This window comes from Patagioenas fasciata, chromosome 3 (genome assembly GCF_037038585.1).
Source record: "Patagioenas fasciata isolate bPatFas1 chromosome 3, bPatFas1.hap1, whole genome shotgun sequence".
In the NCBI taxonomy this organism is placed as follows: domain Eukaryota; kingdom Metazoa; phylum Chordata; class Aves; order Columbiformes; family Columbidae; genus Patagioenas; species Patagioenas fasciata.
In genome coordinates, this window is record NC_092522.1 from 112,154,905 (window position 1) to 112,443,262 (window position 288,358).

The 288,358-nt window shown below is 37.7% G+C and overlaps 2 protein-coding genes and 2 long non-coding RNA genes across 7 annotated transcripts; 2 read left to right on the forward strand and 2 right to left on the reverse strand.

Annotated features, from left to right (window-relative positions):
• Window positions 1–9,405: 9,405 nt before the first annotated feature.
• Window positions 9,406–16,915, reverse strand: LOC139827770 (uncharacterized). Its single transcript, XR_011738706.1, has 3 exons — window positions 16,853–16,915; window positions 10,498–10,622; window positions 9,406–9,677 (listed from the first exon to the last, which is right to left on the reverse strand). It is a non-coding gene; the product is annotated as an uncharacterized lncRNA (long non-coding RNA).
• Window positions 16,916–28,580: 11,665 nt separating this feature from the next.
• On the reverse strand, window positions 28,581–213,669 carry NBAS (NBAS subunit of NRZ tethering complex). 3 transcript variants are annotated; one of them, XM_065834472.2, is made up of 52 exons: window positions 213,487–213,669; window positions 209,993–210,047; window positions 209,350–209,392; window positions 208,446–208,523; window positions 207,347–207,394; window positions 206,428–206,471; window positions 205,934–206,067; window positions 205,036–205,169; window positions 204,822–204,920; window positions 196,067–196,205; window positions 195,097–195,162; window positions 191,571–191,699; window positions 191,031–191,094; window positions 189,384–189,577; window positions 188,030–188,287; window positions 187,184–187,309; window positions 185,682–185,833; window positions 184,691–184,825; window positions 184,363–184,441; window positions 183,154–183,258; window positions 182,741–182,877; window positions 168,229–168,312; window positions 166,513–166,666; window positions 164,862–165,047; window positions 163,615–163,788; window positions 162,485–162,618; window positions 161,718–161,780; window positions 161,063–161,185; window positions 159,446–159,548; window positions 156,980–157,203; window positions 150,678–150,790; window positions 146,795–146,908; window positions 139,029–139,142; window positions 137,082–137,239; window positions 134,888–134,986; window positions 127,739–127,906; window positions 127,046–127,159; window positions 126,673–126,796; window positions 119,214–119,290; window positions 118,537–118,674; window positions 101,900–102,129; window positions 95,798–95,908; window positions 92,228–92,478; window positions 90,123–90,457; window positions 80,017–80,235; window positions 79,573–79,775; window positions 70,049–70,138; window positions 67,606–67,801; window positions 51,465–51,604; window positions 44,904–45,048; window positions 38,516–38,644; window positions 28,581–29,644 (listed from the first exon to the last, which is right to left on the reverse strand). In XM_065834472.2, the coding sequence occupies exons 1-52, from the start codon at window positions 213,628–213,630 to the stop codon at window positions 29,369–29,371; spliced, it is 7,152 nt and encodes a 2,383-aa protein (XP_065690544.2). In that variant the 5' UTR covers window positions 213,631–213,669; the 3' UTR covers window positions 28,581–29,368. The 3 variants fall into 3 exon arrangements, with proteins under 3 accessions (XP_065690544.2, XP_071663175.1, XP_071663176.1); XM_071807075.1 differs by lacking the exon at window positions 28,581–29,644 and adding an exon at window positions 34,578–34,598; XM_071807074.1 differs by lacking the exon at window positions 127,739–127,906.
• A 3,795-nt stretch (window positions 213,670–217,464) lies between these two features.
• DDX1 (DEAD-box helicase 1) lies at window positions 217,465–239,281 on the forward strand. The gene is made up of 26 exons (XM_065834885.2): window positions 217,465–217,574; window positions 219,477–219,528; window positions 220,548–220,611; window positions 221,253–221,282; window positions 221,548–221,644; window positions 223,161–223,208; window positions 223,346–223,429; window positions 224,344–224,427; window positions 224,860–224,936; window positions 228,436–228,508; window positions 228,624–228,700; window positions 229,444–229,558; window positions 230,076–230,214; window positions 231,247–231,307; window positions 232,019–232,117; window positions 232,814–232,903; window positions 233,454–233,642; window positions 234,717–234,768; window positions 235,214–235,360; window positions 236,083–236,174; window positions 236,740–236,812; window positions 237,264–237,336; window positions 237,447–237,489; window positions 237,715–237,810; window positions 238,522–238,642; window positions 238,956–239,281. Exons 1-26 carry the CDS (start codon window positions 217,559–217,561, stop codon window positions 239,084–239,086), a joined length of 2,223 nt encoding a protein of 740 aa, XP_065690957.1. The 5' UTR covers window positions 217,465–217,558; the 3' UTR covers window positions 239,087–239,281.
• A 12,801-nt stretch (window positions 239,282–252,082) lies between these two features.
• Window positions 252,083–257,347, forward strand: LOC139827771 (uncharacterized). Of its 2 annotated transcripts, XR_011738708.1 has the most exons (4): window positions 252,083–252,247; window positions 253,082–253,205; window positions 253,702–253,911; window positions 256,472–257,347. It is a non-coding gene; the product is annotated as an uncharacterized lncRNA (long non-coding RNA). The 2 variants fall into 2 exon arrangements; XR_011738707.1 differs by having other exon boundaries at window positions 253,082–253,911.
• The last annotated feature ends 31,011 nt before the right edge of the window (window positions 257,348–288,358 follow it).

The window sequence follows — 288,358 nt, forward strand, 5'->3', positions numbered from 1 at the left end:
CCTTTTATAACACATTTTCATTCTCTCATAGAGCATGCCTTTCTATATTAAATACATTTTCATACAAAAAAACTGCCCATACAATACAAGGTTTCTCTATGTGACCATCATAACTGCATTACAGACAGTTCAGAGCCTTCATTTCTCTGTTTCTTGTCTTCCATGAAAACCTGTCTAAGTTTACCTTGGAGGCTCTTCAGGACTTCCGCTTTGATGGCTTTTCTTGGTTTGATTGGTTTTGGTTTTTATAAGGCTCAAAGCAAGTTGCTTTTAGCAATGTCAGACTAAGGAATGATATTGTGATACAGTACTACGTGTATCATCATTCCAGAACACCTGCCCAGTCAAACAGGGAAAAGCACACAGCTTGCTTGTGTGATGCAGCTCTGTATACACATTATTTCTGATACAGTAAGAAGGGCACAAAGCCATGAATCGTTAGTTTTACCCCATGATGACATTAAAAAAAAAAAATAAATAAAAAAAAAATCACAGCCTGGGAAGGTGCATAAATTGGCAGTCACAGATTGTACCCAGCCCCAAGGTCATGGCTTCCCTGCTCCTCTTCCAGGGACATGGTGATGTATTGACAGGGAGAACAGATTCAGCCAGCTGAGGAAATTCAACTACATCGCTCTGGACTGTGCTTTTGTAGTAGTTGTAGACTTCTCCTATGGTAAAAATCCGTCCCATTTTATTTGTTTTATATCCTTCCATTTAAAATTAAAGTCAGAAATAAACCTACCCAATTTACCTCTGAAACAGGCAAGCCTAGGTCATAGCTTCCATTGCCCATGGTTCTGTAACATATCCTCACATTATTAGTGAGTTTCGTTTTATTCTTTGTTATTATTCTTGCTACAACAAGAGCACAACCAAAACAGAAATAAATATTGCAATGGATACATGAGACAAGAAGATAGCCACTATTCTGTCATCACATTAATTCATTCAGAATGAAATATTTAATGATATGTGTGTATAAGCTACAATAAAGAACTATTTTAATGTAAGATTACCTAGAACAATACAGGTTTCAGTTTGTAAAAGTCTTGCTGTCATAGAGTGATGCTATTATTTGCAGTTTAAATAGTTTACTTCTGAAATGGTCAGCATGAAATATTTAAGATTTCTGGCTAGTTAACATTTTAGGAAAACAGAACTATTTTTTAGTTTTGCTGGTAACCTTCCTTTATTTTAGTAATTTATGACAATATTAGGGATATAAAATTTATACCTTTTCTTCTCCAGCTGATTCAGATATGAGGAGCTAGCTCTGCTGCATTTCACAGATGAAGTAGAACCCATTTTATTCTAAAAAAGTAATATATATCCATGGGAGATTCCAGTGGAACATGCTCTGAAAATAAATACCCACAGCAGTAGTAAGACTGTGTGCTTAATAGATCAAAATTCAGTTGAAGTAACCAGGTAAAGGCAAACTGCAATTATAAGACTCTCCTTGAATACTGGCTCCAACTAAAAGGAAAAACAAATTATTGGCTTGATTTGTTATATTCCTGCGTCATTGATATTGATTTGGTATGCTAACGTAGCTAGTATCTGTAGCAAGGGCAAGATTGTAGGAAGAGAACATTTGAGAAAGCAATTTTGTTTCAAGGTAAAAGAGAAAATATCCAGTAAGATTCAGAATATTTTTGTCATATTAAGAATTAAAAAACCCTCACCACTGCCTGCAGAATCCTTAAAACCAGGGTTTTCTCCAAAATTTGCAGATTAAGAACTATAAACAGAAATTATTGAATACTCATTTGCAAACAAACTGAAATTAACTGCAAAGTAGAATTAATTTGCTACAGTATTTAATAAGTATTTTTTCAAGTCTATCCTAAGGAAAAGTTTAAAGATGAAACACAAATAATTACAATAAAAATACTTAGATCTTACAGTACTTCTCATCCACATTTCTTAGAGTATTTGAAAATACGCTTCACAGCAGCTTCAACTTACCAAGCAACTTGCTAGAACCAAGACCTTGAATTTAATTTGCTTTAGTCTAAATAATGCCTACACAGATATTCTATCACACATTTGATATAAACTACAATGATTATTATTGATCCACAAAATTGAATAGTCATTTTACCAGAGATTCAATATTATTGTTATTAATTAAATGGAACACAAGAGCACTAGACAAGCAAAGGGGAGGAGGACTCCAACTGCTTTTCCTTCCAAACTCTCATGTCCTCTGATGCTGCCTTTTAAACACCAGCTTCTTTGTAATTTTTCAAATACTGCCAAAAATAATTTCTTTAATATGAAAAGACTTTGCTTGAATCCAAATAAAATCATAGTAGTCATATTAACTGGCTTTACTGAAGTGCTTTTCATACAGAAAAATGACATTTTTATTTTCAGGAGGCTTGTACAGATTTGGTTTAGCACATATGTAATCGATAATACAACTTCCTTCCAGCTACAGAATAAGCTTCCAAGAGCAGCAACCTCATGTTTTTATTTCTGTTTTTTCTTTGATGCTTCTAAGGTTTTTAAAAGCATAGCACTACTGTGAAGATGTTTCTTACCTCAGAAATAAACAAATTACACATACAAGTAACAAAGATCTATCACACAACTAGTTACCACTAGAGGATAAAACACAGACCAAGAAGACCAGTTATCTATCCTGATAGTTCTCTATCCTTCCTCTACTTGAACTCCAACCATTTCGTAGATCTGCTTCAAGTAGATGGGCACAGCACCATGATCAGGTTAAAATGTCCTGTTAAGAGTCCAATACACTACTGAAGGTACCACACCGTGCAGAAGCAATCAAAGTACTTGCATGCTCAATCTGCAAAGGAGTCTGGACAGCCTGGAGTACAAGATGGTCAATTCAGTGTCCATTTGCATCTGGGTGAGGTGCATGTGTCTGCAGATACGACTGTGATGGCATTGCTCTTCTAGCTGTACAAGAGATGAACAGTGTCAGCAAGAGGACAGAAAATTCTTGTATGTTCCTAGGTCTCATCACCAAATCACAGAATGGTTGAGGTTGGAATGGACCTCTGGAGGTCATATTACCCAAGTCCCCTGGCTCAAGCAGGGCCACCCACAGCCCAGGACTGTGTCTAGATGGCTTTTTAATATCTCCAAGAAGGGAGGATCTACCACCTCCCTGGGCAACCTATGCCAGCACTCAGTCACCCTCACAATGAAAAAGCATTTCCTGATGTTCAGATGGGTCCTCCTGTGTTCTGTTACTGGTCACCACTGAGAAGAGCCTGGCTCTGTCTTCTTTGTACTCTCACTTCAGGTGTTTATACACATGGACAAGATCCCCCTGAGCCTTCTCTTTGTTACCCTTCACTGGAGTCTCTACAGTATGTCTTTATCTCTCTTGTATGGGGAAGCCAATAACTGGACACAGTGGTCCAGGTGTATCCTCACCACTGTTGAGACAAAGGGTCACCTCGCTCAGCCTACTGGCAGCACTCCTCCTAAAGCAGCCCAGGATACCATTTGCCTTTTTTTGCTGCAAGGGCACATTTCTGGCTGATGTTCAACCTGGTGTCCACCAGGACCCTCAGGTCCTTTTCTGAAAAGTCGATTTCCAGATGGTCAGCCTCCATGCTGACACACAGCAAGCAGTTCCTACTCAAAAATAAACAAGCAGAAAAGGATTATCTGTACATGCTGTCTTCTGAATTTTGCAAACAGGTATTTAAACACTTACAGACGGCAAAGAAGGGAAAATGACAGCACAATACCACGACAAAGTGAAAATCCAAACTAATTGATGAAGAAAGATAATTCATGGCTCAGTTTGACCACTTCAGACCACATTCACCTCCTATTCTTGGTACTGATTACTGACATAACAATATGGAATTCATCAACTCGGTTTGTTATCCTAAAGAACACGTCCCTATGAAATCTACCACAGCCTAAGCGCTCATAATGCTGATATTTGGTAAGAAGGCCAAACCAGAAGAAGCATTCAAGCCCTCAGATCCTGAGGCAGACAGGTCTGCAGTGCTGTCAGCCATCTTGCTCTGCAGCCATCTCTGTTTCAGTCTGCTGTGCCTCCTCTCACAGAAGCCCAGCAACATTTTTAATTATTTTAGAGAACTTGAAATCACCTACAAGATTCACACACTGAATGCCACAAAAAGCAGCTTTCTAGATAGACTCCTCTTTCTTTTGAAACCATCTTTATCCTTCTTGCTTGTGTGCTCTTCCCTCCAATGCTCCTGCCTCGCTGGGCAGTCATGTTTATACCAACTAGCCAGGTTTTAAAAGCTTTTCCCAACATGTTTATAACTATTACAGCTCTCTCACCTTTACAACACATCTATCTTTGACAGAAATACAATCAAATATTATAAACTAGACATGGAAATGAAGTGGCCATATTTTCTCACTCCCATATAGATGCCAATATACAGCTTCTCACCCCTTCAGAGGTCTCAGGAGCAGAGGAAAGGCAGTGCTCCTCCTCTGTCAGGTTTCAGAGCAGGTCAATCATTTAATCTCTTCTTGCAATTACACCTTTCTTCTCCGCGCTCTTGTCTACTTAAGCTCTGGATCAATGATTGCTTTTTGTGACTTACAAGACACATGTTACACAATGTGTCTGGACTTCAAGTATATGAAAGGAAAGGAGCCAGGGCTTTCATTATTCCTCCCTGCTCCCTTTCTCAGGGATGACTTATGATGCTTACAACTCTGCTCTGCCATTATGGTCACAGCTTTTCCTCCAGGATAGACTTACTGGATGACTGCGGGGTCACAGCTGTGAAGAACAAAATAGAATTCAGGCTCAAGGGACAGAAAAGCCGTTTCTAAATAGCCCTCCAATATGGGGGGGTCTCCATTGCCAGACATAATGGCATTTGAAGCTACAGGATTGCTGCAGAAGTAAAGAAAAGGGATATTTCTACTAAATGTTAACAAATACATTTCTTGAAGTTATGGTAATAATAGTATTTTTCTGTGTCTTAGCTCATACCCCAAAGCAAATCTGATAGTCTGGACCTCTCATAGTTATAAAACTTCAATAATACAGCCTGATTTTAGTGAGCAGTGAAATCTCTAAATGGAAACAAGTATGTAAATAAATCGCATGAGTACAGGTAATAGGTAACCTGAAAGCATTATGGGTTTTATTTCGGCTGATAAAATTATAGCAAGTAGACAAAATAGTTCAAAAAGCAGCTTTGAAAACTGTCCATATAAATTAAGGTAGGAGAGAGATTGTGCTTGAATACTGAACACCTTCTACCTGACCTTTCATGTGAGTAACAGTGCCTGGTAGTGTTGAATGAAATCTACGTGCCTAGATCTACACCTATGCACAGAAAGACACTGAGTCTAAGATGGCATTACATTAGATTCAGGACCTAGAGGAAATAATTTTTGAAATGAGCTCATCTGACAAGAAGTTACTGGTTATTCCTTGCATTTAATGCAGCAACTTGCATCTGAGTTATACTAAAGGTTTGTCATTTGAGAGAGAGAAGACCAGTACAAAAATATTAAAAGGTTAAGGAAATCACCTTTTTCTAAATATTTGTTTAAGTGGTTAATTATATCTACTGTTGAAAAAGAAATCTGCATGACTAAGCTAGATCCTTTGAAGTATTGTTATTTCTAACCATCTCAGCAAAAAGTAAAAACCTCTTCAGCACCCCCTGTTCTCTACCTATCTGCAACAACCAAATCACCTCATAGTCTTCTTTTACACAGCCTTCGTCTGTTTAAGTCTCTCATCAGAAGATACTTTTATAGGTATGAATCAGTTCTATGTTCTCACAAATTTTACTGTCTTTGTGAAGACCTAAGTAACAAATCCATTGACCTAGCAAAAATTACTTTATTATCATACTCACTTACCATCCTTATCCAGCACCCAGCGATCAAGTTAGCCTTTACCACAGTATGTTGCACTGCAACGTCCTGCCAATATTCTAACAAACTGCTTTTTAAGAACGTCATATTTTAGTGTGACCTTATAGGTAGGATTTAGCTTTGGGTTATGACACACAGACATTGCTCTCCACATAGAGATTTATATATGTTGGCTAGAATCATGATTCAGTTCCAGATTAAGATATCTACACTTAGATGTCATCGCACAGATGTGCACAACAGCAGCAGAAAGTTTATTCAGCAAGAATCACATTCAGTGAGATATCTAAGTCAGATTCTCAATAGTGTTTTAAAACTTGAGACAATGTTTTCAAGCACTTTTTGTCTGGGAAGAGAAATGCAGCACTCGATTTACCTGAAAAATTCCTCAAAACAAATGACTGATGGTAGACATCACTTTGGTGTAAAACTTCTTTTAAATATATTATTCAAAGTAGTCTGTGGTAAAACATTTTTCATATCCTACAAAGAAAAAGGCATTGATTCCACCAGGTGACTTCACCAGCCAGAGTACTGACACCACTTCACTGTTGGATGAATGTCGAGGAGAATCTCTGTTTTGCGAATCAAACCCTCCATTTCAATTGTTGCTCTTAGAAGTGCCTGAGGAAAACTGGAAATGCTTCATCTAGCAAAAAAATGATATTTTATGTGACAAAACATGTTATTAGAAACTTGGAAAATGGAAGACTCCTTAATATATTTCATGTTTTTATACCCATAGCAAATACATATTCTAACTATGTAGAAGAAAATACTGCTTCCGTGCTTGAGTTTATTGCATGTAATCAACTCCTTAGGCCTGGAAAGGGGAGCTTCCAGTCAAAAGATTCATTGTTCAGCTTGTTCATGGAAGACTGAGTTTGTATAACACTTACTTTGTCTTCTCTCATGCTGCTATTTTAAGACACTTGTGGTTGTCCCAGATAGCTGCTGGCTGATAGAATTAGCACCCTCAAGGGAAGATGAACAGTTCCAATTTTACAACCATTTTTGGCTGAAGCACCAGAACAGGGCACTGGTTTGTTTTTTTTTTTTCAGAAACAAGACTTTGAGTTTTAAATCATTCACATAACCACTGGCTTGGCTCCAGGATTTTCTTTTCTTCACTTCCTTTGATCTGTGAGAAAATGGATCACCAAGAGAATCCCCTGGACATTCCTTTTGCAAGATCTCTGAAGTCATGTAATTAGTTTCAGCATAACATTTTTTCTTACTACAGATGGTAACTTGAGCTCACAAAGGTCTGTTGCACAATTTAATTTGCACTACACTGAAGACAAATGTGGAATATAATAGTAAATCAGATACTCCCTGCATACTTTTCCACTCAGTTCTCTTTATAGCGAATAGATTTTTCTGCCAATAGAATTTTTACTTAGATATGTCTATGTCAGGTCCACCTTTCAGAAATACCAGGGTTGTTTTTTAGGCAAACTCAACAGTAGTTTGGAATGTTATCAGAGGTTTGGCATTTTTTATTATTCTACAAGTGCATTCAAAATATGAACAGAGCAAAATTTGCTATCTCCTATACCATTTGTGGTAAAGTAATGCTGGCCTTTTATTGAAAAGCAATGTGCTTGGTGGCAACCAAATCAATTTTAAGACTTGAGGCCTAGATTAAATCACTGGATCTTATTTTATCTTACCTTTATTTTTAAATGGGCCCATTCCCACCCTGAGTGTGTTTAGGATGTTGTCCCACCCATCTCCTTCTGACTACCAGCCAAGCACATGGGCTGCTATCACTAGTAAATACAAATAAGGAGTAAATGGTACATCTGCCATCCACATTTCCAACTGCAATATTTTTTTTTCTCCTGCAAAAGAATCCTTTGGACTGATTTCTCTATTTATTCTGCCTACCTTGAATTATTTCCTCATGGCACAGACAGCAGCAAATGACGTATTTGTCCATAAAGCCAGTAAAATGGACCTTCAGGCTCCACTGGTATCTCCCACCTACAGTCAGGTAATTAATAACAAGTCCCTGCAAGTCTGTCTTACATGGTAGAACTAAAGGGGAGTTTTGGGCAGAGTAGACCCATTTACATGTAGCTTATTCTTCATTTTAAAAGAAATCTGATTCTCTTAAACCTTTGTGAACTGGTAAATTTAAACTGCTGACCGCAAAAGTAATTGCTATATGTAGATTAAACTCAACTGTTTGTAAAGTTCAAGCCCATTTCCCAGCTCCATTTGCCACAACATAAGCATTCCTACAGATCCACATTTTGTTGCACAGATGGTCTCTCCAAAAAACACAACAAAACCTACTCATTGTTATACATTTCTGATGCCAAGAAATACCGGAGGTTTATATGCCACTGTGGAAAGGTAAGACTGAAGTAAGGCTGTTTCTCAGGTAATAAAATAATCTTTTATTTCATCTTCTCTTTCACAAGGGTAGCTGTTACCCTGAATCTCACTAGGTGTTCAATGGACGATAAAAAGGAACTTTCTTTCCAGAAGCATCAGCACTTCTAACTATTTTGTTAAACTAAACACGTTTCTCATGAGCATTCTTGACTTCCCCAACAACCTGTCCAAATTCATGTAAATCACAGACACAGCAATCTGATGAGAAATGTAGCTGCTAGCTCTGTATTCAGAGGAGCCACGACAGGTTATTCCGCTGCATGGGACATAACCTCCTGCTCAGGGACAAGCAGGCTCCAGTTTCAAATATTAAAAGCTCTGGTTTTAAAAGCATTCCTGTCAAGACACCACATACTTGTATAAATCTAATCCTCATCCAAGTCTGAAATCAAGTACCTTCTGCTTAACGCAGCATTCCTACCTATTGGGACAGATGAGTCGTCACAGTAAGTCTGAAGAGTTTTGGTGAATGAGGATGACCGTGTGCTATAACCAAGACTGAGGACAGGGTTAAGAGAGCACATTCTGTGCACCCATAGCTAGGTCACGGAAATCTCTTGTTTCTACCAGGACAGCCTCTGTGACTGTGGACATTCACTACATAGCTATCCTTTTCTTCAATACTTGCACCCCTGCTGGAAGTTTTTGAAAGTGCATACTGTCAAAGAGGTGCAAAGCCAAACTAGCTAGTTTTCTTTAGATTGGATTGACAGCTCTGCTTGTGATGTGACCCATCAGCACGTTGACCATGCAATGTCTCTCTATGGCATGAAGCATATGCATTGCACAGAGAGTATCATTCCCCACTCTGCAGATGAGGCCAACGCTCTGTACATACAGCAGGTGGCACTTACGGTAGCATTATAAAAGCAAAAAAAAGTAGCCACAGAAAGCTTTGTAGTACAGATGAGCTCAGACTGCAGCAGAGGTGCAGTTGCATCAGATAATCATGAAGATACCTGAACATGCCAGTGGCCTTTAGGTGCTTTAACCACTAACAGCTTTCAGACCAACGTCCTTCTTGCTACATTTTTCTATGCTTCCATTCATAAATGTTTAAAAAAATCAAAAAATCTTTAGAAGTATGCTTATATAAAGCAGTAGTCTGACTACTTCAGATCCCTCTTTTTTAGCTTAAAGACATTATTTCATTTCTAGCAGAAAGCTTGGATCTTGCAAGCAATGTTGTTAGGACCCTTTTTCATTTAATGATAAAAATTCACCAGTAAGAAGACAAATGCTGAACTGCAAATTCTTTGCCAAAAATCTTCCATTGCTCCTCCCAGGAAGAGGTAATTCATTCACCAGGTTGATGTTCCAGGGGGCAGCAGAGGAGACGGTGGTATTTATAGAGGGTTGATCCACACCAGTCTTCTCTGTCTTCTGTGACTCTTTCCAATCTGATGGTAGATTAAAACAAAAAATAGCATGCACCGATATAATATCTGCTAATATAAAGTTTATGGGTTTTGAGGATGGAAAATGGGATATTTAATACATGTATCATTTTTTCTTGCAAGTGTTGAACTTTTGAATCCTGTATTTACCACATTGTATGGAATTGCTTCAGTAAATAAGCCATCACACTCCATATAGGAATACAGACACAGATTGGTACTCTGCACAATTAGTAAGGGGTTCAGCTTGGCTTCAGAAAAGTTCACTAACATTAACTAAATGGTTTTTGATACACTCCAGCTATACTGTTCTGTACTGGGGCAGAAATAGAGACAATATCCTTAAGTTTGCAGAGCTTCTCCTGAATTAATTTTAGGATAACCAATTAATTACTTGTCCAGGTCTTGTGTCCACTCTTCTGGACAATTATTTAAAGAAAAAAAGAAGATGTTGTTGAACCAGAGGAAGTTCTAGTGGATGCAAGATGACACTGTTTAGCCCTATTGCCAGAGGGGAAGCAAACCACGCACCACGTCTTTCTGAAAACAAAATTAATTTCCAAGAATAAATATTGACTCAAAAAGCAGCCAGATATATCCATCCAGTCAAAATAGCACACAGCTCTGACTTTCTGCTAAAAATGGAGTTCACAGGAATAGTGAGGGAATCCCAAGAAACACAGATCCAGCAAGGTGTACCTGTGTCTTAAAAATCACACTTTCTCTCCTCCACCTGTGATCACCCCTCCTTGGGAAAGAGCCACCCATTGCCAGCTGCAGAGCCCTGTGCACCCTTGGAGTCAAGCTGTGTTCACATCCTCACCTTGGCTACAGATGTCCAACATCAGCAATGTCTTCAGCCTTCAGGAAAAAACACATGCTAAACCCATTGACACTTCTGCAGCAGAAGCCTCCTATCCAAGATCACTGGCAGGCTTTTGTAGCAGCCTAAGAACACCAAGAAAAGTGTGACTTGTGAAAAATTGTGCTAACAGACGTCTAGTTCTATTGTAAGTACATATATATGTATGTATATGAAACACAGAATAAAGATTTCCAATCATTCATGTATCTCATTTGCATACCCAAAACCTACATTGGCCATATTTTGTAGACAGGTTTCATATTTTCCTTTTTGAATTCCTCTCCACAAAAAAAGTTCATTTGATATCTTTAGTAAGACTTGCTCAGTATATTTTGCTGGGGTGCTTTTTTTCTGTGTGTGTTTCTGGGTTTTTTTGTTGTGTATTTTTTGGGGATTTTTTTGTTTGTTTGTGATTTTTTTGTTTCGTTGGTTGGTTTTTTGTTTGGTTCAGTTTTGGTGGGTTTTTTGCTTGCTTGTTTGCTTTTTTCTCTTGGGTTACACTGATACACAGATATACCCAAGGATTCACTTGAAGATGCTGTGACTACAAAATTGTGTCTGCAGGGCAGGAAACACACCCAAAACAGTAAAAACAGACAGTATTGTGTGCTTGAGGTGTTGTCACGTCACCAGGCGACATGAGAGGAGAATCAAGGTGGGCTTGCAGATCCCACGTTGGTTTGTGGGTGAGAAGAGAGCAGCAACATTTTTTTCCTCTTTGATTTACTAGAAACTTCTGAATTGGAAACTGAACATTTGCTCTTGCACACCTTTACAGCATTTGTAAAAACTGAGTGATGCTGAAGCTGTTAACACAACCTAAATTTCATCCAGCTCCAGCCTTCTGTTTCAAGGTTTGCAGGAATACAGAAACACACAACACTATAAATAGCAACTACCTACACATTTAACGTGCAGAAACACCAGAGCTTATCTCTGCAGAAGTCAGTGGACGCAAAGGGTTTTTTTTTTCAACTGAAAGCCCAAGGCATGATGAATATAAAATGAAATGCATGAGCAATATTAGAGAACAATTTTTAATGATTTTATCTGACCTAATAAAAACCACTTTACTCTGTGAAAAGTCATTAAGAATTTCACTAAAAACAGAAAGTGAAAAATCCTTAATCCAAAATCATATCATCATTCCAGCAGGTGGAGAAAAGCAAACTGGAAAATAGAAAAAGCTTTTTGAAGTCCTACATTCACATTAAGAATGATGGAAACTGGTCCTTCAGACTCCCTCACTTTTTTTTTTTTTAAAGAGTGCACAGAATATAATTTCTTCATGTAAAAAACAAACTTAATCCATCTATTTTACAGTTTATAAGAAACTCAATTTAATAGAATCATAGAATGTCCTGAGTTGGAAGGACCCACAAGGATCATTGCATCCAACTCCTGTCCCTGCACAGGACAACCCCACCATTCACACCATGTGTCTGAGGACATTGTCCAGTCTCTTCTTGAACACTGTCAGGCTTGGGGCTGTGACACCTCCCTGGGGAGCCTGTTCCAGTGCTTCAGCACCCTCTGAGTGAAGAACCTTTTCCTAATGTCCAACCTAAACCTCCCCTGGCACATCTTCCTGACATTCCCTCGGGTTCTGTCATTGGTTGCCAGAGAGAATTTTGTGGAGCTGAGCAGAAACAAATTTTAACCAAAACAAAACAGTAATTGCAATAAAGTTGTTTGTATCATTGATAATATCTCATTTGGATAATTATAATTTAATGTGACACAAAAGTAACCAAAACAATTCAATGAAATGTTTCTATTTCAGTGACTTCGCATTTCATGGTAAGGTAAAAATGTGGTTCAGCTGGCTAGTTTTCTCTGGCATCTGCCTTGATTCCAAAAACCTTCTACCAAGCCATCTTCAAATTCCCAGTTTTCCAGACTGTTCCTCTCTGTTGCTTCTCTTATAACTTTATTCTTCAAAGTCTGACATGAGGGTTTTTATAATGTTAAATATTTTTCTCCTTCTTGTTTGAATGGAAAAAATATTCCTCTTTTAGCTATAAACTATCTTTCATGTTACTGGTACTTCAAATTGTGTGTGAATTTGTATGTTTGCTTAGCCACCTAATTTTAAATGTATCATTTCACGAGATTAAAAAATTAGGTACAAATAAAACAGAAGTTATTGATATTCTTCGTAGTGTCAGCATTTATTTTGCCTTTAGTTTTGAGGGAATAATTAAAAAATAAGCATAGCCAAATCAAAGCAACTGTCATTACAATACCATAGCTTTTACTGGTAATAACACAATGGGTGTTTATTCACTAGATATTGACCAGTAGAAATTAGGCAGGGACTAAGACTGATTTTCCCCTTGAATCCTCACTGATCATTTGTATTCATTAGACATTCATATTCCACTGTGATGAGGGGCATAAAACTAAGACAGATTTGCAGACAGAAAGATCACCACATTATCTCAATACAATCTCTGCTCAAAACCCAATCTCAAAGTAATATGGACTTTACTTTCAAGGACATGATGGATCTGTTTTTTGTGAAAGTACTTAAGAAGTTTGACAGCACAGCTTCTATTTGTCTGCAGTAAGTTGTTTTAAAATTTTATTTAAAGGAATGTGGTTATTTTTCCAGGTTTCCTGAAAGACAGAGGAAGAACCAGAGAAATCTGAATATGCTTAGATCATAAGAAATAATTTGACTGAATATGAGCTATCAACTTAAGCATGTAATTGCGAAGATAACAAGAAAGCACAGCTAATGAGATGAGATTACTAAAGAGTCACAGTTGACTTATGTTCTCATCCCAAGCAAAGGGCCTGGACTTGCAAGCAGACAAGCGGTTGCAAAGTGCATAAATGCTTGTGATATCAGCTGCAAGGTTGCCTCTCCAAATCGGCAGCATTTTTACTAGCATCCAGCAAACTGCTAATAAGAATCAGGGATGAAACAGCTGGGGGCTGCAGAATCGTGTTGCCATGGAAACCACTGCAGGTGCGTGGTCCAAGGAATAATAAACCCCAGACTTTTAGAGTTTATAAAAAAAATAAAATAAAGAAGAAAGGAAAAGAAGACAAAGAGTGTAATAAATATCACAAACCAAGGGCATTGCAAACATTTTTGAAAGGAGGACAGAATAGTATTGTTACATGTGATCTGTCAGAAGAAAACATTGCAGGGGACAAGGGAATTTAGCTGAAAGATGTCTCAGTGTATAAGGATTCCAGAAAAAGGAAGAAGAAAACAGAACTAAACAAAAGAAAAATACAAACACCAGAGGGCACCGAAACAGAAATAAAATCTATTATGGGTCACTGAGTTCAGAAGAAACAACAGAAGAAAAAGAATAGTTCAGAAATTGATGTGGGAATCAGGACCTCTTGGATTGCCTAACATAGGTCTAGTCCTCTTGTGCCAAAAATCATTTGAACATCAAATCTCCATTCGTATAACACATGGACCGGCCTTTCCCAGAACGAAAGCTCATTCATCTATGTACACACACTGTAAGTCTGATGGATTCAACTTTCAAAGATATTTTGAGTCCTGAAACTGGAACTGGTGGGATTTGCTCAGCTCCCAAATAGGCTGAGCAATTAATTCACATTCACATCAGCGGAACTGAGGTACCTCATGCTCATCTTGCTTGTCTGAGGACTACTGACACCCTAAATTTTCTCTGCAGTCAAGTGAAGGGAACATGTAGCTCTGAGATTGACTGAACCAACCAGGATTTGAATTCATTTCTCTCATTCAAGTGACTCTACAGGACACATTGTCAGTGACATTTTTATTAAGACTATATTTATCTATGCAGCTTCTTATTTGTAGAGTTTATGAGTAAAAGAAAGAATGCTGTGCAGAGATAATGGAGGGTGGTCTCACTCCAAGCTCACAACACTCATACAAAAGAGGAGGAGAATTCTCAGAAGACCATGACATTTGCAAGGAGAGGGAGGTTGTAGAGGTGGAAGGCTCAATTATCAAGAACACTGATGACAAGGTTTATGATACCAGAAAGAACTATCTGGTGATTTTCTGACTGAGGCGGGGGGCAAAGGGCAGTTTTATAAAGTACCTTAAAAGGAAATCCAGGGACAAGACAACAGTTATGGTATACTGACATGCCCATGACCTAAAGAATGGGGTGACAGAGGTTCTGGAGGCAAAATGCAAGTTGCTACATCTGGCACAAAAGACCAGAAAATCTGTGACAGCATTCTATGGTCTTACCCATTAGTGGATAAGCAGCCAGATGTAAAATCATAATGCAAAAGTGAAAAATTAGATGAAAACATAATACCTTGTGTACATTCAAATAAAGAATAGAACAGAGGAGGAGAAAACTCAAACGGGATAATATTTGGTCTTTAAACGGCACCTGAAAATTTGGAAAACTGGATGAAGCATACATATACAACTACACAGAGATAAGAAAGCAAAAACAAAACAAAACACGACACCAAAACTCAAACCGAAATAACAAAAAAAGGCCACCAAATCCACAGCTATATTAGTGAACATTCTTGGTTTTCATATATGCATTCACCTTATAGGCATGTTAAAAAATTACCACCTCTTCTTCCCCAAATCTATTATAAAGTGGTTCACCTCAAGAGGGACACCACATAAAAATAAGAAATATTATTTTCAGATCAGAAATGAAAGCAAAAAGATTAAAATTTTGCAGCTATAACAGAGATTGTTCAAACATATCATCCTAAAGGCTGAATAGATAAGTGGCTGCTCCTCAAACAGAAACTAAGACTAGAAGGCTGATAGGGATGAAGCACAAGGTTAGAGAAGCTGCTAGGAACAAGATAGTGTTTTGAGTCATGTCCAAACGGGATGTAGAAAAGAACAAACACTGAAGAAAAATCAAGGCAAGCAAAAAAATGTTGAGGAAAACCTTCCTTAAGGCATGAAAAGAAAATAGTAACTACTCTTGCAAAGAAAAGGTGGAAAGCCTGACAAGGGTGTCTCTAGGGCTACTAGAGGATCGAGATGTAAAAGAAATAACCAGGAAAGACACATACATAGCAAAAAAGCTAATCAAGTTCCTTGTAAATGTGCTCATCATGAAAGCAATCAGGGAGGAGACTGAGGTTTCAAGAAACACCAGATCGGAAAGGCAAGTGTTTATATCACACAACTTGCACAACCAAAGCTGTTAAAAATAATGTAGTTAATAGACATATAGATAGATATCAAGTATTGGGAGTACTGGGAAAGACTACAGTATCTGATTAAATGCCAGAGTTTTACTTACGTTGCTAAACTGAATTAAACTCCAAGACTGTTTATTTTTCTCTGTGGAAGAACAGGATGATTTCTTCACATGTAGATATCTGTGCAACAGATGTCTAATGCTGTGTGCCACAAATGTGACATGAAGAGAGGCCATGCCTCAGAAATCCATTAAAATTCCTTGCAAGAGTCAAAAAGTGTATGGACACAGAGATTTGGTTGTTGTGATCAATTCCACTTCCCCCCAAAAAAGAAAAAGTTATAAGAAAAACTGGCAAACAGGGAAGGAAATTAAAACAAACAAACAAACCAACCAACCAACCACAAAAAAAACCCAAAACAAATGAACAAGAAAACAACCAAACAACCAACCAAACAAAAAACACCAAAGAAGGAAAGCAAAAGGCATGAGTAAGTGGTCACTTATCTCAATGCAGGGACTGATGTTCGCAGTCTAGGAACTTACGCTAGGATCTTTATTGTCATCATAACGGGGCAGAATTTTCAGAGTACTAAAACACTGAATGTGAACAGCTGCAGGAGAATCTTGTAATACTGAGCAACCAGTGATAAAATGGCAAGTAAAACAGAGTTCTGAGCAATATGAACCAATTACATATTACTGATCAGGAAGGAGATTCCATGAGGGAACAAAAGAAATGGCAACTTCCTTCAACAAAGCTGGTGGGGTAATGGAGAGGAAAGAGGGGAGGCAAAACCGAGTGAGATACATAATAGACAATTAATTTTAAAGCCAAAAAACCCCAACAAATACGGCATTCATTGGCAAAGGAAAGTAAATAACAGATTATGAGAAGAACTGAAATTTGCTCCAATTTTCCTAGGAAAAATTAAGCATGACTAGATCAGTCAGCACAATTAGCATTTGTATTTAGAAATACTAAAACAAGACAAAACAATGAAAGACTTCATTACAAAGAAGTGATACAGTCAAGGCAGCTAAGCCTCATGCAAATTTACACTATGTATTTAAGAAACAAGCTAAAGCAGCGTCCAAGTCATTAATAATTACCTTCAGGAGCTCAAGGAAGGTATGAGATATTCCAGAGTAAAAAAAGTACCTACCTTTAAATGAGAAGAAATAAAAATACATCAGTCAGTAGGGAGCTGAAGATCAAACTCTGATATCTGAAAGACAGTGGAAAAAATATGAAGCAATTATTTTGTAAGCTATTAGATGTTATTAATATGACAAGAATTATAAGAATAGATTGTCTAAAATACATGGTGTCACACTAATCAAATTTACTTCTCTCACAGGGCTATCAGACTAACGGGAAAAAGTTTAACAAATGCATTGTGCTCTTAGTAAAGCTGCTGGCATTTGGCATTTACATAAAACAATTAAGGATACATCATTTAGGTGTGGTTAATATTAAATGCCTGTACAACCAATTGAAAATAATAAGAAAACAACATATGAATAGTTATTTTTAGCCTGGAAAGGTGGGAGATGAAATGGAAGATCTGTCATAGGTTTTGAATTATATCCTAAATTCCCAGTAGTGATACAGTTGATAGAGCAGAAACCATTTGTGGCTGCTACAAATGCCTTAAAGATTCTCAAGGACATTATTAAAGCCTCATATCAAAGAAATGCCATGAAATTTAACCAAAAAGATGGTACGGTACACTTGAGAAAGAAGAATTAAAGATACAAATACAGAAAATGAGATTAATTGTTTACACATTACCACTGCAGAAATGAAGTTGGGGTTACAGTAAACCAGAAACAAAATTAGTTGAGAACATGAGTACAGAGCAAAAGTAATCCTGGACTGAAGGCCATGAAAAGTGGCTATTCCGTTCTGCAAAACATTTGCAAGGCTGTAACTGTTGTACAATATTTCAAATGAAAATTGACAAATCAAGGAGAAACCAAAGGAGGTGCCCTAAAAAGTAAAAAAAAGGTGGAAAAAGGATTTTTAAAATGAAAGAATTATATTTGTTTAAACTAGACAAGATTTTTTTAAAAGGCCTTTGAAAATAGAAGAGCTCACAATAATGAAGGAGGCAACACTGAGGTATTCTCCAAGATGCTAACAGTCAATTTGAGAAAAGAACATTTTTCTATTACTCTTTTAGTGAAATTGAACAAAAGAAAGCTTTACAACATGGTGGCAGTTAAGCTCTAGAACTAATTATCTGTGGAGAATACCTAGCATGGCTTCTAATTTGGCCTCTGTTATTGTCAAATCACTGCTTGAAACAGAGTGGAAGGGTAAATACCCAATAATGCAGAACGCAGTTTCTGTCTGTTGTCACTAGGTTGACTGTCTCAGTGTTGAAGATGTTTGACCTGGTTTCTCTTTGGATAATGACTGTGATGGAAAACTCTCTCTCTGCAGGGAATTTACTGATGCTATATATTTGCAATTGCTTATTTACAGGAGGCCATGAGAGATATTTTTAAATAATGAACTTTAATGGCAAGAACTGGCTATTTGCTAAATCCATCAGACTTTGAGTTCCCATGTTAACTCTGAAAACAGCCCAGCAGCAGAGTGGTAGCAGATGCAGTGAACCACTTCCTCTGGAGTTAAAAAGGGTATCATTTTTCCAATGTGAAGTCAGAGAAAATAATATATCCAAGAGCAGGTGTAGCTATGAGGAAAAGGCTCAATTAGCAGAAAGAGATGCATCTTAGAGTTCATGATGCATAAGAATAAAGTGATACTTGACTGAGCTATAAGTATTAAAAGACATCAAGTAGGAAAAAGGTTTCTCACATTTTGCAAAAAATAAATGAGGTTTTGCACTGGAAATCGGGATACAGTGTTTCTAGAAAGATTATGATGATGAATATAGGGTGGGAAGGGAGATGAGCTAACAGGAGTACAGAAACAGAACAGTCCACATTTGAAGCAGGGCAAAACCCCAGGAAACTCCCTGCCCATAGGACAGGGGCCTTCACATTCTGCATTGTCCAAATGTGCAGGACTACAATGAGGACTTGTATGTTCACTGGGAGGGTGTTTTAAGAATTCTCTCCCATGTAAATGTATCCTTTGTTAGGGACAAGCCTTTACATTAGGTGCCTACAAAAAGTGAATTGCTAAAAAGAAAAAAAAAAATGACGTTAATTTGGTTTCCACATCATATAGGAGTTAATAATATTTTATAATGAGGCACAAGCTGACACTGGATGCCCTTTCTGCCTGCATTTTGAGGAACCAACCAGATTGGAAGCTGTCTAATCAGAATAGTGTGTGGCTGAGCTTGAAAGGACATTAACCTTTTCTTAGGGGAGAAATCTCACAGCAGTCAACATGTTCCTTTGAAAGCCCCTTGGAGCTCTGCTATAATGGGGGCTCTGGGCTTTGTCTCTCTCCCAGCCCTACTCTTGACCACCATCATACTCAAGGGCCTGACCAAGCCTCAGCCAAGGATCCTCAGGTGCTCCAAATGGAAAAGTTCTCTGGGAATAACTCTGCTGCCCACGTCTTCCCCAGGCAGCCTCTCCCCAGCTGCCTTTCAGCCACAGCTCTGAGATCAAGGTGAGAGGGAGGAAAATGAGGCATTTCAATGCTGCACAGCTGTGTACGTGCTTTGGGACCAGAGCCTCTCTCCCTCTTGCTGAGTCTCAGATCTCTGCCTGGGACCATTCAGACCTGCACTTCACAATTATAGAATTCACCAAATACGGGTGGGAAAGGACAAGTCAGGACAGTGTTTTGTAAACATCTGCCTATGCACAGGAACATCAGACACTATGTGCATCCTTTAAAAGATGAACTTTTTAACTCATCTTTTCATTGACAACCTGCACGCAGAAGGTTGGACAAGCCCTATCGCTTCAAACAGGTTAAGATTCTATGATTCACCATATGGAGCTAGTTCCAGGCCAGACAGAAATCATTGCCAAATCAAAGCACAGGGCTCATGCATCTGTGTAACATCATCTAATTATTGGCAGATAGATTATTTCACAGTATTCTCTCAGGCCGAGTCATAAACGATTCACAAACACGCTTTAGGATGCAAGCTGCGAATTCATAGCACTGGGATCTGAAGCTCTTTTCATTTTATTCTAAACATCTGTAGAGGAGATTTTTGCTGCTATAAACAGAGATATCTATAGAATTTACATATCACAGATTCTAATGCACTTCTGTCACCACCTTGTCCTCCTTGTGCAAACAATTAAAACAGCTTTGGCTAAGTAATCCAGGAGCAAAACAATAGCACACATTGGCCTCTTAAAAGCTCTTAGTCAAATAAGCAGATTAATTAAAAACACTAGAAGCTCTAAAAAGTAACAGATTTTGGAGTCTGGAGAATAAAACTCTTTTGAAAATAGCCACTGGAATATTCGAAATAAGAAAAATCAGTAAAATTCTAAGCATGTCTGGAAGTAACTCAAACAGGAAAACCAGGCTACATTTGTCCATTTAATTTTCTATCGAAAAAGGCTGGTATAGCTCTAAAGAAGACCTACTTACTTCCATTCCTTCAGGGTCATAATGTAGTCTTAGTAAAAACAATATTGATAAAGCATCCTATAGAGTCACAAGAAAGAGAGAACATGATTCAGATCTTGGTTGGTTCACTCAGTCTTACAGCTACATATCCTCTTTACTAGGCTATAGGATTAAGTACCTCCTAAGAAGATGTTCCCAAAAGTGACTACCAAAAACACATTAATAAACTGACAGGTTTGTTACAAAGGCTTTGGCTCACTTCAGATTTCTTAATTTTTGGTAATTTCAGAAGCAGCGACTGTACATCCCTGGGGCTACAGGAGCAGTCACATCTGTTACAGTCCTCCAGGTCAATGAGAAAAAGCCCTGGCAGACTGCAAGAGAACAATCAGCCAGCAAGTGTTCCTTCCTCTGACTCACAGTTTGCTTTTTGTAGTTCACCATGCAAACCAGTAACTGCAAAGAACAGGCAAGAGAAATTTCATCCCGTAAGGTCAAAGTCCAAATTTACGAAGTCCAAAGTTACAAATGTATTCAGCGATGCAAACTGATCTGCAGCTCTTAGGAGCTGGAAAAGCTGCCAGCTCCAAGAACTAAAAGTTAACACTCTTGACATCAAACACCCCTGAAATGCTATTTTCCACAGCAATGCTAGATACTGTCTTTCACAGACAGGAGAGCTCTCAGGCCTAGGGTTAAGCCAATCTCATCAGTAAAGTAGGGCTTTGAGATGTTGCTGTCAACCACCATCTCCCACGCACCGTTGTGCGATGCTTCTCAGTAATCTTCAGCGGCAGCTCTGTAAACACTGGAAGTTGTGTTATTCAAACTTATCCCAAGGATGCCAGGAATTATTTAATACCACACTTTTCCCCACAATTATGATGCTGTTTTTTTTTGTAGACGTGAAATTTGCTGGATAACAAAATCCAAACTGCTGATTTCTGTTCACCTGCAGATTTAATTCTTAATTATTGAACTGTGATTAAAACCAGAAACTGAAACGAGCAGCTGCGATAAGAACATGGTAATGAAAGGAGATCTTCGCAATTTAGTTAGCTCTTGGTACCAAGAGGGTACCAACCTCTTGCGTTGTATTAGATCTATTGGACAATAAATCAGACTGGTATTGTAAGTCAGGAAGAATATTTACTCTATGCTGTCAGAGGCCTCTCCCACCAACACAGAACAGCATTAAATCCTTGCTAAAAACCTCAAATGCCACAAAATCTCCTGAAAAAAAACAAACATGAAAGAGGAAGAACATTGCCAGTGCCTTCAGTCACAGCATTAGAAGGGAATTTCACGTAGAGAGGTGATTCTGCTCCCAGTTTGGTTCCACTGTTGATAATCCTGAGGACCTTGAGCCTTTTCCAGCAGGTGTTGGATCCATTGAGATCAGTGAGCATCTCAGTGAACAAGGAAACACTTTACAAGGTGCTCCCTGTATTTCAGGTCTTTCAGTTTTCAGGGATGTTACTCTTCAATCAAGCCAAAACTAAGACATTGGCTTAAGCACCACCTGTGCCCTCTGTCCTTACTTCTGTGACTTTTCAGCTTACAGGATGGAAAAAGCAATTTTTTAAGCCAATAATATTCACCACATTTAAAGCAGGATCTTGCAGTACAGAGAAGTGTTATCAAAAGCACAAACTATTTTTAAAAGCCTCATGTGGGCAAGTGAAAAGTATTTTATTGGCATTTCATGAAATTAGATGTAAATGTGTTAAAAAGCTCCTGCAGCTAGTAAAGTGCTAAGTGCAAAAGTTATTTTTCCTTTACCTTTTTTTTTTCAATACTGCTAGTTTTATACATAAATATGATTACAGAATGATAAGAAAAAGAATAAACTACTATTTCCAGCTCCAGAGAGGACTGAGGGCTTTATTATGACTGCTGCAAACTAATCTTATGAGCCTGTAGTATTTTTCTCTGCTAATTGGCACATACGATCAAATGTTCTTTTGACCTAAGAATCATTAGATAAAGGTGCTGAAAGAAACAAATCAAATTTGGTGAACAAAATGCAAAAAAAAAAAAAAAACACAAAAAAAAAAAACCCACAAAGACATCTTCAACCTGGTATGGTTCATGTTGGTAACGCCAAGCAATTGTTGAGCAGGATGTATGGAAAACTCACGCACATGTTATTGCCATGTCTTCACTGTTCTTGTTCTCCAACCACATCGCCTTTAACACACAGTGTGTAAATATTCTGTTGCAGGGTCATACAGGTGCTGTGCATTCACAATCCGAGTCTTTACTGGGCCCTCTAGGGACTACCACTATAATAAATACTGCCCTCTAAAAGCAAGATGATATTAACGACTCAACAGCTAATTAAAAATCTAGGGGTCTAATTAAAAATGGTGGCTTGCAGTCCTCTTCACTCTAGATTATACCTGGATATGAAGCTAATGACAACTCAAAACTTATGTCTTTAAATATCTTGAATCTTGAACCATCTAAGACTGGATTTTTCTTCTTATGGGAAGCCATATCTGACAGCCACTTTCAGGTTTTTTTCCACTTATGTCCAGTGATTTTGAACAGTTTAAGGAAGTGACAAAGACTTCAAAAATGCATCTTGGGATCATCTTTGTTACAGAACAGCTGTAGCATTTACAGCTCCAAAGTCCAAATGGCTTAGGGTGGTTTTTGCTCCACTTTTCTCTGTAGTGTCTTTACTAGAAATAACATTTAAAGCAGCACTATGACAATCATTCATTAAGTGCTTAAATGAATGCAACAGGTAAAAAAAGAAACACTTCCAGCACTGGACCTTGAATTCCACTTCCATTCCGAGATGATATAGGACATGGCTTATACATATTTCACGTACATACTATTGAAAGCTGCATTCAGATACTGTTGTGTATTTTTTCCTCTAACGCCAGAACCAGCACAGATGGTACCACCAGATTAATTAAAATCACCCCCCAGTTTCATTCGCAGTTTATGTTCTGTATTGTTCTCCCATTTAAACTCCTTCTGCTTATTTGTTTTCTAGCATTACTTTTTATTTTTAAACTGCGTACATCTGCTTTGTTCATTAGAATAAATATTTTACATGCACATTATGTAAAGATTCTCACAGAAAAAGGCTGCCATGCAGTTTTCTGTGTTTGGGTTGCAAAGACTTTGAACTATAAATCAGAACTCTGCGTGAAGGTGGCTCCCCCATTACCATGGCCTGCAAGCAAGGGAAGCCTCACAGGGCGGACTAAGAAGGCATTCAGTGACAGCGTGTCAGCACAGCTTCACAGAAAGTGCCGAGGAATACACTGTAAGTAGACGATTCAGTTTTAATGGTAATCACATTGTTCAGGTTAAGGTTTCAGCACTAAGTCTTATTTCTTTCAGAGATTACTACTAACTTTCCCTCTTTTTCCTTATAAACAGTGCACCAGTTCTAGTATTTTATTACCTTTGTGTCTTGAGAAAAGGGGCTGGTTTGCAGCAACCTCTATCAGGAAACATCTTAGCATTTCATATCTTCAGAAGAATGAACCTCAGTTTAATAATCAGCTTTGCTGGAGTTGGGCATTTAGTTAGACTAAATCAGATATTTCAGCTTCTACATCTGTTTCAGTAACAACCACATACAAATTGGTTATACATAAAAAACTTCCTCTAACTGTCATGTCTTTGGTGTTGATAAGGGACACAGGAAGCTGAGGTTTGGAAACGACACAGGGAAGCTCTTGTGGTCTCTGCCATCTGCTCCAGGCAGCTCCAGACAGCAGAGTCTCTATTTTTAGACAGAAATGCTGACCAGGTTGCCAGATCTAGCTATGACTAAGCTGAACATAACCTCAGACTTTATCTTCTGCTTGCACAGCTTAGTGTGTCCTATGAAGTCAACATGATAAAATACCCCGCTTTGTTCAGACAGCAGAGTCATTAGCATGAGCACTGAGCCATCCCCTTTGTTGGCCAGTCTCAAAGCAAGTGGAGAAAAATGACAGATGAAATTTGTCACTATAAGAATAAATCAAAGTAAATAAGATTTTCATGTTTCTTAATATCACAGTAGTCAGGGAGAGATTTGTTTTCCTATAAAGTCTTTGCTGTTCTAATTACCTGCTGAAGATAGATACTGTCTAGAGTTAAACCCCAACTCTCCTAAGCAGTAAGGAAAGATGAGGCTCTGTACCTGTGTTGTTTGAGTCCTCCTGCTCTACGATGGGATGCTCATTCACTGGAAACTCAGTATTCCATCTCCACCCAGTGCAAGAGCATCGCTGAGGACAAACATACCCAAGTTTAAGGCACTGAGCTCTTGTGGAGAATGGAACCATGTCAGCAGATGATTTAATGAAGATAAAAGAGCGAGCCTGTTTCTGACCATCCACAGGACGTTTATCTACTCTTCTGTTTTTATGTATGTGCCTCACCTTCAGCAAAATGAGCTGGGTGTTTTCAAATGCAGGCAGATGCTAAAGAGACCCAAGTTTACTATTTTCTCTGTCTACAAAAGGGGACCAACAGTAGAGGTGTCAGACTGCTGATGAAGACAAGTTTTCGAGTAAGAGCGAGGGCTGGATGAAAAACTGTTGTAAGTCTTCATGCAATGTACTGTCTGGGTGGTCAACTGGTAAAAGGATTTAGATCTGTAACTACGATGATGTACACGCAAAAAATAATCTTAAAATAAACAATAAAAACCATATAGAGTAATCTCAGATTATTGCTACCAACGTGAAAGCAAAACTCAGGGTCAAATTGAATAATTCTATGCAAAGAGTACCTCAAGTGCTCAGTAACAGTTAAATTATCAAACTGAAAAACATTTTTATGCCATCAGATGAACCTTTAGTGTGTCTGCAACACTTGATACAAGGCATGGCTCTGCTCCTGAAAAAGATACAGAGCTAATTGAAAAGGATGACCAAAGGGTACAGAGAAATACCTAAGTATGCCAGGACTCAACAGGTGGGAAAAGAGAGATTTAGTTTTTCAATATTTTCTGATGTAAGGACATAAATTGAAACAAATGAAAAATGAAAACACATAAATAATGGATGTGGCTTTTCTAGGTGGGCATACAGATCAAGTCACACAACCTTGGAAGCGAGACAAGTCTCAAGGCTTTACTAAAAATGCATACTTTACTGTATTCTCTTCTACAAATAGTACAATTTAAGAAGCTGGAAATTTTTAAGTGGGAAATGTGGCAGCATGGTGGGCAAGGCTACAATAATAAATCCATTTTGAAGGTGGAACACTTCTAGTTTTGTGTTCAATCCCTTCCTTCAGAATCTCTCAGTCTATCATCAATCAGAAGGACAAACCAGCAAGGTGTTCGATGTTACTTGCTGTGTGTTGTGCAGTGAAATGTAACCCCAGAAAAATCCTTGCCTTGCCCCCCCCTTTCACTGACTTCAATTGCCGTGGTTGTTGTTCTCATGTTGCCCTGACCTTGATTTGTTCTTGTCTGAGCCTTCTTGTTCCGTACTCAGCTGCTGACAGACGAAAGCAGGTAAAATCTTCGGTTCCTGCACGGTCTGCTGTCATCATGTGCTTCTGCACAAGCAGCAGAGCCTTTGGGAGAAGAGCTGGCTGGGTGGGAACCCACCGTCGTTCTCAGGAGCAAATGGCCCAAGGTTTCACCTGGCACCCCCGTTTTATGGGTAACAGAGGCACAGCTACTGTCCGTGCTGTTTTGTGAAATCTGACCTTGCCCCATTTGCTGGGTTTTGAAGGGAAAGCAGTAGAGGTTAAAAAAAAAAGAACTTGAAAAACGATTGTGTTTTTGCAAATGTAGAAATTCTTACCCATGTGATTAAGGTATCCATATGCTATGGCCATTCTCAAAGCATCTTTTTACAGAGTAGGATGTCAAAAACAATGTACCACAGAAAGAATCATTATACAAGTAAATCTGAATCATATGTACCCTCCCCACTCATTGAATTGCACTTTTCAAAAAGGTTATAAATTCAATAGTGTCTACTCTGCATCTGTTGCACTGATGTAATATCTCCACTTACTATTTCCAGCAGTGAAGGAAATTGTGAGTTATGATGTTTCTTCCCTCATCTCTGGTTCTACTTATCCAAAGAAAGGTGATATATTTTGCTGCTTTGGTACATCCACCAGGCAGCAAAAAGCTCCTCAAAGATGCAAACACTTTCTCAGGCAAAAGAGGATTAATGGCACTAGGAAGTTCTGCTCCTCGAGACACAACTGAACTCTTCATTCACCCAGTTTTGGAAGCACAAGCATCTCCAGAGCATGGACTTGTTCGGGGTAAAAACCCCATCAGCTCATGCTTTATTCTGAACAGCTACCAGCTGCAAATCAAATGAATTGACAAAACTGAACTGTCTCAAGTGCCATTTCTGTTCTTTTGTGATGTTTTTTCAAAGTACTATTAATAACACCAAGATTAGTTTCTTAACCTTTTAAAAACAACAACAACAAAACAAACAACCAAAGCCCCCACAGAACCTCAAGACAAATCAAACACACCAACCCAACACACTAACATACACCAGTGCATCCTGGTCACTCCCAGACCCTCAATGTTATTCTACGCTACAGAAGATACCAGAAGACTGGCACTGGGATACACAAGTCCTTGTCATGTGCCTCTTCTTTCACTTTTATTTCTTTAAACTTTCTGTTATTTGGAACATATGCTAACATAAGCTGACCATTTTAGATGCATATAATAAAAAACTGTCCTTATAGATAAAAGTTCTGAATACAAAATAAATAGGAGTAGTCCTGGCTGCAAGGAAAACATTTATGATGGATTTGTAATGCCAGAAAAAGAGAAAATGGTCAGAAGATCAATAACACTCATCAGAGCTTTATCTACAGCTCAGCTCTGCAGTGACACTAAACACAAGCTTTTCATGATCCTGAATGAGAACGGTCAGAAAATCTAGCACTGAACTTACTGACCTGAGAACAAAACATGCAGAGAGACCAAAACGCTCCATTGTAAAGTACAGGAGTATCTTCTACAAGGTTTTCTCGCTGGAGGTTTTCCTTGTGTTTTGCTTGCATCTACTGATTTCCAGTTACGTTACCTTTTTTAAGTCTGTCCCCTCTTTAGTCTGCAATTCCAATATACTTTGCTTTACTAGTCTGAAGCTCTTGAGACTGTTAGCATCAGAGAACAGAATTAATGAAATATATCTGAATGATGGAAATTTGAACTTGATATCTATGTCAGATACACGGATGATAACCTTCCTTAAAACACATGGGCAGCTGGGACCAGTAAGCACAAAAATGAGATTAACAATCTGAAGAATTAAAGCACTGATAAAAAGAATCCTGCGTAAGTGTAACGTCTGAACAATTTTCACCGTCAGTAAAAGCTGATAAAACAAAGAAGATCCCAAGCCAAAGATAATGCTAGGAAGAGTCAGTTTTGGTTCCACAAATGTCATCTCCCATTTCTAAATCCTGAAGCCTAGGAAAGAACTCGGCAATACAAATTTCCAATTAAATAGCTACTTCAAGCTTTTAACCCACTCTTCTTCCTTCTTTATGATTTAAGATGACATTTAGGAAAAAGAAGGATTTTAGAAACTACTGTCTCAATAACACTCAGCTTGATACTATATTGCATAACAAAGTGTCTGGCTGTCCCAAGCAGCAGAAAGCTCTGATAAGAGTGTTATTACTGAAGCACAGAGCAACTGCACCCAAACTGGATCCCTCTGTTGCCAAATTTTGACTATTACCAGCGCTAATGCAATCCATCACCATTGTCCGTACTGTAGGCATGGTACAGCCAGCTAAATCACCTCTGAACTGCAATTACTGCACTATATTTTTCTTCTTCTTCTTCTCTTGGGTTTTGCTTCTTTTCAGGAAAGAAGGCTACGGTGGACCCAATACCTACAAGAAAGTTATTGAGATTACGAAGCCAGGTTCTTCACAGCATTCATGGTGGAAGGATGAGAGACAACTGGCAGAAGCTGCAACGAGACAGGTTCAAACAAGAGGATATTTGTAAAAAGCTTTTCATCACGGGTACAGTCAAGCAGGGTGACATCCCTCCTTGGAGGTTTTCAAGACCCAACGGAATACAGCCGTCAGCAACCTGCTCCAACATCAAAGGAACTCTGCCTTGAGGAGGAGGTTGGACCACATTACCTCTGCAGATTGCTTCAAACTTGTATCATCCTATTATCCTATTATGTATACTGTTTCTTCACAGTATTTAATCAAAATCAGATCTGGACACAAGATTAGGCAAAAGATTTATAGATTAATTTTAAGAATAAATTCCTATAAGCACACAGAACCATCAAAAGCTTCCAGTAATGCAATGTAATAAACAGTCCCCTTGTTAAAAACCCCTAGCAAAGAATCAGAAATTCTTTGCCTTATTTAGACAGAAAGGCATCTGGAAATAAACACACCTGTTTATTTTTTCAGAGCTCAGGAAAAGTATAATACTTTGAAAGTGCATTCACAAAAGGTATCAATGAATGCTTAGGATTTGAGATGAAGCTTCCCAGACTGCAGAGAAAAATAACTCAAAGACTAGAACAGTCTGCAAGTACAAAAAAGTCCAACTTGTCCTTATGAATAAACAACATTGAGGAGAGACAGGAAAAAAGATAAGAGCAGCTGAAGAAGGAAAATATTTGTCTTATCTATCGAATAGGACGAAAAAAAAAACCCTACACTAAATGCAAAATATTTTACTTATTGCAAACAAAAGCTGTGCTAACAACATTGCACAATACCAAATGTTAAGGTTTTGAAGTTTGCAGAAATTACTCTTCATGGTGTTTTTTTAATATATCTTTATAATTATTTTTTTACATTAGTTTTACATTATGACAAGAGTAAATTACTTACAGAAATTAAGACAAATGGTATATAACCAGCCAGCTTACTAATGTTTCATTTATGTGTCACAGAGTGTAACCATTTAACATTTTTCTCTGATTTGAAAAGCATTATTAGATTCAATGCTTTCCTAGTCATACAACAGAATGATACAGTCCACAACAATAATTTTTAAATGATTAGAAGTATATGGTAATTCACTATAATTGTGCTGTTCGTATTTTCAACAAAACATAGGTAATAACTAACTTTCTTACTTCACTAGAATGACAATTTCTCCCTTTTGTGTAAGATCTCCAGAAAAACAAAGGCAGACAAATGAAGAATTCCAGCATTTTTAGATCCAATGCTGAATAGCCTGGAGGGCAGTAGTAAAAGTCCTGAGTGCAGGATGAGTCCCTCGATAGGACATCAAGAGGGACCCGGCCTCTGCGTTGAACCCGGCTTCTCTAAGTTGTTTTGCTACTTCCTCCACGTCCCAACCTCCTTCTCCCTGGTCAGCCAGCAAGTGCTCAATAAGGCGAGGGTAGAAGGCAGTAGATACGCACTTCACCACTAACTTGGCGTCGAGGAGCAAGGAAAGTATCTCAGCGTCACAACTTGAATCATCAACCTATGAAGAAAGAAAAATCCAAAGTAATTAAAAATTAATTACCAGATACACCCATGTACTAAAACACGTCATGACTGTTCCAGCTGCACAGTGTGATCGTGAAAGATAGATAAGAATTCTATATGGATTAACAGGGATATACACTTTGCAAATGACAGAATATTTAAAAGTATGCCTTTAACAGTCTCTATCACATTAATATAAACACTTGACCTGCAAGAAGTTAAGGAATAAAGATGCTCAACAACCGGCCTAGGATTACACGAACAACTTTACAGACTTTTCACAGGTTCTCAACCCCAGTACAGGTGAAACTATTCACCAAATAGCTCTTTTTATTGCCTTCAATTTAGAATTAATAACACATGATCATCACTTTCAATTTACTATTTTCACTTCCTTTGGAACATCAGAAGCTTTCTAGAAAAACAGAATGGTTTTACCACCTTAATAAGGAAGAGAACTTGCTGTTTCGTTCTTATGCTACTTCTCCCATTGCTTCATTTAGTTATTTATATTTTTCTTTCCACTGAAAGCTTAAAAGTAAACTTGATTCCCTCCAAGTCTTCAACATTTTCAGACTTAGTTACATAAACTTCTTATGGTTTACAAATCTAATGCAATAGTGCATAGCAGTTCTAGGTCCAGTTAATTACTGACATGTTTTCTTGTTGAAGACAGGTTGATGATTAAACAAAATTCCTGGTGTTGGCATCTTGTAGCATACCATGCAACATAATAAGCCATTACCCAAAGAGCTCTCATCTTTTCTGAAACAGGAGGCTGGAGGGATATTCTGCCCCACTGCTGAGCTCCCTGCGGTCTGTTCTTCACCTGTGTGTAGGATGCAACTTTACACAGGGCTTCAGTGTTTGATTTTAATGAACATAAAACACAAACAGTAATTACAGTCACGAGAATAGCAGCAGATGGGAGGGCTGATTTAAATGAGTTTTTAAGGCTATTAGACTTGGCTTATGGTGACCAAAAACTTGCAGAATAGACAGTGGTCTCAGCTGTATGAAAAGCATTGACAGGGTCTGGTTGCCATCTTGTGTCTCCATCCAGTTACCTGGAGACAATTGCATTGCAACAGTTTCCTGTTTCTGACCGGGTCTTCAGACAGACTTGAAGTCAGAAAATGGGAAATGTTAATCAATTTAGACCTACTGGACTATTTGAGCTTAAGGATGAGCTCTCGGACAGCAACCAGATTGAACAGCTCTGCTGATCTCAGCTGAGACAAACCAGCAGCGCAGTCAAGGACTGGATCGAGAGCTGTTTAGGACTCCACAGCTTTAAGCTAATGCCCTGAATTCCACCAAAAAGCTTATCGGAGGGTCCAACCAGTCTCAGCACACTGGTCTCTGTGTGCTGCTGGGGTGCAGATCCACATAATGAGCAGCCCACAGCCTTTTGTAAGCACACGAGCTTGCAGATGGTCCCAAGTGCAGGCATCATGCTGAGCATGTAGCAGCAATCTAAGCATCAGTGTGATAAAAGAAAGATAATTGCAAAGGACCATGGCAGCAAGGAAAGGTGGAGGAGGGGGGGATAATCTCACCAGGGGCTGATGGCAGAAACTTGCATCTGCTCAACCTTGACCTGACTGGGCTGAGCAACAGCCCAGGTCTGAGTTTTGAGGGGTGAAGCTGTTGGACCCAGGACCTGGCTGACAGTACAAATTCCTCCTGCTGCCTCTGCCCAGCCTACCCATCCTGTCAAAGGTACAGCTAGATAGTATACATGGGTCAGAGCTGTCTTTGAATGAGCAAACAGTCACACGAGCAATGCTGTGACAGGTAACTCTAAAGCAGAGGACATAGAGGCAGGTTACAGATAATACTGATCAAAAAAGGGGAAATTAATGGCTGAACCTGGTCTGTTCCTAGGCAAGTTCTAGAGTTACTTGGAAGCACAGATAAACACAATAAAAAAGAAATAAAAGAGAGAGAGGAATTCATCTTTGAATGAGTGCCCAACACCATGCACGATTTTGAGGTCTAATGTTCAAAAAAGATGAGTCAAACAAGTTTCCTCAATGACCTTAATTAAGATAGCTTATACACTGAGCAGTGATGCTTAGATGCTTAGATAAAGCAAAAAAAAAAGCCTGAAATAATATAAATACACACAGCATATACACCACAGAGTATAATATGGTGTCTGTGCAAGAAATGACTAAGCAAAACTACGACTCCTCAGTCTAGAAAAGAAGCAGCTTAGAGGGTATAGAGCACATAACAACACTGAGATTTATGACCACATCATTGTGCAAAACCTGTTGGACTTCAGGCTAAATGATACATCTATGGAATCTGCATGTTACTGACTGATACAGGAATTGATTAAACACATTGTCTCATTTAAAGAAAAGGAATCACGAGCATCAAAGGAACCTAGTAGGATCAGATTCAGAGTAAGTGAAAGGAAATAGTTGGGTTTGTTTACACTGTTGAACTCTTTGGCAAATGATACTGCAGAACATAAAAGCTTGTCCAAGTTTAAGGAAAAATAGGATGAAACTGAGGAATAAAACCACTGGCAGTTACTCAGTACACAAATACAGCTGGAAACACCTGGAAGTTAGGAGAGTAGGATTTCAGAAAAAGAGCCTATACATTTGCCCTATTCTTACTCTTTGCTAAACTTGTAACTCTCCCCTCTGTTGGAGCCAGGATACTGTTCCAATGGACCTCAAAATGTTACCTCTTAAAAAATATTAATTCAAAACAACCTTAAGGGTTATTTTTGTCAATTATTTAAATCATATTTGAAATGTTTTAATTAGCACAGATTGGCTGCAATCATATGTTTTTAGCACGCATACCAAATATTAGGCTATACTAGACAGGCTCTCTAAATTGCACTATAGCTTCTTTCTTAATAAATAAATAAGTAAGTAAGCAAATAAATAAATAAATAAAATCAGTCTTTCGACAAGTTTTGTAAAAAACAAAACAAAACAAAGAGTAAAACCCAATTAAGGCAATTACTGAAAAGCACCCTTACCATCACAGTGTTAAAAAGCTGCTGCTTCTGGGCCAACAGCAAAGGTGGGATCTTATTAACAAGTCACTTCTGATGTGCCTGCACACACAGAGCCCTGACTATCCCAAGATTCGAAATAAGTCTTAAAACCGTGGTTCCAGCAAAGTTTACAGCTGATCCCAGAAACACTGTTTCAGTGATATGGGATGCAGCTGACTGCAGTTTAAGCAAGTCTCAGAGGTGCAGGTATCTTCTGCACAACAGAATATACAACCACTTTCCATACTGTGCAAACATGTGAATACACTATAAACCACATTCATGATAAACTGAGAGTATATACGATGGAGAAAAATCATCATGCCTATCTAGACTCTCATGCTGAGGGTGCTAAATTTTTAATTAGTGTAAAATCTGTTACTTCTGGAAGCTTAAATGGGCAAATCCTTTTCATATTTATCTCTCCTTCAGTAGGATTTGACAGTGCAGATTTAGCACGGTGCTCACACACAATGCAGATGTGTACACTTAAAAGAACTAATGAGGATAGTTATGCTAAGAAGAGGAAATCCTGACTTTTTTTCCTCGACTTACATACCTACTTAGGCATTGGCTGAAATCTACATTCAAGATGTAGGTATTCAAGCGGTGTCTCTGATGACTAGCTCTCTCCTTTAGACTATGATAATCAATACCTTTCCCTGCTAGGGACATGCATATTCATCTGCAAAGCGAGAGAGAACAGAAACAGAATCACAACAGGTGCACCCATCATTTCCACTGAAGCAGTGCTACAGCACTCTGCTTCAAACAGGGCTTGTACATTTTATCAAATGTCTCTTTAACGCAGGATTTATAAATGGATCTGCATCTAAAGAAGGAAAACCACAGCTCAGCAAGGTTTCCATCAACAGAACTAAGGACCCACTTGTGCTCTGTCTCCACGAGTCTTAAACTCTTTTGGCACATCTTCAGCAGGATGGGGAGGAACCCTATCCCAGATCACCAAGTGCTGCTCTCAGAGAGGCTGTGGGATTCCAGCTGTTCCTCTAACAGCCCAGCAAATGATCCGAACACAGAGCAGTTGCACAACCTGTACTCCCCCCTCCGCTGACTGCTGTATTTCTGAATCAGAATGGCAGTTTGTGTCTTAACGCTGAACTTGGTGCTGGCAGTGCATAATCAGCAAGGGTTAAGCACGCTTGCCTGGGGCTTTGCCAATAGCACATTAATTTTAGGAATGGTAAATGTGCTCAGGCTGGAGGTGCTCAGCTCTCCCGCAGCAGCGGGTCCCCTGGGGAAGCAGAGACAGGGAGCCTGCAACTTTTAAGAAAGGTTGTGTGTGAAAAAGGTGGGTGAATACCGGCTCTGCCACAGGTGGCACCTCTGCTGATGTACTCAGAAGAGGAACTTGAAACATCTAGAAGGCTTTACTAATAAATCACTGAGGCCTCCACAAATTCTTGCAACCACAAATGCAAGAATTTTGTGGATCCGCTCTCTGAGACCAAGGACACAACTTATATCTGCATCCAGTGTTTTCTGTGGTTGCTAACACAGTGTACATGGACAATGGAGCTATATTTGCTATGATGTCCTGTATCTATAACGGGGGGGGGGAGGGGTGTGGAATTCTCTCCTGTAACGAGAATTTCAGATAAGCAAGAGAAGGTGGTATCGTTTGCCTCACTAAGGGGCAAGTCAGGGTCTGCACAATTCCTTGTCAAAGTTGTTTGTGCAAGGTGTTCAGAGGTTCTGGTATTAGCAATAGGCAATATTTCATCCCTAAGTTATGCATTATAAAACACATGCATTATGAAATATGGACAATAACAGAAAGATAAGAGCTGCTGCTCATCTAGCAGCAGCAAAGAACTGAACCTGCTATTTCCCAGAGTATTAGGTCTCCACTACTACTGAAGATAAAAATGCTTTCCATTTTATTGCTGAACGGAGTCTATAGCTATAGGACAAACAAAGAGAGAAGAAAACAAAGAGAAATTAAAATCCCTAGAAAACTAAGCTGGAGAGAGAGATTTTACCATAATCACTTCTAGTTTAAACACATATAATTTAACAAGGTATCTTTTAAAAGGTAAGTCACAACAAGTGAATAGCCATAAACAGCACAAGACATTGTGTTATTTCACACATTCTTTATGATTTTCCATATTACATTTTTCATAAATCATGTCGTAAAGGTAATCTCAGTACTTCACTATTGAAAGTACAGTATGCAAACTGAGCTAAGGTATTATTTCAGATTAACTAAAAGTATTTCCTAGTTCTACTTTCTATTAGAGCCTTGGTTGCAGAATTATATGCACTGTTTATAATAACTCCCATTTATTAGTTATTTTAACAGTGTAACTACCAACAGGTAACAGAATATGGTTCTGTCAGAAGTATAAAAATCAGTCTTACCCTTTGAAACCAAGGAACAGACAACACTGAAACCTTCTCAAAAATCATCTGACTCTTAAGGGCAAAGTCTGGGCCCTATTGGCAGTAACATGCTTATTTAAGTAAACTGATTTTTAAAATTATTCACACACCACAGAATGGAGAGGAAGAATAGTTATTTCTGTTATCCAGAAAAGACAAGTGGCAGTTTCTAAAAAGATACACAATAAAAAGAGAGGTCTGCAATTTCAAAAAAAGCTTACACAAAATCTTGGTTGTTTTATTACAGGCAAAAGCTATACAATTCCTAGTATCAGCATTTCAGCATCATCCTTAACTGTAAACATCCATAAAGCTGTCAGCAACACAGAACAAATGGCTAACTAATACATCGTATCAGCAAGCAAGTGCTGTATTTTTCTCACAGCCACGGTTGTGAGCTGTGTTAGCACTATGTCAGGGAATCAATAGCTATGACTTCCCTTTGCCAGATGTTATTTGTCCTTTTCCTGTTTGATGTAAGCAGAAATGGGCTTCCTATGAAAATTCATTAAGAATACACCAAAATCATCAACAGTCTGAACATTGTTTTTAAAAAGCAAATAATACACATATAAAATTATACTGAACAAACATTGACATAGCTAAGCAATAAATGCACTTTGAAGTACCACACGAACTAATGTAATTATAACAGATGCGTACAAAGCAAGGAGTAACAGCTAGTTTTCTAAACAATATAACAGCTTTAAAATTTAGCATGTCACACTTTTGTACTTGTTACTTTTCTAATACTGGCAGTCACATGTCACATTCAAGGTACTGGATAAACTCTATGCCTAACGTACAGAAGTCAACAGTTAAATTTTCATTGGCTTAAGATGAAACGTTAGATGAAAGCTAAATGCTTTGAAAATTCTAGACTATGCAGCACTCTTACAGAACTACATGCTCAAATGATTACTGAATTTAGAAGGAAAAATTAGAAACAGCATATCAAGCTGCCTCCTGCATAAGCGCCCAAAAAGAGTATTATTTTAGGCATGCGCAGGTGTACAAAGTGCTTTATATTAGTAAGAAGATAATACGGTTCCTGGCCCTAAAACTTCAAGATAATGTTATCAACCTAAGAGTGTAGAAAATGGAAAGCTGTAGCACACCAGAAAGAAAAGGGCAGTTAAGAGAGCAATACAATTAGCAGCTATTCAGAAAGTGCTACTGCACAGCATTGTGCCTTAAAAACAGTTAAATAAAATGTACTCGGACATGAATTCCTGCTGGCAAGCTTCAGAGCTAGTCACACAGCAGCTTTCATCTGTTAACAAAAAAGTCAATTTTAAAAGGTTAACAAAAACATATAGATGAGAAAGTGCATGCATATATCAGATCCCCGACTGCTTTCCTATGAGATCATCTTGTTGAAAAACAGTTACAAAAAACCCTTGCTTTGCAGACACCACATCTAAAATTGCAAGGGGCAAAAGAAAACTATGAATATACTAAAGACAATCTACTATTGTTTTGGTGGCTAATAGTCATAAAATTACATTTTGTGGAAAATTTAAAACATTTGTGGTTTATTTGTACAAGGAAAAGGGAATAGGAACACCTTCATAAAAATCTGTGGTTCTTTGCTTAAAATGCCAAACTCAACCAGGAAATGCTCCAAATTCATAGTGGATGCTAACTATGACATTGGAATTTTGATATAAGCAGGTATGTATGATAGACCAATTTTGATACAAGCATGTATGTACTAGATACCATATGCCCTGCTGCCTTCCATGCAACCATTTTAAATGTTCATAGAGAACAGGTTAAAAAAGCTGATGCTTCTTCATCCATTTTGGTAACTAAGCCCTTCTGAAGGAAAATCAGCAACATCTCAGGTGGAGCCTCTGCTTCTGGATCTATTGTTCCTCTGACTGGTCTCCACTGACGTGTTCTGGAGTCCTCCTGACAGGGAAGGAGACAAATCCTTCCTCGAGCCACCCAACAGATGCAAAAAGAGAAAGCTTCTGGAATACAATGTGCAGCGTAAGAAGGAAAGACACAGCACACGAGGAGGAATAAGCGAGGATGAGAAACATAGGGGAAGAGTGGGATGCACAACATCTTTCCTAGGGAATTGAGGATGGTGTGAAAGCACGTGGTAGGATTGTACTGTTTGCTGCAACCCAGGAATCCAGCAGGGGGATTGGACTAGATGATCTTTAGAGGTCCCTTCCAATCCCAAACATACTCTGATACTGTAATCTGAAAAATTTGTTGCAATTAATATAACTAGAGCAGAGGGCCTGCCCTAGGAAGCTCCTGCAGAAATGGGGCAATGTTTGCTTACTTCATGTGTCACAGAAAAAAAGTTATACTTTTAATCTGAATTCCCACAGATCACATTTTTAATGCTTCTGTGTTTTGGCGATGCTTATTTTAAAAAGATACACAGTTCAGTTACTGTTTCCATACGGGTAGTTTCATTTTGAAGTAGCACCCAGGAAATTTACCATCAATTATTATTTTTTATTGTAATACAGAACCAAGAGCTCCCTAAAATATGGTTCAGAACTTTGAAATATTACATATGTGGTTTTCCTACCTAAATATTACAATTCTGGAAATGTGCAATGCAATTCATTCAGCCAGATGAGAAAGCCATTCCCTTTCATATAAACGTCTGAGACAATAGCTCCCTTCTCTTTTGTGGTAGAGTGCTAAATCGTAGACCACAGCTCACAAAAATCCAAGAAACTCAGGTTGTATGTGTTCAATGAAGAGCTTTAAGAAGTTTAAAAGCCAGCTCAGTTTTTAGAAAAATGGATAAAAGATAATATAATGCTTTTGTCTAGGAGACTAGCTTTTATCTTTTTAGGTGTTCCTTCTTAACTGAAAAGCAAATACTTGGGAAAAAAAAGAGTAATGGAACTTTATGTAACAATTGAAAAATATAAAGTAATCTCTTGTCTAAAGAAAAAAAAGACAGTATTTATTTTTTCTCCAGAAACTTTGCTGCAGTATCGAATAAAACCTGTTTAGAATTCCATGAAAGTTCCCAAACACACCACCTTGCATTTTAACCATTCTACAACAAAACCAGTGATGTAACAGCTCTCCACGTGCCAAGTTTGTTAGAACCAAGCTAACTCATTTGTTGTACTATTATCACCAAAAAAACCCCCCAAAGTGCTAGAATATGAACACAGCGATAACACTCTACTCTATATAACAGAATAGTTCCTGTTCCACCACACTGACTTAAAATAGCATACTAGATAATTCAATGGAAGTGCTGTGAGTTTTAATCACCTTAAGCAGATATAAAAGATCTTACTAGCCCTGTGTTACTGCTCACTGCGGACACAATAGCTGTGGAAAATCTTAATAATGATAAGTCTCAATAGTCTCTGCTTACTATATGAAGATAAAAGAGCTAATGTATTACCTCAAATTCTGAAAGGTGGTTAATTCAACAGCTCATACCTTAGCAACAGCTGTAATCTGCTCCAGTGCCACAGCATGAAGATCTTGATCTTTGCTTTCTACCAGCAGTTTCAGGGATGGCAGCAGGAGGGACTGGTTAAGCAGCAGCAAACATAATTCTTTTATACACTGAAAATAAAAGTAAACTAACTCAATGCGATCTCTGGAGATATTAACATCATCATTACCACTAAAATTAATGAAAATTCTATGTGAAATGCAATATGAAAATCAAACTTTTAAAGCAATGAACTCCCTGTTGGAAATAAGTCTGAAAACTTGAAAGTGCAAATTTAAAAAAAAATGTGGAATACAGGGTTGTAAGTGCAACATTTGTTACATTAGGACAAGGCAGGTACTGAATCACCATTACAACCTGGAGTGTTACTGAAAGAACAACAGAGCAATCACAGCTCTCTGTGGGACTAATATATCTGTGCTTACTGAAATATGGCAAAGCACAGGAAGAAACTTAAAAGACACCTGTGACATTTCTGTAACTCAATTACACAATTATACTAAGTTGAACAAAATAAAGAACAAATAACAGTACATATCAGAGCTCAGCACTATAAAGCTCTGTCACAAAATCTTTTCAAATTTTATACACAACTAAAGCTTAGCAAATTAATTTTCCATACAGCACAAATTTAACATCATAAATCATCTGCAAGAAGAAACTAGGCAGTGAAATACCTTTAAAACAAACAACAAACCTACTGTGCATTTCCAAAACTTTTCTATTTATTTTTAACAAAGGCTAAGGTAATCTCCTACATGTAACCTGTGGTTTTGTTTTTCCCCCAACATTGCAGTGATTTATTCTTTGATACATCAAAAAGTATTTCAACTAACAAGTTACATTATAAATCAAATTATAACTTCCCTTCTCCCTTTTTTGTCATTGTCAAGAATTTTGGTCATTTGCCACAACCACCTCTCAATGAGCACCAGAGATGTCCCACATTCCAGGACAACTTACACCAAGTGCTCTGAGTATGTATGACAGTCACCCTGAAAATAGTACCCAACTCTTTGAGGGTCTCTCTGTTTCACTCCAACATTTAAAGAGCAATTGTGGAAGGATCTCATCAGCTATTTATTATGTTGGGAGAATAGAAGTCCTATGCATTTTTTACATCTTTTACACTTTAATGACACGTGTAGCAATTTGATGACCATAATGCAACTGTACTTTTAGCAGCACCACAGTCTTAGTAGCTGTGAGCCTAAAAGCTTTAAATTATTTGGAGACAAAGAGATATTAAATGCTTCAATTGTAACACACTGCAGGGACACCTGGCCTTGCCCAGCACAGAGAACAGTCTGGCTACACGTTGTTCAATCTCTTCTAAATTTATGCCTTCAAGAAACACTACCTGGAAGGACAAATTCTGTCAGACTGAGCACTGAATCACTGAGGCAAGGCTTGTTTTCTTAACCAGACTTGTTCTTCTCCACTTGCATTCTGTTCTGCTACTGATGATGTGTTAAGTGAAGGATAGGATATAGGACAGGGGTGCCAAACTCATTTTCACCAGGGGCTACATCAGCCTTGTAGGCCGAATGTAATTTTAAGACTGTATAACTGTAACTGCTCCTACATTTACACAGTCCTAAAATTACATTCGACCATTTGAAGGCAACAGCGAGGCTGACGTGCCACCCCCCGCCCCGTGAAAATGAGTTTGACACCCCTGATATAGGATCAAGGAATAAGAAAATTCAATAAATACGTTAAGCTTTGTCTGATCAGTCATATACTTATTAAACCTCTGATAATTTCATATTTCATTGTATTTCTTTTGAGCAGTAGTGTGCCTGCCATACCAGCAAACTTACCAAATGCAAAGTTAGAGATTCACACTACCTGTCTCCTTTTCTTGAAAAGGTGTATCCATGGCAATAAATGTGGCTTATGTTCAGAAAAAAATAAATTTTGAGAGCCATAAAATACACAACCCGAACAAAACAGCAGTTTTACCGTGCTTGCTTTTTCTGTCCAAAAGCCTCTCAAAACTAAACGGAGCAGCTGTGCCATGAGAAATAATCCATAACTATAAAAAGGCTCTCTAAAAGAACCTCAGAACATAGTTTGGGGTTTTTGAGAGGAAGAAGAGGAAACTAAGCAAATTGTAAAATGTAACTAGGTACTGCACATCTTTAAAGCAACAGGGCAGGGAGAGAAGAGATGCAGATGTTGAATCCAAGTTTGCTGACTCAATGAGATGCTTTAAAATAAAAAAAAAATTATCTCTCAGCAAGCAAATGCAGTAATACAGATATTAACACTGCTATTTTCAAAGCAATAACATTTAACTCAGATAATATGCCAGCATTTTGTTTTCTTCTTAGATGCTTCTCAATTACACTCTAGCACTGGTTACACATTCTAATGAGACGTGTTCTAACACAATCTGCTTTGTTCATCACAGAGGCATAAAGGCCTTTATGTAAGAAAACAGCCTTCGTTATCCAATTAACTTCTGTTTATCTTATACTAGCATATTTTGAAGCTAAATTTCATTAGATTTCAGGTAGGTACCAGTCAGATGACTTGATTAACTTTGTGCTCGATTATACCATGACTAGCAGACGTATCCACTCTTACCTACAAAACACATTCCAACAATTAATTTTACTTACTGTCAAAATATCATATCTTAGGTTAAAAAAATGAAATAGTATAAATTAAACTTAACTGGTTCTTGTTATGCCTTTGTAAATCAAGTCAGTTTTATTAGCTTCTGTTCCATCTAAAAATATCTGCAGAATAAAATCAATCACTCTGATAAGCAAATACACTGCACTCCCTCAGGCTTCTACTTCAAGGTATTTTCACTGTGTACTAATTTTTGCAGGTTGCCTCTTTTGTCTCTCATTTTTCAGTGTCCTCTTAAAATGCAGCTATCCTAACGTGGTATTTTATTTTAATGCCAGTCTTACCAGTGGTTTATGGAGAAAGGTACTTCTTATCTACTGTTCTTCACTTGATACCTCTTATAAGACTGCACTGCTTCTGTTTTCCTCGTACACTGATGATATTGACTTTTGCTTATCAGCATGTCATGAATCATGTTGTTGCAACAAAAAGCCGAAGTGTTAAATATCTTTTTTGCTTCTATTCTTATTAAAACATCTCAGGCAAATGAGACAGTTGACAATAGTAATGGGTGAGACTTCAGTATTGTAAATTCAGTCTAAAAAAAAAATAACACGTGTTTCTGGGGCTGAAAAATTCACCCCAAAATGCATAAAGAAACGATAATTTAAGGTAAGAGACACCATGCTTGATAATGAAACACGTAACAGAAGACTGGAAAAGAGCAATGCAGTCTGTCTTTCAGAGGCGGAAGAAAGCAGGCACTCGAGGAGAAAAGTATTATGGACCTATCAACACTCCCAGTCCATGAAAAGCATCAAAACATACAATGAAAAAAACAAAAACATTGTACAGAAACACGTTCCTGCACCAGGTTCTGTAGTTTAGGAAAAGGCCATCATTATGACATATTTTAAGTTTAGCAACACTCAAAAAATGTGACATGAAACACCGTTCTCTGCACCAGGGAAATAAGGTATAGAATAGTGTGGTCCAACTTGCAAATCCCTGGAGTGGCCTCCATCGCTTTTTCCACAGGAGAGCTTGTCAAGCACAGGCTGTAAAAATACCAAAAAACACCTCCTCGTACATCTGCCACAAATAACTGCACTGCTGCCCTGGAGAGCAGCTGGAAATCCAGCCCTGGGCTGCAGGGCATCGCTCCCAGCGCTGCTCTCAGCAGCACAAGTGCCTTTCAGTCTGCAAGAAGCACCTGGAAGCATTTCAGTGTCTGTCTGCAGCGTGAGGCTGTGCTTCGAGGGGAATGATGGTACCTTGAGAGGGACAAGGGAAGTCCTAAATCAAAATCTGGAACACCATGATTTAGCTGAAACCCTTGTAAGATAACCCTAGTCACCGATCTATGCAGCCATCACTGTAAGACCAGTGAGGCATATGAAATGGATTTCATAGGAGTCTGTTCTGGGTCCAGTATTATTCAGTATTTTCAAGGCTAGTTTTAAGGGCTGCATAATAGTTCAAACAGTATTGTGTCTGGAGAGGCTGCAAGCAAACCAAAGGGCAGCATTTATATTCAAAATTACCTGAACAAAGTGATCAGAGACAACTGCGAACAAAGAAAAACATACAATGTGTACTCATATGTAAAAAACAGGAACAACGACTTAAAAATGGAAAAAGGAGTGCAAGCAGTGCAGCTGTCAGTTCAAACACGTGTGCTTTCCAAGCAAATAAGACAATGCTTACTTCAACTAACACAAATATTAAAGCTATGCAACTCCTCAAAAGACAGTAAAAAAAGTACTTGGTTATAAAAAAAGTAGAAAGGCCAACAGGAGGTAAAATAAAGAGAGAAACCTTTATCATTAAATCGAAAGAAACACTTTTCCTAACTTCTAGACCATCATGACTTGCAGCTAAACTGTTTTTTCCATCACAATCTTTGGACTTCAGAACGGTAAATGTTATTCATGGCGATAAACTGATCTCTCAGATTTTAGAACTCTGTCATTCTAGGTCTGTCTTCTTAATCAGTGTATTTATTGAAACGTGAAGTAATCTAAACAGGTTAATTATCAGTAATCAGATTTTCATCTTATTCAGACACACGATCTCAACTCTCCAATTTGTGCACTAAGTACTGCAGCTGTGCATACAAATAAGTTACTTTGAATTTATCCATGTCATTCCCCTCTCTTCTCAAATGGAGATTTAAGGCAATACAGCTTGTCTTTGTAGGTAACCGTACACCTACACATTTTAGTGCAACATGTATTGCTGCCCAGCATTCTCATAATAAAAAAAGTTATTTTACATTGGTAAAGCTATTTTATGCTTGAGGATCAGAGCACCTTCATGTTGTATCTGTATATTCACACCTATACAGAGGGCTCTTCCAACCTCCTGTACCATTAAAAAAGGCAGGTACCTTCAAGCAAAGCTGCTAACCAAGACCAAAATTGTGTATAAATAAGGACTTGTTACAGAATATAAGAAAAAGTTTACTCAATAAAGAGAACTAAGCAAACCATGACCCACTCTTGAGCAGAACTCTCCGTGAACTGACTGCTGTAAGACAAAGACCCTTGGTAGGATTTGTCTCCCTTGTTCACCGAGGTGAGTTAGAAAATTCTGATTTGATTAAGTTTGTCTACTCCTGTGCATGTGTACTTAGGCCAGCCCCAGGGACAGTGACACCTGCCTTCCATCAAAATTTTTGGTGGAATGAATTAAGAAATGTATTAATCATTTCAGCTTTCTGACACCTTCTAGAATCATGTTTTAAATAGATATCAAACTTGACTCAAATCTGTCTGATTATTAAAAAAAAAAAAAAAACAAAAACAAACAAAACACTCCACCTGTCTGTATTTTAAGCAGAACGTGTTGTTTCTATTCTGCTTCTAGTCTTAACATCAGCTGTTTTCTATAACAGACTGTGATTGTGTGAAGATGATAATAAGGCATTAATCAGCCTACTAAAAATATGCACATGACTACTCTAAAGTTGTGTGAAGTTTATTAAGCATTTCTCAAATCTGTCTTCATTAGTATACAATATTTACGTTCAAAACACTTCAGTAATTTCATGCTTAAGAGATGCTTGTATTGAAGTATGTATACATATTTAAGACAGAGCACCATGATTATTACAAAGCAGTTACTTGTATATTAGTTTTTTCATCACCAACACATTTTCCAAGGATTTCTCACAAAATCTTCAGGCATCTTTTAGTGAGAAAATTACTGATTATATAATTAACAGCTTTTTCCACACTAACATGTATGGCAATACACTATTTAAGACTTTTTATAAATACTTCAAAGAATAATTTATACTAGAACAGACACCTAAAGGTCAGTTAATCCAACCAGCCCCCACTCAAAGCAAATCCAACAAGATAAAATTGCCCATGACACGATCCAGTCAAGTTCTGAATACCTCCAAGGACGGAGATTCCATGTCCCTTCTAAGAATCCACCTATTCTAATATTTCACCACTTTAATGGTGAAAAATGTTCTCTCTGCATGTAATGAGCGTCATCTCTATTGTCTCTTATCCTACCACTAAGCATCTCTGTGAAGAGCCTGGCTCCATCTCCTCTATGTGTTTCCTCATCTGTGTATTTAAAGACAGCAGTATGATCACCCTCAGCCACATCTTCTTCAGACAGAGTGAACCCAGTTCTCTCAGTCTCTCTGCATTTATTGTGCTCCGCTCCTCTAATCACCTTGTTAGATCTCCATTGGTATGGCAACATCTTTCTTGTAGATAGGACCCCAAAACATGACTCATCTCTGTGGTACCCAAAGTTAAAACTTACCTCACCAGGGAGCATGTGCTTTGTTTCATACAGAGAACGGCAGATTTTCAAAATTTCATTTCCTGTGTTCTCCTTTTCCTCAGGTGGGCATCTCTGTAGCATAACAGTTCCCAGTTTCACCCAGGGATTATCATCTGTGCACGATCTGCCCAGAATAAAACAGAGATGTGTTTAGAATATAAATATATACCTCCACCCCCATTTTCTGTAGGTGTTTTTTGTTCATTTGATTGTTTTGTGATGTAAGGTACAATCTCACGAAAGAGAAGAAAGTTTCGAGGCAACCTACTAATCCCGATGCCATCATTCTTTCAATGCAACAAAGAAGCTTAAAGTATTTTGAATTACGACACAGTGCTATAATCCTTGAGGAATCATGCACCGGATAAAGATTGATCAAATTGGAACAGCACAGGAACAGCTTTTCCTGGCTTTATACCAGCTAATTTCCCAAGCAGAATGGTATCGAGGGAGGGAAGACAGAAATCCAGCATTCCTAATTTTGTTTGCTTCGATCACATTCTAACAGCATCTGCCTCTCACGTATCTGTGTCTTGCTTCTGAACAAAGAAAATACTTTCAAGATTTACATTTTAATTTTCAGGTTCAATAAGTACAAACAAAAATAAACTTTTTTTATAGCCCAACCAAACAGCGTAAAGAGTGAAAGTACACGCATCTGTAATTGTTCATTAGCAGATACGGATGCAGATACATTTGTTTCACATATTTAAAATGGTCTTTTCATTCCACATAGAACTTCATGCCATGTCGCTCTTACACAGTCAGACTTACATCAATGGTAGACAGTAGATCCAAGTAATATTTATCACACATGATGGCAAGGCAATGTTTGCTATAAAGCAAGGATGCCCAACTAATTTTCGCTGGGGGCCACATTGGCCTCGCGGTTGCCTTCAAAGGGCCCAAGGTAATTTTAGGACTGTATGTATGTAACTACTGCTACATTTACACAGTCCTAAAATTACCTTGGGCCCTTTGAAGGCAACTGCGAGGCCAATGTGGCCCTCAGCGAAAATGAGTTTGGTGCCCCAACTATAAAGATTTGTTGCTGGGACATTTCTTGGCCTACAGGTGCTACTCGTTAGATCATGGAGATACTTAGGTACTTTTGCCAGGTGTCCTTGCTAGGACCAGATGTATCGACAGAAACAGGGAACATACCGGAGCTTTTAAATGACAGCACAAAGCTTAACACTGGAACACATCCACGCTGTCATTTTCCTAATGTGAATTAAGTTAATGCATTTCAGTTACCATCTACAATGGGCTAAAATTATGCACAATCACAGTTTAGATCATAATTATATTAAGCCACAGTAACACAACCACAATGTTCATCCGTGCATGAACTTAGGAAGGCAGAAAACGTGATTTAAAAATCATCCCAACATCTCTTTTGCTATTAATCAGCCTCCCAAAGACACAGGAAACTTTTCATTATAGCTTGAAGGAAAAAAGAAAAAAAAATCCAAACAAGACCAAATCTGGCAGGTTGTTTTTACAATTTAGTGTAAATTAAGACATACAGCACATGTGGGAAGGAGTAGTGAAGTGCTGCTTTTCAAAGGTATTATTTAGCAGCAATTGTTGAAAGTAACACATTAATATCACTCTAAATGGAGTCTATTAAGAGAGTCTGTTGGATTGACATGTATCAAGGAATAGGTCTGACAACTTTGGAGAGGACAACTACCAATATATACTATTTCATATAATAAAGCTCTCTCCTACTCATCTTTCAAAAGTACATGTTGTAATCAAAGAAAACCAGCTCCAAATGAAGCTGACTTTATATGCCAACATGAAAACCAGACACAGAGATGGCTAGGAACGTGTAACTTGAAATACAAACTAAATAGAAGTCATTATCTTTATTCCTTCTGACAACTTAATTGAAATTTTCCATCAGTCACAGTCACTGAGCTCAGAGCTGCCACAAGCCTGGCTGGAAACAGCCCAGCTCCTCCTCTCCTCTCCTTCCAACCTGATGGGTCGAACCCAAAGACATCAGCATATTCAACAAGCAGAACGTGATGCACTTAATCTATGAACCCCCAGTAAGGTTAGGGGAAGAGAAAAAGCCCTACAGCTCCATCTTTGCCACTGGTTGAATTGACAGCTCCTGCTATGTGATCCATCTCTTGCTCAGAGGCACAGAGAGTCATAACGAATTTCCATTTTTATAGCTGCTACCTCCAGAGTACATTAAGAAAACCTACAAGAATTTCCCGCTAGAAAAAGAACACAGAAATCACACTACAAAACACAGAAGTTAGAAATAACCAGAAAGATGCAAGACCACAAGGCTTGCCATGTGCAGCTTTATTTATTTAAGTATCAGAGATATAGTCTACATATATAAAGCTTTTCTCAACACAACTCCTTAAAATTATTTCAAATATTTGTGTGATTGATTACCAAATATCTGTTACCTGCCATCTCTAAATAAAAACAAGATTCAGTTACCAAAACTCTGACACCTACAGGCAGAATTCAGTTTTCTTCTCTCCTGAATTCTACCTTAGCTCAACTATGATTAAAAAAAACCCCACAACTTACTTTTTCAACATGACAAAAGTAATTATTTCAAAAACACAGCATGAACTTTTTTTTTTCCCCAGTACCAAAAGACAGAAAATTTGGATTAAGTTAAAAAAGAAAGCTGGTCTTCCTGAGTTCCCAAACACCCTACCAATATTTGAAATAAATTTTGAATGTAGGCTGCAAGTTCCAAAGAACTGCAGAACTTTGGATACTGTCAATCATTTAAAAACCAAAAATCTTTATGAAGTGCTTAGAACGACATCTAAATATGAGACATCTAGACAGAAAAGCATCTACGCATAACAAGCGTATGAAAATACAATCTTAAAACTATATGACTTAGAGTGCTGACTGAACCAACCAAGCTATCTCTTCTGTTTCTTCACAGTCAACGTGCCATATTATGATATGAAGAGAATCACATTTGCAGGTGAATAATGAGCATTATTCTAGGTGGAATGTTTTAAAATACAAGAACTCAAACAAACACCAAAAAGCACAGACTTAACATTAACAGAGACATCTCAAAAATTCTTAAAAAAAAAAAAAGCTACTAAAAAGTCCCCAAACTTCAGTTGTTTTGCTTCTCTTTTGAGGCTTTACAGAATGTAAATTGTATTTTCTAGCTTCATATTCAATTCTAAGTACTAGATATTTACTGTTAAGTTGTAAACCAAAATTCTAAATATTCAGATGACTCAGACTTAAATTCCCCAGATCCTGCACATATCATTACACTGGTAGCAAACAATGAGTTAGTAAGAACAACCCTTTTCTGAAGCAGAGGAAAGAATAAGTTAAGATTTTAAAAAAATCTTAATACATATGGCCAAACAACTGGCTCACAGTTTTCCTCTTTGCTCAAGAGTTTCTTAATTCAATTTGCTTTAAAATGAAATTGTTGCAAACCCCACTAATCACGCAGTTCCTTCTCCTTACTCCAACCCAGCCATCAGGGCAGCTGCTTCAGTAACACAATTTCAGGAAGATGTATATAACAACAACAACAACAAAAAACATAAACAAAACAAACCCCAAACAAACCCCAAAACCCATCACACACACAAAAAACAAACAAACAAACAAAACAAAAACTCGACTCACCAAAAAAAAAAATCACACCAAAAAACCACATCACCAGGCTGAGAAGCAGAACTAAATGCTGTTAACATGGCCGTATGCAACACTGGCAGAAGAGGGAAGAGCGAGCAAGAATAAAAGGAGACCCCAGAGCCGAGGACATTTGCAGCAGCCCTACCAAAGATGCAGAGACGGGCATATGACAGTGACCACCAATGACAATGGAGAGAGAGAGGAGAGAAGGTTCAGATAAAGGAGGCAGAAAGGACCCGAAAGGATTGGTGCTGGGCCTGATGTTTTAAAACCAATCATACTTGAGGTAGCAGGATTGAGGGTGGAATGAGGACAAAGCTTCACTTCAGAAGCGCTATTAGTTGTTAAGACAGATGTCTCTAGTTCACTCAAATTCATTTTAATGACAGCACACTGATTATAAAAGTCAAATTTTGAGAACATTTCCGCAGACCAAATATATTATTTCTGTAGATAAGAGAGAGCCAACCAGCTGGAAAGGAATTTGGTGGAGAAGGATCTGGGGTCTTGATAGGCACCACAGTGACCATGAGTGAACAATGTACTCCTGCAGCAAAGAAAGGCAACAGCACCCTGGCTTGAATCAGGACGAGTGTTGCCAGCAGGTTCTTCCCCTCTGCTCAGCACTGGTGAGACATCTGGAGTGCTCAGACTGGTTTTGGGCTTCCCAGCACAAAATGACATGGACATACTGAAGTGAGCCCAGGAAAGTGCCACAAAGACGATAAAGAGATTGGTGTCTCTGTCCCATGCGCAGAGGCTGAGGGAGATGATAGAACTGGGACAAGTTCAGCGTGGAAAAGAGAAGGACTGGGGGAATTTTATCAATTGTATAAATACCTGATGGGGAAAGTAAAGAAGTGGGAGTGTGACTCATCTCAGTGATGCTCAATGACAACACAAAGCCAATGGGCACAAACAGAAACACATTTTACTAAAACATAAGAGAAAACTCTTTGTTGTAGTTGTTGTGGAATCTCCAGTCTTGGAGCCCTTCAAAACCCAAGGCAATGGCCCTGAGCAGCCTGCTCCAGCCTACCCTGCTTTCAGCAGAGCAAGCGGAGTAGACATCTCCAGAGATCCTTTCTGACCTCAGTCATTGCTAAACACATTAAAATCACACAGTGACATAAGGTCATGAGATAATTTACCCTGTTCTCTTGGCCTCTTAGCCAAATTGATTTATTTAAGTCAGAATTGTGACTATTAAATGCCTCGGAGCCATATTACCTACTCTAGACCCTATATGAATTATGATACAGGTGATGCAAGCATTTTGTGCAAACTTTCAGACTTTACCACTCTTGGAAGTAAGAAGTATCCCGCCTCCGAAATGTAATCCACTGTTACTTATAACTACAAATCACATGTAATTCTTATTTTGTTTTTTGTTCTTCTCTTTAGGAAGTCAGTCTGAAGGAAGAGAACACCAAGTGGGAGATAAAATTAAATTATTTTAATTTCTTCTCTTGCAGAGCAGTAGAAAAGAGCTGTCTATATATGAGAAGGGTTTGCCCTTCACAAAATTCTTAGTGTTTCTGTTCAACCCAAGGAAAAATAATATTGCTAATTGCAGCAATATTTAACTCGACCCTTTGTTCCATAACTTTAACATTTTTTTAAATTTTTTTTTTAATCTAAGCTCCCACACACTGTGAGGATCCAATTTTCAATTATGATTAAAACAAAACCAAAGAGGAAAGCTGAATATGAATTTGTGACAGATTACATAGCACACCTTGTACTTCTTTAAGCACTGAAGACAATTTCTATCTCGTAAAACTGTCATAAAGAATTCAGGTTAATGCTTATCCAGAAATTGCAAACAAGCTGCAGGCGTGAAGGTGAATAACCCTTACAGATTACCTTCTAATGAGCCAGCTCTCTCCAAGTCCACTAAAGAGTTACTTTTCATAAAAAGCCACTTTTCTGACAAATCAATGCACATCAACACTTTGGGGAGTGTAATCAAGTTAAAACAGGTTGTAATCAATACCACAGAGTAATTCAATGGAAGCATCATTTAATGTGTCTAACCTCGCTACCATCAGATAAAACATGGCACATTGTACTCACTACCCCAAAATTAATATTAGTGCTGTGCTTGAAATAGATCTGACTTTTGCCTCACAACAGAAGATTATGAATCCTTACATGTCAGAAGCAATCATAAGTTATAGAATAGAACAGCTAAATTTTTTACCTTTAAATGTGTTCAGAAAGTCACACACAAAAATCAAAGGACTGATAAAAAATAATGTAGTTAAGATGTTCCAAACTAGCACTTTCAGTAAATACCCATTCTGATGGGTACAATGCCAAAGTTTCAAATAATTATTCTCATTTTAAATTGGTGGTTTAGGATATGTCTAGTACATATTCTTTACTTCTGGATACTTTATTCAGAGATAGAAATAATAGGTACTGGATCTAGAAAAGAGAAGCACCATTGCTTCGTACCGTTACCCTCATAGACCTCCTGCAGACTGTCTGCCACAGCCTCCTGAACATTGACTTCCAAAGGGTTTTCTGTACAGTATAACTTTGAATGGAAAAAATAGTCAGAACTTTGTATTCCTTTTTATAGATTTTGTACATATAGCCAAAAATAAGAGCAAAACACGTAACTTTAAATTTAAGTAGATATTAATAGAAAAACCTCCTCTGCAACAGTTCAGGCAATAAAATGGTTTTCTGCCTGCTCCATGATGCATACTACATACGCATAGGTAGTTTTTACAAGAAACTGATTATTCAATTCTGCTTTAAATAAACCATTTATTTTCCCCACTGTGACGTTTTCCAAAGGTCATACTCCTTTTGGCCGTATTTGAATTGACGTAGAACTCTTGTTAAAGGATTGTTTGAAGAAATGTTTACCTGTTGCTCACGTCCATTGGTGGCCAAGCTTGAAGGAGTAAAACCAAATGCTGAAACTCCGATGGACTGTGACTGGACTCAAGAAGTCTGAGGAAGAGAGAATATCTTTTTTCTTCATTTTCAACATCTGTTATCTCTACCTGGGGAGGTGGGAAAAAAAAAAAAAAGTTGGTTTTGTTTTGTTTTTTATAAGAAACCAATGATTTAAAAATCAATCAACAAACAATCTGTGAAGGATATAATTTTCAATTACAAGCAAATAAAACAGGAGAGCCCACAGATGATGGTAAATGACTTAGCTGTACATTCCTAATACAATGTAACCCCACACAAGTATCTTCACTGATGAGTTCACGGGATCTTATGTCTGTGTTCTTCAACCAACCAAAAATTCCTTTAATTTCCTTCTCTTGATATATAGAAATACATACATACACTTATATGTCTTTTTAAATAATAGGCATGTCTAGTGCTTCCGTAATATATATTACTCTCACTCACCTATGAAAATTCAATGGTTTTATCTCAATTCATAGCATGTAATATTTTCTCCCACAGGAAAGAGCCCTGAAAGATGATTCTAAATTAATTTACCCAGTGATGAACCTTTACTGACAGATACTGTAAGATTTCTCAATATAGGTGTTTAAACCTAAGAAAAACAAAATCCCAGCCACCAGACGACTCTATCTCAGGAAAAGTGTCCACCTAAGTTTAAATCCTGCAGCTTCTGCCAGGACTTGAATTCACTTCAGTTGATGGCAGGTTCTTTTATAGATAATTACTGCTTGCAGTTCTCACGGTAAAAAAGCACAAGGTAAAAGGTCTGACTGTTGAAGGAAAGTTGCTGTAAATGAAAACCAACTTGCCACTAAATGAGAAGCAGCTTCTGTTTAAAAGTTTGGCTATCACACTAGGAGGGCTTTCACAAAACTGAATTCACTGTCTCTACCTGACATACAAAAGTTCTTGGAGTTTAAAAATCATTTCTTACAATAACAAGGTATCTTCCCCTGTGTTATTAACATACTCTAACATTCAATATTTCCTCCAAACTTTGAGAAGTTCCAGGATATCAAGCACTTCAGTTCCATCTGTAATTCCGCTGAAGATACACAGCATTAACTGTTAACTTTTCTGTTTCAGCCCAAGCAGTTCTAAAACATCAAAGATGGACAAAGTTTTCCTTAGTTCCACAGCTATTCTAAAAGATTAAAGATCATGCTCCCATCTTTTCAAAGCAACTCTGATATATCAAGGGCAAATTTTTCAAAGGAGGTCAGAAAACAAAGATTACTGATGTGTTTATTAAGTTGCCTACATAATTTGTAACTTTAAAATACTTAGTGTTGAAAAACTGTTCACTTCTGTCTCCATGGTACATCTGAAAGCTCTGCAGACTAAAACATTTTACACAGTGAAGAAATGTTTCTGAAATCTGTTCATCTAATGTACCTTTCTGTACTGTAAATGTCACATAGCAGGCATCAGTTATCCACTTCCAATATTCTGAAATTCCATCTATATTTGTTAATATAAAATACTATCTTCAATATTTAAATCACAAGGCTGAGAAGAAAAGGGAGAACAGTAAAGGGTAAAAGGGACATAAGCCATGCTAACCTCTAAGGATTAAAAATATTTAGCAAATTATGTAACATCTAGACAACAGAAACTCTCACATCGCTTCATCTATCCCCAAACTCCTTTTTCAGACAACTAACTCTTTAAATATTTAAACCAAGTAAGCAGCATTCTGGATGGCCCACTGAGTACATTTTAGTATATTTGCACAAATAGCATGTTACTTCAAAACACAGACTAAATGTTCATATCTCTCTGATGATAACCGTAAAAATGGAAGAAACAGCACAGATGAGAAAAGCTGTCACAGAAATTGAGCCATTAGTAGTAGAAAATAGATGAGAATAGATCAGACATCCTATTTAACATGAACTGAATTCCAATAATTCTGCCTAATAATGCACCTTTTTTTACAGTTGTACAGGCTTACAGCATTTTTATGAGGTTAACTAATCTAGCATTATAATCTTGTGTTTTGGACAGCTGGATCCTTGCAACATTATTGCTCATAACAACACACATATTAATATGACCAAAGAAAATCAGAAGTAACTTTCTGTTCTTAAACACCGTGTGCATTTCTGCAACATTTCTTTCTACAATGGCCTTTTTCAAGTCACCTTCAACAAACTTTCTATGGTGTTAGTTATTTATAGTTTTTTAAGAAAATTATTGGAAATTCATTTTTTATACAGCATTTTAAGTGGATGTCACTTCCATCTACTGTGAAACAGGTGAGATAAGAAAGTAGTGACATAGTGCCTAAGTATGCTTATCTTTAGGAGTGCATGTGGTGATCTAAAATTGCAGCACTAAGGACAGATGAAATGGTTAATGAAAGAGGAATAAATTGAAAATACTTAAGTACTGATGGGTACATGATAAGTATGATTACTTAAAAAAAAAAAAAAAATTAAATGACTATTGTTATCCTGCCTTCAAGTCCCCACCCCTCCATCTTTTAATTCTTAGCTATTTTCCCTTCCTCAATGTATCTTATGCTTCTGCTGCATTTATCAGTTGTCCCTACACTCCACATACATCTGTGTTTCACTCCTGTGGTAACGTGACTGTTAACTTTTTTTGAAACAGAAAAGCTGAGGTTCAGATGCAAACCCATGCTTAGACACTGAGAATGCCTGTGTCACAATGGTCACACAGTCAAATGCATCAGGAATATTTTTCAGAAGTATTCTGGAGTTGAAAACGTTGTCAAATACACGCCAACTCTGAAAAGACTGGGTCCACACTTCACATTGCACTTTGATAAGCAGTCCTGCTGGTTCAAATGAGATTGCATAATGTCCAAAACTGTACCTTCTGAGAAGCTGCTGTATTTAATTTGTGTGTATGTGCCTTTGCACAATCAAGATGATTGAAATCTAAGCACGATTTGCTCCCTAGCATCACTAGAAAAATCCTAATGAGAAGATCCAACACTATGCACCAGAAACACATTTAAAATCTTCATTTCAAGGTACTGTTGTTCTTCTAAAACAAAGATACACTTTAAAGTCAAATATCATTAAAGTAGCAATATTAGCTATTATGAAGTAAATCACGGCACTTGGCTTAAACATCTTGCGCACTGCTTTATAGTTTGAATGACAAGGTACCTTGTCTTCTCTCTAGTTCTTTCCTCACAATTCTCAAGAAATAGGAGTTACAATCAAACCATGAAAAAAAGTGAAAGTTCCTTGCTACAAGAAAGCAATATGTTGAAGCAGCACATTGAAACTAAGGGGTTTTTTATTTAGATTTGCCATGCATATACATATGTTTTGTGTGTTTGTGCGTGTATGCACATAGAACATAGGTTTTCCTCTGCATCATCTCCTCTTTGCAAGGCTGAGGGAGAGCACGGTGAGGAAGCAGACACCTCACACGGCACATACAGAGCACGTTCTGTGTTAAAAGGAAGAAATTTCATCTCAACAGAGATGAAATTTAGCTAAGATGAAGTTACCATGGTTAGGTAAGTCTGTTGTTTTGTGGTAATAACACAGAAAAAAAAGAGTAAAAATTCCACTTTTAACTGAACACTGTAGCAACTCAGAATGATCCATTCAGATGACTCTGAATATTGTAACGCAACAGCGCTGCATTTTTACCAGTGTGATCATCTTTACATCACAGTAATGGGACAGTGTAAGTCAGCTTTCCCATTTTTTATTTTAAACAAAACCCCCAAACATTCTTCCGAACTACTCAAAGGCTATGCAAGGATAACCTGCCATGAACAGCTCAGAGCCTTGATAGCACAAGTGCCTGTTAAGAAGAATCTGTCACTAAACAGAATAATGAGGAGGGCAGTAAGGAGTATGCTTGAATTTCAGATGATCCCTACGGAATAAGAAAAAAGAAAAAAGAAGCAGAAAGCAAGGACTTTCACTTTAACAACAGACTGGCTCAACTGTGTCTTGTTTTTCCCTAGTTTCATGCCTTCTCTTTGGCAGTGGAACACAGCTGGCTTCATGTTTTTCATTAAAATAATAGGCTGCACAAATATTTACCACAATGGGAAAGCCAATTAGGAGAATTAATTTTAGAAATTATACTCATGATAGATTATAAAATGAAATACAAATTAAGTAAAACCAAACCTTATGTTAAACTGTTAAAATACACAATTTCATTATCAACAAGAGACTACATATGTTTAAAATCCAGACCACACAAACATCTGCCCATGTCAATGTTCCTTAAAACAACATATAGGAAACGAACAAAGCAAAATATAGGCTACAGAAACAGCACTAGGTGTTGCTTAAAACTGCATTAGATACTACCAGCTGTCTGAATCAGTGCAAACTCCTCTTATTCGTATGTTCTCCTCCTGAGCACTTTGCTTTTACATATATTCCCAGTTTCTCCTGTTATGTTGTTATTATTCATCCTAAGTGGTTAGGATGGCCCATAAAGGAGTTCTGACTCATCCTATATTATCATTGCTTAATAAAGGTAAAAATCAGTCCACCTTTCCCAAATACTGACCAAGACAGTAAATTGAAAACATTTCTGAATGGGAATGCAAACTGCAGCTACAGCATGCAGCAGCTATGGTTCACTAGAACACAAAAGTCAGATTTTCTTTTTACCTGAGATACATTATTTTGCATGTCTCAAGTAGATGACTCACCAGTAGCAGAGACCTGACACTGCATATGTTCAATAACCCATCCCCTTAAAGGGAGAGCTCTGAACTTGCTGTAACTTGCAAATCTTAAGAAAACTAAAACACTGTTGAAAAAAATAGTGCTGGAGTACACTTATTTATCAAACGATTGGCCAAAATGTCTTAGTTCTTACATCATTTTGCTAGTAGGAAGTTATAGCAGACAGAATTCCTACAAGCTTTTAAAAACATTTGGTTTTATATAAAATCCATGTGAACTATATGGGCACAGGTGCTCTACTGCTAAAGTCTAAATGATAAGAGGAATCTGGCAGTTGGTTGAGACACTTCTAATCTCTTCAACTACACAGTACCTGAGGACAAACAAAGCCTTTGTCTGACTTCAGCCATCCTGAGCAAATTTGGAAGGCATATTCTTTATATCCAGTGCTGAAATAAAAACTTAACACACTCACAATCCCTTCCCAAACTGTTCTGCCTCATAATAAAATCTTTCAAAGATTTATATAGTCCTCTTCCCTCTAGTAGATGCCCAAAATGTTGAAAGCGCTCAACACATTTTATTCACTTTCATTGTGCAAAGTTTTGACTCATCACCTTGTTCCATAGATTTCTTACTGCTTTACAGATACTTATCACACATGACACACATGAAGGAGTCCCAATATGAAAATTTCCCTCAAAAGTTTGTTACATAATATTTTATAAAAACTGTAAAATGACGTACTTGAAGAATGATAAGGTTAAATAAAGTTGTGGACATCATACATGACTGATAAAGAAAACCTTTGGCATGGCAGTCCACAGGATTTAGTTCAGTACATTATGTCAATCTTGAAAGTGAAGTTAGTTTAAAATCATTACTGACAGCAACAGTGGAATATATATATATTCTAATTGTGTCCTTGAGGCACAGATATCTACTACATAATATTCTCACAATCGTAAATGACAGACACACCTGATAGAGTTATAAATGCTTTATTGCTAAAGCTATATAATTTGAGAATCTGTCACTGATCAACACAGCTGACAACCTAGGGAGGGTTTTGTTGAAGAAATAGAAATGCCAATAAAAAGATCCAGCCAACCCAAACCTTTCCTTCCCCTGAGACAAAATACAAAAAGCTGCTTATTTGCATATAAGTACAGTGAGCAAGGAAAGTAATCTAGACAGACCTCTGTCTCCTTCTGCCCAATGAAATCTGTTCTGCAATTACATTTTTACTCCCTGTGAACATGGCAAACCATGTTTCCATCAACAGACCTTGCTCACTATTAAAACTAGCGTTCTAAGGATACAATCGATAAGGGCATGTTTGTAGCCAAAGAATCGAGATGCAGAAACCAGAAAAAAATATTTTCTTTCATTATAATCATTTGTTCACTGAGAAAAGCTGCATCCATGCTTAAAACCAAGTCCCTATATTAAAGTCAGAGACATTTGTGGTTTCCAAGAGCTGCAACCAAAACCCTACTGATTTAGAGGATTATAAAATCCATTTTATTACATCTACCAGATTGTAAATGTAAATATTTCAAAATATGTTCATGTTCCTCACTGCAGCATAAATTTGAATTAATATGGCATTGAAAACAGAAACACTAAGCAGGCACTTGAGTAGTCCTTTATTGCTATAATGCATTCTCAATTCATCAGGAGTCCCTTGTAAAATGCACTATGTTTTTATTTAGCTTCCCCACCTCCCCACCTGACACCTGGGCCCTAGTGGTAGAGAATTCATCTATACTTCATTTTAAATTACTAGGTAGATCTGACATGAAAGATTTTCTTCAGATTTGAGATGGGGAATGCTGATGCTAAAACTTGCTTCCACTCATTATGTAGGGATTAGCAAGGCTCACAAGCAATGACTGAAACCATTGATAACAATTTGATAGAATTTCTGTAATTGCCTTCCTGGCGTGATGTTCATGGCACAAAAATACAAAAGTCTTGTCTTAAGGAATTTACAATCAGGCATATCAGCAAAGAAAGTACTGTCTTTCCTACACAAACAGGTCAGACAGGGCTGGTCACTGAAGAATTTGATCTTCCCATTCCGGGTCAACCTGTGGTCCATCGTTCCCTATTCTGCTGGTACTTACACAGCTACTGAAAAGCCTGCACAAACATAAGTTACTGGAACTGGAAGCACATGAAGGCAAAGCAAAGCAAAGCAAAAGCAAAAGCTTGTTACAAAGGACCTATAAAATTAAAGACTAAGTCAAATAGGTAAAGTTAACTACTCACAAAATGAACACGAATGTGAAAAATCACCAGTAAAAACAAACTGCAAAATTACCTTTGAACCAAGTTACATTAAAAAAAAAGTCGTATGCCGATGGATGTCATTTGAGAAGTCCATCTTTCCTTTAGCACAGATGAGTTTTACCTCCTAGAAATACATTCCAAATATACTCCCCTAGTGACAGAGAAACCTGTCAGTTTTAAATAAGACTTTTTCATCTTACTTTTTCCATCTACCCAAGTTCACTTGTGGATAATCCAACTTTCAATTCGATTTGGATCTTGGTAAATGGAAATATATTACATAGTACTAAGTCAAAGCTGAGAGATGGTTTTAGAAATTGTTCTATTGGTCTCACAAATGCCCCCACAGCATGATGGAATACAGTCCTATTTTATGAAAAAACACTGTAGTGGTTTTGAGCCTGGACCGATGTTGCAGATTAAATTCCCTTGCTTGAAAGAAGTATTTCTGAAGCTATGCCTATGGAGTTATCCTAAATAATAAACCGCAACAACTTTATTGAGGAAAATCAGTAAATCCGTATGTCATGATGCAGTACAGCCCATCTTCTCTACTTAAAAACAAAAACAACAACAAAACCAACGAAAATAAACAAAACTCCAGCACATTCAAAATGCGGTCGATATAACCTGAGACAGCAAAGCAAACACCTGTTTCACATCTCCCCTCCATCCCAGTTTAAGACCAACGATCAGACAGGAGTTCTTGGTGGACAATATACCAAGTCCTGAACTCACAAACGGAATGCTGGCTGCTATGACCCAGGCTTTGGAAAAACAGCCACTGCTTGACAGACCAGAAAGAAGTGTCTGCTATCAAAACACCAATCTTAGAGCAATCAGGACAAAATTAAAACTGAGGGCAAGACTTTTGCATGGCCAAGTATGTTCAGAACCCATAGCTTTCTACCTTAAAGGAGGGAGAACTCTGGGGTCAGGCTTTCTTGTGCTTTCCCCCAAAGCTAGGTGCCACATATTAAAATTATTGTGAATATATTTGCTGACCACACACGGAAGGCTGCTGCACACAGGTACTAGAGGGATGTGCATAGTCTCACAGGTCAAATCCTGCTCAGACTCGAGTCAATGAACAGGATAAGCAAGTTATGGGATTCAAGTATAAAAACAAATCAACCAGAAGTCTACTGGTGATGAATCAAACAAAGCCTCGGACACATGTTAAGTTGCTTGTTGAGCAGAAATATCCAAGAACTTTTTTCTTCCAAACTGATTTATATAGTGTTTAATTTCTTATCTGCTTGATATGCAGCTCACTAAGAAATGCATATATAGTCAGTAAACACAAATGTGTTGCCTAATGCATAAAAATGTGTAACTCGTGCAGAAAATAAAATCCATTCATTTGTATTCTGCAGACTATCTCCTAATATGCAAATACATTTCAGCACAGAGAAAACCTCTGAAGACTTTACATAGATATTGATAGAGAGATAAGGGCAAATAAAGAAAAGAAATATGCCTTTGAAAGATTTATATAACTAGCTAGCTAAAGCTGGGACAGGATTAACATACGTGTAATTTAAAATGTATATTGACTAGGTGTCAGATAATAGGTAATAATTTGGATCTATGTAAATCATGGCTAAAACTAACATCTGTGCAACGCAAGGGACTTAAAAACATCTAAGCCATTTTACTTGTATGTGCCAGCTACTAATAACTGTTTCATATCACATAGTCTATGTATAATATAGATACTCTACATCTAGAACAGAAAAGGGTGTTGGAAGATGCAGCCTGGGAATGACAAGATTTTAATCCTTAAATATTACTTTTAACTTTAAACTGTTAAATTTCCATCAGCCATTTCGCCTCATACCTTGTACAAGTGGCTCTTCAATTTACCTTTTCTGATCATCACTACCATCAAGAAGCAATGTGTATTCAACTGTATGTATAACTGCTGTCTCGATAATCAAAGTCTGCAATTCTTGCTAATAGAGGAAAAATGAATTTAAAAGCCTTTTTCATGTAAATGAAAACTTGTCAAAATTAACCTTTCCAAATGTCATCCTGCAGATAGGCTAAACTGACAAAGTTAGAGATGCATTTTTAAACAGAACAACCCACAATAAACTAAGACATCCTCTTTTGGGAACAACATGTTGATGTTGACTGCTATTTTAAGTAATATTTATTTAAGCTGTAAAAACTGAAATAAATTAGTAGCTCTGTTGCAGCCATAAAAATAATCAGAAGGCAGCAGACAGCGTCATGCAACTGTCATATTAAATGGCATTATGTAAGTATTGCAAATGCAGGTTTTCTTTTTGATTTGATGTAGTCACAGGTCCTAGCGGTCACAGTAATTATAGGTGAGTCTCTATGTAGTAAAAGCAACAGTGTGGGGAAAAAACCCTCACTTTATCAATCAACATGAACTATCAGAAATTATTAACAACTACTTTTAATACCTGAGAGAGGTTCCTCAGATGATAGAGTTTACAGACCTCTAAATAAAAAGTGTCAGCTAGCAAGATGGTTAACAGATAAGATAAAACTGTTTCAAAAAAAGCGTGGCATCAACTGAACATCACAGTTGTTAATATAAAAAAACTCATTTAAGTTATTAACCAAATAATGTCTAAAGAAAAACAGTTTTATCATTTACTTATATTTTCAAAAGGTTTTTAACAATATGCCTCACTAGAAACCACTGAAAAAACTTGATTCACTAACAGGAACAAAACCAAAAAATGCAAACAAATAAACAGTTTATGATCAAACAGTAAAGGTAAAAAGCAGAATTTTTCATGATTTCATGACTGCTTCTACACTTATATAAATTAAGTGATACTTTTGGAGGAATGAAAGCATTGAATAGTTAATACTGCACACAAGTGAGCTAGCTTATATTTGCCAATGACACTGTAGAAAGAAACCCTCAATTGACTCCAAAAGAAAAAAAAATCTAAGCAAAGTAAATGACTATACGATAGCAAATAGAACACTGGTAGAATCACCATATTTTCAAGTACGCTAAATTAGCTTCATTGAGTCAAAACAGGAACCTGAACCTCACTGAATGCAAAACAAAGACCTCTGGTTGATGTACAGCTGAAGTCAAGAGGGCAATCCAGGCGGTGGGATGCCTATGCATGGACTGCTCATTTCCACAAGGACATCGCATTCACTTCTGCAGTTCTCTCCTTTCAGCATGTATAATGCATATCAGAGTGGGCTCTGAGATAGAGGGAGAATGGTTACAGGCATCGATAACACTGCGGATGAGGTAACATGACTGGAATTGTTTACGCAGATGGAGTAAACAACAGAATAAGGAAAAAAGTGACGAACTACAAAAAACAGAGCAGGGACCTTGATTTTCTGGATTTTGATACCCTATAAAAAAATAGACCACCACCACATACCAAATCACATAAAGAGGTACAAAAATATAAAATAATAAAAAAAATATTCTTCTACAAAATTTTACAGTCAACGTTGCACAGTGCACCAATGCCAAGCATTTAGCAAGAGACATCCACGGTTGAATCACAGTTCATCCACCAATTTCTTTGCAACATAATCACAGAACTTTGAATACATCACTAATGAGCTCCTAATTTTTCTGAAACCGAGATAGACGCAGAATATGCAAGATTTAAACCATTCTCCACTTATACCTTCATTACAGAAAAGCTCTTACAGAAACTGGATTATCACCCGTGAATCCACTCCAGAGCATTCTTATCTCCCTTTGAAGTAACTGCTGCCTGCCAGAGAATACGGAACACCCAGGGCTCCCATTCAAAACCGTCATGCTCACTCAAGCTATACTGCTTTTCTCTCCACTTTGTCTTATCCGTTTTACTTGCGTAGTTAATGGAAAACATTTAATTTGCATCTTAAAGTACTTAATTAATCATACATGCTACAATTTATATTCTTAGAAAAAAAAAAACATTTCACATGTTCGCGTATGGATAAATTGCATCTTCAAGGAACGGAAATTACTGTTTCAAAATATTAATTAAAATTGAAATTAAATTTCTTAAACTTCATTTTTATGTATTACCAGTAGAGAAACAATGTCTCTAGAATTACAAACAATGTTGTAACAAATTTACTCAAAGCTGATAGGACCATAAATCTTTCTTCTAATTAAGCATATTTCACAAATAAAAGTTGGCTGAGGATTAAACAGGTACAGCTCCTCCACCTTTATTTTGCCAAGTCAAGCTAAACACAGGTCATTGTTACCTGATAAATTACTTCAGCAAAATGACATTGGAATTCTTAAATCTCATTCTGATTTCCAAATATTGATTTAAGTGCAGCTGACACAAGCAAAGGCAATGGGAAATAGTTAAAAAACACAAGACACTGAATTGAGGCCTTTCTTTATGAAGTTATATGAAGAAATACCATGTAAACAGATATAAATCCTTTATATACTGGGGGAAGAGGGAAAAAGAGCAATGGACGTTTGACAGCCATACTCAAGTTATCAGAAAGTCATTATGTTAATGTAGACATTATTAAGGTCACTGAGACACATAAAACTTGCATATGCTACCTATAAATTGGCTATATGAAACACGAGCAAATGTGTGGAGAATATACACGACACAAATACAAATTAATCTGGGAATTTTTCAAAGCTAAACTTTAGGGGGAAAAAAACCAACAACCAAACACATAAAAAAAAGAAAGGTGCCTAAAGTTACAATCTTAAATTCATTTTAGAAATCCCTTCCAGTTTTCAAAAATGCTCTGTATACCCCAAGATCATGAAAAAAACATAATATAACAATGTGAAGGGAAAGCCTAATGACATTACCTTCTCTAAATGGCAAAGCTATTTGCATTTAAGTGCCAAGCAAATAGTAATTACATTTTGCATTTGCATAATAATTAAACAACCCTTTAAGGCAAGGTGTGTCTTACAGAAGCTTCACAATTATTAAACCAAGGGTTACTTTAAGATAAGAAGTTATGTACAGAGGCTTTGTTAACGCTGTTGTAACTTACTGGGGCAAAACTCTTCGTACTGTAACTTATGTCTTGTAACTGGTCACTGAACTGAATGACTATGTATGCACACAAACTGTTGATACCTACACGTTAGACAGTGCGGTGAGTCAGTACAGACTATATTTTTACATATTATATGCAAACAAATCGATTTCCCTTCTTAGCTGGATAAAGTTAAAATTTGATAGGAACATTCAAAACCACTTTTTTCTCCCCTCCCCCCCAACTTTTTTTTAATATATAAAAAGTCAGTATTTTGACCCATATTTTTCATGCACCAGTTAACTAGAAAATTACAAAACCTGAAGAGCTCAGATACAGTCCACCAAGGGCATTAAAGACAACATATGCCTCCTCCCTCCAGCAGCATGGGATGGTACTGGAATGTGAATTAAAGACTCTCAAGCCTTTAAAAAATGAGGGACCCTGAATTTTTAATTTTGTTAACTAATCATTAGGAAACGGGAAATTGCTGTGTTTCTGACTGTTTGATAGATAGTTGCTTTCATAAAGTACATTTTTAATTTTCTAAGAGCTGGCCTGTTTCCCAGCAGCACATTGATTTGTAGGACCACTACTTACAACACCTAGAGCATAATTAAATATTAAGTCCCTCCCTGATGTATGCAAAGTCTGACTAAGAGGATTAGTAGACACACTGGGGGTGGCTTTCACACATTTTCTGCTAATTGAACACTGCAATATCATTAAACTTATCTTTACTCAATAGAAATCCACATTCATCCTTTACAGCGTCAGCTGACCCCTTCTGTACTAAGGTAACGGTAAAGGAAAAGAGTGATCCCCTAAAAGCATGTAAGAAATGTCAAGCAAGTAAGGATAAAACAATCTGGAAGCAAGACAATGAATAATTTTTTTATATATTTACAATTTAAAGTTCATTAAAACAAAACAAGCCTTCAAACGCATTCATTTACAAGCTAAAATAGCATTTGTTCCACCCATACACTTCCTTTTTCAAAAAAAACGTGATCAAGGGTTTTATTGGTTCACTGCATGGGAAAGGATGACCAAATTAATAAAAGTGTAGTGATGTTAGAGAAATGGATACCTACAGACAAGGCAGACAGACCTAGCAGTCTGAACATGTCTGAAAGATGAAATTCTTTGTGTCCACTTGTTAACCCTGTTTCACCCAGGATTACCCAGCAACCTGGTAAAACTGTTCAATTGTGCTTCAACATTCCCTTCTGTAGAACCGGGTTGTTTTTGAAGGTCTTTGCACCTGAAGTATTAACTCGCAAAAGAAACTTGCTTAATTAATGCTTTGCCAAAAGCTCATATACAAATCTCTCAATTTTTCAGCAGTCGTGTAACTCCTGAATTCTGCACCATTTTTGTTCCACTAACATACCGTGAATGATTGTGAAATATACCTAGCAAAAATACAGTGAACAGCTTTTAATATGCTATTTTATTATGCTATTTTCTCTCTTAATCCATAAAATTACAAACTTAATTATCAAATAAGGTAATCACTTGCTTTTCTGATATCAACTTGTAGATTAGCATTTGACATCAGCTGACTAGAAGAGAAAAAACATAAAACAGAACCAAAAAAATAGCCTAAGTAGTGGATCACTGATTTGTTTTCTTGGACATTTGAGAAGAACTCTGTATTTCAGTGACTGGTACCTAACGGACAAACTAATATGACTCTCCTGGGTAAATTCCACATTAGTTACCTAGCACAAAATATTCAATGACAACAAAGTGTTCTCATCTATCACATTTAGCTTGAACTGACATGAAAATCAGAATAATTTTTAAATATGTTCCAACAGCACTCTTATAACTGCACTCTGTGGCAGTAAGTGGGGTGAACACCAGTTATTTTTATACATGTACATATCAGCACAGATTTCACTATTGCTAAGTATGAAAACTATCTCTGAACTGAGCTAACTCATAAATACTAGATGTAGAGAATTTTATATTGCAGTATTCAATACACATCTTTATACAATCAGGTCTGAAAGATTTGAGCTTATCTAGCACAGTACTTAAGCTTTTTACTACATGGCTTCTTGCACTACCTGCTTACTCATCAGGAAAAGAGCAGAGCATTGAACTGATCAGCAACTCTGTATTACGAGCAAATGCACTGGTGCTGATAGTCAGCGCAAACTTCTTCCCTCACAAAAAACAGGTGTGTTTTCCTGCTCGAAATCTGGAGTATTCTAAAAGCCCACCACTTCAGGAGACATAAATTATTAACATATGATATGAAGACACCTAAACAGGCTAGAAGTTTGGGCCAACAAGAATTGTAGAGGGTTTAAGGACCGTGCTGCCCCCGGGCCAGGGCAGGTGGGGACAGCGGGGCTGGGAGCAGCTCTGCCCAGGGCCTGCAGGCCCTGCTGGGCCCTGAGCTATGAGTAATGCAGCCCGTTAATTCCTTAAGCATCATCAAATAAAAGGAAATGGATGCAAATTTAATGCTGTAAAGTTGTATTTTGACTTATCAGACTATGGGAGAAAATAAAAGTGATTTGATCTTATGTATTTCTCAAAACAGCGTAATGGGTCTCATAAGGTTTCTGTCAAATACAGGTTCTTTGTCTGTCTTGTATAGACATGGCTGAAAGCTATTCTCTATCTGTAACTTTTTTTTTTTTAACGTACTCTAGTTGGATCTTTTAGATTTGAAATGCTTTTGGATGAGAAAGTGGGTCACAGGCAACACAAATATTGACAAAGGACTGAACTGAAGATGAAGAATCCAATCACAGTCACTTGAAGAGCAGTTGAGGAGTTAAGTGCTGGTATTATTGGAAAGCAAGAGAAAAAGTAATTTCTGAAGAAAGCAACAGATAAGTACTTTCTTTTTCTTTTAAGATTTTTATTATGATTATTCCCTTGGATGATCTTCGCACAGTGAGTCAAAAGTGCTTTTGTTTCATACGAATATAAAATGGTTTTGTGCATAGATTTTTTGAGGAACTATCAGAAATAATCTATTTTAGTTCCATAAGGTCTTGGCATATGGGGGTGGTATTCAGAAAATGGATGGAAAGTAACTCTGCTTCCGAATAATTCTACATGCAGCAAGTGATACATATACAATTTGAAAATGGCAAAAGCTTCAAAGACAAGACTACTTCTTCCTGTTAAGCCTTTACTGTGTTTTCACTGTAGTTCGAAATGTAGAATCTCTAAAAATACATATGCTGATATTATGCACTTCATCAAAATGAGTCATGAAATAAAGCAGTTAAAATGTTCATGAATAACTAACAAGAGCTTTTTTGTATGTATGGAATTTTTAATATTCTACTTGACAAAGTTGAGCATTTTCACTCCTAAGAACACTGACCACACGATCCTTATTGATCTTAGATCAACTTTTACATATACTTAAAAAATGAAAGTTAAGAATTTTGTTTTCCTTTAATTCAGAAAGTTAATCTGTTTTAGACTTGACAACTTGAACTAGAAGCCCTTTGTTTATCTTAGAAACAAATAAAAAGTTAAGAGTAACTTCTTTTGCCAATGGTTTTGCCTTCCCTGCCCCCCGCCCCCTCGGCTTTACACTGAAAAAGACTTAAAATTACCACTTGGACAGATAAAGCTGTGAACTGTTTTTAAGCAATCACTGTCTTTCAATTGTTAGGTGTTGCCTCTTAAGAGACAGTGGCAGACTAACTATGACCAAATGCATTTGCTACCAAGTCTTTCCATTTGAGATGGTTTGTATGTTCCTACATAGAATAATACTTGAAGACCCCCAGAAAAAAGGGACAGTTGCCAGTAATCCTCATTCTAATCCTGACTACAATGTCACACAATGTAGAAGACTAAGAAAGAAGGTAAAATTAATAGAAAAAAATGATCAAAAAGAAAGAATATACAAAAATTTCAAAGTTAACGCTTGACATGGAGGAAAATCATTAGTATCTAATCAAGTTCGGTATTACACGCTCCTGATCCCAAATAAAAGCTGAGGAATCCATTAACTTTATTAACTCTGTTTTTCAAAGAATCATGTTTTAGAAACCTGATTCAAAAGGAAGGTTGGATTAGTTCCCATACCAAAAGCAACTACATACTGCCAACTAGCATTTAATCCTGTAATCCTCGTTTAAAACCAATCTTATGTTAGAATTTACAGCAATCAATATTAATACCTTTGTTTCAGGCCAGCAAGCTCTGAGAACAGTTTGTGTCCTGAAGTACACGAGTAGCTTGCTATCCTCATCACTGAGATGGAAGGCTTGCTCCAGAATTTGCAATACTCTGATGCGAGGCTTCACTGCTAAAGAGTCGTCACCACAGAAAGGTCTCAACCACTCCAGAAGGTCATCTGAAGAAACTACTTTTTCCCTGTAATTAAACAATACCGTGTTAAACAGTCTTTGGTAATCCTAATGAAAGTACTACATATAATTTCAAAGCTTTAACAGGTGCACATAACAAACATGTAACACTGGAAATGGAAAAGCTCACCTCTGTGAGGCTGCAGAGAAACCAGCCTTCAGGTATCTAAAGCTAAGTGGCGTAAGAACTGTTTTTGAACTCGAAATAACCACATAATACTGCTGAAATCCATCTATACAGTTACATTTCTTTACATGCTACAATGACTGTAGATTGTATTATAATGGTGCTGGATTTCAGCACCTGGAAATCCAAGCCTTTCTATGGTGCCTGGTCCTGACTGATGTCTGTACTCCCACAGATTCTGACTTCATGGAAAACCAGCTTGACTGCATTGTAAGTATAACTTTTTTATATCTGGTGTTTATTCACATTGCCCTATATTCTCTTTCCTTCCTTATTCCATTATGCTCCACAAACACAAATTAGTTTTTCCTGATTGTAGCTCTAGCCATTTCTTTCTTTTTTTTTTTCTGGACCATCTCTAGTCACCTTAATTATTGTTTTTTCTACTATGTTAATGATTGCAGAATGTCCATAATCCCTACAAAGAAAGAAGAAGTGTTAAAACGCCTAAGCTTTGGGGGTTTCCTGACTTAGCAATTAGAAAAAAAACCCCTTAATTAAATAATTTGATTAAAAAAGTGTATTACATTGAGTACATTCTGTTTGAAAGCATTTACATTAGACAGATTACCGTGAACTCACCAAACAGCTAGTAGCAGCAGAGTAATCTCTTATGTCGCTTAAAGGATATAAACTAGCATATAACAAATTAGTAAATTATATTCTGCTATCTTTCGGTGGTATTTTAAACTAACTTTCTCTTTAAAAAATAAATAAATAAATAAGTAAATAAAATCAAGAAAGTGGTTCCAGCTGGAGTGTGATATATAGCTAACGCTCCCTTATTGGTCCTAACAAGACAGACAGGAAAGTAATATCAGACAGAAAACACCAATTTAACCTGTCTTGCAGCACTGAAATGATTAACATTGACAGCTTAGGTTTTCATATTATAAAGATTTCAATTTTACTTAGGTTTTATATTGTGTGAATGATGTTGTTAGCTCAGAACTTTAGCTAAATTAGACATGCCCCTGCTGAATAAGTGTCACGCAAACTGTAAATTAAAAGTTTGGGAATTAAGAAGACCTGCTGGAATATTTCAAGAATTTTGTAGAGCTCACACCTGATGTTCATATGTGTTTTCCTGAGGGAAACATTTACATTTTGTAAATTGAATAGTTGAGGTTTAAGGTGATAAATAAGAACAAGTATTTAAATGAATGTAAACAATCTCTTGTAATCACAATGACTTTCACTCCAGCTTATTGTTTCAGCAGTTAAACATTGATGATGTATACAAATAAAAGAGTCCAGAAAGTATAACAACTCTCTTTTTACAATATTGCAAATGAGATTTACTGTAGATTTTGACATCTGTTCAGTCCAATATTTAACTAATTTAATGTCAGTGGAGAAGCCTCCACACAATAGTATAACCGTTTCTGCTGGCTACTAGAGAGTATGGGGTTTATTTACTATCATCATACATGAGTTTATAATACGTGAATTCTTAGTTTGTACATCTGGAAAGAAAACTGATTTTTTTTTTCTTCCTTGTCTTTACTGTAAAAGCAAAGGAAAATGTTCATGAGACATACAGACCATAATGTGCCCTGAAATAAGGACCTCCCCAAAAGATGAGAAAAAAATTGGTAAAGCATCACACAGCATTTGTAAAACTGTTTCTGCACTATATCCTACAAAAATTGACAAATGTAGATATCTAAACTCAGATATCTGAAAGTGAGTTGTTACTACTATTTGCAGTTCATCTACTAAACAAAAGAAGTTAAGTATTCCTGGTAGATATATAATCTGCTGTAGTCACAGCAGAAAAAAAAACCCAAACAATTTCTCAAAGCACCATAAAATATAGTTATCTAAACTTTAGGTGCAGTGACTTGCTCTCTTTCAAACAATCAAGTAAAGGTTTCCGTAAGGGTTCAGAGTTTGAACCTGATAAATGATCGCCTGTTCCGGACTAAAGTCTTAGAAATTTAAGTGCAAAACCATTATGCATACCCATGAAGAAAAATTGTCCCTATTCAGTATTGTACCTTCAATGCTTCCAAGAGAAGTATCTGTCAAAATCGTAACCAAATAACCCATACAGTAAGTTCTTACCCTTTCTCAACACTTGCATGCACAGCAGAAACGATGCCTTCTAGGATTCCAAGTGGATCTTTCACTGATGGAGATGAGCCACTATTTCCACTGTTAAGGGAAGACATAAAATTACTATTAAAATAGTCCTTAATATCATATCTAATTTCATCCCCTTGTAGGATTTACATTAATTGTTCAATATTTATACCAATTTTCCATTTTCCCTGCTTAACTAGTGCCTCTATTTTTATGTCAAAGTAATGGAAGGAGCAACAAGAGTGGGAAAGAGAAAAAGAGAGGTTAGCATTTAGCACTTGTAACACAGATTAGGTCAGCAAAATATCCATTTGTAATCTCATTACCTGAAAGATCTCATCAATATTGGCTAAACAGATTAAAAGTTACACCTAAATGTCACCATCTTTTTAAATATCATCTTGCAGTATCACTATTGGTTTAGATCAATTTGACTATGACCTGATTCAAAACAATACTATCTGATGATTCAGCATATTTATTTTGCCACCCTCTTTGAGATTTATTTTTGCTTGGATCAATCAGGACAACGTTTACCAGAATGAACAAAACTAAAAATGAGGGAACATGTGGTCAAGAACAGCATGTCAGAAAGGGGAAGATTAAGCTGCCCATCAAGTGCACACTGTGCATGTGAAGGAAAAGAAAAAGGTGAATCAAGTTGCCCATCACACATTCCAGTTACACAATAATGTTCTTCTACAGATCAAAAGTTGGTAAATATTGGGAAACAAATGTTAAAAATAAAATCACTCCAGTAAGAAAAAAAAAACCCTTCGCTCCTAATCCATTGCAAGTGATATTTTCTGCTAAAACTTTCAGCAAAACAAACCCATGATGTGACTTAGTGCTGAAAGAGGGAGGGATATTACACCGCGTCTCTTCATTTAAACCATTCCATTAGCAACACCTGGATCAGTTAGAAAAACAAAAGAGTTTTGCCTATCTTCAAGTTTGTCAGTGCTGCACTGAAGTGAGAGACACAAAGGCAAAAAGTTCCCAAGTCAGCCTACTAAATGTTGAGATAGTGTATTCTCTCTGCAGTTAATCAGCACATCAAAGCTCTTCTGCTACTAAAGATGTCAGCCTCTTCCTATATGATCTTAATAAAAATGAATATATGTCCAGACTACCTTGACCTGTCTAAGGCCAAAATGTGCTGTAGAGCTGACTGTCATGTGTAGAATTCTGCAATATTTCTCATTTTTTGTCAAGAATCATGAGTGCTTATAATTTTGCCAGTTGTTACTTCAGTAAGGTAAATCTATTATCTAAAAAATGATAATATTATATTGCATAAAGACCTGAATTTTTATAGCCTTCAATGTCTTCCTGCATTCAGAGCTTTCTGTTTTTATTTTTATCTTAATAGGTAATCAGCACTTCAGTGAACAAGACTAGATTTGAAATCAACGTGACTCCGTTCAGAACAGATGCAAGATAATGTGCTGCATGACAAAATCTCAAAGCAGGAGAAGAAAGCTTGTAACACCAGCCTTCTTTTACTCAAAAAATAATCTTACATATGACTATGATAGAAATGTGATTGTTAACACCCATGCCACCATATGGCATCTAAATAGATTTTCGAAGAGTGAAGTTTAAAGCTCACATATTTTCCTAACCATCTTCAGAATAACCGGTAATGATTAAATTAGTTGTTTTAATTTATGGTACAGAAATATCCACGATTTCAGATTCCCAAAGAGAGAGGATACCTGTACAAAAGATAAAATCTATTTTCACAAAACCAAACAAAAATCCAACACATCAAAAGTCTGAGTCTTGGGGTGGGGGGGGAAGTGTATTTTTCACAGAAACTGAGAAACAACAGAACTGAATCCTGCATTAAAACAAACAGACAAACAAACAAAACCCAAAAAAACAAACAAACAAAACCAAAAAACCCACCAAAACCACAACAGAAACATAACAAAAAACCCCATCAAAACACACTCCTTAAGATTACACCAATACTGCAGAAACATGGAAATGGTAAAAAAAAAAAAAAAAAGAGGAGTATTAAAGTAATATTTTTACACAAGCAGCCACATGCATTAGGAGATGGTTTCAAGTTTGTTTTAAAAATACAAAAAGCTAAGCAAACTTAAGAAACCGGAGTGAAGGCAGATATAAGGCACTTCATTAATGTTCTGTTTACAGGCCAAATTTAATTTTTCCTTTATTATGCATTTTGTGTTTTGTTTTGTTTTGTTTTTCAATTAACCTTGTAATAAAAAGACAAAGGCCATTAACATGGCATATCTAAGAAACCTAGAAGAATACTTATAAAGCTGACATAGTAAGAACATGATGATTTTCTGAAACAGAAAAGGACATGGACTACAGAAAAGCTCTACTTAGCTTAAATCATCTTTAGAGTACATAAGCAACTTTCATATCAAAGGAGAATGAACAGCAAACCTTATATTTTAGGTACTATCGGTTTTGAAGATTGGTTCCGAACAACCCTGGCACTTGCTCTTCAAAAGCCCTTCATCTCTCTAATTAGAAATGAAAGTCTTTAGCTTCCATTGCAACCAGACTCTGAGCACCGTAAAAAATTTGGCTCAAAAGAAGTACATACCCAACACTTAATGGGCATTTCTGAAAACAGAAAAACAGTGTGTCATAAAATACACCTATGAAGCCAGTTCTCAAGTACAGTAGGTGTACAAACATTTACAAAAAGCTTCAAGTTTGTCATACACAGACAGGTACTACTCCAGCGAGACCTGGACAGGCTGGAAGAGTTGGGCGGGGAAAAATTTAACAAAATATAACAAGGGAAAGTGTAGAGTCCTGGATCTGGGTAGAACCAGCCCCAGCTTCCATTATAAGTTGGGGAATGACCTATTAGAGTGCAGTGGAAGGGAAACGAACCTGGGGGTCCTGGTGGACAGCAGGATGACCATGAGCCAGCACTGTGCCCCTGTGGCCAGGAAAGCCAATGGCATCCTGGGGTGTATTAGAAGGGGGGTGGTTAGTAGATTGAGAGAGGTTCTCCTTCCCCTCTACTCTGCCCTGGTGAGACCACACCTGGAATATCGTGTCCAGTTCTGGGCCCCTCAGTTCCAGAAGGACAGGGAACTGCTGGAGAGAGTCCAGCGTAGGGCAACAAAGATGATGGAGTGGAGCATCTCCCTTATGAGGAAAGGCTGAGGGAGCTGGGTCTCTTTAGCTTGGAGAAGAAGAGACTGAGGGGTGACCTCATTAATGTTTACAAATATATAAAGGGTGAGTGTCACGAGGATGGAACCAGGCTCTTCTCAGTGACAACCAACGGTAGGTCAAGGGGTAATGGGTTCAAACTGGAACACAAGAGGTTCCACTTAAATTTGAGAAGCAACGTCTTTCTCAGTAAGGGTATCAGAACACTGGAACAGGCTGCCCAGGGGGGTTGTGGAGTCTCCTACTCTGGAGGCATTCAAAATCCACCTGGACACCTTCCTGTGTAACCTCATCTGGGTGTTCCTGCTCCGGCAGGGGGATTGGACTGGATGATCTTTTGAGGTCCCTTCCAATCCCTAACATTCTGTGATTCTGTGACTCTGTGATTAAGCAAGTAGAAAGCAGAATCTAAACACTAAGCTGCAGTTAATTAGAATACAGAAGTATTTTTAAAAGAAATCTAGAAAGATTGAAAGTTGGCATTCTTTTAACCTTAATATTGCCTTTACTGCCTAAAGATTAGAGAAACTAAAAAGAGATTACAGCTCACGAGACAAACAATCATGTCAAGTTTCCACAGACTGTTGCCTTGTTCTTTTCTTAATAATTGATGATTAGAAATAAGCAGCTACTAACAGAAACAAATATAATTAATGATGGATTAGTCTTCCACACAGATTATATGCATGTTTTAAACAACCAAAGAGGATTCAGTGTTCACATCAAAACTGCTAGTTATGAGCCTTGTGTAATTACACTGATAAAGGCTTATTCTGATTTCAGTTCAGCTTCAGAAAAAGTGATGCATATTTAATCAAGTTTCTCAAGCACAGTAAGGTACAAAGAATGCTTGAAAGCAGAATAAATTAACTTCATCTAATTGTTTTAACCTAATTACAGTATTCATTGAAAATACTTCATACTATCTTATTTCTCCAGCCTTATTTTCCTCTTTTTGTTTGTGTTTCCTCTAAATATCAGGAAAATAAGAAAACAATATATTGACGGTGTGATCATTCAAAGCTGGGGGAAAAGGTCATAACACCAAACCACTGTTTCCATCAGAAATGCCATGAAGTTATGATATTCAAGTTACAAAATTACTCCGCATGACCCCTGCTCAAGTGAGATCACATAGTAAAAAATATGGTTGGTTTGTTTGTTTGTTTTCCTTCTAAGTTAGCTATCCAGTCTAATAAAGGTGGTTTTACCTTCTTCATGACACACTGGCCATTAAACAATAACTCAATATTTCACTAAACCTTTTTTACTTCCAAAATTTAAGTAAATGCTATGCCCATCTGGACACCTAAGGTAAGAAATTTGGGAGCTGCAGATGAGGGAGACCATCATGCCTTCCCTGAATATCCATCCATGAACATGCCTCCAGTCAAGTATAATGGAAAATCTCCAGTATATCATCTGAGTGATCTTAGGTAATGGATTCAATTGACTATTATATAAGTCCAATCAAACTACTATAATTATATTTTTTTCTAGAAGTTCACAATTTCTATTGAAAAGGCAAAATTATTTTTGTTGATAGTAGCTATTTCCATAGGCAAACAAGGACATGCCCAACACATATGTCATACAAAGTATGCAGATATGCTCTGCTGGAGAAATTTTACACATAACAGTGTAAGAGTTTCTACTTTGAATTTTGTGTGCCAAAACTAGAAAGCCAAGGGAAATTAAAGTAATTAACAGAACTGGAAAATACTGTTCTCTATATTACAATATAGGTACCTAATGTCAGGCAAATAACTATGCTATATTTAACAAGAGGTCTGTTTCTGAGAAGGTGTGGTAGTTTTTAAGTCTGTGATATTGTACACTGTTGAAAAATGAGGCTAAAAATAACTTAATCTTTCCTAAAAGTAATACTTTCAAGAAGGTTACTCTGCAATAGCCAGTAAATATACTAATAACAAAATATATTTTAATGTGTTTGAGGAGGAGTTGTTCTTATGAAACTAAAAGAATCACAGAAGTGGTGAATTTCTGCTTAACTTCCAGGTAAATCACCGACAACTACCATAATTTTTCACATCCACAGGCCTGTTTCACTTATGGTTACAATACGTTAATTGGACTCCCTGTCACCATAGCTACAGAAAATCCAAGTTCAGAGTTATAACCTTACAACTGCTACTTTGGAGGTTAATTGTCAAAGACGGAATTTTCCAACATGATCTCCTTTGAAATTATTGTATAAAATAACCACACCGTGTAACTTATCACAGCTCCACTAAATAAACCTGAAGAGTCTTCCCTTGAAATGTTGCATTTATTGAGTAGCAGTTTGTTATTCCAGGTACACAAGCAAGACTACTTGTTTAATTGCAGTTTTTGCCCATTAACACTGAAATACAAGTATTGCACATTATAAGTTTTAATTTGTGTTCTGCTGTAGCTTGAAAGGTAACATCTATGCGCAGGATAGAGATGCATCCATTTTTATTCCAAGTAACAACATGAATAGCAGCAGGCTTAAGAGATGCCTAGCAACAATCTTTCTTTTAATTGCTCCCTATATTTACAGCAATGCTACTTCACAATATTATCTTCTTACTGAATTTCAGAATACGGAGGATATTGTTTCAAGTGTTTTCTATTTTATTTTATGCTAGACTTTCACTTCATGTTCTTTACCATTGTAACACACAAACTTTCCATATGTCACTATCTGTTCATTTATTATGAATGACATGATCTTCTCTTGCCCCTGAAAGAAGAGGGGAAGAAAAAATATAAAATTATATTGATCACATTAGGTCACATCACACACCAAAGCTGTTTATCTGAAGCCTCCAACTAACTCTCCCACCTTTGCCTCTACCGTTTTTTCTGCATTCCCTTCTTTACTGGGAATATGCTGTGTAAGAGTTACTGGTCATGGTCTCAGCCCCAGAACTTTAAACTAACTTGCAGATATTCCAGCCTTGCAATGCATATAAAGAACAAACAATTCTGTTCACAGAAAAAGTGTTGATAAGAAACAGAGTAGAAAGGAGAATTTTGATAGGTTTCTCATATGGTGCATGCTAATGAGACTCAATACATTTGAAATAACTGGACTTCGTGGGCTTTATATTCAGATGTGTCACATGACTATATTCCAGTCAGAAACAGCAGGAAAGTGATTATCTAAAGCCAAAATATTCTTCATCAAATGGACAAACTCAGACTTGTGTTGCTGTGCAAAAGCTCTATCATCATTGAGGATACTATGAAAACTCTTAAACTGAGTGACAGGAAAAATCAATTTTCCGCCAAAGAGGATTGCAGGCATCTTGACAAGCCACCTTCTTTTCATCTGAGGCACTTCAATCTGCTGTAATACACACATACATGCTGAAGAAAAGGTAAAGCCATAGATTATTTTCCATGCTCAACATGTTTCTCTTTTTCTGGTATGTCCATTCAGGTCTTCCTGCATGCAGAAAAATTATGTGGGCAGAACAACATAAATTCTCAAAGTTTTTTCTATCTGAACTGGTATTGGAAGTGATAAACAGTGTGTAGCAACCCTTTAACAATGGAATACTCTCTTGTTGCTTTGGAACAGAAATACTCCAGAAGAGAGTTTTGTGAATAGTTAAATGAGGTATCTGTTGATTTATCATGGATGACATAAAATTATCTTCTCTCTCTGCCTCTCTTTCCCCCCACCCAAAAAGGAAAGGGGGAAATAAAAGATTTCTACTAAAACCACTAGGTTAGAGAATCAGTGGTATTTCACTTGGAATATTCAGCACATGAGAACTAGCCAGTAGGAAGCAACAGGTGGCACTCAGCAACATTAAATCCAAGAGAGCTTCCTCAAACGAAAAAAAAAAAATTCCTGATGAATTAATTTCACCTGACTGCAGAAAAAAAAAAAAACAAAAACAAACAAACCCAGGCCTAAAATGAATACTTTTATGCTGCTCTGAAGGAGAAAGAGCACCAAAGACAGAAGTATTCTTAAGAGCTCATTGATATTCTGTCAACAATGATGGAAGAAAAAAAGAAAAAAAGAAACAGCTCAGGCTCTCCTCATCCTGGGAACACAAATACTGACAGGGATGTAGGTGTAAAAATCCCAGAACTTCATTCTCTGCCTGCTGTCTCGAGAACTTAACATCTCAGCTCTAGTCCAACTGCAATGGGGACTGAGTGTGCTCTTTGGTTAAGTTGTTCTGACACGGAACATCAAGACAGACTCACAGATTCCATCATACTAAGGCAGGGCCAGAGCACGGCTAATTTCTTGGTAGAAAAGAGGACAGCTTGCTCTTGTCCAGCCACAAAACCTTGTGGGCTTCCACATATTCTGCACCTTTTTAAAGAACAATGGCACGTTCACAGACTCATACATTTTCAATGTACGCTTGCCTTGTGTATTGACATGTGAGCCCCCAGACCACAACCCCGATCTCCTCACCACCCTAATAAGTATCTTCAGTTTTGCCGTGGCAGGAAAAAGGTTGAACCTTAAAGGACACGCTAAAGTTTCACACTACATGCCAAAGGAATTTTAGAATCACTATAGCTACAAAAGCTGTCAAATCTTATCAAATCTTAAAAGAGGGCGTTACAACTGGGAAACTGAGTTAGAACTGAGCATAAACAAAAAAGAAATATCAAGGAATAGCATTTTATTCCACTGAGATGCTTTGAAACAGTGTGCTTAGCTTTTCCTCACCTCTGCTCACATCCTTATCATGTCTGCAAACATGTCCATAAGCAGGTGGTTTTAACAGTTGTGTATTCCCAGATATGACTAAATTCACCCAAAAGCCAGACAAGTTAAAACAGTTTCAGCCTCAAACTTGTGATGAAAAGCCATGTCCCGTCGAGGCTATAACCATGAAGTTCAGAGGCTGCAGGTAACCAAACAGGCAGAACCTGTACGCAGGACTCCTCTCCTCCCTGGCCTACGACACAACTAGTACTGATGACATGCACCATGGCCACAGTAGGTTTAGACTATTTCTCACAAGTGTTATGACTCTAATTTGGAAGTAAGACTTTAAAGAATGTATTCAACTAAAAGGTCATTGTATGGAAGTTAACACAAACCTTAAACTCAATGCTAAAAAAAGATTCAGATGGCCAGCATCAACTGTATTTCATGTTCCTTGTGTCATCCATGTCTTGTTCAGATTTCAACAGAATTATTCAAGGATGTGTACCTATCAATGGTGTGGAAGCTACTTGTTTTGTACTTTCTGTAATCCTGCCCTATTTCTCCATAATTTTAGAGTAAGACATGACTGAGTTCACTGGGGTTGCATGAACAGGTTGGTTATTTGTTTTGTGTCATGCCATGGAAAAGACAATCCATAAGGTTTGGGGCTGTCAATCCCAGAAAAAGAAAGAGACAAAGCCTTGTTTCTGGTACAGTGTGCAGGATGGCTCACAGTATGATGACACTAATAACAGCTAGAAACAGTAACAATAACAACACTGATAGAGTTGAGCAAAACAATCCCCTTTGTCACATGAGAAACCTGTTTCTCTCCAAGAAGTAAGAAGTTTGGGGGGGTTCAGGGTATAATTTTAAGTGCTGTAGGAAGCATAAGCACTCACACTTTCAGTTTAATTTGGAGGTAGGGTGTGACACAAAGAAAGATGGAAGAAAAGGAGCAAAAACTCCAAGAAACATTCTTTACGAGAACAAAGAAGAAAAAGGTATAGTCTGTGTTTTAATGAGAGAGAAACATATTTTTTAAAACCTTGTAAATAAAAACCAAGCAAACAACCAAACCAATCCATAAAAACAACTCCCAGAAATACCCCAGAAAGTTATTCCAAAGATGAAAATTGTATTCTCCCTGTAGGACCAGCTGTTACAGCAGCAGCCACTGCTCGGTCTCTATTGCCCAGACACCTGCGTGAGAGACCCTCCCTTCCAGCAAACATGCCTTTTGACTCTGTTTAGGGGAGGAATTACACGCAGTTGTAAATTTGCCAAAAATTCACAAGTGCACACACATAACGGAAAAATACTGTAAAGCAAACGTTTTTAACTGAAAAGCACTCTCCAGTGAATAGGATCAGCTCTGTGGCTTGCTTTGTTCATATTGCCCAGGCTTCCCAAACTCAGAAAAATATAACTGTCTTATCTGAATATCAAATTATAGGTAGACAGGAGCATAAATGATCCAAGAACTCATTTCCTGTTACTGCCCAATTTTCTGCAAAATCCAGACATTAAAGGTAAACAAGTACTCACTACAAAAAAAAAAAAAAGCAACCAGTCACACAAGCCCAACCAATTTAAAAATAAAAATCAAACGCAAACCCAGAAGAAATGTTTTGAGCTTATTTTGTAGCAATGTACTCACCTTAATATACATATAATATTTTTAATCGCACATTGGACAATATCCTTGGGAGAAAAACCCAGATCTCCAACAGCTACTTGTAACAACTGTTGTATCATGTCCAGCGGCTGACCATCTATACACATAGCTACTGCTTGGTCACGGATTTTTTCTTTCTCTGACCTTGACAGATCATATAAATAGCCATACTTCTGTAGTGTATCCTGTGAACAGAGAATTTTTGAACACAAATAAGTGTACTCTTTATTTACAGGGCTGTATCATTCAGTCTTTCTACCAAGATTTAACATACACTACAAAAAAGAAAAGATTGATGGAAGTGAATTTTTAAAAACCAGATCAACAAAAACAGAGGTACAAAACATAAAATCTGACAGAAGACTGATGTCCATCACTGCTGGTTATGGCAATACTCAAAAGAAGCATTTGATCAGTAATCATTACCTGTTCGCTGTTTTTCAAGGAAATGATAAAACTATGAGTGAGCGTTTCCAGATGAGCAAGAGATTGCTGCAGGTGATTTAGAGTTTCTTGATAAGCAACAGATGGATTTTCAGCATCTTCCACGTCATTCTCAGAAGGTTTTTTTCTTGATTTCTCAGAAAGATGCTTGACTACCTTAATAGCCTTCTTAGTCACTTCTATCCTGGCTCCAACTGGCAGCTGAAAAAAAGATTACTCTATATTTAATCATTCATCATCTGTACGCCACTAGTTGTACTACAGCTGTCCCTAGAGGTCAGGTGGCTCCACTGCTCTACAACACAGCAGAAAACTAAATGAAGTATTTTATGAAAAACAAATTTATTTCTTAATAGTCATTATTTAAAAAGGATACGTATTTCATTACTTTCTTCTGCTGTCCTTCCTTTTATTGATGTTGATTCCTGCTCATTTTAAAATATATGAAAGTTCTTTTCCCTAATAGTACTTACAGTTTTTATAGACTGCCACCTTATAATCTTTGTCTTTGTTGTTTTGTTTTGTTTTTTATTCTGCACTGAGAGATGTCTGGGGATTATTTTACAAGACTAACTGAAAAACTCAAATGCTGAAAATTATCTTAAGGTTAGTTTTATCAGATTTAGATCAATGTTTAAAGTATCTCCTTAAGACCATAGTAAAAAACCAGCAACAACAACCACCAAACAAACAAACCGAACCAAAACAAACTGACCAAAAAAAACCTCAAAACAACAAACCCAACAACAACAAAAACACACGCCAAAAAAAAACCAAAAAAACCCATAACAAAACAAAACAAAAAACCACCAGTACCAATACAGGCTGGGGGATGAAGGGATTGAGAGCAGCCCTGCGGAGGAGGACTTGGTGGTATCAGTGGATGAAAGATTGGACATAAGCCAGTAATCATAGAATTACAGAATCATTTTGGTTGGAAGAGACCCTCAGGATCAAGTCCAACCATAACCTAACTCTAGCACTAAACCATGTCCCTAAGAAGCTTGTCTGGACACCTTGTAAACACCTCCAGGGATGGTGACTCCACCACTTCCCCGGGCAGCCTGTTCCAATGCCTCACAACCCTTTCCAGGAAGAATTTTTTCCTAATATTCCATCTAAACCTCCCCCAGCGCAACGTGAGACCATTTCCTCTTGTCCTATCACTTACTACTTGGGAGAAGAAACCAACCCCCTCCATGTTACAACCTCCTTTCAGGCAGTTGTAGACAGTGATAAGGTCTCCCCTCAGTCTCCTTTTCCCCAGGCTAAACAGCCCCAGTTCCCACAGCCGCTCCTCATCAGACTTGTGCTCCAGATCCCTCACCAGCCTCATTACCCTTCTATGAACTCTCTCCAGCACCTCAATGTCTTTCTCACGATGAGGGGCCCAAAACTGAACACAGGATTCAAGGTGGGGCCTCATCAGAGCAGAGTACAATGGCACAATCTCTTCCCTAGTCCTGCTGGCCACACTATTCCTGATACAAGCCCAGGCGGCCAATCGTATCTTGGGCTGCATCACAAGGAGTGTGGCCAGCAGGTCAGGGAGGTGAATCTGTCTCTCTGCTCTGCTCTGGTGAGACCCCACCTGGAGTCCTGTGTCCAGCTCTGGAGCCTTCAGTACAGGACAGACATGGGCCTGTTGGAGAGGGGCCAGAGGAGCCACAGAAATGATCAGAGGGCTGGAACAGCTCTGCTGTGAGGACAGTCTTGGAGAGTTGGGGTTGTTCAGCCTGGAGAAGGCTCTGGGGAGACCTTATTGTGGCCTTTCAGTGCTTAAAAGGGGCTTATATGAAAGATAGGGACAGACTTTTAGTAGGGCCTGTTACAACAGGACAAAGGGTAATATGGTTAAACTAGAAGAGGGGAGATTCAGGCTAGACATGAGGAAGAAAGTTTTTACAATGAGGGTGGTGAAACACTGGCCCAGGTTTCCCAAAGAGATGGTCAATGCCCCATCCCTGGAGATATTCAAGGCCAGGCTGGACAGGGCTCTGAGCAACCTGATCTAGTTGAAGATGTCCCTGCTCAGCTTGGAAGGTCCCTTCCAACCCAAACTATTCTATGATGAAAGGGTCATTCCAGTGTGTCAGAATGGAATTTAACACTTCAGAATGAAACCTGGGCAGCTACCACAGATTCCCAGGCTTCCAGAAACCAAGAGTATGTTGGAAAAGGACATAGATGGAAATACTCTTTATATAGACAGTACTTGCAGCAAACTGTGTTTTTAAGTCATGAAAGACACAATTTCACCTATACATCCAAAACGAAGTCTGAAATATTATTTTAAACTTTAATGTATAATTCATTACAACTTCAAGTACAGTTTTTAAAGATGCAAGATACTTTGTAATGGGTCGGAGTCTCCTGTGCCTAAACGACAGCATTAGTTTTTTCAGTTATTGGAAACTGGATAAAGACATAGAAATCATCTTAATTTTCAAGATGAAATACATAAAAAATAGAAAACAGATCTTAAATCTGTATGACACATTGAAAAGGAAAGAGGCTGAATTACCACAGAAAGATGAAAATTAAACTGCTATAGCACTGGTCATATGAAAGTCAAACTGATGTTTACATCATGAATTAAACTATCTACTTATAAAGCCATAGAAAGCTTGATAATTATTACTTATCAGAATGCTTTATGGTCTGTATGCTTCTCCCCTCCTTGCTCCCCCTAAAAACAACCAGTGAAAGATGCTGGGTTTACTTCTCTCTTTTCATGCTGTTGCTGCAAACCACAGTATGGTCTACTGGATGTTTCTAATGATAAAATCAAAATAGATGGACATTATTGTAAGAGCTAAGAAAACTTGCCAGTATTGACAGGGTAAATACAAAGGGTATTTTATCATTAAGTTCCAAATACAACTTAGTTGCATTCCCACCAAAAGAAATTAATTGTGATTTTGTTACTTTGAACAACGTCTCCATATCAGGTTTTGCTCTAAGCGAGGAAAAGGTGATACTCTCCTCATCACCTTAAAATTTAACAGCCACAGATGGATTTATGTATCTGTTTTATAAACATGATAGAAGATGAAAACAGCAACATATTTCATTTCTCCCCTTCTACTGTACATTCTAATGTTCAAAATGCAATTAAGAGATGCAAAAAGCAAACAATTTTAGTACTCCATCTAACTGTTATATCCTAGAGAACAGCATGAATATACTGCCAGTTTAGACATCGTGATGCCATAAGCACATACAGAATAAAGCATTAGGAAAAAAAAAAACCTACAGGTTCTTTCCCAAGACTAATTTAATTTTTCATTCATATTTGCATAGTGCAAAAAGCAGCACTACCAACATATCATTTCTCTGGTTATTTTATTACAGAACATGAATGGCTAACCTCCATACTTCTAGTCAGCTTCAGTAATGAGATTAGGTATCATGCCCATTGACAAAAAAGAGTAGCTTAGGGGCCAGTTCAATATTTGTTTGCATGTGGAGATTTCTTTTCAAAAAGCTTTTACAGTTTAAAAAGATTTTTAATTCTATAGGCTATAATGTGGAATGAAAAATCCTGAAAATCTGTTTTCATTCATTTTCAAATCAAGAAACATCACATACTATTTCAGTTCAACAGATTTCACTCCTCAGGGTAAGAACTCATTTCAGGAGCCAATTTGCTGCAGAATACGTAAGTATTTCTTAATAAAGTATTGTACAAGCAATATTCACTTGCACATGGAGATGTTGACCCTGCCACTCTCATTGCCAGTGACTGGCACGCAATATTGAGACGATGGAAACAGGTCCCCTCCTTTTACTGCCACAGGAACCTGGGATCCCAGTAACACTGAAACACAGAATGGCTGAGCTTGGAAGGGACCTCTGGAAGGCACATGGTCCAAAGCACCTGCTCAAACAGGACAACCTACAGTCAGTTGCCAAGGACCATGTCCATGTGGCTTTTGAATATCTCCAGAGTGGGAGACTCCACAACCTCCCTATGCAACCTGTGCCAGTGATCAGTCACCCTCATAATGAAAAATGTTTCCTGATGTTCTGATGGAACAGTTTGGCCCAGCTCCCACGTCTGCCACTAAATCCCAGCTTTACATATTCCATCAACTAAATGTCATATAGCCACAAGCCAACCAGATAATATAGGATGAAAAGTAAATTACATTAGTTAATTCAGATGTGGGTTAAACGGTTATGGAATAATAAAAGCTCGTTCCCGGTTTCCACTGGGGGGAGGGGTGACAGAAAAAGAAGAGCAAAATCAATAAAACTTGTTGACTGAGATTAAGATAGTTTAATACATGAAAGACAGAGGTAAAAAATATTAGCAAACTAAAACTAAGCGATGCAAAGGCAATCACTCACCACCTCCCACAAGCAGACCAATGCCCAGCCAATCTCCAAGCAACAACCATCTTGGAGGACACCCACCAACCCATTTCTTACTGCTGAACATGATGTTATAAGGCATGGAACGCACCTTTGGCCAGCCCAGGTCAGCTGTCCTGACTGTGTCCCCCCCCACTTTTTGCCCACCTGCAGCCTACTCAGGGCTGGGGTGTTGAGATAAAGAGAAAGCCTGGACACTGTGCAAGCAACAGCCAAAACACTGGGTATTATCAACACTGTTTTAGTCACAAATCCAAAGCACAGCCCCATAGACACTGCTGTGAAGAAACTCCATCCCTGCCAAACTCAGTACAGTTCATATGGAGATCACTGTAAAAGTTTTAATGCATGTAAGGAACTAGCTAAAGAAAAGACATTATTCATGAAGTTTCCTATTATGCACTCCTGAAGTAGATTTAATTAAAATAACTACATTAATGGTAAGGCACAATGAAGTATCTAAAAATGTACTGATACTGGAAAAAGAGGTACTGTCAATACTAAAGCAGAAAACAAGGTCAGAAAAAACAAACCAACCAAACTGGGACATAGTGATACAAAAGTGATAAAAAGAAGCCAAGTAATTCAAAAGGTAATATCTGAATGCAGTCACGCTATGCAAGAACACTATTAACACACTTCTTGTACATCTTCAGGCAATGTCATGTCCTGTCTTTTTCCTTAGCATTTTATACAGCATTAAGAAATCAATCAGTCAGACAAAAGATACTGAACATGACTTTGGGCTTTTTTTTTTAAACTGAGCTTTTTTATACAATTATTTCAAATGCCATTTAAAGTCATTAAAATTGAAAGAGATCATGATGCAGGTTAATATCCTGCTGTAACAGGTTCCCACTCCACACCCATTTGGTGTGCGGTCAAAATGTGGATATTGTGTTCATGCTTTAGCAAGAAGAAAACGCTTAAAAAAGCATTACTGACACAGAGAAGAGTCAACCTTTCCATTAAAAACATCAAGTCGAAAGCTATGTTCTTTCTTTGCATCAGAAGCTGGAGAATAAGTTGGATGGAGTAGTAAACAAAAAATGTCATCAGCCACAGTTTGAACAAATGTGGCCAAGCCTATGGAAGAGCCTGTGTACAAAAAATTTCAACTTCTCTTTCTCTATAGAAGACTTAGCTAATGATACCACTGCTTTTTATTCTGCTTTTGCTGTCTAATGTATAGTCTTTTCTTCCTAGTCAATATATTGTCCCCCTCCCCATTTGTGGTGTGTGCTCAATAACGAAAACACAGCAATTAAAAAAGTAATTGTTTTCAGCTGTGGTTTTGTTTTTCGGTTTTGTTGTGCTGGGATTTTTTTTCAGAGTACTGTTAATCAACAAAGATCAGGGCAATGGCCTATGAGCTCTGAAACAGATGGTTCTTTGTAGATATAACTATAGCACAAGGAACAAAATGTTGGCAACAAAGGAATAAAAACAAACCCCAAATTACCTAAAATGCTTCACACAGATCACACAAAAGGGAATAAATGGGAAATAATCAAGATAAAAAAGTTGATATTATTATTACTATAATGTAATTAAGAATCTATGAAGTCAGCATTACCTAAAAGCAAACAGGGCTGCTGGAAAAAAAGATGACCAACTCAAAACGCATGCAAAAATATAAGCAGAAGTTCCACTGAAGTTTTGGACTATCTCCCATGCAGGGAGAAATCTGTTCCATACATGCAAATAGCTTTCACGTGCTACTACGGAGGTGGACTGAATTATTATTTCCTCAGAAAAACTTGAAAAGCTATTCAGAAATAAAACCATTTCTAAGTAGAAGTGCCACCCTCCCACTGCTTGCAGCAGTGAGCTGCTGTGGTCAGAAGATCAATACCTCAGACCTTCAGTGTGTGAGGAGGGTACTGACGAGTAAAGGACTTCACCTGTTTCATTTACCACAAACACAACGGGAATATTGCATCAGTCTCTACTTTCTTCAACTTAACAGGGATTCTGGATCCAAAGAAAAGCTGTGATAATAATGCAAGAACTGGGAAAAACAGAAAAGAAAGAAAAGAAGGGAAAGAAAAGAAGGGAAAAGGAAAGAAAAAAAGAGAGCAGAGAACTTCCCAAGGTCAGTCTATTCAGGTTATCAAAGCCAAGTTTAAGCTGCCTCTGCTGAATGTCTGACTGTGGAAGTAAATTTTGACAAATACCTCTTTAATATAGCAGACAAAAGGTCTACAGAGGAAATTTCAAAACTAGAAAAATTTAGCTTAGCAAAAAAAGGCATTTTTAAAAATTAAGCTGTGAATAATTAGCCGCTAATCAAGGACTACTCTGGATTCACAGGTTACCCTTAACTCCTGAAAAAAATGTAAAACACACCCTAAAGGATATGCTGCAGATCAACAAATATTAGAAGCGGTCTGATCTGTCTCATACAGAATATACAGTACATTAACCACATTACTTTGGATCTATGATTTACTGAAGTCCCACCATGATGCACTTCTGCTCATACAGTTCCCACCACCCAGTGTCACCACTTCTCTGAACCCTTAGGGTTGGGGAATTGAATCTCATCTTCCAGGTAGTAACTATTTTCTAATGATTGCAAGAAACAGGGGAGAAAAGAATCTCCGAGCTCTGAGAGCCAAGAGCATCTGAAATCTCATCACACTCTAAACCAGAAGTTTGCGCTACAATGTTAGTTGCCCTTTCATGAGTGCAAATCACTCATCCATTTCTCCATTTTAGATATTGTCTCAAGTCCTTTGCCCAGTCAAGCGCTGCTCATTCATCCACCTTCTTATTCAGTCACTGCTGGCCCAACTCATTGGAAAGTCAATTATCCTTCAATTTTCAATACTACCTCTTTCCTCTCAGACGTGATTTACTAGTAGGACAGAAGGAGCAACAATGCACTTAACAGCTACAGCATCTTCACACCATGTAAACGCAAACTATTTCTCTATGTGATCAGGAAGAAAATTCTGTAATATTAATACATCAGACCTCCAGTTGTCCTCTCTTCTTTACCAACCATGCTGTAATTATTGACATTACACACAAATGCAGTGTTTCATGCTGAAATATATTTTTAAAAAGATAAAAAGAGCAAATGGAAAGAGATAGATGAAGAAAAGGGCCTCCTGCAAAATTCCAGCACATTCCTATCTTTCTCGCTAAGAATGAGAAGTTGCAGAAGTCAGCACTAAATCCCTGTGCTTTCATTCCCTTTGGTACAATTACATATTCTGCTCCCAGGTTCTCTGTCATATCAAGGGACACACAAGCAGAAGCAGCTTCCTATTGTTTTTTTGGCCCGTCACCTGCCTCTGCTTACTACTGCTGATATATTGAAAGGGTGGGGGATAATATGACGTCTGCTTCCTAAATTCCCACATCATGACAACATCACTGGTACCCTTGAAGTTCAACTCATGCAGCCTCTGCTGCTATGTAGCATAGCGCTACCCCTCATCACTCGAGACTTGATCATTTCTGACCAAGAAGGGCTTTTAGATAGAAGTGCTGTTCCACAAGGATAATGATGGGGTGTGTTTCATCACTTCACTGGACGACTCCATCTCTCCTTCCCTCCTCTCCTTTTGTAATTTTGAGTGGGTGGGAAGGGGATGGTGTGTGCAGCAGTTGCTTTTTTATCTTTTTTTTGCAAATGGGGAAGGAGACAATTTACTTCTCAGCACTCCTAAAAAACCAGCTTACACTATCTCACTTTAAGCTTTCTCTCAAGGTCCACTTAAGTTTACCACAAATTTTCTATGTGTGAGGAAACTCAGCTGTATTAGTGACAACACAGATTATTTGATCGTAACTACCACGTTATTTTGCAGCATTTCCATGAAATACAGAAATGTGCATCTGTTGTGGGAATGGGAAACTGATATAATAAAGTACTTGGCCATAGAACTGGGAAGAAAGTGCTGAATTAGTGATTATAAGAGTGATCACATGACCAGTGTAGTCTCAAAACAAGATAAAATTTTAAGCAAAAACTGCAAGCCAAAAGGCAGTTGTTATATATGAAGCATTTTTTAGATCAAACTTAGAGGAAAGAGGTGTCTGAGAAATGTTTCCAGGTTCTACAACCATAATTTTTCATTGTACACTTCCACTAGAAAATTGGATGGGATCCTGAGGCAAAACAAGCTGCAAACTGGTGAAACAGCTGTTTCATTCCCAAACCCAGTGCAGGAGACACACTAAATCAGCTGATTTGACCAACTGTTTCAAACACTTCTTGAGTATCCTTCATGGCCAAAAAGCTAACAGATTTCTGCGATAAAAGTTCTGCTTCGCCACCAGCCACAATAATCCTGTCATCAATATTTCCTACTCATCTTAAGAGAGTAGAGAAACTGTATTAGAATCCTGAACAGAAATAAAGAAAAATACAGAGCGTGTTTCAACACAGATCCAACAGTGGAGGCCAGCCATCCCCTCCCTGCACCATTCATCTGGAATACATGAGAAATCATCTTGAAATGCTCAAGATATATTAATAGCAAGAGTTTCAAATATTTGTTAGTGTTGATCATCCATGAGGACAGTATTTCCTCCTCATCAGATGACAGTCAACCCCTGGCTGCCCCAGTCCAGGGACAGGTTTGGCAACTGAGATCTCAGGATGAGTGTCAGGATTTCCCGATAATCATGAAACACTCAGTACGATCACAATACCTAAACAAGACAGTGGTTCTGCTGAACAGGCTTAAGAGACAACTGATGGAATCAGCGATAAAACATGTTGGTTTAGCATCACAACGAGATCAAAGCACAAATTTGGAGCTGGCAAAGCTCTTCATTTTCCAAGGATTTCAAAGAATTCTTTTTCCACCAAATTCTGGTATAGATGCAGGTTAGATGGGCTCTAATAAATTTATACTGATATTATGGGAACACTAAAGCAGTATCCAAAGAGGAAACAAATTAAAATTCATATCACTGAACATGGTGAATAAACACCTCCTGAAAATGAGCACAATCCAGAACAGGGAAGATAATGACACAAAAAACCCACAAAACACCTCCTTTTTATCAGTTTTTTGTTTCAGATGAAGCTAGTGAAGACATCTCAAGATCTTTTAATAAGGAAATATCTAATAAATCTCATCTTTTTTTTTTGTGCTTGGCAGTAAAGCACAGGTAAAACCTTATGTTAGAAATATCCTTATAAGTAGGTTTCACTGGGCAAAAAGAAACTGCAAATCTGGCAATATGTGTTACAGACATGAAAGCACGCTCTTTCAATAACAGGCTTTCAGCCAGATGGAGATTATGACAGAGTTTATCATTTATATTATTACAGTGCCTAGAAACCATATGCATTGCCCAGAACACTTCTCTGTGGAGTATCCTACTCAGAATGCAAAAACCTGCTACTAAACACCAGCCTGCGGCACAATGAATTTTAGGATGAGTGCAAGTAAAATAAATAAATACACAAGAAGAATATCTTATTCTCTGCTGAGCCAGAATACAGAGACTTTGGGATTCCACCAAAAACTCTCTTATCTAGAGAGCTAACTCCCCTAACTGAATAAAAATCTCTTTTTATACTCGCAGGTATAAAAGGAAGGGGTAGGCAGAGGAAGACAGGTTTATGAATTTATCTTTAAAAACTGTAAAATGAAAAATGTAAACTTTGTTGAGACTTTCTCCTTCATACTACATTCAACTATGCTTCACCTGAGGCCTCCAATTCTTTAAATATATCTGCTTACCTTTGTGACAGCTCTTGAGGAAAAGGTAATTTCATCAATAAAAGTGACAATATCATCTGGATCAAGTCTATCGAAGTACTTTGAACACATATCATATGCATGTATCCACTCCTCCATGGTCTCTGGTATTTTTTTAATGAGATGGTGATCACCATTCCAGAAAAGCTTTTGTAACCAGACAGTATAAACAGAGCTTGGTGACAGCATGCTGCCATCATTTTTAGGAATTTTGTGAGCCAGTTTGGAAATAGATAAAATATTTTGACTTGTAAGGATGGGCTCCAGTGTTTCCAGAGGGTTTTCATTTTCATCTGTTAGCTTTTTGTAATTAAGACCTATTGACAGAAGGAGAATGAGGCAAACAAAATAAACATTATTCACAGTTAAATCTACTAAAACTCTACATTTTTGTGTAAAACAATCAGTACTAAAGCAGTATCTGCAGAACCAGAAAGACTCCCCTCCCTCTCCTTTTACAATCATACATATTGACAGACTGGGGAGGAAGACAGGTTTGTGTACAGGTAATGCTAGGATTTTATGATCTGTGATGTATGTGAAATTTCTCAGTCCCTGGAACATATTTTAACATTACATATCAATACAAACTAAAAAAGTAATTCTCAAAGAAAAAATAATATGTATATAGTATACAGAACTGTGCTACTATTTTTTTTTAATATAAAGCCAAGAAAAGCTCAAGCACCTCAAGACATAAGTCTTTAAAAATTAAAAAAGATGAATTCTGGTCAGGTAACAAATGGTACTTGGCAAAAATACAAGGTCCTAACCACAAGTAAACTAAATGAGGTCAACTAGAGACAAAACACACAAATACATTTACATGAATAACTATATAATATAAGAGTCCTGTTACTACTTCAGTTCCCACAGGAGAACTCTTGCAAATTATCCTAGCAACAACAAAATATTTCTAGGAACAATACTATTTTATTCTCTAAGCATATAATTCCTAAGACAACCAACTTCTATTCCCATGTTCTTTTTCATATGCTTAGGGCCTGCAACCTCTACAAACACTTTGATGTTGTTCCTTGCCTATGATCTATGAATACGCTCAACACTGAGAATTTTAATTGTGTGATACAATAGATTGAATTTTTCACTGTACAAAGTGACTACTTTATGTCTGTTGTTGGACTTTTTTGGGGGGGTGGAGGGGCAACATTTAAAAACAGTTTTGAAGGGAAACAATAACTTCTTGTCAGATTTTTCTTTGACAAGCATCACAGAACTCGAGTGTTTAAACACATCAATAAGAACTAAAGGCAATTTCTCCTCCTCCAAAAAATACTGCCTTTTTTGTCTTCCTGCAATCCATGAATTCATATGCACAGTCTCTCAAACTTCTGCAGCAAACTTACTGTCTGACACACATGAGGTTCCAGTATTGAACAATTAATTCAGCCCCACAGCAGGTCATCCCATATAGTGTGTATTTTTCATTTTGAAGCTGGATTTGGAGTTATTCAACTGAAATTTAAGATACTGCTGACACTTGACTAACAAGCAAATTGAAACCTGTGTTCAAAATTTCAGAGTGTTTTCCAGCAGTTCACTTTTATAGGCACTGTCTGATAATGTAGGAGGACAAATAATGTTGTAGTTCTACTAAAGTAAAAGGTAACATCAAGAATAAAACATAAAACTACCCTCTACTACAAACAAACAGAACACTTAAAGTTCCTAATATACTATGTAACTCAGACTTTTCAAAGGTAAACTGTCTTAAATTCTTTGAGAATATTCATGTTAAACTTGCAGTGTTAAAAAGCATGCTCTAGGAGTTCTGTATTTTTTCCTTAAAAATTCACTATAAATCACTACCAATAATTTTAACTTGTATCACCAGCCCTGTTTTAAAATATTTTTTGCTTGCTGTGATAAACCAAATTTCCAGTAGTACAAAGAGAAGAAACTTACTCCTACAACACATGACTAACCTACTAAATCACTTCATCTGATATGCTCACTGAAAAAAAAATTACCTGGAGACTATAAACTAGAAAAGCACAACCGTGTCAACACTCACATAAAAGAATAATAAACATAGCTATGGAGAAAAAAAATAGGAACTCTCCTACCTGGTGCAACTGCTTTGAATTTTTTCAGGAGTCGGATGTGAGTTTCAGGTTTAAGAGGATGCTTCACCACCTCTGAGCAACCACAGTTTTCAAGGAGTGTAAAGTAATAAAGCAACCGCTGGTGATCTCTACCTTCAATACTTGGGTAAACGTATTTAGCCATGTGTTCATGTAAGGTTTCAGGACTGGTTTTCAAAGTCTCAAACAGACCAAGGCTTTGTGCTCTTTCTTCTATTTCCACTGTTGATAACCTGTGTTTAGAAATAATTTTGGCTTTAAAGGCCTGGACAAGCCATGAAAGACTCTTCAGCTGTGCATTTGGGAGACAGGACAATACTTCGTTTAAGGTTCAACTTTGTAAGACATTTTGAAAGAGTAAATAGTCATTCATAAATATTTAGATGGTTGTTATTCTCCAAAAACAAAAGCTAAGGAGTGCTTTTATTTCCTGATCTGTTGACTTGAACATGTAGATTAAGGTTCGTGAACACTGATGTGGGATTCAAAGCAGCATCTCAGATCTCTAAGCATACCTATAGCTAAAAGTAGACATATGTCCCAAGTATGCGTACAGGAAGCCTTATAGAACAAAACAACAAAACAAACAAAAACCTCACAAACAAACGAACTTATGTTTGAATGATGCTAGCAATTCCTATTGCCCAATTTTAAGTTCGCTCAACCTATTACACTCTATTTTCTGTAGTCAATGAGGACCTATGCGTGCTTTGAGATATTATCACTAAAAATTGGCTCGTGTTCACTGGTTAATCTATTTGACACTATTATTCATGCTTAGCATATTTCATTTGACAGTTTTATCAAGTTGCTTCTCATACTGTCATCCATGAAAGCTTCTGAAAATACCAGCATGTCTTGGGTTGACCTCAGCCAGTCTCCCAGTCTCACTGCTTCAGGACATTTTTTTCCTGAGCCTTTTGAAAAGAATACATTAGCTCTTTCACAGCACGTATCCAGACACCTCCAGCTGACTGCAGAAAAGACAGCTGAATGCAATCACTCCTTTTTTCCTCAGCTGGGAGAAAAATGGGTGCATATCAGGTGAGGCTCATCTCAAGTTTATACCTTTCTCAACTGAAAGTTTTACCTAAAATCTGAGGAAAGAAGTAAGCTACAGATGACTATCACCTTGACTCTCCCCAGAGTCCAATCATATGCCAGATGAGGCAGCACATTTCATTTGGAAATCTGATGTCTTCTAAACCCATTTGATTTTCTTCTGCCTTTAAATTGATTAAATGAGAATTTCAACATCACTTTTTCCTGAGTATAAATGCCACATGTAAGTTCGTGTTTCACTTTGATATCCAAGGGAAATATATTCCAGTTTCATTCTCCAAGATTATTCTCTTACAGCAAATACTACAAACACAACCTTCTCTCTGCTTAAAAATGTTTCTCTGACTTCTGAGGGAGAATAAGTTTTGAACTATTTTTACACCTAGAATATAACCCAGTTAATTCTCCAAATTCATGTTATTTGTTAAGCGTTCTACCTTATTAATGGAAATAAGTACAATATTAATGGAAATAAACCATCAGTCACTCTCAGCATCAGACAAAACAGACATTTGATCTGATGTATTTCAAGAGTGTGATCTGAATAGACTTTTCTGTCCACACCCAAAGTTCAAACTAAATGCTACATGGACATGAAATTATACTAACAGGATCTACAGAAGTTTGCCATGTTTTTGGTGTGGGGCTAGTGGTGGATATGAAGGGTTCATTATGCTGTTCAGAAAGATTCTTGAATAATAGATTCTGTGACAGGCAAGCATTAAATTTCTTGTTGCTGAAATAATAACATGCATTTTATGGATTTCTGGTAATCAAATGTAATCAGATTTTTCAAAAGAATCAATTGAATTTCTATCAAATAAAAAAATGCAATTCTAAACAATTTTCATGACTTAAATTCAAAGCATAAAAGAAAAAGATGTGCTATTTATTGGTCAACAAGTAATCAAATAAATAGTTAATACAAACTATGCAAGTGCTTCTCTTGAGCTTCTCCCTACGTAAAGTGGCTTACAGAAATACTGCATATTTGGTTAAAGAGATTAAGTCTTAGAATAAACTTCTTTTCAATTCAGAATGAATGCATAACGAGACATGCATTATTAATGCCATAATCCCAAGACTAAAATAGACTGTAATGGCCATATGCTGTCAATCAACTTTAAAATGAGATTATGATACAACAAAAACATACTCAGCAGCATATTATGCTATTATACATCAATTTTCAAGAGTTTTTTGAATTTCATTAGGGAAAAGGTTGTTACTTTGTACATCAGTGATTTCAGAATTCTATGAATACTAACTCATGGAGGACAAGAACAAAGAAAATGACAGAAATCTGTTGCAAAATACCTGAGGTAATATTCTAGTCCCAGAGAAGTCAGCTGGCTCTCTCACATTCACCCCGGTGTTGCCATGTTTATATCCTGACTGTCTATTTTGTTTAAAGCACTAAATAATTCAGGAGCATCAAAATTTAGAGGGTATGACTCCTCTGTTTTCTGGAGGAAGCAAAGAAAATCTTAGAATGCTATTTCATCATCTCAGATCTTGCACCAGCATCTATCAGACTTCGTTTTTTATGCCTCATGTTTTATAAAACGTTTTAATGCTTTTTAATTAATAGTTAATGTTAAGAGAGGTACAAATGCTGCTGCAAGCTAAAGCTGCTTTCACAATTTAAAATTTGAAACAAACTAGACTAATTTGATCATGTCTGTCAGAACAGTAGATAAGAGCTGCTGTATTACACAGGGGGCTCTACATCACTGTCGTCTGAGTGCACTATTCAGGCAAGCAGCTCAGTCTTTCATCAGATGGTTTTATTCATCTTTCAGTGGGCCAAAAGTACTTGTCTTACTGACAAGATGTCAAAGTTAAAAAAAAAAAAAAAAAGAAAAGAAAAAGAAAAAGGGCCTGGAATCAACTATGGAACAGAAACAAAAAGCATTCCTCATCCCTTTCCTTATGCCCCCACCAATGCCCCGTCTGTTCTGCCAGAATCTTGTAGGCTGGAACAGTTCCAAAGAAACAATTTTAAAAGAAGTGCTTCTATAAAAAACTGAAATCGAGATGAATAGATAATAATATGAATGGAAAGCTCCAATACATTAATTTTCTTTGCTATTATGTAGAAGACAGATCAATAAGCAGCTAAGTTTGGGGTTTTTTAAAATCATTGTATAAAAACTATCAAGCTTCAGGACATATTCCAAGAGGCTGTAGAAATAAGACGTTATTGGAGAAGGGCACTAAGCATTGAAAGCCATTGAAACCTAAACACGGAAACAAACTCAGAAGAACAATAAGACACCGATGGACTTTATCCTTGCTTGTAACACCTCTTTTCATGGCTAGTTACAAAAGCATTGCATGGCAGAGACAAAAATTCCCAAAGTATCACAACACATGAAACACAGAAACACAAACCGAACTCTACCCCCAATATACTTCAGTTTTCTCATAGGTTAGCAAATATTTTTGTGTATAGAAATTGTATGTGTATTTGCAGGGGAGACAACTTACCCACTGTCAGTGAACAGAAATTCCAGATGGGTCATATAAACCTCCCAAAGCGGAACACTGTATCGCTGGGCCAAAGAAACAGCAATCTTGTAGACATTTTCTTCAAGTGTTCTTATAGAGGAGAGACATGAAAGGAAAGAAGGAAAAGTTACACTAAGCCCCTAGAGACACCACAGGAAAACAAATATTTACATTACAAAACTATTTCTTTTTACATTTTTTTCTTCATAAACCAAGAAACTAGAATCCCTGTTAAATGAAAATACACAAAGCATTCTGTTTCTCAATGAGAGTTTCAGCTTCACCTTTGTGCCAAAGAAAAACCTTCTGTTTTCATTTCATTTCTATTACAAAGTGATAAAGGATGTAATGTGTCGCAGTTGGCACCTACAGTGTTCTGGCACAACCGGTATGTAGGTCCTCAAAGCTCTTCCTATAAGTTCACAGGCAGAAACATTCTGCACGTTTGCAGACTAAAAGAAGGTCTGAAGATTAAAAGAAGTTTTGAAGATGTCCAGCTCCACTCCATACATGTCTTAAAAATACTAAAATTTGTTTATTATTGTATATTCTTTTAACAAAACAACAGATGCAGAATCTGTTAAGTGATCAAAGCCTGAAGACAACTTCGTATTAATTCCTACTAATCCACTGAAGTTCATATGGTTCAAACAGACACAGGTGGTTCTTGTTTTTAGGCTGGTATAGGAGCAATATTATTAAGGCTGATGCTGTGGTGTGTGTTTGTTTCATCAGAATAATTCCAAGAAAAATACTATCAGTTTGTAATTATATTCTAATAGACGTGTCATGAACAAGTTTTTTAAAACTGCATTTAACGTGAATTCTGCTGACCCTATTTGTCCAGATTCTGTAATCAAAAAGTCATTTGGGACTAAGGAAAAAAACCTTACAGAACAAGAACTATCACAATATATAAAAGCAACTATCAGTAAATTAGTTTACAAAATTATATTAATATAGGACACATGTTAACTCCAGAAACTTGAGTGATTTCATATTATGTTTAACAACTTCCTTAGGTTCTTTACACTGTTCTCTGCAACCCTGAGAGTGTAGGGCACAGGCAACAATAACTTCTAGTACATTTTAGTACAGCATGATCCATGTATGTCACTAAAAGGAAGGCAGAAAACCCTACAGATTAGAGAACAAATCCTCCCTGTTCTTTTTCTTTTTTTTGTCATTTTCAAACATAGATCTATACTGTATCTTGATCTATGCTAAACAAGGCTGACAGCTGGAGTCTATGACTTTCTTGCCACTGCAGGTGCACAGCTGACATATCCATACACCTCAATTCTGATTTTTAGACACTCAATCCAACGTATCATTACATTCCACTGTGACAGATACTGTAAAGTTAAAATACGATATACGATGCAGAGTAGAAAAGCAAAATGCCAAGAAAGAACATAATGCTAAAAAAGCTTCACAATCAGCTATCAGAATAGCCTTTGCATTGTAAGTATTGCTATAGTAGTTCAATCCCACACACACTTAAAAATCAAAACAAAACAAAAACGATAAAAACAACAAAAAAATCCACAAGTAGTGATATGGCAAACCCTGAAAAATATTAGGCACTTTACACAGAAAGACACGTATGCAAAGTAAAGGGGGCAGAAGACAACCATTAAAAGAAAAATATTCTAAGATAAATAAAAGTACGTATTGAAATACATTGAAGAAGATTAAAAATTCCATCTCTTCTGTTCCAATGACCATGGCACCTTCCCTCTGATTTTCCAGCACAGCAAGGCTGCCTGAACTCGCCCTCTTGAAACTGGACTCAACACTTCAACACAAACAGATGCTTTTAAGGCAGCAAGCAATGATGTATGTGCAAGAGGATGATGATCTCAACTTTTTCAAAAATACTCAGTAAGACTCATGTGATCTTTTAGAAGAAGATGTTCTATTCTATTTTTCGACTTTAAGAAGTACCACGACAAAATGACATTGTAAATTCCAGATTAGTAGCCACAGTTTGTGCAGGTTGTCACTCAGTACATAAAAGCAGATCTCTTTTTAACCAAGGATATACAACACCTGTTGTCAAATCACAATACATGTAAACTTACATTCCTTTGCATTTTTGAGAAATCATTTCATGTGCTGTCAATACAAGGATTACTAGTTAGAGTGAAGACTGATGCAAGAACTGCACAGTGAGTAAGCCAGTGCCTAAGGGGAAGAAAACAGGATATTTGGGAAAAATATGCTGGAGGTGACAAGCTTAACAGCAGTATTCACAGAATCACAGAATGGTTTGAGTTGGAAGGGACCTTCAAAGCTCATCTACTCCAACCCTCCTGCAATGAGCACAGACATCTTCAGCTAGATCAGGTTGCTCAGAGCCTCCTCCAGCCTGGCCTTGGATGAGGCAAGATGATGCACCTACCACCTCTCTGGGCTATCTGTGCCAGTATTGCACCACCCTCATCGTAAAAAACCTTTTTCCTCATGTCTGCAGGCTAGTCCTCAACACTGATCTCAATAGTTTAATTAATTAAAAAAACAAAACAAACCCAAACAACCCTACAATATATTACTTTCTTTGTATCATCAATTGAGATACAGAATATCTTGACAGAAGGAAAGGGTGATCTTTTGGAATGACCTAATAACCCTTTGCTTAAAAAGTAAATACCACAACAACGTCTGGAATGAACTGAGCAGTTCTGAAATGAACAATGGAGCTACTGGAGAGAGTCCACTGAAGGGATTAAGGGACTGCAGCATCTCTCCTATGAGGAAAGGTTGAGAGAGCTGAGACTGTTCAGCCTGGAGAAGGCTCAAGGGGATCTCATCAATGTATGTAAATATCTGAACAGAGGGTACAAAGAGGATGGAGCCAGGCTCTTTTCAGTGGTGCCCAGTGACACAACAAGAGATAATGGGCACAAAGTGAAACACAGGAGGTTCTATCTGAACATCAGGAAATACTTTTACACTGTGAGGGTGAATGAGCACTGGCATAGGTTGCCCAGAGAGGCTCTGAAGTCTTCAGCCTTGGAAATATTGAAAAGCCAGCTCGACGTGGTCATTGGCAATTGGCACTGGGCACCCCTGCTTGAGCAGGGGGGTTGGGCAAGATGATCTCCAGAGGTTCCAATCTCAACCATTCTGTGATTTGGTGATCCAGGGAAAGAGGAAGATGATATGAATGCTTTAGTTGCACAAAAACTCAGTCAACCGTACAAATCTGGAGTGGCACTTGGAGCTAGTGGAATCCATTCCCCTTAGCACTTTATAAACTTACTAACATCCTGTCTTTCTGTCTTAAGAGCTGCATGCAGTGGCAGCACAAGGCAATGGAGGTTTAAGGAAATTATACTGTAAAAATGAAGAAGAGTAACAAGTTATTCATTGTCAAGATAACACTGACAAGACAAGAACAAGTAGTTCACAATGAAAAGGTGAAAAAAACGGCCATTACCTTGTAAATGACATATTAAGTTTATTTTACAGACCCCTTTACATGCCCAGACCTTAGTGCCTGTCTCTGTGAGCCCCAGGACTGCCAGAGAAATCCCCACCAAAGGCTCCAGTGCAGGCACAGTTTGGATGTGCTTCTGAGACTGGTGCAATAACAAAGTCAGAGGCAGTTCTTGTGGATGGTTCTTGGCCACCTTGCCCATGTGCTAGCATGCATTTCCAAAGTACCAAAAGCCATGACTGTGAAAGTATCAAAAAATACATCTGTGCAGTGGTATTCAGCTGAGATTTTGCCGACAATCTGACAATCTTCAGGCTCACAAAAATAGAATTTGGAAGCTCAGAGCACTTTTTTTTCTATTCTGTTCTCAAAAGACTCTTTTGTATCATACATGTGCATGTCTTTGCTTACAATCACTGTCTTCAATGCTTTCTGTTGACATCAGTTAGCTACAAAGCATTAGAACCACCACTGGATTCAATCATAACAGAGGGAAATGAGATCAACTTTTCCAGTTGCCCACCCTCAAAAAAAAAAAGTCCAACTTGAAGAAGTGAAATGAAGATTTAAGTCAAGAGCATTTAGTTCCTTCTCATGCTTCAAGCAGGAAAATGAGATGGAAGGCTATGGTTGTTGGTTAAGTCCTGCAGCAGCAATGCATACAGGAGAAGGGGCTGCACCTACACTGGCACCAGTGCAGAGCAGCACTGCAAAAGCACACACACCAGTTCAGAACAAGGCACTAATAAGAGGTAAAGTACATTCAAAGTGGTTTTATACAAGAGCTTCTGCTTTACTCTTCTGGAAAGGGACATATGCACCAAACTCATTCCCACCTTGTGCTTACTGAATGTTCAGATACGAAATGGAGATTGCTTGATAATTGCACAATTTTTCTAAAAAGCTAAAATAAGTATTTCAGATTAGTGACATAAGGCAAAGAAGAAACTGGTATTAAAACATTAAAATAACTTCTCATTTCAATATTTTAAGAGCAGTGGTGAAGGGCTGAAGAACTCAAAGAAAGTGAACCAAAAAAAAAAAAAAAGCCACCCAAAAGCTGGACTCAAGTAAAGGAATAATTTAGAGACCTTGTACACAGCCTGAAGCTACATGTGACTTCACCTGATTACTCAAGAACTCCCATTCAGTCTAATCCCTTTCCGGACACATTCTGTCTCTATTTTGTCCAAATAAATTCTTAACTGCTTGAGAACTGAACTTGAATGAGTGTGAGGCACCCAGATCTTTAAACATTTGATAAATAAGGCACAATAAGCTCTAATAGCAGTACGCCAAATATGGACGATAAAACTAACAACTATTTGTTAAGTAGTTTTAGTGAATTGCTCATTCTAGTACAAAGCTGTTTTGTGAATAAGATACCATCTCTTCCAGGTATTGTTCCTGCAAACAGCACTTCATAAAATATTCAAAACATGAGGCACTTAATGGTAATTCAAAAGTAACAAAAATTATGCTACATAATTATACTAAATTTGCACATTATATTCATTAGAAAATGCAGATTAAGTGTCAACTTAGAAGATTAAAGCAAGCAAGCTACAAGCCGAACAAGTAATTAATTGGATCTTTGCAACTGCCTCATATGGAACCACCACTCTCACCCACATGCTATGAAGCCTTATTTTTACTAACACTTGCATATTATTTTTTAATCTCTGTTTATTGTAAGGAACTTTCTCTTCACAGAGGAGCAGCTGAGTATTCAAAACCTGAGGTTATAGTACTATTATTCAGCATTTCATATCAGCAGTTTTTTTACTAACAAACTTCTATTGGAATTGTAGCTATAAGTAGCTACATAGGTGGAAGGCTGTAAACACGTAAATAGGCTCTTCAAAAGCTTTATGCACAGAATAGTTTAAAATTAGGTTAAAAACTATATTAAAAGCTTTTCATTGCACAGACCTCTTCCACTGACAGTCTAGCACTAATCAACTGTGATGCTCTTCAAAACATACAAAACTCAAGTATATTCATGACTTGTTCACAGCTTAAAGTACCTGTATGCAGATGTTAATGATACCTTTTAAATGACAAGAAAGTACAATCCTGTATCTTTCGTGTTTTTCTATTCTGGATAACTGAAAGGTGAGAGAAAACATTCTAAATATCAGAACATGTAAAGTTAAGGCTTCATTGCTTCCAAATTACTACAGGGGAAAAAGATTTTAATACACAATAGCTTTATCTAGATTATTAAAAATAAAATACTTTATTAATCTTTTAAAAAATAGAGTTCATTCAAGTTTGATGCTTGACCATAACCTAATAGATTACTAGGGCAGGTTTACCAGCAACAAAAAGATCAGACCTTCATCTATGCTCTGATTTAATCCATCCCTGATCAACTTTAATATTAGTAGTTAATAAATAAAGAGTTATAGCTTCCATTAAAAGTTATCGACCCATTTATTTGAGTAACATTTCATTTAAGTGGAGTAGTTAAACAGAAAAGGCTTCAATTGTAGCACCATTACAGTGTAAATATCTAAAGCAGCTGGTTACTTATCCCTTGTAAAGGTCAGCACTACTTTCAATTTACTTTCCTGATTTAAAGCTTAGAGTAATTCAATTTTAAAATAAAGAAAATAAACATAATAGACATTACTTACTCTGCCAATCCTAGTATTGTTTCTCTCTTGTACTGTCCATCTGCTGTAAACCTCTGCACGTCCACTCCTTTGCCAAGTCCTTGCAGAATCTGAGCTTGAGTGAAATCCAGCAGCCGTTCATTGTAGTAATGCAGCTGATTTATCAAAGTTGCCATTTCTTCAGGCCAGTCTGTATAACCGTACTGAGTAACGTGCTTCGTGACCACCTGAATCAACTCTGTTGGATCAGCCTGTGAAAATAATTGACAAGAAACTAAAAAAGCCCTGTAAATTTCTGGAGAAAAACAAACAAACAAACAAAAACCAACAAACATATATATATATATACATATAAAACTGATCCTTGTGCTCAGAACTGAAATATTCGTTTCCATTTCTCAGAAGTTTTAAGTACAACGGGATTCCAATTTTTCTGTAAGGGCTATTTGCTATGATGTTAACATTTATCCTTTTGGAACATTTTAAACTATTCCATACACAACAAAAATCCAAATAAACATACCTAACCAAATTAATAGTAACAAGTACTTCACTATGGCTGAATATATTTGTGTTTAAAACATGCATTTTTATTAACATTGAACTAGGCAACTGATAGGTAAAACCTTTCAAAAAAAACTTACCAAAATTCTCCTCAATTACAAACACTGTGAGTTTGCTCTAAAGCAGAGAGACAATATCTCAAAAATAAGAAAACAAGTAATATTGCAAACTGGTGGTTTTGTTATTGAATTTCTGATACACTTTATCATGCAGAATTCATAAAAGGAACATATTAGCCTCCTAAGTGTTGAGTACTGATACTTTCAAAGAACAAGAAGTGTTGCATGAACAGCAAATTACACACAATGCATCGCCTACACCTTGAAGCCTTCAAATAATTAAATCTTGATCAGCCATGGATTAGAACAGTATTTGTTTTCAAAATACCTTCATCACAAAAAAAACTTTGCTGCATTAGAAATTATGCATCAAGTGCATATTTAATCAACCACCAACTTCTATAGTCAAAACCCCACATAGCAAAGCAACAACTTGGAAAACAAATATATTCTGCATGTCTGAAAGGAAAAAGGGGCGCATGTACTGCAGAGAGTTCCAAATTAACTCCAGATCTGGACAGTGGCACCCCCACTTGAACACAGCTGTATGAGATACGTACCCAACACACTCAATATATTCATTTCTCTCTTCCATGAAAAACAAGGCCTCCAGCAGCACTGTGCCCTACGGTAGCACCGTGACTTCTATGTAGCACCCACTGAGGAAGGAGCGCTGCCAAAACAGCCTCAAACAATACCTGGGGATGCCGACCGTAGCTGATATATTTTCTAAACGAAACAGCTGATTCAACCCTTACGCTCTCAATAATGTTGAGTGTACTAGACAAATCTACTTTGTTTATATTGCAGAATGACTCTGATAAATTAGAAATTAAACTTAAGAACATTAACTAGAGTGCACAACAGGGTAAAACATGCACCAAACGTTTGAACTTTGAGGTATGGTTGAATTTTTCTATCACTTGCTGGTATTTTCTTTTTTTCCCCAAGTCTTAGCTGACAGGCTGCTCATCAAGTCATAGTAAATGCTACAGGGCATCCTTTTTCCTCTCCACATGATATTTTTCTGAAGCCCTCTAAACATTCCAAACTCATTGATTTTATAAACGACATCAGTAGTTCTTTCAAGGTTGCTTAGGAGATTGGTAACAGAATAATAAAACCTCAGAAAAGAGATAGGCATGCAGAGCAGTGCCTCTACAATACAATTATATCAGCTGGAAACCAATCCACTGCTTATTATGTACCCCGGTATCTCATTTTAGGCGATACACTAGAAACAGAGCATGGAGACAGCAAATGTCAGAGCAAGATGAGGAAGCCTGTTTACCATAATTGCCTAAATTCTCTGTACAGTCCGCTGAGAGAGGCAGGTCCCTCTGACAGCCCATAATAGTAAATTTGTTCTCTTTTGTAAGGTTTCCCCTCTCTCCATTAAGAAGAGTAGAATCCAATGCCAGCGTTATCCTTCCAGTGCACAGCCCACCAAATTGCTCATAAAGCACACAAAGACAACGTAGAAAGTATTTTCAAACAAATATGCTAGAACTCTTCCTCGAGAAATGGCTTCTGAAGATGAAAAGGTAACATACTGAACGTTTCCTGAATAGCACATAATTTTTCACCATGACGCAGAACTGAACTTGAAAATAATATTAGGACAGGTAGATTGAAACCATTTTATTTTTGGTCCACTGTTGTCTTCAATACATTGGGAAATCCTTCCCTTTAAATGTGAAATTCCTAAAAAAAATCCTAAAAAATGATCTGCCAATCATTATATTTCGATCAAGCTGTCACCCTCTCAAATGACATCTATCACTAGCGCCAATTTTTATTCCCCAATTGTTACACTTCCCTAAAAGCATTTGTGTATAATCTTCCATGCTGCCTGTTCATGCTTCAAAGGAACACCCTAAGTCTACCTGATCAGCTTAATCATTTTCCTGTTAATATTTTTGCCAAATAATACCTACAAAGATGCAACAAGTGTGCAGTTCCACTAGAACTGCTCTCTATCAAACTGGTCAGTACTATTTCCCTGTTTTTCTCATAGGAACCCCTTCTACATCTTGTTTCACCATCAGGTTATAATAAAACTAAAATTACAAAAAACTCTGTAAGAAGGACCACTGTGTGATACAGTAGTACCACAGCAAATAATAATGATGAAAACCTGTTACAAGGAGGGAAAGAGAAGGAAGTGGAAGATAAACTGATGTATATGATGTTTAAAGGATCAATGTGGTCCTTCGATGTACATACGAGGAAGGAGAAACAAAAAAATTCTATTGATGTTTGTCATCAAGATAATTAATTTCCAGTACTAGATTATTTTGTGGTTTTGAAGCTTTGAAATATATGATAAAAAGGGATGGCTTTGAAAAGTATCACAGTCATTATTTAAAGGATTTAAGCAACATATGTTTTAGTAATATACTAATAAAGTATTTGCAAATATCGTCTTAGGGTCTACTGAGGTTATTAATGACAGAGTTGGAAAAAGAGAATCACACCGTCTATGAATACTCATGTATATGTATCCATACATAAGACATAAAGTGCAGAAAACTCTTCAATCTAGGAGATAAAAGTATGAGATCTGAGAGCTGGTAAATTAACGGACATAGATTCAGATTAAAGTAAACACAAGGTGGGGGGGTTTTTTGTGGTTTGGATTTGTGTGGTTGGGGTTTTTTTTGGAAGGGGTAGGGGGATGTTGTTGTTTTTCATTATTGCAAAAAGTTGCTGAGGATTGTGTTGAACTCTCCACCACCAAAAATCTTTCAGTCAAGAGTTGTCCTTTTTAATCCCTCCCAAGACCTATGTTCCAAACTATACGAGCACGTGAAATCAAATATTAATTTAGAGAAATCCCACAGCCTTGCTTCCTGCAAGAGACTATATTGATACCTCAAGTGAGACTTTCTAGGTTTCTTTAGTCTATAAAAAACAATGTCTCCCAAGTTGCATTTGTCTGCAAAATTAATTTACTAGAATGATACACAGTTTTCCATCTCTCAGATTTGTCATGCTTCTATAGATTTAAAATGTTTTCTTAACAGTGCTGCTTACGCAGTATTTATTAGGTATTCAACAGAAGCTCGACTAAAAAATATAAAAAGATAAAGTGTTTGGTATCAAGCTGTGTAGAACTTGTATTTCGTATTTTTAAGTATTCATTCTTTAACATCTTCACATTTTTAATAATACATGTTTTTTAAAAAGTAAGCTCAAATATTTCTATTCATTGGATACCTACTACAATTCAACATGATGGTGGTTCTAACAAACACTAATACAGAAATATCATTATAACTGTTTTGCCAGTACTCAAAAATTCTCAACTGTTTTTAACTGAAAACACCATAATAACTAGCTAGTAATAGTTGCTGGCCATAAATAAAATTAACATCAGTACAAGCTGACTCTTACTGCAGCATCCAGAGTTTACAAATTCTTTGACATTCTTAAAATTGTAACAGGTACTTAAAAATAAAAATCTATACAGTAATTGGTGTAAATACAAAGGAACTTTGACAGGTAAGACCAGTAAGAAGTAATATTCAACTTGTTCTCTTGAGCAACCTGATCTAGTTGAAGATGTCCCTGCTCATTGCAGGGGAGACAGACTAGACGAGCTCTGAAGGTCCCTTCCAACCTCAACTACTATATGACTCTATTGTCTGTCAAAACACAAAAAAACCCCAAACTGTACCTACACTATTACCTCTGTTAGCTCTTCAGTCTTTTAGATACCTAGAAATTGTGCCTAGGTGTCCAGCTCTCTGCTTTGCCAGATAAAACTCCTCTGGTACTCCAGACATGTCTGAGCACTGCTTCACCTCCCTGCTCAGCCGAGAAGGGGATTTCACACAGGAATAACACAGCAAAGATCGGGTAGATTTCCAGGGAAGCCACAAGCGCTGACCCAAAGGTATCAAACCTTTCACTTGTGAGCCTCCCTGGCATTGCCAAGGGAAATTCCTCAGGAACTACCCACCCATGCATTTTACTCATCTGTTGGACTAGCACTATGTTTAGTGTTGCAATAGTGTTGTCTTGGCCATGGTGAAACGGTCTGGCATAGGCTTCACTTGGGAATTACGGAAAAAAACAAACAAAACCAACCAACCAACCAATCAAACAAAACACCAAAAAACCCCCAACCAACTCAAACAAAAACCTAAAAAACCAACCAAAACCAAAAAACACCTAAACAAAAAAAGAAAAGCAAAAAGCACTTAGCACATCAGCATGAAGTTAATTTAATTTAATTAATTAGATGTGATCCCTAAAATAATCTGTCCTTTTTTTTTTTCCTGGCAAGTTGCTATTTCTTTCTTTCCTTCAAATCTCTTTAAAAGACTTAAATCAGCCATATACATCAGGAGAAAAAAAAAAATAATCTGACTTGGTTTTTCTCCTTTTCCTGCTCAAGAAATGGCAACAATTCTACAGCTAAATCAAGAGAGATTAATAAAAAGTGCTACTGTAAACACATCATACAGATAATATTAGATCACTATAAGGCTATTTAGCTTGTTTACTTCTTCTAAGACCAAAAATCTTTCTAATTGCTCTAGAAAGGTATATTGTTGTTTTGGTTTTGTTTTCAATGTAATGATCTTTAGCCCATAACACAGAAACGACTAGGAACGCTGATGAGAAAAGCTGCTCACATCATTGCGGCTAATCCACTCATAATCAATCCAGATACATAACTGATGTTCTGAACCTTTCTGGATTTAAGTTGCAGAGCATTTCCATCACCTTTTGCACTGTAACTTTTTGGTAATGGTCAAAAGCCGCAGCCGCAGTGAGCCAAAGGAATCCCAATGGGAAGGCAGAGGACACATTAAGTTGTGCCCAGATCCTTGTAACGCCAGATTTGTTCTAAACCATTTTAAGTGATCTTAACAAAAAGATCATGCTGCAGAGGAAGACACATACAGCATGCAAAACCAGGAGATGACCGCACATGAGCGAAGCAAGAGACACCAGGGAGCATGGTGCAGAATTCCTGCTGCAGACACAGTAACACTTTGGTCACTGTCCTGCCTCTTGGCATTGTCCATCTCCAGCACTTCTAAGACAAACCAAACTACACCTCTGGAAAGCACTTTCACCTGAGGGAGGAGGGGAGAGCTCTCTCCAATCATTGCAGCAACTGCTACAATCCCTGCAGCAAGACATTCAATGTGCTATAAATTTGATGGAGGGAGTGTAAGAAAAAAAGAATGAAGAGAAGCATGCACAGGCAACACTTTTCCTTACATAGCAAAGCAGGAAAACAGATTTACAGGAAAGAAACAGTTCACTGAAGAAGTAAGATCCTGAATGTGGTTGTTCACTCAAGGAGTACAATCCATCCCTCCATAGGACAGCTTTTCATTAATTAAATGAATGACACTTGTCCTCACCCAAGTCTGTTGTCACACTGTGAATCAAGAGTACATTAACTTAGAACAGTGCCACATGAATTTGGGTGGCCAACCTTTCAGATCACAACTGTCTCATGTCTCACCTGCTCAAAGCAAAAGATAAAGCGTACGGTTGAGATGGAAGACCAGAACATCTCAGAAATAAAAGCCGAACTGTCACATCACCCACGTGAAAGGATACCTCAACTTTCTTTATCCTCCCACTGCTGCAACTACATATATTGCTCAGTGACAACACTGATTTGTTCAGGATCCGCTTTCAGAACCATTTTTTAAACGGATAAAGGAAGGAGCAAATCCTATCACCCATCAGTGAAACCACACCAAGTCAACAAAGAAAGATCCCTACTAGGACACCTTTTATAATCTATAAGATTTCTCACAAGAAAGTCACACAAACTAACAAAAAAGGTGAAGTAGAGATGAGATGAGCAATAAATCCTCAATTTTAAAACCTATAGGTAGGTCTTACACTTTCAGACAATATTAAAACAATTTTCTGTTTCAGATTTATAATCTTAAAAAATGCACTGGAAGTTTTTGTAACATACTCTAACACAGATGTAACACAGCTGTAACTACTTCCACATTTATACAGTCCTAAAATGGCATTCTGCCCTTGGAAGGCAAATGCGAGGCTAGTGTAGCCCCCGGTGAAAATGAGTTTGACACTCCTGCTCTAATGTCTCAGGTATGTTTAAGTGTAATAATTTTAAAGCCTGTTCATACTCTTTAAAACTTTCTTGTCACCACAGTAATTTACATACATGATGCCAAGAAGCAGTTTTATAGTGTACTCAAAAAGGTAGAACTGGACTTTGTAGATCCAGGAATGCAGCTGTGGAGTAAAATTCTCGAGCATGCCTTCTCATTGTCATCAAAGATTTCATCCAGATTTCTCTTTTTTCCAAGAACTAAACCTGGATGTTTTAAATCTTCATTCCAGATGAGTGGCTGTATAAAATCAATGTTCCTGGATCACAGTTTAAAAGACAATACCATTAGTTCTCACTTGAAGCAGCCAAGTTTCAAACACTCACAAACTTACAGATTGTATGGACACAAATTACAACAGAACGCAGATTACACAGGTGACTGAGTGCTTCAGTCCTAGTCTGCTTATGGGTTTAAGGCTAGTACTAACTTAAAAGGGTTATTTGAATTTCCAGGGAAATTAGTGAAAAGTAAATACATACATTTGCAGTGAAATTAGAACAAATCAATTCATGAAAAAAAATGAGCCAAAACCAAAAGAGTGGGTGAATTCTAAGAGAAAAAACAGGTAAACGGTTTGCATATAAGCACTTGCAACTTCAGCAAAATTTGAACTAGTTAATTTTATTTCAAAAGTTCTGCTTTCCTCCACTATCAGGCAATAAAGACCCAGAACAGTGATTCAAACTGAAAACATATGATCATAAATGACATTTCATGCAAACAGGCTTTGCTGCTGTAAGAGACTGAAAGGGTCATGTCTCAAACACTGCGGTAAAAACAGCTCTGCAACATCCAGCCACAGGAGACAGGACACAGAGCAGGAGATGGATGGGACATGGTTAATTATGATTCACATGTCAACGACACGCTAATGGGCATTTCCATCTTTCACAATCACCCCTGAGAAACGCCTGTGCAAAAGACCAAAGATTATGCAAGCAGGCAATCCAGAGGACTATAAAAAAGCCCAGCTATACCAGCACTGGCAGGGTGCCCACCATCCTGAGGACCACTCTGCCCACCAGTCTCATTGCAGGAACTGAATCACACATCGAAGGATGCTGCACTTTGCTGGATCCAAACTACAAACCCCATCGTCCTCATTGCGGGAACCGGACCAGACACCGGAGGCCACACATCACTGGATCCAGACTACAAGTCCCATCATTCACACTGCGGAGATGGAAGGGTGGCAGAATCCCTCTCTTTTTTTCTTTTGTTCTTCCTTTCCTTCCCTTCCCTTTTTTTCCCTCTTTGTGTTGTATTTTTTTGGTGGTGGTAGTGGTTTTTTTGCCTTTTATTTTTGCTTTTTTTCTTTTTTTTTTTTTGTTTGTTGTTTGATTGTTTGTTTTGTTTTTAATAGAAGAGAGGTTAAATGTTTTAAATAAGCAATGCTGAAACATAATGGTTGAGAGCTAGACACTTGGATAGGAAGGCAGGATACACCACTGCAGCTGCAAGATGGAAACAACTGAATCTTCTAAGGACAAAAGGTTTCCCAAGGTGCTGGTACAATTAAAGATATGACGTAAGTGGAATCTTGGGAATATTTTCTGCCAACAAAGCCTCCAGAAGAGATTGAATAAGAAGGATTGAGAGTTAAACTGTTAGTTTTGAATTATGAATCAGATGTTGCTAGCACACAATCTTAAAATAATATTACCTGTTGGTTTTATTTCTGCTTCAGAAATTACACTAAAGACGGGATTAGAACTGGGCTCAGCCATGTACAGCATCTATTATACAAAATTACGTTCTGCAGGATTTTTTTAACTCTATATCCAGAGGTACCACAATCACTGGCTAGAATTATCAGAATATTCAAAACCTGGAAGAAAATGCAGTTAACCAACCTGATTTCATCTATACATTTTGTTTTAAGGTCAAAGAGCCACCCATCTCAAAATTAAATCATATAGTCAGCCAGGATATTTGCAGTACTTATACTACTGCATGTTAGTCTAGAAATTGCCTTGAATTTTTACTGAAGACATTTTAAGGAAAATTCTTAACAGATGAAACTTGGTTACAAAAGTAACACATTATCTTTTCATAGCCAGCAGCAGAAGAAAGAACAAAGTGACTTTAAGCCCAAACAAAACTACCAGGTATAAGTTAAATCAACATAGTTTCCAATACAGAAGCCAGTACTGCTGCAGGAAAAAAAAAATAATGCAAGAGGCTGATGTTAAGCAATAAAACATAAAAAATAATTTGAAAACTTGTCCAGGCAGTTGTTTCTACAGTTACATTAAATGACTTGTGTCTGAAGAGTTGAACAAATTGCTCTAGTTCTCTGTTTTAAATGCTTTTTTGCTTTGTTTTCAATCAGCTATTCCAGCAAGAGTGAGGAATCATTTGTCCCAAGAGAAAATGTTTTTATAGTTTCTTTTCTACTTCATGTTCTCTTACAGTCTTTTCTCTTATTGGGTAACATATTGACAAATCAGGTTTAAGTAGAAAAATCTCATCTCATCATTTCACCCGAAAGCTGTTTTAGTGGAACTAACACATTATATATAAAAGGTTACAATGTCAACTGAAAGCACACCTCTGAGAACAGAAAATTACTACATAGTTTTGAGTGAAGTGCCTACTAAATTCATAGTACATAATTCATTTCCCATTTGCAGTCAGCATTACTCTCAGTAAATAATGTCACAGCATAGGTAATTAACCTACCCTTCTGTCTGTTTCTCTTTTCCCTGAAAAAAGCATTGTGCTTCCTTTTTGAATATGTCTTTAATCTTGATCTCTGTGGAAACAGCTGTAGTCATATACAGACTTTGGAATAAGCACACACTCCTGTTGTAAAACTTCATTACAATATGATACAGTTTAAGTACAATACGGTATCTTTTTAATGTGTACAGTTACTTGACTGGATACATGCAAATACTTTTATGCCTTACTAATTTAAAGCTTGAAAACTAAATATTCCATGAGCTCCATGACAAAAAAACCTCACATAATTTCCTCTTCTCTGACAGCTATTAAAATGCCAGAGTGAAATATTTTTTTCATCCTACTACAGGAGCACTGTTAGCACTTCTGATTAGAAGCACGAATTTCTCAATGACTGCCTTCTCTTATTGTGATGTAAATTTTCATGAATTTTCTTAGGCTAAATTTATACAGGCCAACCTGGCATTTATCCTCAACTCTCCAATATGAGGGGAGGGAGGGGAGAAGAAACAAAACCAAACATTAAAAAAACCCCACCCAAACCAACCTCGACCAACCAACCTCAACCAACAACAAACAAATAAAAAAAAAACATCACCAAACAACCAAACAATATATTCAGACAACTTGACTTTATCGTCAAGCCAGACAAATAAAACTTTGCTAAAATATTTTGTGCACTAAGATGAACAGAAAATTTCAGTCAAGTTGCTTGGAAAGTTAACAGTGCTCACTGACTGGAGAAAATAGTTACAGAAACACAGAAAAGGAAAGTAAAATAAAATAAAGCCAATTGGGTGGGGGAACACTGTTTCACAAAGCTGTTGGTCGCCTTTATTCTGTTACCCAGAGAAGAACAAAATCCCTTGCAAGAAGGAAAGTGTTCGTACTTATCCCAACTACCTTCTTCACATGAAACACCACAAATATGCCTCCAGAGGAACATGCAAGTCAGATCTCAAACCTCTGCTGAAATAAAAGGTTGGTTTGAAGATCCTCATTTCTAAAAGAGCATTTCTGAATAGCTGGCTCCAGAACACCACTCGCTTTGCTTCCAAAAGTAGGATTTAACAGAATAGCTTGTACAACCCTTGAGAAATAAAAATAAACAATACTGTAACCATTTCTTTCTTAGGCACAATTCTTTTTGTAGAAATAAAACCAGAGGGGAAAGAAAAAACCAAAAGAAAACAAAAACTATTTAACAACAGCTCTTTTCTGAGTCACCTAAATATTATTTGGTCCCAACTAAGAACGACGATGCTTTGTAGTGTTGTGTGCTTAACAAAAACGTACGAGGATCTGTGAAACACTGGCTTATTGATATCAAACACACCTCAACCAAAGGAACACAGTTGTCACAATCTGACTGCAGTGTCACTAATTGCTGGATTACTGTTTCAAGGATCATACTGGAAGATGTTCAAAAATGTCCACAAAGACTGCTAGCCCAGGAGAGCTTAACTGAGTTTTAAGCCTTCAAACACATTGTTCAGTGAGCTCCCAATTTTGTTAGCTTAGATTTTCATTCATTTAAAAAAAAAAAAAAAAAAGTGTGTATTTGTTGAGACATCACTGAGGAATAAGCCAATCAATAAGGAAAACTCACAAAGTATGATTGGCCAAAGAGGAAATTCAAAGGCCTAAAAAAGTACCTGGCAAGTGCCTTATAAAGGAATGCTAAAGCTGATAGCAAAAAGTTCTGAAATGTTGCTTAAAATCGGGAAGCCAGCTAAAGAAGCTGTAGGATCTCTTGGTGACAGAGGGTGACTCATGGACAAATCCAGAGCAGAGCAAATCAATGAGATCTTTGTGTCAGCCCTCACTGCTGAAGATGTGAGGGAGAGAGCTCAGAAGAGACAGACGAAAACATCTGGGAAGTGTCTGGCAATCAGGTAAGTTACGTGCTTGCACAACACCACGACCAGATGGCTTTCACCCCTCAGTTCTCAAAGAATGCAAAGGTGAAATTACATTAAATGGCGTGCTAAGGTGCATCAATGAGCTTCATGAAAAAAAAAAATCGCAGTGTCAGAGTGCAAGTCCCACCTAAAAAATGGATCTCAAGGGGATGATAATAGCAGCCAGGTATATAAGAGGATAAGATGTGACAGGCATAAACAGCAGCATGATAAAGAAGTGGAGCAACCGAAAGACCAAATAAACTTCGTACAGAACATACAACAGAAAATTCAAACAGGGAAGCAAATGGGAGAAATTACACTGCCAAAGGAAATGTGCTGATTTTCAGCATCACTAACCAAATAGAAAGGGGGGCAAAAAGGAAACAAGGTCTTGAATCAGGAGTTAAAATAGTAACAAAAGTAAAGAAGGTTATGTTTTAAGTCCATCATACACAAACAAGAAAGAGAACTAACGTTTTACCATCTACAATAGACTTGGTGCTAGCCAGTGTGATTATCAATAAAAAGCTGAATGTGAAGACAGAATGAAACAAGACTGTCTGACACAATCTGTCAGTTTTGCATGTCAGTGTTTACAGACTCCAGTAAAACTTTATGTACACAAGTTCAATTTGAGATCAAAAAATACATATATTGTTTCAAGTTAGTTAAGTTCATGATTTAGGAATGTGACAGGATATTATTAATTAACACAAACCAACATTCAATGAACATTTGATTCCCAGTGAGAGATTACCTCATGCATAGACTTAACTTCTAGCTGCACTACAGTGCCATGAAACAAGGTTAAAGCCATTAGACCTCATTCAACATGGGTAATGCACCTGGTAGCCCACAAGATCTCCCTCTCTCCCTCTGCCTGTATACAGCCTTCTTACGTAAGATTTATTTCCATTTCAAATCAAGTCTTTATTGTCAACATCCTACACTCAGAATGTTACCTAAAGCTGTAGCATAAGGACCATGGCTGGGAGTTCTGCTTCTCTGGTTTAATATAACTGTATAACTAAGGTCAGCCTTACACAAAAAAGCAACAGAACTGCCTTGGGAGCCAGGTCAAGCCTGCAGAATGAAATCCCCTAAGATCAACACAAATTTCTATGTATTCAGTCCCAAGATCATCTTCTGACCTTGCTCTCATTAATGCAACAAAAGAGAAACACATATCAACATGTAACAATTTAAAACCTGTTCCACACGCTGTTTATCCCCTATGGGAAAGGCGATGAAAAAGAATAAGATATATACGACGTAATTATCACAGACACTTAATGCACTTAAAACCTACAGATGCCATTGTGCTGAGGGTAGTATAGAGAGCCTAAATACAATCCAGAGAAGGAAGAGGTGAATAGACAAAATAATGGCCTAGCAAGGACAGGAATAAAGAGAAACAGCACAGGAACTAAAATATAAACCAGCTGTGACATAAACAGAGAGGGAAAACAAAAACAAAACTAGAAAAAAAGAGTTACTTGGTAGACAGTCAATTTCTCTGAGGTGAAAGCAAACCTAATTCTGCCTCTTACAGAGAGATTGATGGAGACTTCCCTAAGCAGCAAGCAACAGAAAAGAGAAGCAGGTTAAGTGCACAGAGCACAAGTTCACTGTGTAAATGAACTCTGTCACACAGGGACTCAAAAGCCAGTTATATCAGGCTACTTAACCTGTGGAACTGAACTCCCAGCTTCTTCACCAACTCTAAGCTGCATCAAAAACATCACTAAGGAGAAGGTCTGAGGTTACCATTTCAACATTTTGCCAGCTGCAACACACAGAAGTACATGAATCATTTTTATGAATAAAAATAACAGGTAATAAAATAAAAAACTAAGAATTTTCTGCTAACAGCAACTTTTGTTATCTGCTATTAATTGCAAAATTCCCATTCCCCTCCACAACTTAGAACTGTATTTGTTAGAACAGTATTTGTTAGAGCTGTTGTTTGATGCTCCAAGAAAAAGCTTGCCCCCCATCTACAGGCAGTAAAACGCTCCTCTCTAAAATCACAGTAACAGCTCAGCATTAAATTATTAGCATAAGGACAGGGATATAACATATCAACCTTAGAGTAATCAAACTTTTTCACTCCTTTCTAGAGTAAACAATCCCCCAGACATATCTATTCTGGTCACTTATCAGATCACCACGATAGGACAAATGAGGAGATAAACTGTTAGCAGCAAAAACTATGCAGCAGATTTCTTGCTCAGCTGTATGGCTTTTCTCCCCGTCCATCAAGACTGGGAAGTGGTGAGCAGTGGGGAGACAGCCTGGGCGCTGAGCAAGGTTCAGCAGCAGCCCAAACACCGGTGTGTTATCCAGGTTTCTAATCACAAATGCAACGCACAGCACCATAGGGGTTTTTATGAAGAAAGTTAACCCCACCCCTGCCAGGTCCACTACACACCTAAACCAAAAATAAATACAGATTCACAAAGGGTAATGAGTCTCCTCACACTAATGTTTTCCATAGCCAGCCCATTTCTGGAAATTTTGCTCTCTTCTTCTGTCTGGGATTATGCTTACAGATTTCTATCTCTGGTTTTATTTGGTTGTAAAGCTTCTTTAATGTCTTCCTCAGAATAAGAAATATAGCTCAGATGCCCTAAACTATACTTACATTTATATTATTATAACAGCTAAAATTCAAAATTGTCCTGGGTACACAACTAAAGCAGTACTTTACAAATAAATCCCTTTGTTTTCTTAAAGCAAAGTAATATCTTAATCAAACAAAGAAATTATCAAGCTGATTTCCTTTTGGACCTCAACAGTCCAAAAAATTTAATGAGAATTTATGACAATGTATGATTCTGTTTTGATGTGCAGATGTACCTGTCAGTATTTCATGTCATAGTAAAAACAGCAGACCAAATCATTCCTTCAAAGTGTCTTTCTTGACTGACTAGCAAGTCCTAAAAGCCTCTCATAGCCAGTGGAAGAGGATCTCTACCCCCTTACTCCCCACGATCCTTATAACACATCTGTCATTTTCACTCTAAGAACATTTCTTGCATTATGCCAGGGGTACTCATACACTGTTTTGAAAGATTTATACAATGATATTTTAAAATAAAAATAGGAAGTGTAGACTTCTCCATGCTTTATAAAGCTTCTCATAAATTCAGCTGGAGTTTTCAGACAGGATATTTATTCAATGGACTAAAGAAATCACACTTACTGTGATTCAGGTGCTCTTAAACAAAAATGTACACTCTATGATGTTGAGGATCCACCTTCTAAGCATGTGGCTGAAGTGCCAGATTTAGATCTTTACTGAATATGTACATGTTTAGAGCAGGGAGCAAAAAGGGATTGGTTATACACCTTCATCCAAAACAAACACACTCTTTTAAGAATAATGTACAGCTTTGAATTATACAGTTGAAGGACCTAGGGACACACTTCTGGTTTGAGAAGATAAAGGTGATGCAAGACACCAGTGGCATGAGCTGGAAGACTGTGGAATAACATCTGCAATGGAGTTTATCATCTTCTACTATAAAAGTTTATGAACAATATCCCCCCTGCCATCCTGAGCTCTTAGGAAACACAAAAATATAAACTATGGCCAGATCTATTCCCATGGACAGCAACAGGTATGACATCGAGGAAAGCAACTTGCAAACAGAGCCATTCTTTATTACCAGCATCTAACACATACATTTAAACAAATGGCTGTTTTGCAGTGGAAACAGCATTTAAGTCTGTTTTTGTTGTGTGTTTGTTTGTTTTGTGGGAAAAAAAAAAAAAAGGTACTTATTTTGCTCAAAAGTACATGTTTCTATGCCTCCTTTTCTACTTCAGTGACAGTACCGCACTGGGTACCTTTGGAATTACTTGACAATGAATGTATTCTCCTGTTTTGTTTTTCACTGGGCATTCAGGCCTTTTTTTTTCCCCCCCTTTTTCTTGGTGTGCCGTTCACTCAGGATCTTCTCATACACCTGTTTTCAAAAGCTACTGTTTAACAGTAGTACTTAAACACAGCACGTACATTTTTAACAAGCAACTTAGAATACACCACTTCTCACAGTAACATACAGTATTTTACCAAATGGAACAAAAGATTTAGCCTAAGATCATATCAGTAAGAGATAAACTACATGGTGCTACTGATAAGACTTCACTTATCAAATGGCAACTGGAGTAGAAATAGTTCTATCTTTAACGTCTCTGTCTTCATTCTTAAAACTTACTCTTTCAAAAGGTTTTATAGCTCTTTCTGTAAAATAAGACTGTTTAAAAAAGCTAAACTAAAAAAAGCCATAGTTTTCATCCAAGGTGTCTTGCAGCAGGTGGACCTAGGCTCAAAGAAAGCTATTTAACAAACATGAGTGAATTGCTCACAACCAATATATTTTGCAAGCCACACAAATTTCAATTATGGACTAAGTTTTCCTTTAGCTTCTAAACAGAAGACAGTAGAATGCAAATCTCAACAGGAACATGAAAGGCTGCTGCGTAAATATCAAAATAGGCTTTCCTCTGTAAATCAGGAGTCATTCTGAACATGGAAAAAACTCTCCTCTCATGCCACGCTGGTGATTAGTGGTCTCTCTTTTCAGGAAACGTGTGGCCAAAAGTGTTGTTTAGCTGTAAAGCAAAGCCAGGCTGAAAATCAAACAGTCCAGTGAGCTTCTTTACAGGACAAAAGAACTAGCATAAATTCAGAAAGGCTCTCTTGGAGAGGCAAAGGAGAGATTTTACTCAGGCATCTCAGTAAGAATGGCAATTGGTGCTTAATGAACTTTTGTTTAGAGTTACCATGTAACTGCTTCAATCACAGTCTATTAATAAGAAGCAAATCTGTGCAATTTCCAAAAAAGACACTTGTCAAAGGAAATGAACAAATTCATCAATGAATGAGTTTTCAAAACAACCTAAGCAAAATGAAATACAAACCAGTATACCTCAAGGAAAGCTATGGAAACTTTTTGACCATTCTTGTTGAAATGGACACTTGACTCTTCTTAGAAACTACTATACTGCATTGGTTTTGCAAGATGACAGTATTGGCTACGCTCATTACTGCTTGGTGTTTCTAAGCTACTGTGAAGACTGACAGTGCTATTACCTATAAATGATACTTGATATTGTGCTTCAAAAAGTCTTCCACAAACCGTGAAGTACTTGCCTGTTTACAGCACTCCAGAAGAATGATTATGCGTTACTTAACAGGCTGCTCACAGTATAAGTCAGATCAGCTCCTTACCAGGCTTAACTCATGTACTGGCTTTTTAGAATAGCTTTAATGCTGCACATTAATGAATATGATTTTAAAAAGCAAGAGTACTAACCCTGTAGAGAGGGTGGCATTCGTCCTTGAAACACGGTGCCAAACGAGCATAGATCTGCAGGCTGTAGTAATAACTTGCCAGCTGGAGAGATAACGCAGAGTGTAATTGCTTTTCAAAGCATTTGTTGGCATCCACCACCTAGGAGAAAGAGAGCATTAATTTAGATGAAAGAATTAGCAAGCATGCAACATTAAGTGCACAAACTTTCTCAAAAGCTACTTGCTGTGATTTAGAAGTAGCTCTGACACTGTTTTTCTGGCACAGAAGTAAATCAGTAACCTATACACAAAGATAATTCTACATCACAATGTTTCTCCCCCCTTGCACAAACATCTAACCAAAATTATTTTCCAACTACAGTTTTGCTGCTTCTATACCACAAACTTATTATCTATATTTCTGAGCTGCCTTCAAACTATTAAGACAGCTGGCCCAAATACTATTTTAAGTAAGAAAACGTGCCATTTCATGAGTGTCACGCGCATAAGCCAGTCCAACAGCATTTGTTCAGAGTCTCCTTTAAACACACCAGCCCAATCTATGAAAATGTGTACTTGAATTTATTGAAAGACTTAGATTTTAAAACCCTAAGGAAATTCCATTTCTTACCGATTTCTGAAATGCTATGAATAGTCTTTCCTGGCAAAAACTTCCAAAGAAAATCTCTATCAACATACCTGCGGCAGTGCAAGTAGATATGCAAGAGACAAGGTCATATCCTTTGGTAAAGCATCACTCGCCAGTTGTAGCAGAACTGCAACATATAGGGAGCAGAAATCAAGCTTTGATTACTGACCCATCGAGCCTCGACAGTTAGCAAGTGAAATGTTTTCAGTGTAACCATATTTTATTAGACACCAGCTTGAAGCACTCTATACATACTTAATTAAACACTTATCAGTGCAATCCAGAAACAGATAATATGTAATTAAACTGCAGCACAGCTTTACCTTGACTTCCAGGCAAAGCGTTTGATGCATTAACCAAACAAGAATGAAACTATGGAGTAACAGATGCTAAACAAAGCCACTAAAATATCACCAGTGCTGATTTACAACAAGTAAATCTTCTGCTTGTAAAATCAAGGCAGTAATGCAATGTCATAAGTGTTCGAAGATACCAACCAGAGAACAGTACAAAATGTCTTCTCTTCAAGCCTGAGCTCTGATTCTCTGATTCACTTTTGTCTTAATAAAAAACTTAAAAAAAAGAACCTGCAAGTGTCTTATGAATTTTCAATAAGATCAGTGAAGCACCGAAACTAGGTCCTGCCACGTATTTCCAACAGAAATATCAGCACAATGACACAGTTGAAATTAATGCATATAATAATAATTATTCTGATGATAAAAAGATACATTTCTGGTAAAACGGGCACAAAAATTACCTGCTTTTCCTACACTGCATATACTAAATTTGTGTTTAAAACAAGACCACTTGTTTTTATTTTTGTTCAAAAACCCCACAATATTTTACATTATTCAAACGGGAGAGCCAATACACAGACACAACGTGAGCACCCACAATTTGTTTATAGGATCTCTCCTTCATGCAGTTATCTCCTGTACTAAAGTCAAGCACCACAGCAGTTGCTACGGAAGCTCCAACAAACAATTACAGAATAACAATTCTCATGATACATTTAACATTTGGTTTTGAGGATAGAGAATATAATTTATCACTTCCAAGGACAACTTCAGGAGACCTGTGTGGTTAAACAGGAAGCTGCTGGGTAAGCTCAAGTGAAAGAGGATATTTTATAGATCATGGAAGGAGGGGCTGACCACTTGGGAAGAATATAAGGCTGTTGTCAGAGGATGTAGGGAGGCAACTAGGAAAGCTAAGGCCTCCTTAGAATTAAACCTGGTAAGTAGGTCAAGGACAACAGAAAGAGCTTTTTCAAATATGTGGCAGATAAAACTAACACCAGAGGCAATGTAGGCCCACTGATGAACGAGGTGGGTGCCCTGGTGACAGAAGATACAGAGAAGGCAGAATTACTGAATGCCTTCTTTGTCTCTGTCTACTCTGCCAGAAGCTGTCCTGAGGAGCCCCATACTGCTGAGGCCCCAGAGGAAGTCAGGAAAATGGAGGAGTTTGCCTTGGTTGATGAGGACTCGGTTAGGGAGCAATTAGGCAATCTGGACATCCATAAACCCATGGGTCCAGATGGGATGCACTCGTGGGTGCTGAAGGAGCTGGCTGAGGTCATTGCTGGACCACTCTCCATTACCTTTGCCAAGTCTTGGGAAACGGGAGAGGTGCCTGAGGACTGAAGGAAAACAAATGTCACTCCAGTCTTCAAAAAGGGCAAGAAGGAGGAGCCAGGTAACTACAGACTGGTCAGCCTCACCTTCATCCCTGGGAAAGTGATGGAACAACTTATTCTTGGTGCCATCTCAAAGCATATCAAGGATAAGAGGGTCATTAGGGGCAGTCAACATGGCTTCACCAAGGGGAAGTCGTGCTTGACCAACCTCATTGACTTTTATGAGGACATAACCAGGTGGAGAGATGATGGCAGGACAGTGGATGTGGTATATCTTGGTTTCAGTAAAGCATTTGACACAGTCTCCCACAGCATCCTCGCTGCTAAACTGAGGGAGTGCGATCTGGACAATCGGGCAGTGAGCTGGACTGTGAACTGGCTGAAGGAAAGAAGCCAGAGAGTTGTGGTCAATGGGGCACAGTCTAGCTGGAGGCCTGTGTCTAGTGGAGCGCCTCAAGGGTCAGTACTGGGGCCTGTATTATTCAATATATTCATCAACGATTTGGACGAGGGAAGAGTGTGTACTATCAGCAAGTTTGCTGATGACACCAAGCTGGGAGGAGTGGCTGACACACCAGAAGGCTGTGCTGCCATCCAGCAGGACCTGGATAGGCTGGAAAGTTGGGTGGGGAGAAATCTGATGAAATATAACAAGGGAAAAGTGTGGAGTCTTGCATCTGGGTAGGAACAACCCCAGGTTCCAGTATGAGTTGGGGAATGACCTATTAGAGAGCAGTGTAGGGGAAAGGGACCTGGGGGTCCTGGTGGACAGCAGGATGACCATGAGCCAGCACTGTGCCCTTGTGGCCAGGAAGGCCAATGGCATCCTGGGATGTATTAGAAGGGGGGTGGTTAGCAGGTCAAGAGAGGTTCTCCTTCCTCTCTACTCTGCCCTGGTGAGACCACACCTGGAATATTGTGTTCAGTTCTGGGCCCCTCAGTTCAAGAGGAACAGCAAACCGCTGGAGAGCATCCCCTTATGAGGAAAGGCTGAGGGAGCTGGGGCTCTTTAGCTTGGAGGAGAGGAGACTGACAGGTGACCTTATTAATGTTTACAAATATATAAAGGGTGAGTGTCATGAGGATGGAGCCAGGCTCTTCTTGGTGACAACCAATGGCAAGACAAGGGGTAATGGGTTCAAACTGGAACACAAGATGTTCCACTTCAATTTGAGAAGAAACCTCTTCTCAGTGAGGGTAACAGAACACTGGAACAGGCTGCCCAGTGGGGTTGTGGAGTCTCCTTCTCTGGAGACATTCAAAACCCACCTGGACACCTTCCTGTGTAACCTCATCCGGGTGGTCCTGCTCTGGCAGGGGGATTGGACTGGATGATCTTTTGAGGTCCCTTCCAATCCCTGACATTCTGTGATTCTGTGATTCAAAAATCTTACAAAACCTGGACCAGAAATTGCATAAGGAGTTGTAAGTATACCAGGAAAACAACATTGTGTTTTCCTTTTTTTATAGATGCTATTATTATTATCATTTTTATTGTTATTATTATAATTATTCCAAACAGTAGAAGCCATCTTCCAGCAACATAGCTCCTTGCTTATTTTAAAGAAGTCTCGAATACCTATATTCCCACATTATAAAAAACTGCTCTTGAGGGCATGCTGGCAAGAAACCTGATTACTTAACACACACAGTCCCCCAGTGAATTCTTTGTTCCAAAGAATGATTTATAAAAGGCTTGAATGACCAATTTCAATTTTCAGATTATCATTAATTTTCCATCAGCCTGAAGTGGATTTACATGCTGGCCGTCAGCCAGATAAATAAATATAAATTTCTATGTGACAAGACATCACAGAGGCTGTCTACATGGCAATACGTCACAGTTACTACAAGTACAAGCCTGTCCAACAGCACCTGTGATCTATGCTTCAAATAGCTTTTACCAATAGTTTCTTGCTGCTGACGGCTCGTTTATGCTGCATTTGGAATAACCTGTATGCTGCCCAAGCTAAGACAATAGTACTCTAGAAATATCTAACAGTAAAATCTTGATGAATTAGTTTGCAAAATTGCTATTTCCTACTCTGAGCACAAACAAAGTTACTTTACATATTCTTACAGCCACCTCTAGTTGAACAGAAAATAATGGGAAGAGGGAAAAAAGAATTTGGGCTCTGCCCTTTTCTCCTTTTACTCTGGAAAATTAATGATTGCAAAGCCTCCAGAATATATAATAAATTGTGGGCTCTCCTCCAACTTAACATCCCCAGTATAACTTTTCGCTGGTACCCCGAGGTTAGTGGCGCCTCAGCACTCCCTTCTCCTAATGGCCCTGGCCAGGGTGCTCTGGGGCCAAAGAAAAGAAGCTGTTAGCCTCAAACAGAGAAACAGGGAGATGTACCTACTCCTTCCATGAAGAAGGAGGGAGGGGGAGAAAAGGGGGGTTTGCATTCTGCCACAGCTGGTTTGGAGGTTGTCATCTTCATCCTTCAGATAGCTATAATGACAAAGACGACAGCACCAAGACACGGCCAGAAAACAATATGATTGTATTCATACTCTAGTGCTCAACACAAAGGCATCCCAGTTGCCAGAATGTACTTAAAACTGACCTGCCTCCATTGTCCTCCCTTCTGAGAAAAACACATCACCTGTACTGATTCGGTAAATATAAATATTCTGTGTGGCTGTGCACAGATGTGTTTGTGCATCCACACACAGATGCCCACTTTACACATGCACAAACACGTGTATTTACACAAAGATTGATTTCACAGTTTTCTGTCTCCCAGTGAAGCTCTACGGGTATTCGCTTATGTCTAAAAGGGCTGAGTTCAAATTGCAGGCTATGGACACCAGCAGGATGCCATTCTCTCCTCTAATGCCTCTTAACAAAATTTACAGGAACTTAGTATCATTTCAGACCACTGACAAATTTGAAATTTGCCAAAGGAATTAAATGTTACAGGGTTGGTAAACCAGGGAGGACAGGCAGTGACATGCTAAGAGCCAACACTGCTGTCCCACAAACAATATTTCCTTAAGAAAACACACATAAAAAAATATTTTATGAATAATATTTAGTGACTGTGCAGGTCTTTATGCCACAAGCTCATTTGAAAGGCAAAGCAGGGAAGAAAACAGCGTATTTGTGAACACTGGAATTTATCAATACTTAGGGAGTTTTGACTCTTTCTCCATGTTTTTTTCTCTGAAAAATAAATGCAAAAACTGCTCCAAGCCCTCAATTGTTCATTTAGCATGTGATAAAATCTCACTAAACTCCAAGTAATTACAAAATCATAGAAAATATTAAGTTATTCTTTCTTCTAAAACTCCTGAGGATTCAAAGGTATGACCAACTTTCTTGGGTTTGAGTTTAGTAGCTAACCTGATTATAACGAAATGCAGCAATCAGTTGTAGTACCTTCCCATTCAGATCTGATCTTCAACCTCCTCATCAAACCCCTAAGGGCTATGAAGAAAGAAAACCACAATTAAATACAGATGCACAACACTGCCTTGGTCACACTAAGTCTGGGTGCACTTTAACGGTACAACTGAGGAAAGAATATTTTGCTGGGCCCAAAATGATGGGTGCTACCACTTCACTCAAAAATGCTCAGTGTACCACTTACATCCAGATAGAAAGGACAAGAAAATCCAAGTCCAAGGCTTGTGACCATATCAAAACCACAAAAGAAGCAGCAAGCATTATCTTGAGTTTTGTCACACGCACTGCTGCCTCTGGGGAAGGTGTTGAGCTGTTCCCTCACTCCTGGAGCACGATGCTGCTACCGTAATAGAAACAGAGGCTGATATATCAACTTCTGCCAAGACAATGTGCTAAGTACAACTGGGGTTTCTTTCCTAAACTGCATCTCCTTCCAGGTTTGTCAATTCTTCAAACAGAGCTGAAAGCTGTTGCTGTAGCTATCCTATAAGACAACTAAAAGTAAACAAATGAGACTCAATCTTAGCACATTTAATTTGATTTTGCTGACATGCTTTTAGTTACTAGTATAGTAGCTAATAACTCATATGAACATTCAAGTTTCATATGGCAAAATTCTCCCAAAACCTTAAAGTAGGCCTGAAAAGATAGGCAAAAACACTGAATTATAAATGGGGTTCATATCTGTGTAATTTTATTTAAAATTTTGGCAGTGTGCTATTAATACGCACATTTTCAAGCTTCACAATCCTGAAAGTGGTAACTCAGCATAAGGACTATCATGGGAATTGATAAAGCAAATAATTAAAAAGTGGGAACAAGTGGGATCCAATACTATTAATCCAGGGCTAATTGCATTACAATTAGCAAATTACCAATCCATTCATTTACAGAAAGCTACACTACACTCATGTATAAGAACACTGACTACTGATTACCTAAAGGTGTCATACAGCAGGACTGCTCAGTTTTCCAGAGAAAAAGACAGAACTCTCAGTTCCATAGCACAGTTGGAGGGACTTGTACGCGAAATTTACACTGACCACAGAATATGAGTGGTGGAAGAGAACAGAAGTATTAAAATTGTAAAAACAGTCCGCACACTTGTGAAGAGGGAGATAGAGGCATTAAAACTAAAGCCAGAATCCAGAATTTCTTCTCCAAGCAAAGTCCTCAAAACTGCAATTTCCATCTCAAAGGCAGCCACTGAATTGTAAACAACTGGTTCCAGTTACTCAGGTTGGAGTAGGAAGTATTACCAAACATCTGCCAGCTAACACCATTTGCCCTACGAAAGCAATGAATATTTTTTAATCTTTGCCTTCCCCTCCTTTAAGACACAAGCACATCTAGAGCTTGTGGGCTTTCAAGCATGCAAGGAAAGAGATTATAAGTACCAATTTAAAACTATTTTTGCATTAAGAGAGAAGGGAAGGAACAAAATGTTAATACATCCCCATTTATACAAGCTTTACTGACCTTTTCTAATTCACAATGTTGTTATATTACAACTGTACAGTTAGCTGTATAAGTACCGTGTATCTCAAACTACTGAATCATGTACTTGTAGGACAAATACGCTGCTTTTCATGAAACAGTTGAAATAAAACTCTGTGGCTTATGAGGAAAGTCTCACTTGAAGCTCTTCTCATTCTGCAAGTGATTTAATACACTCATTTTTCATGGCAGAACTTACCACAGACTAAAATACAATACAGATATCTTCCTTCAAAAGCCACTAAGAGCATGTAAATATTTAAACAGTTCATTTCTTAAACCAGCAGGAGACAGCCGAAAGGAAAGACAAACAGTCATAGTTGGTTTTATGTGGCTTGTTTTGTTTTGTTTTTAAAAAAGTGAAACTTCCAGGTAACAAATTATTAAGTACAACCAATAAAATGTAGACATTTCAGAATATCACAAAAAGTTCTAATGATTCCAGAAGCTGCAATTCAGCATTAAGTAGCAAATAGAATACTGTAATGAAATCAAAATACTGAAAGTTGTATACACAATGGCAGAGAATCTAAATAAGTGAATACACAGTCATACATACAAATGACATTAACAATCAGTTGCCAATTTGTTTGAATATCTTACATGGCACTATTCAGGAAATCTTCAACAATTCTTTTCCCCCAAAAATGTTCTCATGTTTGTCAGCCTCCAAATACCAGTTTCTGCTTATTTAAAGACAACCGTCAGATTTCAGATTTCTAGTCTTTGCTGAGCAACTTCTTTTAAAAATACCACTTCTCTTCAAAACTCTGCAGCTACTTCCATCAGGACAACTTATCAACGTAAGACGTTGAAGCAGATCACAGTTTATACAAAATGACCAGAAAACACTTCAAATCACTTTTTGCAATTCTCCATATTGAAACCCATCCATAGATTCTCTTATATTTACTACATATAGTAAATATAGAAGTGAATATCCATGTACCCATACCTTCTGTAGTTGGAAGTAGGTCTTTTCCTTTGCTCTTTGTTTCCGTTAGTTTCTCTGTTTTCAGCAGTATCTCTGCAAAGCTTTCCAAAGAATTGTTCTCATACGTGCCATAGCTCATTTCAGACTAGAAGTAAAATAAGATAATTGACACACGCGCACTACACCCTACAGCTATACTTAGCTCACTTGCATCAGATGCAATTATCTACCTTGGTTACTGCATTTGCTCTCTTTTCTGTTTAATTCTGGATTTTTTTTTCCTACTATTGCATAAAATTTCAGGCCACACAAATTATCCAGAATACTTATTATTACTTAATTATAAGATCTCAACAAAAAACTAACACTTCAGAACTCTGTAAAAGAAACTTACTTCTGCAACATATGGATCAGCAATTAGAGACTCATAAAACGGATGACAGCCTTGTTTTTCCACAGTGGCATTTTCTCCAGGCCCACTTTTTAATACATCTCCAAAGTCTTGGCCCTGGGAAAAATAACAATAGTTGAGCCTAGCTGTAAAAAAGCTCCTTAAAAAGCCTGTAACTGCTGTTCAGAAGGGAAACAACTGCAAATGAAAATATCACTGAATTCAGTGGGGAGCAAGACAGAAGTTATCTTATATAAACACACGGTGAATGAGGTCCGGTTTTCTTAAAAAAACAAAGAGAATCATGCTCAAAAGCAGTATCAGAAAAACTAGCCTCATAAACATTATAGAAAATCCACTGAAATAGAGAAGGTAGAAAAGAGAAACTGAAAAGGAGCAGCTCTGAATATCAAATGCCGATATTTAAAGAGTGGGCTTCATTGTGCCTTCTTCCCCAAAGTTCTGAGGTTCTGCTAAATTTCAACAATGCCTTCTCACATTATGCTAAAAGAGGGAGAAAACAGATTAGAAAACAGGAAATAGCTTCAGATCCCTTCTTTAATTGGGATTTGCTTGCAAACAACCCTGTGATGTCACTAGTTCATTGAGGTCTTCAGTTATCAGATACCTACAAAGGAGCCTACTATGGTATCAGTAAATGTGCACACATCTGCAGACACACCAGCCATCTCTTACATGTAATGGTCGGAGGTAAGTTAGTGATCGCTTCCACCACTGTCCATCACTCACAGCATGCAGCATGGCTTTTGTAGTCATCGTGGTGTTAGACAACACCTTCATGGTTTTTGATGTCGTCCAGTTCAACAGATCGGCAGACTGGCTAGAGGAGATGTTGGTTTCATCCTGTGAGCATATCCAACACACAAAAGCAAGTGTTAGATTCATGCTTTAATTAGGCTCATGACATAAAGCCAGATGTATTAGAGACCAGGCACACTCTATTAGTAACATATTTTAATGATCTTTAAGTAACAGCTGTCATAAAAACATACAATAGACAAGTTAAAAGTGATTTAGAAGTTTCAATCTGAAGTGAGCAGCATGATCAGTAGAACATTTTGCCCTTTATTCAACTATAATCTATTTTCCACAGACATGAGTCAGTTTTAATTCCAAAGTTTATAATGGTACTGTTTTACATAATTGTTAAATGTTTCTGTTAAAATAACAATCTTTCTACGAATGAGGAGATGAAGCATGCTAAAATTAATCTTCAATAATTCAAGAAAGCTGATAGTAGAGACAATCTTGTGTTTGTATAGAGGTAGCACTAATTAAGCTGAATTCTCAGTAGGGGAAATGGTGAAGAGATGTAAACATTCATCTCCATACCAACTGAAAATGTAATGTTGAGATTTGAAATTCTGCAGTTGGCACTTACAAGGTACCTAATATAGCAAACTGAAAAGACTGCAAAAATGAATCGAGACCTCACCCTGTTCTCAATCCCAAACTGTTTCTGCAATACACACACACATATGCATTAACAGGTTACTCTGTGGAACATCTTCAGTCTCAGTAAACTTATACCTAGCGCATTTCTTAAAAGTACAAGACATGATCCACACACGGTGCTTTTCGTACAGCCCTTCCTCATGTAAAGCATTTAAATATGTAATTAGCACGGTAATTTGTATTTTCTGTCGCTGAATACAGTATGTTCCTCTATAGAGTGAACTTCAACAGTTTTATATCCAACGTTTCTCCCTAACAACTCTATTATTCATTTCCCCATACACCAAAGCGTATTGAAATAGGGAAAATCTACCTGTGTAACTGAATGCGAGGTATTAGAATTACAAAATTTCAGACATCACAGCAAAACGGCACAAGTTACACTCAAGTGCATTATGTCCTACCTTGACATCAATGACAAAACATGTTAGCTTCAGTAAGGCAGAACTTCACTGGAGACAGACTTTTATTTAGTACCTGTTACTGTATTCTGTGGTAAATCACTGCCTCAAGCTGACCACTGAACTAGCAGATCCATCTTAAGTCCTTTTTTCCATTAAGGCTTCAGCATTATTTTTTCCAAGCTTTTCTGAAATTATATTGTGCATTTCACAGATGTATCACCAATGAACTGACTGGCAAAACTGGAAATTTCAGCTCTTACCTCTCCAAATGAAGAGCGAGCATGCCAAGTACAACATGCCAGAATTCTTATTCCTCTGAAAAGTAAAAAGTGACAGAAAATCCAAGTCTGGTGACTTGGGGTTAGGGGCAAATTTCTTGTTCGTGTTGTTTTTAAATAAATCAGTCTGGCTACCTAGTATGAAAGCTTTTTGTAATATATTTTAAATGTTATCTAGAGAATACTAGTTTCTCCTTCTGTCTCCATTTTCAAGCAAATGCTGTGGGATACCTAAGTGATTCTTTATGGGGAAAAAATAAAACCAAACAACCAAAACCCAAACAAACAAACAAACAAACAAAAAAAACCACAAAACACAGAACCATGAAAAAAAAAGTTCCCTTCCCCAAGATCTCAACTGCATTTGAGCAAAACACAGTTTTAAAAATAAAGCTCTTTAAGCAGTGTGAAAACTAATCGGCTACCTCGTATGCTGGTGTGTGCTGCTATAACTCTACTGCTATCAGATAAATGATATTGATTTTTTCTAAAAAGATTTTGAACTCTTACAAGTAATTACAGTCTTCTCTGCACAAATAAGAATTCTGTTTTCTGAAAAGCCATTCCTCTGTGTACCTGAAACAGCTACACTTTCAGGCTATAACTTTTTGCTATCCTGAATCAACCTCTTGTAAAAGAAATTAATTTTAAAGAGAGTTGGAAATCCCATTTTAAGAAGACTACTTTAATTGTATCCTTTAATTGTATCTTCAGAAGGAAGTTATAGTTTCAAAGTTTTGAGGGGTAGCCTGGAAGAAAATTATTTACTTGTATTATTGCTTCCTGATATCCTTGATAAAAGTAAGCAATTCTGATTAAAAACAAAATAACAAGTTATTAATCCTAAATTGTCAGCTTAAAATATTGTATGAATCCAAGTTGATGTAAAAAAGTCAGTCAAATTCTGAATTATCAAGATACTCCAACATAACAACTGAAATATATAATATATATATATAAATATTATATATATATATATATAAACATTATATGTATACATGCAAGGACAAATAAGAAAGTTAACTATTTTTATACAAGGCAGAGAAGAGAGATGAATAAATTAAAACACCTGCAACATGGATTTTTTTGTCTTCAATGACAATTAGTCAAGGTGCAAGGATCAAAACATGCAAAAATCATACACTGTATACACATTATGCATTAAGAATCTATATTAATTAAGATTATGAAGGAAACAAAATGAGGTGGAATAGATTCTGTTCAGAAGACACAACATCAAGTATTAGCTTTTCGTATTCTTTTTCTCTTTTTGGTACCCCCATTGGAAAAGAGGAATTGAAAATAGTCTCTTTTATAGAAGTATTCATGTTCATTTTACATTGATGTTTCGTGCTTTGGAGGGTTTTGTTTTGGGGTTGGTTTGTTCTTTCTTTTTGTAATGTACGTTGCTGCTAATGAACCAGTCTAATTGAAAACTCCAGTCCTGCAGACACAAGGTGGGAAACCGCAAAAACAGTTCAGTTCAAAATTCAAGTGTCACTGGAGGTCTAAGTTCTTATTAGATCTGTAACTTCACTAGTGCTGAAAAAGCTATCCAGCCTTAACCATACACAATGCATTTGATTCAACCACTTAAACACAGGATTTGACGACCCTCTGAGATCCACGGCAGTAATTAAGAAATCTGCTTAACACTTGTAAATCTGGCAGAGGACACACACATTTTTGGGTCAGTAGCTAAAGGACAGGAAGATAACTTGGGGCATCTCAAATTGTTGGTATCTATGATTAATGAACTGAATGAAGCACCTAATGGCTAACTAACTGTATTATTCTCTGTGCATCATTGACTGGATCTCCATTGACTACAACAGGAGTTCAAATATCTCACATCCAGAGTTCCACGTTGAGATTTTTCTCCTTATATGAACAAGAGTTCAGTGACACTGTAAATGAACATGATTCCTTCAGGAATTACAGCAATCTCTTCCTAAAAGAAGAATTCTAATTGAGGTATCACGGAATTAAAACCAATACATTTACTAAACCACAAAACACAGCTCCTGTTGATCTCAAGATAAACATTAAAAATAAAAGAAGTCACAACTATCTGAAACAGCAGCCAGAGCATTAATTCTGCCCTGAGGTTCCAATGACTCCAGGTGTAAGAATTCCCAGTGCATTCTATATAAATATAACATTCCCTAACTATTTCTAACCAGTGGTGATAAAAATGCATGACGTACCAATTTAAAGTACAGAAATGTTTTAAAAGATCCTGTCTTTTCCCAGATTTAGTACTTGGAAAAAATCCAAAAGCAAAGAAGATGCTAATGTTCTATTAATCGGAAATCTTATTTTCTTTAAGCAACTATGAAGAAAACCATTCCTATACTCTGATGATGCTCTTCTCTAGAAATTAGGTCTGCTCCCCTATCAAAGAGGTTTTCAAGGGAACTTGAAACTATACATTTCCCTTGTGCTTATGTGCTGCTTTACAGTAATTAAGTTTTCATGTTCAAATGTGTAAGAGAATTATTTTATTCATAACAGATATAATGCATGTTTTAAGTATTACGCAGATGTAACAAAGTCAGAGCTCGTTTACGAGGCAACTGATGGTTATTGTTTCTGCTTCTTATACACAACACAGCCTCCCATGACCAAGCGTTACATTTTAATCTAACAATGTTAGCAATACTACTCTGAAATGCTTTTCATGAATCAAGATCTTAATTTTCTCACTGAGATATTTTGTTTAAGAAGCACAAGATTAGTTGTTAAGGCATCTGCAGCACACAAAGAGGAAAAAAAAAAAGGACGAAACAGAATATTTTGCTTAAAAAATAATCCATTATGTTGTAATCATTGTAGCTTCCAAAGGATAATTTCTCCACTGGATCCCATGAGCTGAATCAAGAGTGACAAGCTGGCACTATAAGGTAATGAGATACATCCTTGTGCAAATGTATTAGCTCCGACAGAATAATTACATGCATCTTAACCATGGCAATCACAAATTTCCTTCCGAACAGGACCACCAAAAACTTTAAGAAAAGTTATATGGAAGTCAATATGACAGCAATATTAAATGACACATTTCTATACAATTTGTGAAGATATGTAGCCAGCTGCTGTCAAGATTTCTGCAAGTTTCATTGGAAAAATAGTTTCAGAGGAAAAGGTTAAAACAATACAAAAATGAAATTAGTTGAGAAGTTTCTAGGGAGGAGTTCAAGAGAAGAATGATTGACAAGTATGAACAGTTGGTAATGTACAGTGGTATAATTAAAAAAAAAGGTAGTGGCAACTAATGATTCAATACTAGATAAAGGTAAGAAGAAGTAAAAAAAGATCAGTAAAGCTTTGACAGAGAAAGTTGATTTACTTACAGATTTGTATTTTTAATGCAACAGGGACAGAAATGCCCCAACACATGTATGCTAAAAAAAGCTGAGTCAAACCAAGATAAGGAAAATTACATTTAGAGTACCAATTTGAAAAGGTATCGGTAAGCAAGAAACTCCTTCAGAAAAGGATGCTATAAGTTAATCAGGATGTAAGTGAAAAAGAAAGAAAGGGAAAAAATAATATTAGTTTTTGTCTTTGAAGAAGCTGAAATGCTGTGCAAGACGATAAAGGGGAAGCACGAGGATTTAGCTGAGTGAGACTTGCAGTTATGGGATTCAGTTAAGTCAGAGAAACCAGGTTATTGAATATATTGCTTTTCTAACATTTCAGATGTCTGTAACAAAGAAAGGGTTATACAGTGACTAAGTTATTGGCTATGTTTCCTCCTGCGTCATTGCAAGAAGTGAAAGAAGCTACAAATCTTTATTAAGTCAACTGAGAGAGAACAAAAAGACAGAATTAGCAAATATACTGAACTCATGTCATAGTGTAACAGTCTAAAATATGACATGCCAAGAAGCTGTATTAAAACAGAAAGAAAAACAAACCTCAATCCAGCAACATACAAACTTGCCAGGTCAACTCTCTGCCCACTTCCAATTCTAAACAGACAACCAACCACAATCAAGGGGGGGCGGGGAAATGAAAGACATATTGGAGAAATTAAGAGTGGATAATTTTCTGAATATAAATTCCCCAGCATAATGAAAATTGCTTCAGATATCCAAACTGAACTGGTAATGAAGTTAATTAGTGAGTTTACTCAACTCTGATACACCTTTGCATAACTTCTGAATCATTTATATGCATGTATAATTGTTCTGTCACAACATACAGTCAATAGTACTACAGCATATGAAAGGTGATGCATGACAAATTTGTTATGTACATTGAAATATTGTAAACATACCTACCCACACCCACATCAGAAGGTTCCACAATTTTATCAACATCTACTTAATAGTCTTCCTCTCAAAGAGGTTTATTTACCAATTTCCAGAAAAATAAAAAACATTTGTGCCAGTGAACAGACCTGCTCTTCATATCACTGATTTTAGCAGATACGTAGTGTCGTAAGTTCTCTTCTTCTGCACACTGTTTTCAGGGCTATTTTACTTCTCTGCTCATTTATTTTCCACATGTGCAAATATGTACATGTATGTTTACATATGCATATATGAATACAAAGTATGCACATATGCCTATACATATATAAAAAAACTACTCAAAATATCAGCATATATATATATATATGTTCCCATTGCAGTAACATGAAAGAGAGGTGTGGTTTAAGCCACATGGTGTTAAATTTACCAAAGGCAAAGACCAGTGTATTCCATCTACAGCTGTCTTTGGCAAAAATTCGTCAAGGGTATAATGACATTGAGGATGCTACGCCTCAGATAATTTTCTCAAAATACCAGACTATGCAACATGAATCATCTTTTTCCTTTCTTTCTCTCTTCTTTCCTGTATTTCTTTAAGGTTGCCCCTTCCAGCCCCCCAAGATCTGTTTATCATCTACAGAAAAACATCATTAAACAGAACACAGAGAAAAAATAAATTAAACTTTTAATTTTCCACTCCAAAGAGGATGAAAAAAACATTCTTTCATAAATAGGTAATCGCATCTTCTTTAAAGAGAGAAATATGCTTATAATAGTACATGTACAAAACTTGTTTAAATAATAAACATGAAAAGCAGAAAGTATAATGGACTATCTTCCTGCTGCCCTGCCTCTATTTCCCACAAAACTCAACGTTCCTTTTAATCTTACACATAAAAATATTTTCCCATGCAATATATTAATATGAAAGTTTTAAAATGGCTAAGAAGTCATAAACTTCATGATGCACAGAACAAAGGGAAAAAATAAGTTTAACTCAAGTCAGCTTTAAATTAAATATATAGCTCAGGTTTCTTTTCAAATGCTTTGCTCTGCAGTTTGGACATAAAAAAGAAAATCAAACCAACATTAATGTGCATTATTGGTTTAAGTTTTGTTGTGTTTTCTCCTGACTCTGAGTTTATGGTGTGTTTGTTTGTTCAGTTTGTTGCTGTTGTTTGTTTTGGTTTTTAATATGGTGCTAAGACTGTGTAGAAAGAAGCAATGAAAAATCAGCATGGACTAAGTATCAAGTAAGTATAACACTAAGCAAAACCTTGAACTTAAAAAGTCTAAAACCAAAAATTAGTAAATGTCTTTAATATTTTATCTAGTAAACAGGTAGATATTGCTAAGAACTCCAATTCCACTCTTCAGCGTAATGCAGAACAAAATCATTATTACTTTAAAAATTCTCTCTAAGCTTACCTCTGCATCCTTACTGTTCGATGAAGACTGTCCTGATACATTTATATTCTCAGCTCCTTCTGAAGGAATGAATTGGTAATTCACAGCCTGATAAAGAATCTATAACCACAAAATAAATATCATCTCTTACCAATCAAATAATCAAATGCAAGAATCATGACTGACATTGTAGGAAACCCAAGAAATTCTGATGAAAAATAAATGTGTAGGGGAAGACAAAGAGAAGAACATAAAGCTATCTTTGACATCTTCTCACTGTTGTAGTCCCTAGGCAAAATGACCTTCCCTTCTCTGTGATTTTGTACAATATTTTTCACACAGTGTAAGAATATTTTTTAAATTATATTTGACTATTTTTTTCTAATTACATGCAACCTGCTGTGCTACAGAACTTCCATGAAAAACATCCAGTATCTGAACTGTGCCTCTGAGGTACTGGGCGACTCCACAGAGGCAAGTGGTTACCCGAGACAATAGTTCTGTAGGCAGAATTTCTACAGGCCATAAAACTAATGAAGGTCCCCAAAAGATTCTTATCTTGTTTAGAGTCATCTGGTCAGCATGACCTTCTGATAAAGGTTTTTTGCATACATCTATCTATGTACATACAGAGTGCTTGGACAGAACATATAGGACCATGAATGAACTGAGCTGAAAAGTTTACACTTAGTTTAAAGAAAATGTAACTGCAGAAGGAACTGGTTAAACATCCTCTGACAGAAATCACAATTTGAGCTTGGTTTTTGGGGCAAATACTGAATTAATCATCAGTGCACTTTTGCTACACATGATACTGCACTGACAAAGAAACCTGAGCTACAAATTCAGTCTCAGGTTTTGTGAATGGAGACAACAGAACTTTAGCCCTTGGAGAAGTCAGATGCAAGAGGGTAACAAACAGTTACACTACAACTAATAGGACACGAAGCCTTGAGAAGGAATGAGACATGGATACAGAGGCAGTGAACTGACAGAAAGTCTAGCAAATTTTCATTTATGCAGTGGCAAAAATTCGTTTGATTTCAAACTCTAATTCTAGGTATAGGTACATAAAGGGAGAAAGAAGCTTGTACTTCCGTATTGTACAGGTATCAGTTCTGCAAAGATTCCACTTGTGTTTAAGCTCATAATTGAACCTACCTCTCAAATTTGAGTGCTTTCATGGTGAAAGAAATAGTCTAGCTCCTGCAAGCTATTCTCTGTTTCAAATCCTTTGTAGCGTTTTATTCTGCTATCCCACAACTGAAACAGCACAGAGTGCCTCCATATGTTGCCTGTATTTCTCATACATGTTGCTATACAAGCAATTTTGTAAACAAAAAGGCTACATGCTTGCAGCTGCCTTAATTAGACCGCATATGTACTGTAGCTATTGCTCCTTTCTCCCTCATTCTTCAGACACAGAATGCAAGCCTCTAAGATGTTTCCATGGACACTGTAAACTTGGTAGACAACTAGGACAAATATAAACTTTTAAACAAGTAACAGTAAAAGTACCAAGTCACAGTTACACTGAACAGAAATTAAACCTCCAGACAATCCAAACCACTGCACTGCAGTTTGAAATAGAACTTTTCAAAAGGTCTGGTATGTCTTTGTGACATAACTTGCATTTAAATGGCATAATTATGTGTTCTCCTATATAGAATATGATCAGCTGAACACCTAAGACCTGATTCTATCAAGACAGTCATTGCAGAGTTAATAAAGATGGCTCAGTCATGAAGCCTGCTGTAGTTGTTAAAACCATTACATGGTTGAAACCAGCGAGAAAAGAACTTCATTGTATATTGGGTAGAGATCATAAAAATGTAAGAATAAACATTTAATCAGCATTTATGTGGGCATTTAATGAAGTTCTGTTACAAGGTGTAAACAGGTAAAAGAACCTGGAAAACATTGGAAAAAAGTATTTAACTGCATTTGTAAACAGAATGTTTAAATTGGGCACTACATTAACAGATTCAAAATACTGAAGATAGACAATACAACTGTACTTCTCCCTGAGAAGACAATTAAAAATATAAAATGCTTATAAAGAGACCATATTTGTTTAAATGTAACGGTGAAACCAGACAAACACAGAACAACAAATATACACTTCTTCAGGGGTGGAACTTTAGGGAACAAACTTAAGTCTTCTTTACTTTGGAAAGCATTGAACTTGCATGAAAGAAGGTTCAGAAACACCCACCTGGGTTTGCAACGAGCTGCTCACTCCCAGCAAGGCCTCTATGGCACTTGGGGGACAGTGTGTCAGCGCAAAAGCCATGAGCTCCTGACGCATCCCCAAATCATGAAAGCCTTCCGATTGCCCAAGATGGCTGCAGACTTCCCAGCTTTTAGAATAACCTACAAGGGAACACAAAACATTTTCCTGAGGTCCGTAAGCTTCGCAAGTGATAGGAGGACGCTGCATAGTTCTTACTGGATGAGATAAAGGAGGGCAGGTGGCATTCCTGCCGACACTTAACAGCTCCTGAGAATGGAACCATAAAGGCTCCATCAAACAGAGACATAACTCAACTTTAGACTGACCAAACACATACGAAATTTGTTATTATCATGTTGTAGATATCGGTACAATAGATATGTGGAAGACTGCACACTAACTATATTTTTACATATTGCAATAACAAAAACATATTTTACTTCAGAGCATGATATTGAACACCTTACTGGAAGGGCCGTAAAAAATGAAGTGTAAAATAGATCACTTGATATTTTAAGAAAACCTCAATTCATCTGAGATTTTTTTTTTCTCCCTCAATCTCAAGGCAGGAAAGAGATCAAGGAACAAATTGCATATTCCTTAGTATCTTGATAAATATGTCCCTTACTTCTATTCATACTCTGGCATATACAAATTACATAAATAGCATAAATATTTAAGGGTTTTGATAGAAATATAGACATCTAAAAGACCTACACATCCCTGTTACCTCAAGTCACATATTTTTACCTGTTTGAGAGGAGCACAGCGTAGAAAGGATGAGAAATTGTGGTTCCCAGAGGCATATAGGAAAGTCCTCTAAGGTTACAGGTCTAATAGTTCAGTAACTGCCTTATTACATATAGTATTTGCTGTATACATCTCTATTCCACGTACTTATTTATTACATATGGCAAAAATATTAGCATGTTTTTATCTTGCAAAAGAAATATCACAGCTAGGATCCATTTTCTCCGCATGAGGAGGAGATTACAGGAATCTGGCTGTCTCCTCATCTCATCAGCTCCTATATATCACACACATCTTTTATCAGTAAGCCCAGTTTAAAGATATCTGTACTGTATTTTATAATGTGCACACAACTTAGCTGGAAACCAAAGTCAGCCCTTATTACTACAGTCTAGAATACAGATTGAAAACTAAATATAAGATCCCCTACCCAACTGGCTAACAAAATTAAAATGAACAAATCAGACAGCGACTGTAGAGAAAGATTTTACACTATATGAATGAATGTTTGCAAACTGAAACACAGCTTAAGAAAGATATTGAAATATATTTTCATAAAGAATTTTACTGAGAAGAAATATGCTGCATATAAATGATAATGAATATGTATGGACCAACATACATGTTTAATCTGAATAATGTTGCATATGAACATGCATTCACAAAAACATAATACTAAAAGACAGCAAACACAATTTAAACAACATGACAATTTAAACAACATGACAAATTAAAGCTACTTCTTTTGATTTCTTGCAATAAAACACATACTGAAGAGAAAATTAAAAATGGAATCCTCACTGGGTCATATTTTTGAGCTTCTAATGCAAAAAATAAAAGATTACCTAAATGGCAGTATGTAACTTCAGTTGAGAGATATCAGTGAACTAAACTGATTTAGAAAAAGACAACATTGCTCCAGACGTCACTGAGGCTTAAGCATTTTGTAGTTCCATGCCTACCTGGAGTTCCTCTTCCATGACAACAGGATTTCTCATATTTCATACCACCTGCCTTCTACAGTTGACAGGCTGATGTCAGCTGATTTCCACAAACAAAATGCAATTGATTTTTGAATGAAATGGACCAATCGACATATCACACTTCACAGCAAGCCAAGAGTCAAAACTCAGGTTTCTACCACCATCATCCCACACCACCCCCATTTATTCCCTTCACCTGTGGCCATGAGCTCTTGGCAATGCATGCTGGCTGCTTTGTAGTCTTGGAAACTGAGAGCTTGTTCCACTAAAAGGATTAAAACTTGACCTTTTCTCTCCATCTGGTCATCTCCTGTAAGAAAAATTCAACACTTTAATTAGTTAGATAATCAGAATTAATGGTTGACTTAAGCTTCCTACTTTATTTCTTAAGAAAACTATATGCAAAAACATGAAAAGCTTGTCTTCAAATTGAAGCAGATATGAAGTTATCTGCTTTTTCCTGAAGGAAACAATTGAAACAGTCACGTATTTTAAAAGTCATTGGTATAGCTGGCTAAAAAGAACTACATAGCATGTCCAGGTTAAAAAGATGGCCAAGTCATAGATTAAAACTCATATTTGAGGTAAGGGAAATACAAATTGAAATCCTGACATTGAAAAAGCTTCCGTAAATTGTAATAGAAGAATTTTGAAATTTTTAATTGTTTTGTTACAGTATACAAATCCCCAGTTTAAACCTCACTTCATAGAACCAAATGATTCACAGGACCTGGAAGACACAGGTACCTGAAAGTACCCACCCTCATAAACTTAGCGAGTAGAACTGAAACTATTTTTTCAGGTCATACATGCATCTTGGTCACCAGAGCTTCTGGACAATGCCTCTTCCCTCAGTTACGAGCCAAAAGAAACACTTCAGATACTATTGATTCCTTCTCACTAAAAAGTTTCATCAAGTATCGCTGTAGGAAAATATCCTGACCTTAATTTTAATACATCAGCATTCACAGAAGAAAATCTAATCAGACAACTCATCTCCTTCTAAAAGCCAGTTATAGTCAATACAAATAACATTTATACCTGTCACTCTTTACCAGTCATCTGTTTTTTTAAGCTTTTTCCAATTTAGAATGAACACAGGAGAATGAAAGTTATTTATTTTACTGAAACCAGTTCGTCCACGCTTCTGCTCAACATAGCGTGCATGTCCATGTACAAAATGAGAAGGTGACTAAACACGCACAAGAAAAATAATCTCATGGTATTCATTTTAATTTAGGAAAGAAGGATGGCAAAAACCTAATAAAATTGAGTGGATTTTTTTGATGCAAGCTTCCTGTTCATGTTTCCCCCTATTATTAAAAGCAATTTTACGCAGTCACTGCTGTTACAGTCATTTGAAAAGGGCACTGGTTTATGAAAGTGTATTACTACAACTTGTGAAATGCAAATATTTCAGAAGGTTAAACAGATCCGGTTCCGAAAACCATTTAAAGAGTACATGTTCTTAAATTGCATAGCTGTTATTTTTAACTCTACATTGCAGATACATCAACGCAAGCATGGCAAACTTCTTTTTAAAGCTTTGAGAAAGAAAAGATCTAGCAATTGCACTAGAATGACATTCAGAGAGGCAAAGTTACCTTAATTATTGAACTCAATCAAGATTTCCCTAATCCCAGCACATTATAACTCTAGTCAGCTGGGAGAACAGGTTGGCTTCTCATCACTGTATCTTTTGGCCTCTTGCTCTATATAGTGCCAACACATGATGTTGCAAATTAATCACAGCCAAGGCTCCTCTGTTGCAAAATTTGCCCTCTGGAAGCTGGGAACTTCTCATTCGGGCAAAAGCAATTAGAGATGACAAAGACGTGCTTCTGTCTACTCAAGCTAAATGTGAACTGTCATTTCTATAAGCAAGAGATCCGTACTTGCCACTCACCTTCTGGTGACCACTTCACCCTGACAGCTTTTCTACTTACGGAGATGTGATTAAGTAGCAAACACAAAAAGGCAAGAGAAACAACCAAACTATTGTCCCTCAGATTTCAGCTAGACAAAATAATCACTGCTATCTATTACTATTTAAAAATCAGTGGGAATGGAGGGAAGAGAGGAGGAACACTTACAGAATCATTTTGTTGGAAAAAACCTTTAAGATCGAGTCTAACTGTTAACCCAACACTGTAACTAAACCACATCCTGAAGAACCTTATCTATACACCTTTTAAACACCTCCAGGGATGGTGATTCAACCACTTCTCTGGGCAGCCTGTTCCAATGCCTGACAACGCTTTCTGGGAATAATTTTTTTCTAATATCCAATCTAAACCTCCCCTGGCGCAACTTAAGGCCATTTCCTCTCATCCCATTGCTTGTCACTTGGGAGCAGAGACCAAACCCCACCTCATTACAACCTCCCTTTAGGTAGTTGTTGCAAGGAATGCTCTTCTTCTTAACCACACTCAAGCAGTTGTATCCTGACAAGTTCCCCATTTGCAATGTGCTGGCTGATTAGCTTTGATATAGTGGGATACATCTCCTCATGTTTTAAAAAAGCGCAAGCATAAAATATAACAATTATTCTCCTTCAAGTCCATGGCAATACTTGCTTATCTTATCTCCACTCATTTAAACTTCATTGTTTTGACACACGCTGTTACACCACAGAAAAACCCATCAGCTCCAACACAACTAGTGAATCCCCCCATGCACAGCCCAAGTCCCTTTTCACGTGGTTTTCATCACCTCTACAGTGCAGCCACTTAAAATACCACTCGCCGCACACCAGCAGTACAGTCTCGCTCTTCTATTCAAACATAACAAAATTCACTGCTTCTGCTTTGTGACATCCCACTTGAAGGCATTTTTAATAATAAAGCCTTATGAAAGTGCAAGTTTTGAATCCTAAATTGTTCCCCTTGCCATTTCAACAGACATCAAAGATTTAAAAGCAAGAAAGGTTCAGTGAGGAAAAAAAAAACAACCCACAACACATTAAAATGGTGACCATATTATATTACATAGTAATTCTGCATTAAGCCATAATGTTAAAGTCTGACATCCAGACTCAAACAAATGAAATTCAGAAACTGGAAAGGACAGCTTAGGGTTTGGTTTTTTTTCTTCCCCTTTTACTATTTGTGAAAGTTTGTGTGTGTTCAGCTACTTCAAATGCCTTCTTATGTCACAAGGGAAATGCATTTATATTCTAAGGAATGCTCCATTCAGTAAGAGTTAAGTCTTCAAAGTTCTTCTCATATCCTTTTATTATGATGTTTAGCCTTCAGATAGAAGTTAATACAAGTATATATGGCATTATACCTGAAAGAAGGTTCTAGCAAGGCAGGTGTGAGTCTCTCCTCCCAAGTGACAAGTGATAGAACAAGAGGAAATGGCCTCAAGTTGCACGAGGGGAGGTTTAGGTTGAATATTAGGGAAAAATTACTTTCACAGAGAGGGTTGTCAGGCATTGGAACAGGCTGCCCAGGGCAGTGGCTGAGTCACCATCCCTGGAAGTGTTTAAAAGACCATGTACGTGTAGATGAGGTTTGTCGGGACATGGTTTAGTGGTGGACTTCACAGAGTGGACTCGATCTTAAAGGTCTTTTCCAACCTCAATGATTCTACAATTCTATGATGACAGATGATGATAGAAAAAACACAGAAGCTCAGAAATCATGGAAAACCATTTTTTCTTGAGAAATAAAGGATGTTTCAATATAATTTAAAAGTTTGGATCCAATTTGGGTCATATAAAGGAAAAGCTTATTGAAACACTTTGAGTAAGATGCAAGCTGTATTTGTGAGCGGATGAAACAACATTATCCTGAGTGAAACCATATGATAAAAATTTATAAGTCAAATGGTATCAAAATTGTATCTATACTCCAGAAATTCTGTATCACCTACATTTAGGAGATTGGAAACCAGCCATATGGTTACTTCCACACGTGTTAAGCAAGAAAATCGGTGTTGAGGAAAGTGGATTTCAAAAATAAGCTTTGACTCACGAAAGTGAGCACAGATTGAAGTTACTAGATCAGCCTGTAGGTATCAAAATTAAATGAATTACTATATAAAGCTGTGAGAAAAGAAAATAGTGAACAGAAAACTTTTACAGAGAACCTGACTCAAGTAATAAAGAGCAATGCTCACTAGATCTTTTTGATACACAGCAACAGTAGAGAAGACGCTCTTAATTTCTGAAACATAAGCTTTTTTTTTTAAACTCTTTTTTGCTCCTCTATTTTGTAAGCAAGTAATCACATAAAGTGAAATCTTTCACACCTTTTCTTAAATGAGAGTGTGGATTACGTGAGGATGAGAAGACATAGAACAGCTCCAGCTCCCTGAGCAGGTGCAGATTTCCTGGCTGTCATGCTGAGCACGTTCTCCCTCACTCACTTTGCCCATCTGTGAAATTAAGATAATACTTGTGTGCTTACTTTACAGAGGTAGTGACGTGAGGCTTGAGTAGAGTTTACCATCATTAATCAAATAGTTTAAAGCAATTAAGAAGGTAGCGGATATATCATTATATAAGCAATATTTTAGCTTTGATAAGTATGAATATAAATTCTATCACTCACTTTCAGTGCTGCTCTCTAAACAAATTGTATTCAGAGAACACAGCTCCCAAAGCCCTTTGAAGATGACTATGGGCACTCTTCCCTTGTATGCATAGTAAATACATTCTTTTAGAATTGGAATGAAAATATATATGCTCATAGGAGTTTATAGGCTACATATTATATATAGCATACCACAGCAAATACTATATACACTATATATAAACATGTATAAAATTTTTGTAGGTATGGCTAGATGTAGCAAGCAGGTCTTTCACAATCAGTGATCACATGGGGTGGGGTGGCAGGGGCAGCAAAGGGGAAAATGCTGAAACAAATGCCTCCAGCTAACAGACAAAGCACAAGGAATCACTCTGCTGTAACATACACGGTGAATTGGGAACAGAAGGGACTGCAAATTTGAACACGTATAACCAATACCAGTAAATATGTTCCACAACACAAAATCAGAACTTCGTTTAAAGCAAAGGTAGCTCATAAATCAGGATAATTGTATAGGTAGTGAAAACCAATTAGGGATGAAAACCAATTCTTTCTTCCAGCAGGGCTTTATCTAATTCTTCATTACGCAAGTCCATAAAGTTCAATCCCTAGATTCTTTTTCAATATCCCTAACCTTCCCAATGCATCTCCATAAAACCGTTCCCTTTCATCATAAGCTGATAGAAATCAAGTCACCCTTTGCCAGCAGTTTTAAACCTGCTAACAAAGACTACCTGTGATAAAACTGGGTTTTTTTTTTTTTTTAAAGGTTTTCCTTTTCTAATATTCAGTTTAAATGATAAATGAAACTTAAAATCTGTATGCATGAGCTACCCTTTTGGCTATAAACTAATTTGTAGAATGATATTAGTGTTTGCTACCCAGTCCTAAAATAACTCTTCATCCTACTAATAATTAATTGTAACTCGACAACTTAAATTTTGAGTCAATAGATACAGAAATACCATTTCTACATGTCTTGCTTTCAGGTTTTTTTTATACCTACTATTAAATTTGATGAGACTCTTCATTTACTGACTATGATTAAGGCCATGTCAGCATTCCACTTTAAATCTGGTTTTAAAAGTATTATTAATCTAGGTATTAAAATCATATGCAACTTTAAATTCAGTGTAAGGTTACATATTCCAGCACTCACTGGAAATACATACAGCAGTAATTCAGAAATAAAGAATGAAGCTCTATAGACTTTCTTTAATCTGGTGGAAAAAATATTGCATTTGCATGCACGACTTAAGACAGGGATCACAATTGTGTTTTCTTTGTATGCTTTTGGATACTCTTCTGCATACTCATCAATGGCATGGAAGCGGTATGCTGTTTATAGCTTTCCAGCCCAGAAAAACTAAAAAAGATTAAAGAAATACTTAGTTTCTTAAAATGAAAGAACCCTGTTTTCCGCAGCACATCTCCTAAGAGTTCAGATAAAATTCATATAAATACAGATAAAATTCAGAACTATGGTATTTTCATACTGAATCCGTACGTTCTTTGTACATTAATAACCTGTACAGAAAACAGTATTTCTGTATAAATGATTCAGTGACAGTTAAACGGTTTTTAATCACAAAAGCTTAAAACTGCCTATTTAAAAGAAAAAAAAAAAAACACACCACATCCACCACCATAGAAAGTCCCTACTGTAAATGTTTTTTATTTTTTCCTTTCTGATATATGTTAATCTATAACCCAAAGATAACTTTGAAAGTGATTGAGTTATTTGTCCATTACCATAAGAGAAAATATAGGAAAAACAAGTGCCAAAGAAGTGTCTTCCTTACCAGGATTCACTCTTGAAATACACTTGTACTACTAAAATTCGACACTTACCACAGGAACCATCATTAGCATTATTGCCAAGGTTAACCATTGAAGTGAGAGCACCCAACACTCTTAGAATATTTAATTTGTAATATAAGTACAAGTTTTTAAATTGTTCACCTGCTTAAAAATTAACCACCTTGTACATTCATCTTCTGCTTTTCTCCAGACCAGTAACCATATGGAAGAGAAAACCAGGAGGCCATGTCATTGACTGGCTCTAAATCTCTGTTTTCAGTGATGTCTCAGTAAGCGCCACTGTGATTACAGCACTAGCACACAGACATTACCACATCAATGAGCTCTATAGGAATTCCCTGAAGTCCTCTACCTAATATATGTTGCCTCTCATCTTTTAGTCTCTGGAGGCAGGAGACACGAGTTTGTTGCCTCTTCACAAGTACGTAGCAGGGTAATGGAGATGCTGATCTACAACTAAAGGACTAGGATAACACTACTGGAGGAAAATATTCTGTGGTTTTAAACTTCATAGAATCACTGTGGATTTTCATTTTCCTTCTCTCATACAAAGAGAATCATTTAGGTGCAAAAAGAAAGTAAACCAAATACCAGCACCATTAGCCTAAAGAACCCAGAATATTAAGAAGAAAAATTGCCAGATTTTAACTTGGTGTGGGAGGAAGCAAAGAGGAGATGGAAAGTGCTGTATAGCAATCTTGTCTTATGAACTGTTATTGAGACAGTATTTTCCAAAAGTCTTGCAAGTGAAGAAAAAAAAAGAAAAGGGGAAATTATGACTGTTTTTCCAGTTCTAGAGAAGAGAGGTGACATGGTAAATGAACACATACAGAGACCGAATCCAGCCCCACTAAAATGGTACCTTCTCCCTCTCATCTCCCACCTTTCACTGCATGAAATAACAACTTGTATTTTATATTTCTATATTCTATTTCTACATCATAAAACTACAGCATTTGCATTGTATTTGCATTTGCACTGATGAAGTATTTTCCAAAAATCAAAAGGTTTGCCAGACACTTTTGGTAGCCTATAAAAAAAAAACAAAGCCAAAAACAAACTAATAACCTCGGAATTCAATTAATGAAGACTTTCAGCTCCTCAAAATTATCCTCAAGATAATGCATCATTTTTAGTGCACAGAGGAGATATATGAAGCATAGACAAAAGTCTAACACCTAAAGTTTATGCATTACAGGTGACTTTTTTCCTCTAACTTAAATGGGACTATTATTATATCAATTTGACAGAGACAATAAGATTTATTGGAATTTTAGTACTACAAATTAACTGAAAGACAATATTCTCAGTCACAACTCCTCCAAGTTGAAATGAGCTTTTAGTCGAAATCCAGATTAGACAAGGCTGGTTGTATTTTACATATTAGTGAACAGTCAGAGTAGCTGACCATATCAGCTGTTTTACAGACAAAATATTTCATTTGGGTGAAATATTTCATTCCTCCCCAATGACTGCTCTTCCAGATGACTTTTTAGTGATATATTTGAACACACATTCTGGCAATCAAATCAAATCAAATGTCCTAAAGCATAACACAAAAGCATGTTGCATCGCAATTCAGTGTCTTATTAACACAGCTTACCTGCAACCCTTAGCAAATTTGCAAGTCCCAGGACCTTAGCAGACTGCTTATAGTTCGTTGACAACTGAGCAAGACAGTCCTTGATGAGACTAAGCCGATCGGAACACAATCGCACTGTTGAAAGAAGAGCTGGTGTTAGAGACCGTGCAGATTAACCTTACTGCTGTATTTTTGGTTACACAATGTAGACGCAGAGAGCACGTTAAAGAGTACAAGAATGAACAAAACAATCTGAAAAATGGCCCAAAGTTACTTGCGTGCAGATCCTCAATTACACCTATAAACAGTTAAAATAACACTACGATATATCCAGCCCCAAACCCCAGCAAGTCAGCCTGGGAAGGGAGGAAGAAGAGGGAGACTGACCTGAACAAAAACTTATTTTTGTTTCAGGTTTTCAGACTCAATGTTTTTAAATTAATGTGGCTAACCTTTATACTTTTTCTTTTAAATAACATTTTTCCAACATTCTCAGAAAGACTGCTAAAACAGACATTAGCTTTCATTCAGAAAGTTGTAAATAACTAATATTTTATGCTGTATTTTATTTTAGGGTGAACATGATACATCACACAGACTGGAAGAACTATCACGGGCAAAATGTCCATGCTGTTTTAACGGAAACAAATATTTTCCAAGTAAGTGAAAGGATAGCCTCCAAACCACCAGGTTGTGTTAACCGTATCGTGAGCAGCTTATAATTAGTACTGTGTTTCAAAAGGATTTCACCAAGAATTAAACAGTTACCTTTACTTGTATAATTGAATATCATGAACTGATTTCAGTGCTCTTTTTAGCTGGTTAGTGGGTGGCTAACTTCAGGCTGCTGCTTTAAAATGGTAATTTTCATACCATGCAAGTTCTCAAAATACAGAGGAACAGCCTGCAGATCTTCCACTTCACATTCAGTAAGACATCACTGTGCACATTGGGACAAACTCTGCATTGGCATATTGGGCTCAAAATACATGATATTAGGCCTCTCAGAAAGAGCAAAGAAGCACTCACATAATGAAAACTCTATCAATAAGTTCTGGAAATCAAATTAGACTAAAAATAAGAATGGAGTGGGAAAAGGTTACACTTTTAGTTTCATTTTTAATACTCTATCACACATATATTAGCATGCAGCAATAAAATGTTTTTGCTCACGGACTGTATAAGCAAGATTTTTTGAAATATCTAAGATAACTAAAAGTAATCTGAAATAATAGCATGGGTCAAACACTTTAATTAAAGATGGACTTTTCTTCACCTTTTATGTTAATAATGAATCTCCAAACCAGATTTTATTAAAATACATCATAATAGTAGTTCACAACCTTAGCCGTTGAGTTTGCTGAAAATACAAGTAGGGGGGAAAGCTCTACAGAAGACTAAACATAAAAGAGCAAATAAAAGTCTATTGCTAATTCTTACTGTGGGGATAACTGATCCCTAACATTATTTTAATAACACTCTGTCAAAGTAACTTACCGTTTGAAGGCTTTCCTTAAAATTTTAATACCATTTTAATCTTAATAATTTGATGTACATGAAAGATAATGAAGGATAAGCCAGGATCATCAATGAAATTGCAGGAATTTCACACACACTAATTAATCTAGATCAGTAGTATTACACATACTGACAATGTACAATTACATAGCCACTTTTTTTTAAAACTATACTTTTATGCCCACACTGAAAAATACGAAGCAACTATACTTTTCTACAGAATGAACAAAATGACTAAAAATAATTCAGCTCTGGAAGTCAACAACGCAATATTGCAAGATTTAGAAACCAGACTTATTCTCAGTCCAGAGAAGGTAAGATTGCTGAATGTCACGTATGAAGCATCAGCTCACTTTGAAGGAATACTTGGAAAAAAAAAAAAAAGAACAAAAAGAGAACATCACAGTAAATTCACAACAGCCACTAAAAGCCTCTACTTCATTTTCCATAGACCCACAAGTGCTTTCCATAAATCACAATATTTCTCTGCACCAATGCCAGAGGTAAAACACAACCATCAGTACATTTCATCAGTACTCAGTGCTCTTCTCAACCAGTTCTTTTCAAGTGCTTTTAGCACTTGTGTTCATGCAGTTTGACATGGTTGCCCACACACCACATATTCAAGCTCCACTGGAAACCAGGTAGATGAGCTCTCCTGTATTGCTTTCACTTAGAAAAGTGGTGGGTTTTTTTTAATAAAGTATAGTGGGTTTGCATGGCAAAGTTTCAGTAGCAGGGGGTTACAGGGGTGGCTTCTCTAAGAACCTTCCAGAAGCTTCCCCCATGTCCACCAGAGCCAATGCCAGCTGGTTCCAAGCTGGACCCACCACTGGCCAAGGCCAAGCCCACCAGTGATGGTGATAGCATCTCTGGGATAACAAAGTTAAGAAGGGGGAAAAAAAAACAGCACAACTGCAGCAGGATAGAGGAGTGAGAGTATGTGTGAGGAACAACTCTGCAGACACCAAGGCCAGTGAAGAAGGGAGGGGACAAGTTCCTCCAGGCACCAGAGTAGAGATTTCCCTGCAGGCCATGGTGCAGACCATGGTGAGGCTGGCTGTCCCCCTGCAGTCATGGAGGTCCACGGTGGAGCAGAGATCCACCTGCAGCCCAGGGAGAACCCCACACCAGAGCAGGTGGATGCCCAAAGGAGGCTGTGACACCGTGGGAAGCCCACGCTGGAACAGGGTCCTGACAGGACCTGTGCCCCATGGAAGGGACCCACGTTGGAGAAGTTCGTAAAGAAGTACAGCCCATGAGAAAGCTTCACATTGGAGAAGTTCATGGAGGACAGTCTCCCACAGGAGAGACCCCAGGCTGGAGCAGGGGAAGAGTGTGAGGAGTCTTCCCTGTGAGGAGGAAGGAGCGGCAGAGACAACTCAAGTTTCCCATCCCCCTGCGCTGCTGGGGGGAGGCGGTAGAAAAAGGAGTGAAGTTGAACTTGAGAAGAAGGGAGGGGCGGGAGAAAGGTATTTTCAGATGTAGTTTTTATTTTCTCATTATGCTACTCTGATTTGATTGGTAATGAATCAAATCAGCTTCCCTGAGCCAAGTCTGTTTTGCCCATGTCAGTAATTGGTGAATGATCTCTCCCTGCCCTTGTCTTGACCCATAAGCATTTAGTTATATTTTCTCTCCCCTTTCCAGATGAGGAGGGGAGTGACAGAGCAGCTTTGGTGGGCACCTGGTGTCCAGCCAGGGTCAACCCACCACAAAGCAATTATAATAATTTTCTTAGTTTGTCACAATCTATAAGCAATAAAATATATTGTAATATATTCCATTTTCCCCTTTATCTCATTGTCTATAATCATTCTTTCTTTCCAACTTCTGTCCAACAACTTTCCACACCATTGGAGTCAGAGCTCCAAAACAGACTGAAAGTTTTACGCAAGTCATCAGGAGAAATACCTTGTAAAAGCTCACTTCCATTGTCATAGGGTTTTATATACTTCAAAATGAAACAGCCCAGTGGACACATGAAAACTGCCTATGCATGAAGTATCACTCTCTCACCTATTATTTTAAAGCTCATCAGCACATGAACAAGGGCAGATTATCTTGTAAATAAAAGGTGAGCTCAAACTATTTCTTCTGAAGTCACCAGGAGTTTTAGATACTCAGTACTCTAACTGCTAAGAAGTCTTGCTATAATAAAAATAAGTCCCAAAACATGGATACCATATGCAGACATCCTTCTTACCTCACATCAACTGAAAAATGTTTTTTTAAAAAATAATTTTTTGGTGTGTGCTTGTAAGCTGTTCGGAGGCAGAGAAGGGACCCTTTAGTGTACTCGTGCAACACTCATACAATTAACATTTCTCATACTATTTATGCCTGCAATTCAAGTAGTCATATAAAGAATAAAAACATACAGTACCTTGTAACGGTAATATTTTCACACCAAATTCTTCAAGGTAGCCGAGAGCACGAATGAGATCTAGCTCCTCCTGAATAGCACTTGGACAGTCTGTAATAAGTTGTAGACAGCACCTAAACAGGAAGGAAACATATTTTTCTAAAATATGTTGAATACATTCAAAGTTGAATTTGTGAGGTAAGCTCATCTCTGAGTTAATAAAACAAAACAATAACTTACTGTGCTTATGAAATGTTGAAATACCAACTAGCCCTGCAGGACACATGGAAAGTGTTCGGCACTTTTTCTCTGTAACAGCTGGCTAAACATTGTAACAAAATCCTATTATTAGATTGTCACAGGACAATGGAGGAGTTTGCCTCGGTTCATGAGAACTGGGTTAGGGAGCAATTAGGCAATCTGGACATCCATAAATCCATGGGTCTGGATGGGATGCACCTGCGAGTGCTGAGGGAGCTGGACCACTCTCCATCACCTTTGTCAAGTCTTGGGAAATGGGAGAGGTGCCTGAGGACTGGAGGAAAGCAAATGTCACTCCAGTCTTCAAAAAGGGCAAGGAGGAGGACTCGGGTAACTATAGACCGGTCAGCCTCACCTCCATCCCTGGGAAAGTGATGGAAAAACTTATCCTTCGTGCCATCTCAAGGCATATCAGGGATAAGAGGGTCATTAGGGGCAGAGTCCAGTTGGAGGTCTGTATCTAGTGGAGTGCCTCAGGGGTCAGTACTGGGGCCTGTATTATTCAATATATTCATCAATGATTTGGACGGGGGAATAGAGTGCACTGTCAGCAAGTTTGCTGATGACATGAAGCTGGGAGGAGTGGCTGACACACCAGAAGGCTGTGCTGTCATCCAGCAGGACCTGGACAGGCTGGAGAGTTGGGCAGGTAAAAAATCTAATGAAATATAACAAGGGAAAGTGTAGAGTCTTGCATCTGGGCAGGAACAACCCCAGGTTCCAGTATAAGTTGGGGAATGACCTATTAGAGAGCAGTGTAGGGGAAAGGGACCTGGAGGTCCTGGTGGACAGCAGGATGACCATGAGCCAGGCATCCTGGGGTGTATTAGAAGGGGGGTGGTTAGTAGGTCGAGAGAGGTTCTCCTTTCCCTCTACTGCGCCCTGGTGAGACCACACCTGGAATATCGTGTCCAGTTCTGGGCTCCTCAGTTCCAGAAGGACAGGGAACTGCTGGAGAGAGTCCAGCGCAGAGCCACAAAGATGATTAAGGGAGTGGAGCATCTCCCTTATGAGGAAAGGCTAAGGGAGCTGGGGCTCTTTAGCTTCGAGAAGCGGAGACTGACAGGTGACCGTATTAATGTTTACAAATATATAAAGGGTGAGTGTCACGAGGATGGAGCCAGGCTCTTCTTGGTGACAACCGAGATAGGACAAGGGGTAATGGGTTCAAACTGGAACACAGGAGGTTCCACTTAAATTTGAGAAGAAACTTCTCAGTGAGGGTGACAAAACATTGGAACAGGCTGCCCAGGGGGGTTGTGGAGTCTCCTACTCTGGACGCCTTCCTGTGTGGCCTCATCTGGGTGTTCCTGCTCCGGCAGGGGGAGTGGACTGGATGATCTTTTGAGGTCCCTTCCAATCCCTAACATCCTGTGATTCTGTGTGATTCTTCACCTAGGTGCAATAAGAACATTTAAATGCCTAAACACTCCTGAATTTAACACATTAAAAAAAAAAAAAATCATGTTTATTAAAGTTAAGTTTATTTAATATTATATGAACATGATCAGCCTTTAGGTTTTGTGTGTGGGTTAGGGTTTTTTTGTTTTTTGTTTGTTTGGTTTGGTGGTTTTTTGGTGGTTTTTTTGGTTGGTTGGTTGGTTATGTTTTTGGTTTTTTTGGGGGTTATTTTTGGTTTTTTTCTGGGAGGTTGAGGAGTTGGTTGGTTTGGGTTTGGTTTGTTCTTGTTTTTATAAAACCTACGTTCTGGTACAGTGCATTCATATGTAGTTTTATTAATACATGCTTAACAAAAATTCACATGCAAAACAGTCTCAATGATTTAAAATGGTTCAATTCATCATGCACATTAAATCAGGAAATTATTTCATTTGTGCATTTTGTCATACAGTTTTTATCTCTACATGTTAATTAACAAATAGACATTTTTACATCAAAACTAAAATTGTATGTTAGCTACATTCCCATCTGAACCTGTCACATTTTTCAGGATCACTAACAAACATTTCAGGGGAAGCGGAGATTAAAACAGGAGTACATTGAAAGAGAACGAGCTTAAGAGACAATAAATACGCTCCACCTAAAACAACTCATACAGGAAGGTTACTAGGAGACCTACACACTGTGACAATCACTCATGGAAATAAATTACCGTGAAATAACTGGTTGAAGATAAGTCTGAGAAGGACCAAAACAACTTGCTAAACAGCATAAACACATGGTCACACATTCATAACAAGCATTCGAGCTATACACTGCATATTTTGAAATATCAGCATGAAATCATAAGATAAAAATTGATCGTGGGACCCTTATAAGATACCAAAACCAATGATATCTTCTATCTCCAGACCCTGCTAATGGAAAAGACTCTCAAAGACTGGAAAGGAAGAAAAAAACGAACAAAAAAAACCAAAACCAAAACCAAAACCAAACAAACAAACAAAAAACCAAACCAAAACAAAACAAAACCCAAAACAAAACACAACAAACACACAAGAGGGGAAAAAAAAAAACATCAAATAACAGGAACAAACCCACCACACAACAAACTAGTAAATAAACCCCAACTTTATGACATTAAATGAGTTTTTCATAGTGATTATAAAACCACAGAATGGTTTAAATTGGAAAGCAATTACAAGGCCATCTAGTCCAACCCCCGGCAAAGAGCAGAGACATCTTCAACCAGATCAGGTTGCTCAGAGCCCCATCCTACCTGGCCTTGGATGCTTCCAGGGATGAGGCATCTACCACCGCCCTTCCTTATATCTAATCTAAATCTCCCCTCTTTCAGTTTAAAGCTACTACCCCTTGTCCTATCACAACAGGTCCTTGTAAAACGTCCCTTTCCAGCTTTGTTGTAGGTCCCCTTTAAGCACTGAAAGGCTGCTATAAGGCCTCCTCAGAGCCTTCTCTTCTCCAGGTTGAACAACCCCAACTCTCTCAGCCTGTCCTCACAGCAGAGCTGTTCCAGCCCTCTGACCATTTTTGTGGCCTCCTCTGGCCCCTCTCCAACAGCTCCATGTCTTTCCTGTGCTGAGGACTTCGAGCTGGACACAGGACTCCAGGTGACATCTCATCAGAGCAGAGCAGAGGGACAGAATCACCTCAACCTGTTGGGCACACTCCTGTTGATGCAGCCCAAGGCATGACTGGCCTTCTGAGCTGCAAGTGCACATTGCCAGCTCATGTCCAATGTTTCAACCACCAGGATGCCCAAGTCCTTCTCCACAGTGCTGCTCTCAATCCCTTCATCCCCCAGCCTGCATTAATACCAGCAGTTGCCCTGACCCAGGTGCAAGAACTTGCACTTGACCTTGCTGTACTTCAGGAAGTTGGCATGAGCCCACTTCTCTAGCCTGTCCAGGTCTCTCTGGATGGTATCCCATCCCTCAGGCATGTCACCTGAATCACTCAGCTTGGTGTCATCTGCAAACTTGCTGAGAATGACTCATGAGCTCACTTCTCTAGCCTGTCCATGTCCCTCTGGATGGTATCCCATCCCTCAGGCATGTCACCTGAATCACTCAGCTTGGTGTCATCTGCAAACTTGCTGAGAATGCACTCAATCCCACTATGTCATTGACAAAGATATTAAACAGCATTGGTCCCAGTACAGACCCCTGAGACATACCACTTGTCACTGATCTCCAGCTGAACACTGAGCCCTTAACCACTACCCTGTGGATGCAACCATCCAGCCAATTTCTCATCCACCAAACAGTCCACTCATCAAATCCATATCTCTCCAATTTAGAGAGAAGGATGTTGTGGGGGACTGTGTCAAAGGCTTTACAGAAGTCCAGATAAACATCCATAGCCCTTCCCTTGTACACTGATAAAGTCACTCCACCACACTAGGTTGGTGAGGCAGGACTTGTCCTTGGTGAAGCCATGCTGGCTGCCTCAAATCACCTCCCTGTCCTCCATGTACCTCAGCACAACTTCTAGGAGGATCTGTCCTGTGATCTTCCCAAGCACAGAGGTGAAGCTACACTACACTACACATTACACAGTGTCACACAACAGCAAAGGACTGGACTGCTGACCCAAAAATCTGTTCCAAATAACAGTGTATTTTGTTCCTGCTGCCCTGAAGCAGAGCTTCTCACCTGCAAAAACCAAGCAAGCTCTGCCTCCTCCTTCAGACCAGAGGAGGGCTCCTCTCCTACACAGAGAGAAAATCCCACCACTACAGCATCCTCTCCCCATGAAAGTAAGTAGCTAATAGAGAGATTTAACTGTGGCAATTATATGCATACAGATAAAATTCAGTTGTAATGTGGATATTATATCATTCTTGCACTTGCTTCATTGTGATCACAGCTTTTGCATGATATATCTAGTAGCCCTGGTGTCCAAAATGTAAAAATGCTCAACTGATTAAAAATGATAACTATATCTATCTAAATATTCAAATATTTGAAAAGAAAAACAAATTTTAAAAAGCTAGTGACTCGTGGGCCCTTTAGGCCTCCAATGCAATTATTTACTGCTTATAATCACTCTAGGCAATGACAGTCAAACTGTGTTTTCAATAAAAAGGTAGAAATAGATCTAGCATTATAAAAATAATACTGTAAAAGTGACTGTTTTCCAACTTTGATCTAATGCAATAATGCCTTTACCAAGAAGCAAACAAAAAAAAACCCACAAAATAAAAAAAAGCCTCATTCTCATCATATATATATTTACATGTGTGCATTTGGGATGAGAGATAGGAAGAAGCTGAGACTAATTAGGGAGAATAAAAATGCTTTTTCAGTCATTTTCCAGTTAAGTTATGGAGAACGTAACCATCACTCAAGGCAAATTGCAAAAGTATTCTTCCTTCAATCCCTAACAGAAAATATATGATTTGTCAACCCATAAAATTTTACAGTGGCAATATTTCACTGAGGAAAACTTCTTAATTTTAAAAAGGATAATTAATTACAAAGAGTTTGACTGTATTACTGTAGTTGGTACTCAAAAAAACCTGGTAACGTGTATGTACCTACCATTATGGCTCAAGATGAATTCGTATCTTGAGAGGAAGAAAAATTTGATCCTTTTCTTGTAATTAGTAGGTAAGTGTACCCATGTCTAAGGGAAAGTAGCACTTTATAAAGACATGTCTTCCTTTGTAGTTGAGACATAAGTAGTTTTGTTTGGTTAGGGGATTTTGGTTTGTTTTTATGGGTTTGTGTTTTGTTGTGTTTTTGTTTTTTTTTTTTTTAGTAAACACCTTAAGGAAAAAATATAAAAAGTAAAACTCATATGGATTAATGCATAAAAACAACAACAATGAAACAGCACATTCTTAGAGTAAAAGGGAAAGGCTGGAAATATTAAGACATGCCTGTATTTTACATATTTATGGTAAGCCAAGGTAATCAATCTTCTACAGAGGCAATAGCCCATTATTTTACCTATCTGCATCTAAACTGTGAAAGAAAGTATTTCCATATCTAAATCTATAAAAGAATGAACACCCACACTGCAATCTCGCAATGCTGCTCTATGCCTGAACTCCTTTCTAAAGAATTATTTGGCTTATTTCTTAATGTAAAAAAAAAAAAAAAAAAAGATGGCCTCAAATGAACTCTCAGAACTGGGAAAGACCAAAGCAATAAAAGAAATTAAAGAAGCGGCAAAACGCTATTTTCTCTTGTGATAGTAACTGGGGGCCACATTTGTGGTTCAATGCTGTAACATGGAAAAGGTTCATTTGACACACACAAAAAGCTTCTTATCCACAGAGAAAGACTTGCACATTTCTTCTCCTTCTACCTGAATTCTGTAACAGATCGTTCCAGTAACCAGGGACAGCAATGGTGTACACTCACACCAGGCAAGGTGGAGAAGAAGAAAAAAAGCAAACAAACAAAAACCAAAACAAAACAAAAATAAAAATAAACCCACAACAAAAGACAAATGAAAGAAATCAACCAAACAAAAAAATCTTACAGAAGCCAAAGATATTGTTTCCATTTACCATGTAATTTTACATGAAGATAAACCCACATAAGATTCCCCCCCTTCTTATAGAGAAAACAAAATAATGGTTTCAATTAAAACAGTGACATATGTATTTACATATATAATTGTAAACATACCTGGCCAAATCCATACAGCTATCAGTCAAACTTGTTGAAGAATTAAAATATTCTCTGCCAGCAGCCAAAACTAGTTCAATACTTTTTGCATAGCTGACCCGGTACTGTGACTTCCCTTTGGATGAACTTGGTAGATCCACAGACCCAATACTGCAGTGCATCATTTGCCCAGCCAAGTGGATATTGTCTATACTGCTTGAGCATAAAAGACTTTCTGTGAATATCTAAAAGAAAGAACAATAATTGAATGATCTGCACCAGCAGCTTCTAGTAAGCTTATCTGCATTGTAAGGAATCAGCCCCTTTGAATAAAAGGATCTTTGAAGTCAAAAGAATATATTCAGTCCAAGAAGTAACATGTACTAAGGAGAGTATTTCCACGATTCATTTAAATAAAGCTCAAGTTAACTAGTAGCGAGTTATTTTGCAGAAAAAAACCAAAATAAAGCTTATTAACTGCCTTTTTAGAGTATGATTTAGAGATCAGAAATTATTTATGCCTACATTCTGAGGTGTTAAAAGGGTGTTAGAATCTGAAAAGGCAGCTCAGTAATAACGCCTTAAAACCAACAACATGGGAAGAATTTTTGTATCCCCAAAGAAACTAAAAATATTTAGAACTGAGCATATAAGATGTGTTTTTAAGTTTCAATCAAGACTGTTTTCAAAGAATGCATACTAATATAATGCTGCATCTGCCACAAAACACCTGTTACTTTCAGGTCAAAGTTTCGCCCGCTTTAAGACACTAAAGATCTCAATTCCTTTTTTTTTTTTTTATTACAGTCAACATTGTCCTAATGAAGAGCAACATATGCATTTAATCACTTCAGAAAATATCGCAGTTGCAACAATATCACCTTTATCAAAGGTTTTAAACTTCATAACAAATTCAATAGAACCAATGAATCACAGAAGAGCCAGGTTCAAAGAGACCTTGAAAATTCATCTGGTGCCAGCTTTTGTGGGAAAGGGGGCACTGATGAGACCATCCAGCACCCTGTCCAATTGCACCTTGAAATTAAAATGTTTCTTCACTAGGAAGAACCTCTCCAAACCTTCTCATGCTCTGGAAAGGAATACAGTTCAGTGCTTCTTAAAACACATCATACAACTGGATCATCTTCCATTTCACTATAGTTTGATCCTCAATGGACAGTGAAAGATGGAAAGAATGACAGCTGAACCTTCTTCCTTAAAGATCACATACATACAATTTAGTGCTCTCAAAATTCATGGACATTAAGTCCCTCTTACAGAGGACAAGATTCACTTTCTGTGCAAGCAGACTAGCGTAAGCATCATGCTAAAAAAGATCCCAATACAAACCTCACGCGGTTGTAAATCGTTACTGCCTCATCAATTTCTCAAAGTATAATTGCATGACAGCTGTATATTTCAAAGCATTTTCAGCATTCCCAGATCATTTTTCAAAGGCCTTTGTTGTGATTTTTTTTTAAATCACATAATACAGAGGTTAAAAATAATTTAATATTAATTAAGAACTTACATTAAGATCAGAGTAAAGCAAATGCTATTATTTTCAGAGTACTCTAGCATTGTAATTTTTTAAAATGCACTTAAGAAAAAATTCCAAGTACACTAAGCCTTAGCCTATCACAAAACCATGAACATGAAATAGATCCCACTTTTCTTTGAGCAACTTCAAATTGTACAACTACAGAGTGATTTTTTTTCTATATATAAGTGCATTGCTTTTTTCCTACAATTTTATTTTTCTAATTTTCTTTCTAAACTTCTCCCAAGAGCTAATCAGATTGGTAGCCCTAAGTAATTAAATCTGCTGGCTGTAATAATAAATACTCTTAAAAGAAACACCACTATTTAAACACCAGTTATAGTGGACAGAGCACTATTTCTGTAATAAACTGCAGTATTTTAAAGTGAAAAAGTAGATAAACAATACAGGTCACAGCAAATTCTACATCAGTCTAATAGCTGTCCTTTGCAAATATTAATGACGTAGGTTTGGAGTTTATACACATGCTAGGGTATTTTTTTCCTTCAATGAAACTGGATTTCTCATCTCACATTATTTTACTTCAAGTGTAAGCAGTAGAAAGTCCACAGTCCTATAATGATGTCAGATATTATCAAACCAGAACTTCACGTTAAATATATGCCTGGTTGAAGATAATATTTAGCTAAAAGATTGTTTATTTTCATTTGGTTTAAGTGTTTGTTAATAAACACATTTGTGCGTAGAATTACAAAGTCTCAAGAAACTGACTGTTGAATTCTACTAAAGGATATAGAGGATATTTATTAGAAGAGCTTTTAATTTTTTGAATTAACACTGGAAGATTCCATTTGATTGAAAATACCATAAAAGGGCCAATGGACAACAAAACAGCATAACACATGAAAACATATTTACATTTGTGTGCAACAACATGAAATGAGAATTTGTAGCTTAGTTAGGACACAATCAGTAAGAAAACTCACCTCATAGCAAGTATCTGAATGCAAGCACGTATATACCTTCTGTTGCATGTCTAACATATCCTGGAGCAACTCCTTCCAGTGTGTCTCACTGACTGGTGGTTGCCTATGAACATTTTTAAAATTAAATATTCTCTTCCTTAACAAATTGAAGAAAAGCATTAGATAACACTACAGTTCCATCAACAAAAATATGAGTTCTCAAACACTATTTTAATTTTAATTCGACTCTTAACCAAAAGCGATTTAAAGACAGAATGCTTTTAATATTAACATTAAAACAATGTCTGTGGGATAAAGTTGTTTGATGACAACAATGCAGTATGCCAAGCGTTTTTTCTCTTTGTTTTCTGTGGGATAATACAGAGATTCAAGCAATCTTTATCAGGATCCCCCTAACAGGTTTTGATAACTCCCAGTGGTACATCAGGGCATTGGAAGTGCTGTCTTCCAGCTGATCCAGGAACAGCTGGGTAAAAACAACTGGTAACAGCAACTGAGGATCATTAAAATGCTGTTTCTTACAGGAAATTCTCAAAGGAGTAATCAATTGCATGCCATCACTGGCAAATAGAGCTTCAAGTTTATACTGCTCCTTAAATTGGAATGGTGTTCAGATTCTTGACCCTCTGGATCCATGGATCTCGGTTTACTCACAAAGCTTCCTATAAAACTTCATTTGTTCTATCAAACCTTTTATTAGTAAAACACTGCGGAAGTTTTTTGACGTTATCTTGAGCCTTTCAGATTAAAAAAAGACTTTTTTAAGCTACAAAAGCTTGTCCAATTAAGTGATTTTCTCATGTGGCATTAGCTTTCTCATTTTGGCAAAACAAAGGGTCCGTACAAAAAGCGAAAAATCAGCATTTTTGCTAAAGAGGCATTGACTTGATCTTTCTAAAGAAAGGTTCTTAGAAGCCAAAAAGCTTTCAGCATGTCCAAGTTAAATATTACCCTACCATCACCAGTAAACTGTTGTGCATGTGTCCTCTAAATAAGAGAAAAAAAAAACAAAACAAAACAGAACAAGATAAAACACAACCAACACTGTTTTTCCGATGGCCAAATCTTTTTAGCTGCTTATGGTAAGAGCTGTGTAATAATTCATCTACACCTGGAAGACGAGTTAAACGAAGTAGTTCTTAAAGAGCAAAATTGAAAAATTATACTGGAAATAAAAGAGGTAGAATCGATACGCAAAAATCAATAAATTACCCTATTACAAGAGGTCCTAAGAAAACACGACAAAAAAAAACAGTGTTATTTCACAAATCCTACACTCTCAATAAAATTAAATAGGTCTTAAAGGACCTCATTTACAATGTTAACTTTTATTGTTCATCATCTTGCAGTATTTCGCAGCCAGTGTGCCTTTTAGGCTTGTTTACTTGAACACAAACATATTGCAACAGGTTTAAAGCAAGACAAGAGTTTCCAAATGTGGAAAATGCAGCTAAAACACTAATCATGTTGATCACCAGTTTAACAAATGTGTTATTTGTATTTCATGTGCGGTTTGAACACTGTGGTTCCCCACTGCAACAAAACAGGTACACTCTCTGACTGCAAGTACTTGTTATCTCTCTGTCCTTTCCCTCTTATCTGCCTTTGAATACTAACTTGCGACCTGTGTGCCTCGTCAGCCTAATCATCAGCTTCCGGGCCTCCTCCGCATTGTCCTTGGTGTCTTTCACAAAGGAAACGGGTTTCTGAAGTCCGTGTTTCTCCAACAGCTCTGACACACTGTAAATGGATAGACAATGGTTTTTAATCCTGTAAAACTACTTCTGTTGTAACCGTCTTAAAGCTGTCCCAGATAATGCACTGCACATGCAGTCTCCATAAAGTCCATAACAGCGTGGATGAGCCAGAGTAACATTATTTACTCAAAAAAAATGAATACTTTAGGGTAAATGCACATCACCAATGACCTGATGACATATCTCCACAGCTTTTAGGTTTTGATTATTCAAAGCATTACAGAGCATCAAGAGCAAAACCAAATTCCCAGGACATTTCATAAGTAACCTCGCTCCTCTTCCTAAAAAAAAAAGGCTTTTATTTCAAGGAAAAAACATCCGTGCAGTTTTATTATATTCCAGTAGCATTTTAGCTATAAATTTCTAAGTTGTTAATATAAAAAACTTATAGATTATCTTCTCAACAGCACTAAACACAAGATAAATATTCTTGCTGCATTCTTGTCATAGAAGTTCTTGGCTATGCCTAGTGACTTCTGTAAGAGTACATTACTTATTTTAGCAAAATTAAGTACCTCAGAATTTGTTCCAGTTCATCTACTTCATCATGAAGAGTGTTAGTCTTATCTGTTTCAGGCCTGCAAAGATATTATACAATTAATATTCAATAAATATATCTCCATACTTCTTGTAATTTCTTCATATAATTCACATTACATAAAGACAAGCAGTTTGGAACATTCCTTGATGAAAATCAAATATGTGTTTGCTTGACAAGATTAAAACAGTTGGCTTCACGTTGGAAGGAAGCTAAAAGTGAGAGGAGTCCCCCAGTCTCCTAAGAACAGAGCTTTTCCTTCTTCCTTACACTTTTCTCCAGCTGTCTCCTTCCCACATTTAAAAGATACTGGGAGAATAATTTACATCTCCTCCTCATGCTTTCACTTTCTTGAGAATTACTTGTCCTTCACATAGGTCTTCCATATAGAGACCTCTCTCACAGGGCCATGTTGCTGCTAACAAGCTAAGTGGAAGATGCCACTAACTGGTAAGTAACCAGTAAGACAGACCTAACACTTGATCTTAATTCACCAAGATATAAAAGTCTACGAGACTAATACAGAAGCCTTGGGCCAGGCTGCTATTTTAAACCATGTTTTTTCCATTATTTGATAGAGTACATATACAGCACAAACATACGTATGACCACAGCAACTCAGATAGGAACAGAAAATTCCGGTAACGTTACCTACCTTTCAGTGACTTAACGACTAAAGTATTAATTCACAACTATATTTAACTTATCTAAAATACTTAGAAATAACTTGCTGAAAATGTTTACCCATATCCTCTTTGTGGAAGGCATTCCAAGATATCGTAACAGAGAGAGAGCTGGTCATCTCGTTCACAACTATAAATACATTCCAATGCTGTAATCATAAGCTGGTCTTGATCAGGAATAATTTTTTGCTGACACTAATAAGAAAAGAAAGCACATTATTTTTAATTTTCTGTTTCTAATTCACCAGTGAAGTTTCTTCTATAAAAAGATGTGTACTCCAAGTAAATAAATGGTCGTCTTGTAATTAGAAGGTCTCTTGCCAGCAACTTAGTTAAGTACCTGTTGCAATTATAACCTGAAACATAACTTGGCTGGTTTCCTACACCGCAGATGCTGGAAAGAACAGTGGTACGTCATTATGTCATTCATAAATCTGAGAGGTGGAGAGGGTGCAGGGCAGATGAAAGCGACTACTGAAAACATTTGTCAGATTTATTTAATATGTACAACCGTATCAATACATATAAAATAGTTGTGTTTTTCCTTCACTGGTTGATTTCTGTCCATACACTTGGAACGTTCAGTAATGTGCGAAAATGTGCTTATGGGCCCTGGAATAATTATTTAAACTGTAGAAACAGCATGAAATACTCACATGGAAAGTAACTTCAACCCTTACTCACTGAATTCTTGGCTCCATTCTAATGGCCCCCATTTTATTTTTTACATTGGTTGTGGAAAGAGAGGGGTAGGGGCAGGGCAGGGAGAAACAGCTGGAAATCTACTGCTAATAAACTCCTCAGGAAAAAATTACTTTTCAAAAACCAGATATTCCAGGACGTTACTTTAAACACATCACCATAAAATTACTTCAAAGAAGAATCTTTACAATGATTTTTGTTCTGCTAGGTCAAGATCATAATTACATTGGTTTGACAATCTCATCAAGGAAAGTTTAGTTCAATCATATATATATATGTATATGTATATATATGTACATCTATATATATACACACACACACTTTTAAATCAATATTTTATAAAACATGGCCAATCCTTGCTCCAAGAAGAAGGGAAAGATCAGACAGACAATCTGATTTAGAAGGCAAACAAAACCTATTTATGAAATCACCTCTTCAGGACAAGAATTCCCAAATAAGCCAGTAGAATCAACAGGGCTCTATACTTACAGCAGGTTTTGAATTCTGAAATATCTTCAGAGGTAGAGTCAGGTCTTCCTTTGCTAACGTTACTAAATATTCTTTAAAAAGTGAATTTGCAATACCAGGGGACTGGTTTTCACAGCGATGGAGAAAAGGGATCATCCACTGATAAACATTTTTCACATATTTTTCATCAGAGGACTGGCAAGCACAATGAGTTAGAGGAAAAAAAGAATTAGTTCAGCTTTATTGTCCAAAACCAACAAGAAAACAAAACAAAAACCAAACAAGACAAAAAAAAAAAAACAAAAACAGGCAAACAAACAAAAAGACCCCACACACATAAAAAAAGCACAGAACATATTCATATTTTGATCAACGTAACTGAAACGGTATCTTCACCTATCACAACCAAGAGCTGAAGCCTGACTTTCCCCACTGCTGCCCTGATCACCACGTCACGAAGCACTGAAACAACCCATCATCTTTCCGCTACCCAATGGCTCGGGGAAACCAAGCCATACAGGCATAAAGCCCATTCCGCAAGGAAAGTCTCGCTGTCTTCCTCCTGCAGTTTTGGGACGAGTGAAGGATCGGCTTGCATTCATGTCAGAGTAGCATTACTTTCAGTATGTAAGAAACCAAGACAGAAAAATAAATTCTGAGTAGTTACACAATTACTAGCAGAATTTTGAAAATTCTGAAGAGCTTCAAATGCATGAATACTCTCCCCTGGTGCTTACATATTCTTCTATTGAATTTCAGATCCCTGTTCAATCTCTAGGTATTTTTCAACTCTTCCAGCACCGGCTGAATGCAGAGAAGATTAAAACACACGTGCTGCAGAGGCAAATATTAAGGTTTTTTTTGCCGATATTTAAAGACACCAAAAAACATCCAAAGAAAACAACCAATGTTGTTGTATCTTCAGCATTAACAGCTACCCTGAAGATCCTTTAGAAAAGGTCAACGAAAAAGCAATTCCCAGTTTTCAAAAGAGTGGATTTATTAACATTAGTCCTAAGCCTAGGATGAAGAAACAAGTGTTTGAGAAAACTAAGCCATTTTAGTTTTTGTTAAAAACAAATAAACAAAGGAAAAAAACCCACCATAACAAAAAGGAACAGTAAAAGTGTTGAATTCTTGTTGAATTAAACATGGTGGTTCATCAGAAAAATGACAGCCAATAACAGTATCTTCATACACACAGGATCTAGGGTAACCTGGATTAGCGGAAATCAAGGTATACTTACTGATTTATTCAAAATACTTACATTCTTCATCAGCAGTCTCAGCTTTTCAATGTCCTTCATCTCTACAAGTTCCTTCAAAGTTAAGGTTCGATCACCATCAGTTTCATAAACTACTGTCTCAAGAGTGATCAGATTGTTACAAAGCACCTGCAGACCAGGAATATTCCTCTCCATACCGAGACGAACAAGGGACAGAGCACAGTCCACCTGAAAAACAATAAAAACCACCATGTAACTGTTTCAAAAAACCACAAGTTCAAGTGCAGTCTGTGTCCTGCTTGCATGTCTATTTTCTTTCCCTGTTCCTGTTGCTTAGTAGGCAGTTCTACGTTCCTACAAGTTTTTGTGGCCTGTATATTCTTAAACAGATTGCACTTCTCAGCATTATAAAGACCAAATAAAATGCCTAATCCTAGTGAATGATGTCATTACATGTCTTTTGACCCAGATGTGCCCTATTGATGCATGTAAATTAGGAGAAAACTGTTTTTTATTATTTCTCAAGATCACACACAGAGATACATCACCTCATCTCACTGCAAGGAATTGAAAGGATTGCTTTAAACTAAAATAATGAGTTAACTGACTGAAGTTATGCATACCTCTGCATGTAACATGACTTTTGTATCTGTCCATGAATTAATAACTTTAATTATTGCATTTTATTTCACAGAAGAGAATGACAGTCTTTTTCCCTGGTGACTGAAAATAACTTTATATGAAAGATTCTGTTTCAATTTCAAACACCGTAATATTGGCTGCATGTATTCAGTGAGGCAGACATAAGTCTGGAAGAGTAGAACGCAATTTCATGTATGTGTTAGTAATTTAATTGATCCTTGGAAGTTGTTTTTATTTCCATATCTACTGATAGGCTGTTAAGATCACAGGGAACTATGATTAAAGAACCTTGGAGGGCTTCAAACTTGAAGAATAAAAGAGTTCGTCCATCGGAACTAACTCATAGTGATACTTCCAGTCAGCCTCCTTTTCACGCAGCTAATTTGGCTTGAGAAGCAATAAAATACCAGTAAACATCAGTGACGAGCTCTATTCTTACTTGCAGTGCTTATCTCTACCACACAGAGATTCAAGTATTTTTAAACTATGAAGTAAATAAGGCAAAAATAAGCTGCATGGTTCTCCCACAGACTCACAATAAACCTGCCAGGAAGAAATAATGACAGTACCATACACCGGCATATGAGTGCCACGTGCAGCTGCCATGCAGGGATATACATATGGCACAGTATCACATGACAGATAATAAAACATGTTACAAACATAAAATGTAATAGTAAACATTTTTCATGGACTATGGAAATGCTACAGTCTGCTATGGTAGAGTCAGGTGAAAGGGAATCTACTGGCTTCCTATTCATTCCTATGGATTAATTATTTGGCTGACTAAACTTTAGAGCAAGCATAAGTATGCTGCAAAGGCAAAAAAAGAAAAACAAACCGAAACAAAACCATGAAACAAAACCACAAAACAAACCCCTCCCCACACACACGCAAAAAAAATAACCTTCAAAAGTCACAACGAAGATTGAGACGCAGTGTATATTACTGAGGGAAAAGCGTCCCATCAAAATACATCACAACAGAATCCTGTTGAAGAAAGTTGATCAGCCCAAGTCACCCGTCATCATTTCCTCGCTGCTGTTCTCACCTGCATTGAGTATTTTTCAATCTCCTGTGCTCTGCTCAAATACCAATCGGTAACGAGATCGACTGAAAGGTCAGTTGTCCTGTACTTCAGTAAGTCAGGTTGCGTTTCATACAGAAATTCACCTTCATCTTGTAAAGTTGGTTCAACAACCACCCTTTTTTTTTTAAGAAAAAAAAGCACATGTTTAAGAATACATTTGCTCACATTTTTTCACATCAGCCTTTCTCCTAAAGTTCTGTTTGTTCTGAAACAAAATGATATAATCGACCTACAATTACACCAATAATTTGATGATATTCAAATGCCAGTCACAGTAACTGTTATTTTTTGTCAGCAAAGTAACTAGGAAGAGATTCCAAACATCAGGGAGATCATGAAAGAAAAAAAAAAATCCTTTCTGCTGAAGACACAGGTATGCCCAAGCTCTGCTTTCCATCTGTTCCTCACAGAATCACAGAATGTTAGGGATTAGTAGGGACCTCGAAAAATCATCTAGTCCAATCCCCCTGCTGGAGCAGGAACACCCAGATGAGGTTACACAGGAAGGCGTCCAGGTGGGTTTTGAATGTCTCCAGAGTAGGAGACTCTACAACCTCCCTGGGCAGCCTGTTCCAGTGTTCTGATACCCTTACTGAGAAGAAGCTACTTCTCAAATTTAAGTGGAACCTCTTGGGTTTCAGTTCGAACCCAATACCCCTTGTCCTACTGTTGGTTGTCACCGAGAAGAGCCTGGCTCCATCCTCGTGACACTCACCCTTTATATATTTGTAAACATTAATGAGGTCACCCCTCAGTCTCCTCTTCTCCAAGCTAAAGAGACCCAGCTTTCTCAGCCTTTCTTCATAAGGGAGATGCTCCACTCCCTTAATCATCTTTGTTGCCCTGCGCTGGACTCTCTCCAGCAGTTCCCTGTCCTTCTGGAACTGAGGGGCCCAGAACTGGACACAGTATTCTAGATGCGGTCTCACCAGGGCAGAGTAGAGGGGAAGGAGAACCAATCTCGACCTACTAACCACCCCTCTTCTAATACACCCCAGGATTCCATTTGCCTTCCTGGCCACAGGGGCACAGTGCTGGCTCATGGTCATCCTGCTGTCTACCAGGATCCCCAGGTTTCTTCCCCTACACTGCTCTCTAATAGGTCATTCCCCAACTTATACTGGAACTTGGGGTTGTTCCTACCCAGATGCAATACTCAACACTTTCCCTGGTTATATTTAATTAAATTTTTCCCCACTCAGCTCTCCAGCCTGTCCAGGTCTCGCTGGATGGCAGCACAGCCTTCTGGCGTGTCAGCCACTCCTCCCAGCTTGGTGTCATCAGCAAACTTGCTGCTAGTACACTCTATTCCCTCATCCAAATTGTGCACAGTAAAAGGCAATTTTGTGACCCATTAATGCTCTATGACAGTATTATGGTCAATAAGTAACATGGCAGGATGAAAAATAAATAAATAAATCTGGATTTACAGCATTAACCTCCCCCTGCTCACATGCAAAAGTCACTCATCACATAATCACACAGAGCATAAGGCTGTAACAGGAAAGAAGGTTTGCTCAGTCTCACTGGGAAAGCTAAAACGTCTAGTTAGTGTGCACAAAAATAAGAAGTGAGTCTTACTGGGTATTTCCCACATTTTAGGAGTCAGTAACTAAATTCTTTATCTGAAATGTACATTAATATAGAAAAAAACATTTGCCTTTTCAATATACTTACCTGCATTCTGCTTTTTCACACCAGTCTTCTTCACGATGTTTCTGCTCATTCCAAGGAAGAATTTTTAATTTCCCCTGCTTATAACTAGTGTAACAGAAAAGGGAAACTTTACACAATGTTTGCGCTTTTTAAAATTGTGATGACATTCAATTAATTGAATACAAAGCATAAGCAAGCATTTCAGTGAATTCATAAGCATATAATTCAATTACAGTACCAATTCTTTGAGATTCATCACTTCTTAATGCAGCTATACATGTGTGATTTTGCCTGTATGGTCTTATCTGTAGAAACACATATCCTACTTATACTTCTATGCCACCTATATTTCTTACTGACCATACATTTTACAAAACGGAAAAAAAAAAAACATGACATGCTTTAAGAATTTTTACTGCTTCACAATAAATATTCTGACTCCATGTGCTGTCATGGAAGACTGAAATGAGCAAAAATCTATGATCTTCACAGCCGGAAAAAAACCCCATATAATTCTTCAAGTTTTAGCACAAATCCTTGTACTGAACTGAAACAAGATATGCACTGCTGTACTGATCTTCTCAATTAAGTTTAATGTGGTTTTCTCACTACAAACTTCCACAGTGAATATTCTCTAAATACTGAAGTTGAAGAAAAATAAAAATCTGTTTAAAATGCAGATTAAGAACACCATGGGTTATTACTAGAATGATTAGTTATGGCTTGTTGTTGCAGGCTCGTTGTTTAAGCAGCATAAAACCCAAGAAAACCATCTCAAGCTCTGTAGAACATAAACTAAGGGGGGGGAGAAGAGCTATATAGGTTCTGGCATTCGTAGAAATAAGAAGGAAACCATGCACAAAGACATTAAAGTTTCAGCATACACAGCAATAAGCTATTTTAAATCGCATTCGTTTTCTCCTGACCCTGATAATGAACAGCAATAGCAACACTACATGGACAATCCCTGTTTATAAATTAACAACTGATACAATCTTTTCACCCCTTGAAAGCAGCACTGTAACTCAGTAGCCTAAAAAGAAACACAATTCCAACACACAAATTGATTTCACAATATATTAAGAGCCAAAACAAACTAAAATCAGTAAGTCCATCTCATTTAGCAACAGCCATCAAACACATTTAAGAAACTAAGGCATGTCCATCCCAGCTGCCCTGCCCTGACACACACATTTCTCCCAGGTCAGCCACTCATCCTTTCCCCCCTCTGTGCACTAACAATAATGCCCCACGTTTTATCACAGGGATTCCAGCCCTCCCAATGAAACATGCAGTAGAAATCCAGCAATAAATTGGCAGAGACAGATTTGCAGGCTATAAAAGTCAAAAGAAAAGAGGGGAGAAGATAGAAAACTGCTAATTGCCGAGTCGCAGCTACAGTAACATCTGCATTCAATTCCAGTTCACCTGGGCAAAACACTACACAATTATCTTTATAACTAGACACCACGTAGTAACATCACTGAAAAATAATTAATAAAGAAAACTCCAAATTAAAATTTATGGTATAAGCACCAGGAATAAAGTCACCTTCTGACTTTGGAAACATTCAGGCCATGTACTTTGGGAATTAGGGGTTTGTTTCTTTAAGTCTTACATTATCAATTAATTTTAAAAATAAGTATTTAAAACTGGGTTCATAAGGTCATATTCCATATATCATACATGAGAAAGTAATTATGGAAGTGTCCGCTTTATCTGTTGAAATGTCAAATAAAAGCCAAAGTGTGATTAACTATCCCTTCCAAAATAAAAACATTAAATCAGACAAAATTTTATTGCCCAGTACAGTGTCTTACCGGGGTGGGGGGAGGAAGAGGAGAGAAAAAAGGGGAAAAAATAAAGGAAAACTAGAGCTTTTCTATAGCAGAGGACAAGGGCTTCATTCTAGAAACTATGTTAAATCACGTCTGCAAAACTGAAGCAGAACTACCAGAAGAGAATAACAGCAAGAGGAGATTTTCAGGTAACAACTCCAATTTACATTACAGTTTTTTTTCCTCTACACATACTAATACTTTAACTAGTGTTCTGCCTTCAAGAATTGTAATGCTAAGATTTTGTTATTTTACTGTATCAAGAAAAAAAGTCTCAGATACAGTATGGGCCTGTAAGACTTGACTACATAAAATCATTTTAACAAGCTTTTATATACAACAATCAGGGGTAAAAGCAGATTCAGTCACTGGCAAGGACCAGTTGGCAGTGGAAGCTTTCATAATGGAGCTCAAGGGCCTGGGCAGTTTCAGAAGCTGAAGAATCACGGAGCTGAGCTGGGAGGAGCACTCACAGCACATCCTGCCCTTCCCTTAGTCTCCTTCCCACAGCTCCGGGAAGAACAGCAGGAACAGCTGTGTCTGCCCCTCTTTGCAAGTCACTCTCTCACCCAGCCCCTTATTAAGGCAACACAAACTGTGCCCCTACTCCTCTCTTCCCAACTCTGGCTTTTCCTTGAGTCTCTGAAACACCTAACTACAGGGGAGAGACAGAGGGGACACATGACAAGTAGATATTTACATCAAGCTCCATTAGAAAATTGCAGCAGGTACCATTTATTGTAATTACTCTGAAGGCAAATTCCTGTTCCAAGCAGTCACCTTCAGAGTGCCCATGGCTCTGTCAAGTCAGTGCATCCCATCAGAACAAGTCTTCCCGAGTCACCTCAGGGACCCAGGAGGCGCTTCTGGGAAAGTTGCTTTGGTTTGGCTGTTCTTTCATTGGTTTTGCTCTCAGTGACAGACGGAAGTCATGCAAAATAGTAAGGAAAGAGGTGCACAGATTTAATCGATATTTAAGCTTCCAAATTCTCCCCTTTTGGCTAACAAATTGTTAGAAGAACAAAGACAGCAGAAGTTTAGATCACGAAATTAAAGCCACAGAAGCACGAATGTGATATCCGAATGAGAAGACATTCCAGAACTCATACACACTCTCCTAATGCTACCAGCCCTCCGCTTGAGACCTGAAGAAAAAAATAAAAAAGAAAAAGAAGAAAAAAGTCTACCAATTCAAGCCTGTACTGACAAATACCGCATTGAACATGTTCTTCTTAATTAAGCTGCTACATCCTGCATAATTGCCATAATAACCATAGACAATGGTAAAGTTACATTCTGGGATTATAGCTCCACTTAAGAAACTGTTTCTTAACAGATGCAATAGCACAAAAGGGTTGTAAATTTTCTTAACTGACCTGAATACAATGATGAATTACATGTTTCTTCCCTTCAATTATTCTAAACTTAGTTGAGTCCCTTTCCTGACTCTTGTAAACAATATTTGAGACTAAATAGTTTAATTTTTATGCAAGCAATCCACCTCAAAACAGAAGTTGCTAGAAAACACTTCTTTTTGCAGACTGATGCAATCACCTATCCAGCCCTTCAGAAAATAATTTGTACTTCCCTCTCCCCATCTAAAAGTATTTTCCTCCCTATTCCAGTAACACAAAACACACTTGGGTTTGCCTATAAAATGCAACTGCTCCAAATATTTTTTCAAAATACACTTTAAAATAGAATCCTTTCAAATTAACAGAAGTCATGAATTAAGTACAGACTCCATTCAAAATAACTTCTCCATCACCACACTATGGCTTATAGTTTCAACTGAAGTTGACAGCTTAATGCTTTAAAAAATGCTTACTGAGGAAGATCTCACTCAATCCAAGCTGCCAGGCTTTGCTCTCTTTGTATGACAGATGATTTGCTTCACCCTTTCCCCTCACCTCCAAAATTCATCAAGTGAGGAAGCAACATGCAGCTCTACCTCCCTCTGCCTGCCTTCCTCAACAGAAAAGAGTTGCAAAGCAGAGAGACAAGCAACATGAATGCAAAACGTAAGAAGTGTGTGATCATCTCTTCTGTGAGAGCCAGAGTAGACTGAAAAATCCCTAAAGAAAATAATGAATATGTTAAGACTGATAAAAAGTTGTTCATTTTTTGTTTCAGTTAAATAGGAAATGACATTTCACTGGTTTTACTCCCTACAACACTGTGAGCACCACCGAGGCCTCATTTCATATGAACAGCAGCAGATACTGTTTTACACTATATGCAGCTAAGCTGTTAGCTACTCGCTGCATGACATAGATTTTAAAAAAAGGTGTATTTGGGTTCAAAAATATTAAGAATTCTTCTAATAAAGTGTCACAGGAGTCTACTACATCTAGAAAATATCTAGTGGAATATTTGAGCCACATATTATAGACGCTTGAGAAACTCCAGGTGAATGCTGTGCTGCGGTTGCCTGTACCTATATTCTATTCCCTTGGCAACTGCTGTTCGCCATTCGCACTCTGGCCAAAGCTACCAAGACCAATCTCATGTTTCAGCACAAGATTTTGCAGGAATGAAACCTACAGTTGTCCAGACACATTAACTGAAGAAGTAATATAAGCATACTTCAAAAGTTTTTCATGAAAGCTTATTAACAGACCCCACCACAAAATACTAAAGTGGAAAAGACTTTTCAGTTCATGGAAAAGAATCGTCATGAATTGCTATCTTGACTGGGAAATGTCTGCTTCATCTTTTTTCCCTTCTCACAGTAGAAAAGGTTACAGTTAAATATTTTAAGTCAGGTGTATGGATAAGCCATGGAAAACTCTTAGAAGTATTTTCTGCTCTGGCTTGATTTCCCATTTAAAAAGTATTCAGGTTCAGCAGAGGAATAAGTTGAGAGAGGAACTTTAGATTTCTGAAGCTCTCACCAAGAGTCAAGCAACACTCAATGACTATCTCCTCTAAATGCTTAAAGAAAACACCACCAAAAAAATAAAAAGTGTAAAAGATCTCATCATAGTAGAAATCAGCAATAATGGAAAGTCAGTCTTAAGAGATACATTTCTTGCTAAGTTCAGGGGAAAACAAAACAAAACAAACAAACAAGAACACCACCACCAAACAAAACCAACCAAACAAATACAAAACAAAAAAAACCATACAAACCACACCAATTAAAACTTGTAACTTCATTCACCTCCTCAACAAGGCTAAAATAAAAATCCATAACTCCCTCCTGCCCCCTACATGACTGTATTCAATCGTCCTTACTTTCTCTCCTCTTTCTGAAGACTTTTGAAAAATTCTTCATATGTGAATTCGAATACAAGGACTGGAATAAAAAAGTCTCGATGCCAGCAAAGAATGGGAGATCCCTGTACCTGAGGCTTTTATAAAGGCAAAGAAATTACTAAACACTGTATTAATCTCAACATTTATCACAAGATTTTTCTTAACTGATAGTGAAGTTTTAGCATAGATTTTTTTTTTCCCCTCAGATTTCCACTAGCGGTGACTCCTTTAACTCACACAGAAATAGTAGCTGGTAAAATGGAAATAAGAGAGTTGAGAACAATTTCAGGCAGCGAAACACACTTGCAGTCTGCAAACTCAAAAACATAAATGCAGATGAGACAGAGAAGAACAAGAGATACAGAAATGAAGACATACATGAAGAGGTAGGACTTCCATTTTTCTACCATGTTTTTGTTTACAACACACATGCAGCAAATCCAGGTGCAGAGGTGCCCGTGGGAAGCACCGCAGAGGCCCTGCGCACAGTGCTTGCATCTCACGGGGCTGCAGGCAGTGAATTCAGCACGCACAGGCAGCTTGTCAGACGAGCACAAACTCCGTTCTGTGGCATCCAGAACTCGGTCTCTGTTCTTATCCTGTCCAACTTTGCTGTTTTGTTCTGGAAACTGAAACCCACCAGAGGTCAGAGGCACGGGCAGGGTAGGTCTGCATCACTGTGCGCTGGGCACTCGCTTGAAATTCCAGATACAGGGACAGATCCCAGCAGCCACTGAGGCAGAAGGACACCTTTTCCAACTAAAAGAAACTATCAGCTGTGCCATAATATAACTCTACATAAATATTAGCGCAGGGTTGTTTTTGTCTTTTTGGGTTTTTTTGTTTTGTTTTGTTTTTTTTTCCTGAGCCACTGCCTTCCCCATCCTTTCCTCTCTTTTCAACAGTAGAAAAAATATGATTGGAGCCCAGTAAATTGACAGTATTCAACTCTATTTCTTCAAAAAGAGCTGAGTTTTCCTATATTGCTCTTTTCACTGTTGTTTACGTTGGCTTGGCAATTCTTCCCATTCTTTGCTTTGACAAAAGAGGTCCATGCTATTGTAGCTTCTGTATCCTACCAACTGCATTTATTCAAACCTCCAGATTATTTTTGCTCTCCAAGGACAGGCTTTAAAAAGAGGAAGGTCTAATTCAGTTTTAAGGTCAGAGTTCAATTCTTTCTATTACCAATGGCAACTCTGTGTTTCTTGTGTTTTTTTTTTTTTCCTTCAAGCATTTCATACAGCAGCTCTGGCTCTGAAACTCATCTAGTTAAGGATTAGGTGATTTTTTAAAAACTTTTTCCCTGTAAACTTGTGCACACTGAATACAGACTCTAAGCAAAAGGGCAATTCACCCCAACACATTTAGGAAACATTATTTTTTTTGCTGAAAAGACATGCACAATTTTAAGAGTAGGTCTGGGGTTTTTTTCTAAAAAAATTTTGGAAGTAGATGAAATTTTATTTTTTTTTTTTTTTTAAATCATCTCATTGTCTGATAAAAGTTATAAACACTAATCCTACATTTGAAAGCTTGTGTGTTACATACTAGCATACTTCTGAACATAACTCATTTCAGTAAGACACTCAGTATTTATCTGTTAAAGGTAAGAAAGCCGTATGTGAAGATTCTGAACTATAAAATAAGGTAGCGCTTCCATCAGATGGTTTTGTTATCTACTCAAAATGTTTTTGAAGAATGTGCTCGATTCCAACTTCATGACACTTATGTTTTGAATTATCTCAAATGTATGTTTTGTGATAAGAGGAATATAAAATCCTGAACCTTCAAATATTCTTTTCCCCCTGCTGACACTTGCACACTTACCAGAATTTATGATTTCCATATTTTACTGTAGGCACACTGTAAAGTGTTTTAGACTTCATATTCAAATTAGCACTTCTGTAATCCCACTACATACAGACAGAGGTATTGAAAGTAGGTTATATATATAATACACGTAGTTGTATATAATACATGATCTGCAAGAGAAGTTTTATAAAATATTCTTTTTCCAATTTAATGCAGAAACTCATTTGGCCAAAGTCTGTATCTTCTCAGACAGCAATGGGGAAATCAGTGCCAGTTGCTGTTGCTCTGCAATTCTAATGGCTCTGAAACAGCTTCATTATGCCACAATTATTCTATAACTGTGGATGAAATATAACAACAAATGCATCCCACCCAGATATGTAGTCTTAAACAGCTATGATATGTATTGCACTTTTTATATTGTGTGAAAACATTCTTGTTCTACAATTACAGTGGTTCAGTAGTGAATTAATAAATGTAACTACATAACTGATTACATATATTTTTAGATTTCCAATTATTCAATATACTATGTGATCCAAAAGTGGTGGGCAGAGAGAACAGGTCTTCATTTTCCAGGAATATCCATAGGACATGACACAAATTAATCAAGACTGAAGTACAGCTGGTGCCCAAACCAGAGTGCCAGAAACACCCCACATTTGGGGAAAACTGATCCACATAAACTAGCAGGTGTTCTTGGCTGCCACAGTTAACAACCCTTCAGAATTCCTGCTGCACACATTGTGATGACAGGTCTTCTGAAGCAACTCTGCCACTAGGGAAGAAAAGTTATATCTAATTTCACATAAACAAATCAAGCTATGTTTTAGCCACGTGGTTAACCTATAACAGAACTTTGGGAGAGGGGAACTTCCTTTTTCCTCCTAAAACAACCTAGACTGAATGATCTAAACATCAGAAAAATCAGCCAACACTGCAGAATCGCAGTTCAGAAGCTCACTGTGGTTCTCTTCCTTGATGCATACAACTTAAATTGTGAGGCAACAGTTCACAAAATCAAAATGGGTTATTTTAAAGACACAGTTGAACTCCAAGTAAGATCAAAGCTGTCTGGCACCATAAAGTGACAATAGTCCTTCAGAATTGTATATTTATAAAGCATAATGGAGGTTCAGGGAAGAAATTTTGTTCTAAACCCTGTAAAAAGGTGCCAGACAAATAAGACAATGGTAGCAATGCATTTTCATTAGAAGACTGGTAGAGGTAAGCCAAGGTACAGGTCAGGACAATGCAGACAACAGACACACATGGTAGAGGAAGACAGGACAAGTCAGGCATGAACATGCCAAAAATATAAAGAAAACCTTGTTAATGCTCTGTGGATAAACAGTACAAGCACTGTTCAGCTCACACGCTACAGGAACGTATGCAAAAGCTGTATGCAAAAGCCCATGTGAAACCTTCTCCAGAAACCTCCTCTGAACACAAGCAGCTCTCTCAGCCTTTAAGTGTTCCAGTCCTCACAGTCACCCCCGTTGCCTCTTGCTGAGCTCTCTCCAGTCTACTGATGTCTTTCCACTGGGGGCCAGTATTCTGGATGTGGTTGAACAAGTGCAGCAGCCTGACTGCTCAGTCTCCTGGCTGTATATCTGTTCTTGCAGGACAACATGCTGTTGGCCTTCCCTGCCAACTCATGTCCTGCTTGTGCCCACCAGGGCCTCCAGGTCCTTTTCAGCAGAGCTGCTTCACAGTCAGTCATTCTCCAGACTTTATAGTAGTAAGAGTTTCTTCAGTTGCAGGAAAAGGACATTGCATTTGTCCTTCCTGAACTTCCCAAGGCTCTTGCTGGCCCATTTCTCCAGCCTGTCTAGGTCCCTCTGAATGGCAGCTCGGTTCCAGCATAGCAGCTCCTGTGACACTTCCCTCCTTCCTTGATGCCAGCTCATGTTCTCTTTGGTTCCTTCACAGCTTCAAGCTCTCACTCTCCTCTTCAAAAATTCCCCACAACTAGTACCTATGGGTACTTCTGCCAGCTGTTCCTGCTGCTTTCCCAGATCCACATAGGCCAGTTAGCAGAAGAGCTTCTCTTTCTCCAAATCACTGCTTTAACTTCCACATAGACCACAATAACCTTCCCCATTCCCACCAGAAGTCAATCTAGACATGAATACAAGTACTACAATATAAGTTAATATTTCCCTCAAAAGTCATTTTTCCTACTTCATAGTAGAAGGTAAGATCTGAGATTTTATTTCCTTAAACACGTTCTTGAAATAATATTAACTATATTGATCCCTCCGACCTCTAAACTGTTTTTCTTTTTTCTCTTAGTGCAAAGGAAAAGAAGCACACATAAAACTTTTGCTCATCTCATTTATTTCGCTGTAGCACTATACAAATTAATTCAAACAAACTACCAAAAAGGTCTGATCAGGGGATTAATTCTTTTAACATGAACACTTCCAAACTACACTAAAAACAAAAGCAATTCAACCTCAGAAGAGAAGAAGAAAAACTAACAGGAAAAAATTAGGACTATATTTTAAACAGTTCTGCAGACTTTCAGTCATCAAACCTATTTACATACACAAACTAAGAAGTGAAGACATGAAACTGTAAGAGCTTTATCAAAACTGCATTGCCACAGGCAATAACTAAAAATCTAGTTCAGGAGAAGGTATCATTACGGAAAGGCAAAGTTAACTGCTTATGAACCTCTAGGTTTAATTGTGTAGTAATTATCTATTCATAGATGAGAGTCTACTATGTGGAAATTTTCAGGTTTTAAAAGTTTCAGTATGTTTTCAGAAGATACTTCACTCCCTCCCCAGTCCACCTGGCAAATGTAGTTCACATCTCTCCAGTAAAAATTCACTTTAAGCCACAACTTAAAACCAAAATTTGAGAAAGTTAAAGAGTAAAAAAGCAGAAACATAAAAAGTTGCTATCCCAGAGGGAAGATTTTTACTACTAGTGTAATGCGCAATATAGTAGACTTACGGCAGTTGAGGGAACCATACATTTGAATTTCTCAACTTCTATGAGTTTGAAATGTGAGGAATAATGTTGCAATATAGCAGTTAAATGTAGTAAAAAGGAAAAGAAAATTAAAAGAAAAGGAGAAAGACTCTGGTTATGTATTTATAACAGTGGTAAAGCATTATTTTCCTCCAAGATCACCTCTAGAAACCTGAGGGCAACAATCTTAACTACAGACTAAGAACGCTAGCTGTAGCTATTAAAACGAAATTAGAAAGAGCCATCACTCCAGCTATCTTAACACACAAAGTCTGTGCATCTCATGGATCCTTGAGAACGAGCATGGATCCCAATGATTAAGAGACAGCAGAGATTCAGGAGCCATCATCACAGAAGAAGCAGAGAAATAACACAAAAAAAGTAGGAAAACATTACAATAACAATTCTGCAAAAACACGTTAGTATCACAACACAAACTGGAAGCTGACAAGCATGTATGGCCATCTATGCAACTTAGTATTTCAGATTCCTTCTCACCTCTGGGAGCTGTTGAGCTTATGTAACTTACAGTCCTTTCCAAAAGTCTCTTGAATATATAAATCTTTTGTTCAGACATCACAAACCTTCTCCTGAACAGTTCTGAGAGAATCACAGAATAGTTTGGGTTGGAAGGGACCTTCAAAGCTCATCCAGTCCAAACCCCCTGCCATGAACAGGGACATCTTCAACCAGATCAGGTTGCTCAGAGCCCCGTCCAGCCTGGCCTTGAATGTCTCCAGGGATGGGGCATCTACCAACTCTCTGGGCAACCTGGGCAGTGTTTCACCACCCTCACTGTAGAATAACTTCTTCCTCATATCTAGCCTGAATCTCACCTCCTCCAGTGTAAAACCATTACCCCTTGTTCTATCACTACATGCCCTTCTAAAAGGTCTGTTCCCATCCTTCTTACAGGCCCTTTTTAAGTCATAAAAGGCCACAATAAGATCTCCCTGGAACCTTCTCCAGGCTGAACAACCCCAACTCTCTCAGCCTGTCCTCACAGCAGAGCTGTTCCATCCCTCTGATCATTTCGGTGGCCTCCTCTGGCCCCTCTCCAACAGGCCCATGTCTGTCCTGCACTGAAGGCTCCAGAGCTGGACACAGGACTCCAGGTGGGGTCTCACCAGAGCAGAGCAGAGGGACAGAATCACCTCCCTGACCTGCTGGCCACACTCCTTGTGATGCAGCCCAAGATTTAATTGGCCTTCTGGGCTGCAAGCACACATTGCCGGCTCAGTGAGAGTGACCTCTAAAGATGCTAAGCTACAAAACACAGGCCAAAAACAAGAAGCAAAAGGATATCTACCATCTGAGACTTTTTTACAAGGAAATACAGGGAAAAAATGTGTCTGTATTTCCTAACAACGTGGCCCCGAAGATTGAAAAAAAATAAATTCTTCTACCTTTATTTCCCCCCCATTTGTTATGCCAACTCTTCCTTGACTGATAAGACCTTAAAATTTTTGTGACACTGGCCTCTAAATGCCATCCTAATGTAAATAACAAGAAAAACAACTGCTTTATGCTTATAGAATGCACTAGAAAAACAAGCCTTTCACTAGGTACTTAGAATTTACCATCTGCAGCTGAACTGAAGGTTCCAGATGAAAGGAAATTCCAAAGACATTTCTCACAGGTAATGAAATTCTTAAGACATCGCACTTCTGTGTGCATTCATGTTGCTGCTGGTGTACAGCGAGCAATCGTGTTGCAATGCTTTTGCCTTGGCAATAGCTGCAGGTGCTTCTTTGTCCCATCTCAGCTGTTTCATACACAAAAAAGGCAGCTCCTGCTATACCATCTCAAGTTCCTCCTCAGCCACATTCCCCTATAGATGGAGGAACTAAGAGAACACAGCCATGTTGTGAATTTCCATAAGGACCAACGCCACCTCAGCGCTCCAGCTGGCAACCAACCCTCTTGTTGTTTAAAGTGCTCCATACACACAGGCACAATATGGTCAATTCCAAGCAGTATTTCATCCTACACGTACACAGAATCATATATGAAGACCTAGAAGACAAACTACGGTATATTTTTCCTCCATCAAAATGTTTTTCTGCCTCCAGAGCTGCACAGTGCTCAGCAGCAGGTCTGAGCTGCAGAAGGCCAAGCAGCCACAGCATCAACAGCGCATGAACAAGGCAGCTTTAAGCCAGGTCCCCGGCTTAACGTGGGTGCTGTCGTGCACTTGGTCCATGTTAGTGGTCTCATCGCATGCACCACAGCACCTTCCAGAATCTCTTGGTACAAACAATTATGGTCTTGAATTTCCAAAAAAGCACTGAGCTAAAAGGAATCACAGGAAAGAGCTGCCTTTTTCTTTTTTTGCAGGTGAAAGTAGAAAATTCTATTTCCTAACTGCAACAGTGTGAAATTTAGAAAAGAAAACCAGATTAAATGGTTGCCTGACTCAGATTCCTTTATAAGACTTGTCAAGAGTCAAAGTTCACAAGGACAGATTGAACCATTCTCACTCCTTTCCTAAGACCATTGTAATTACAAGCTGCATAAGCTGAAAAGTCATAATTCTAGTTTCTACCAGTTGAAACATTGGGGTTTATATTTTTGCAATGTTTTCCTTTTCGTCAGAATTGTATTAATTACAGTCATCACTTGCAACTTTCTAGTATTATGTGGTAATGAAATACTACAACTCACAAAACCAGAACCTTGTTCAGTCAGTCAATTTAAAGCAAATTACAACTATATCCTGTGTTCTACAGAGAAGCAAACCAAATAGCACACTCATTTAAACTGTATTTCATAACAATTTCATATCTACAGAATGACAGTAATTCTATTCATACTAACATCCCATTAAAAAATTAATGCTAGAATTAAAAGGCCCACTCCCTTAAAATGACCAAGAACTTCCTTTTTCTTTGATTAACATGGGTTCACTCTGATTCACATGAAACAAGAACTGCCAGAAGCTAAAGCTACTTTGACTAAGCTGGGAGACCCATCCCACTTCAAAACAAAAAATCTTTTATAAATTAATAAGAAAACGTTACATTGTACAACTTCAGTCTATTTCATTAGTTTTTATTCTCACTAATGGATTATAATGGATCTGGGTATACGGGATTTTCCCTCATCCCCATTTTGTAGTTGATCAAAGACAAACATTTCAAGGACAAACAGCATTATCTGTTCTGCAACCAGAGAAAAAAAAGTGTGAACCTGCACATATCTGATCCCAGCACTGGGAAGTACTGTCTGCCACATGAATAAAGATTCAAACTACATATTTCAATTTTTCAAGAGCAGAAAAAATGAAGTTCTTGACCCACAACTTCACATCTTCACCAGGAGAACGCCGGTGAAATGTTTTAGGGGCCAAGAGGCAAAATGGCAGTTAAGTCAAGTTTGTCAACCAAATTAAACAAAACCAATTAAATAAAAACCCAAAAATCAAGAATAAACGATCCTTTAACCCATTTTGAACACCAAAAAAATATAATAACCACATTTAAGACCCTTCCTCTCTGCCTCTCACACTATAAATTTTATTAAAACAGAAGAGAAAAACTGGAATATGTTTTACCAATTTTATAATTACTGCAATAATTTCTCTCCATGGTCCTAACTGCTGCCTTACAGAAAATGATAATAGAAGTGTTTTCACACCACAACTGAATAACTACATGTGTTCCTGATACTAGAAACATAATAAAAAGTGCAGTAGTAAGCATTATATATCATAAAATAAATACTAACTTCTGCTCAGAAAGGACAAAGGTTTTACAAGGAGGAAAAATGTCAGGGGAATTACTTGATGAATAAAAAACCTCTTCTACATGGAGAATTATCCAAATGAGACTGTTGAAACTTTGAAGTGAAAAACTAAACTATAATGCTGGAAGACTAGAAAAAAAAATTCTATTAGTTACTCCAAAAACTACCCCTCTGAAGTAAAGCTTCAAAGTCCTATTGTAAAATATTAAATAATTAAATCTTCCCAATTTCTTATGGGTACTGAACAGTATGCTTCGAAACTAATTTCATAAGTGAAGTATTTGAAAGAACTAATCTAGAAGTAAAGAATTATTTTAATTAACACACAGAACATCGTTATGATGTTCAAGAAAGACTCTTTTATGAAAATTTATATTAAATTGACAGTAAACTAACATATGCCGAAAGGAAAGAGTAGAAAAATCTGGATTTAAAGCCTCTACCTCAGCAAGCTGCATAAGAATCAGTAACAGGAAGATTAATGATTTTGAAGTTACTGATTGCTTGAGTGTTAAATTGCATTTCAAAACAAATCCTGAAAAAAAGTAATTGCTTCCAAGGAGCTAAACACGTGCCTTATTTATTTCCTAATGCTGACTGCTATTACAAACCAGTTACATACTTGTACTTGCACTTGTGAAAATCTGGGCAGTGTCAGGTCAGAAAAGGCCACACTTCCTCTTACGTGTAATGGAGGCAAGAACATTTAAAGTCCCTGTTTTCCTGATAATAACCAAAAGAGAGCAAAAAGCTTCCATGAATGGCACAAAGTATAACAGAAAATGAAGACTGGTCAAGTACATGAAGACAGAGCTGTTCTCTTGATTCCAGGTAATAACCAACTGCAGATTGTCATACATGGAAGCTAATTTATGCACCTAAAAAAAAGTACTTACCAAGCTTCAGGCAGCAGGAAAGCATATTCATGTGGTGAAGTAGTCTCTGGAAAATTGGAGAGAACTGCCTGTCTGTGTGGAAGTAAAGCTGATCCATGGAAAGTGAACAAAATTTCCACAGCTCTGACATTGCTTTCCTAAAAAGCAAAATATTAAGTTGCAGAACTAGCTTAAGACCAATTTACCCTGAAAAGGAGCAGGAAATACAAGCTTAGGTTATGCCACAAACATTTAGGTTTAAAATTTTCTTTAGCAAGAAAGAACATTAGCTCACAGTCACTGCATTTATTTATTTACAATCAAACAAATACACCTCTCCACCTCTTAAATTTCCATTGAGAACCAATCAAGTTCCAAAGGGGGAAAAAATGCACTTAAGCGAAATTACATTCTAGCAAAATAAATATTAATACCCGAGCATAAGTTCTCGCTGAAAGCACAATGTTCTGATTTCTGAACTTCTTGAAGAATTCAGCATCGTAGTGCTGTTCAGCCGCATGAGGCCCTCCAAGGATTTCCTTTAACCAAAAAAGAAAAAAGTACTTTTAAAAGATTGGTTTTTATGCAAGATTTACAAATGCACCAAAAAGTCTACACATTTCTTTATCTGAGTATGAATAAGTATGAGATATATGTGGAAAAGTATGCTCTTGTTTTTTATTTCAGTATGAAAAAAAAGATGCATTTTTTATTTATAAGCTAAGAGATTTTCATGCTTTAATTAGGGTTTAGACAACATTAGTTTACAAAGAGATGTAGTAAAAGTCATTAAGTGACTAGTAACAACTGCAAAGTTGAAAAACTAAGCAAAATACAATTTGACATTACAAAAAACTTCCACTTTGGTAAGTTCATGGAAGAAAGACATTCATTAGAGAATCTGAGTAGAACTTGCTAATTCGACTGACAGAGAGAAATAATAATAATTCTGCATTAACTCCACATCCCATGCTGTTACAAAACCTAATCCCCTTCAGTCACAATATGTTCAGAGGAGGCTTCTGCCCAACTAGACCTCTCAATATAAGAAGCGGCCACTTGCCACAGAGAAGTAGGAGAAACAGTAACTTTAACAGAAAACAGCTTAATTTCTCAAGTGAGAGACTGTAGCATTTCAAGAATACTATAAATATTAATACTACAATATTTAGCAAAAATGATATCATCATAAAATCATTTTAGTTGCAAGAAACCCTTAGGATCATCGAGTCCAACCATAACCTAACTCTAGCACTAAACCATGTCCCTAAGAACCTGGTCTAAATGCCTTTTAAACACCTCCAGGGATGGTGACTCCACCACTTCCCTGGGCAGCCTGTTCCAATGCCTGACAACCCTTTCCAGGAAGAATTTTTTCCTAATATCCAATCTAAACCTCCCCTGGTGCAACTTGAGGCCATTTCCTCTCATCCTATCACTTATTACTTGGGATAAGAGACTAATACCCTCCATGCTACAACCTCCTCCTAAGGTCTCCCCTCAGCCTCCTTTTCTCCAGGCCAAACAGCCCCAACTCCCTCAACAGCTCCTCATGAGCAGTTCATCATGTGATGAAAAAATTACAGAAGTACTTATGGAATGAGAACACAAGAGAACCGTAGCAAGTTACTGAGTTTCCTCACCTCATAGGTTTCAAGGCGATCAAGGTAGGTTAACAGCTTCAACCTGGACCGGCAGAGCTCTTTTTGTTCCAGTGTCAGCCTATGTGCAAAACAGGAATTTCATGCTTGAAATTGATACTGTACATCATGTACATCTGAAGACAATGGTTACACATTTTAATGACTTTGTGCACTGGAATGTATCAAGAAGGTAAGTAAATTGAGAATTTCAACACAATATAATGCCAACTAAAATTTAAACCACTTTCCTTTTAGGAATAACATATGTGAAGAGTAACTGCTTTCTTACAATTGTGTAGTTATAATAAAACTATAACATTTCATTTACTTTGAGAAGTTTACTGATAATAGCAGTTCTCGACGCTTCTTGGCTTCTTTTTCCTTTCTAGTATCCATTTCTTCATCTGGTGACAAAAAGTCCTCATAGGCAATTTCAGTGTCCACATCTCCTGGTAAGATAAATCTGGAGGACAAAACCAGTAATGTAATCAATGTTGACACAAACAAATTATTGAATAAACATAGTAACACAGCTTTCTGTTTATGTCTTGACTAAAAATCTAAACTTGTATAGAAAACTATAATGGTGACTTTGGCTGTTGTAAAGCAGCAGGCACTAATCACAAGCCAACAAGAGACATCACCTCTTGCTTCTACCCCCCTTCCTAAAACAAAATTAAAACACCAACCACGCAGCTCTGATGCTTGTGAAAAGTTTCTAAATTCCATAGGTACGACTGGGACTGACAGCAGCTCTACAGCATACAATGGTAACAGCCGACTGCACGAAAGAACAGTGTTCTATTCCCACCACCAATAACTGGATATTGAAGAGAATTGTCTCTGCATGTATTTCCCCACAGACCCACTGTGTTTTGCTTTGCTTCCCTCCCCACTTGAGCAACAGAAGACCATTATAACAATTAAGAATTACAATAAAATGCCTTTAGAGCTGCAGCTTCCAAAAGCGGCAGCAGAAAACAGATTCTCACAGAAAAATTGCGACATCAGAAGTTTTATATAATAGAGAAAATAAAGGACATCCAGAGAAGAGGGCAAATGCAGCACAAAATAAATAGCATTTTTACTTTTGTAAAAGGTAAAAATCTTTAGAAATCTTTAGAAAGGTAGAAATCTTTAGAATAGCTTGATTCAAAAGCATTACTTTTCTACATCCTTCAAAGCACCTTAACATTTCCATTGATTAATAAAATTAAAACAAACCCAACACAAACACAAACAACTCTAAACTGTTACAAAATATTTAATCCATCATTCTTTAAAAAAGAAAACTAACAAAAAAAACACTCTTCCCAAACCTGCCACCATCTTCTCCTTTTCCTATGGCCACAAGAGCCTCCAAGTCTGTGCCCTTCAAGCCATACTGAAGCAGCTTCTTAGCAGCATCCACATTTTCTGGAACTCTTTCCAAGCACTCATGAAGAACCCATGCACGCTTCTTAATTTTGCTCTGTCCAAGAACAAGAGCATAGGCACAATGTTATATGCTTCAATCCAAAGCAGTGAAATCACAGAAGTTAAAATCTTCTAATGTGTTTCTTCCACTGCAGAAACTATCAAGTTAATCTGAAGAGTGGCAATGTCAACCAACTAAAGAGGTGAGAAAACTACCCCACAAACATTAAGCCTCCAGTTCTGTTTATCAGTACATGGACTTAATTTTATTTGGTTAATGTAACGGAACTAAGCCTCTTTACAGTGCTCTGCTAATGACTGTTTGTTCATTAGCAGAAGTCCGATTCCCACCTGCAAAAAGTTAAGCTATATCCTGAAGGTAATAAACGCCCACAGTACAAAGCCCACGAATAGAAAGAGAACCAAAGTATGTGAAAAGCATAATTCCCTCAGAGTATATGTGGCAGAAAAGGGCACAGAAATGCCAAGTGATTTAGCAGAACTTTTGCAACAACAGAAATTTGTATTCCCTAATTAGTATCACTCCTCCTCACACTAAACAAAATGTGATGTTTTGGGGCTAAAACACATATTATAGACTGAGTATATTCCACAATAGCATTCAAGTCATTTTCAGTATCAACCTCAACATGCCAACAGAATTAAGTGATAGAAAGGACACACCAAGGTAACAAAACATTATTGGCCTTATCCGCTAATCTTCAGTTGAGATAGCATAGCACATGGAGAATGGCTACTTGTAAAAGCTTATTTTTACATTAAATTATTATCTGACTTCGGGGGGGGGGGAGGGGGAAGGAAAAAATTTAGATTTCCCATGATCTCTTGGAAGGTTTTACACTATAGTAACATTAGGTTGCGCATTGTTGCCAGTGCTTGTCTGCTAAATTTGAGGTCTTTCATCTAAGCCAGAAAACGTCACATTTCATTCTACTGAAAAACTCCAGTTACAGGTAGCAGAGTTTAATATAAACTTAGTTATTCAAACTTTGCTATAGCTATTGATACCAACTACACCTTCCCATTTATTTTTCTAAAATACTTTGAAGTTACTTAAATACTTTACATTTTCAATTATTATTACTAATCATTTGCCATGCAACAATCTACCACTGCATGTGGGGGAGAGATTACAATCCAGAAAGCAAGCTGCTGTATCAGAAATTAGAAGATACTCCAAAGGAAAGATTTCTATTAACTTCCAAGGTCTCCAGATCAGGCCTTCAGTTAATTTAACAAGATCATTCTCTTCCAGATGACATGAAGTGGAATTTGCCACCAACTTATGCTGCATAAATTAGAACGCAATTGAGAATTCAATTTCTGTAAAGATAACGCAGACATTCTGATAAGAAAGCCTGCAAGTCACAAAAACCAAACCCACCAAATAGTCTTGAATTGAAGCGACATTAACAGCTGACTTCCTCCACTGTCTTTGATACACAAGATCAGAATCAAGGCCATATGCCTGAGCCAAAGACAAAGCCTCCCCATAGTCTTCGTTATCAATCTAAAATGCAAACACATGAAAGTCATCAGATTTCCATATTAAACAAGCAGTTGATTAATTCTGTATGTTGAAACAGGTAGAGGGAAAATTACTGTGGGTACACTCAAGTAGGTAGGAAAGATAACTGCTCAAGATATAGCTAAGTCTTAAATCTCACAGAAACCTCTAGAAATTTTTCCTCAAGAAAAAGGAAGAAGATATTTAGGTAACTGGCATTATATCAACAATCCCTGGAAACTCTAATAGTTATAGACTGGGCTGGTTTATCATCAGAACAACTGAAATGGCCTAGACAAAGTATTCTCTAGAAGTATCTGTTCTTCGGTCAGAGGTAGTCAAAGGGTTAATTTTTATGTATGTCTGAAATAACATGCAAAGAAACTATATTAACATCAGAGTAGAAGTTAACCCATTCCCTGGTCAAAAGCAAGCTAAACTAATTACATTCAATATATTTGTCAGGTCTTCCATTATTTGTAAATGCTCACATAAGTAGCTTCCAGATCTGGCCAAACTCATGATGCACAGTGTCTCCTCAGTCACCTGCAAACATCATCTCATCTGAATTTTTATAATGCCAGTTTTAAACAATAATCCCTTGTCAACTAAGGGACCCTTAGAGTTATGTGCCTAAATCCTTCTGCTAATAAAGAAATAATTTTTAAAATAAATTTCTAAATAAAGGTCATTAGCAGATACAATCTTTGCTTCTACACGCACCTTTCTCTGGTACAGTTCCTCTGGAGTCGTAGATCTCAAACTGACCAGGCGGAAATTCTTCGTAATAGTTCGTGGACGTTTCCGTGGAGGAGCAAATCGTTCCATTTCTGTCACAAAGTACAGGCCTTGCTTTAGGTAGCTGAAGTATCTGTCCTTAGCAGAAGTTTCATCATCTGAGTCAGAGTCATCTTCTCCCTCATCTTCATCACCAGGCCTACTCTCCAAGCGTAATCTCTTTGGAACGAGTTTTATCTCACACTGCACAGAAAACAAATTTTAAAGAGTAGAATATGAAGTGTCCACCTACTACATCTTAACTGGTTTGGTGAGAACTGAGTATATCTCCACTTCCAGTACTTCAAATTTCAGAATCAACACCCTTCCTCCCTTTCTACTCCTTTAAACCCTTTATTTATCTGCTTACTTAACATATTCCACAAACCCTGATAGCGTCAGTCTCCTAGATCTGGTGCTTCATCCCTTATCTACTGAAGCAAGAGTGAAGGCTTTGTAATAGTAACCTACTATTACACTGAAAGTCCTACACCTCCTGGCCAACACTGAACTAAGGGCACATCTTAGTGCATCGTTATAGAGCTTACTGAGGTGTACGGCAATATTTTCAACCCTGAGCTATCCAAAGCCAGATCTTCTGTGTGCTGGTCACTGACTAGATCTGATTTCCAGAATAATACAAAATATTCAAAAATATACATGCAAGCTGCAGTACGTACTAAGATATTCTGATAAATATTATTGTAAACACTTGTTTAAGATATTTAAGATCTATTCCAGTATAAGCCTTAAGAAACAGGCTCTTGGTTTCAAAGGAAATTCCTGGCTAATTTCTTAACCAAAATTATGTTCTACTTCCTCCTGGAATCCTACTACAGACATACTAAAAGAGATCACTTACATGGCTTGGTCTGAATTTAAATGTGCTCCTCACTTTTCTTCAATATACTCCCTCTATAAGAGGTACCTGTTTCAAAATCGCAGAGGGATGCTTGCAGTATTCTTCAAATGCGCTAACATACAAAGTGCTGAAAACTGTCAACACAAACTTTCCTGCAGCAAGATCCGTTTCATTAAGATTCAAGCTTCTAGGAGTCTTGCATCTACTCTCTAGAAGTTATTCAACAATTAAGTTTTTATTAAGACATTTAACTTACAGCAAGTTCAGAAATTTCCTGCAATACCTACCTAGAGATAAGGAAACAGAATCATTTTTCCAATAATAATTTATACTTTTTTAAACCATAGCACACACACATAACACCCTTAGGTTACACATGGGAAAGTGAACTGTTTCCACTGCATTCCAAAAATATATCTGCCTGTGCACACTCCTCACCTCCAGACTTAGAAATCCTCCATCGTGAGCTGAAGTGACCTGAGGAGAACTCTCAAACCATTCACATGACTTGCCCAGCAAGTTTCTTAACGTCTTGACTGATGAAACAGTCAATGCACCAGAGCAGCGAGCCAGGATGACAGAATTAGTTGTCCACCAGTTTATGTCTATCAGTGGGTAATAGGATTCTTTATCTAAAACAAATAAACAAGAACATACCATACAAAGAATATAACTTCAAATACCTGCTAAAAACAGAAGTGACTTCAATTATTAAAACATTTCATCTGGTGGCCCAAATTAACAAACATTTATTACTGTATATGCATTCTTGTATTTTAGATCAATTATATCATATTATATTATTTTACATATATGTATCATATTATATTACATGAGTTCTGCATTAACTAAAGCTGACTGTTGAGGAGAAAAAAAAATCCTTAATTTTGGACTTATTTGTTTTTAATGTTATTTGGTTAAAAAATAGTAAACTGATTTATTTACACAAAACATGACAAATTTTAGGTATTTGATAAAGATCTGCTTCAATACTTTCCGGGCCATCCTTAACCAAACTTCCCTGGCAACAAACATAACACTATTCAAAACCAGAAAAGGTTACACTGCTTTTGAGGACAAGTGACAACTATGAAAAAGGCTCCTGCAACAGCCAACAAAATAACATTATTAAGAAATTAAACCAACAAAACAAAGAAACACAAAAGTCACCATGACTGAGGATGGAAGCTGTGTAATTTCTAAGGTTGTTTTGATTATGGTAACTGGATTCACCAGAGAGTTACCTCAATTTGTGCACTACCGTGTCATTTCTCACCTTTCTGATGAGCCTCTCCCCAAAGAGCACTGAGAAACAGAAGAGTTTATCACTTGTCTGCCACTTCAGGGCTTAGTCACAGCCTAGCTGTGAAGGTCAGGCGAGTTAACCCAAAGACAGAATCACCAAGAAAAAGAGTACAAAGAAACAGGGATCTTTTAATAAAATAAATGTGTATAAGCAATACGGAACAGATGATGGAATAGCTATTGATCTCTGCACTCTTGGAAGAGCCATGCAATAACCAGGTGATAAATGGCTGCATGCGGTGGCCTGAATTTTGGGAAAAGAATGAAGAGCTTGACATGAGGCAAATCCTGTCAGAGGAAACAAAGCCCTTTTGTTTCAGAATTTTAAAACAATTTTTTTTTAATTACGTTAGCTTTTAAGATTTAAAAGACATTCACAGAAATAAAAGGTAAAGTGTAGTTTTTAAACTGTGGACTCTAACAATGCATTACCTACAACATTATGATCTAGTGGCTTCTGATACAAGCCGAGATGTCTGCCGAATGTTAAGTATTCTACAGAGTCATAATGGCATGATTAATAATAAATGAAGTCCTGCACTAACCGGAATATCCTCTTATTTATGATTATAGCTGCAAAAGCATTCCTAAGAGAGGATTTTAATACAACCTATTGTGACACTCATTTAGCTATGCCACGCTACAAATTTAAATAATACATACAATTTTAGCAACTACTCTAATTGAGATTTAATTAAGCCATTTCAGATCTCTGTACATTTGTGTAAATAGTTTTAACTACACAGTGGTATAAAATAATAATCTAATTGTACCACATACCTTTTATTTTCTTTCTCTTTTCACTAGAGAGTATCCAGTCTGGGTTGATCTCATCATAACCTGGCTAGAAAAAAAGATTATATGCAAGTAAGTCTTTGTAACACAGACAATCTGTGTATTTAATCTATTCCTGTAGAAAGTATGTGACTTACTAACACCAGTCTGATGAACAAACTATTCTGGAGTGTTATCTGGCAAAAAGAATTTGGTTTCAGCCATTCAAAGTTAATGGTGTTGGACTCCACTATCATTTTAAAAATATCATTTCAGTCGACCTCTACCAGTGTTACGCATTTGGCATCAAAATGCCTCAATTAAATTTTCATTCCAACACAATTGGCTCTTTTTCTTAATTTTTAAAGTTTAAGACTTATCATAAAAACAGATTATTGAAAAGTAAACACAGCACTCTTGAAAAGTATGCAGTTGACTGGAAAGAGAGTATTGAGCAAAAACGCAGTTACATGAACTACTATCTTCTCCTAGGAAAACATATCTCTAGAGGATTAAAACAGTGTAAATTTCCTACATCCTTCTTACCTGATCAGTTTGGTCCCATTCTCCTTGTTGTCTGAGAGATGGAATAGCCCAGATTGTCAGTTTTCCTGAGAAATGAATAGCTGCCAGAAGAGTTCCATCAGGGGAAAGATTCATCTTGAAAACTCCATCCTGCAAACAAACAAAAATACCCAAGGAATACCTCCCCCACCGCTCCTAAGGAAAAACAAACAAACAAACAAAAAACAACACCACCACTATGTTAAAAGTCAGAGTAAAGGTAAAATGCCAGTTGTGCCATGGAAGAGTAAAGACAACCTGTATAAAGGAAGAACACCATCATAACACCAACAAATCTTTAGGAACATGAACTTCTGTATCACACTGTCATACATCAAACAAAATCTGGCAGTGTGACATTCCCAGAAGAACACTGCAGAGAGCAATGCAGCTACTTAGAGGAGAAACTGCAGGTTGTTCTCCAATCATCTCTTCAGAAAAAACATTCAGCAACATTAGTTTTCTGCTGTCCTGCCTCTCAGGTCCACCCTGGGTGAATGCTGCCCAAACACAGCTTAGTACAGCTCTTCATTCCTGGAAACAAACTTTTGGGTGGGCATTAATACAATTAAAAATGAAGGGGATACAAGAGAGACATAGATGAGAAGATCTTGAAGGAGCACATTGTCCATTACTGGCCACTGAATGTGAACTTAAGAATATCTTTGGTAATAAGAAACTAAACAGCAATATAGCAAACATCAAATTAAGTCCATACCGAAGAAATAATTCGACATCTATAAGTAAAGTCCTTCAAGGCTATGAAAATTCTGGCTGAAGTTTTCCTTGAGGTCTGTATATCTTAAGAGGTAAAATGTACTTCAAACAAAATATTTCCTTAAGGATTCACAAAGTCCCACATAATTACAGCTGAACCTAGACACTATTTCCACAAGACAAACACCTCTAAATATACACTCAAATTTTAAAGTCAAACTTAATGTCACTGGCAACGCATAACAATTTCTGAAAATATAGTTTTTATTTATTCCCCCTATCCTGAACACAACTTCTGTTTTCAGAAAGGTCATTAGGTTCTCAGAGTCTAGTCTTGACTGAAAGACAGTAGGATGTAGATTGCCAAAATGTATATAGTTTTTAAAATCCCATTTTGTTAGCGCAATTCACTTTTAAAAACTTTCTAATAAAGATTCAACCTAGTAATGTTAGAACTATGCAAGCCTGCAGCTAATCAATTTTTAAGCCAGTGCCTCCCCTCTTGGAAAACACTCCGACATGAAAGAACTACAGAAAAGTTACTAGACACCCATATGATTAAGAAGTCTGAATGGAGCTTCTACAAGACATAAGTGGTAGGTATCATTTGAAGGTAACTATTATTTTGAGGTTTGTTTGGGTTTGTGGGGTTTCTTTTTATTATTTTTACTTTATTTCTTAGGCTGTTTAAGTTCTAGCTATGGCACAAAAATGTTGATCAAGTGATCTGCTCACTGTTGTACTATGGTTTGCAGGTACTGAAAGCACTGCTTAAATCCAAACTTTAAACGTGTTTTAGTTGAAAAGGAGAGCATTACTAAGGCTTTTTTTTAAACTAATTATGATTTTTTTTCTAATATAAATAATTATCAAGTATTCTCCAATTATATTCTTAGGCAGCTAGAGTACTGCAATCTCTATTACAGCTTGCCAAGGAATTGTACGTGCCTACTAATGGCAATTCAGTCTTTACAAATCAAGTCCCATGCACAAAGGGCAAAGAAGAAGAGATATATAACCCACTCAGATAAATGGTCAGTGGTATATATCACGGATCTTATCAAGGATTAAACATTTACTCAGTAGTCAGCAATAATTCTGTCACTGTTAAATTTAGATGTTGGGTGGCCATTAACACATTCAAATTTACCACCCAAGTACTGTCATCTACAGAGATTAATCAGTCGTTTGGCAAAGCAGGCAATGCTGCCTCAGTAAACAGCTTGTCAACATAAGGGAACTACTGAACAAGACACTAAAAACCTCTGCAGGTTGTCACTACACATTTTACAAGTGTCATTTAAGTTTGCAACGCTAAGAATCAAGTCCCAGTATAGCCAGTTCTAACATACAAGTTCTCTAGCTGCTGTGCCTGTTAACACTTGCCAATTTCCCACTAAGAATATAAACTATACGTCACATATTTAAACTGTAATCTCAGAAATCTGATTAAAACACTCAAGAATGAATAACAATATCTGCTTTTCTTTGTAAATTTAGTACTGGCAAGCACAGTGAAGCTGAACACCGCAACGCTCAGTATTAGCTTTTCTGTTAAAAAAAAAAAAGTTTACTTCAGCCTTCTCTTTTGTATTTTCAGTGAAGGTTATAAAATCTCTCCCCATTCCACCCTTCAGAGAGATTCAGAAAGGTACGTTCTCCCCTAATCAAGCATGCAATTTCTTCTTATAACCAGTCACCTAAATATCTCAAAAAATCTATTAAGGTCCTTTCCAAAGTTCATGTAACTTCAGACCAGCCATTTCTCCTCTCAGGAGGATACAGTGAGGGTCGTAGAGGGATTGTTTAGTGTTCTTTCTTTGTAAAGCAAAAGAAGGGAATACAATTATTTTACAAAGAGGGAAAAAGGGATTAAAAAAGAATCACAAGAAGGCAACACACAACTTATACAAGAAACAGAAAGTGGTGTAGTGCCACATGAGTAGCTCCTAAGGCATGTAGAAGCAAACCATGAGCACTGTGTGCTAAGCCTTAGAAATACAGAAAGCAAACACCTACACCTCAGCATGACAGTCAAGATTTAACACTCACTCATTCAGGGGAGAGGAGAACACAAGGCCCATACCCAGGGTTTGTTAAGAACAAGCCGATTCTGATTGGCAGATTCATTAGGTCCACATGTGTCCTGGTCATAGAACTTTGACCAATAACAAAGTTTTGAAGCTACTTAAGCAAAATGTTTCCATAGTATGTCATAACAGACTGTAAAAATTAACGTCTTTGTGTCTTCCTCATTTAATTCATGAATTACTACTTTGAATCCACACATTTTTTCTTCCCCACATTTGATGAAAATTTTGGCCTGTGGGAGGGTTTTGTTTGTTTTCTAGGGGGAGTGGGGTAGTACCAAAGGCTGGGGTTTAGAGTTCCTCTTTTTTCTCTCTTGGGTATACACTTGAGAAACATCATCACAACCTACTCTCTTCTTGTAGATATATAACACACCTAACATGCTATGATCATTACATTCATTAACAAATAACTAGATGGCTCTTTACACCTTCCTCTGCATCTCTAGACCTATTCTGCCAGCATGCTGAAAATCCAAGATTCAAGCTTCAGCACATGAAATAATTGTATTTTTTACAAGTCAAACAAATGGCAAGCTACTCCATTTACCACTAAAAGCATATTATTTTTGATAAATTTTATCAAAATGTTAATTAAGTTGCATAAATTAAAAACTACTTTCAAACAGTCTCTCAGGGAGTCATTAATGGACAATTACGTTAGTAAAACACATTTCTGAGGTAGCCCTAGACCTTAATACCTGTTCTGTTCCCCGTCTGCTGTAAAATCTTAAATTCACAAGCCTTAATAATCCTCTTCTCTGTGCCTGTAAGAACAGAAACATATCATACAATGAAAGACAATCTCATACAGTGTTTTATGCACCAAAAACTAAGTCATATCTAAAGTACTAAAATAACTCTACAGGAGTTTTTAAACTTACATAAGACTGCCTATTTTAAAATAATGTACAGATAATAAAACGCAGGATGTATAACTTCGCCCATCTAATTAGGTATGTCTCGCGCCACAGAAAAGCACCACCCACTTGCAATAAAATTAACAGCTCACTTTTAATAGTAAGCAATACCCATATAAGAGAAAATACTCAGGTTTATCCCAGCATACTCTAAATAGATTTCAGTATATGTACACAGTAGTTGTTACCAGATCAAACACTCACCTCTACTAGAAGCAAAAGAAATCAAGAGTCAGACAAACCGTGTGCTACCTTCTGTTATGAAGTTATAAAAAAACAAAAATAACAGGACTTTTTTTCCAACAAAGACAGGTAACATATCCCAGTCCACAACTAAAGAGCTTGTATATTTCAGCACTACAATTTTTTGTTGTTGTTTCTTGGTGGTGGGGGGTTTGTTTGTGTGGTGGGGCTCTTTTTGTTGGTTTGTTTGTTTGTTTGGGGTCTTTGTTTGCTTGGGTTTTGTGTGGTTTTGTTTCTTTGTGTTTCTTGTTGCTGTTGTTTAAAAAACAAACAAACAAACCACAAGCAATAATCAAGAACTTCGACGTTCAAATCATGCTACAGAAATAGCAAAAATAGACAGATGCTGCGGGGGAAGATACAATTATTAGATGTCCACATCATAATTTACAAAATAGCAAAACTTTGCATTAAATTCTTCTTTCAACAAGAGATTCGTATTGAACTTCCACTTAGATAATCCTGCCAGTGACAATATTCACCCAGTAAAATGAAAAAACATACTTACTGTTCTAATGTCATCTTCATAACTAGTGACCTGTTTATAATGGGGAGAGCCTGACAGAACTCTCCAAGCAGATATCCCACAACCAGCTGCTTTACATACTCCATCTTCATCTGTTTCACACCCTCCTACAAGCAGCAGTCTGTAAAATATATAAAGGCATATTATGGTTTCATATAGTGTTATGAGATTTTTTTTTTAATTGTCTTAAGTCAGAACTATAGTAGTTTGCTTGCAGTAACAAGAAGACAAACTATATTAAGATACCTAACAGCAACAGTAGACTTCAAACTTCAGGGTGTTTATTTGCAGACAAAAAGACTGAAGTATTACTTCTGTAACACTTGTTATTTGTGGCTTTTATCCCTATCCATTTTCACCTCCAAATAAGGCATAATTCCCAACACTTAAAATGAATCTGGCTACAAATCTGGGTTTCTCTCTTACCCTCAAAGAATAATAACAGCTACAGCTTAAGTTTATGAAAAGTTCTGATCATTCTGTTTAAGCATTAGGCTTCCATTTATTCAGATGTGGTACAGAAACTACTTGTCTTTTAACGAGAAACTGAATGCATCACGGTTTTTCAACTTCATTTTCTAAAGCCACTCTACCAGTTGTAAATGTGCAGGCAATAATTTCATTGCACACAGTAGATGGATATTTTAAAAACTTTGAGGAAACTTCAATTATTGCTGATTACCACTAAAATGCATTGAAATGTTTTCCTTTTAAGTTCTTTCACCTTTATAAGCAAGCAGTTTTATATTTAACTAATGATTATTTTGACAAAAAAAAATTTTTGAACACATGCCTACGTTTGTCTGGAACCATCACTGTATTGAACAACCCATCAAAAAGTAAAGTATCTGCAAAAAATGTACAGGTTGAAAGAGACAGAAGTTCAACCCTGAGAACTCTATCAATTTTCAAAGTCTGCGTTACTCTTGAAATGCTCTACCACCTAGTGGCTGATGCTCATACAGCTCCCACTGTGATCTGGATGCATTTCAAAACATTTCCTGCCAGAGTTAATCGAAAGAAACAAAAAAAAAAAAAAAGAAACTCTTCCAACATTTAATCCCCTTTAAGAGGTCAGTAATACTTATCTAACATTCCCAGGTCTCATGCTGTTCACAGCAACATGACTTATACCATGGATGCTTACAGTCCAATAAAGTTTTTAAGAGTTTTAGTTATCTTGTGGTGTAAAGCAGGGGTGTCAAACTCATTTTCGCCAGGGGCCACATCAGCCTCGCGGTTGCCTTCAAAGGGCCGGAGGTAATTTTAGAACTGACTAAATGTAACTACTCCTACAGTTACTCAGTCCTAAAATCACCTCCGGCCCTCTGAAGGCAACCGCGAGGCTGATGTGGCCCCTGGCGAAAATGAGTTTGACACTCCTGGTGTAAAGAGTTGCCTGAGACAGCAGAACAGAAACCCCTTTCACCATTCTCCAAGACTCCCCACTTACCACCATAATCAACAGGAGAATGGGTAATTTTACATTGTTCTTATGATCAGAAAGTAAAGCACAGCACAGCTAAGACTAACTAGTTCTCCCTTAAGGAGATGCTGTTTAACTTCAGCATATGTGAAGATTCTGGCTGAGCATCCATGACTCAATGGTTTCTGGCTGTAGTACATCAATAAGAAACCATGTTACCATTTAAGGAACAAACAGATTCCTATCAGACCTAAAGAAATCTACCACAAGCAGCGCAGATCATGTTTCAAACTCCTTAAAACTGGCAACCTGAACACCATGTGGAAGCAAACATGTCCTGAGTAATTAGAACACATTTTTTGTAGGAGTAACATCAGAAAAAAAGCAGACACAAAATTCACCTATTATAGCTTTCCAGTAGATACTCAAAGTAACTGGGTTTATGAAGATGACAACGATTAGCAAAGCATGGTGTTAGACAGTCCGCAAGAGGACTCCAACACAGACTAAGCCACAAGGGAGGACTGTACTTCAGCATTATGTAGATTGCAAAAGAAACTTCACCATAAATACTACCTGTCAAACAGAGAATCCAACTGTTGCTCAGTGAGCACAGCAATCCCAGTGTTAAAATACCAACAAACTCCTACAGTGCAGATCTCTTATCCGAACAAGCTAATAATATAAGACTGCATCAAAGCTTTTATGCGAAAAACTTTACATCTTAAATGAAACCAAGTTGTTTTACATTTTAATAGTTTCCAATCAACGGTAACCATTTGGGTTTGATACTGGTTGTCCATTCTGGTCAACTTGAGAGTAGAACAACTCTCAAGTACATATTTGGACAGGAACTCAGAGGAACTTACCAAGACACCGCTTTAACCCAAAATACTTGTAAGAATACTTTGTTCCTCAAATCATATTAAACTCAAGCTCAATCTGAGGATGTCTCTGGTACCAGGACTCTTAAAGACTACAGGGTTGGTTAAAAATCACAATAATGGAAAGGCAGACATTGAAAACCAGAACATTTAAGCAATTCTGTACTCAAGCAACTGAGGAAATCAGAAGTAATAAGCAGAACAGTGCAGCAAGTTTAATTTTCCTTCAGCTTTGGAACATCCACAAATAACTAGAAACTACTTGAACAGTTCATTTTTCTTTGATGAAGAAAGTGACTTTAACTGAGGGAAGCTTGGAGAGCAGAACACCAGTCCTTCAGGAACACGGAAAACAGTCACACTTCAGGTACAGCCAGCACTAAATAACACAGCTCTTAGAACCACACAAAATATTCCAATATCAAACTTTCTGTTGATTACGGGGGAAACATGCACTTCAGAAGAGAAAAATTTCATAGATCCAAGGTTGTATACCTAATAAACCATTTGGTTCTTTCTCTTCTGTATATTTTTTTAAATTTTCTTTCTCCCAGATAATTCTCTTCTGCAATTTTCCTTTGCCTATGATCATCCTATCGGAGAAGCCTGACACACTACCACTGGTCAAAGAACATGAGAGTTGCCCCCAACTCATACCAAAGCCACCTTTTAGACATAGTACATAGTTCTTTTGAGCAACTTCACCTAAAAACAAGGAAGTAACAAGTTTTCAAATGTCTTGCAGGACATACCTCCACCAAACAAATCAAGTTTCAGCAGAGACATAGCACACCACCTGAAATTCCTTGTAATAGCTTAAATTGGTTTTAGAGCAAAATATTTATCCACCCTATTGCACATGATGCAGTTTATGCATGTTTCAGCTAGTCAGGAATAAATATGTAAGGCTACTCTGAGCACACAGTCTAGTATCAATGAACATGAAATCAGAACTTAAAACTCTGAAAAATGTTGGCAAGGTCAATCATTACGTATGAAGTGATGGACTTCCTAACATTTTTTTAGCACAGAAAGCAAGTTTCACATGTCTCTTTCACAGCCTCACCATGAGGAAAGCTTTAAAAAATAAAATTAAAAATCAGTAAACAAGAACTTCATGAAATCATGAAAACACAGTTGTCAATTCCTAATAACCAAGAGAGAATGGGCATAACCTTCTGAAAGATTAACTTATCTATAATCTTGTCCACTCCTAGGCACCTAAATTCTTCCACAAGCTCTTGCTTCTATTGTAACATGCCACTGAATTAAAAATTTCAACAACAGTGACTAGAACTCAACTACAATTGACCACACTGTGCTAGAAGTGACTTAAGAGACAAACAGTAGCACAAAGACCAAGAGAAGAATTAGCAATAATGGTGACAGCAGTAGCTCCAAAACTGCCTGAACGAGCTCTCAAGAGCTCCATCAAGATATATCTTTTCATATAAATTTTGGAAAAACTGTCACATACAGTGCAACATATTCAGAAGTATCTTTTAGGATAAAGGAAATTCAATGACAGCTGGAATGAAGATGGCATATCAGCTTAGACACACAAAAAACACACAACCTCAAGACAAAAAGCCTTTTCCCAGGACTGCAGAGAAATTCATTATGGCAGTACATATTTAAAATTTTAAAAAGCTTTTCAGAGAGCAAAATGCAACAGCAGGGGCAGAAACTATTAAGATGAATAACACAACTGGCATCAAAAGAAAATGAAAGAGAATCCTGAGAGTCTCAGCGAAGATCTGGCCTTGTTTACCAATTACTTTTTTTCAGGACTCCAAAATAACAAGTTGACAGGCAGACTGGGAGCAGTAACAGGAGAGGCTTTTTTTTCCTGTTTACTGTATCATTTTTTTAAGTTAGTCTTACTCAGAAGATACCTTGCCAACAACTTCTTTGGTCCCAGTGATGTGAAAAACTACTTTTCCTGGCCAAACATTTGGGTTCTTAAATCACACCATATCAACTGTACCTTTCTATCACTGCAGAGGGATCACAAAGCAACATAAACTCAATATATAACACCTAAGAGTTAACTCCCTATCAGGTAAAGTTTTGTTTGGCATGCTGCTATGGACACTGAGAGCAATACAACATCCTTTAGTACTTGAGATGCTAAAATGTTAAATAATTTTTATTTTTGCGTGTTTTCTACAGAGAATAACTAGCACACAGCAGCTTGTGGACTCTGTTTCTAGAACCTCTTAATCTTCTAAATGCTTCTGGCATCATCAGAAGTCTCCTGGGAAGTCTTTGAGGAACTTCACAGTGCCCACCACTGCCAGGAAGAGCGAGCTAGTAAGTTCTAGAAGCTTTTAACAAGGTCTGATCAAAGGGTGCTTCGAGCTTTGTTCCAGCAAATTCCTGATTAGTATGGGTCAAGAACTCTTGCAACGAGTCCTAGAAAAAGACCTATGGAAGTGCCAGTCCTAGAGCACAGCCAGTGGATTCAGCATGTTGTGCAGCAAATGATGGCCAGAAACCTGAGACTTCTACACAATTCCTCACTCATCAGTTTTGGTACAATCAGAAAATTCCAACTGAATCTAAAACCCTTCACCTCCAATCATTATCACAAATTTTGGGCTCCAGTATCAAACATTTTCTGTAGCAAGTGCAGAGAACCCAAGATTAAGATACTCGAAATAAGCAGGTATCAAACCTTCCATTAGAGCTTACAGAGAGCTCACACTGAAGCAGACATTACTAAAACGCACCATAAATTCCATCACAGATGAATGCCGGATCACATGAGAACACCAACAATACACATCTAAAGAAAGGTATATAAAGCTTTTCAACTGCACTGAAACTCATTATTAGACTTTTTCCCAAAGATACTATTTCAAGTTTTCCTACAGATTCAGATACATTCCCTACTGACTTAATTCTTTTTGCAATTATCATATACCTAGTGGAAAAATTTAAGCTTATTAATTTCTTGGGTGCTATTTTATTGCACTGTAATAGATAATGAGCAAATATACAGCAATATAGATTTCAGTAAGTCAAGGCTTACAAGCAGTGGAGATAGATCAGTATAACTTCACCTTCTGAAACTGAATGAAACGCAAGAAAGCACAAAGTGACAAAGCTGAACTTAAGTGATCAAAGCTCGTATTATTTAGAATGAAAACTTTGAAGTGTTCATATGTATCTACAATTTATTGCACAACTTAAAAAACCTGCCTCCTTCAACTCCTTCTGTTTTGTTTTGATAACAAGACAATTTCAGCAAGAGACTCTGCTCATTAATTTTGACTTCTTTAATGTCAAATTTAGAAGTTTCTACCACAGGGTAAATTCAAAACAGAAAAGACTTGTCTACATGAAGGGCAAAACATTGGTTGTTTCTGCTTCCCATCCATTCCAAGCAATTTTGCATTATTCCAAGCATCAGTTTTTCAACTTTACTAAGCAAGGTAACTGGCAGCACGTATCAGGAGATACTATGATCACAGGGGATTCCACATGACTGTTTCTATTTTCATGGAATGAGTCATGATATTTTCTGATAAAAATAATAATTCCTGAATGTGTATGCCACATCATTACACAAACTTATTACCTCATCAGTAGATATAACCACATATTTTGATGTAAGGAAAGGAAAATACAAAATATAAACAACAACAAAAAAGCCAACCATAAGCTACCATAAAAAGATAACTTTAATTCCTAATATTGTCAATAAAGTGTTCTAGGCACTATGCCAGCATCGTCTCCTGCTCTTTTACTTCATGCTAAGATCAAGTTTTAAAAATGTTAACCTCAGATCTTATAAGAATAGTAGGAAAACCAGAGGTATTACTTCTCTTGGAGATGAGAGGAAAGAAGGGAAACAAAACTAAGTTTTTACCTTTTTTTTTCCTCTCCTCTTTAAAACCTCTATGGCAAGAAGTTGCCATTAGCACACACAAAGCAATGTCTGTACTATTTGGCTGACAACTATGCCAGCTGATTTTCTATGTATTTACTTGTTAATGGGTTCATCCATTATAAGAATGTAAAAGTTCTGACACCATTTACTCAGAAACGCACCAAAAATAATTATAATAGATGGATGTGCTTGCTTTTTTGTCAGAATAATTACTTTATCATACTCTGAATATTAACAACATGATTTGCAACACTCACTGTTACAATCAATCTACTTCCTAATATTAGGAGCAGAAAATATAACTTTGGAAACAATTGTCGAGAACCATTAACCCTGGCCTGATCAAAGGAAAGAAGTTCTGTTGCTCAGTCAGATAGCACTACCAAAGCTCCATAACCCACACCTATGACCTCAGAAGTCTAGATTTCTTATAGCGAGTATTAATCATGTGGAATTACTAGATATGAACTAGGTAGAAAGAAAAAAACATACTCAAAATTAATCCCTCAAAGCTAGAAGACCATTACTTTTCACTAATAACCGTTTGTTGTTTGGTTGGTTGTTTTTTTCTCAAGTAACACTGACGAATGAGAACAAGTTTTAAACTGTGAGTTTCTTCTGGTATTCTATAGCTAACCCTAACTTCTGTAAATACAATACAGTGATATAACATACTGCACTGACAAATCCAATCCTACTAGATTTAATATAAGAAAAGTATCTGGAAGGAAGTATAGTTCCCACAACTGCAGAGAAATAGAAAAATAAGTTGCTGAGTTTATCCTGCTGTATAACAAGTAGGTATTAAAAAGGCAGATACATTTTTAGCATACATAACTGGCTAACCAAGATCTATTCCAACTACATCTGGTTCAAGAGCAGGCAGTCAATTCATCCATCTTTCAAGTCTGGTATCTGTACCCAACACATTATCAACAGAGAAAACACATCACAAGACAATGCCAAATGTCAAAGCTTGGCAGTTCCTGTCAGAACACCATGGAAAATGGGCTGGCCAGCATGGCCAGCTATCACATCCAGACAGGAAAAAAACAAAACAAAACACAACACAGAACCAAACAAACTTCTGTATCAGCCTTTACATCCACAAATTCAGAAACATCTTTTGAAGCTATTCCTGACATAAAAAACGCTGCTTATGTAAAGTATTCAAACAGTAAATGACGTAACTCAATTTTCACTATTCCCTTAGTAAAGCGAGATCAACTAGGGCTTCTTTCATATGTACACATAGGCACAATGATACATGACTTGTTACTACTGATTCACTAAATACCAACGTGGCAGAATGCAAACCTCCCTCTCTCCCCCTCCCTTCTTCAGTATGGAAGGAGTAGGCACATCTCCCTCTCTCTCTGCTGTTTGAGGCTAACAGCTTCTTTTGTTTGGCCCCAGAGCATCCTGGCCAGGGCCATTAGGAGCAGGGAGTGCTGAGGCGCCAGTGAGCCACTGGGCGCCTGTGGCCAGTGTGGGGGATGTTTGGAGGCTTCAGGGGCACCCCACAGTCAGTGTGGGGGTGCAGAGAAGCTTCTAGAATGCCTACAGTCAGGTCTGATCAGCCAGTATAAAAACGGGACTCTCGTCGAGACTCCGCCCATTGTCGCCGGTTTCTCAGAGCACAAGCAAGATGCTGCCACCGAGAGCCCCCCTCCCAGGGACGGAGACTCCGCTTGCCTTGCTGCCACGTGTGCGAGTAAAACTTCTCGCAAGATTGCGAGTATATTTATCCTTTCCGTGCACATTTGCACATGTAACTTCCTGTGCTTAATATAAGCAGGTGTAAAATTAATTCTCACATAATCGCAAGTGTATTTATCCTTTCCGTGCACATATGCACGTGTAACTTTCCATGTTTAATATAAGCACGAGTAACTTTCTGTGTTTAATACAAGCACAAGTAACTTTCCGTGCACATATGCACGCATACTTTAAATTATTTCCTCGCACAATCGCGAGCGTATTTTACTCCCGTGCTTCCATATAAGCACGTGGAATATTCCGTGCACATCTGCATGTGTAAGTAAATTAACCCTCACAGGATTGCGAGCGTATTATAAATTTACCCTCGCGGAATCGCGAGCATACACTTTCCGTACTCACTACGAGTACCTGTATCTCTTTAAGAATAATCCCGCATCGTGTTCAGGCAAGTGTGTACTCTTCCCAGACTCAGAGACGGTTCCGGCATTGTTTTGGGTGAAGCCACGTGCATGCACCCTGTGGACCGCCTGTTGTATTAGTTGCTGCCCCTTAATAATTTTCCTCAACTGATATCCAAACCTATATTTAAGTCACTTTTGGAGTGCTAAAACCCTGTTTCTCACCGGTTTAATAAAAGTTGTTTTGGACCCTGTTGTCCCTTAAACTAATCTTGGGGTGCCTCCGTGACAACCAATATTAAAATACTTTTTTTTTTCCCTCATCCTCTTTATCCAACACATTCCAATGCTTATTTCACCACCTTCATTCACCATGTCGATATTATTGGCAGGGAGCAAACAGAACACTTACCTGTGACCAGGATGATAAATGACAGTAGTTATTCCATGGGCATAGTGGCTGCTAAAGCTGAAACTATGACTCTCTTGAAAGCTTTGATTTGTTCCAACACTAAGTATGGGGAAAAAACATACATATTATTTCAAATTTATTTTCTCTGATCAGTGGAAAGAATTCCCTTGAAGTTTGCCGTGCCTTCTCAAAGCAAGTAAAAATTAATGCTTACCTTACAAGATAACTTCTCAGTTCTCCACGATAATTAATGACAAGGAGTTCAGCTGACCATTGGGCACTTGCTTTGTATTCTAGAAAGATCAATCCAGCAATAGCATAACTCAGATCTCCTGGAAAGCTTGCTGTCTTCACCCAAAAAATGTAGACAAACATTGAGAGAGAAAGTGGATAAAAAAAAAAGAGTCTTCATTACTGAAAGAACTAGGAGTTAAATATACTATACTGCACAAAATTTTATTACAAGAAATGAAGTTTCATAGTTTGTATTAGTAAAAAATACACTTCTTTTTATCTTGATTTTACAGAAATCTTATTACTATAAAGTCTGTAAAGACAATATACTACAGAAATACATTTGAGCCACCTTCCCAAATTAGTTTAATGCAACCTTTGAATATGCAAAATATAACATATGTTGTGTGGAACAAGCCACCAATAATTATCTATTCTAATACGAAGAAACAATAAAGTCTTCATATTGCTTTATCAGCAATATTTCTTGATTTATAAGTGACTTTGCATCTAAACTGTAGACTTGCAATCTAGTAGTACAAATTTTAATTATTTCCACATATACTAATTTGGTGATTCTATACTTTCACGATGTGATGTACCTGCAGATCTACCACAATTCTAAGAAAAAGAAAAATGAAGATTCTGACTAGATATAAAGCATGTCCTTTGTGCTGTTCTAAGTGCTACACATGACTTAACTATAATATATCTGTAATATGATAAACACTTCATGGTATGTTTGTGCACAGTATTCATATTGTAAGCCTTTTTACCAAACTAAGCCATGATTTAGAAAAGGTCAAAGAATGGAAGTAACACTGTGTCCTTACAAAAAAATTCTACTATATTCATATTTAATCTAAGTGAGCACTTACCGGTGAAATGACCAAAAGCTCACTACCCATTAGGTCAAACACTCTCACTGTGCCAGTGCTTTCAGCATAAGCAAGTAATGTACAATCATGACTCCACGCCACTCGCCTCCACTGAGGGTTGGGGTCCTTTGGCACTATGAAAAAGGAAAAAAGTCATTAAAAAGTGAAACATGAATATAATCCCTTAAACAGAACAAAAAGTCAACTACATCAAAAAATGCAAGGTGATGACCATCATTACAAGCTCATCTCAGAGGAGAAACGAAGAAAAAGTATCCAACACCCGCTGTGTCTCTCAAACCCACTAATTTTAACTATCATTTTGTTTCAGATTCAGGTTTTATACCTTAACCATCATGAAAAGAAGAGGGGGAGGGAGGGTAATGTAGCTAGTCACATGCAAAATCATTAAGAGATTCTTCACAATGCTTTTAAGAAGCTGCAACACTATCTTTAAAGTAAACTGACACCACGGCTTCTGCCATATTGTATACCTTGACATTTTCCAACTATGGATCCAAAGTCATCTTTTGCAGACCTGCAGAAAAATACTCATATGGATTTAAATCAGAAGAAAAAACACTATTCAATTTTCTAGAATAAACAGAACGTTATAAAAATACCGTAAGTGCACAACTAAAAGGCCTTCATGTATTTAACTACTTGTTCAGAAAGGTCTTCACCCTTAGGCAGCTACAACAACTAATAATAGTATTTTAGAAACCCCCCTCCCAGTGCATAAATATTAATAACCCTGATTTAGTAGTAATGCTGTTCCAAACAGGAGAGCAGCCTTTCAGAACTTCAGCATGTAACTTTGGAAAAAAATGTAGTCAGTATTCTCTAGGTTACAATTTTAGAAACAATGCAAGAATATAGTTACATTAATACAGCTGAAACACAAGATTTATTTTATAGTCTATAAGCTGACATTTATGGTGTTCATACCCCTTCTGATTGAACAATTTTCATACACTTGCTTCTTTTACATATAAATAGAAGGTCTGACCTTCTGGCAAATGGATTTTTGTGAAGCAAGTAAACACACTCAATCAAGATCCGTTCTACAGCTAAATGTGTTCTTGAACCAGCTAGGGAGAGCTTGTTTTTAGAGAGCTTAAGGAAAAGCGTTGGTCCTTACAGTAATCCACATCACTTGTGAAATAAGGTGAAGTATTACACATGCCAGCAACTCTACAGAGAGAGTAAAGGAGAATTTCAAGAGGGAACAGAAAGTAAAGGTTAGGAAGACCATGATTTGGGGTTTGCATTTTGAAGTATCTTGACTGTTTTTCTTTCACATCTTGAAAAAAAAGGAGGAGAGAGATCCAGATAGATACTTATAAATGACTACAAACACTTTCTGAGAACTCCACAACTGTGGTCATGAAGCAACAGATAATACTAAGTTACCTGATTTCCACACATTGGTCTTGAACAACTGCCAACAATTTACCATTGCTGAAAGAGAAAAATACAGGCGTGAAAGTTCATTTCAAGTACAGAACATGCACGAGAGCTCTGGGTGCTTTTCTGCAAGGTTAGATATAAATTTCCTGTTTCATAAATCACAACAAATCGGGAAATATCAATTTGTATACCAGAAAAATCAGTGCTGTAATAAGATTCTCTTTGTATCACTGTAATGCATCTGTCACTCTTTTCTAGTAGCAGTAAAGAAAACAGAAATAATGTCTAAAATCTTGCTGCAGGGGAGGTCAGAGTCAGATGTTTCTTATGGATAATTTTATAACAGCCATATCTAAAAATACTTTATTAAGTTATATCATCTCCTCAGGTCTCCTGTCTTTATACCTCACACACAACATTGCATCTGGTATGTTGTGCATCAAAAGGGATCATCACTTCCCTCAAAGAATCACCCTCTCTCACAAATACAGAACTCTTGACGAACCACTTACCATATTCAGGGATCATACACAATGAACTAACTCATTCCATACTACCTTCATGTCATTGAACCATTTTTCTGTTCATATTTATGCTTATTTTTAAAAGCCAGTGATCTCACTGATGCTGCTAAAATGACTACAGAACAGCTGGTTCTAGCCTTGGAACTCTCACTTCTCCTCGATACATACAGTAGCAGACAAATCTTGAGGTTGTGCACTCACTTTCCACACATTTTAAAATAAGCACTTTTTATTACATATCCTGCCAAGTTATAGGTCTTTAACTGATCAAATTCAAGACTTGAGCTTGAGAACGATTGCGCTGCAAGCCACTTTGCCTCAAAAGTGAGAAGGACTTTCAGACCTGAGTGAGAGATGCATTAAATGAAGGGAAGCAGCGTGGAAGCCACTAGGCAGCGGACTGACCTTTCTTTCTCAAGGCTACCTGTGAAAGCCTCCAGTATTTCTCTTAACCAAAAACAATAATGTGACTCTAGCACAATATTAACTCACCATTGTTACCAATGGGGACGGTGGGAGGAGAGGAAGCATTAATACATTCACTACTGCCAAAATGGAAAAGCGTGTAAGCCAGTTACCTTGCAAGCACCAGGTGCCAGTTGATCTGCTTACTAACTAGACGAATCAGTCCGTTGGGAAGAGAAAACTTTGCAGGGCTGAAATAACAAAAGCATTAAGATAAAGCAGAACCTATACCTAACAAAAGCAGTACCTGAGATACCCATGCTAGATGACCTAGATTTAAGGCAACCATCAATCACCTGGGAGGTTTGAGCAACTAAACATGAATGAACACTGCACCCTGCAAAAAATAAAGTAGAACACCAACAATAGAGTAAAACAGCATTGCCCACTAAACTCTACTATAGTATTGTTTCACATCGAGAAACATTAATGTCCCTTTCCATATATCTCAAAACCAATGGAATACCCCTAAAAAAGGAGAACAGATATCTTCAACAGAGTGGTATAATCACGGAATTGAAATTCTCCAGGAACACTGTATTTATCCCAATATGTTTCTGGGACCATTTAAGTGCCTTTTGAATTAGAAGTTAAATGGCATGAGTGTCACTCAAGTAGTTATAAAGCTTTTTGTATGACAGTTTGAAATGTCAAAAAAAAAAAAAAAATCCAAATTATTACTCCAAAAGCAGCAAATCCTGCCATGCCACCATACCTGTCATTGAGGCTTAAGAAATATCTCAGCTGGGAGGGAGAAGGACAATAGCAAGTTTACTGAGGCTTTTGATAAAAGCAAAAAGTCATACTAATATACACTAGCTCTTTTCTAGATAGGCTTCAGCTGCAACTCAAGTAGCTACATCTCAAACTCATTAATAGAGAATAACCTAAGCATTGCTTGGACAAAATTCTAAATAAGTGTTCAATTTTACTCTCATGAAAAATAACTTTCCATCAAATCAAAAAAGCTGTATTGACAAATAAAAAAAAATGAAGTAATATTTTCATCAAATCTACCTGTATCTGTACCAGATGTACCGAAGCAAAAACAATGCAGGACCTACAATGAAAAAAGAGGCAAATATTACAATTGTAGGGGTTTTAAAAGATTCTTCAGCTTCCTACACACAGAATCTCAGTAATTCTCACAAAACAAAAATGTGGTAAGGGAAAATACCCTCTATCCTTGGTCAGTGAATTGTTAGATTAGATTAAATGCAAGCAATAGACCAAAAAATTAACTACCCATTTCTGGAAATTCTAAGAGGAATTCCCACAGGATGAAAAAGCGATTCAGTTACTGCATGAACCCAGTGTTAAATAGCAATGTAATAGAATGTAAAGTTTCCTTATAGAACTATCTAACTAGCAAACAGCTCAATGTGGGAGCTGGTAAAGGAAAAAACCTCAACAACATTTTGCAAAATATAACAGAGCTTCTAAACTCCTTAGATGTATGGTTTATTAGTTTGTCCCAATAAGATAATACAGACAGGAAAGTTCACAGAAATGACATAAAAATAACAGTGATATTGATAAAACACATCCTGCACTCTATTTCCATTATACTAGCCAAGCTGAAGTGCAGAAATTGTAAATTTTACAAGCAATCCATACAACATTCTTATGAGTCATGAACATAAGAACAAGTCATCTTTACCTGTAATTGCTCTAGTGATGATAAATGACGCACCATGTTTTCTGTTGCCTCTCGGCTGCAATTACAACAGTAATGGTCAAATACTATGCAATACATTTTAACTTAAATACAACACTTCTATATATATTCATTGATTAAATTTAAGTTGCCTGCTAGCCTACAAGTTTCTTACGTATTTTCTATTACTTGCAACTTAATATAGTAATTCAATTGCATAAGCTAAAACAGGCTATAAAGCCAAATATTTTAAATTACATGACGTAATAAACAAAATGTACTACAGATTGTCTATTGATTCAGCTTTGCCTTGACCTTTGGGTAGTAACAAAAGACACTGACTTCTGATTATGCTGTCCTGTACGGTATTATAAATCATTCTTTCTATACCAAATGAATGCCAGATTAATCTGTATGCCCAGAAGTCAAAGCAATTGGTGTACATTACGCTAATACATAACTGCTCAGCTACATAAAGATCAGTCATGAAAATTTAAGAAATATTAAGAAAAACAAAGACCTTCTGAGGAAAAACTCTTTTTATGTCAATTTGTACTAAGTGACACAGCCACACAGATCACTACCTGTACTGCACACTGTGCCCACACAGCCTTTCCAGCAGCTCTGTTCTGCAGAGGAGAACAACTACACTCACTCTATAAATGAAAGCACTCTCCAAACATAGGAAAAAGAAATGCAAAGCAACGTAGGATGTATATTCTTAGCTATAAGAAGATGTAAAATTATTTGCCAATAAGAAAGCAGAAAAAGGGACTAAAGTCCAAAGACAGGAAAGATAACCAATAAGGAATGCATCACAAATAAATCTTCAAAATAAGCAAGTGCGCTTATCTCTTCTAGTGAAAATATTTAAGCACCAAAAACTGAGCATTAGAATAGGTAATGAATTTCCTCTTTCCTTCAGTACAGAATACATAGAGTAGATCATTACATGTTAACTGAAATATTCAGACCTCTCAACTCCAAGTTACAGACAAACACTGAAAGACCCACGAATTCATCAAAATTCCAGAGTATGTCCATGTTTAAAAAAAAAAAAAAAAAAATTGCTCCCAAATTTAAGTTATTGAAGTAAAGTTTAGTAGTTTTCTATGAAAAGTTTGCAATCCAGAAATAGTCTTTCAAATAATCAAGCTGTCATCTCACAGTATGTAAGAAACCAACACAGTTCCACTAACAGATAATGTTCCAAATTCAGGTTGACCAACCAAGAAATAACAAGGCATTACTGTAAAATAAGTGCAAGTATAAACTATTTCTTACAGGTATCATAGTAGCTTGGGGAGATCTGCTTTTCCCTAGGGAGGTTAAATGCAGAGCTTCTTTAAATTTCCGGATTAAGAAAAGTTTCCAGTACAAACATTTCCAAAAACTTCTTCTACTTCTTTAGAATTTTTTTGAAATAATCTTAGTGTCCACTCCAAAGTCTAAACTACAGGCTCCTATTCCTCGCATCTTAAACCCTTCACAAAGCTGATTTACTGTTATACTCTGAATACCTTTTGTAATGTATTCCTATCACCTCAGTAACAGCAGTGGCTACTGGATCTGCTATGTTTCTTTTTTAATTCATTCCCACTGGGGAAAACAAGTTCAAGTTCTCCTTCACTACAGCATCCCAGAAACAAAACCTGAGTAACTTCCTTGCTGACAAAACACCCACTTTATTAAGGATTTTGTTGCACACCCAGGAAGCTCTTGGGATGGGGGAAGGGAAGGGTGTTGGGGAAATCTCAAAATATTAGATGGTAATGAAAAACAAAGAAACAAACCAACCAACACAGAATCAACTGATACATTCAATCCATTCCAGGAGATAGACAGTACTTGTCTACTGGAGAAAAGGGGAAGTTCAGTCTGTCTGTATTTACACAAATGATTCCACAAGTCCTCCCCTGCAACCTCCTCCATACTCACTGCCCTGTTCACTATTTTCACTGATCAACTACTCTATAATTATTTTTATTCTCATTATATATTTTGGGGTTCCCAACCAATGTGTTACATACAATCACATCAGTAAAGTGAATACAGGCTGCTTGATTTCCATACCACTCTCTTCTCTGGCATTGTCAGTTCCTTGCACATTCCTTTACAAATATTTGTTGTTTCTCCCAACAACAACAACAACAACAAATTATTGGGAAATTCAACACACGTATACTAACAAACTAAAATCAAAGCTATTTCGGGCTCCAATTAAAAAAATCCATGCTAGTTTTTTCAGTGTCTTGAATTTAACATGACTCTACATGACCATCACAGGATTCATCTTCCAATGGTCAAAATTACAGTTACAAGAACTCAGCACTCTGCAATTAAAAATGAGTGATCTCAAATGAGATAAGAGAAAAAGAAAACTAAGTCAATAGAGACCTGAGAAAATGTGTCTGAAAGCCTTGCATTGTATCCTAGGTGACAGTATAGGAAGACATTCAATTTCATTTCCCAGTGCAGCATCCAACTTTCTTTCCCTTTCTGCTGTCCCTCACCTTACTCACTCCAAACCATTCAGTTCTACCAGAAGTAAGGCAGAGAGTATTTTGTGACTTTTCCAAAGAGCATGAATAAAACAGAATTAAAAGAGGCAGGTGTTTCAAAGGGGAAGTCACAATCACCTAAATATCACTGTTAAGGCACCCAAAGGCAAAAACTGAATCATGCTGACAGAACTGTAAAAAAAAGTCTCAGAAGTGTCCTTGGCTACTGACAGTCTTCAAGGAGGATGTAAATCCAAACAAACTACATAGCCTATTATTTTCAAGTCTCCCTGTTTCTGCCATTCAAAAGACAAATTATCTTGAAAATAAACAGGCAAGAAGTATCAAGTTTAAAAGAGTCTGTACCATTTGCTGAAGCTGGTAAGCAGAATTCTATGATGCTTAGGAATTCTGACTATCAGGGTAGATGAGGACCCTCAGACTGATGTTCCACGATCACTTTAAACTGGGATACAAAGTGATACACTTCTCTCTTTTAATGCACTCGTGGAAATAAAGATATGCCCATTCTGATGTACAAGCTGGAGACAGATCTCGTTATCCTCATGCTCGATGGAGACGTTGTTTTGCCCAGGACAGCTGCTCTGCTCTCAGAACAGCTGCTTCTGGAGCCGAAACCTGGACTGCATGACAGCTCCCCTTGTATGAGCTCGACAGTAAAACCGGGTATACACTGTTCACAGGTAATGCAGGAGAGAGACTTCAAGGCATCCACGGCGGCACAAACGAGGGTGACAACGCGGGAACTGAGTGACACGGGAGCATGACAGGGGCAGGGTAGCCGCAGGGACCTCCTGCGCTTGTCCCTGCCGCCCTCCGGCTCTTGTGTCCGTGAGGAACGGGCCATGCAGCCTGGCGAGCCTCTCTGGAGGAAACACCCCGTTCCTACGGCCCGTCCCGGGGCCCCGGGGCGCATCCCCGCCCGCGCCTACGTGGCCAGTCCCCGCACCCCGGCCCTGCCGCGACGACACGCACCTGCACCTCCGTCTCCGGAGGCCACTCGGTGTTAACCAGCAGGTCGTACAGGATATTCTCCTCCCCGTCCTCCTCCTCCCCGGCACCGGGCATCCCCTCTTCTCTCGGCCCCGCTCCGCCGCGCTCTCCGCCGGCGGCTGCCATGCTGGCCCGGTCCCACCCAGCGCCGCAGCGACGACGGTGCCCGGCAGAGGCCAAACTAGCAACGCCCAGCGGCTCTGCGGAGCCGGTGACTTTAACTCTTTCAGTGCTGTTGCCGGCTGAGCGCCGCGCTCCTGGGCTGGTCGCGGGGAGAGAGGCCGTAGTCTTCCCTGCCCGAGGAGCTTTGGAGTCCTGAAAGGGCAACGGCTCGGGGGGAGGCTCAAAGCTGAAGGCACAGGAGCAAGGCTGAGGATCCCGCACCGCCTCAGCGCCTCCTCTGTTGGGCTGCGGCTTCAGAAACCTCAACCTTGCCGCTGAGCCACGAGGGGCGGGATGCACTTTTGGGGCAAGAAACGAGGAGACAGCTACCGAATATAACATCTGATGTACACCTACAGAGAGCATGTATTTGAGCCTTTAGATCCACAGCTTGTCTGTGGCTCCCTGGAGGCCTTTTATTCAGCACCCACCGCTGCTCAGCAGTGAGGTGACACTGGCATGGCCACCCCACAGACAGGGACACCACACTGACAGGGCCATCACACTAGCGCAGCCCTTTCTCAATAGGGCTGCCCAGGGGAAATTCCTGCAGCTGCAGCCTGGTGTTTGCTGTCCAGAAAGCTGGTAGTGAGGAAATTCAGGGTAAGGAGCACCTGACCTAGTTAAGGCCTGAGCAAGTTAAAAAAAAACTCAGCAAAACAGGCGGGGAAAAGGGTGGAACAAGAAAAAATCATGGATTTCTCACAAACTACTCCTCCAAGTTTAATGATAGACACAACACTGCTATGTAGAACTTCTAAATATTGCAGTCTTGCAAATGTTTGCACTCTCAGAGTTCAGCTGTCTCAAGCAGACAAAAATGAGCTATTTATAAATCATTATGGAAGAACTAAGGTTTTAGTCCCTATCCTATCATAGAACTGAAAGAAAATTACCTCGCACTCCACCACTTCTGCTCCTGTACTCTAATTTTAGCTTCTGCTCAGTAGCCTCTTAGTCTTGTAGGCAACTGTGCAGCCTAGAATTAGATTAAACTAAAAATTAAATTCTGAAACTGGGGATCCAAGGCAATAGGAAAATGAGAAAAAAAAATGCTTTCTGGCTTTCTCTGTACTTAATAACATTTCTTTAGCTGTATATGACAACATAGTTTGTAAAGCAATGACAAATAGTATAACATCACATTCATGAAGTGCTGGAACGGGTCCAGAGAAGAGCAACAAGACTGGTGAAGGGACTTGAACACAAGACCTATGGGGAGAGGCTGAGGGAGCTGGGATTGTTTAGTCTGGAGAAGAGGAGGCTTAGAGGTGAGCTCAGCACTCTCTAGAACTACCTGAAGGGAAGTTATAGCCGGGTGGGGATTGGTCTCTTCTCCCAGGCAGTTAGCAACAGGACAAGGGGGCATAGGCTTAAACTCTGCCAAGGGAAATTCAGGTGGTCAGGCACTGGAATGGCTGCCCAGGGAGGTGGTGGACTCACTGTCCCTGCAGGTTTTTAAATTGAGATTGGACATGGCACTTAGTGCCATGATCTAGTAAATGGACTGGAGTTGGACCAAGGGTTGGACTTGGTGATCTCTGAGGTCTTTTCCAACCCAGTCGATTCTGTGATTCTGTGATATGAGTTTTCAAGAATTATGAGAGTTTTATAGTAAATTACATTCTGGGTTCCGTGCCAACAGGCAGCACTACGTGTTGATATTGAGATCTGCTTACAAATACAGTTTCTCAGAATCATGTTGAGTCTGTAGATTATTCATATTTGTGCCTTTGAAAATTATTAGATTTGTCATTTATCCAAAAGCAAGCAAAATAATGATTGATGGATGTAGCAAGTAATAGTGAAAGAAAGGAAGCATATCAAATGAAGATTCTCCCAAAGGAATTATAAATACATGAGGAGCTGTCATGATGCAAACAGCCTGGTACTAAAGACACAAAATACTTGCTCAGTGAGTGTTATAAAAAAAGGGCTTGAAATAAACATCAGGACAAAACCAGCACTCAAACTGCAACACAGTAGTCAAAAGAGCTGTGTTGTCAGAGATGTGGTCATTTATTTGGCCTTTGAAGAAGGTGTGTCTGTGCCCGAGGGCTGCCTCAGAAAAGCCGTGTTTCATGGCAGAAAACAGTAGGTAATATTTTATGCTGTGTCTTCCACTTAGCAGATAAATGTAGCATTGATTCTTGGTGTAACTGTGGAGGCTGCATTTTTCACTTGCAATCTAATTTTACTTTTACACGCCAGAGATTCTTGCCTGCAACTTCACTAGAAGTTTTCCTTAAAAAGAGATTGGGCAGAATTTGAGGAAACATCTGTAAAAAGTGGGGAAGAATGTATCCTCGTTAACATATATACAAAAAAATAAATTGGTGTGTTATCTAGGTGTGAAGGTACTTCTGCTCATGTAAAACCTGGAATACTTTCTGCCAAACATGCTCATTGTAGAAAGCTATCCAAATGCGAATTACACCGATGAAATGGAAAGATGACAGTGCTCTACACAAACGTAAAGCATATGCTCATTGTAAACACGCGCTTTGTGTTTAAAATATGAATGCCCCGGGGTAACCTCCAGGTGTAAACTGGGATATATGTTCTCTTGACTTTGCTGTCCCTATGAACCTGCCACAACAGGGCCTGGCACCACATACTTCAGCTTTGATTTGCAGGGAAAACAAAACAAAACAAAACAAAACAAAGCAAAACATGCTGGGCTTTCAGAAAAAAAAATGGTGAAATCATGAGCAGGTGACCTGAGTGTCCTCTAAAAATGAGGAGAGACTGAGAGAGCTGGGTCTATTCAGCCTGGAGAAGAGAAGTTTGAGAGAGGATCTTATCAATGTTTATAAATATCGCAAGGGTGCGTGTCAAGAGGATGGACCAGCCTCCTTTCAGTGGTGCCCAACGATAGGATGAGAGGCAACGGGCACAGACTGAAGCACAGGAGGTTCCATCTCAGTATTTTGAGGGTGTCAGAGCACTGGAACAGGCTGCCCAGAGAGGTTGTGGAGACAGAAATAAAAAAGTGCTGGTTTTGGCAACAGCACATACAGCCTTCTCTATAGAACTCAAGTTTTCAATTGACATTAAAAAAAGCCTGTATCATATAAGGATTTGAATTTGAGAAAGCCTTCTCTGGAGACATTCATAACCCACCTGGACACATTTCTGTGTGATCTGCTCTGGTGAACCTGCTTTAGCAGGTGGGTTGGACTAGATCACAGAATCACAGAATGTCAGGGATTGGAAGGGACCTTGAAAGACCATCCAGTCCAATCCCCCTGCTAGAGCAGGAACGCCTAGATGAGGTTACACAGAAAGGCATCCAGGCGGATTTCTAATGTCTCCCAAGAAAGAGACTTCACAACCCCCCTGGGCAGCCTGTTCCAGTGTCTGTCACCCTCACTGTGAAGAAGTTTCCTCTCATATTTAAGTGGAACCTCCTGTGTTCCAGTTTGTGACCATTGCCCCTTGTCCTATCATTGGTTGTCACCGAGAAGAGACAGGCTCCATCCTCGTGACACTCACCTTTTATATATTTATAAACATTATGAGGTCGCCTCTCAATCTCCTCCAAGCTAAAAAGACCCAGCTCCTCAGCCTTTCCTCGTAAGGGAGATGCTCCACTCCCTTGACCATCTTCGTTGCCCTGTGCTGGACTCTCTCCAGCAGTTCCTTGTCCTTCTTGAACTGAGGGGCCCAAAACTGGACATAATATTCCAGATCCGCAAACAGAGCAAATATAATTCCTCCTTCAGTATTGGCCGTAGTGTATTAGCCGTAGGACCACGCAGGCTGCGTACCCTCGCTGGGCCCGGAACGCTCGGCGCGGCGCCTCCTGCCTCCCACCCGACGCCATTAAGCTGCGGACGGACTCGGCGCTTGCGCTCTGCGGGTGTTGGGTAGCGGCGTTCGTGGTGCGAAGATGGCGGCGTTTTCGGGTACGTGGTGCTGGGGCAGCTGGGGGGTGTCGGTTGTGCCGCCGGTATCAAAGCACCGGCATCGCCTCCAGGCCCGGCGGCTCCCGGTGTCCCCGCGGCGGACGGGCCCCGGTTCTGAGATTTACCACGTAGCAGGATTACGGTCGAGAGGCCTGTGAGGTTGTCGTTGCTCTTGCCGGTCCCTAGGGCTTTCGGAGGCCTTCGGCAGTGGTTATCGAAATGAATTTGCAGGTTTTAGCGCGTATCTGGTGTGTGAGCATCCGGCAAACGGACCTGCATGAAAGTCATAATGGTTCCTTAGGCCAGCTGCTTTCTGATTGTGCTGTGTATTACAGTGAGTAGCAAATGGATTTTATAGGAGCAGCTCTGGTCTGTGATATGGCTTGAAATTCAAGTCTTAACTGTAATCTAAAAGTTCACTGCTGAAGCATTCTAAGGAGGAAACATCACTGTTTGAGCATCTGCCATGCACCTATGTGCACACATGGCCGATCAGTCAACATTAGGGTAAAGTTTTAATGTATATAAGGTCTACAATTTGCTTATTGTAACTGATTTTTTTTAACGTCTAATCATGAGGGAAAATGCTGAATCTTCTTCCATTGAGCTACAGTTTAGGTGCTAGACAGCAGGATTAATTTGGTTATAGTTGAGGAAAATGTCAGTGTCATTGTTTGATTAAAACCTTGTACTTTATGTTGAATTAAACTATGTGAAATTGAAGTGTATTAAAAAAGGGAAAAATGTGGGAATTTATGTATAATTTGGAATCAATAGCTACTTTTCATGCTACGGAGAAAAGCTTTTTTGCTTATGTAGATTGTCTGATTTTCTAGGAGTACAGGCTAAAGCCTGAAAATATTAAACCTTTCTGCAGTCATGTTAGAAATAAACATGTTTCTTTTAGCATTTGTGTTATAGCAAATGGAAGAATATTTTTTGGCTGCATAAATCAATAATGTCAGCCGAGCCCTCTGTCTGTACGTGTGTATGGGATACGTCAAACCCAGCATGTGACAGTGTAAAGGCTAGCATGTGAAAGTTCTATTTAAGAAGGTGTATATTCATATCTAAAGAAATTGATTTATTAGAGTAACCCTGTGCACCTGAAAAATACAAACAGCAGCTAAATTGTTGTTTTGATGGTATAATGCCGTTGTTTGAGTTGGTTAAGATTTGCTTTCCTCTTACCATGTTGGATAGCTGCGGGTTTCTCATTATTTTTTATTTAAGTAGAATTTGTTTATCAATGTATAAACATTATTATGTGGCTTCATATTTAACTTGTGTCTGCAGTACAACTATCAGACCTTGGCATGAGTTTACCAGAAGGGGCCTCTAAGGAAAAAAAACCTTTCAGAGGTGGATGTGATTAGTCACTGTATGAAAATCAAAGCATTGTCTAGTTAATATATCTGCTGTGAGCATGTAAGGCAAGACTGGCTGAAAAGAAACTTGGCTTTCTCAAATTTGAATCCTTATATGATGCAGGTTTTTTTCTGTTATTTGAAAACTCTCAGCTGTAGAGAGAGTCAGGGAAGGAAAGTCTTCCCTGTTGTTTGTGTAGGCATTGCCCTTCAATGTGCAGAGATAAGTGCCTTGCCCTTGAAATGGTACTCAGTTCCCAGTGTGTTTGATTTGCTGCTGTATCAGCACCTGCTCCTGTGCCTAGTATATTCCTGACTTACTCTGCTATAAGTGGGGACAGCTGTCGAACTCTTTGTGTGAGAGGGAGAATATTTCTGATTTATCACCTGAGTTCTGTGGAGAAGGCTGCATGTGCTGTTGCCAAAACCGATGCTTTTTTGTTCTTGTCTGTAGTTAGAAGTGTTGATACTTGAAAATCTTTTGGGCTGTATTGAGGTAAATAACACTGCTTGTTCCTTTTTCCTTGTGTTGCAGAAATGGGTGTTATGCCCGAGATAGCTCAAGCAGTGGAGGAGATGGACTGGCTGTAAGTAGGAATGCATTTGGGCCCGGCAAAAACTAGTTTGCCTTTCAGCGATATATGACATGCGTCTTAAAATACCTATGTCGTCACATTAAAACAAAGTAGATGTGTGTTTTCCTTTGACTGTCATTGCATCTCATGCACTTCTTTTTAGTGTGAATGACCAAAGCACACAAACTGTGACTGCAGTTGTAAACTTGGGCGAGCAATGCACAACCGCTTATACTTCAGTGTCATTTGTTTCATAAAAGCCTCTTTGATTCTGGGTTTTTTTTGAGTTTGTTTTGTTTTGTTTTGTTGTTGTTTTGGTTTATGTGGGGATTTTCTTGTTTGTTTTTGGTTTTTGTGTGTGTTGTGGGATTATTGGATGAAATGCTGTCACATGATTGATGCTAGTTTAGTAAATGTTTTCCAGACTGTGGTCTGAATTTGTGCTCTTCAAAGTTGATGTTTGCTTGTCAATCTTCCACAAAAGTTATTCTTCCTGGTTTTAGTTACTTGTTTGGCTAAAATATTTGACTTCAGAGCTTGTTTTGAATTGTCGTTCAGAACGTTATCAGTATGGATAACCTTCGTGTATGTATTTTTTTTCTCATATGCATGGTATTATTTAGCTGTGGCTGTCTGAAAATGCTGGTTACATTTAGCTATCTTTATTTTGCAGTTTTAAATAGCCAATGTGCAAGTGGCTTTAAAAATGAAACTCATTTGAAGGAAGTAAAACAGGAAACAGATAATTGATCTGTTTCTTTTGTAGTCTGGCATAGCAATGTGAGATGTAGCCCTCTTGTCAGGGTGCAGCTGAATCCACTAGTCACTTTCTGTCAAGGTGCAGTTGTGGGTCCACATTCTCATTGCAAATTGAATCCTTTTCACTTCCTTAGCTGCCAGTCAGGAAGAATAACTTTTACCTGCTATTTCCCATCTTGCAGATGACCGTGTTTTTTCTGGGTTCATATATAAACAAAAATAGTTTCTTTTACTGGTATCATCAGTTTGTGTTAATGTGTTCTTTCCTGTAGTCTGCCTACGGATATCCAAGCAGAATCCATCCCACTGATCCTGGGAGGTGGCGATGTACTTATGGTATGTGTGCAGGATAGCCCTGATCCTAGAAAGCTTGTGTCTTAATTCTTGTTTGTGTGTCAGTTCCCTTCTTTCCAGAAGGACCCGTAGTTAGACCAGGTCTCTTGTTTTTTTTTCAATAGGAAAGTATATTTTTCAGCTAAAAACCTCTGACTTCCTGGTGTGCTTCCAACTGTTCTTGCAGATGGGATTCATTCTTTCTAGGCCACTGTCCTTCTTGTCATAAACACCTGACGTGGAACATGACTGATACTGCCTAAACAAATCCTTCAGTATCAATAACCTTGAAGATAGCAGATTAGCATCTGTGTTCATCATATCCTTTGTAGATGTCAGTGTTTTTGATTCTGTAACCAAAGTAATGCTTCCTGTAATCTTCTGTATCGCCTCCAGAAATACAGATAGTTTTTCTGGGGGACTCTGGGAGCTTTTTTTTTTGTTTTTTTTTTAAGTACTGTCAAAGTTTTCTGTGTTTGTATTCACATCTAATTTGTGTGAAGCAATGGCGTTATTCTCTAAGATTTTCTGTATTATACAGAAGTAAAAGTAAACTTGGTTTATAGTTATTTAATAGGAACTGTACAACAGGCCTTACAGTGTAAGTTGCAACCCTGATTAAACTTATTTTTTTCTTCCTACAGGCTGCTGAAACAGGGAGTGGAAAAACTGGTGTAAGTAATCCAACTTACATTAGCAGAAAGTAAAAGTTTTTAAGTGGTGAGAGGAGATGTGTGTGCTTGTGTGTACATGTATATACAGAGAGAACATGTGTACGTTGTATATACATTTAAGCAGTACCATTAATAGTCTTTATAAACAAGCGTAGTCACGTTTTAAAGTGTCTCTGATGCTGAGTATTGCAACTGAAAACTAGGCTGACCTTATATCTGGAAATGTCCATATAAATTGTGGAATGAAAATAACTTTCCATTTTAGGCTTTTAGCATTCCCGTTATCCAGATTGTTTATGAAACGCTGAAGGACCAGATGGAAGGCAAGAAAGGGAAAGCAACTATTAAAACCGGTGGGGCAGGTAAGTTTTTGTATGTCATGCTTCTCAAGCTTGGAACACTGTTAATTCATGTCAATTCCATCGCCTCCCAAAGTAAAGTTAGCTTAACTTGCATTAGATAAGTATTTTTTCCTTATTTTAGGATAGTGTAATTGAAATACCATCACCCCAGATTTTATAAAACACTGAATATAAATTTACTGGTGTAGTCATGGAAAGAAGTGGGATGCATTTGAACTCAGTCTCTTTGTAATGATCAAGGCTGGCTGATCCACACCATGCTCTTCAGTGTTCTTCTGAAAGCCATACTGGTTTAGTGCATTGCAAGATGTGGAGAGGTAGTAGCGTCCATCTTAAAAGTTTAAAAGTCTTTCAGTTGCAGGGGTAGATGAGACATCAGCAGTGACTCCACACAGTTGGTTTGAGCCTCTTAGAGGAGCTTGAGCAGAAAGCTCTTCTAGGGTCAAACTTATTTTTGTGTGGCTGGGGTAGCACTGGAGTGTGTCTTTCAATCCCGCTGTGCTGAATAAAGCTGTTGCATTCCTTTTGGCACCTAGATAGGTTTGGAAGCTGAATAACAACATCTTGAGTTGCTGCAGTTTTGAGCTAGTAAACATTGAACTGAGCAAGAAATGCACAGGGCCAGAATCCACTGAAATAAAATGGATTGTAACCATGATAATGTCGTCACAGTGTTTGAGGGTCTATTATACATCCATTTGAATAAGGTTACAACTTGAAAGCTGATAACCAGGTCCGGTCTGTGTTATCTATAGATTGAGGTTTAGGGAAGCGACTGTAGCTGCACAAATACCGCTTTGAAGATGTTACAGAAGTTCTTATCTTTTAGCTTCATTATAACTAACAATGAAGTGGTGACATTACAGCCAACTTAAAAAAAAATCTCCTTGAAATAATGTTGTGTAAATACAGTCAGTAATCCTAACTGAAATGCCATCTAATTGTATAAAAAATCCATATATTGAAGAACTTACGGATTTTACTGCAGCATGTTATTTGGCATATGAAAAATGAAGTCAAATTTTACATGCTGTATGTGCATGTATCTTACCTCTTCAGTAATGACATTTTAAGTGATACCCTGAAAAATTCCTTAATGTAAACTTGGAACAGAAATACTGTTATCAGCTATTATAAATAGGAAATACATTTCAAATTTATTGCTCTTATTGTAGCTTTGGATATTTTCTAGCTGAACTTGATTTTGATTATGTGGAACTTTGGCTTATTTTATAAATGTCTTCATTGTTTACAGTTGTATTTTTCAGTAACTTAATATGTGCTCTCCTTAATGGAATAACCCAAGATTTCATAGAATACCTTTGCTAATGCATCTGTGCCCCTCCTTCAAGTTGTAGGCCTTCATTTTGACCATGTTATGAATTGCATTGAAACAAAGCTGGCTCCCCAAAAAATTAAGTCAAACACTATAGAGCCAATATGAATTTCTGATTTGAGTTTTCCAGGCTTGTCGTGTTGGTTTAATGCTTTTTCTGTTGCTGTCTTCCAAACCTAGTTCTCAATAAATGGCAAATGAACCCGTATGATAGAGGATCGGCTTTTGGTGAGTAGTCCTAATGCTACCTAAAATGTTTGCTTGATGAAAAAAATAATTAACTAGGAGAAAGTATGCATGAAAATTTATTTTAAAAACAGTTAGAGAGGGACTTTCTTTAACTAAAATTGTGTTGTAATTTTCAGCAATTGGATCAGATGGTTTGTGTTGTCAAAGCAGAGAGGTAAAAGAATGGCATGGATGCAGAGCAACTAGAGGCGTGACTAAAGGTAAATACAAAATTATGTGTTTTAGAGACTTCTAGAAGTTTCAAGTGAAATGCCTGCTTCTCACCCACTGTTAATATAGATGGTTGCATTTAAAGCTTATTAACCGTCTGGACAAGTGTGCCATTACTCGATGTATTGCTAGCTGAAGACTTTGGAATGACAAATACCTCTGTTTTACTCTCCTTGTGTTGTAAATAACCTTTTCCCATATAGGAGATTGAGTCAGAGGAGACAGAATCATGGCTAGTATTAGTTAGAACACATTTTATTAAGGTGTTATTAAGAGGAAATAGCTACTCACACAGTACTTCCAGTTGTTTCCTTGCACACTTCACACAGATACATGCACAATTTTCATGGTTACATGGTAGAAGCAAGGATTGAGAGGCCAATTGAGAGCTCCTTACTCAAAAGCAGAGTCACACTGATACCCCAGAGGTTCTAGATGGGTGTTCAGAAGGACCCTCGAATGGTCTCATTTCATCAGGTATACAGATAATCCTGTAATCTGTCTGTACATAGCAGCCAGTTGGATGTGGTTCAAGTTACACAACCAGTTGTTGGCACTAGTGCATGCTGGTGGTCATGTACTGATTCAGCAGAGCTTATCAGTTCTTGTGCATTCAATAGAACCACTGATCTTTGTGGCTTATCACTCACTTGGAGCCTCTCACACACATCTCTCAGCATGTACTTTTTCTCTCTTTTGCCTGCTGTTCTCTGATAATTGGTTTCTTCCTTACATATATAGGTACCCACACAACCTTTTCACACTAACGCAAGAGGGGATTTTGTGACACTCTTCAGTTGTGGTGGAAATTAGATTTGCATGGTCGTGGAAGTAACCAAACTGAATCACCTTGGTTAAACTGAAATTTAGGTGTTAGTTTAGATCCTTTCTTTGTCTTTTAAAGGGAAATACTACTATGAAGTTTCCTGTCATGACCAAGGCTTGTGCAGAGTTGGTTGGTCGACTATGCAGGCTTCACTGGATTTGGGTGAGTTTCCTTCAAAAGAAGAATCCCATAGACAGTTTTGTATTTGCATGGAATGGCTGGAATCCTCTTTTAGTCTTGCAGAGAATGGGCCCCTTGGGAAGGATAGCAATATCAGGGCATTTAAAACTTGTTGTACAAGTGTTGCTTTTCCTCTAAGAGGAAATCTGCTCAGGTGATGGCAAAGATTCTTGTCTCTTGGGACTTTATCCCTTTTATTTCAAATTTTTAATGAAGATGACTGGCCACGAGTAAAAGCAATAAATGTACTGGTACAAAAACACTAGTTTAGGGTATATCAAAGCTAGAAGTCTTTAGTTAGCACTGTGTATTATTTTTTTACATGGTACCGTTAGAGGTTTCAGTTGCTGATACGAGGAAGAAACGTAACTTGTCATCCAAAAGATAAAAAGCTGTGTTTTGTCTTGTCTTCAGGCACTGATAAGTTTGGGTTTGGCTTTGGTGGTACTGGTAAGAAATCTCACAACAAGCAATTTGACAGCTATGGTGAGGTAAGCTTGAATTGATTATTGGTAGAAATGTTTTTAAAAGTTTTGCATGTTGGTTCTGTGCTGTAACAATCGACTCTCTTGTAATAGTGCTAACTTTTAAGGGGAGGTCATTGGACAAAACTACAATGAGATATTGAAGGATTTTTGGATTAGAGCATGTTAACAGGTTTAACAAAAGCAATTGTCAGCTTGAGGCGTGTGATTGTGGCTAGACCGCAAATATATTGACTTTTGTTTAGAAGATAAACCTTTTCTGTGTGTTACAGCTTAGAGGTGAACTCATCTCTCAGATTTATTTCTTGACTTAGTTTCAGCATTAGCTCAAACAATGCCAGGCAGCCTGTACACCTTGGTGATTGTCTAAGTGAGGGCATTGTATCCAGTTTACTGGTAGTTAAAGTAGAAGTAATCACACAACTCTCCAGTACATCAAAACACATACTTAAACGTTAGTAAGATGTATTTAGTAATGCTTTACTTCATTGAATCACAGAATGTTAGGGATTGGAAGGCACCTCGAAAGATCATCTAGTCCAGTCCCCCTGCTGGAGCAGGAACACCTAGATGAGGTTACACAGGAAGGTGTCCAGGTGGGTTTTGAGTGTCTTCAGAGAAGGAGACTCCACAACCTCCCTGGGCAGCCTGTTTCAGTGTTCTGGCCAGCCAGGTGAGGTGGTGGAGTTGTTCTTCACGTGAGAGAGCAACTACAATGTATTGGGTATTGTCTGGGGCGGATGAGGAGCGAGTTGAGAGTCTGTGGGTGAGAATTAAGGGGCAGGCTGGCAGGGGTGATACTGTTGTGGGTGTCTATTACAGGCCACCAGATCAGGGTGAGGAAGTTGATGAGGCCTTCTACAGACAGCTGAGAGCAGCCTCACAGTCACAGGCCCTGGTTGTAGTGGGGGATTTTAACTTCCCTGATGTTTGCTGGAAGGACTACTCAGCCAGCCAGCCACAGTCCAGGAGGTTCCTCCAGTGCATTGACGATAACTTCCTGATGCAAATGGTGGAGGAGCCAACTAGGAGAGGTGCACTGCTGGGTCTCATCCTCACTAAAAAGGAGGGTCTGATTGAAGCAGTAAAGGTTGAGGGCTGCCTTGGCTACAGTGACCATGAGATGGTGGAGCTCAGGATCTTGCGTGGCAGGAACAGAATATCAAGCACAATTGCAACCCTGGACTTCAGTAGGGCCAACTCTGGCCTTTTCAGACAATTGCTGGGGGAAATCCCATGGCCAAGGCTGCTTGAAGGTAAAAGGGCCCAAGATAGTTGGTTAGTGTTCAGGGACTGCTTCTACCAAGCTCAAGATTAGAGCATCTAGACACATAGGAAGTCAAGGAAGGGAGCTGGGAGACCTCTGTGGTTAAACAGGGAACTGCTGGGTAAGCTCAAGTGCAAGAGGAGAGTTTATAAATCATGGAGGGAGGCTGTCCTGAGGAGCCCTATACCCCTGAGGCCCCAGAGGAAGTAAGGACAGTGGAGGAGTTTGCCTTGGTTGATGAGGACTGGGTTAGGGAGCAACTAAGCAATCTGGACATCCATAAACCCATGGGTCCAGATGGGGATGGGATGCACCCATGGGTGCTGAGGGAGCTGGCTGAGATCATTGCTGGACCACTCTCCATCACCTTTGCCAAGTCTTGGGAAACGGGAGAGGTGCCTGAGGACTGGAGGAAAACAAATGTCACTCCAGTCTTCAAAAAGGGCAAGAAGGAGGAGCCAGGTAACTACAGACTGGTCAGCCTCACCTCCATCCCTAGAAAAGTGATAGAACAACTTATCCTTCATGCCATCTCAAGGCATATCAAGGATTAGAGGGTCATTAGGGGCAGTCAACATGACTTCACCAGGGGGAAGTCATGCTTGACCAACCTCATAGCCTTTTATGAGAACATAACCAGGTGGAGAGATGATGGAAAAGCAGTGGATGTGGTCTATCTTGATTTCGGTAAAGCATTTGACACAGTCTCCCACAGCATCCTCGCTGCTAAACTGAGGAAGTGTGGACTGGACGATTGGGTAGTGAGCTGGACTGTGAACTGGCTGAAGGAAAGAAGCCAGAGAGTCGTGGTCAGTGGGGCAGAGTCCAGTTGGAGGCCTGTGTCTAGTGGAGTGCCTCAGGGGTCAGTACTGGGACTAGTACTATTCAATATATTCATCAATGATTTGGATGAGGGAATAGAGTGTATTGTCAGCAAGATTGTTGATGGTACCAAGCTGGGAGGAGTGACTGACATACGAGAAGGCTGTGCTGCCATCCAGCAAGACCTGGACAGGCTGCAGAGTTGGGCAGGGAAAAATTTAATGAAATACAACAAGGGCAAGTGTGGTTAGTAGGTCAAGAGAGGTTCTCCCCCCCCTCTACTCTGCCCTGGTGAGACCACACCTGGAATATTGTGTCCAGTTCTGGCCCCCTCAGTTCAAGAAGGACAGGGAACTGCTGGAGAGAGTCCAGCACAGAGCCACAAAGATGATTAAGGGAGTGGAGTATCTCCTGTATGACGAAAGGCTGAGGGAGCTGAGTCTCTTTAGCTTGGAGGAGGCTGAGGGGTGACCTTATTAATCTTTATAAATATGTAAAGGGTGAGTGTCATGAGGATGGAACCAGGCTCTTCTCGGTGACAACCAATGATAGGACAAGGAGCAATGGGCACAAACTGGAACACAGGAGGTTTCACTTAAATATGAGAAGAAACAACTTCTGGCTGTTGAGTTGGGTTTACCATTGGAACTGTTACTTTAATGTACACTTCTAAAAGCGTCTACTAGGAATACCTCTGGTGTTTTTTGTGTAGTGTGCCAGTCAAGAGTTCAGATGTTTAAGCATAATTTATATAAATATGAATAATACAGCAGAAACTCAAATGTGTTTGTGATATTAATGAACTCTCAGTGCCACAAAAATCGCAACTTTTATGACTGTTGTAGTTTTTTTTTTATAATAGTGACTTCTGAGCTGTTGAATCAGATGCACTGTATAATATACAGATTATATTGAATACATTTACAATCAACCGATTTCAGCATATTCAAATGAAGTACTTAAGTATGCGTAAAATGCATGTAGTACCTCCTGCGAAAGTTAGTTTTTTGGTATAGTTTAAATGTAGTTTTCTGTTACCATCTTTTGTGCTCTAAGCTTAGATTACATTGGCTAATAAATGCATGATTAATGCACTTTTCCATAATGCAGAGTACTTCCAGGTAAATGACTTAAATTTATCGTTGTCAAAGTGTTTGACTTTAAAGTAAATTTAAAGCAGCAATAAATGCTTAAATATCAAAGATAAATTGGGCAGTTCACTGAAGGTTTCTAATCAAATAAAAATATGCATGATATTTACAGCAGTATTATTGGAGTAAATTTAACTTGCTTCTCTCAAAAAAACAGCATTTAGTAGGGAGAAGTGGTAAAACTGTAAAAGTTGACAGAATGCTAGTTTTCTCAGTTCACTGAACACTTAAATCTCTCAGCTTCACAAATTTCTTTTTGTTACAGGAATTCACTATGCATGATACAATTGGGTGTTATCTAGACATAGATAAAGGACAAATAAAATTTTCCAAAAATGGTAAGTTTTATTCACTTTCTTTTTTGGAATTTTATTGGGATGTTTGTACTGGGGGAAGGGCAGGGAGAAGGATGCACACGCATGCAGAATCTCACTGAAGTAATGCTGCTTTCAGGGAAGGACCTTGGCCTTGCATTTGAAATCCCACCACACATAAGGAACCAGGCGCTTTTTGCAGCTTGTGTGCTAAAGGTAACTTAGAAGTATCACAGATGTGTAAGATCGTGAAAATTGTTCTAGTTTTGGTAACTAATTCTTATGTATAAACTTGCATAGTGACCCACAGTTACTGTGGTTGTGCTTGTACACTCTGTTTCCTTTGATCTCCCAGTATTTCACTACTGGAGTGGTCACCACAGTCTGTTAGCTTTGACTAGTACTGTTCCAGTTACATATTGAATATTTAAGTTCAAATTTAAATACTTAAACTTGAATGTAAGAGTAGAATAGCATGGATAAGTAATTCCTAATACCAGTGCTGTCTTGCCTGTCTTGAACTTCAATACACTATGATTCAAGGGTTATAAGCAAGTAACTTGAAAGTGCCAAAATTCCCGCTTTGTTTATTCTCAGTATTATAGTAGTGTAGTGGTTTGTGTCTTTCTGGAGTTAGTCTCTCTGGGAAGATCTCTTACTGACTGAAGGTTTTAGCAAAACATTTTGGTGGTCAGAGAAATGTACAAGTCAAAAAAGTTTCCATGTATCTGTAAATGTGGGAATGTTTTGATGCAGAAGAAGATTTTTAAGAGCTGGAGTCATGCACAACATGTCTGGCAGGTTTTAAATTACTTGGCGAAGAGGAATGTGTAAGATGGGAGAAAACAGCACCTTCTCATTGTCTAGCTGGCTTCTCATAGGGAAATAAATTATGGAATTGTTTCTCATATTACGTGGTCTCTTAAATCTGTCTCTGACACAACTTTGTTGAAATCTAGAATGCTGAATTGAAATTTAATTTTGGTGAAGAAGATTTCAAGTTTCCGCCAAAAGATGGCTATATTGGTCTTTGCAAGGCTCCTGATGGTAATGTTGTGAAATCACAACACTCAGGTAGGTTAGATTTTTAAACTTCTCTCAGTTCTATTTTCAGATTGTGTTATAGAGCATTTTTGATAACTTTAATTGCTTAATTCCTGCTGTACTCAAGTTCATACAATTATTTTACTGATAGCAACATCAGTGCTTTTTTAAAGTATTCCAAACATTCTTAATCTTAAACTGGAAATAGTCTAATATTTTGAAATGAGAATTGCATCAGATAAAAAGAGAAGCTCAGCCAAGTTACTCAACAATATCGTCTTAGAAATAAGTGTGTGTGTGTGTTTAAGGTCTGCACTGAAATTAATTATACTGCATAGCCAATATACCAAGATTCACTTGTAATCTCTGAATATTAAGATGGAAGTATGCATAGTTGAATGAGTGATAATATTGCCCTTTAATGGAGCATTTAGAATCATGAGGTTTTTAGATTATTAGTAAACAGTCCAAGTTTGTTTCTAGTAAAAAAACTCCAGGATAGGAATGTAGCTTGTCTTAATGATGCTTTTTTTTTTTTTTCAATTAGGAAATGCCCAAGTGGTTCAAACACAGAACCTTCCAAATGCTCCAAAAGCATTGATTGTAGAACCATCAAGAGAGCTGGCAGAACAAACTTTGAACAACGTGAAGCAGTTCAAAAAATATGTCGATAATCCCAAATTAAGGTAGCAGTGCATCTGTTCTAAGTGTATTTGTGGTATTGTCTGTGGAAATAACTTTGCAAGGGAAGAGCGGTGTTCCACTTCATAGCTAAGTGGACCTTAATCTGCAGTGGTGCTGATAATCGCCTCAGTAATATCTGCTACCAACCAACCTTCTGACTTTTCAGCTACAGTTAGACCAGTTAGGGATTTTTTGATGTGTTATATTGATGGACTACATCTCTCTGCTATGACAAATCTTTTTTTTTTTTTTCTGGAGATTACCTAAGGTGTATTATACTTAATGTTTTAATCAAGAAAAGCACATCTTCTGCCTACTGCTTTACTTTTCTGACCATCTTCTTGTCCCACCTCCTCCCCCTACCCTAGTTTTGTTTGGTTTTCATCTCCAACGAATAGTTATGTACAAGGTCTGCTCTGTTTACATTAGTGTGCTCACAGGACAGATGTTACAGTGATAAGCATGGGGATGCAGTTCTGAAAAGTGAATTGTCTACAACATGCTTTGCTGTAAAGATTTTTCTCTTTTGACTGTGCTTACGAATCTTAAATGTCTCCATATTCCAAACTGCAATCAATTTATGAGAGTGCTTTCACTGGAATTGCAGGGGAGTAGCAGCGGGGAGAGGCAAGCTATAATGTAAGATTCACTTAGTTTACTGTTATTTGCATTTTTAGCTTTCAAGAACACAAGTCGATTAAACTAACTTAGGCTTGAGACTTTTTTTTAGGGAACAGATTCTTTTTTAGATGAAATTGGTTAAGGTGTTAATGTGTTTAGTACAATAATGATAAAGTAATCAAATTCAAATACAATTTGGTAACAAAACTTTCACTTGAATAATATATGGTACACTACATACGAAGGGATTAATTTTAAAATATTTTTTTTCCTATTCTTTTATTTTTAAAGTTACTGTTCAGAGCTGTTAATCATCAGCTACTAATAAAATAATCAATCTTCAGTCAGATGTTCAATGTATCTTCTGAATATAGTAAACTAGCAAAAATTAAAATATGTTGATGTAATTTTAGGGAACTGTTGATTATTGGTGGGGTTGCTGCAAGAGATCAGCTCTCTATACTGGAACAAGGAGTAAGTTGCATTTTTGTTCATATGATTTGAGTTCTGAATAACATGTTGTTGCTAGAGGTACTAACAGTGCTTCTCGTAACTCCTGTAAGCCTGATAAAAAGAAATTATACAGTTGATAGCAAGCTCATCTTGCACTGGTCTAGCATTTGTTGCTTTACATCCATGACAGCTGTCAATTGACTAAGCTTATAGTGCTTAGTCAAATTCTGTTGAAACCTGAGTACTTCTGAAAATTTTAAAATGAAGGTGTAATTTTTAGCCCATTTTATCCCCATTTAAAAATGAATCTGTTTGTTGGGCTTCAGATAACAAAGTTTCACAGACTGGAAGGCAGGGGAGGGGAGGAGGGAACAGCATCACAACACTTCCCAAAATAAGGGAAGGCTTCCTACCTAAAGCAGATTCTGCTGATAAAATGGTCATAGAACTGAAATGCAAGTTGCCCAGGGAAGTTGTGGGAACTGAAAATTTTCTTGGGCAGCTGCCTAAAGCAACTTGGAAATAGCCTTTGATTTGCATATGATGGTGGGAGTGGAGACCAGATGACTTCAGAAGAACCCTCTAATGCAAATTACTCTAGGTTTCTATGAAGTTATAATTAATAGGACATAGGGCATCATACTGATAATTGTCTCAGTCCTAAATTCATATAAAGATGGTAATGCCTCTAGTTAGTTATGGGACCAGTTCATAGCCTTATGTATTTCATAGGTGGATATCGTCGTTGGAACTCCTGGAAGACTGGATGACCTGGTCTCAACGGGAAAGCTTAATTTATCTCAAGTTAGATTCCTGGTTCTGGATGAAGCTGTATGTAGAGAACTGAGTGATACTTAAGTTCTGTTCTTGAATGCAGTATGACATTTCCTAAAAGAGTCAGTGAAGCATCATTGTTCTATAGCATTTGGTACTTCAGTGGAACAATTAGCTACCTATACGCTGTTCCAGATTAATTTTGGTTGTAGCTATAGTAACCTATGGGTGTTTTTTCCCTCATAGCTGCTCTGGTAAAGCTGTTTGAATTTTTTCTGATAGAGAAATCTATTTCAGGCTGTATTCACAAGATAGTGAAGTCTCTCCCTGTCGCTGTACAGGGAACATGAAAGGACAAAGGCAAGAGAAGCATTTTTGATTTCCCAGCAGGTCTTGAAGCTAATGAATGTTGTAGTCAGTATGCTGTGAAATGAGTGCCCATCTCTCTGATCTGTTATAGTACAACTGAATATCCACGAAGATGAAATGCCTTGGGGTATTATTTAGGAGAAGCTGCTGAGACAGATGTTCAATTTCTTGTGAAGCACAGCAGCTGTACTTGTAAATGCTCCAAATTTTTACTTTTTCTTTTAACTCCTTAGTAATAATATCCCAGCCAGACATTGATCTGTCCAGCTAACTAAAAAAGAGAACTTCTGAGATTACAAGTGTATTGCTTATTTAACTCAAGTGTGTATAGACTGAGAAATGAGAAATAAGAATTGCAGCTTTATTTCTTTTATTCCCATGTAGGATGGCCTTCTCCTCCAAGGTTATTCAGATTTCATAAACAGGATCCACAGTCAAATTCCTCAGATAACTTCAGATGGAAAGAGACTTCAGGTATAAAATTTGTTTGTGGTTTTGGGTTTGGGATTTTTGTGTGTGTATGTGGTGTGCACTGCTTTCAGTTGTTGACTATTACACAGTGTGGAACAAGCTTATTTAAGTAGAGTTTGTTATACCTCTTGTCCAAAACTAACACTTCAGTTGCATTCAGTGATTACCTGTGCATATGTATTTTATAGGATCCTATATCCTAAAGCCCAGTATTTGGCAGTATTTGAGTTATTTAGATATAAACATATCTGAAAAATAAGTGACGACATACGTTACGATTTCTCATGGTTTAATACTCTTGATTCATCAGCTCTCAGTAATGCTGCTTTCTTCCTCTTAAATGGTTGATTTTTGTAAGAGAATAGTTATTTATTTTGTATTTTGACTCTTGTCATCTGGGTGATTCCTGTGATGAGGAAAGCCAGTCAGGGTGTCCTTCTGTTGTGCTACATTATGCTGTTAAACTACATAACGTTCTTCTGGTTCTGTCCTGACGGTTTTTGGTGGGAGAATCTGATCTTCAATGATATCCATACGGCTTTTTTCTTTTCAGGTGATTGTGTGTTCTGCAACACTACATTCTTTTGATGTGAAAAAACTGTCTGAAAAGATCATGCATTTTCCCACCTGGGTTGATTTGAAAGGAGAAGATTCTGTCCCTGAAACTGTACACCATGTCGTTGTGCCTGTAAATCCAAAAACTGACAAACTCTGGGAAAGACTTGGCAAGAATCATATCAGAGTAAGTGGTCTGTAGGAGAAAATTCAGATTATTTGTCCACTTTTACTTCTTTAACCTTCAGAATTGGGGTCTAATGTTGTAGGATCTTTGTCAACTATTGAAACAGCTTAGTGTATCTTAATTTATTTATGTTTTTTTCTTTGTTCTCCACGGTAGTCAGCATCGTGATGTTGATGTCATAACACCACTTCTGAATGGCTCAGTCTTACAAACGTGGTTGAGGAAGATCTTGATAGAGCAACATTCTGATTTGTAGTAGAGAACAGTGGCTCTGTGCTGTTTTTTCACAGCTAATGGTCTGTGGCCTAACTGTAGTTAGTACCTGTCTTTTCTGGTTGATTGGGAAGAAGTAAACCTTCCAACATAGATCATTCTCTGAAGTAGTTTTGTCTCAAACCTGTGTGAGATGAGCAATTAAAACTTTAACTACATTTGAGACCCAAGTTTAAATTCTACATTAACCTGACACCTATTCATGTGAGATGGTGGTGGTTGTTGTTGAAGGTGTTAATTTTCAAGTTCTGAATTGTCTGGCACTGTAACTAATTCTCAGCACCTCTTACACAGTTGCAATCAATATATTTTTTTAACCCCTCTTTATTTCTGGAACATCCTTTTGTTTGGTCTGTTGAAGCCTCTTCATTAAGCCTTAGCATTAATTTATTTCTCTTGGGTTTTAGGTTTATATCTGATTCAGCCTAGCATAGGGAAAATAATAAGAAACAACTGTTGTATGATTTTGCTGTGTTTATAGTACATTGTTTTCAGTTTAGTGTTTGTTTGTTTGGGGTTTTTTGGTTGGTTGGCTTTATTCATCACTTTGTTTACAGTTGATTTCTATCCAGTGTCTACATAAATTATTTTATTGTCTTTTATTATGAACAAGTTTTGTGCTTATACTCAAGACTTTAGCTAAAGGTAGATTAGCTAATTTGATGGGAGAACAGAATGCTAAGATTACTTTCAAGCTTTCCATTTCTTGCTAGTTTTAAGTTAATAGAGTGAAATATTTCCTTTCTGAATTATGGACTAATAATGACTTGGAGGATTTATTTGTTTGTTTGCTTTTTCTAGACTGATGAAGTACATGCAAAAGACAATACACGACCTGGTGCTAACACTCCAGGTAATTGGCAACACTAGTTAAGTAATAGCGTGTGAAATAATCCTGTAAATGTTACGAAGTAAAGCTAAATTATAGTAGATATCGGCCTTGAGTCATGTTCCTCCAAAATTTTCTTTCTGCATTTTTGTAGTTGTGAAGAGAACTGTGTTTCTGTAATTATGGGAGAGAAAAAAAGACTTTAATATGTATTTTGTAGGTATATAAACAATGTGTTTGGTGTGTTTGAGTAACCTGAAACTCTTGAGTAGTTTTGTTCTTTCTGTATTAGATTACCTTGGAGCAGGGGGTGCATGGTGAGAAAACTGAAGGTGTATCTCACTTGCTCTGCAAATGAAAGCTCAACTGTCTACTAAAAGGCTAGAGGAAAACTTGAAATGTATGCTGTTCAAAGTCTCTTCATATTATTAAACAATTTGAGTGAAATAACATCTTTATTTTTACTTAGAAATGTGGTCTGAAGCTATTAAAATTCTAAAAGGAGAGTACACCGTTCGGGCAATCAAAGAACACAAGATGGACCAAGCCATTATTTTCTGCAGGACTAAAATAGATTGTGATAATATGGAGCAGTACTTCATCCAACAGGGCGGAGGTAATATTTTTCTGAAAAACCTTATTCTGCTCGCTTTTCTGATTATTTCTAAGCCAAAATTGTATGGTAGAGGTCATTGATGTTTGGACACCACACAAATAAAATTGTGCTTAAGTTTTTTGACAGACTGACTAGACATAAAAGTCAGGGCTATGGTAGGAAGGAGTTGCAGGGGTGCCCTTTGTGGGCGGGGGCAATGAAATGACCTGTACCTGTTCCAGACAGCTCTGAAATGGCTGGACATAGCCCATTGTGCACCAAAACTTAAACCAATGAGAGGAGCCTGTGGTGTCTCCACAGAAATGCGTATAAGAAAAAGTGATAGTTGCTGGGGACAGGAGACACAGGAGGAAATGTGTATGAAAGTTCACACATGAGGAGATGTGAAAGGAGAAATGTGAGAGAGAACACAGGAGGACACTGAAAGTGGACGTGTGAGGAGAAAGGTGAAGACACACGTAGAAAAAACAGAGGAGTTTAGGAAGGAGTGAGGAGACATGCCTGCACACGCTTCTGGGGAGGAGGAAGGAAAGGTGTTTGTTTAATTTTGTCTTGTTTTCCCCAGTGCCTCTATCGCTAACAAGTTTATGGTAATTGGTAATAAATTAAGTTAAATTCCCCTGAGATTACTTTTGCCCATAAAATGTACTTTTTTTCTGGTTCTTTATGGTGTTGTGTTATAAATTATATATGATGTTATTAATGCATAGCAACTCTTTCAGGCCCTGACAGGAAGGGACATCAGTTCTCATGTGTCTGTCTGCATGGTGACAGAAAACCTCAAGAAAGAAAGCAAAACCTGGAAAGATTTAAGGTGATGCAGCACATTCTTGAAGCCTTTTCCCTTACTTCCCGATATCTGAAATCATGTTAATTTGTGTTGCTAGTTCTTCATTTAAATTAAACTGTGTTTTAATGCTCTATGACTCACTTCCTAAAATTCTGTGAGGCACGATTTCTGTAGGTGGAAATCTATACTGTCAGTATGACCTTTGAGTTTTCATTGAGAGTATAGGTGGGCTTACTTATAAATTAAACCTAAATTTAAGCTCAGTAACAGATTACATTGTATTTTAAAGTCTTTGGTTTCTGAACATTAAAAAAAAAATTATTTAAATATTACACAGTTTGCTTTTGATTAAGCGATTCATCAGTTTATATTTGCTTTATACTGTTGAGGAAGGAAATAGGGATGTAAATTGACCGACCAGTTGATGCTCAAAAAGCACAATTCGACTGTGGAAAGGCTTTATTTGAAGTGTTCCTAAATGTACAGAGGCACTTCCAGGTGATGTAAATGCAAAAGACTACTGTCTGTTTGCCTGGGATTTTGTTTGGTTTATTTAGCACAACACTTACTTACAACTTTGTTTTTGTAGAGAGGCGATGTCCGTTTCCTGATCTGCACAGATGTTGCTGCTAGAGGAATTGATATTCATGGTGTTCCATATGGTAAGACTTAATTTTTAAACTAAGCTATTGAATTGCATACAGTTTCACTATATTTGCAGTCCTGTCAACTATTTAAAACAGGTATATGACTTACAGCATCATTTTAAAAAGTTGTAGATGTTAAAGGCTTCAACTGGGCAACTTTAATTTGATTGTTCACCATACCTTCTGAAATACATGATGATGTTTTACATTGCTGGGAATTCTTCATTTGTTTTTCTGTTTTTGTCAAAATGTAATCATAGAGGAAGCAGTTTTATGGTGGAAACCTTAAGTGTAGGTATTGCGGCTAATAATACCTGTTACTGCTGTAACATAAAGTATGCATATGGGCCAAGGAGAAAGATTGCAGCAATCAAAATCACATTTATTTTAGGTGTCTGGTCTGTGACCTTAGCTCGTATATTTAAAAAAAAAATCTTGTATTCTCTATGGATTGTGTCTTATACAGTTATCAATGTCACACTCCCTGATGAAAAACAGAACTATGTTCATCGGATTGGGAGAGTTGGCAGAGCTGAGAGGTATGTGCATATTCAGAGTAGTTTTCTTGATATTTTGTTGTTGTTTCATAAGTTGGCAACAGTTACTGAAGTACATTTTTCTCTCTTTCCCTTCTCCCCTAATTTTTCAGGATGGGTTTGGCAATCTCTCTTGTGGCAAAAGAGAAGGAAAAGGTAATTAGACTCCAAAGCAAAATTGAACAGACATTATTTACTGAGGTTCTGTCTGCAGCTGATGTCTGACTTTAATATCCTGCATTGGAAAATTGCTTGTTCGTTCTTGCTTAATTGAAAAGGAATTTAAATAAATATATGAGTTCTTTTTCATGCTATAATTAATCAAAATCAAGGTACCAAACCATCTTACAAAATTTAGAAGTTGTTTTCCTTTATTTCTAGGTTTGGTATCATGTATGCAGTAGTCGTGGAAAAGGGTGTTATAATACTAGACTGAAGGAAGAAGGAGGTTGTACCATATGGTACAATGAGATGCAGGTAAATGTTTTGGTGAACCAGAATGTTCTAATTTCCCAGAAGACTGTGGGATATAGTTCATGTTTTAGCTGTGTTGCTGAAGTACAAAGCTAATTTTGGTGTCTTTATAACCTTTTCTCATTTCTTCTTCAAATGGAATCAAACTTTGCAAGTTAGGGAAAAAATAAGTGATTTCTTTAATTATAAAAGCTTATTTTAATATCCCTAGCCAATTCTATTGGAGTCTTATTTTAAGCTTCTTGAAAGTCATCCTGATGAAATGCTATTAAGAGTTACAAGTTGGTAGTTTATGCATTTTTTTTTAAATGGTTTCTTACAAAACTCTTAAGTAACTTAAAATGGTTATTCCTCTAACTTGGAAATAGTGTGTTGCTTAAGTACCAACTATGAATACTTGTTAAATTCACAGTGCTTCCCTGCTTTCTACATTAAAGAAGGATAAATGAAATATCTGTGATAAAACAAACATGGACTGTGAGCTCTTTATAATAAAATACACTCACATAATTAGGATAGTATGTTAAATGTTTTTAGGTAATGTAAAAACATTGTTGGAAATAAACTTGTGTAGTCCATTTGAGCAAAAAAAGTTTCAGTCTTTGGTGTCTGTAATGAAGTTGTTTTCTGCATATAGTTCCTGTTGGAACTACTTGAATGTGATTGTTCAGAAGTCTTAGGTTATAAGAGTACCTCAAGGCTTTTTTTTTTTAGTTGCTGGGGGAGATTGAAGAACACTTAAACTGCACTATTGCCCAAGTTGAACCAGATATAAAAGTACCAGTAGATGATTTTGATGGTAAAGTTACATATGGGCAGAAAAGAGCTCTGGGTGGTGAGTAATGAACTACTCTTGAATTACCTTGCTGTGCAATGCTCAGTTTCCTGATTGTCTGCTGTGTAACTACAGAACGATAGATCAAAAAAACTCTGCTAGTTCTTTGCTGTGTTCTGCATTTGTTACATGCAGCCTATGGGTTGCAAGTGGCTAAAGTGTGTGTATGCCTGTGTTTCTGTTTTGTGTTTTTTTTTTTTTTTAACAAGTTAACAAAGTTACTTTAACTTTCTGAATGACTGTCACTGAGCATTATCAGTTCTGCTGAAAAATGGCCTTGAACACATCATTTAGATTGGGTCTGTTTTGGCAGGTGGACTGTATAAAGGCCATGTGGATATTCTGGCACCTACAGTACAAGAGTTGGCTGCCCTTGAAAAGGAGGCTCAGACGTCTTTCTTACATCTTGGCTATCTTCCTAACCAGCTGTTCAGAACATTCTGATTGTGCCACACTTGAGACAAGCTTGAGTTAATAAATGCTCTGCCCTGCAAATACAAAAATCCCATACCATCTCTGAGTAGCAGTAGTTAGAAAGAATTAAAATGAAATATACATCTTGCATGATGAACAGTGTGTTCAGCATTGTTAACTCTGTGTTAGCTATTGTCTTAATAAATAAAAAAGTCAAAAGATGAACTGTTTGAGTTTCTTTTTCCCTTCTTTTACCTTGCCTTGAGGATTAATTTGCAGGATCACTCTTGCATTATTGAAAATACAAATATAGTTAAGCAAATCTGGAAGAAGGAGAGTTTAATTTTATGCCGAATACATGTAAAATTTACTTAACTAGCTGTGTACTGTAATTTTTCATACTGAGCATTTTAAAGATGCATCCACATTTGCACAGCTGTTTATATTTAAGATATTGAAAAAAAAAAAAACAAAACAACACTTCCTGAAATATGTATTTGAAGCTATTGATTATCATAAAACCTTCAATCTAGGGTGATAACTACATTTTGGCTCTATACTACTTGACTTCTCAAAGTTCATGTGTCTTAAATTTCTAAAATAATTCTACAATACTCCAAGTTCAGAGGGAATTAACACACTTGTGTTGAAGGTTTTTCATGCACCCATGTAAGTTGAAGTACTTAATGCCTTTTGTGCTGTTTTCAGGCAGGTTGAATTTGTTCAGATGAAGTTGCTGTGGTCTGATTCGGTTTGGGTTTTTAGCTTCCTTTTTTCTCTACTGACTCCTCTAATGATATTTAAAAACTTCAGTGACTTTGCCCGCAAATTGTCACCTAACTATCAAAAGTCATTGGAAATGCCTGACAATGCAGAATGAAAATAACTTTTTGCCTTCCTCATAAAAACTTCTAGTCACAAAACATTTGGATTTAGTCCCCTTTGTAGAAAACCATGAGAACTAGATTAAATTCAGGTTGTGCATTTTTTTTGTCTGGTGTTGCCTGGAGGGGGCAGACAGAGTCCTAGCTATTATAATAAAATATATAGGTTTCTCATCAAGTTAAACAAATGTAAGTATTAGATTTACTGTGACTGGTGTTATCTGATCATCAACTAGTCACTGTGGAATCCTTTCTTTAATACCTTTTATATACTTTGAGAGGGAAAGGGAAAGGCACACAATGCTTGTCATTAGAACTTGGTAAGAGAAAGTTCTGCCGTTTGTTGTATTGGTCTTCTCTTGTTGGACAAGAGTAATGAAATCTGCTGGCCTTAAATCCATTCAAATCAATTTATTGCAGTGCCTACAATAATTCTAGATAGAGGAGAAAACAGAGCATACATGTTTGCATATTGAAGTTGAGAGTTAAAACAATTCCATCTAGTTTGAAGTGTGCATGTTATATATTTAATTGGGGATCACTTTTAAATCGGGAGGAAATGTTAGGTACGTGGAATCAAAATATTACCAGCATTGATCTTTTTGTTAGAGTGTAACGTTTATTCTAAATCTGCTACATGTTCAAAGCGCTGTTATCTTTCAAGATTAGCTGGTGGGGATCCACATTTCAGTGAATGAGTACAAATTACGGCTGTTGAACATGACTTCTTTTCATTCCTCAAAATGAAAATCGCTTTAGGTGTATAACATAACAATACTTCTTTAAAATTTGTATTTCCTTGATGTAGGAGCTGAAATTACTAAAATGGCCTAATGTATAGTTGTTTTCAGGGGGACTGTGTCGATATGCCTTCAAACATAGCAGCATGAGGGAGGTGGGGGGGGGGGAGTTTCTCGTTGGGAACCTTTAAGGCTTGGCTGACATGTCAAGAACTGAACTGTGTCTTGTGCTGAACAACAGAAAATCCCTGGTGCCCTAATGATCTCTGGGAAAAATATTTAGGTGAGATAGCACATAAACTACTTGAAACTGTTTTGAGGGATGTGATCTGGGGTTTTTATATTACTTTTAAGTTATTGCCGTCTTAAGGTACTCTAAACATGAACTTTCTGGAAAACATCACATTTTTCCAGAAAGCAAGAAAGTTTATTAAAAAAAAAAAAAAGTAAATGGAATTATACCAAATTAAGTTCAGACAGTTGTCCCTGGCATTAAGTCATTGGATGTTCACTGTCTTATTTTTATTTCAGAATCCACATGCCATTACACCTAGTAATGTGAAGTGATAAGCCATATATAGCTAGATAGGCATGATTGCAGTTAAAAGCTTTAACTACCTTTCATGAAACCAAGCGCTGACTTGCTTTCACATCCATACTCAAGTTATTAAGATGTTTTTGCATTGAAAAGTAATGACAACAAACGTGTAAGAACAGAATTTCTTAGGACTGGGTGATGTTGTGTATCTCGTCAATGGGAATATTCCAAGTGATATTAAAAATAACCCAAACAATTACCCTTGAAATTAAGTACCTAATCAATGTGTTTATACATACATGTGTATACACTTGTAGGCTGTTTGGAATATGCATAATACATGTATGTGATTGAGGGAGGCGGATGTTCCAATGTGATTTTTGTGGTAGGTGACTAACCACTGGTTGCCTCTTGATGGTGCTGATGTCTCACGTAGGGCTCGAGAGGCTGTTCCTCTACCAGCCTCCTGCTTCCAACTGGGTCAATTATATTCTCCCGATTCTTTTCTGCTTAGAAACAAACAAACTCCTTAAACAAAAAAAGAACTTAAAGCTGTTAGAACTGTGTGTGTGGAGCACAAACTCACAATGAAGGGCTCTTGCTTCCCTGGCTGACTTCTTGTCACAGCTTGAATAAACACGCAGTTTAAGCTGTTAGGATGGTTAATCCACTAACTTCTGTTTTAAATGGCTTGTTCCTTGTCTGGATACAACGCTAATTCTTGCTACTGTACATGTCAAAACTGTTTATTTTTCTTCTCAGTGTTGATTTCTAGGGCTGGCTGACTGAAAACAGCAGAAGAAATTCGGCTTTTCTAAGTGCCCCCAGCAGTATTTATCTCAATTTACTGGCTTTAGAACTCTGTAAGCAAATCCCACATAGGCATGCTTGCTGTGCCTCAGCTTTTCTGACCGAAAGTGGGAGACATGAGAAACATGAGCAAAATAAAAATTCTAGCTTGAAGGGTTTGTTGGATTTTTTTCATATCGTTAGATTTGAATAATAGCTCTAAAGTTGGGGTAGGGAGAGATTTTTGTTTGCCTTTTTGAATTTATTACTTGATATTGGAGCACCCTTGTTCAGTAGCTTTGTATTTTTGTTAAATTTGTTTTAGTACAAAGTCTTGAGAGAATTCACATTCTTATTGGATGATTAGCTATTAATTTGAGTATTTTTAACTACTGGTAGTAATCTTCTTTTGTTTTCTTTTACGCTCCTATAAAGGTTCCTTTTATGGAAGGGAAAAGGATACAGATGGTGTTTGCCACTCAGCGTCCAAACTGCAAGCTGGGGCCCCCTTTTAGTGTACTCTGAAGGCAGGACTTCCCTGGTCTCTTATGCTTTAAGTATAGTTCTGTTTTGCTACTGTGAAAGCAGATAAAATTGCTGCTGGCAACACAAACCTGTACTCCAGACTTCTCATGTTTATGGAATCACACATACAAATAAATGGGCCTGGTCTATTTGAAGAGGTAATTGGCCTGTGGTCACTTATGTGAATATCTCTGTAACGCAATCAGCTGGTCTCCTACTTAAGCTGGTTAGCAGAATAAGGGCATCTCAAGCAGATTAGATAAATGTAAGAAAGGGAAAAAATGGAGTGGTTGGTTCAAAGGGTGAACTTTACCAAGCATTGCGTGCCCTTCTGCATTGCACCTCTGCTTGTAGATAGGGAAAAGTGTAAAAGCTAGAGACACTTAAACCCTTTATAATTGTGGTTACACCAACACTTGCCAATAGATGAAGATATGCAGGTGGTGAGGGGGAGGAAAACCTATGGCTTGTGTAAAGAACCCTCTTAACAATAATGCCTCTTTGACAAGTTGGTTGGAAGCAAAGTTGCTACTTAGCAAAGTTGCTACTAGTTGCAGTTACTAACACATTCTGTGAATGATGAGCGAGCTCTTAATCAGTTCTTAAAATGTTTTCAAAAGGCACTTTCCATCTCACAGTGCTTTTTGTCTATAGTTCTGGTTTGTTATAAATGTGTCCATATCCACATCCACAGATGGAGAAACTGAGGTAAAGTGGTGCAGTAATCTGCCGAGTGTCAGCCAGACTGGTAAGAACTTTGATAATTTCTTTGCAGCAATGATATATTAAAGTCTGTTTAATGATACTCAGCACATGAAGGACATGGTCTTTCATAATGATTGTTGTTATTGGAGAGCATAAAAGGTATTTTCATGAAGCTTATCCTGTGTCTGCTGAGCTCCGCTGCTTACTGGAATGCTTAAGGCATATAGCAGAAAATTCCTCTTGTCCTGAAGGGATTTGCTTGATCTAATATTTGGCAGAAAAATTAAAAGGGCAAACAGCTGAAATTCAGATTATTGTAGTTAACATTGAGCTCATAACATTGTGGGTGACAGGATACGTTGCCACTTCAGGAAGACACAGGTTTCCCTCCTGTAGGTGCGATGTTGTACCTGCCAACGCTGTACAGAAAATTCAGGTAGCCTGAAGCCTCTAAACAGCATCAAGAGTTTAAGCAACTTGAACCATCCTGTGTATTTAAGTTCAATTCAAAAATTCCAATGGGTATGGAAATCTCATATAACTCGTATTTCATAAACTGTTGCTGCTGCAGCCTCACTTTGTTTGTTTGGTGTCTCCTGACTCAGGAAAAGCACTGAAATGATGCAGAATTGCCCAATGGGCACTTGATTTTATTTGCTGCTGGTTGTTGCCATTCACAACAAATAAATGATTTGGGCAGTATTAGTTAAAGCTATCCTGCTACAGATCTGTTTAAGAGTGAGCATCCTTTTAGCTACAGCTTTGATTGTGTTAGAATTAGTTCAAATTATTGTATGGGTTGTGAAGTATAACATGAGGGGTAACAAAAAGCAATAGCAATGATATCCAAATTGCTCTGGTTGGCATTTGTAACCATCTGGTATTTTATCAGTATTATGTATGGCTATCTGTTATTTAGGTTTTCAGCAATGTTTTCTATTGTAATTTCTGTGATATTTTGCTATGACATTTGTTTTTCTGAACAATAATTTTATTTTAAAATTAAGTACTTCAAAATAGGAAGTAAATAAAGAATTTGTCTGCATGCTGTAGTATGCAATTACACTTTAAGCAGCCCTGTGCCAAAGTCAATAATAGGTTTGTGGGTGTTTTTTTTAATTGAATTTCAACCTTTTGGGAAAAAAAAAAAACAACCAACCAAGAAACTTAAATTGCTCTTTGCTCCGTCATAACAAGAATTTAAGCAGTCTTTGGTTAAAAAGAAGTTTTAGAAAAAGAATGTCTATTCACCTGGAAGCACTGATCTTTGGTGGTATTTCTAACGTCCTAAACCAATGAGAAGATAATTTAAATTTAGTAAAGAAACCTGTTAAATCATCTTAAGTCATCTGAAGTTTTCTTTTAGCAGCCCAAGCTCTGGGTAGAAGTTTTGCCAACAGCCATTTTTACCAGCTGGTACTTTTACACCAGTGCCTTCATTTAGTTTGAGTTTCTAAAACATAGCAGTTCTTGGTACATGGTAAATACACCTAATTTTTCTGTAGTTTCTTACTAAGCATTAACTGTTCTGGTGTGTATGCACGAAGAAATTTTCCTGATGACTTAAAAATAATCATTGTACCTAAAGAAGGAAAAAGTTTGTTGTTAGTCTTTCCCTATTAAACTAGTCTTTTTTCAATATCATTCCTACGGTATCAGAAGCATCCTCTTGATATTTTACTTACCTTATTTAATCGCGTAGGTAAGTTATGTAAACGCTCTGCTCCAGGATGCGGTCTCCTTCATAAAGCAGGAAATCCCTGGGAAACTGTCCAAATAAACACTGCACAGGCTACCGAAACAATCACAAAAATGGGTTTGTATATGAAATGTTTTCATCAAGCCTATACAATACCCCCTTAAAAGTACTCTTTTTTTTTTTTTTTTTTTCCTGAGAAGACATGCAATAAAGTGACCTTTTCTAATTGTCAGACCATGTGTGTATCCAGTTGCCTCTCTTGTTACCCAACTCATTAAAAGGGAGGTAGCTTTTACTGCTATATCAACAGAATTGTTTGCATGGTGGTTTGCAGTTTACAGCTCTTGAAAATCAACCAGAGGTGGGGGAGAATGTGTTGGGGTAAGACAGGGAAGAAATGTAAGCGCCCTAAGATTAAAGAAGGAACACAAATCAAACCCTGAGACCTAAATTGCTAGTTTGAACACAATCTCCCAAATAAGCATTTCCATAAGTGACATGATTTGGGATAATTAAGCTTGCGCTGCCCGAATAGACTGTGGTTTTAGGGCTGAGCTTCAGAGATCAGTGTCTCACAATCTGAAATGTATGTGATGATCTTGAAAATGCAAATTGATACACAACAAAAATAAATTCTCTTTACTCTCTTGCATACTGCAATTGTCTAGAGCAAATTAAAATAATGTGGTTTGATATGCCATGATGAAAAATCCCCTTACTGACGCATCTTTATCTCACCAAGATGTCAGTCCTGCAGCTCATTCAGAAATCCCAGCCTCAGCTATGTTCTGGTTCAGATTAGGTTTGTAATGAACAAAACAGTGTATTACAAAAGCAAGCAAGAAGCAATTCCTCCCCACAAATGAGGCCATTCCAGTTTTTCTAAGTGTTTAATAGAAAGCTTAACAGATTGCCAACTCAGGTAGAACTTGCAGGGTGTGATTATCTCCTCTCTAATATAGTGATGCTCTTGGTGCAAAGCATTACATCCAAAAGCCACACTTTCCAGGCAGTATTTACCAAGCTGAAGTCTCTAACTCATTTATTTGAAGAAGAAATTCCCAAATCCACTAGACTGTTTCCTGTATTAAACTAATTAACCTTCACAGAGAAATTAGGTCTTGCAGAGGTGGTTATGTTTCCTAAGAGAGAAGCCACAGCACTCCAGACAAGTGTTTGATGTGGAGAAAGAAAGTTTTTAAGAAGAATGAGTTAGTTTCTAAAGGTGCTGCTGCAAGGAGAAACAATTTCCAGTATTACATGTGCTCTTTACTTTGCTGTATAGTGAGATATTTTTTGTTATATCAGCAGCAAGCACTCATTTTTGCCAGACAGGCTTTAAAAGGTTTTATTCTGCAAAGTTTTTGTAGTAAAAGGTATTACATACCAGGCAACCCCTGGCCTCAGTACAGGCTGAGGGATGAAGGGCTTGAGAGCAGCCCTGCGGAGAAGGACTTGGTGGTACTGGGGGATGAAAGACTGGACACGGGCCGGCAATGTGCACTGGCAGCCCAGGCGGCCAATTGTATCTTGGGCTGCATCACAAGCAGTGTGGCCAGCAGGTTCAGGGAGGTGATTCTGCCCCTCTGCTCCAATCTGGTGAGACCCCACCTGGAGTCCTGTGTCCAGCTCTGGAGCCCTCAGCACAGGACAGACATGGGCCTGTTGGAGAGGGGCCAGAGGAGCCACCGAAATGATCAGAGGGATGGAACAGCTCTGCTGTGAGGACAGGCTGAGAGACTTGGGGTTGTTCAGCCTGGAGAAGGTTCCAGGGAGACCTTGTTGTGACCTTTCAGTACTTCAAAGTGACCTATAAGAAAGATGGGGACAGACTTTTCAGCAGGGCCTGTTACAACAGGACAAGGAGTAATGGTTTTAAACTAAAGGTGGGGAAACTCAGGATGGGCATGAGGAAGAAATTTCTTACAATGAGGGTGGTGAAACACTGGCCCAGGTTGCCCAGAGAGGTGGTAGATGCCCCATCCCTGGAGACATTCAAGGCCAGGCTGGACAGGGCTCTGAGCAACCTGATCATAGAATGTCCTGAGTTGGAAGTGGCCCACAAGGTTCATATAGTCCAGCTCCTGCTCCTGCATATGACAGCCCCACAGTTCACACTATATGATCTAGTTGAAGGTGTCCCTGCTCATGGCAGGGGGGTTGGACTAGATGACCTTTGAAGGTCCCTTGCAACCCCAACTACTATATGATTATTCATATATCATTTTATGGGACAAATATCAGGAATTTGCTTTAGTTTTAATAAATTAATCAGTTCCCTTAAGAAAAAAAAAGAATGAAGGGGGAGATAAGACACAGCAGTGGGCACGGGCAGCCCAGCTGGGGCTTACTCTAAAGCAATGATGTGAAACCATTTTCACCTGGGGTGCTGTTTACACAGTGTGTGTGGTATATGTGAGCGCTCCCTTTTCTGCCAATGTTAGCATAGAAATTTACCCTATTTCAACCTTCCCTTTGGCTGTTATATTGTATTTTCTCCCCATTCGTTTATCTGCATGTGCCAGGTGCTGTGTTGTTTCTCCTCCTTTCCTGTGGTGTAGGGGATGTGCTCAAGGGAGGATGGAAGATGCCCAAAGACCAGTGCAGTGGGGGTACAGCAGGACCGAGTTCCTCTGAGGAAACTTACTCATGTGACACCCAATAAAGGGGCAAAATTAGGAGCAGCAGCAGGCTATTGTCAATCAATCTGGATTTGATGGAGCAGAAAAACTGGTGAATCACATAGTACAGTTTGCTGTGTTCTTCTGAAGTTCATGCATTGCCACTGTGGTAGGTGAGTGTTTTTCTGAAGCGAAGTGATGCCTTCTGATTCCTGTCAAGAATGGCTTGTTTTCTTCTCTGCCTCTGCAAGGAGGGAATTATGTGAGCTCTTAGGCTCCAAAACATTCTTTTAAATGAGCAAGCAGGAAGGTTGAGGTCAATAAGTAGTGAGCCTAATGAAGAAAGGAATGAATTTAAGATGATGCTAGGCTTCTCTGAGCAGCAACTCTATCTACCACAAAACTCATTTCCTATGCCAATGGAATTTTTGGTGTGTGTGTGAGAAAGTTCTGTGCCAGAAGGAGAGAGATGTTTTTGTTTCTGTGCCAAACCAACCGTCTTTAGCTACACTGATTTCTGTGAGAAACCAAGGAGTGGATCAAGATACTTTTTAATGGAGCGCTTGATGTAACGAATGAGATTGTTACTGCCAAATGAACCTGCATAGCTGAGCAAACATGCTGAACTCTGAGTTTGTTAAAAGTGAGTATAAACAGATTTCATGCCTTGAGAGGTAATTCCTGAATGGTGGCAAAGATGTGTAATTATTGCTAAATTTACCAGCGTAATTGAAGTCCTGTAGTCAATTATAGGTGATAACACTACTTGTGCAAACAGACAAGAACTTATGGGAATACCTAAATTGCAGGTTAGCTAGCTGGCTGGCTGTGTGTGTGGTTGCAGCTGATGGAGGTTGCCTTGTGTTTGGAAGAGTCACTGAATTCACTCCTGTGCTAAGCAGTGGTCTCCCACACAGCCAAGAACTGGCCCATGGGCTGTATTTTGCTTTATACTTTCTCTTAAAGCAAAGGTCAGATTTACATAGCTTATATGTTGTAAAGGTCTAGAAAAAGGTTGAAAGGTTGATTTACTGGTTTGGTTTTTTTTTTTCTCTCCAAAAAATTTGTGTTCCTAACTGTGTAAATTTGAGAGTAAACACGAGTGTTATTTTGAAATGTCTTCAGACTTGAATTTTTTGGAGACCTTATGTCTTTTTTTCTTTAATGGATGACTATGGTGTTGGTAGAAGAACTTTTCTTTTCCCTGTTCTTTTCCTCTTTGTCTTGAAAGAAGTGCATGTGTAAGTACTGAGCAAAATAATATTTTCAAGGTCAAATTCCGAATAAAATTTTCAGGAACAACTTTGATTCATAAGATGCTTTAGCCCTGAACTGAAGCTTGTTACAGGTCAAGTACCAAAACAGAGAGCAAAACAAGAAGCTGCAGGCATCTGCTTTCAGAACCTGATGGCTTTGACTCATGTTCTCAAGAGTGGTATTACCATTCTAGTAAATATTATCTCTGACACTTACTGTTTTCTACACTCTCCTATGGTCTTTGATTCAAAAGGAGCAGCTGAGGGCAGAGTGAGCAAGTGATGTTTTGTCCAGACTGACACATTAGGTACAAGATATCAGCCTGGATGGGTCCAAACCAGGTCGATTGTGTTTCGCACCAAATAAAAAGCCTCCCAAACAGGTGAGGTGAAATTGAAGGATTGTCGATTTTTCTTAACTAAGTGCATGTTGATATGTCCTTAAAGAAGAGTGGGCAGACGTAGCCTGTTTGTATTGCCACTAAGACTCCCAGATAGATTACATGCTTGAGTGCTACCATATGTTACCCGGGAATGACATTGCAGCCTGCCTGGGAGAGGGACCCTCATGAAGAATTACAGCCACCACCACGCTTATTTAGGCATCACTTTCTGTTGTTGTACTGGATTTGACTTTTAATAATAGCCATATATATTTGCTAAAGTTTTCAAAATGGCGAAGTTCGAAAATTGCCTTTGGACAGTTGACCTCAGCATTACATGGCTGTTATTTTATTTGAACAAAATCATTCCTTAGTTAAAGAACTGCAGCTGAACAAAACTCCTCTCTTGCTGAAATGCTGAGAGCGAGCAGTAAAGCAACACCAGTCCACTTGCCGTTCTACATAAGCATTGGAGAGAAATACAGGAATAGCTCTTCAAAAAATTTTTTCAAATGGTAAGACCCAGTCTGTCTGATCACTTTTTAAAGTGTGTTTTCGTGCTACTGTTCTTTACACATAGGTGGCATTTGGACTATAGAGGTACTCCAAAAGGGCTGTGTAATACTGCTTGTTTGTATTGCTTTTCTACAAACACAGGGGATTTTTTTCTTTAATGATGCTAATGACAATGAATTTTAGATGCTTGTGTCTTTATCAGTGCATTTTTTTGCAGAAGGCTTAAGTCACAGAAGTCTAGAAGATACTAATATACTGATGACCAAAAGTGGTTATTCTTTAATTTAAATTGCTTGCTGTGTTTCTAAACAACTATTTGAAAAGATTTATTCCATAACATGCACTGCAACTTTCTGAAATGGCACAGCAAAGAAAACAAACTCTCTGGTTTAAAAATTAAATTCTAACATTAAAAAAAAATCACTTCTGCAAGTGATACTCTCTAATGATCTCCATCTTGAAATTTAGTTTGCAAAGGTGATACTAGGACCACACATACCTCATGTTTCTGTGTTAAGCTCCTATGAAGCTGAAACTGGGTGAGGGATTTTCCCTATGTATAAATTTGGTCTCTCCATAAAATGTGAGTTCATAGAATACAAAAAAAATTCAATTCATACATATGAATCCTCTTGTATATCAAGGAAGCTATTATTTTCCTATTCTTTTATGCTTCTCACTGTGTTGAATAATGAAATGATGCTGCATATATTAAAACTTAAATATTTTATGGATGCAATAAATAAACATTTAAATAAAGTTAAGGATCTGACTAAAATGTAAAAGCAAAGAAATCTAAAGCTCCAATAGGAAATTCTGATCTATATTATATTCTTCAGGATTTTCAAGACCACTGTTGAGCGCTATTGGGTAAACTCCTTTGTCTAATCTTGTGTTTGCCTAGGAATAACTATATGTAAGTTCCATTTGTGAAGTTTACTTTTTTAAATAGACAAAAGTGGAAATACAGATTAAAAATTTGCATTTTGAAGTCTACAGGAAACTGCCTATCGGACAAAATTGTATTTATAGGGCAAGATTATAGATCATTGTATTGATATGCATTTATTTTATGATATAGTTTTCTTTTTTAATCTTATGCCTATCAGAGAAGACAAGGTTCAAATCTGTATGAAAAAACCCCACTTTTTTTCTTTTTTTTTTAATTGAATTTCTTTGCTTCCAAGTACACTCCTCAATTGTTTGCAAAGAATTGCACCTGTGATAGAGCATAAGCATTCTGGCCTAGATCTAGAAGAGTCAGTGGAGTTCACTTTACTTTTTAATTTATATTCCTGATACTCTGAAAAATATTTTTCAGATGATGACGAAGTCCAAGGTTACCTCAGTTCTGTAAATAATTTCCATGCTGAATTGCAAGGTTTCCAGGAGCCTGAAGTCTTCCTTTAGAAAGTAACTAAAAGTGGATCAACAGCACATTGGAGAAGCTAAAGGCTGTTGGGTGCATATTCAAGAGCCACAAACTAAATATTTCTTCTTTCTCCATCAAAATTACCTGCACATGCTCTTAAAAATAGCAGATGGGATATTTTTATAGAAGGGTGTTCCATATCAGTTGTGGCATGCTTTGATTTCTCTTCAGAAAGTGGCATTGTCACCAGGGAGAGCTTTTGCCCCGTAGCTGTGAGTGGTCTGAGGAAAAGCCAAGGGACAAGGGAGTGAAGGACACATCCTCCCTTCTGCACAGAAGGCTCAAAATCCTTATCTCTTATGTCCCAAAAGACTAGACCACCTGATCAGCTTTAGGCTATTTCTGTGTGAAAATGTGTTCGCCTCCCTGCACAATTATGCAAAATAGACTTCAAGAATCATTGACCTGAGGGAGGGCCCAGCAAGAAAAAGAAGGACTCTGTAAAGAGCTGGTTACTCAAAGTTAGCTTTTCAGTTATTTTTTAGTTTTAAATTGTTGCTGGTCTAACCTTTCCAACTTAAGCTCATAGAAATAGGAACCTGTTAAATCTTCATCTGGACTGAAAAGCCGTCTATTATTCAATTTTGTTCCTTAAATGAGTACCTAAAGAATATAGTATGGTCGTGTCTTTACTTTCTTTGCCATAAATTATTACACTGAGCTCTCAAGTACCACAAGAAGAAGTAAGTTTTCTAATCCTCAAATCATTCTCTTGTCTTCTGTTCAAACTCTTAATTCCCCAGGATGGTTCTTTATTTCTGGGTACTGGTGCTGAGCAGTGCTCCAAATTCAGCAACACAATTTCAAGGCACAGAGTTAATGCAACTTCCCTTTCTATTTTAACATAATATTTCTGTACCCAGCAATTGTATTTGGCCTTTTGAGTAGAGAATCATACTGAAAACTCTCTCTCTCTTTCTTTTTTCTTTCAGAGACTGTTTGAGGTTGTGACCTAGAACTAGTTGATTATTCTCAGAGTTACTACTATACCTGTGGCAGTATTTAGGATGAAAGTGCTTGCTCATGGTCAGGTTATGGAGTGGCTTGTACCACTTTGCTGTTCTCTACATTAATTACTACCCCTGATGGATTCATATACGCATGTGAGTATGAGTATATATTTCTAGAGATTTTTTTTTTCAGGTTTTTGATACAAATAACTTGTGGGGATCTAAACAAACCCCCCTACATCCTCAATGGTGCATATCGACTTGCAGTTATGTCTGGAAACCTGTCAGTCAGATAGTTTTCCTGATATGTGCTATGCTGTATTTTTGTCACCCTAGTTTCTTAGCTAATAAATAAATAAATAGATCAGTGAGTACTAAATCAATGTTGTAAAGAAGTCTAAATATATGAATTCTCCACTATTGTCTATTTAACTAAACTTGTAATTTAACTGTAAAAAATATAAGTTTAGCTTGATGCAAATCCATGTTGATTGGCATTAATTATATTGCCCTCCTTTAATTTATTAATCAAGTCCTGTATCAGCCAGCTGTTTTGCTTAGGATCAATGTCACTGCGACAGGCCTATAATTACCTGGGTCATCCTATTTGCCCTTTTAAAATATTGGCACAAAAATAGCTGTGTATTGATAATCAACATTATTGGCCCAGAGAGTTCCTTCGCAAGCTGTCTCTGAAATCTTTAAAGATAAGTTATTTAAACACATCATGCCTGTTTTTAGGAACTAATTTTTAATATCTTTCTGAGCTACTATTAAAATGGAAAGTATCTTATCATCATCATCAACTGAACATGCTGAGAGGGATTTTTCATGAATGTATTTTGGAAACATTTGGGGAATGCTTCTGCCTTTTCACTACAGTTATTAATGTTTGTTTGGTTTTTTTTTTTTTTTTTTTTCCTGCCAGAAATGTTTTCTTCATCTTTTGATAAAGTTTTTCTGATTCCCAATCTCACTTCCTTGCAGGATCAGGCAAAACCCTGCTCCTTTGTTTGACATTCATTTGCCATGGAAATCACTGTAGCATCCCAGGCTTAGCACTAGAGCTGCAGTGTCAGAGGACAAGAGCGAAGGAGGATGAAGTTTTGAGGTAAACACATTTATGATGTCATAGGGTCACCTGGAGGCCAAAAACAAGACTTAAGTCTCTGGATGGTTTCAGCATCATAAAACATGTAGTCAAAGTATAAGGCACTCCTAATAGAGCTGAAAAAGGGACACAAAGTGCCCAGTGACACAACAGTTTTAGTTAGTGTAACGGGGAGGACAAACACGTTTGACAGCCTGCGCTGAAGTGTTGCATAAGCCTTGTAGCATAGTTTTAAGATAAATGTAACCCATGAACTCTTAGACCCACCGATGTCTGTTGAACCTGATGTTCATTTGCTGAATAAGAAAAATGTCAGAAAAGTAAATATTTCAGTTAAATGCTCCAGGATAAAAAAGCCTCTTTAAAGCTGAGTAATGTGCAATAAACATGATAGAGGGGATGCTTGACGGGCTTGCAGCCTTAGTGCCGTGAACAGCTCCATTGTCAATTGTACCCGTTTCTCTTAAACGTCACTTCTGGTGCTCCGGAGCTGCAGGTCTCCTCGCCGGTGGGGTCCTGCGATGCATAAACACCATCAAGCTGTCGCTCAGTAGTGGTGAAATCAGGGAAGGCTTCCTGCGCTGTGGCTGATGGTCTGGAAAAGGAATGCTTTGATATGGGCTGCAGTGTTGGCTGCTTCGCTTGATTGTTTCCATGTCTGCATCAACCCCTGTTTCAACACAGTGTGAGTTGGCTGTGGGTGAAGGTGGGTGTCCATTTGAAAAACAACAAAACCAAAAATCTTATATGATCTTTTATATAAAATTGATGTTATCTTTATTTTTTTTTTCCAAAGCTAAAGGTAAACCTAAGAAGCCAATGCATCCTATTGCTCAACCTCCAATAATGATTCTTGTCTTGTACAAACCACTATAAAATGTCAGGTAAAAACAAGCTAAGAAAAGGGTCAGATTCTACCAGAAATAAACACCACAGAGCATCTGATTTGGTAACTTCGTAATGAAAATAAGCGCCATTATTTCATGGCAGTGTACATTTTAAGGGGCTAGATTCAAAGCCTGCTACAGCCAGGAGAGGTCTGAGGAAGCAGTCCTTATTCTGGCAATAAAATCTCCAAAGACCTGATAGGTACATAGCTTCTGTTCATTTTAATCATCATGGAAAGCTCAATTTCAGTACACAAAACAAACAGACACATACTGTTTATACAGTGCTTTTTGTGAAGTCAAACCACATTAAAAAACATAGAGAAATTAACAACATAACCAGGGAAAGATGCTATAAGGAGAAATATGCTATTTATACAAAACTGTTAAAAATCACTTTTTAATATTTTAAACTCCCTGTCCTTGCATGCCTTTCAGTCTCGCACAAATCTATAAAATGCATATAAAATAAATATAGAAATCATAGATCACAACCTTATCTTCTAACATAGGAATAACATTATTTTCACTGAAAATGGAATTACCTTACATCATGTCTTTCTGTGTCCTGCTAAACGATAAAGCCTCTTGTCACAGGTGGTGTGCTGGTCTGGAGCAGTCAGCCTCAGGTACACAGTATTGATGTTATTATAAGAAGGAAAATAAAAGTCAAAGAAACAGTGGCGGTGCGTTAGCAGTGTTGATAGCAGAAGTGCATTCTAGCTGCTGCTGTTGACGTCGTGGAATTAATCACCACAGAAAACAGAGGAAAACTAAATATATCAGACAGACTATATGTGATATCTGTATATGGATAATAAACATATATCCAGGGATGCAATTGTTAACAAGAACAAAAATATTGTGATGAATAGAAAATGTTCTGGTTTCTACTGGATGAAGAGAACCTATAGTTTGAACGTATAAGGCAGTAGGCAGTAGCTGTGCTCATATCCTTGCCATCATGGAAAAGAGTGCTCGTTTTGGGAAACTGATGATAGGACTGTTGTATGTTTCTTGCAAAGGCTTAAAAGAGAAAGGTAATGAAAGGTAAAGGAAATGCAGGAAACAATCCAGCAGGAAAAACATCTGACTACCAATAAAATCCTGCATATAGTTAATGTTGCTGCTTTTTATCCATGAAGCCTTAAATCTAGTCTTTTCCTCCAGCAGTCTCTCTCTCTTGTGTGTTATCACCACATTTGCAAATGCCAGTGAGGCTTGAACTGTAACCTTAACATGAAAGAGAGTAAATTTTCAAAAGTTTGTACTAAATAGTCTCCTATAATTTAAATATCAGGGCATGTTACAGAGCACATCTGTTTTTCTGGACATCTGGGAGGTGGGGGGTTGAGAGAGTATGGTATGGACAGTGTCTGAGATACAGTGGACTATTGGTATTCATTAATAACAGATAAATATCTAAACACTCAAAGGTTGTGACAACTTGTATAGAAGGCAGCATCGGAGCCTTGTGTTTTGTTATTGACACAAATATTTAAAACTATTGCAAAATTTTTACATCTTGTTGTTATAGTCACAACTAATAAGCCCACACAGCTCCTCTGTCAAGGTTTTCAATGTATGTGCCCCAAATTACTGATACTTGTTCATTTTATTCCAAGTTCTTGAGTCCAATAAGAAATTAGCAGGTTTTGTGTGCTTTCATCAGTTTATAAACTGTAAAACTATTGTGAACACTTCACTGGTTTGCAACCAGCCATTTGGTTTCTAAGGATATAATGAAATACTAAATTTAATCCTTTCATTTATAATATATCCGTGTTCTGTAAACCACAGAGACGTGGTGCGCTGTGCTCACATGGGGAGTCACTGCTGGAACTCTGGTTATTCTATTCCAAAACCATATGCTGCTAATACCTCAAAATTTCCCATGGATAACAATAATAGTTATATTGTTATATGATACTGGCTTTGTTCTTTAACTTCATTTTATAATACTATCAACCATTTGATTTGATCAGATTTCCTCCTCCCCCTCCAAAAAGATGAACAGATGATAATAGGCACAGACACATTAAAATGGTATATTTAAAAAGTGCAACCACTTGGCCTGTGTTCCCTACCTCATTAAGCTGGATTGTAATATCCAAGTTTTCATGGCTTATGGTTGGATATTTAATGTGCCCTTTGATTACTGATGTACTTCGTGCTGCCAGAATTCACATACTGTGATCAACATTTTTGAATGGCTTAAATTGTAACCCTCAGTTCTGTTTTCTACACTGGTTAAAGAAAAAAAAAAATCAAGGAAATGGGAAGAAAAATCTCTCTCACAGCATGATTAGTGTTTCTTGAACTGGGAAATAATGATACCACTTAACAAATTTTTTTCCCCTTTTTCTTCCAGCTTTAAAGTATCCAAATGCACAAACAGGAGTCACACCAGGTTAACCGATTGGCTGTTAATGAAACCTCTATGTGAAGACCCTCCCTAATCTACTCAATCCTCCAGAGATCAAACAGAGAGTTAACAGAGCAGAGCAGGTTATGTGTGATGGATGCATGTGTATAAATCACTTCCTCAAAGCTAAATTGTTCCAATTCACTAAGTGGCAACAAACTGCAAAGGTTCTCACAGACATGTAACACTCCCTCTTCCTCCACCTCCGTAAGGATTATTGGCTGAGAGGTGGAAAACTCCTGGGAATCCAGGTAACATAGTAGCAGGGTAGAAAGCGTCAAGTCAAGTAGAGAATAAACACAAGCATGTAAAAGAAATAATAATGATTTTTGTCTTCTGATAAATATTTTGTTGGCCCTGAGGTAATCCATTCTGTTGCTTCAGCTTGGAGTATTGCATAGGTAGCTTTGCTTAGATGTTCTTAAAGAAGGTAAGATTAAAGGAGATGTGATGGCAAAAGAAGAATAAGTCATGATTCTTTAAGGAATGACTTGTAAAATCATGGAATGAAATTTACCTGTGATTCACAGGGTCCAAAAGTATATATCTGACAACTGTTACCAGCAATCCATATATTTTCTGCTGCTTTTGCTATTCTGATAAAGTAAATTTTTAGGCTCTGATGATGTAAAGAACAGTTGTCTTTGTACTTATTAATGTCTCTTCTGTGCTTGCCTCCTCAGATATCTTTGCAGGAATTAACCTTAGAGTTCCTATAGTAAAAGAGTTAACTGCTTGCAGATTGCACAAAACCAAAAACCATCTCATTTAGTTGAGTGAAGTTATACTCTTCATTATTATCTCACTGGTTTCAGTAGAACCTATCAATGTAACCAAGAGCTGAATTGAATTCAATGGAAATTTTAAATCACTACACAAATAAAATTCAATTAAATGTTTTAAAATATTCCTTACATTTCTCATTTAAAATTATTCTTTACATGTTTATAACTTATCTTTCACTCTGCTTTTTGCCCTACTGTGTTTCTATTATGCACATTTCTTCCTTTTCCTAATATTCCACTACAGTTGTTTTTAACTATCTCCATGCTCAGGGAAAAGACTTGACAAACACCCATCTGTTCTTCACTTCTTCTTATTGAAGCACTGACATCCCTGGATAGTTGGTGTCCATTAGTAGTTTCCTCTGGATATGTGCTATGGAGTAAAGGAAGGCTGAATATGCCATGAGTGTTAGTATGTGAAGAGCTACTTTTGGAAAGAAAAAAAAAAAAAAAGAAAGAGTGAAAGGTTCAGACTCTTGTCTTTCCCTTGTTCTGTATTTTAAGTCTACTATTTATACTGGAAATAGTGAAGCTGAATACACACATTTCAAGACCATGGTCATAGATCCAAGTGTGGTAAGTTCCATCTTTGTCCAGAGACAGAATATTTGTAGATGAGATTAATAGAAAATAAGTTTGTTAACTATAAAAACAGAAGTCATTAACAATGGAAAAAAAAAAAAATCTTAAAGAGATTGTTACTAGGATAAAAGAAATACCTTGAGAGCATTAACCCTCAGGTCATTCCAGTCTACCATACTGATGGGAGTGAAATTAATCATCTCACCTCGCTTTAGATGACTACAACTTGGGCATCTTCAGTTCCCTTCTTACATGTACTCTGATGTGTGCCTATGGCATGATTTATCTTACTCTATATTCAATATCTTTGGGTTAAAATGAATATTTTGGTTTTTGGCTATGTAGGCCATGCAATTAATTGAAATACTGACATCTACATGTGGACTTCTACATAAGTCTACAATATAGACTTCTACACGTGTCCGTATTCATATATAGACTTATTTATTTGGTCAGATAAATCCTACCCAAAGCAATATATTCAGCAGCCCCACCTTTTTCCTTAAAGCCCCCTATGTATACACTGCTAAAGACATTCAGAGTATGAGGTTTCAATTTCAGAGTGGCAAGTACATGCAGACAAGCTTTGAGACTTCAGTCAAATATCATTTGTAACAGCTGAGCTTAGCAACAAAAAAGCCCCAGTTTTGTTTTTATAATGGACATCCTGACAAATCCTCTTCATTGTAATAAGCATATGGATGAATACGATAAATTACAATTGAAAGACAACCAATGTCACTTCCTTCCCTACATTGTGGAAAACATAAGTGTGCCTTTGTATGAGACGAGAGTTTATTTGGCTCAATTTATTGTGCGGGTAAATCCAAATCTTTAATCAAATCCCTGCTTAGTCTTAATGCCAACTTTTGCTCCTAACTTTGAAGATTTTATTCTAGAGGTTCAGACAAGTCAGTGCAGAGAAATATGTACTTCTCACGCTTGATCAACTGGGTCATCTATATCTAGGAGAAAGGGTGGTGGTGGTGGGAAGTCAAACAGCAGTGCAAAATAATTGCTCTTTCTCTTTTTATATAGAAAAAAAAAGAATTTTGTTGAAATGGCTGAGTCTTCAAAAGGCCATTTTGCAAAACAGAAATACACTTAAAAGCATATAATCTTTAGCTGGAGGCTAGAGTGAGTATGTTTCTGATTATGCTGGTGACCCTCACCCTAAATTCCCTTTGTAGAAATGCCTTTATTCTAGACAACATACTGACTAGCAAATGATCTAACAGATTTCACAGCACATAAATTAAGACCTAATAAATTATTTCAAATTCAGGCTTCCTAATTAGAGAATCAGTGAAGCATTCCATTTACAATTGTGATTGTCTAAACAATTAATAAATACAACCAAAACGAAACATCACAACGAAATATGTGATAGCTATTTACTACAGAAAAAACAGGCTAAAATTTTAAGCACTGGCTAAAAGTGGTGAGGACTGGTTAAAACCTATTATTCATGGTTGGTCTAGATACAAGAATAGGAACATTTCACTATGTTGGCTTAGGTGAGTGTAAGTGCTCTGATATTAACCTCTGTTACTGATTAATTTTAATACTTCTTTAGAAATGCTCAATTCTTCTACTGCTGTTCCCTAACAATTACTTTTACAGTGTAGTATTGTACTCAATTTAGCAGGAAATATTTTGGCAATACAGAATATATAGTGTATATATTAAATATATAAACCTGATACATTTATTTGAGATTATAGATATGGAAAGAATAATTGTACTGTTTGGAAGTGTACTTTGCTTACAGGTATGGCTACAGCTCTACATAAAAGGCTCCAACACATATCAATGTAAAGGATATACCTCCCATATAAGTCTAAGAGTGGGAATTCATATCACTTATAAAAACAAAGAACAACCTCCCCTTGCACGTAACAGTGTTTCCAAAATACCTTCCTGTTGTGTGTTTTTTCCCCATGCCCAGATCAAACAGGAAAAAAACTAAGGAAAATTTCAGTTGCTGCTATCGATTAACTTATTTCAGATACTGGGATATCTACAATGATAAAATTAAGACAGGCTATAAACAAATGACAAAGGAATCTATATTGCAGGTAAGTATAAGGTGCTTCTGTCCCAGTACTGTGTGTTGTCTCAAATGCTGTTAGTGAACAATAATAGCACTGCTGCCCCAGAAATCTGTGCCTCCCTGATTTCTTGGGTTTTCATCACACCCACTGCAGTGGGACTTCACTTATTTCTGCACTGACATCAGAACAAAATATGTGAAGATGTTGAAATGTGGTACTGAGCTTGCAGGAAAGGTCCCTGCTGCTCACAGGTGACCATGAGCAGCAGCAGGTCATTCATCAGAGATGGAACTTGATGCTGCTGTCTTCTCCATGACCATGTCAAATAAAGGGAAGGTGGAAACAAGAATATAACTGCTGCTGTTTATTGGCTGCCACATGTAAGTGTCTTCCAAGTCAGATGATACATTAACTTGAGAAGATGTTGGGGCCTCAGAAACTGTGAAGCTGGTTGTTTTACTACAAGGTACAGTGAGGGCTCATTTTAGAATGCTTAGGAGATTTCAAGACTTCTCTGACTCTGTGACTTCTGTTCAAATAATAGGCTCAAGCTTTGTGAGAGAACTAACCTATCTGGATCACTGAAATAATTATCTAATGGCTCTGAATTATTTCTTAGGAGAAAGTTTTTCAGTTCTGTTAATTTTTATTGGCTGAGTCAGTTCTTTCCAGAAACTGTGGCTTAAGTCTGAGATAGCACCTAGGGACTGTGAGTTAATTATAACTTTGCCAGAATTTCATGGTCTAGTTAAGGAATAGGGACTTGTGAAAAAAGTTCAGTTTTCCTTTGCAACTGCTGCAAGGATCTTTTGCGGTTGCTCTTTTTCAGGCTCCTGGGATTTTCTGAGATCATGGACTTCTGGTAGAAGAGTAATAAAACAATCCATTCAGCTGACTGAAATAGTTAAAACAAATCTCTATTTTAAATTGATGGTGGCCCAGCAGACTAATCTGCCATATCTCAGATGCAACACTCTTGTTCATGCAAAGACTGTATGGTTTTGTAGGCACAGATTGCTCCATACAAAACCTGAAATAACAAATTGTCTTTGTACCACAAATAGCACACTAAACTTGGCACATGCATCCTTGACAGAATCCCTAAATATGTTAAGCCTTCTTGCTAGATACAATTCACATCTGAAATATTCCATTGGATTAGGAGAAATCTCATGCTGTTCAGACCAATGGCCAACATGACCTCATACTCAGCCTCTGACAGTGACAATAGAACACTGAAAACCAACTGTGCCCAACCACCTTCTCTTCTTCAACCACCCCAGATACTTTTCCTCCCACTTTCGTTACACTAGGTGGTAGGTTTTTCTTACTGTTGAATTTAGCACTGCATGTTACAAGGCCAGAAAAACTTAGAGAGAACATTTATTGGACAAGGGTTTAAAAATGTGAATTTTGCAGCACACCTTTCTGATGGAAACTTTTCACTGAATCAGTGCTTTCTTGAAGACTTCAAAGTTCACTTGATTCAATGTATTTAAATAGTGCTTTCCCTCTGGTAGCTGTATACATTTTTTATTCCACATATTCCACACTCCAAATTGAATAATAAAATCATACAATTGTTTTGGTTGGAAAATACCTTTAAGATCATCAAGTTCAACCATTAACCTAACACTGCCAAGTCCACCTACAAACCATGTCCCCAAGAACCTCAGCTATACGTCTTTTAAACACCTCCAGAGATGGTGACTCCACCACTTCCCTGGGCAGCCTGTTCCAGTGCCTGACAACCCTTTCTGTGAAGAATTTTTTCCTAATATCCAATCTAAACCTCCCCTGGTGCAACTTGAAGCCATTTCCTCTTGTCCTGTCACTTGTTACTTGGGAGAAGAGACCAAGACCTTCCCTGCTACAGCCTCCTTTCAGACAGCTGTAGGCAGTGGTAAGGTCTCCCCTCAGCCTCCTTTTCTCCAGGCTGAACAGCCCCAGTTCCCTAAACTGTTCCTCATAAGCTCCAGACCCTTCATATGATCTCCTTCTAGAGTCAAATCCTGTGATCCTTAAGGAGTCAAAGCTTCGGCCTGGAGAATATGGAACTTTGGTTTCAGTAATAACAGAGCAGTTTTGAGGTTCATCCATTTGTAAAATAATCTGTGTCCTTTTAGATATTGCTGTATTAATAATACACATTAATTTCCATTTCCCCCCTTAACCTACACAGGAAGCCATTTATGTATTTTATGGAATGCCAAGAAAACAATCACAAATCATCTATTAGCAATTAGATCACACACTTTTCTGAAGCTGGTTAGATTTGCTCTGCCAAATATATTCTACTCCTTTTAATCCAGCTTCCTAGGAAAAAAAAAAATCAAGCTGCTATACATGTTGCCTTTTCATTTTAATTGCTGGCATTTTATAAGAAATGCACACAGGTCCGAATTTGCACAAAGAACTTACTGTACATTCATTTCCAATATAAAATTCCATGTCTTGGTGGAAATTATGTTTGCAATAATGCTTTGTGTCATAAAACCACTGCATATTATTTATTATACAGCCCTAATCTTGTTACATTCAGTTGTTGAACTTGGTTTTAGCAGACTGAAACAGCAAGAGTAGCATTCATGCTAAAAGTCAAGGACAATCAAGGTTGTTAGGCAGGGATAATTCACTGCTTGTTCAAGTCATAATTAGAAGGTGGGCACCCTCCTGAGCTGCACTTGAGGAAAGGGAATGAAAAACTCATATTTGATTGAATACAAAAAGACTTTCCTTAATAAATTAATATCAGTAGGGACAGTAGCTGTTCAGCACCTCTGGAAATTGATTCTTCCAAACCTCCAGTTATGAATGTAGTATGAGTCACCAAAATACTACTTGCCAAATCTCACAGTCTAGGCCTTTCTGTGTTGGAAGAAAAGGATAGGAAGCAGAATGAAGCCCCCGTAGTCCAAGGGGAAATGGTCAGAGACCTCCTACACCACTTAGACACACACAAGTCTATGGGACCAGATGGGATCCATCCAAGGGTGCTGAGGGACCTGGTGGAGGTGCTCACCAAGCCACTTTCCACTAAGAATCAGAATGCAAAGCATTTGTAAAGATAAGTGGAGAGATTAATAAACACATTTAATCAAGCACATTAACAGACTAAGATATAAAATGCAAAGCTATATTTGTTTTGAAAAAGAAACACCTGAATCTGCTTTGCCACTCATATATAATGATGTAATTGAACAGTATAGTTTACCCATTAAAAACCAACACCTCCACTGGAAAAACTGTATGTCCTTAGTTTGACTGTGCCTCTAACTGTCACTGAAAGAGTGTGTTTTCTTGTTTTAAAATGGCATTCACAGACATGAATATGATTTTGATTTTAAAGATCCAATGGCACATTCCTCACACATTTGAAACACCCAGTGAAAACAGCAAGAGCTTTGTATTTGCAAGGAATGCAGGAACCATAGTTCATAGTTGTTGCTCTTCTTTTTATTTTTTTATTTTTTTTAATGTTTAAAATGTGTACTAACAGGGTTGCTTTACCATCAACTGACTTTATTATTTATATATATACTTTTTCACTGTCAATATCTGTAACAAAATGATAAGAATGCTCAGATAAATACATTCTCTGTATTAACTTTACTGTGCCTAACAGAGTTAAACATGGAAGATAACTGAGTATAGATTTTCTTTGTAATCAGACTTTAGACTGATGGAACTGTAGAAAACAAAAGCAACCCTAAAACCTACCAAAAATATCTAAGATAATTGTCTGCTTATGCTATTTTGCTTCAATTCACAATAAAGTAACATTTCTGCTTCACTAGCACCTGCTGTGTATCACTGCAAATGATTGCATATAGCAGCATAAATGCCTTGAGAAAAGGAGAATATACTATGTGGAACACAGAAAAACTATATTTGAATTTATGAATATCATAATTCCTTCTGAAAAATGTGAACTGTTTAAAAAAATAATCCTTTCGTAAGTGTTTATTTTAGAAAATAGTATTTTCTTTCCCAGAAAATTACATACAGCAATGGCTGATGACACTGGTGATTTGTCAACCATGGCATTCAAAGAAATGAGAGCTTTGGTTTTTGTATATCGACTGAAAAAAAAAAAAAAGAAGAAGAAGAAGCTGTGATACCCAAGTAGAAAGTGCTTGTGAAAGCAGTCTGAAAAGAAAATAAACAAATACCTATTGCAGTGCATAGTTTAAGGTTAACCCCAAACTCATTTAGACTGTTGCACATGATGTTTGTTTCTGGTCACTCTTTTGTCAAGACACCAGGAATAGACAGTTTCATATCTACATTTGGACACCTGAGTAGCTCAGTACCTCAGAAGAGCTGTGCATTAGATCTACCAAGAAAGAGGTTTTACTGCAGAAAAGAGGTTTTGCCTCTGCTCCTGGGACCCCCTGTCCCTGCAGGGTGAGCATGAGAACCTGCTGCAGACTGGAGTGGTGACAGGAACATGTCACAACCGGCCCCTACGCGAAGAAAAGGAATTTGCTCAAACCACTTAGGTTCCCCAAAGTCCTGTGTGTATGGGCATGAAGCTTATTGCCTAATTACCCAGTTTGCCTCACAGATGTCTGTAGGGAAAATTCCCTGTGAGAATGGAAAGAGATAGTGAGTGATCGACCCAAGAATATCCCTCCAACTCACCCTCCCCGACACTGGGTATGCCATTGCCTATTGCTACCACTCCTGTGTCTTGGTGCTTGAAAATTCACCAACCTGACTCAGACATCATAGTTCGAAGTGCAGCGAACAGCAGGAGGTAGGAAAGGTTTGAACATCCAGCGCATCAAACTGAACAGTGTCCTGTGAAATAGTTGTTCTGCTGACGGTGGATTTATTGACAACTTAAGTCATCCAAGAAATGTGAAAAAGAAGGATGCTTGTGAAGTTCAGTGTTTCATCTTGGGCTTAGATGCCTACCTGCAGCCACGACTTAGATGACTCTGAAGGCTAAATTCAAAAGAAACAAACTAAGTCTTATGGTAAGACATCTCTTAAGAGTGCAGGCAGCTATGTTATGTATATTTTAGGGCACAGCCAGGGGAATCAGAGCTGCATGCCTTTCACACAACAGCTTAGTGACTACGGAGCTTGCTAAGGATCTGGGCTGACTGGCTTTTGTATCTTGTTGGGACTACAGAGACAAAGTGAGAGGTAGGTTAGCTCTGCAAGCAGATGATTAGGTTACTTTGCTAAGGGAAGAAAGTTTTGGGCTTCCAGCCATTCCCTCAGTGTGCCTGTTTTCATCCAAGGCTACCTTAGTGAGCAATATTTAAATAACTAAGGTATCTTGCCAGTTTCTATGTGATTAAGTGGTTATGTGAAGATTTTGTGGATCTCTTATCTAAACTGCTGTTTTCAGTTTTCACACTTTGTGCCTGAAAGAGATCTGTTGTGGTGTACATCTGGCTCCAGCTTACTGTGCATGATAACAATAAGACCTTCATAGCAATTCCGTATGGAATATTTGTCTTGTAGAGGCACTACTAGTGATTTCAGGCATGGTTGTAGTAATCTGTTAACAACCCTAATACTAACTGCACTAGTATGTCCATTTTTTTGCTTAACTCTTTATCCCAGCAGGGCTTTCCTGGGCTGTTGACACTAGCCCTGTGTGAAGGCAGCAGGGCTATTCCTGCTGCTTGTTTCCATGACTTTGAGATAAGCAGGGGACTCTGCTGCATCAGCTTGCTGTAGGCATTGCCTGTGGGACACCATCTCTTGAAAGAGAGGAGATTCATTTCCCTTACCCCCCCAGGCTCTCATGAGACTTCATGGAAATGCAATCTGTTGTTCCATGCTCCAAGCAAGATTCATGATACCTTTAGAAGTCCAGGACTTCTAAACTCTAAAGAAGCCTAAGACTAGGCTACCCACACTGGCTCTTTTATACTTCACAGGGACAGGCATTTCTAGCAAGCAATTGATCACTTTCTAATCTTTCAATGAATCACACTCTATTTTATTACCTGATTAGCTCAGGTGCAAATGTCTGTGTTTGACCAGAGGGTTCCCACCCTTTTGTGCCTAATTGAAGTGACACCTTCAAATGACTGTTGAGGAAATGACTGCTATCAGCGTGTGCACATTTGGAGGGAAAGGTGATAAAAAGAAGGGGTTGTGTGCTCTTTCCTCTCCATCACCACCTTCTGATGCTGCATGTTCACTCAGGATCACTTGAAAACAATTAAGTCTGTGCTGCTCTTCTGGTCAGATGTCAGCAAGATCTACATCATTACATTTGCAACTATTATGTCATATGAAAAATTAGCGGAATACTTTTCCAGATGCTTTGATGCCATATGCATCGTTATAAGTGTGATGCTCACTGATTACCCTTGACAGCTCTGGCTTATTCTGTATCCAGTTCCAGACTTTGTTTTTTTTTACATGCATCAAGAATCTGCGATGACTAAAAAGGTGGAAAATTTTGCCAAAAAAGAGAAAATTGGAGACAAAAAGCAAAGAAGAGCTTTCCAAGACATCTTCTGCAAATGGCTCCAGAGTCTTCTCTAAAGGTGTTATTCTGTTCTGCAGTATTAAAATACTTTTCAAATGCAAAGAAATATCTTGTCCAATACCAGCTGGTGTCTGTAGTGCTCCTGGTGTACTTGTATGTGTAAAATATTTAAATGGTTCTGGAATGGCATTAGGTAAAACATTCACTGTGTTTCTCTATTTACCTGTCATTTTTTGAGTGCAGTGCAATATTGATGCTGTCAGTTAATACAGAAAGTCATAGCAGCAGCTGGATAAGAGTTCATCACAAATAATGTTACTATTTAAAAAATATGACTCTAAAATCTATGTAAATAGTTTTCTGCTTTGATATATAATTATTGCAAAACCAAATAATTTTCCCTCTGTGTTTGTTAAACAATAGATGACTCCTAACATCAAATTATCACAAGGCAAATGCTTGTATATTGCCACTCTTTAAAATCATATAACTACTGGTTACAACTGCAACTTTTTACTGGCCTTTTCCTCTTTTCTAAATAAAACCATCATCATTACATAATTTGAAACACTTTCTTTAAATTGCAGCTTGTTACCTATCTTCTGCAATAACATGTTTTTAAATTATAATAATTCAATGCTTTTAAATCTGATACTCTTGACTCTGCTAGCACTAGGGCTCCATGCTAGATGTCAGTGGCATTCCATGTAGGCACAGGAATCTCCACTAATGAACCTGAAGCAGATGAGGGTCATCGTTAATGTTTGACTGTGTATTTACAGAGGGCGGTTTGATGGGGAGTATGGGCAAAAGTAATAGATCTCCCACCTTGCTTCCTCAGCCATAAACACTGCTTGAGAACAAGTGACTTGTGTTTGGGTATATACTTAGATGGATTTCAGTCAAGCTAATGACTAAATATCACTGAATTTCCACAGGCACATGAAATTTAAAAACTTTTTTCCTTTTTTTTTTCCTGAAAAATACTTTGTTTGAACCTGGTGCAACATAAATTAGATCACAAGTGTGTCACTCACTGGTGGCAGGAAAGGAGTGCCTTTCACAGGTGGGTATGTTCACATGAATTCTGCAGGAGAGAGGGTGGGCACTGACCAGCCGCCCCAGTGAGGAGGCACCTGATTGTAAAACTACTACACTACCATGTCAAATACGTGTCTGTACCACCTAGTTTTAACTGGCAGGGAATTAAACAGGGAATCAGTGCATTGACTTCAGCTGGATTCAGATCAATGCCACCTCTTTGCCACAAATCCATGAAACCACTATGAGAGACTTTAAAATGTATTACTGGATATCCCATTCCCACATCTTGCAGAAGGGCAATTATTTGGCACAGCTATTGTCAGTTTAGTGTTACTTCTGTAAAACACAGTCCTCCCTAGCTTTGGTGCCCTTTACTAACTGTCTTATAACATTTTGGTAATAAGGGTGGTACAAAAATGTTCACTGCAACTACTGCTAGACCTACTGGCAGTACATCACTTGTAAAGACACTAGAAGATTTGTATTCTTTTCCTACTGTATAGTGTTGCTTCTAAAATTAGACCTTATTTATGCTGGATAAAATCAAACATGCCATGGAGCACTGGGCTGGACAACAAGGTGATAAATATGTTTGACTCCATCTGCATTTTATTTTTCATTGTGAGTGCCAGCAGCCAATCTGGCTGATGGAGAACCGTCTCAGTGCAGGCAGTGGCACAGGCAGTTCACAAATAAATACTGATGGTTACACATGGTGGTGGCAAGCACTGAGCTGGGGCGAGGGGGGAGAACATGACTGTGTGTGTTCATGGGGTTGGAAGGGCCATCATGTTTCACAGATTCCCAACAACAAATTCTGACAAGTGAAAAATGTTTGATTTGAAAAAGTCACCCAGCTCGCCTTTTTTAAACACTTTCAGTATTTATTTAACCTAGTAAATAGGTTTATTAGCAAGGTTCCATTCTTTGTAGTTTAGGTAATGGATTTACCATATGTTTATGCTTTAAGGACTTGTGTAAGACTGCTAACACCTATTTCTCCACCTCCTGTCTCAGGGGTTAAGACCTTGGTGTGTTGCCAGTTTACTGCTGTGGTCCCTTCCCCTTGTATAATTACAGTCATTCCCAGAGTGAAGGAAATACCCTGAGCTTTTGCTCTAACTAGCCACAACGTTTCACTAAAAAAGGCACTTCTTTAAAAGAAGAAAAGTAATAAAACTTTCACATTATTAACTTTTTCCCTTTTAAAAGAGCCTGAAAAATGCCATTGTACCACATTAAAGACTTTTGCATAAGACTCACCATTGGCTAATGAGCCTTGTTCTACAATCTACCACATGCAACTGCCTTCAAGTGCTGCTTTTAACTTAACCTTGATGTAGTGCCAGGAATGTGCAAAGGATATACTTTGATGGAGGGGCAGTCTACTCACCCCCACTGCCATATTGATGCACTTCAAAATATCTGTAAGATTCAAATTTTATTGTCATTTAACAGAACACCTAGTTTATACCCCACAAAGGAGGAAAGAGAAATTATCTGTTCTACAAAAATAAGCACATAGATCAGTTATTTGTAATAGAAATGATAGGAAGTTGTTGATACTTTGTATAATACTTGTGCAATGACTTTCTTCCTGCAGATACAAAGCACTTCATAGGCATCCTCACAACTCCCTTGTGAAGAAAGTATAATCTCTGCTTAGGTTTAATAAAACTAGTTCAGTGACTTTCCAGAAGATGACACAGAGTATCAGTATCAGAAACAGGATCTGAAAAATTTTTGCTTGAAGCTCCCTCTTTGATTATGAGTCATTTCCTTCATTGCTGGAGTGAATTATTTTGGTAACAGTGCTACTGGAATTTGTTTCAATTTCATGTTATGGCCAGATGTGTTCTCCACAGAAACACATATTTGATTTATAAAATAATAATTATAACACAGGTAATATTCTGAAGATATTTTGCAGGCACTTATCTGGCATTGCTCTTTCGTTGATATTTAAACTGAATCTTAAAATTTCCATTAAGACTGTTTATAGATATGTTAATTTTCTTGAGCTTTATAGAGTTGAATGACTTAATTTTTGTCTGTTATTTCCTTGATTGCATACTCAAAACATATAGGAGCTGTTATCTAAATGCTTTAATTTTATATCTTTTGAGAATGTTGTGAATGAAAACAGTGTCTGATATTAATGAAACAAGACATGAAAGATCATTCACAATGAGTATATTCAAAGGTGCAATAGATGACAGAGCATGGGGAAATGAATAGCAAGGGGCTAACAATAAGTTTTGCTAAGTGCATCCCAAAAGTCAAGACAAAAAATATTCTCTTGACTTGGATATGAAAATCTTGGAAAGTCTTAATGAGACAGTTCAGATTCTGATGGAAGTAGAAATTGAAATTCCTTTTATTTTCGACCATGCTTCCTGCATCCGTTGTGCATGCCAGGCAATTTACCTGTCTTTATATTGGAACACAAAAAATCCAGGGTGATATTTTGAGTAGGTGAAGTCTTAACAGAGACACAATTTTGACCATGTTGTAGAATCTGAAAATAACACCTCAAGTGTACAAAAGTAGTCAAAAATATCTGGGAAGCTCTGGCATTTTCCAGAATATTTAATCAGAATCTTCTATGAATTTTTGAATTCACAGGAAGGGATTACTGATGGAATTACTAAAACTGAGTATGAATTACCTCTTTTAAGTAAAGAATGGATCAAACCTTTCAAAAAATGTAAAGGCAATTAAAAATGAGGCTTCCTTACATTTCATCCTCTTCAAAGTCAGGAAGGAAAGTGTTTTCCATGTCCCAACTTCTGATGCAGTGGAGGAGAACTGGTGCTCAATTTTGCAAATTACCAGGTGGCATGAGTGCAATAACACAACTGAATCAAAGTAAAGTAGAAAACCAAAAGATTACAAAAGGGCATTTTTATATATCTATATATCTATATAGATATATAGATATATTTTTTTTTCCCCTTTTATCACTGTGTATTAACCACTCACTGTCATTGTCTTGAGCTTTCGTTGACCCAGTTCTCTCTCTCTCTTTCTAGAATAGCCTTCTAAAGCAGAAAATTGAATTTCTCAAATGAAATATTACCAGTAATTCTGAGCAATTTTGACCACTTCACAATATGGACAGCTGACTAGAAGTGGTTGAGATAGGTTAAGTTTTGGTTCTTTTCAACAAACATATTTGAGTAGTTTTCATTTGAAAAGAAATATTATTTCAAGTTTTGAAGGTAATTATGAAATGTTTTCTGAAAGATTTAAGGCATAACTTTTAAATTAAAATCATGTGGTTATGGTTTTATTGTCTGGTTGATACCTTTTGCTTCCTTTTAAAAGAGAAAAAATGATTTAGAAAAAAAGACAAACATTTAAGAAAAAAGGCCAGTTTTTGCAAAAATGCTGCCATTTATTTCATGTTTTGAAAGAAAAAACATATCAACTTTAAAATATTAAAAATCCCTGCTATGTCATGAATTGAAACTTAAAATGAGGATTTTCTGATCAGTGGATAATGATAGATGAAAAGTGAAAGTTAAGATGATGGCAGAGGCATGAGAGAAGCACGTAAACATTGAAGGGAGAGATGGAGGGGTAAAGGCAAAAATCCAAGCAGCTTAAGACTCAAACAGGACTTAAAAACTGTAGAATGAACAGTTTACTTGAGCAATTTGTCTTCACCTTGCATCAAACTTCTTATAGTTATTATAAACATCAGGACAGTTTGGATAATTACAGAAAAGAGTTATTCTGAAACCAAACAACTTTATGTGATCAGAAGCAGAAACCCTTAAAATAAATATATAAATAAGTCAGAGAACACAGTATTGTCATTTCCTGAAAAATTACCTGTATGTGTATGAAATGTGATTTTTGACAAGAGTTTGAATAAGAATCCATATGAGCTCTGCCTGTGTTGCACACAGTCTGCTTACACAAGCAGAATTGTTTTATTTTCTCTGTTAGTCCCCTCAAGTGGTACAAAATCTGTGTTAACATTCTTCCTTGCACCACGTTTGCTAATTGACTCTTCAAGCACTGGCATGTGTTAGAGATTAGTCAAACACGATTTGTTCTGTTAATATCTTCATGTAGAAGGGGTTGGGCATTTCCATGTAATGTTTTTGAGACAGAATCTCATGTCATTCAATTCATTATATACTTAAATGTATTTTCTTACTGGCTGAGGAATTCTGGGGTTTCTGAAGTGTGACCAGATGATTTATCTGAGCTGCAGACATGTAGCAATAAGTGATTGGACATACATGAGGAGAATCCTATAGAATTGACAACCAACTGCTTTTCTTGAGAGGAAAATAAAAAAGTTACTATCTAATATCTTGTATGGGCATTAACCTCCAGCCAACCAGGCTTTTGAATTTATAGGTTCAGAGCACTTTAACAAAATCTAGATCCTCTGATGTTTTAGTTTACTGGTGTTTGTAGGAGTATCTGTATCTCCACTGGTTACTGCAGCTCTCAGTTCGATCTTGAAGCTATGTTGTTCTGAACTTGGCAAAGTTGCTTCAGTGAAGAACTACGATGAAGTAAATAATTTGCCTGGAAAGTGTGTCACTGCTAAATGGATGGAAACTCCAGAGACAAGTGAGTAATTAATAGCAATATTTCTTTTTTTTTAGAGGACATTGTCCTTGTGTAAGGACTGTCAGACTGAAAAGATGGAGAAAAGTAAGAAGGAACTTGGCTATTAGAGATTTTTCTGGATTTCAGCTTCCAAAGCTAATGTTTTTTTTTTCATTAAAACTCTTTTCTTTTATCTGTAAATTTTTTACTTATAGACTCCTTCTTCCATAGTTCTATTAAAGATTATACAACTTTATGTTTGGCACTAGTATCTGATGGCCTGCTACCATGGTAGTGCATCACTTTTCAGGTATAGTCCTGAACAGAATATCTCACTTTTGTACTATAATATAAAGTACCCTCATACTGCACTGAATGGTAACTGTTACTGTAAATGGTAAAGTGAAAAACTGGAAATTAGCTGAAGCCTCTGATATGGTAGTGTAGGAGGAAACTGAAAAGAATTGAAGTCAGAAGGGACTACTGGAGGTCATCAAATCCAGCTCCCTGCTCAAAACAGGGTAAGCCAGAGCAGTTTGTTGAGGGACGTGTCCTGTTGCCTTACGAATGTCTCCAAGAACCAAAACTTCCCAACCTCTTTCAGCAGCCTGTTTCAGTATTTGACTGCTCACATAGTGGAAATGTTTTTCACATTTAAGACATAAATAACACAGTTTATGACCATTGTTGCTTCTCCTTTCACTATGCACCACTGCTAAGAGCCAGTCTCTTCTTATTCCCCTCAATGAGGTCTCACTTCGAGCCTTCTCTTCTCCAGGCTGAACAGTCCCAACTGTATCAGCCTGTCCTCATAGGAGAGATGCTCCAGTCCCTTACTTGTCTTAGTGTTCTTCTAGTGGACTTTTTCCAGCATCTCCATGTCTCTCTTTTACTGGAGAGCCCTGAACTGGACCCAACATACCAGAAGTGTCCCACCAGTGTGGAGCAGAGGGCAAGGATCACTTCTCTCAACCTGCTGGCAATGCTTTTTGTCATGCAACCCAGGATGCTGTTTGACTTCTTTACTGCCATGGCACTTTGCTGGCTCATGTTGAACTCGCTGTCCATCAGACCCTCTGGTCTTTCTCTGCAAATCTGCCTTCAATGTAGCCAGCCTCCACCTTGGTGAATATGGTTATTCCTCCACAGGTGGAGGACTTGGCACTTCCTTTTGTTGAGCTTCATTATATACGTGCTTGCCCATTACTCCAGCCTGCTGAGATAGACGTGATGTATCAGCCGCTCATCCCAGTTAAGTATAATCTGCAAACTCTGTCCCACCCTCCAGGACATTTATGAGGATATTAAACAATGTTGGCCCCAGTATTGTCCCCTGAGGTGCACAACTGGCGACTGGCCCCAATTTGACATTGTGCCACTGACCACAACCTTAAATGGTATTGGAAACACACACTGTAAATACCAAATTTGAAAGAATACTTTAAGATTCCAGCCATCTTATCTGCAATGACAGTGTGATGCTAAAACACTTGACAGTCTCCTGAAAGTATGTTCATGATCTGTAGGCAATCACAGAAATCTTTGGAATTAATGGGTCTGCTTACCACATTAAGTGGGAACAAACCATAGAACAATTAAATATGCATTGGACTGCAAGGAAGTTGTGATCAGGGAAAAAATAAGAGAAGACAGAAGGGCTGTCCTGGATTGTTTCATGGACCTGAACATGCGTTGGTGGAATGGTACATAACCACATGTGACAGAAGGATGCAGCCAGAGACGTGGGTCACAGGAGAAGGTGGACAGTCACAGCAGAAGATGACAGTGTGCTTAGAACTATGAAGAATCCAGGAATAAAAGAGCGTTTTTTTGTCTTGGAGAAAAGCAGGTAGAAGGGAGCATGACTATCAAGAAAAGAAGTACAGGGTTTTGAATGAGGAAATTGTGTAATGCTAGTTGCTTCTGTTGTATTCGGGGATTCAGGAATGGCCTATTTTTCTGTAAAGAAGTTTGCCACCACTATTATGCTCCAGTTTTAGACAGAAATGACAAGTGTACCCTTACTTGTAGTGGATTATTCACTGTCACTGTGTTGTACAGTCTGACTGACAGAATGCAGACCTTGCTAAATGAAGCATAAGAATACACACTGCCTTTTAGCCAAAAGTTCCTTGGTTTCACCAGTTGATTGCAGTTATATCCCTAGGATTGGTTCATCTGGAAAGAAATAAAAGAAAATCAGTGCAGCAGTGAATGTCTGAAGTCTTCCAAAACTAATTTTCACTCATTTCTTTGTAGACAATCCCAGTAAAGGTGGAGCAAATACTTTTCAGAAAAGGGAATTTTAGTCAGTGTCTTTGGTAATTTTGTCAATTGCTTGCACTGTCAAGGGCCACCTTTGGTCAGAACGAAGGAATGGCATCACCTTTCCAGTCATGCAGATATGCTAAACATAATCTCATTGGATTTTGCCTCCTCCATTCTTCACATTCTTTATGTTTTGGCATGAGGAATGATCATTCACTGCTTGCGGAAAGTCACCAGATCGCAGAGGAAAATGAGGTTCAGCCTTTGTGCTCAAAACAGGAACAGAGCACAAAGGCAGGTGGGACTTGTCTTTCATGGTGTGTTTTACAACTAAGGAAAAACTACTGAGAACTACTGAACATCCACAAATCCTTTGAGCCATTGGGGGTGATAATCCACATTAAAAACAGTATCACTACAGTGCCTGCAATGTTGGGATTACTTAAATAATTCCTGTCCTTACACTCTGTATCTTGTTATAAATATTAAAAAAATCCATTTAATCCTGTGTTTACCTTTTGCTTTAGCTTTTTCCTTTTGTTATCATTCTGTGGATTAATGCTCATGCAGTTGTCTTGTGTGCACAAGATCCTCAGATTTTCTATTTTACACAAGGATAGCTTGTTTATACAGAGGTTTCCAATTCAATTTTACACCATGTCAGCAGACTGAGTTGTGATCTCTTGGCTCATGCAGCAGAATGGGAATTTAATTGTCAGACAAAAAGTAAAGGTGCAGTGATTTTGTATCTCTTTACTTTTTGGGCCACCAAAGAGCATGAAAAAGATTCCACACACATTTTCTGTTAGACAGAGTGCTCAAATATTATTTTATAGATAATGGCAGTAATAGCTCACACAGCATATTTGTATCTATGTTTAAGAGCTACGTAAAGCAGTTTGAGCTGTTACACGATGCCAAATGCTCTCTTTAACCCATAGTTTCTCCCATCATAATCTATGCTCTTCAGGTTCTTACAGTAACAGAGTAAAAAAGACTCTGACTAAGGAGGGATCGATGCAGCAGGAATTGCTCTCTTACATGCTGAAGATAAATTAACCAGAGAAATTATATTGTTTTGGGTTTTATTGCTGTCTAAATCTCAGACTTTGCAACTGTTGTCAGTCAAGGTACCTTGGGATTTGTGTACCACTTCGCAATTCACTGGAGAGGGATGCTCAGTATAAGGTATTCAGCCCATCTCCCGCTTTTCTCAGTAGCTCTCCCTGGCACAGAGCACTTTGTGCTCTATGTGATACAGGTATAATTTCTGTCTTGGTACTTTAGCTTATAATACCAGATATCAGGAGTGCTTTTGAGATTCATTATGATAAGACAGTGTCTGAGATCTCGAACACTGTGAATCCAGGTAGCTCACTGAAGAGCTTAGTGCAAAGCATGCTTGAAATTCTCTTCAAAACCAGATTTTTGTTAGAAAACTGGTTTGCAAGATCTACTCCTGCCTTACATAATGGGTATATAATGGTTCTTGTAGCTGAATCCTATTTCTTCTTTGTAATCTCCAAGACTCGAACTCCATTTTATGTGAAAGTGCAGTCCTACAAAGCAGATGGTAGGAGACAGAACTAGTGCATGGAAATTTTGCAAGAGATTGTACTTCAGGGGGTCATACCTCTCTCTCTCAACTCGCTGAGGGATTTGAAATCATCCTATAGGTCTAATATTAATAGTAAGCATTGTTCATATGGATTTTGATGTTCCACTTCATGCTTTCTAGCTATTGTGCTACTGAAAGCATTATGGGTGAACAGTAGTTTGAAATACTTCAAATAACAGCTATTTCACACCATTTTCAACTGACAGTCAAAGAAAAATGTCTTGCAAAAGTATCCTGGCAACAAGGCTTATAGCATCAGTGTAATTCTTGTACATGTATTAGCATGCTGTGGAATATCACTGTGTTCAGAGGGGAGAGCTGCAAATACATTTTTTATCCTGAAGTGGCTGTTTTCCTGAACTATAGCAGTAACTATTAACTAACCATCCAAACCAGGATATTTGTGTGGAAAAGACAATAAAAGTCAAATAAAATCAGGTTGCATAAACATTTTGTAAGACTTTAACAATAAATCCCTCCCTATTTTAGAATCAGCAATCCTCAACCATAAGGCTGTTACCTGAACCTTCTGTGTTTAGATATTCATATGATGCTACAGATCTTTAAAATCCTTATGAGTGATTTAGAAGTACTCATCCCTTCCATTGGGAAAGAATAATAGTTTGAGCCCTACCAACAGTGTTTATTTAGTCACAGGCAAAACAAACAGTACCATGCAATGACAGACTGTCCGAGACGGCAGATAAGGACAAGCAGCACATTGCTGAATAGCCAGTCTCTGCCTCCTACCTGTGCAGCCTTCTGCTCTTTCTGTGCTGTCACTGAGCAAAGGATTGTGTTTTTGTAGCAACAAGAGAGAAGCAGTGGGAGTAGGAAGCTTAAACTGCCTGGGTTCTTCCCAGCTTTCTGGCCTGGCCTTGCTCCTTCCCCTCCAAAGTGCCTTGTCCTCATTTCTGCAGGCAAAATGTCAGTTTTGTGTACACTGCCAGGAAGCCTTGAAACCAAGGAAGAAAGTTTCCCAAATGACCTTAAGAGTGGAATCTGTTCCAAAAAGCAGAGTGCCAGGGAATACCATGGGGTCTGCTAAGGACTCTACTGATTTTTTAAATAAAAAAGGTTCAGCTGCAATGTCAATAGTTAGTGATATGAAGCATAAAAAGATATTGGATATATCCAAACATCTCTTCTGTGTTTCTGTAGGCAACCTGACTTCAATGGACCCAAATATATGACATAGTTGAGAACAGAAGAAAAAAAAAAAAAGAAAAAAAGGATGTGATATGTGACTGATGTAACTATGTGAAATACTTGAAATAGAACCTCTAGAGGTGTTGAACCAAACAAGCAATTTATTTTGTGCATGTGTGTGTATGTACGTATACTGTTGCAGCAGAATGAATCCCAGGTCAAGTACAATCTACACATGCCCCTTACTTCATCCATTACAGGTGTCACATATTTTCACATAGCCAACATAAAACTAATATAAACATTATATCATATATTCTGGCTAATTCAGCAGGGGTGTGATTCTGTGATGATGCATGATTCAAGCTGAATTTGTACTGAAGGTGATTTGGAAGTTCTTGGATCCAGTATTAGTAAATGTAGGACCACATAAACCACACAGTCAGGAAATATGAGCTATCTGGGCTACTTGATTATAACCTGACATTTCTGGAGCAGGATGAGTGAACCTGAATAGAGTAAATATTCTTTGAAGTACTTCACTGGTTTAATTTATCAATCAAAACTTCACTTCCTACCTACATAGAAGTATCTGCTGATAGCAACTTCTTTGTACTTTTGTATCTGTAGCTACTACGTATATTTTGATAAAGAAGATTATGGACTGTGAAAAATCTCAGAAACTTCAGTTGAGCTTTCAGTTTTTGACTGACATTCTGTGTGGCTTGAGCATATCTCTGAATATCTCTTCTTCCTCAGTAAAATAGGGATAATTATATATCATATATGACATATTTGAAGATGAAGTTGTCCAGAAGTGGATACATTCTTTGCATCTTCACCCAGCATAAGAATAAAAGAATTTACCCAGCAAAAGATAATTGTATGGGGCTAATTGTCAGCTGTTGGTGCAACCAATAAGATGAAAAGTCTGAGCTCTCATAATTCATTAGCCCTGAGCATTTTATCAGTAACAAACCTGTAAAATTTCAGATGGGTACATATGTCCTAGCTCTTTAAAATCCTTCTCAGTGCACTTGGTTAAAAAGTTTTTCCCACTCTACCCTATAATAATCTGTAATTTTGAGTAGCTGCAACACAGTGTACTGCAGATGTTGACAGTATTTCTGTGGCAGATGAACTTCTTTCTACTGAACTGGATTTTCAGGCAAAATAGAGCTTTCAGTGACTTGAGGCTTTTGGAGTTCCACTGCATTTTGGCAGGATCTTTGTATGTGAGAAGTCCTTGAGGAATAAATAAATAACACAGAGTACACTATGGTGGCTTTTTGCATTGGTTCACCAGGCATTTCTACACTGCAACTGTCAATGGGAAATGGAAATAATACTACAGACTTGAGGATCTAATGGCAATGATCTTTAAGATGTCTCCTGATGTAGAGCAGTAGTGTTAATTTCATATAGTGGCTTGTTTTAACCACATTTACCTGTTTTATTTTTAAAAAAAGCTACAAATTGCCTTTTACTTAAAAATTAAGATGATTAAAACCAGCTCTGTCTAGTTCAATCTAATGTTAAAAGTAGAAACTAAAGTCATTGAGGCAAAAAAATGATAGGCAGCGGGATTTAGGTATCCAAGTATTCATATTTTTGAAAATGTTTTTCTGTTTTTCTGTTTTCTGTATTGGTAAAGAAGTAATCTAGATGATTGTCTTAATAATATGAGGAAAACAGTGCTTAACAAGCTGAGCAACTCTACTGCCACCCCCCATCTGCCTGTCTTGTTATTGTGATGACACAATGAAAAGGGAGAAAAGAAGCTGTCAACAAAGAGACGTATTCCCACTAAACATCTGAAACACTTTTTATGGAAGACAAAGGCAAATGCAACAGGGAGACAGGTGACAAATAAGGCTAGGAAGAGAGCTTTGCTGAAACCCTGCTTAGAATAGGATGAAGTGTGTGAGGGAAGGATCAGAAAATAAGACCTGTCATCAGCAGGTCTACTTGGTGCAAGACCTTTCGTATTCTAAAGAGGACCACAGGAAATTTCCTGAGGGCAGAGACAGCAAAATATTGAAACACAATTATAGCTGTTTTAACTGGAAAGAGCTCCTCCAGGTCTAAACAAATTACATCCTTGAATCTGAAGAGGAAGCAGTGAGGGAAGAAATAGGAAAAACCTTGGCAAGAGTTTTGGAGTCTTGCCAAAGATGGCAGTGGCCCCAGAGAAAGGGACAGATGGTTAACTCAGTTCTTGACACCAAGGAATTAGGAGCAACATGCCCACAAATTTGACTTCTGCTATGAGGAAGATTTTAGGATAATCAGCAAGGTTTTTCAACCATTTTCATCACTGTTGTGTACATATTCTTATGCTTCCTAGAAAACAGGATGGACTAGGTGATCTCTTGGCAACTTCTGAAGTCTTCCATTTTTAATTTCCCAAATATAATATGACTTCGCAATGTTAACTGGACTGTGAGAAGCAAATGAATTTTAAAATAAAGAGAATTTTCCTTCATCCTGCTGTAGAAACAGACCTGTATAACAACTCCATTACAGGGAAATCTGAAAAACAAAGATGATATGAAATATGTGACTTATCATCCTGTATATAGCAAAGACAACAGTTTATTTGAAGTCATTCAGATGGACTCTGAAGCATGGTGGGAGAGTGAAGGCAGGGAGGACAAGCAGTCTAACATTTTCTACACATTCTCTTGTTAGCTGTACCTTCCTTTATGTTGCTGTTTCGAAATGCATTTAACAAAGTACTTAACTCCTACACAAATTAATCACTCAGACCCAGCTGAAAATACAGCAACACTAAACTGAGTAATATTCAGGGTAGGGTGGAAAAACCTGTGTAGAAACCTTTTCTTTCCAGAGGAATTGCTCTCAAGTATCAATTAAGATTCCTTTCACTTAATGGAATTTAGTATTCCATTTATTGTGCCTGACACATCATCCTGCAAAAACTGCTTCTGAATATTTTGTTAGAACACCTAATCTCATGTTTCCCCTCTGATGAAAGAAGAAACAGAATTAAAAAAAGAAGACTAGCAGGTAAAGATATAGTACAAAAACCCAGCTTTTTTTGACTGGACAAGCACAAATGCTACAACTCACAAATGATTACATTTCCCAAAATACCTTTACATGTACAGTCTCTTAGTTCAGTTATGGACTACTGATTTTCAGTTATTATTTTTGAAAGGCTTACTAGTAATGATCTCAGAAGAATGAGGAAGCATGAAAACTTATTGAACTTTATCCTCCCGCATCAATGTACAATGACATTATCTACTGCTAAAAAGTAGAAGACAATGAAAGTTCTTTACAGGAGAGAAAGTGATACCTCACAGCTGGGATTTTTTTTACACATTTTCTTTTTTTCTGACATCATGTTCTAGCAATGTTGTTGAATGAAACAATTCATGCTAAATGTGTTCATTTCTTTTTTTTTTTTTTTAATTTTACTTTACAAAGGTAAAAAAAACTTACTAAACGTACCTTCTTTCCTAGAGAATGGCCTAACTTCACCAAGAAAGTTGCAGACTATTGTTTCTACATAGTTAAGTGTTAGAATAACTGTTTCGCTTCAGAAGAAACTGTCTACTGAGGTGAAAGCTAAGAATTTAAAACTTCTCAGGCTGAGAAGAACAGAATTTGACTCTTGCAGTTCCTCTTGGCTTAATGTTATAATCACCTTTTGTCATAGAAAACCTGGGTAGCAACATGATTTATGGTCATCTTTTAAAGGGCAAGCTACACTTGTGATCAGCTACTTTAGATGATATGTGATGTTTCCCCAGAGATAATCCTTGTCTTTTGTTTCAGATATATTGAGGGGTCTTGTGGAGTTAACCTAAAGAGCTCAAACTAGGCTGGAATTTCAGAAACTGGGATTTCTAAGTAGCTTCTTGCTCAGCATGTGAAGCTTCTCACCACTTTTTTGAGGTGTCATCATGTAAAAAATGAAATAAATCTAGTCCTGTGTCCGTAATTCAACCAATTAGATGGTATAATACCTACTTTGTATCATTCTAAGTTTCTTTTATTCATATTACTCTTTAACTATGGAAATAAGTACATGAAATCATCTGTGAACCAAAGCTCTATGAAGCTGTTTGATCATTAATAAATAAAAATCTGGACTTTGCAATGCTTCAGGCTTTGTACTTCTGACAGCAGTCTGTCTATGTCTGTCAGTCTCATTTGCTACTGTTCACTAAATATAGAACAATCTGGGACGTTTTTTTCTTTGCTTTCTCATCTTTGTAAGATTTTTTTGCTTGCTTCATTGCATGCATTTATGCATGGAGTCTGATTGACAAGTGATAAGATTACTCACTGGAAATTTAAAAACCAAAACCAACCAACCAAAACCAACAACAACAACAAAACATCCCAGAAAAAAAAAAAAAAGCTGTTGAAAACTTAGTGAAATCACTGATGTAAAGTTGGTACATTAACATCAGCTGTCCCTTGAAAATAAGTGAAGGTTGAATGGAGTAATTCATCATCCAGATTCTTTATCTGATGCTTGCAACCTTGAGATCATTTGTCTGTTCCTGGCTAGACAGAATTCAAATCCAATTTGTAACAATAAACCATGACTTTGAATGGATCGATCACAATTGGTTCTCTTTGTTACTTTAATTGAACTACCTTGTAATTACTGAAGTATGTATTTTTAATTATCAGTTCTCATTTGTTCTGAATGACTTTATTGTGTTTCCCTCCTCCAAGAACAGTTCAGAAATACAATGTGGAAACCTCAATAGGTTCCGTTATGGAAAAATAATAATGAATTTAAGAAGTGAATAAAGGATAATGATCATCCCAGAGATATAGATGTTAAAATAGCAGGGAAAATTATATTTTCAAAGTAAAGCATTACTTTCACACTTTAATAAAAGTGTTACTATCTCATCATGAAATCCCTATTGGTATGAATTCACCAAGGCTCTCCCTCAGCTTTATCTGTCCTCCTGAACTTAGACAGCCAAATGCACCACTCTATTCCTAACCTGACATCAGAACACTTTAATTCCTCTGAGTATATAGGTCAGTGACTGTTCCAGAAATGAGTCAGTTATCTGTTCCATTTAAGTTCCCATAACATTTTTACTGTCGTTATAGTTTAATGTAAAGAGATGATAATAGACTGGTTGTGCACTACAGTAAAATTCCAGGGTATTATGAGTTTAGCTAAATTTACAGTATGGAAAAGTTGTCTTGGCTTTTACCACAGCTCAGATTATGTTCCTGACTAACCACTTTTGAAGTGAAGAAGTCAGTCTAGAAGAAGCAACCTTCCCAAAGATGGATATAGTGATATGCACACCTCCTCCACCTCCACTTCTGTGGAAATGCCTGTCACCAGACAGAATAGTTCACTCCTCTGAAGAGTGTTCACAATGAATAGACAAACATAAATGTTTTCAGATGTTCTGTGCTAAGAAGCATCTTTTCACTGGTCACTTGAGAGGCTATAATCTGCATCAGAGCATCAAGTTGCCCAAAGCTGTATGTCGATGCCCATTAGCTGGTTGGTTGCACCGATAACACCAGTAATGCAGTACTGGGGGAGGCATGGGCACCAGCTGTTGCACTGGTTTGGCTGTTCTAGTGTGTCTGCTTGTCACTGGTTTAAATGAGAGATCAGGAGTCACCACATTAAATGTTAGAAGGACCTGTATGGGAGGACAACATTGCTCTGTTGTACAATTTTCTACCTGTGGAAACTGCCGGAACACCCCTCTGAAGTTTCAGTGCCTCACACTTGACTGTTCCACTGTTTTCATCAAAATGGTAGACCAGTAAACTTGTTGTGACTTAGTCCTCATTCATGGTATTTCTTTGCTTACTTGGAGTTTTTGGAGACAATGTACTTTGCAACATAGAGTCTTTCATTATGAGACTGACTTTGTTATTTTTTATTTGTTTTCACGGGAACATAAATTAAAGCAAAGTTGTGTGTTTTGTAATGCTCCAAAGGTCCTCACTGTGGCTGCTCTGAAATAGGCTGACCTGCAGGGAGGTACTTCTTCCGGGAACATCTCTGTGGGTCCCTTCCAACTAGAGGTACTCTATGATCATTTAGTGCTACCTCATTGCTTTCTCTCTGTCACAGTTAAGTGCACCATAACTCTCTGTGTGTTTCTGGGCTGAGGAAGCAGTTCTTTTTCTGGTAAAGCTGCACATCAGGAAAACATTTCTTGACAGTCATGATAATTAGTTGCCAATGATAAGGCTCTGAAGGCGCTTGATTCACTGTCACTAAAGGTCTCCAAGACTAGATTATGTACAAAGAATGAGAGACAAACATAGATACAATCCTTTTCCTGCAGATGGCAGAGAGAGCTGATCCAAATACATCATTTCTTTTCCATTGCTATTATGTATAATTATTTCAGGAAGAAATTTTTTCTCCCCTCTACAGCTAACTTGGTTTCTGGGGTCCCTATCTTTCCCTCTCTCTTGCTTAGATCATTAACTCTTTGTTTTCCTTTCCTATGCACACATTTAAATTCTATTGATGCTACTAGAAAATGCATGTGCAGGGGGTAATAAACATCTAAATATTTAGTTTTTACTAACACTCTTCCTTAGGACATAACAGTAAAAATGCTATAGGAAAATTTGTGCAGAAGCACCAGAAGCACAGAAGGAGCAAATTTGATGTCTCCGTTTTCCCACCACAGTGAGATAAAGCAGTAGAAAGTGTCTCTTGGATCTCTTTAGATAAATTTGTTCACATAAAAAAAAAGAAATAGAAATTTTAGTATTACTCCAGCAACTGTGTTTGAGGAACATGGCTTAGCTCTGCCTAGCAGGGATAGATGTGACGATGGTTTATTTGTTAGCTGCTTGGAAGTAGGAAAAGGCTCTGTATTAAAAACCTGGCAGAACTAGCATGCAGAAAGATGTGGATGCAAGCACCTTACTGAGACAATTACATTGAGGGCATGGTCACTTTTTGCTTCATCTTTCATCAGTGATGAACAAGCTACTCATGGGCTACCTCAGGGCAACTGAGGTCACAGGTGAGAAGGAGCCTGTTTGGGAGACAGATATCTTAAAAGCTATTAACAAAGATATGGTTTTTTGCTTCTCTAGATAGCATAATTCTGTTTCTGTACCACAACACTTGAATGGTATCACTAATATTTCGAATTTTGGCCCAGTTTTTGTACTTTAGTTGCACTGGTACTGGAAAGAACCACCAATGTCAACAAGTCCAGACCTTAACAACTATAGGAAAACACGCATGGGCTGTCTTGGTTAAAAAGATCTTATTCTGTATGTTTCTGCAAAACCCTCTCCAGCACCCTGTGGCAGATGCTGAAGAAATGCAGTATGAGAACACAAACTGTAATGACTAAGTGGCACAGAAATTGAAGACTGAGCTGAGACTGCCACTGCCTGAGAGGGTGCTGGGACTCATTAAACCCTCTAGATCATCCTATTAAGTTGGTCCAAAAATAATTGTGGGTTTGGATTGTGAATTTTAAATCCTGTTTACTAGGTTCAAACACATCTTTATTAATCAAAGTAAGAACCATTAAAATCAACACATTTTTGTCAATGAGAAATAAGTAGCATAAAAATCCATGCTTTGGGATTCAACAAACTTTTTGAAAGTATTTTCTGCATCCTGCTGGTTGCGGAAGTGTTTTCCCCACAAAAAGTTGTCGAGATACTTGAAGAAGTAATAGTTTGTCGGCAAGAAGTCAGGTGAATATGGCAGACGAGGCAAAACTTCATAGCCCAATTCATTCAACTTTTGAAGTGTTGGTTGTGTGATGTGCAGTTGGGGGTTGTGGAGAAGAAAAGAGCCCTTTCTGTTGACCAATGCTGGCTGCAGGCATTGCAGTTTTCAGTGCAATGTTTTGCTGAGGAGACTTCTCAGACAGAATGGTTTCGCCGGGATTCAAAAAGCTATAGTGGATCAGATCAGCAGCAGACGACCAACCAGTGACCATGACCTTCTTTTTGGTGCCAATTTGCCTTTGGCAAGTGCTTTGGAGGTTCTTCTCAGTCCAGCCACTGAGCGGGTGGTTGTCACACATCACAATCTGATCGAGAAATTGTTCATTGTTGTTGCATAGAAGATGACACTTGAAAATTACTTTTTTAAAAATTTTTCATCAGCACCCACTTACCAAGCTTTTTCACCTTTCCAATTTGCTTCAAATGCTGAACAACCATAGAGTGGTCGATGTTGAATTCTTTGATAACTTCTTGTGTAGCTGTAAGAGGATCAGCTTCAATGATTGCTCTCCATTGATCATTATCAACTTCCAATGACCGACCACTACACTCCTCATCTTCAAGGCTCTTGTCTCCTTTGCAATGCTTCTTGAACCACCACTGCACTGTACATTCTTTAGCAGTTCCTGGGCCAAATGCATTGTTGATGTTGTGAGCTGTCTCTGCTGCTTTACGACCCATTTTGAACTCAAATAAGAAAATCGCTCGAATTTTCTTTGTGTCTAGCATAATTGCCATAGTCTAAAATAAACATAAAATAAACAGAAAGTAATAAGTCAGTATCAAAAAAATATAGAGTGAGAAAAGTGCATTAAAATGGTGTATAGCACAACCACATTTAAGAATGTATTCAATATCGAATGGCAAATTTCAACAACGCAAAACCCACAATTCCTTCTGCACCAATCTAAGTGATAGGAAATCATGACTCATGCTGCAGAGAGGTAAAAAACAGGCATACAACCGTCTATGCTAATATGACCTAGGTAATCAAATACCCACCCAAATCTGGTGATCTGAGAATGTATAGGAGCTACACAAGTTTTCCTGTACAACCTAGCCACTGGAGGGAATGCGATATTCCAGGGACACCAGAGCAACCTGTCTAGCTCTGGCCAATCTTATGCATCTTGGGAGAAGGTAAATGTGTCCTCACATCCCTCAACAGTACCTTTAAAGCCAAATCAGGGGATCAGCAGAGCCTGGAATTATGGAAATATGACAGTAAAGAAAAGTGACAGCAAACTAATCTCTTCAAACTCCTGAGCACATAATAAAACACCAGATAACCCCGGTTTCCTTAGGGGAACCAACCCAAAGGCAGATGATTTCCTATCTTGCGTGTTGCTTGTGAAAAGGGTTTGTGTATGTGTGTCAGGGGAATGAGGGAGATTTGTTGGGGCAGGGAGGCATATGGCGGCATTCTGCCGCACTAATCTCCCAGCGGGGCTGTGGCCATTAAGGAGCTGCTCGGATCCATCTGGCAGCTGCTGCTGGGTGCTCTGGGGCACTCTGGTCCACACCAGCCAAAACTGAGCATAGCAGAGCTGTGCCGAGCCTTTGGCATGGCCGCCAGGCCGTGCTAGGGCTGGAAGAGGAATCCAGCCGGCCCTCCATCCCTCGCCACATACAGCAGAACAGAAATCATTCATTTTACAAATCCCGTAGGACTGCATTTTTTTGCTGGGGAAATTCAAGCTAGTATGAATGTAAAGATTTGTAGCAGCATGTAGCACATTTGTTTTGTATTCACTAAAGCCTCTGGGGTACCTGGCTGAGTGAGGAACAAGTGCTTTTCTTCAAAACCAGAGATCTCTTACATGGCCAAAGCTCTAACTACCAGTATGCCTGTCTCCCCTAGGGCTGGCTACTGGCAGCAAAACTATAAAAACAAGGTAACTTTTCACTACCTTTTATCATTTCCCTAACCCCACCCTCTTGCAAACCAGCCAGTGGGGAGAGGAAAGTCCTGACACTCCCCTTCCCAAAGGGACAAAAACAGTAGGAAATACCTGAGCAATGTTGTGTCCCTTTGGCAACTGTAATTCGCCAGAACATCCATGGTTATTACAGTGATGATTAGAAAGCTATGAATGTTCATGTTTCACATTTCTATTTTTTTATTACATTTGTAGATATTTTTTCCCTCTAGGAAAGAGAGATATGTATGAAATTCAGGACAAAAATTGTAAAACACTTGTATTGGCAAGGACATTCAGACAGCTACAGAAATTACAAACAGGTTTCTGGACAATGTGATCTAAATCCCTTCAGCAGTGCACCATCCCTTTTGAAGAAGGCTCACAGGATTTCTTAAGTGCATTAAAGTACTATTGCAACTATTATTACTGTTATGAACTTGTATGCTTTCAGAACATTCTCAATGACATTTATAGTGTATCCCACTTAATCTAAAACATAATAAACCTTAAGAAAATTATAAATAGTAGTGAATGTAATTCCAAAGCAAAAATAGGCAGGGGGAAAAGAGCATATTGTCACAGTGGAGACGGACAAACAACATAGACCAAGTTCTTCCAGGATGAAAGTAGTAGATGCCATTTATTGCCACAAGTGCATTTTTATCCAGTTTACCAATTCATGTGTCTCTTCACTATTGGTTACAAGTTACAGCAGTAACATTTTTGCTATCATCAATGTTACTCTTCTACTCCCTTCTCTCTCACAGGTACATCCTTAACATCTCTGGATACTCATTTGCTCCCATCTTTCTCACGGGTAGGCCTTAATATCTTCAAGGTTAATTTCTGTTCCCATGCCCTCCATCAGGGTATCCACGGGCCCACCATAGTCCCACAGCATGTTTCAATATTCATGGTCACACTCTTAATGACGAAAAAGGGGTAATTTCTAGTTTTCTCTCCAGTAGTCTCTTCAGTCTGTGTTTTAAAGAGTGACATTACAAGTTTTGAACCTTCTTAGTTATAATACATACACATTGACAAACTGCTTGTGCTTATGGATCCTTTTTCCAAATTGTTCTTGTTGGTTAGTGTAATTCTTTCTGGCTTTTAGCAAGCATAAGCTCCTTTAACTGTGAGCCTTCCTTAATGAAGACTATTCTTGAAACTGTCATTTAAAATAAGTCATTAATTGTTTTCCACCCCCCATTAAATATAATAGGAAGCTACACCATTAATTCTATCACTGCTAAATCCCCACATTGCCAGATGCTGAAGCAGAATGGGACTATGGATTACAAAACATATGGATTTATTTACACTAGGTAACTTCTTTATTAAAATATCTTAACACAGTCATTACAGAGACTTCTTTCCCAAGCCCCTGCTGTCACACTCTGCTCTGCTCAGGAACACACACCACATCTGTTTTTCACATATGTTCTCCAGCCCCAGTCCACCCACATGGGCCCCATTCACAGCAGTATGTGCCTCTCCTCCCCAGCCTCAGATGCAAACACACAATGGGGCTGTAGCACTAGCAGAAGTATAATGGGTTCAAATTGGCCTTGGAGAATATGTCTAGACTGTCCCTGTTCCAGCACAGAGGCTACGTAGCTGGTCTTCAGCAATAGACTCTCCAGC

What these genes read in the sequence shown, in the direction of transcription:
- DDX1 (XM_065834885.2), top strand. An exon ending in AACTAGAGGCGTGACTAAAG is followed by an intron (nt 223,430 to 224,343) that starts GTAAATACAAAA and finishes TGTCTTTTAAAG; the next exon opens with GGAAATACTACTATGAAGTT. An exon ending in AATAAAATTTTCCAAAAATG is followed by an intron (nt 228,509 to 228,623) that starts GTAAGTTTTATT and finishes TGCTGCTTTCAG; the next exon opens with GGAAGGACCTTGGCCTTGCA.
- NBAS (XM_065834472.2), bottom strand. Translation starts at nt 213,630, where the DNA reads ATGGCAGCCGCCGGCGGAGAGCGCGGCGGAGCGGGGCCGAGAGAAGAG. An exon ending in AGCTGTATGGATTTGGCCAG is followed by an intron (nt 150,791 to 156,979) that starts GTATGTTTACAA and finishes CTTCCTGTTTAG; the next exon opens with GTGCTGTCTACAACTTATTA. An exon ending in ATTCAAAGCAGTTGCACCAG is followed by an intron (nt 90,458 to 92,227) that starts GTAGGAGAGTTC and finishes TTCTGTCAATAG; the next exon opens with GTCTTAATTACAAAAAGCTA.